The sequence below is a fragment of the Oncorhynchus kisutch genome, linkage group LG2 (genome assembly GCF_002021735.2).
Source record: "Oncorhynchus kisutch isolate 150728-3 linkage group LG2, Okis_V2, whole genome shotgun sequence".
In the NCBI taxonomy this organism is placed as follows: domain Eukaryota; kingdom Metazoa; phylum Chordata; class Actinopteri; order Salmoniformes; family Salmonidae; genus Oncorhynchus; species Oncorhynchus kisutch.
The window spans coordinates 9424101-9680962 of record NC_034175.2 but is presented as its reverse complement, the minus strand read 5'-3'; the positions used below and the strand labels follow the sequence as shown (position 1 = coordinate 9680962).

The 256862-nt window shown below is 41.9% G+C and overlaps 11 protein-coding genes and 1 long non-coding RNA gene across 19 annotated transcripts; 5 read left to right on the top strand and 7 right to left on the bottom strand.

Moving 5' to 3' along the window:
• Positions 1-5698: 5698 nt before the first annotated feature.
• LOC116353119 (uncharacterized) lies at positions 5699-10368 on the top strand. The gene has a single exon (XM_031786976.1). The coding sequence runs from the start codon at positions 5709-5711 to the stop codon at positions 10299-10301; it is 4593 nt and encodes a 1530-aa protein (XP_031642836.1). The 5' UTR covers positions 5699-5708; the 3' UTR covers positions 10302-10368.
• Positions 10369-18204: 7836 nt separating this feature from the next.
• On the bottom strand, positions 18205-29699 carry LOC109907299 (annexin A11-like). Its single transcript, XM_020505193.2, has 2 exons — positions 29068-29699; positions 18205-19599 (listed from the first exon to the last, which is right to left on the bottom strand). The coding sequence occupies exons 1-2, from the start codon at positions 29452-29454 to the stop codon at positions 19447-19449; spliced, it is 540 nt and encodes a 179-aa protein (XP_020360782.2). The 5' UTR covers positions 29455-29699; the 3' UTR covers positions 18205-19446.
• Positions 29700-43117: 13418 nt separating this feature from the next.
• Positions 43118-52127, top strand: LOC109901627 (B-cell receptor CD22-like). Its single transcript, XM_020497633.2, has 8 exons — positions 43118-43306; positions 44073-44420; positions 44509-44739; positions 50223-50492; positions 50599-50686; positions 50791-50836; positions 51055-51416; positions 51531-52127. Exons 1-8 carry the CDS (start codon positions 43177-43179, stop codon positions 51595-51597), a joined length of 1542 nt encoding a protein of 513 aa, XP_020353222.2. The 5' UTR covers positions 43118-43176; the 3' UTR covers positions 51598-52127.
• Positions 52128-56665: 4538 nt separating this feature from the next.
• LOC109901609 (sialoadhesin) lies at positions 56666-64138 on the bottom strand. Its single transcript, XM_020497616.2, has 6 exons — positions 64004-64138; positions 63510-63887; positions 58609-58872; positions 58162-58431; positions 57888-57987; positions 56666-57598 (listed from the first exon to the last, which is right to left on the bottom strand). The coding sequence occupies exons 1-6, from the start codon at positions 64059-64061 to the stop codon at positions 57526-57528; spliced, it is 1143 nt and encodes a 380-aa protein (XP_020353205.1). The 5' UTR covers positions 64062-64138; the 3' UTR covers positions 56666-57525.
• LOC109900943 (serine protease hepsin) lies at positions 63497-84566 on the top strand. 2 transcript variants are annotated; one of them, XM_031786930.1, is made up of 14 exons: positions 63497-65011; positions 65131-65299; positions 65781-65906; positions 77862-77960; positions 78418-78459; positions 78559-78697; positions 79343-79462; positions 79597-79637; positions 79932-80097; positions 80310-80506; positions 81214-81309; positions 82280-82422; positions 82887-83051; positions 83158-84566. In XM_031786930.1, the coding sequence occupies exons 3-14, from the start codon at positions 65888-65890 to the stop codon at positions 83209-83211; spliced, it is 1281 nt and encodes a 426-aa protein (XP_031642790.1). In that variant the 5' UTR covers positions 63497-65011; positions 65131-65299; positions 65781-65887; the 3' UTR covers positions 83212-84566. The 2 variants fall into 2 exon arrangements, with proteins under 2 accessions (XP_031642790.1, XP_031642787.1); XM_031786927.1 differs by having other exon boundaries at positions 64927-65299.
• An 11987-nt stretch (positions 84567-96553) lies between these two features.
• LOC109907270 (phospholemman-like) lies at positions 96554-117290 on the top strand. 4 transcript variants are annotated; one of them, XM_020505157.2, is made up of 14 exons: positions 96554-96661; positions 98121-98170; positions 98488-98520; positions 98761-98775; positions 98967-99041; positions 99155-99179; positions 99372-100221; positions 111502-111553; positions 111970-112005; positions 112218-112244; positions 112444-112518; positions 112645-112681; positions 112855-112898; positions 116278-117290. In XM_020505157.2, the coding sequence occupies exons 8-14, from the start codon at positions 111520-111522 to the stop codon at positions 116295-116297; spliced, it is 273 nt and encodes a 90-aa protein (XP_020360746.1). In that variant the 5' UTR covers positions 96554-96661; positions 98121-98170; positions 98488-98520; positions 98761-98775; positions 98967-99041; positions 99155-99179; positions 99372-100221; positions 111502-111519; the 3' UTR covers positions 116298-117290. The 4 variants fall into 4 exon arrangements, with proteins under 4 accessions (XP_020360746.1, XP_020360740.1, XP_031642760.1 ...); XM_020505151.2 differs by lacking the exons at positions 96554-96661; positions 98121-98170; positions 98488-98520; ... (1 more) ...; positions 98967-99041; positions 99155-99179 and having other exon boundaries at positions 100059-100221; positions 111967-112005; XM_031786900.1 differs by lacking the exons at positions 96554-96661; positions 98121-98170; positions 98488-98520; ... (2 more) ...; positions 99155-99179; positions 99372-100221 and adding an exon at positions 100223-100283 and having other exon boundaries at positions 111967-112005.
• A 14615-nt stretch (positions 117291-131905) lies between these two features.
• On the bottom strand, positions 131906-136406 carry LOC116353117 (vascular cell adhesion protein 1-like). The gene is made up of 7 exons (XM_031786892.1): positions 136050-136406; positions 135423-135504; positions 135235-135283; positions 135025-135111; positions 134593-134717; positions 132579-132689; positions 131906-132379 (listed from the first exon to the last, which is right to left on the bottom strand). The coding sequence occupies exons 1-6, from the start codon at positions 136360-136362 to the stop codon at positions 132587-132589; spliced, it is 759 nt and encodes a 252-aa protein (XP_031642752.1). The 5' UTR covers positions 136363-136406; the 3' UTR covers positions 131906-132379; positions 132579-132586.
• Positions 136407-137585: 1179 nt separating this feature from the next.
• Positions 137586-140243, bottom strand: LOC116356847 (B-cell receptor CD22-like). The gene is made up of 5 exons (XM_031803476.1): positions 140195-140243; positions 139589-139939; positions 138990-139247; positions 138394-138663; positions 137586-137863 (listed from the first exon to the last, which is right to left on the bottom strand). Exons 1-5 carry the CDS (start codon positions 140241-140243, stop codon positions 137586-137588), a joined length of 1206 nt encoding a protein of 401 aa, XP_031659336.1.
• Positions 140244-144394: 4151 nt separating this feature from the next.
• On the bottom strand, positions 144395-149389 carry tyrobp (transmembrane immune signaling adaptor TYROBP). The gene is made up of 5 exons (XM_020497606.2): positions 149090-149389; positions 146331-146351; positions 146015-146161; positions 145596-145660; positions 144395-145451 (listed from the first exon to the last, which is right to left on the bottom strand). The coding sequence occupies exons 1-5, from the start codon at positions 149133-149135 to the stop codon at positions 145395-145397; spliced, it is 336 nt and encodes a 111-aa protein (XP_020353195.1). The 5' UTR covers positions 149136-149389; the 3' UTR covers positions 144395-145394.
• A 16068-nt stretch (positions 149390-165457) lies between these two features.
• LOC109901582 (NF-kappa-B inhibitor delta-like) lies at positions 165458-175715 on the top strand. Its single transcript, XM_020497584.2, has 11 exons — positions 165458-166225; positions 169308-169469; positions 169599-169840; positions 169980-170197; positions 170384-170489; positions 170645-170791; positions 170904-170955; positions 171081-171247; positions 171521-171637; positions 171869-172033; positions 172127-175715. The coding sequence occupies exons 1-11, from the start codon at positions 166210-166212 to the stop codon at positions 172196-172198; spliced, it is 1464 nt and encodes a 487-aa protein (XP_020353173.1). The 5' UTR covers positions 165458-166209; the 3' UTR covers positions 172199-175715.
• On the bottom strand, positions 174056-178850 carry LOC109907263 (uncharacterized). The gene is made up of 5 exons (XR_004202497.1): positions 178389-178850; positions 177040-177075; positions 176845-176919; positions 175860-176754; positions 174056-175781 (listed from the first exon to the last, which is right to left on the bottom strand). It is a non-coding gene; the product is annotated as an uncharacterized LOC109907263 (long non-coding RNA).
• Positions 178851-179623: 773 nt separating this feature from the next.
• On the bottom strand, positions 179624-210199 carry LOC109907242 (FXYD domain-containing ion transport regulator 6). 4 transcript variants are annotated; one of them, XM_020505106.2, is made up of 10 exons: positions 209674-210191; positions 188097-188153; positions 187892-187918; positions 187075-187101; positions 185228-185248; positions 184718-184741; positions 184117-184191; positions 183274-183310; positions 180091-180131; positions 179624-179969 (listed from the first exon to the last, which is right to left on the bottom strand). In XM_020505106.2, exons 2-10 carry the CDS (start codon positions 188146-188148, stop codon positions 179959-179961), a joined length of 315 nt encoding a protein of 104 aa, XP_020360695.1. In that variant the 5' UTR covers positions 188149-188153; positions 209674-210191; the 3' UTR covers positions 179624-179958. The 4 variants fall into 4 exon arrangements, with proteins under 4 accessions (XP_020360695.1, XP_020360703.1, XP_020360712.1 ...); XM_020505114.2 differs by lacking the exon at positions 185228-185248 and having other exon boundaries at positions 209674-210199; XM_020505123.2 differs by lacking the exon at positions 187075-187101 and having other exon boundaries at positions 209674-210196.
• Positions 210200-256862: the final 46663 nt, after the last annotated feature.

Here is a 256862-nt window from a genome sequence, read left to right as displayed (position 1 = left end):
ATTATTGCAGTGAGTATTGTTCCTAGCCATATGTCTTCCACATAAACCTGGCAAGCTATGCTATACAGTTGTCTACAAGCAAGGCAACACTGATCAACCAGGACACACCCCCATCCAAAGCAGGCCAATGGACTCTCTCATGTGGGTGAGCAGACTTACTGGCATTGCCTCTGTGTTTGTTTTCCTCCGTTAAGTTTTGGTTTGTCACGTCCTGACCTTAGTTCCTTTTGTTATGTCTCTATTTTAGGTTGGTCATATATGTATGCAAACACATATATATATGCAAACACATTCAAAAACCATTTCTGTGAAATGTAGGCTTTTCACTAATAGGTGAGCACATTCACCTAAAGTTTCACCTAATGTGAAATGGTCAGAATATCCTGGCTAAGGTGGTGGTGACCCCTCCCGTGCAGACCTATGGGGACTCCTTTAGCCTGCATACTGTGGGTAAACAGACTTACAGTAGGACCTGGGCCTGAGTTTGTAAGTCTACCAGGCACTTTGTCCTGCTATCTGATCACAGAGGTTGTGTTATCACTAACTGAGAGAGCGGGAGAGAGAGAGAGACTATTTGCTCATTGTTACAACACTGTACATATAACATTTGAAATGTCTATTATTTTGAAGCTTTTGTGAGTGTAATGTTAACTGGTAATTTCTTATTGTTTATTTTACCCTTTGTTTATCTATTCCATTTGCTTTGACAGTGTAAACATGTTTTCCATGCCAATAAAGCTCTATTTGAATTGAGAGAGTGTGAGAGAGAGATAGAGGGAGGGAGAGAGAGAGAGAGAGGGAGGGAGAGAGAGAGAGAGAGAGAGAGAGAGATGAAAAAAGGGAGAGAGAGAGGTATAAGAGAGAGAGACATAGAGAGAGAGAGGGATAAGCGCTAGAGAGACAGAGAGCGAGAGAGAGAGGGAAAGAGAGAGAGGTATAAGAGAGAGAGAGAGAGAGAGAGAGGGAAAGAGAGAGAGGTATACGAGTGAAAGAGACAGAGAGAGAGGGAGAGAGAGAGAGACAGAGAGAAAGAGAAAGATTGAAGAAGATTTGTGGAGAAGATTTGTGACCTGCTGCCACGAGAAAAGGGCAACCAGTGAAGAACACACACCATTGTAAATACAACCCATATTTATGCTTATTTATTTTATCTTGTGTCCTTTACCATTTGTACATTGTTAAAACACTGTATATATATAATATGACATTTGTAATGTCTTTATTGTTTTGAAACTTCTGTATGTGTAATGTTTACTGTTAATTTTTATTGTTTATTTCACTTTATATATTCACTTTATATATTATCTACCTCACTTGCTTTGGCAATGTTAACACGTTTCCCATGCCAATAAAGCCCTTGAATTGAATTGACAGAGAGACAGAGAGAGAGAGAGAGAGAGGGAAAGAGAGAGACAGAGAGAAAGAGAGAGAGGGAGAGAGAGAGAGAGAGAGAGAGAGAAATGCACACAAACACAGTAGTGCACACAAACACAGTAGCCTCAGTTAACCTCTACAAGCTGTTTTAACCTCATGTCTGTCATGTCATGTTCCAGTTCTCTAGTTGTACTTCCTTTCTCCTACAGAGAAAGGGTGGGGGGACGCAATGTTTGTTACTCCCAAATACGTTTTCCCTCCTTGTTACTGTAGTTTGTATTATTGCAGTGAATATTGTTCCTAGCCATGTCTTCCACATAAACCTGGCAAGCTAAGCTATACAGTTGTCTACACAAACCAACAGAGGGCAGCCAAGGCAACACTGATAAACCAGGACACACCCCATCCAAAGCAGGCCAATGGACTCTCTCGCCTTGAGCAAGGCTTACTGGCATTGACGCTGTGTGGCTTTGTGTGTAAATAGACTCTCCCATGTGGGTGAGCAGACTTACTGGCATTGAATCTGTGCTTGTTTTCTACCATTAAGTTTAGGTTCTCCTTTTTTGTTCAGTTCATAGTGCACTGAAGGCTCAGGCAGTAAGTTATTTTCAAGAGATAATCCATGTATCTGTAATATAACTTTTAATTTTAGATATGAATTTCCTTTTGTATTTTCCAGGCATGCTCAATTTTCCAGACACACCTACTTAAACCCTTGATTGAGTAGGTGTGTCCAAACCGTTGACTGGTACTGTGTAGATATTACAAATGCTAATATACATAAATCAGAGGGTAAAGAGAGAAATATTCAGTGTTAAGATTAATCATGTTTTTTAGTGGACTATTAATTGTACCCTGCTGCCAGACAGAAGGCATTTCATCTAAATGTGTTTGAAATTAGAGTGTGTGATTTATTTACACTTTACAGCGTTATACATAATCGTTATAAGCGTTATACATAATCTGACAATATGTGACTATAAATGACATTGATAGTGGGGACATTTTTATCAAATGAATCAACTGAAAGGCCAAACTGGAACAGCGTGGCAATTCATTTTGACTTCTAGAGCTAGATTCAATCCGTACCAAAAGGAAAAAAAGAACTGTTCCTGCGTTCGAGGAGACTACATTCACGGTAAATGTTGCATATGTTGAGTCAATCGGAAATTACCTTTAAATTTAAATCGTGCTATACAACGGACCTTCCATGCTACAGATTGAATGTAGGCCTTAGTCTCCACAGTTGTCCAAAATAAGTTAAAATAGATATTGCTTGTCATTGCCGACAGCAAAGAACACTGAATTGAGGAAATTGTTACACGTGTAACAATAAGTAAATATTTGACATTGAGTTGTAAAATGTTTACTCTTGTGAGTGGTAACCTCACTGGCACTCTGTGTAATGACAACCAGTAATACATGTCATTTCAGACTTTAAGAATAGTCTCTTTCTGCTGCATTCTCATAACATTGTCAAATCTGTCTTTAAACTCTGATATGACTTATCCATAAACACTGAATGTAAATAAACTAGCCGGTCTGCAGGTATTTAAAAAAGAATCACTGTGGGAATCATGGAGGAGTCACACAAAGACACAGCGATTGGAACCAAAGGAGAGATTTCCATCGGTCTAATGTCCATTGATTGTATTTTTTGGCCCAAGCAAGTATTTTCTTCTTATTGGTGTCCTTTAGTAGTGGTTTCTTTGCAGCAATTCGATCATGAAGGCCTGATTCACACAGTCTCCTCTGAACAGTTGATGTTGAGATGTGTCTGTTACTTGAACTCTGTGAAGCATTTATTTGACCTGCAATTTCTGAGGCTGGTATCTCTAACACGGAACACAAACCGGCTGCGCATGTGCGCCATCGTGCGCTATCGTGCATACATTTATTTTGTCCCCCTACAACAAATGTGATCAAGACACACAGGTTAAAATATCAAAACAAACTCTGAACCAATGACATTAATTTGGGGACAGTTCGAAAGCATTAAACATGAATGGCAATTTAGCTAGTTAGCTTGCAATTGCTAGCTAATTTGTCCTATTTAGCTAGCTTGCTGTTGCTAGCTAATTTGTCCTGAGATGTAAACATTGAGTTGTTATTTTACCTGAAATGCACAAGGTCCTCTACTCCAACAATTAATCTACACATAAAACGGCCAACCGAATCATTTCTAGTCATCTCTCCTCCTTCCAGACTTTTTAATCTTTGAACTTATATGGTGATTGGCATCTACACTTTCATAGTATTACCACGACAACCGGCAAAACATTTTGTCTTTCAATCACCTACATGGGTATAACCAATGAGGAGATGGCACGTGGGTACCTGCTTCTATAAACCAATGAAGAGATGGGAGAGGCAGGACTTGCAGCGCAATCTGCTTCAGAAATAGAAAGGAGTTCTATTTTAGCCCTTGGCATCGCAGACACTCGTTGGCGCGCGAGCAGTGTGGTTGCAATAATGGAATAACATGGATTTCTACATTTATTTTGCGACGCTCGCGCACGCGAAGTGTCCAGTCTGGTCAGCATGAACTTATCCTCTGGGTCTTCCTTTCCTGTAGTAGTCCACATGAGAGCTAGTTTCATCATAGCGCTTGATGGTCTTTGAGAATGCACTTGAAAAAACTTTAAAAGTTCTTGAAATTTTCCACATTGACTGACCTTCATGTCTTAGAGTAATGATGAACTGTCATTTTTTCTTTGCTTATATGAGCTGCTCTTGCTATAATATGGACTTGGTCATTTACCAAATAGGGCTATCTTCTGTATACCACAAATACCTTGTCACAAAACAACTGATTGTCTCAAACGCATTAAGAAGGTAAGAAATTCCACAAAAAAACTTTGAACAAGGCACACATGTTAATTTAAATTCATTCCAGGTGACTACCTCCTGAAGCTGGTTGAGAGAATGCCAATAGTGTGCAAAGCTGTCATCAAGGCAAAGGGGGGCTACTTTGAAGAATCTCAAATATAAAATATGTTTTGATTTAGTTAACACCTTTTTAGGTACTACCTGATTCCATACGTGTTATTTCATAGTTTTGATATCTTCACTATTATTCTACAATGTAGAAAATAGTAAAAATAAAGAAAAACCCTTGAATGAGTAGGTGTTTCCAACTTTTGACTGGTACTGTACAGTGCATTCGGGAAAGTATGTAGTTCCCCTTGACTTTTTCCACATTACTTTACAGCCTTATTTTAAAATGGATTACATTTGTTGTTTTCTCATCAATCTACACACAATACCCCATAATGACAAAGTGAAAACAGGTTTTTAAGTATTCAGACCCTATGCTATTCAATTCGAAATTGAGCTCAGTTGCATCCTGTTTCCATTGATCATCCTTGAGATGTTTCTACAACTTAATTGGAGTTTACCTTGGACCATGATTTGGAAAGGCACACACCTTACTATATAAGGTCCCACAGTTGACAGTGCATGTCAGAATAAAAACCGAGCCATGAGGTTGAAGGAATTATCTATTGAGCTCCAAGACAGGATTTTGTCGAAATACCGTTCTGGGGATGGGTACTGTGACGTAGAAGTCCGTCACTGGCCGCGGGCAGCATTTGGTTCTTTAACGCACACACATATTCATCACTCCTCCCTGCGCCATTATACCATAAGTTAACAATGTGGGTCGACACACAATTTAACTTCTGTCTTGGTGCATGCATTTCACACTTGTCAATGTTCATATTTGAGAGATACAATAATTATTATATTTATCAATGTTGTGGATGAGCGCATTGTTTGTTTGTTCTGTTCCTCTCTCTCCATCTCTGTAGCTTCTGGGTATGCTGGAAAAGGACCCGAGCTAAGGGAATTGGGTTGGCTTTATAGTGCCTGTCCCAAATGGCTCATTAATGCATATGGGCATATTGAAAGATATTGTCAGTAGTGATGTAATGTTGTAAATGTTATGTTGTGATATTGTTTAAAACCGTGTTGCAATGTATATCCTTTAGTATGTTTAGTTCATGGAAAATGTAGGTTTGTATTGTTAATTGATTAATTAATTAGGGTTAATTGTTCTGAGGGGAGGGGCTAGCCCTACAAAAGGAGCCTCTCTCCAGTCTCTAAGGGGGATTTTTTGGATTGAGCTGTGGATGGGGCAGCATTGTTGTTAAGCTGTCCCATAAGGTAGACGTTGATGGCAGTACTGTTGTTTTCTGTTCCGGAATCACTTGTAAATAAACACCTTTGCACAGAAGAACTTTTGCGGTTCCGCCATCTTTTTATTTTTATAGAGGTTAGGATATCCAGTTTAGCCATCTGGCCTACTCTACGTGACATATGGTGGCAGTGGTGGGATGGCGTACCGCAAATCAGTGAATTCCAACAAGAGAGGTAAAGGAATGCGTACAGGATTGCGTTCTCAGCAACAGCATCAACTGTCAGAAAAGGTACCTGAAGTTGAACCGGGGTGGAATACCATGGAATCGTCTGGTGAAGAAGAGGTCAAGTATGAGAAACTAGGAGCCCGACCGCGGGGCCAAAGACAACCAGAACTGGGTGAGCTGCTGACTGAAGGAGCAGTTGGGGGACCAGAACCACACCCAACCATGGTAACCCTTTTTCAGCAACTTTTCACCTGCCTTGAGAGGAGGGACGAAGACCTCAAGCAGGAGTTACGTGGCCTACACCAATCTATCCTCACAGCTCCCCACCAGGCGGAACTCGTCAGTGAGAGCCCAAGATTGGGTCTTCCAACACCAGGACGACAAAGGCTCGATGCAGCAGGGACTTCAACTCCACAGCAGGCACCCCAAGCAGTAATGAGGCCAACACCAGGAGACCAGTCCAGCAGTGTTAACGTCCATCTTCCAGCATTCCTGAGGAAGGAGCCAAAGATGCCCTCATACCAGCAGGGGGAGGACATTGAAAACTACCTGCTGAGGTTTGAGCGTATGGCTAAGACGTGGCAGTGGCCTGAGGTAGAGTGGGCCTGCAGGCTTGTCCCATTGCTCACGGGCAAGGCCTTAGAGGCTTACACAGCAATGGATGAGGGGCTGGCCAATGTCTACAAGGGCTTGAAGGAAGCGCTGCTGGTGAAGTTTGACATCTCACCGGAAACCTACCGTCAACGCTTCAGAGCTGCATCAACGCCATCGGGTGAGTCGCCGACAGAGACGTACCACCGCCTCAAGGGTCTCTACCGACGATGGGTTCGACCGGGGGAGAAGACACAGGACGAAATCGGGGAGGTCATCATCCTCGAGCAACTTCTACAAGTTCTACCACACGACATTCGAACCTGGGTCCGAGAGCACGAGCCCAAGGACGGGCTTATGGCGCCCAAGCTTGCACTGCAGTATCTTAATGCACGTAAAGGGGGCCCACCACAACCTGCAGCACCCGCTCCAAGGAGTCTCAGAGACACAAGGGACATCAGAAACGCCAGAGATGGTGGAGGTAACTCTGGGGGTTATGTGTCTGGGAGGGAGGTAAGGGATCATGCAGTTCGCTCTGATGGGAGGGGTCTGACCTGTTTTTACTGCCGGCAGCAGGGGCACAAAGCTTCAATGTGTCCGCTACGTAAATCCAAGCTCTCAGGTTACTGTTATGTACCCAGAGAGGGGAATGGTGTTCAGAATAGACAGACTCGGGAAGGGTCATGCTTGGTACCTGTAAAAGTGAATGGTAAAAGTCTTACTGCAATGATTGACACCGGCAGTTCCCTGTCATTGATCAGAAAAGGTAATGTACCTGTTAATGACATTGATTATGGTCATCAGACACTGATCCAATGTGTCCATGGTGACCAGTCACAGCAGCCCACAGCTGAGCTCACAGTTGAGATTCAGGGTCAGAAATACCTCCTCAAAGTTGGGGTAATGGAGAAGCTACCTTTTGAGATGATTTTGGGGAGGGATGTGCCTGTACTCTCTGATCTGTTGGGAAGTGTGGGGGGTCAGCTATATGAGCAGTCAGTTTGCCAGTCTGATGTTCAGATGGCATGTTCAGTTGTCACTCGTGCCCAGGCCAAAGCTGGTTTACAACCTCTGCCTGACTTGTGTGATAGTCTGTGCGAGGGGGGAACCAAAGGGCCCAGAAAGTCACGCCGCCAGCGGCGTCTTGAGAAGTATGTGGGAACCCCTGTACCTGTTGCTGATGTGTCTGGGTTAGAGGTGCAATGGGATGTTCCACAAAATTTTGCTACACTGCAGAATTCTGACGCAACCTTGAAATGTTTGTTTGACAAGGCCTTAGCTGGGGACAGTCAATCTTCATGTGGGGGGATTTACACAGTAGACAACCACATACTCTACCTTGGGTCAGAGGCAGATAGCAGGAAGTTGGTGGTGCCATCTACCTGTAGACCACTTGTTCTCAACCTTGCACATACAGTTCCATGGGCAGGCCATCTAGGGCAACATAAGACCTATCTTAGGCTAGGCTCCCGTTTCTTTTGGCCCTCCATGTATACTGATGTACAAAAATACTGCAAATCATGCCCCACGTGCCAGAAAACCAGTGCTGTCCGTAGGTCTGAACGGGCTCCTCTATGTTCACTGCCAGTTATCTCTACCCCATTCAAGAGAATTGCAATGGACATTGTTGGACCCTTGGAGAAGAGTAGTGCAGGTTACAAGTATATATTGGTGATCTGTGACTATGCCACCCGGTTCCCAGAAGCCTTCCCACTCCGTTCCATAACCACTCCAAAGATAATCAGTGCTCTTGTTCAGCTCTTCTCTCGTGTAGGAATCCCAGATGAAATCCTGACGGACCAAGGGACAAACTTCACCTCGCGACTGATGGTTCAACTCCACCGACAGCTGGGCATTAAAGGCTTGAGGACTACTCCCTACCATCCCCAAACGGATGGGCTCGTAGAGAGATTCAATCAAACGCTCAAGAACATGCTGAGGAAGTTTGTGGCTGACACTGGTAAAGACTGGGATAAGTGGTTACCCTTTCTGCTTTTTGCTTACAGGGAGGTGCCTCAGGCATCGACAGGTTTCTCGCCATTCGAACTCCTCTATGGATGGCCAGTGCAAGGACCACTGGACCTGCTGAAGAAGTGCTGGGAAGGTTCCCCAGTAGCTACCTCAGGACAGGGGATTGTCCAGTATGTCCTCCAGATGCGAGACAGGTTGGAACGGTACCGAGAGGAAGCTAGAGCAAACCTTCAGCAAGCCCAGAAGGCCCAGAAGAGAGGCTATGACCAGCACGCTCGCCACAGAGAGTTTGAGCCAGGACAGAAAGTCCTGCTCCTCCTTCCCTCATCTACCAGCAAGCTCCTTGCGCAATGGCAAGGACCGTACCTAATCGGGAGGAAGATGGGCCCAGTGACCTACGAGGTGCTGCACCCGGACAAGGGTAAGAAGAAGCAAACCTACCATGTGAACCTTCTCAAGGCCTGGGAGGAGAAAGAGGAACTCTCCAAAGGAAAGTCCTTTCTGGTCCGCAGAGTAGAAGAGGATGAGTCGGATGGGGTCACAGAGGCATGGAAAGAACGAGCAGAAGTCATACTGGCTCACCTGGAAGAAGACAAGCAAGATGAGCTGAAGCAGCTGTTTGGCAAGTATCTGGCCCTCTTCAGTCAGAGACCAGGAAGAACCAAAGTCCTGGAACACGTCATTCGTTTGAAACCTGGCCAGAACCCTGTCCGCCAGCATCCTTACCGTGTGCCTGAGAGGCTGGTGGTAGCCCTCAAGGAAGAGGTCCACACCATGATAGAGATGGATGTTGTCGAGCCATCTTCAAGTGAATGGAGCAGCCCTATTGTCATTGTCCCAAAGAAGGATGGCTCTTTGCGCGTCTGCATGGACTTCCGTAAGGTGAATGCCATCTCCCAGTTTGATGCCTATCCCATGCCCCGCATTGACGACTTACTGGAGAGAATAGGTAGAGCTCATTACATCACCACATTGGATCTCTGCAAAGGGTACTGGCAGGTGCCCCTGGATGAACAATCCAAGGCCTACACTGCATTCCGGACACCAATGGGCCTGTTCCAGTTCAAGGTCATGCCGTTTGGCCTTCATGGGGCCCCTGCGACTTTCCAGAGGCTGATGGACAAGGTCCTCCAGGACTGTGACGATTACTGTGCTGCTTACTTGGATGACGTGGTGATCTACAGCCACTCCTGGGAGGAGCACATACAGCATCTTAGCAGCGTCCTGGGGAAGATCCAAGAAGCAGGCCTCACGCTTAACCTCCTGAAGTGTGAGTGGGCGAAACAGGAGACAAAGTACCTGGGTTACCAGCTGGGTAAGGGTGGAGTTCGGCCTCAGGTGGAGAAAGTGGAGTCCATCAGGAATAGCCCTCAACCCAGAACCAAGACACAGGTGAAGTCCTTCCTAGGTCTGGCAGGGTGGTACTGGAGATTCATTCCACAGTTTTCGACCATCGCTGTCCCTCTGACCAACCTCACTTCGAATGGGGCCAGCAACCCTGTGAAGTGGACTGAGGAGTGTGAGGAAGCCTTCATGACACTGAAAAAACGACTGTGCTCATTCCCTGTTCTCCAGACCCCTGATTTTAAGAAGAGATTTCTCGTGCAGGTGGACGCTTCGGCTGTAGGAATTGGAGCTGTACTGGCCCAAGGGGAGCCAAGAGAAGAGCTTCCTGTGCTGTACCTGAGTCGGAAGCTGTTGCCCAGGGAAACCAGGTATTCTACAATCGAAAAGGAGTGCCTGACTATAAAGTGGGCCCTAGATAGCCTCCGTTACTACCTTCTTGGGAGGGAATTTGACCTGCACACGGACCACAGAGCACTGACCTGGATCCAGACCATGAAGGACCGGAATTCTCGTGTGACCAGGTGGTATCTGGAGCTCCAGCCCTTCAGGTTCTGTGTCCGTCACAAGGCAGGAAAAGAGAACGTTACTGCGGACTACCTATCAAGGCTCCCGAACATGGTCGCTTCAGGAGAGGAGGAAGGTAATGTGACGTAGAAGTCCGTCACTGGCCGCGGGCAGCATTTGGTTCTTTAACGCACACACATATTCATCACTCCTCCCTGCGCCATTATACCATAAGTTAACAATGTGGGTCGACACACAATTTAACTTCTGTCTTGGTGCATGCATTTCACACTTGTCAATGTTCATATTTGAGAGATACAATAATTATTATATTTATCAATGTTGTGGATGAGCGCATTGTTTGTTTGTTCTGTTCCTCTCTCTCCATCTCTGTAGCTTCTGGGTATGCTGGAAAAGGACCCGAGCTAAGGGAATTGGGTTGGCTTTATAGTGCCTGTCCCAAATGGCTCATTAATGCATATGGGCATATTGAAAGATATTGTCAGTAGTGATGTAATGTTGTAAATGTTATGTTGTGATATTGTTTAAAACCGTGTTGCAATGTATATCCTTTAGTATGTTTAGTTCATGGAAAATGTAGGTTTGTATTGTTAATTGATTAATTAATTAGGGTTAATTGTTCTGAGGGGAGGGGCTAGCCCTACAAAAGGAGCCTCTCTCCAGTCTCTAAGGGGGATTTTTTGGATTGAGCTGTGGATGGGGCAGCATTGTTGTTAAGCTGTCCCATAAGGTAGACGTTGATGGCAGTACTGTTGTTTTTCTGTTCCGGAATCACTTGTAAATAAACACCTTTGCACAGAAGAACTTTTGCGGTTCCGCCATCTTTTTATTTTTATAGAGGTTAGGATATCCAGTTTAGCCATCTGGCCTACTCTACGTGACAGGTACAAAACAATTCTGCAACATTGAAGGTCCCTAAGAACACAGTGGCCTCCATCATTCTTAAATGGAAGAAGTTTAGAACCACCTAGACTCATCCTAGAGCTGGCCGCCCGGGCCAAACTGAGCAATCGGTTGAGAAGGGCCTTGGTCAGGAGGTAACCAAGAACCCGATGAGTTCCTCTGTGGAGATCGGAGAACCTTCCAGAAGGACAGCCATCTCTGCAGCACTCCACCAATCAGGCCTTCATGGTAGAGTGACCAGACGGAAGTCACTCAGTAAAGGCACATGACAGCCCGCTTGGAGTTTGCCAAAAGGTACCTTAAGACCTTAAGCATCATGCCGTGAGCATGTTTTTCAGCGGCAGGGACTGAGAGACTAGCCAGGATCGAGGGAAAGATGAATGGAGCAAAGTACAGAGATATCCTTGATGAAAACCTGCTCTAGGATTATTAGTTGTACCCTGCCACCAGTCAAAAGGCCTTTGATCTAAAGGTTTCTGAAGTCGGTGTGTGATTTTTATTTACACTGAACTTTATTTTAAAACAAATTTGGTTTAAATATCTGCATTCTTATAATGGTCTCTTCCTTTGTGTTTTCACAAACATACAGACATGATACAAGGTAAACACTATTTCCATCAACTACACACTCAGAGAAGGATAAAGTACAACCCCTTGGTAAATAGAAGAGTTGAGCAACACTGAATACATAGTCAAATAAAATATATACCTAACATATACAGTGTTATACATAATCTGGCAATATGTGACTCTAAATGACATTGATAGTGTGGACATTTTTACCAAATGAATCAACTGTAAGGCCAAACTGGAACAGCCCTGCAATTTATTTAGACTTCTAGGGCTAGATTCAATCCGTAGCGTGGAAGGCAATGTTCCTGTGACTGCAGAGAGACTATGTTCACGGTAAACGCTGCATATGTCGACTCAAACGGAAATTACCTTTACATTTCAGCGGATCTTCTGCTCTACAAATTGAATCTAGACATTAGTCCCCACGGTTGACCAAAATAAGTTGAGTTGAGTCTTTCTTGTGTCATTACTGATAGCCCACAACACTGAATTGAGCAAATTGATACATTTGTGTAACAACAAGTAAATATTTGACATTGAGTTGTAAAATGTTTACTCTTGTGAGTGGTAACCTCACTGGCACTCTGTGTAATGACAACCAGTAATACATGTCATTTCAGACTTTAAGAATAGTCTCTTTCTGCTGCATTCTCATAACATTGTCAAATGTGTCTTTAAACTCTGATATGACTTATCCATAAACACTGAATGTACATACACTATCCTTCAGAAATGTATTAGAAATATTCCAAAATACAATTTGTGTCCATAATTTGGTGTTTATTTATGTATATTAGATATACAATTAAACAGGCAAAATAATGAATGATTTAAACTATCCGGTCTGCCGGTATTAAAAAAAGTAAGTCATTAGATGTAGTTTTTCAAAATGTATGTCATAAACATTGATGAATAAACAGCATTATGATATATCCCACAGGGCACAGGCATCAATTCAACTTATATTCCACGTTGGTTCAACGCCATTTCATTGAAATGACGTGGAAACAACGTTGATTCAACCAGTTTGTCCCCAGTGGGATGTATCTCTTTGGAAAGTGCCTGTCACCTATTGTATGTGGTCAAGGTTATGATGATTTTGGGTGCTGGGGTTGAGAGAAGCGGTGGCTGTGGTGCTAGCCGGTGTTGAGGTGTCAGATCAGTCGATACAGTTGCCCAGGATGATGGCAGAGACGATGTACAGGACGATGACGGTGATGCCGATACCCAGGGCGGTGTGGTTCAGTATCCGCGCTAGACGAGAATTCTTCTCAGCAATCTGCTGATGACCCTGGTTGTTGGCGTCTCTAGTCTGAGAGCAGAGAGAGAGGGAGGGAAGGGAGGGAGGGAGCACAGAAGGATAGAAGGACAGAGGGATGGAGGGAGATAGTGAGAGAGAGTTGTAATTGTTGTAATCGTCATTCAGGAAAAAGAGGAAGAGACTTCAACGGAGAGAGTTCAATGATGATTCAGTGCCACCATGGTCTTATTCGATTGGAGTTATTTCAGGAGATGCAGTATTAATTCACAAACACAATACTCAGCCAACATGCTAACAAAATCAGAAAATAAAAAACAAATAGGGACATTTTTCTCTCTCACTGCAGAGCATTTATAATATATCATATTAATACCTACTAGTGATGAAAAACAACTAAAATACTGATTTCCTGTGGCCACACCCCAATCAGCACTAAGTTGAAACAGCTGTGGATGGAGCACAAACCTGGAGCTCTCTCCCCTAGCTACAGTCTTAAGAATGATGCTATATTGTAAGACATATTTTGACACCTGTTATTATTTCTCTTGGGGGAAGAACAAGAGTTGACAGGCGATGCTAAACATTGAGTCAACTAACTGAAGTCTCAGTGTCCGTGACTCTCCTTACACTATAGACATCTCTGAGCAGCTGACTACAAGAGTCAGTATGAGTCACACACTAAGCAACAGTAAAGCTGTAAGAAAAAGTTGAACAGTATATGTGTGTCACATGTGGTCTTGGATTACTTTCTTTCTCCAAGTCAGGAAGAGTCTTGTGCCAAACATGAAGTGGCTGTAAAACACAAACAACAGGCACCAAAATTCCCACTCAAAGCATTATTGGGTAAGCAGCAGAAGCTAAAATTCTCATAGTGAAATAAATGTAGTGTTTCTGACACCTTAGTCTATGTTTAAAGAATAACAACATGACCTCACACCCCCTATAAGATCTCTCCCACTCAACAGTGACTGACTCAGTTTAATTTAAGTCTCAATTGAATCAACCTCCCCCTAGTCACATGACGTTGTTAATATAGCCTCAATCTGTTTCTGTTCTCTTTTGAAATTATTGAGTTGGCTTCCACAGCAGGGCGAGGGTTGACAGAAGGCTTTAGGCAGAGAGGTTCTGTGTTAATTTAGGGTAGTGTGGCGTGAGAAGGCCTGCCTGCTATTGTAAACCCTCCTCCTGATTACTGGCAGCTGGATCATAATTGTTTCCACACGGCTAGTTGGAGGAGAAGGGCTTGTTGGCTCTCTTAGCACTGGACAGTTGTTGTATTTCTGAGGGTTTGTGTATTTGCGTGTCTTGAATAATTATCTGGGCACTCCACCAAATGGTTTTCTTCCATTTCCTTGAGGTTCACAAGATTTCCTCCATCCCATCTGTCTGTCTGTATGCTCTGCTTGCCATGATATTGCAAAACTTGAAATACATATAGCCTATCCATTTACTAGGCAACTATGCACAATTAAATGAGAGATGTGCTTTGTAATTTGTTGTATGGAATATGAAACCATCACAGCCAGAAAAGGTGAGAATGATTGTATTTTCTGGAATACTGTGTATTCTGGAACACTGTATATTCTGCAATGGTTTATGAAAATAAAATAAATAGGAAAAATATTCCTTTGTCTAATTATAAGATTATGTCTAACTATTTTAGATTCTGAAAATAAAACATATTTTTGCTCTTCTCACTGATGGCAAATAGTTGCGTTCTTGTTAATATGTTTTCCTCTTAAATTTGTTTTATTTTCATCATATCCCCCATTCGCACAAAGTACTCACTTGCAAGCTTGCAATACAATATTTCAACCACTAGCAGATGTAAGTATGCATGGTCTGAAGTTTGCAGGGAGGTGAGTACATTCTCACGTCAAGTACTTTTTTTAAATAAAACTTGCACATGCACATTTTGGGGTATATTTTGTATATATGCACGGTTTATAAATGAGGCCCCAGAAAACTACTGGAAGCTTGATTCCACTCACTTACCCACGTAATACTAATTTCCCCATGGGCCTATATCAGCACTGCAGCATATTGTCGATATGACTCATCATAATATAATCTGTCGGGTCAGGCTCCTTGAAAACCACATTACATTTAATACCAACTAAAACCTAAATAAAATATTCGGAACAATTAACTGGTTATTCTAGTGTTTTATAAAATATAAAATACTGTATCTGCAATATGTTCTAAGCAATGTGTTGAGTGCAATCGGACTACAAAGTGAACATTTCATGAATTGTTTTTTTTGTGGAGGATATATAACTGGTGTGTGACCTCATGGAGAGGGAGGAGCAGGATGTGAGATGGGTGATATGTGAGAAAATTCCAAGACAAACATAATCAGATCGTTGTGGGAGTCTGTCTTTCTAAACTCTGCGACATAAAGGGCCTTCTCAGTGACAGTACAGAAATACTGGTGAATGGGCCATCCATTGAGTGACCCAGGGAGCATTTCTATATTTTTTGGGGTCATTTAGCAGACAATCTTATCCAGAGTGACTTTGTACAGGTCCCCGGTGGGAATAAAACCCAGAACCCTGGCATTGCAAGCGCCATGCTCTACCAATTTAGCCACACAGGACTACTATTGATTTACACTATCAACAGATTTCTGCTCTTCTCTGTGATTGAAGAGAAGGTTGTCAACGTGTAGTCAACTTTGTTCTAAGGGCAGAAAGAATCTGATTGGTTTAGGGAAGAACAAATTGGTTCCTAAAAGGTCAATGGGCAGAGTTTAACAGATGCACAACTTGAAATCATAGCGGAGGTTTGAACTGAGCATCTTGTAAATAAAACTTGGAGTTAAAAGTTGTAACGTTTTGAAAAAAATATTGTGATACAGTAGTCAGACAAATGTGACAACATCTCTTAGACTTGAAGCAAAGAGTAAATTGTAACAAGCTAGCAGCAACATGCTAAGCTAATCAGAGCAGGCTAGCTTGATAAGCATTTAGCAACCTCTTAGCTACTTAAGTTCAATTAAAAGACTACAAGTATGTCAGCTAACATTTGTTTTGTTGAAATGTTAAGGTGAAATTTTAAAAAATGGACAGTTACGGACAGTTAAAATGCTAAGCTAAACAGAGCTAGTTGGCTAGCAGATATCTATCTCTTACTAAGAGCTAGATTAAATCCGTACCAAAAGGAAAAAAAGAAATGTTCCTGCGTTCGAGGAGACTACATTCACGGTAAATGTTGCATATGTTGACTCAATTGGAAATTACCTTTAAATTTCAATTGTGCTATACAACGGACCTTCCATGCTACAGATTGAATGTAGGCCTTAGTCTCCACAGTTGTCAGAAATAAGTTGAATTAGATATTGCTTGTGTCATTGCCGACAGCAAAGAACACTGAATTGAGGAAATTGATACACGTGTAACAAGAAGTAAATATTTGACATTGAGTTGTAAAATGTTTACTCTTGTGAGTGGTAACCTCACTGGCACTCTGTGTAATGACAACCAGTAATACATGTAATTTCAGACTTTAAGAATAGTCTCTTTCTGCTGCATTCTCATAACATTGTCAAATGTGTCTTTAAACTCTGATATGACTTATCCATACACACTGAATGTACATACACTATCCTTCAGAAATGTATTAGAAATATTCCAAAATACAATTTGTGTCCATAATTTGGTGTTTATTTATGTATATTAGATATACAATTAAACAGGCAAAATAATGAATGATTTAAACTATCCGGTCTGCCGGTATTAAAAAAAGTAAGTCATTAGATGTAAGTTTTTCAAAATGTATGTCATAAACATTGATGAATAAACAGTATTATGATATATCCCACAGGGCACAGGCGTCAATTCAACGTATATTCCACGTTGGTTCAACGCCATTTCATTGAAACTAGTGTGTCCCCAGTGGGATGTATCTCTTTGGAAAGTGCCTGTCACCTGCACCTATTGTATGTGGTCAAGGTTATGATGATTTTGGGTGCTGGGGTTGAGAGAAGAGGTGGCTGTGGTGGTAACCGGTGTTCATGTCTTAAAGTAACGATGAACTGTCATTTTTTCTTTGCTTATTTGAGCTGTTCTTGCTATAATATGGACTTGGTCATTTACCAAATAGGGCTATCTTCTGTATACCACCCATACCTTGTCACAAAACAACTGATTGTCTCAAACGTATTAAGAAGGTAAGAAATTCCACAAATGAACTTGGAACAAGGCACACATGTTAATTTAAATGCATTCCAGGTGACTATCTCATGAAGCTGGTTGAGAGAATGCCAATAGTGTGCAAAGCTGTCATCAAGGCAAAGGGTGGCTACTTTGAAGAATACTATATTATACAATGTAGAAAATAGTAAAAATAAAGAAAAACCCTTGAATGACTAGGTGTTTCCAACTTTTGACTGGTACTGTACAGTGCATTCGGAAAGTATTTAGACCCCCTTGACTTTTTCCACATTACTTTACAGCCTTATTTTAAAATGTATTACATTTGTTGTTTTCTCATCAATCTACACACAATACCCCATAATGACAAAGTGAAAACAGGTTTTTAAGTATTCAGACCCTATGCTATTCAATTCGAAATTGAGCTCAGTTGCATCCTGTTTCCATTGATCATCCTTGAGATGTTTCTACAACTTAATTGGAGTTTACCTTGGACCATGATTTGGAAAGTGACACACCTTTCTATATAAGGTCCCACAGTTGACAGTGCATGTCAGAATAAAAACCAAGCCATGAGGTCGAAGGAATTGTCTATTGAGCTCAGACACATGATTTTGTTGAAATACCGTTCTGGGGAAGGGTACAAAACAATTCTGCAGCATTGAAGGTCCCTAAGAACACAGTGGCCTCCATCATTCTTAAATGGAAGAAGTTTAGAACCACCTAGACTCATCCTAGAGCTGGCCGCCCGGGCCAAACTGAGCAATCAGTTGAGAAGGGCCTTGGTCAGGAGGTAACCAAGAACCCGATGAGTTCCTCTGTGGAGATCGGATAACCTTCCAGAAGGACAGCCATCTCTGCAGCACTCCACCAATCAGGCCTTCATGGTAGAGTGACCAGACGGAAGTCACTCAGTAAAGGCACATGACAGCCCGCTTGGAGTTTGCCAAAAGGCACCTTAAGACCATCATGCCATGGGCATGTTTTTCAGCGGCAGGGACTGAGAGACTAGCCAGGATCGAGGGAAAGATGAATGGAGCAAAGTACAGAGATATCCTTGATGAAAACCTGCTCTAGGATTATTAGTTGTACCCTGCCACCAGTCAAAAGGCTGTTTGATCTAAAAGTTTCTGAAGTCGGTGTGTGATTTTTATTTACACTGAACTTTATTTTAAAACAAATTTGGTTTAAATATCTGCATTCTTATAATGGTCTCTTCCTTTGTGTTTTCACAAACATACAGACATGATACAAGGTAAACACTATTTCCATCAACTACACACTTAGAGAAGGATAAAGTACAACCCCTTGGTAAATAGAAGAGTTGAGCAACACTGAATACATAGTCAAATAAAATATATACCTAACATATACAGTGTTATACATAATCTGGCAATATGTGACTCTAAATGACATTGATAGTGTGGACATTTTTACCAAATGAATCAACTGTAAGGCCAAACTGGAACAGCCCTGCAATTTATTTAGACTTCTAGGGCTAGATTCAATCCGTAGCGTGGAAGGCAATGTTCCTGTGACTGCAGAGAGACAGCGTTCACGGTAAACGCTGCATATGTCGACTCAAACGGAAATTACCTTTACATTTCAGCAGATCTTCTGCTCTACAAATTGAATCTAGACATTAGTCCCCACAGTTGACCAAAATAAGTTGAGTTGAGTCTTTCTTGTGTCATTACTGATAGCCCACAACACTGAATTGAGCAAATTGATACATTTGTGTAACAATAAGTCAATATTTGACATTGAGTTGTAAAATGTTTACTCTTGTGAGTGGTAACCTCACTGGCACTCTGTGTAATGACAACCAGTAATACATGTCATTTCAGACTTTAAGAATAGTCTCTTTCTGCTGCATTCTCATAACATTGTCAAATGTGTCTTTAAACTCTGATATGACTTATCCATAAACACTGAATGTACATACACTATCCTTCAGAAATGTATTAGAAATATTCCAAAATACAATTTGTGTCCATAATTTGGTGTTTATTTATGTATATTACATATACAATTAAACAGGCAAAATAATGAAGGATTTAAACTATCCGGTCTGCCGGTATTAAAAAAAGTAAGTCATTAGATGTAGTTTTTCAAAATGTATGTCATAAACATTGATGAATAAACAGCATTATGATATATCCCACAGGGCACAGGCATCAATTCAATTTATATTCCACGTTGGTTCAACGCCATTTCATTGAAATGACGTGGAAACAACGTTGATTCAACCAGTTTGTCCCCAGTGGGATGTATCTCTTTGGAAAGTGCCTGTCACCTATTGTATGTGGTCAAGGTTATGATGATTTTGGGTGCTGGGGTTGAGAGAAGCGGTGTCTGTGGTGCTAGCTCGTGTTGAGGTGTCAGATCAGTCGATACGGTTGCCCAGGATGATGGCAGAGACGATGTACAGGACGATGACGGTGATGCCGATACCCAGGGCGGTGTGGTTCAGTATCCGCGCTAGACGAGAATTCTTCTCAGCAATCTGCTGATGACCCTGGTTGTTGGCGTCTCTAGTCTGAGAGCAGAGAGAGAGGGAGGGAAGGAGGGAGGGAGGGAGCACAGAAGGATAGAAGGACAGAGGGATGGAGGGAGATAGTGAGAGAGAGTTGTAATTGTTGTAATCGTCATTCAGGAAAAAGAGGAAGAGACTTCAACGGAGAGAGTTCAATGATGATTTAGTGCCACCATGCTCTTATTCGATTGGAGTTATTTCAGGAGATGCAGTATTAATTCACAAACACAATACTCAGCCAACATGCTAACAAAGTCAGAAAATAAAAAACAAATAGGGACATTTTTCTCTCTCACTGCAGAGCATTTATAATATATCATATTAATACCTACTAGTGATGAAAAACAACTAAAATACTGATTTCCTGTGGCCACACCCCAATCAGCACTAAGTTGAAACAGCTGTGGATGGAGCACAAACCTGGAGCTCTCTCCCCTAGCTACAGTCTTAAGAATGATGCTATATTGTAAGACATATTTTGACACCTGTTATTATTTCTCTTGGGGGAAGAACAAGAGTTGACAGGCGATGCTAAACATTGAGTCAACTAACTGAAGTCTCAGTGTCCGTGACTCTCCTTACACTATAGACATCTCTGAGCAGCTGACTACAAGAGTCAGTATGAGTCACACACTAAGCAACAGTAAAGCTGTAAGAAAAAGTTGAACAGTATATGAGTGTCTTGGATTACTTTCTTTCTCCAAGTCAGGAAGAGTCTTGTGCCAAACATGAAGTGGCTGTAAAACACAAACAACAGGCACCAAAATTCCCACTCAAAGCATTATTGGGTAAGCAGCAGAAGCTAAAATTCTCATAGTGAAATAAATGTAGTGTTTCTGACACCTTAGTCTATGTTTAAAGAATAACAACATGACCTCACACCCCCCTATAAGATCTCTCCCACTCAACAGTGACTGACTCAATTTAATTTAAGTCTCAATTGAATCAACCTCCCCCTAGTCACATGACGTTGTTAACATAGCCTCAATCTGTTTCTTATAATGGTCTCTTCCTTTGTGTTTTCACAAACATACTGACATGATACAAGGTAAACACTATTTCTATCAACTACACACTCAGAGAAGGATAAAGTACAACCCCTTGGTAAATAGAAGAGTTGAGCAACACTGAATACATAGTCAAATAAAATATATACCTAACATATACAGTGTTATACATAATCTGGCAATATGTGACTCTAAATGACATTGATAGTGTGGACATTTTTACCAAATGAATCAACTGTAAGGCCAAACTGGAACAGCCCTGCAATTTATTTAGACTTCTAGGGCTAGATTCAATCCGTAGCGTGGAAGGCAATGTTCCTGTGACTGCAGAGAGACAGCGTTCACGGTAAACGCTGCATATGTCGACTCAAACGGAAATTACCTTTACATTTCAGCAGATCTTCTGCTCTACAAATTGAATCTAGACATTAGTCCCCACGGTTGACCAAAATAAGTTGAGTTGAGTCTTTCTTGTGTCATTACTGATAGCCCACAACACTGAATTGAGCAAATTGATACATTTGTGTAACAATAAGTCAATATTTGACATTGAGTTGTAAAATGTTTACTCTTGTGAGTGATAACCTCACTGGCACTCTGTGTAATGACAACCAGTAATACATGTCATCTCAGATGTCATCTTAAGTCATAGAATAGAGCTAACAGTCTAATCTGGTTTCCTGGATGATACTGTTGACTAAGGCTGCAGTTCATAGTCACTTTAATAACTCTACCTACATGTACATAATTACCTCGACACCAATGCCCCCCTGCACATTGACACATTGACTCTGTACCGCTACCCCATGTATATAGCCCTGCTATTGTTATTTACGGTTGCTCTTTCATTATTTGTTATTCTTATCTCTTACTTTTTTAGGGATTTTCTTAAAACTGCATTGTTGTTTAAGGGCTTGTAAGTAGCATTTCACTGTCAGGTCTACTACACCTGTTGTATTCGGCGCATGTGACAAATAACATTTTATTTTATTTATGACTTTTTTGGGGTTCTAAAATAAGGTCAATTGTACATTACAGAGCAATGTACAGAATTGTGTTAGCTTAGTAACTACATACTTTCTTATTCCACTAAGATATAATCAATGAATCAATATTTACAAGAGTAGACCAAAAACAAACTCTACCAAATTCTACCTAATATACAGTATGTACATGAGGGTAGAGTAGGTGTCACGACTTCTACCGAAGTCGATGCCTCTCCTTGTTCGGGCGGTGCTCGGCGATCGACGTCACCGGTCTTCTAGCCATCATTGATCTATGTTTCATTTTCCATTGGTTTCGTCTGGTTTTCTTACACACCTGGTTCCAATCCCATTCATTAATTGTTGTGTATTTAACTCTCTGTTTCCCCTCATGTCCTTGTCAGAGATTGTTTATTGTTATGTTCATGTTTTATGGATTGGTGTGCGACGTGTCTTTGTAACCACATTTATTTTATTATGGACTTTGGAGTTTATGTTTTAAGTTATGAAAATACTAAATTTATTCCAAGTTCAATTCTCCTGCGCTTGACTTCCCTGCCACCGACAAACACGACGTGACAGTAGGGTACTGTCAGTAATGGGGTTAAGAGGGATGAGTGTGTATTGTAAACAATGGATGGATAGATAAAGTGGCTATCGAAGGGTTAACTGAAACAATGCTGTTGCTATTTTCATTGACAGCTAAGTCTCTACACTTCACCTAAAAAATGACAAACATTTGGAGTGTGGACTGTATTAATTGGAGAATTACTGGGAGTGGAACACAGAGGTTGTGTGGTTTGGTGCACCTGTGCTCTCTCTTAAATTATTCTCCCTTAAATTACCCAATTCTCAGCCACTTTCCCTTTCCACCACATGTTGCTTATAAGTTCAGCTTAACACATGCCGGATTCATGCCACTAACGGTCCTGCTTACAAAGGAGCCGTGTTCGACAATGTTTCAAATTCATAGATTTGTTAGTTGTGATTGTGATTGCTTATGTTTTTCTCGTCTAAGGCACGGCCACTATAACTTATTTTACGCATCTCTGTTTCCTCAAAGTGCACTCTGTAACGTTAAACACAAAAAATCTGATGAAAAAGAATGTCATAAACGGATGTCTGAGATAAAGCAAACAGCTTTATCTCAGACATTGACAAATATTGAAGTACCATTCTCAACATATCATGACAGTCACAATAAAGATAACATTCACAATGAAGTTCAGGGTTTAGAGCAAATACCAACAGCGTAAGCAACATTCTATTTGGACCTGTGGTAATGGCCCTATTCATTCCCAACAACCCATGGGGCCCAGATAGGGGCCGCTTCATAAAAGGAGGCTGGGGTATCCTAGCAAGTGGTGTTAATAGTTAGTGTGTGTAACCATTTTCTGATAATGCCAGAGTATAGTATAAATAGTATTAAAATAATAACTGTTTTCTTCAGAATGTACAAAGACAGGAAAATATGCTTAATGGATTACTAAATGAACTTGAAACTTGTCAAGGGAAACAACAGACACGCTACTCCTTTCGAAGACAATTGCCAGGAAATATTGTGCAATCTCCTAAAGGGATCTGTTCATCGTCCTGTTCTTATTTCATGGCAAATCACACTAAAACATTTCACAACATACTGACTGGAAAACACACAGCCTACGACACACAGACACAAATCTAAAAACACTTTCAGCCACAGACACGTAACCACACACAAGCACGAGCACACACACAAGCACGAGCACACACGCACATAGACAAGCACGAGCACACACACACACAGACACGCAACCAAGCTCGAGCAGACACACACACACACACACAAGCATGAGCACGCACGCACGAGCACAAACACACACACACACACACACACACACACACACACACACACACACACACACACACACACACACACACACACACACACACACACACACACACACACACAATAGCTTCTTTCTGCTCTCTGATTATGCCCTCTTGTCCACCATGTTAGAAAGGCCCCACTGTGTGAACGTTGAATTTCCAAGAGGCAGATTCCAGTTGCAATCCCCTGCCCAGGCCTGTACCTCTGTTGACCCTCCCACAGGCCTGTTCCCCTCCTCCTACCCTTCCCAGACAACCTGGCGCAAATCCCAAACACAACAGACTCTCTCCTGGCCTAACCCCCCTCTTGTGGGTTAGGCCAGGAAAAACATGCTGAGATGTGGAAAATCCTATAAATCAAAACATAACAATATCCTGCATAGATCTCGAACTAACCTCAAACAATCCAAACTCAATAAAATAGGGAATGCAACTATCTACAGTGCATTCAGAACGTATTCAGACCCCTTCACTTTTTCCACATTTAGTTACATTACAGCCTTATTCTAAAATGGATGAAATAAAACATTTTCCTCATCAATCTACACACAATACCCCATAATGACAAAGCTAAAACAGGTTTAGAAATGTTTGCAAATTTATTACAAATAAAAAATTGAAATATCTTTACATAAGTATTCAGACCCTTTGCTATGTGACTCCAAATTGAGCTCAGGTGCATCCTGTTTCCATTGATCATCCTTGAGATCTTTCTACAACCTGAATGGAGTCCACCTGTGGTAAATTCAATTAATTGGACATGATTTGGAAAGGCACACACCTGTCTATATAAGGTCCCACAGTTGACAGTGCATATCAGAGCAGAATTTTTCCGAGACAGGATTGTGTCGAGGCACAGATCTGGGGAAGGGTACCAAAACAATTCTACAGCAATGAAGGTGCCTGAGAACACAGTGACCTCCATAATTTTTAAATGGAAGAAGTTTGCTCAGTTTGGCCAGGCGGCCAGCTCTAGGAAGACTCTCCCTAGAGCTGGCCGCCTGGCCAAACTGAGCAATTGAGGAAGAAGGGCCTTCATCAGGAAAGCGACCAAGAACCCGATGGTAACTCTGACAGAGCTCCAGAGCTCCTCTGTGGAGATGGGAGAACCTTCCAGAAGGGCAATCATTTCTGCAGCACTCCACCAATCGGGCCACTCCTCAGTAAAAGGCACATGACAGCCCGCTTGGAGTTTGCCAAAAGGCACCTAAAGGACTCTGACGAAACTCTTTGGCCTGAATGGGTGGGGTGGTTGTTGGCAGCATCATGCTGCGGGGGTGTTTTTTCAGCGGCAACTCCACAAATGCAGGTTTGTCAAGCTTGTAGCATCATCCGAAGAAGACTCAAGGCTGTAAGTGCTTCAACAAAGTACTGAATAAAGGTTCTGACTAGTTATGTAAATGTGATATTTCTGTTTTTATTTGTTATAAATTTACAAAATTATAAACTGTTTTTCCTTTGTCAATATGGGTTATTGTGTGTAGATTGATAGGAGGAAAAACAATTTAATCCATTTTAGAATAACTCTGTAATGTAACAAAATGTGGAAAAAGTTAAGGGGTCTGAATACTTTCCGAATGCACTGTATGTAATCCAAGGGAATCATTTCCACAACAGTAGCCGGTAGCAAATAGGAAGTCATAATTTCACCAGCTTTCTCATACAGGACATATCTCCATATCTCCTTTTCTTTCTACATGTACAGTAACACATTTCTTGGAACATACATTTTCCTAGATACATAACTCCTTTGTATCTCTCCCTGTCTGGGAATAGTTTTAAGATGGGCTGGTAGTGTACTCTATGTGAGTGGGCATTAAGTCTATGTGCCAATCAGACAGTGCTGCCGACTGGAAGAGACAGAAGAGAAAACTGTGTTTGCAGTGCGGTTTGTCACTTCTGTACGCAGTATCCACCAAAAACTGGCAACTGCAGCTTGCCGCAACTGAGTCAGAGTGGGAAGAGCTCGGTGTGGGATAGTCATGCCCAAGCTTCCTGGCAGAGCGTCATGTAGCCTCTTAGAGAGATAATACACCACTCACCCATTATGTCTCCTCCAGGTCTGAACTGGGTGTGGTTACGCCTACTCCCGGTCTCCCGCTCCCATCGTCATGCAAACCTGGACTTCATCAGTACCTTGATTACCTCCACTTTATTTAGCCCTCTGTAGCCTCTGTCATCAGGCAGTATTGGTTTGTTTTCATTCACGGTCTGTACACTTCTCATATTTTGTTTATCTGCATTCTTCATTATTAAAATCACCTTCTGCACCTGCTTTCTGTCTCCTGGTGTATATGTGACAGGTGCTCAACTGTTTACTATAAGTAGGCCATTATCCCATTATATTTATCACAATTTCTATTCTAGTTAGTGCATTATCTTTTACCAGATCCAATGTGTTATAATCTCCTACATTAATTTCACATTTCCACAAACTTAAGTGTTTCCTTTAAAATGGTACCCATAATATGCATATCCTTGCTTCAGGTCAAGAGCTACAGGCAGTTAGATTTGGGTATGTCATTTCCGATTTTTTTTTTTTTTTTTAAAGGTTCAGATCCTTAAGAGGTTTTAAGCGTCAAATCAAACCTAGGTCTGACAGATTGATTCCAGAGTATCTTCTGGATGCATTCAGGCTATCTGTCCCCAGATAGCCTTTCAGTTGTGTAAAACTGGAAAAAGAATTGCAGAAACAACAGTCTGTTGTTTGTGTTGATACCCGAAAGATAAGGAGGCATGAACGTGTTTTCCCAATGACTTTAGGGTGTTGCACAGATAAGAATCAGCTCTGGTTGCTTCAGTTCATGAGAAAATGAAACATAACTTTATGGCAGTGAGTCATGGATATGAGATGCTTCAGTTTAGGGGAAAATGAAACATAACTTCATGGCAGTGAGTCATGGATATGAGATTAGAAGAGCATGCTAAGATGATTCAGTCTGTAATGTGGGTCGTTCCACCAGAAAGCATGCTAAGATGATTCAGTCTGTAATGTGGGTCGTTCCACCAGAAAGCATGCTAAGATGATTCAGTCTGTGATGTGGGTCGTTCCACCAGAAAGCATGCTAAGATGATTCAGTCTGTGATGTGGGTCGTTCCACCAGAAAGCATGCTAAGATGATTCAGTCTGTGATGTGGGTCGTTCCACCAGAAAGCATGCTAAGATGATTCAGTCTGTGATGTGGGTCGTTCCACCAGAAATGTTTTAAACCTAATTTTAACATTGTCATAATGAGCACATGTTCAACTTAATATAAAACATGTTTTCCCACCTCAAGGTTAAATAAACAAAAATACTATAGTAAGTGCTGTAAGAATATTTTAAGATAAATAAACAACGCAGAGGACTAAAGGTGAAGAGGGAATTAATGATCAAGGGAAACATTGATTAATGGGTCAGAGACATGGGAGGAATTTCAGTCTGGGACTCATAGCTACTTGTGGCAAATTCTAATTGGTTAAAATTGCCTATACACGAGGTACTTGTTATTTGGCCATTGGCCCAATTTTACTGCAAGGAATTCTAATTGGTCAACCACAGGCTAGGGTTGTAACGACAGATCTCCTCTTCGTCTGCAGCGTGGTAAGTGTCCATAATGTTTTTAATAAAGACAAATGAACACTCAAACAAAAACAATAACGTGAAATCTAGAAAAAAACGAAACAGTACCGTGTGGTGACAAACACTCACACGGAAACAAACACCCACAAACTGACAGTGAAACCCAGGCTACCTAAGTATGATTCTCAATCAGAGACAACTAATGACACCTGCCTTTGATTGAGAACCATACTAGGCCGAAACAGAAACCAAACATAGACTGCCCACCCCAACTCACGCCCTGACCATACTAAATAAAGACAAAACAAAGGAAATAAAGGTCAGAACGTGACAAGGGTAGGAATATAGATTACATCCTGTCTCTTTGTTCTGTGGAGAATCACTGAAGACAGGGAAGAAGGAACATCTGTCATCTACTTTCCAGCATAACAACTATGATGTGTTCTTTTTTTCTTCTTTTTTTCTTTGGGGTCTGTGTTATTGAAGAATAACATCAACTGCTAACAGTTCCTATTAATATACATTAAGTGCCGACAGGTATGATCACAACACTGCTGATCAGCCATAAATCCCCTCGTTACAGGGGAAATGGAAGTTTGTTGTGTTCAACAGGGAGGGGCAATTGAATGCAAGCTTCACAATGTTTATTATTATTGTGAAAACATTTCTAGCCTGTCTATCTATGTGTAACAGGGTCGACCTGTTATGCTCAACACACTCAGTTTTCCACCACGAAACACCAGAACATGGTCAAAAAGAGTAGACGGGCTCATCTGCTTTTGACTATTAGATGTTCAATGTTTCTTTTGAAAATAATATTTAAAAAGGAATAGTTTCACCATATTAAAACGAGAGTTCAGTTCAAGTAACAGGCTTGACCTTTAAATGAGGGACAGGTTGTTGTTGTTTTTTTCCTTAAAATGAATCACTAATCACAAAATAAATAATAATCTACAGAAATGACATTGTGACCATATTAGAGACACATATTTCCCTCAGATTACACGGTGTACAATCCACAGTGTACAATCTGTAAAATACTACAGTGTGCAATCACAGCAGCAAGATTTGACAAAAGAAAAGGGCAACCAGTGAAAATCACACACCATTGTAAATACAACCCATGTTTTATGTTTTATTCATTTGCCTTTTTGTACTTTTTGTAACTACTAACTATTTGCACATCATTACAACACTGTACAGAGACATAATGACTTTTGAAATGTCTTTATTCTTTTTGAACTTTTGTAAGTGTAATGTTTACTGTACATTTTTTATTGTCTATTCAACTTTTGTTTATTATCTATTCAACTGGCATTAGCAATTTAAACATATGTTTCCCATGCCAATAAAGCCCCTTAAATTGAAATTGACTTGGGGCATGTAGGGATATTTCAGGGTTTCCAGCCCTTTCCTACCCCTCTTCTCAGTATGTCTGTCCATTTGATGGTGAGGTTTGGCAAAGGACAAGATGGAGGATTGATGGAGTTCTCCTTTCGTCTTCAGAATACCTTTTAAATGTTGAATACCTCCCCCTCTTACGTCACTCACAGTCAAGGCACCCGCATTGTCCCTATTCCCTATTTTTAATCACCCATATTCCGGGAAGGGTCCCTCCCTTTCTTACACACACTCTCCCTGATTCCTACTCCGCACCCCATCTCCCCTCCCCCGATCCCCTCAAACCAACCTATCCTCAGGACCTTATTCAAAACAGAACTCAAGACTGTGAGACACCAACACTGTAAGGCCAAAACTATCACAAACATGTCCCTCTCCCCAGCTATGCAGCCCACCACCAAGTCAAAATTCAGATCACTGACTCTAAAGAGCGAGATAGAGAGAGACGGGCCCTTATTTAAACAATACCGGTAACTTTGTTTCTTGGATAATGCTAAAAAAAGACTAGAGTGAGAAATACACTACTGACTACTCTACAAAATGAAACAAGTTATGTTCTGTGGATTATTTAGGATACATCTCTACTAGAAACACATTCGTCTACATTACATTTGAATACTCTTAAAACAGCAATAAAAGTCCCACTCACCGAGATGGAGTAGATAAGTGCAGCGATGCCAAGTGGCAGGCAGCAGCACAGCATGGTGAAAATGGAGTAGCCCAGGTAGTCTGGCAGAGGGTAAGGCAGAGCTCCACGGGTCACAAACACCGTAGGCTGGACTGTGACGGTGGACTGGGGGTAGTGTCCCGGGGAGTACTGTCCCTGGGGGTATGGCTGGCTGTAAGGGGCCCCGGGAGCTCCTCCATACTGTGGCGGTGGTGCGTAGCCCTGGGGATTGGGAGGGTAGCCTGCTGGTGCGGGGTATCCTGCGTTGGGGTGGTCCTGGTAGGGTGGAGGAGCTGGTTGTCCCATCCCAGACTTCTCATCTGGGTTCCAGCCTGGTGGTGGGGCGTTTGGCATCTTGTTGGGATCCATTTTTTTTGCTGTTGGTGATTTGTTTCCCTTTTATCTTACTTATCTCTTTCTTTATTTTGTGCCTCCTCTCAATCTCTCCAAGTGTTCTTCTGTGTCTCTCTGCCTAAACTGTCTGCCTGTCTACAAGCTGAGTAAAGAAAGCAATTATGCTCTCTATTCCCCTCCCCTGTCCGTCCCTGGCAGCTCAGTATGCTTAGAGGAAGCCTGCGTGGGTGAGCTGAAAGGGAATGGTTAGGGGTGGGGAAAGACTGAGTAGCTGACCAGAGTCAAATAATAAGTCTAGCAGTCAGGCAGAAATGCTGTCCATAGTCTGAATAGGAGTTGGGCGCAACCCCATGGTGATATTTTGAACTACACCAGTAACAGTCACATTGAATTATTGCACTTATTGATGACTCTTCAGTGCAAAACTTTCAGAGAAATTCAAGTACTTATTTTCTTTGATATGATGCAAAACTGTACATTTGATACTGTAATAAGGTAAAACTATAACAAAAGAGATGCTTAAAGGATTTATTTATGGTAAGGGAACACAGGAAAAAAAACAGCAAAGACTGTTGATTGAAGAATAAGAAGATAATAAAGTATCAAAGATAATGTAACAAATGACAATGCAACAAGATAATGTAACACACATGATAATGCAACAAGATAATGTAACACAATGACAATTTAACAGCATAATGTAACAAACAGTAAAACTACAAGACAATGTAACATTGACAATGTAACAAGATAATGTAACATAAATGACAATGCAACAAGACAATGTAATAATATGATAATGCAGCAAATAATGTAACCTAGGTGAAAATGTAACATAAATAGATAGGTCCAGTCGGCCTGCTGGACAGATAGGACCGCACGGATGGCCAGATGAGACCAGTCGGCCGACCAGGTAGGTAGGTATGGTCAGCCGTCCAGAAAGATAGGTAAAGCCGGCCATTAAGGTAGGTCCGGCCTGACTGCCATGTAGGTAGGTAGGTCTGGCCGGCCAGGTAAGTAGGTCTGTCCGGTCGGCCAGGTTGGTAGGTCCGGCCAGCCGGCCAGGTAGGTAGGTCCTGCCGGCCTGTCTGCCAGGTTTGAAAAAATGGGGTGTGGCTGCGTTCAGTCATTATGGTCTAGGCCTTTGGAACCAACCTGGTCTCAGAGCGTTTGCTATTATTCTGTAAGTAAATCCGAAACACTCCATTTAGTATGATACGTTACGTTTTGTGAATATTTGTGAATATCCATCACCCATTTCATATGATATGTTACGAATTACAATTCAAATGATATCTTAGGAATTTGCTAAATATAGAATATGTTACGAATTTGCTAAACGTACTATATGTTATAAATTAGCAAATTGTATGATATGTAACCAATTCTATCTAGGTGGCTAATGTTAGCTAGCAGGCTAACATTATCTAAACTAGGGGTTAGGATTAGAGGTTAGGGTTAAGGTTAAGTTTAGGAGTTAGTATAAAGAGTTAAGGTTAGGGGAAGGGTTAACTAACATGCTAATACGTAGTTCAAATGTAGTAAGTAGTTCAAAAGTTACTAATTAGTTAAAATGCTAAAGTTGTTGCTGACGAGATTCAAACTCGCAACCTTATCCATCCATCCATCCACCCCGAACAACCACCCTACTTTTGTTTTTGCCTTAAGTAACTGTAATGGACATTTTAATGTTTTTGTGCTCTTCTTATAACTAATTTCTGTGTTCTATTCATGTGCTGTTCTATAAACCAATTTATGTGTTCATGCAAGTGGTTGACTGTACAAATGCTCACTATCAGTAGCTGCAATTTGGCAATACGCACAGACCTTGTTTTGAAAGATATCTCAGTTTCAAAGTCTCAGCTTAGAGAGAAGAAACCTTGTGAGGTATTGGTCTGTCACCTGTTATGAACCAGTATTGGTCTGTCACATGAATTAAATAAAACAGTAATGATTCATGAATTATGCTAAATCATGCAAAAATAACTTGTCTGTGTATAGCCATACATAAGACAACTATTGGGACTGCCCAGGCAGAGCTCCTGATTGACATGGGTTCTATGATGTTTTGAGTTGGTTGGAACCTCTTCAGTGCGCTGACAAATAAACAATGATTAACTTAAGATTGACTTTGAGTGTCCCTGTGGAAGAATTTCCATGACAATTTGCAGTCACGAACAACATGATTGATTCTGCCTGCGGATCTTTCCAGTTGGGGTCTGCGAGCGAAACCGGTGGCGAATTTTATAAAGCGTGAAAGAAATTCCCGTCTGACCAAAAGAGGATGAGGACCCATCCAGACCAGACCCTTACTTTGAGATGCCCAGGAGAAGACACATCCTCTGCAAACAATTGAGGGATGGCAACTGATTTCAGTAAATCCATTTAAATGAATCTGTATATACATTTAAAAAAAATGTAAATAATGAAATGTAAGGAAGGCTAGAGTAAGGGCAGGAGAGGCTCCACTGACAATTGTCTGTAGGCATTTATATGAGAAGTGTCTACGTGGTCTGAGAACCACTGGTAATAGCACAAGGTCTTATTTTAGGCATTTATGAGAAGTGTCTATATGTTTGGGGAACCACTGAGAATAGCATAAGGTGCACAAGGTGCTATTCTATATGTATGGGAAGCGGCAAGACTATAGAGTCTATGGAGACCATAGCATTTAAGATTATATAAATTATTGATACTATGATGCTGAGGGACTATAGATGCTGAGAGACTATAGATGCTGAGAGACTATAGATGCTGTAGGGACCATTGCTATACCTATAGGGACTATGGATGCTATTGGGACTATTAATGCTTGATGCTCAGGTACCATTGATACTGTGGAGACTAAGGCTACTATGGAGACTATAGAGGAACCGCAGAAGATACATATGTATGCATAGGAGGTAACACCGAGTTATGCAGGAGAATACTGAGTGTGTTTGGGAATAGTACTAAGTGAATGTGAATGAATATATTGTGTGCTTGACTAATTAACTGAACAGGTGTTTTCCTAGTGTGAGAGTTGTGTGAGTGTGGAAAGGACGTGTTAAGCTGATTGGAATTTGGATAATAAAAAACGGATTGATTGAAATGTGGGTGAGGGTTATGCAAAAAGCAGTTATGCATTAGGGGGCGCTATTAAACATTTTGGATGAAAAACGTTCCCGTTCCCGGTTCCCTTTTGGGAACGACCCCTCCCACGTTCAGCTGGAACGGTGGCGCACGGAATGCAAAAATATTCTTAGAAATATTTAACCTCCACACATTAACAAGTCCAATAGCTCAAATGAAAGATAAACACCTTGTTCATCTAGCCAGCAAGTCAGATTTCTAAAATGTTTTACGGCGAAAACATAGCACATATTTATGTCAAACCACCACCAAAGACACAGCTCATTTGAATAGCCAAAAAATGCAATCAACAAACGCAGGATTAAAAGAAAAATAATTCACTAACCTTTTGAAAATCTTCATCAGATGATGATATTTTGTCACGGAAAGATACTTGACTATGCATATAATTGACAGCTTTGGAAAGAAAACACTCTGATGTTTCCAAAACTGCAAAGATATTGTCTGTGAGTGCCACAGAACTGATGTTACAGGCGAAACCCAGATAAAAATCCAATCAGGAAGTGCCGCATTTTTTGAAACCGCCTCATGCCAATGACTCCTTATATGGCTGTGAATGAGCTACGAATGAGCTTACGTTTTCCACGCATTCCCCAAGGTGTCTACAGCAGTGTGACGTCTTTTTAGGCATTTCCATTGGAGAATAGCTGTAAGGGACCATATTTGGCGAGTGGTCACATAGTGTCTCCCGGAGAAAATCTCGCGTAAAATACTGAGGTAGCCATTTTTCCAATCACTTCTTATGAGAAACCAATTGCCTCGACGGATATATTATCGAATATATATGTTAAAAACACCTTGAGGATGGATCCTAAACAACATTTGCCGTGTTTCTGTCGATATTATGGAGCAAATTTTGAAAAAAGTTTGGCGTTATAGTTTAAGCATTTTTTGGTCGATTTCTCAGCCAAGCATGATGAACAAACGGGAGCTTTTTCGCCTAAAAAATATTATTTTTGGAAAAAATGAACATTTGCTATCTAACTGGGAGTCTTCTGAGTGCAAGCATCTGAAGTTCTTCAAAGGTAAATGATTTAATTTGGTTGCTTTTCTTATTTTCGTGAAAATGTTGCCTGCTGCCAGCAGAGCCTAGCATAGCATTATACCATGCTAAACTTACACAAATGCTTGTCTAGCGTTGGCTGTAACGCATATTTTGAAAATCTGAGATGACAGTGTTGTTTACAAAAGGCTAAGCTTGTGTTTGAATATATTTATTTCATTTCATTTGCGATTTTCATGAATAGGAAAAGTTGCGTTATGCTAATATCTTTGAGGCTATGATTATGCTCTCGGATACGGGTTTGCTCGTCGTGGAATTTAGATAATAAGCTGATTGATTGAAATGTGGGTTTTATTAAGCTCTTTGGAATTTGGATAATAAAATGATTGATTGAAATTTGGATGTAAGAGGTTTGAAATTTAGATATTAAGTATTGAATGAATGAGAGCTTTCAGGGGACTAGCTCATGTGTGAAAGAGATGAATGAATGCCCCCAACAGTTCTGTGAGCTGAGGTTTTCCATCTGTAATGTTAACTATGGGTCTGTCCAACACAGCCGTTGGATCTACAGGTGGAGTTTAATGTATAACGTTATTATGTATGTAGATATGAAAGTTACTAGAGATAAAGTAACATAATATTTGTATAATGTGTTATTATAATTATCTGGTGAACTAAGAATAGAACAAAAATAATAATATACAACTAGCACACCCACACGCAAGTGGTGAAAAAAGTATTCTGAGAAATGTTTAGAGTGGTCCATTTATGGATAATTTGAGAAATGATAAGGTTAAAGCATTGTACGGGTCTTGACTTACCCCTAACCAATAAAAACTATAAGCTCTTAGAAGATTGCCCCCACCATGGTAATGCATTTTGAAATAAGCCCATACCCTGTAAAATAGAACCAATCAATGTTGAACATGATTTTCTGTCATCTAAACTTAAAAGGCTACAATTTATTGTACTCCTGATAGAGTTTGGATGAAAAGCATGCCCAAATTAAACCGCCTGCTACTAGTGTCTGTGGATATAACAGAACTGATTTGGCAGGTGAAAACCTGACAAAAATCCATTTAGGAAGTAGTTTTTTGGTGGGTTTTGTAGTTTTCTATTTCAATGCCATTACAAGTATCCATTGACGTAGGACTCCAATTGCAGTTCCTATGCCTTCCACTAGATGTCAACAGTCTTTTGAAATGGTTTCAGGCTTGTATTCTGAAAAATGAGGGAGTAAGAGCAGTCAAAATGAGGGGACCCTGCAGTGTCACAGAGCTTTTTCATGCGCAATCCCGAGAGAGTGCCTTTCTTGTTTACCTTTTATATTGACGACGTTATTGTCCGCTTGAAATATTATAGGTTATTTATGCTAAAAACAACCTGAGGATTGAATATAAACATCGTTTGACATGTTTCTATGAACTTTACGGATACAATTTGGATTTTTTTGTCTGCCTGTTTTGACTGCGTTTGAGCCTGTGGATTACTGAAGAAAAGGCGTGAACAAAACTGAGATTTTTGGATATAAAGAGACTATCGAACAAAAGGAACATTTATTTAGTAAATGAATGTCTTCTGAGTGCAACCATATGAAGATCATCAAAGGTAAGGGATTAATTTTATCTCTATTTCTGTCTTGTGTAACTCTTCTACTTGGCTGGTTACTGTTAGTAATTATTTGTCTGCTGGGCAAAATGAGTATTTCTGTATTTGAATTTGGCGCTCTGCAATCTCACTAGAGAGGTTAATAAATATAGAAGCAGAAAGTGAATATCCAACAGAGATTGGTAATACAAATACAGAGCAATTCTTTGAAGGTATACAAAGGTATACTTCTGATATGGAGAAAGTTTTCTTGTTTGTTTTGTTTTATTGTATCACTTGCAATAGGGGGAAAAGCAGAACATTGTTTGAGAGTGGTCCGTGTGTATTAGGATTAGTGATTGAGAATGTTTATTTTTCTACTGGAATGTGTCACGACTTCCTCCGAGGTCGGTCCCTCTCCCTGTTCAGCCGATGTTGAGTGGTCGACGTCACCGGTCTTCTAGCCATCGCCGATCCACCTTTCATTTTCCATTTGGTTTGTCTTGTCTTCCAACACACCTGGTTTCAATTCCATCATTACGTGTTGTGTATTTAACCTTCTGTTCCACCCATGTCCTTTTCTGGAATTGTTTATTGTAATGCTTGTGCATTACAGGTGTGTGACGGGTTTTACCCATTGATTATTGTAATGTTAAAAGTGGTTTTATTTATTAAACTGCGCCATTGTAAATTAGTTTTTGCTCTCCTGCGCCTGACTTCTCTGCCACCAGTACGCACCCTTTACAGAAAGAGAAGAAGTGTTTAAGTTGAAGGAAACAGGTTATGGAGACTAGTGAAAGTAACAAAGTGAATGGTAAATGGCTCTCAGATAGCAATCCAATAATGCAATATTTTTGTAATTTGAAGGAGTTTTTTAAATTTTTTATTTCACCTTTATTTAACCAGGTAGGCTAGTTGAGAACAAGTTCTCATTTACAACTGCAACCTGGCCAAGATAAAGCATAGCAGTGTGAACAGACAACAACACAGACTTACACACAGAGTAAACAATAAACAAGTCAATAACACAGTAGGAAAGCAAAAAAAGCAAAAACAGACTATAATAATTGTGTGCAAAAGGCATGAGGAGGTAGGCGAATAATTACAATTTAGCAGATTATTAACACTGGAGTGATAAATGATCAGATGGTCATGTGCAGGTAGAGATACTGGTGTGCAAAAGAGCAGAAAAGTAAATAAATAAAAACAGAACGGGGATGCGGTAGGTAAATTGGGTGGGCTATTAACCGATGGACTATGTACAGCTGCAGCGATCGGTTAGCTGCTCAGATAGCAAATGTTTAAAGTTGGTGAGGGAGATAAAAGTCTCCAACTTCAGCGATTTTGCAATTCGCTCCAGTCACAGGCAGCAGAGAACTGGAACGAAAGGCGGCCAAATGAGGTGATGGCTTTAGGGATGATCAGTGAGATACACCTGCTGGAGCGCGTGCTACGGGTGGGTGTTGCCATCATGACCAGTGAACTGAGATAAGGCGGAGCTTTACCTAGCATGGACTTGTAGATGACCTGGAGCCAGTGGGTCTGGCGCCGAATATGTAGCGAGGGCCAGCCGACTAGAGCATACAGGTCGCAGTGGTGGGTGGTATAAGGTGCTTTAGTAACAAAACATATGGCACTGTGATAAACTGCATCCAGTTTGCTGAGTAGAGTATTGGAAGCTATTTTGTAGATGATATCGCCGAAGTCGAGGATCGGTAGGATAGTCAGTTTTACTAGGGTAAGTTTGGCGGCGTGAATGAAGGAGGCTTTGTTGCGAAATAGAAATAGACTCTAGATTTGATTTTAGATTGGAGATGTTTGATATGAGTCTGGAAGGAGAGTTTACAGTCTAGCCAGACACCTAGGTACTTATAGATGTCCACATATTCTAGGTCGGAACCATCCAGGGTGGTGATGCTAGTCGGGCGTGCCGGTGCAGGCAGCGAACGGTTGAAAAGCATGCATTTGGTTTTACTAGCGTTTAAGAGCAGTTGGAGGCCACGGAAGGAGTGTTGTATGGCATTGAAGCTCATTTGGAGGTTAGATAGCACAGTGTCCAAGGAAGGGCCAGAAGTATACAGAATGGTGTCGTCTGCGTAGAGGTGGATCAGGGAATTGTCCGCAGCAAGAGCAACATCATTGATATTGTCACGTTCTGACCTTAGTTCCTTTGTTTTGTCTTTGTCTTAGTATGGTCAGGGCGTGAGTTGGGTGGGTTGTCTATGTTATTTTTTCTATGATTTTTTATTTCTGTGTTTGGCCTGATCTACATCTATTCTATAACAACATGAATGAATGTTACTCTGAACTATCCATTCTGAGAGAGAGAGAGAGAGAGAGAGAGAGAGAGAGTAAATATATATTGATTGCAGTTATTCCCAAATGTGTGAGTGTTCAAGTGCAAAGGATTAGCATTTCAATTGTTATAATTATCAATTTTGTAGTGTTCTTCATCAGATTGTATTTCAGTTTGTCCTTTTAATGGCACACGTTCAAAGTGGATGGCCTTTGATAATGTCCCTCAACTTACAGTCCATTATGTTGTCGGTCAATATCTTCAACAGATGATCATGTCTATATAATTAGCAAACGTACATATTGGTAGTAGAAAGGAAACACAGAATCTTTGTTTAAGTATTAAAATGATCCTTTAGTAATACAATTGTAGGCGGAAGTTGGTACAGAGTAAAGTATATGATAGCTCTCCCCAGGTTCTGCAAAATGTCTAAGACATCCTGTAACTCATATAGCCTCCCCAGTCCTCCTTGCGTGACTGTCTCTGGCAACAACATGTTAATAAATCTAACCTCCCCCTGACAGCAGCAACCATCTTGTCAACAATTAAAAGCTCAGAAGTGGGTTTGACTGAAACTTGACCTTTCATCACAAGTCTAGGATCATAACAAGGTGAACGAGTCTAAGCATCTTCTGACAGGTGGCTGTTTTCATCAGGCCCGCGACAGCCTGTGTTCTCAGAAAACCAGTCGTATTCTCAGAACCTCAGATAACCACGGTGGAGCCCAGACAGGAGGAGTCTGAGCGTAGGCGCTCCCACCTTCTGATAGTGTCTGAAGGGCACAACACTCAAAACAGGTGTTAAAAAAAAATTACAAATTAGAATAACAAATCCAATTATCTCTTGATAACTCCATAAGGAAATAACTGTATCCCGTAAGGTAATGGTAAAATAGACTAGAGACAGCTCTCTCTCTCTCTGTCCTTCTCATGGTCCGAATCACCCATTGGACTATTGATGAATTATAAACGTCTTCTTAATTATTTGTTTTTACATAGCCCATAAAAAACAATGTCTGCTGTCTTTCTGGTGAGGGTGATCAGGCCTCACCAGGAAGTCAGAACAGAGGTCAGAGATCAGTAAGCCCAGTGTTTGTTTTCCTGTACATCATGCATTATTTAAAGATATTTCAAACATTTTAAACATTTTGTGTAACAGGTTTACATTGGGTTTGTGTGAAACCAAAACTCTGACAATAGAAACATTCATTTGTGTACAGCATCCTTTCTAATCCATGAAGAACACACCAAAATCAAATAAATAGACCCCACACTTCTAAATCAGACAGAGTATTTACCACTAACAAATATTCATTAATAGGTGGGTTGTGTGTGGGTTCAGGCATGTGTGTAGCAAAAACCCTCGTAGGGTTTTTCAGTTGCAGAGGGAGGTGTTTAGTCCCAGGGTCCTTCGTTTATTGATGAGTTTTGAAGGCATTATGGTGTTTAACGCTGAGCTGTAGTCAATGAACAGCATTCTCACATAGGTGTTCCTTTTGTCCAGGTGGGAAAGGGCAGTGTGGAGTACAATAGAGGTTGCATCATCTGTGGATCTGTTGGGGCAGTATTCAAATTGGAGTGGGTCTAGGGTTTCTGGGATAATGGTGTTGATGTGAGCCATGACCAGCCTTTCAAAGCACTTCATGGCTACAGATGTGAGTGCTACGGGTTGGCAGACATTTAGGCAGGTTACCTTAGTGTTCTTGGGCACAGGCACTATGGTAGTCTGCTTAAAGCATGTTGGTATTAAAGTCTTGGACAAGGAGAGGTTGAAAATGTCCGTGAAGACACTTGCCAGTTGGTCAGCACATGCTTGAAGTACACGTCCTGGTAAATCGTCTGAATGTTGACCTGTTTAAAGGTCTTACTCAAATCGGCTGCAGAGTGCATGATCACACAGTCTTCCAGAACAGCTGGTGCTCTCATGCATGTTTCAATGTTATTTGCCTCACAGCGAGCATAGAAGTAGTTTAGCTCGTCTGGTAGGCTCGTGTCACTGGGCAGTTCTTGGCTGTGCTTCCCTTTGTAGTCTGTAATTGTTTGCAAGCCCTGCCACATCCGACGAGCATCAGAGCCGGTTTAGTACGATTTGATCTTCATCCTGTATTGACGCTTTGCCTGTTTGATGGTTCGTCGGAGGGCATAGCGGGATTTCTTATAAGCATCCGAGTTAGAGTCCCGCCTCATGAAAGCGGCAGCTCTAGCCTTTAGTTCAGTGCGGATGTTGCCTGTAATCCATGGCATCTGGTTGGGGTATATATGTACGGTCACTATAGGGACGACATCATCGATGCACTTATGGATGTAGTCAATAACTGATGTGGTGTACTCCTCAATGCCATGGGAGGAATCCCAGGAAAATATTCCAGTCTGTGCTAACAAAACTGTCCTGTAGTTTAGTTTCTGCTTCATCTGACCATTTTTTTTATTGATCTTGTCACTGGTGCTTCCTGCTTAAATTTTAGCTTGTAAGCAGGAATCAGGAGGATAGAACTATGGTCAGATTTGCCAAAAGGAGGGCAAGGGAGAGCTTTGTACGTGTCTCTCTGTGTGGAGTAAAGGTGGTCCAGAGTTTTTGTTTTTGTTTGTTTTGCACATTTAACATGCTGATAGGAATTTGGTAAAACAGATTTAAGTTTCCCTGCATTAAAGTCTCCGGTTGATAGTGTCGTCATTCAGCCACGACTTCATGAAGCATAACATATTACAGTTTTGAATGTCCCGTTGGTAGTTTCATCTTGCACGTAGCTCAACGATTTTATTCTCTTAAGATTGCACGTTTGCTAGCAGAATGGAAGGAAGTGGGAGTTTATTCGATTACCTACGAATTATAAGAAGGCAGCCCGCCCTCTGGCACCCTTTTCTCCGCCTCCTCTTCTTTTTGATGTATTCTTTTTTACCCCCTTTTCTCTCCAATTTCGTGGTATCTAATTGTTAGTAGTTACTATCTTGTCTCATCGCTACAATTCCCATACGGGCTCGGGAGAGACGAAGGTCGAAAGCCACGCATCCTCCGAAACACAACCCAACCAAGCCGCACTGCTTCTTAACACAGTGCGCATCCAACCCAGAAGCCAGCCGCACCAATGTGTCAGAGGAAACAAATAGCGCAACACCTCATTGCACAACGCTCCCCATGTGACCTACTTGTTGTGTGTATGTACTGACATGTAAGTGTAACTGATATATATACAGTACACACACACTACATTATAAAATTTTTAAATGCATGTAAATTCTAGTCTTTTGACTGTAATGTCTTTTTTTGTTATGTCAGACCCAAGTAAGACTCCCTGTCGCCATTGGTGTTCGCTAATGGGGATCCTAATAATTCAAAAATCTCATCTGTATTCCGTCATGTGTAATTCATAGATTATGGCCTAATAAATATATTTAGATTGACTGATTTCCTTATATGAACTACAGTGAGGGAAAAAAGTATTTGATCCCCTGCTGTTTTTGTACGTTTGCCCACTGACAAAGAAATGATCAGTCTATAATATTAATGGTAGGTTTATTTGAACAGTGAGAGACAGAATAACAACAAACAAATCCAGAAAAACACATGTCAAAATGTTCTAAATTGATTTGCATTTTAATGAGGGAAATAAGTATTTGACCCCTCTGCAAAACATGACTTAGTACTTGGTGGCAAAACCCTTGCAATCACAGAGGTCAGAAGTTTTTTGTAGTTGGCCACCAGGTTTGCACACATCTCAGGAGGGATCTTGTCCCACACCTCTTTGCAGATATTCTCCAAGTCATTAAGGTTTCGAGGCTGACGTTTGACAACTCAAACCTTCAGCTCCCTCCACACATTTCCTATGGGATTAAGGTCTGGAGACTGGCTAGGCCACTCCTGGACCTTAATGTGCTTCTTCTTGAGCCACTCCTTTGTTGCCTTGGCCGTGTGTTTTGGGTCATTGTCATGCTGGAATACCCACGCATGACCCATTTTCAATGCACTGGCTGAGGGAAGGAGGTTCTCACCCAAGATTTGACGGTACATGGCCCCGTCCATCTTCCCTTTGATGCGGTGAAGTTGTCCTGTCCCCTTAGCAGAAAACACCCCCAAAGCATGTTTCCACCTCCATGTTTGACAGTGGAGATGGTGCTCTTGGGGTCATAGGCAGCATTCCTCCTCCTCCAAACACAGTGAGTTGAGTTGATGCCAAATAATTCCATTTTGGTCTCATCTGACCATAACACTTTCACCCAGTTGTGCTCTGAACCATTCAGATGTTCATTCAGATGTTCAACTTCAGACGGGCATGTATGTGTGCTTTCTTGAGCAGGGGGACCTTGCGGGCGCTACAGGATTTCAGTCCTTCGCGGTGTAGTGTGTTACCAATTGTTTTCTTGGTGACTATGGTCCCAGCTGCCTTGAGATCATTGACAAGATCCTCCCGTGTAGTTCTGCGCTGATTCCTCACTGTTCTCATGATCATTGCAACTCCACGAGGTGAGATCTTGCATGGAGCCCCAGGCCGAGGGAGATTGACAGTTCTTTTGTGTTTCTTCCATTTGCGAATAATCGCACCAACTGTTGTCCCCTTCTCACCAAGCTGCTTGGCGATGGTCTTGTAGCCCATTCCAGCCTTGTGCAGGTCTACAATCTTGTCCCTGACATCCTTGGAGAGCTCTTTGGTCTTGGCCATGTAGAGAGTTTGGAATCTGATTGATTGCTTCTGTGGACAGGTGTCTTTTATACAGGTAACAAACTGAGATTAGGAGAACTCCCTTTAAGAGTGTGCTCCTAATCTCAGCAGTGTGCTCCTAATCTCAGCTCGTTACCTGTATAAAAGACACCTGGGAGCCAGAAATCTTTCTGATTGAGAGGGGGTCAAATACTTATTTCCCTCATTAAAATGCAAATCCATTTATAACATTGATTTATAACATTATAACATGCGTTTTTTCTGTTTTTTTCTGTTATTCTGTCTCTCACTGTTCAAATAAACCTACCATTAAAATTATAGACAGAGCATTTCTTTGTCAGTGGGCAAACGTACAAAATCAGCAGGGGATCAAATACTTTTTTCCCCTCACTGTATAACTCAGTAAAATCTTTGAAATTATTACAAGTTGCGTTTATTTTTCTTCAGTGTATATTTAGTGGCTCTTGATTGGTGCAGCTGTCTAAGGCACTGCATCTTAGTGCTAGAGGCATCACAACAGACCCTATCCCGGACACGACCATATCCCAACCGGCCGTGTCCGGGAGTCCCATATGGCAGTGCACAATTGGCCTAGTGTTGTCCAGGTTAGAGGAAGAAATGATTATAATATTTCTATGTTACTGTACCCCCTTAAGTACACTGCAATATAAAAAGTGTATGATAACAGGAAGGAAAATAGCACCAAAAGGCCACAACGAGACAAGTAATTCTCAACCCAATCGTCTACATTCTGCTTGCGACATAGTTATTATCACATCTCTCCATGGTATTTATTTGCATGGTTATTTGCTGGTCATTCTCTCTGGACACGTTCTGCAGGAGGGTGAGTAGTGTTGTTTCTCTCTGTAGAGTTTCATGCGTCTTCTTTCCTTTAACTGGTGCAACATTGGTGCATAGTGATGTTCAATCTATCTGTTGTGAGAATTTAAAGACAGAATGACTAGATTTTTTAGAGCTGTATCCAAGTTGTGAGAGAACTCTTCAGAGACAAAGACAAATGTTACACCTGCTTTCAGTGAAAACACTGTTTGAGCCGGTTTGATGATTGACTTATTAAGTATTAAGTTAAGTAATTCAATTCTGTGCTATTTTGTATCAGTGTTTCAGTTTGATGCGATGTGGCTCTTGAAAATGATCAGTGTGATGCTGGTGATTACTCTCACGTTGCTAGGTGAGTAGAATATATTTTTGCTTTGATGCTCTATCATGCTGTGGATGTCAGTACTGATTTATAAACTTTCTACTCCTGTGTATGGCTCATAAGAGATTAACAGGGAACTACTGCAGAGGTCAGAGGGGATATGTTATATTGTTCTTCTAATGTCATTGTTTTGTTGCCTTGATGGTGAGATGTATTTTTAGCAAATGATTAACCTCAAAGGACTTTATCTGAGAATAAAGAGTAACTCACTCGATTAATTCACAGAAATACAGAAGTGACTGATAGTCTGTTTGTGCACCAGCATGTGGTAGGAGACACGGGGCTCAGTTGGTAAAGCATGGCGCTTGCACCGCCAGGGTTGATGGTTTAACTGTAAGTCACTTTGGATAAAAGGATCTGCTAAATGGCATATCATCACTGTCTGATAACCTCATCTCCAAAACAGGAATTTTTCAGGAGATGGAAAATATGACCATGTTTTCCCATAAATTAACATACAATTATGAAAATTCAGGAGCTATTTGAATATATTTTCTTGGTCCTAGAGTCATGAAATGTTCAGAGTACATTGAGGGGAGTTACTGCTTTCAATATATGTACAAAAAATGAAAGTTGGCAAAAATTGAGTTACGAAGTTTTCATCCGACAGCGACAATATATGACATGTTATTTTAACTACCTGTAAATGGCAAATTGGCACTGTATGTATTTGCATTAGTGTTGAAGATATGTGACAACTAACTGTTTTTTGCTTTGTTGTTGTTGTTTTTTAAAGGTGTTTCTGGGAGTAATTGGAAGGTGACCTTTAACGATACAGCTCCATGTGCCTTAAGAGGGTCATCAGTGGTGTTTGCATGCAGTTATGCCTACCCCTCAGATCAGACTATTACAAATAGCTTCTGGTATTTCTCCAGTCAAAGGAAGAACAATGATCTCTTTCTGGCCCAGGAATACAGAGGACGTGTAGAATACCTTGGAAACAAAGACAACAACTGCACTTTGAAAATTAATAACCTAATTAGTAGTGACGCAACACAATACCACTTCAGATTTGAGACGGTTAATAAAGGTGGCAAAACGAATGCATGGAGCAGCAAAACATGGGTTTCACTAAGTTTGACAGGTAATTTTGATACTGGAAGAAAATCAGACTCTGATAACACTTCAAAAAACATTCAGTGATCACTCTGTTCCTTTCTCCTCTCAACCAGGGCTGACAGCCAAAGTACAGCCTGCAACTGTGAGAGCGGGAGAGAGGGTGACACTAACGTGTGTCACAACCTGTACACCAAGTGACCATCCCACTATTGTTTGGTCCAGGGATGGACACTCAGTATCCAACACAGAGTTCCTGGCCAGCAGTGAGGATTCTGGCAGATACCGATGTGCTGTTCAAGGTCAAGAGAATCTCAACTCTGCTCCAATGTCTCTTGATGTCAAATGTGAGTGAATATCTGATATACTTAACGTGAGCAGATCATATCATTCTATCATAATGGAGCAGCTATCTGCGTTCAAAAGTCTGCACGAGCGAGGTGCTGCGTCTGTCTTGGAAGGGCACATATCTCATTGCATTACTGTGTAAAAATAATAGCAGGGAATTATGAAAGAATGATGTTAAGGAAATAGTGCTCTTGCATAACAGTCTTTGTCAGTTTGGTCTGAATGTGAATGTGTTAGATAAGAAATTTGAATTTTCCATGATGAACTGCAGTCTCTATTTGCTGAGCCTGGCTGTGTGTTTAGATTGTGGTAACTTTTAGGGGAAGTTAAGCAGTTTGAGGTTGACGACATGATGGTAGGGCATGGTGAGAGGAAATAACAGTGAACTATAGGCTACTAACTTAATTCAAAACTGTTCTGAGAGCACCAATGAAAATATTCTGATCCACTTTATTTACTGGAACCATTAATATGGATGAAAGTTCAGTGTTTTGGTTTTGTGAAATATAAAGGCAAAATAACGTGTGGTAAGAGTCTTGTGACTTTACTTTCATTAATCTGATCACCTAACTATGTTTAATTGTTACCTGATTAAATTAATTACACTATCGATCAAAAGGTTTAGAACACCTACTCATTCAAGGGTTTTATTTGTACTATTTTCTGCAATGTAGACTAATATGACTATGAAATAACACATATGGAATCATGCAGTAATGAAAAAAGTGTTAAACAAATCAAAATAAATGTTATATTTGAGATTCTTCAAATAGCCACCCTTTGCCTTGATGACAACGTTGCACTCTTGGCATTCTCTCAACCAGCTTCATGAGGTAATCACCTGGAATGTATTTGAATTATAAGGTTTCTTCAAGTGCAGTCGCGAAAACCATCAAGCTCTATGATGAAACTGGCTCTCATGAGGACCGCCACAGGAAAGGAAGACCCAGAGATACCTCTGCTGCAGAGGATACGTTCATTAGAGTTACCAGCCTCATAAATTGCAGCCCAAATAAATGCTTCACAGAGTTCAAGTAACAGACACATCTCAACATCAACTGTTCAGAGGAGACTGTGTGAATCAGGCCTTCATGGTCGAATTGCTGCAAAGATACCACTACTAAAGAACACCAATAAGAAGAAGTGACTTGCTTGTACAAGAAACATGAGCAATAGACATTAGACCGGTGGAAATGTGTCCTTTGGTCTGGAGTCCAAATTTGAGATTTCTGGTTCCAACCACCGTGTCTTTGTGAGATGCGGTGTGGGTGAATGGATGATCTCTGCATGTGTATTTCCCACCGTAAAGCATGGAGGAGGAGGTGTTATGGTGTGGGGGTGCTTTGCTGGTGACACTGTCTGTGACTTATTTAGAATTCAAGGCACACTTAACCATCATGGCTACCACAGCATTCTACATCGATACACCATCACATCTGGATTGGGCTTAGTGGGGGACTATTATTTGATTTTCAACAGGACAATGTCCCAACACTCCTCCAGGCTGTTTAATGGCTATTTGAGTGCTGCATCAGATGACCTGGCCTCCACAATCCCCCAACTTCAACCAAATTGAGATGGTTGGGATGAGTCGGAACGCAGAGTGAAGGAAAAGCAGCCAAGAAGTGCGTGACAATTAAACATAGTTAGTTGATTCGATAAATAACAGTCATCACATGAATGAAAGTCATGTCACAACAATATATACAGTACCAGTCAAAAGTTCCAGGGTTTTTCTTTATTTTTTTAAATTTTCTACATTGTAGAATAATAGTGAAGACATCAGAAAGATGAAATAACACATATGGAATCATGTAGTAACCAAATAATGTGAAACAAATCCAACGGTAGCGTCCCACCTGGCCAATAGCCAGGGGAAATGCAGAGCGCCAAATTCAAATAAAATACTATTAAAATCAAACTTTCATTAAATCACACATGTTAGATACTAAATTAAAGCTACACTCGTGAATCCAGCCAACATGTCAGATTTCAAAAAGGCTTTTCGGCAAAAGAATAAGATGCTATTATCTGATGATAGCACAACAGTAAACAATGAGAGAAGCATATTTCAACCCTGCTGTAACGGCGTTCTTCGTTTGTCGAAAGAGAGTCGGACCGAAATGCAGCGTGGTGGTTACTCATGTCTTTAATGAATGAAAAGTGACGATACATGAAATAACTAAATAAATACAAAAACAACAAACGGAACGTGAAACTTATTACAGCCTATCTGGTGAACACTACACAGAGACAGGAACAATCACCCACGAAAGACAAAGCGAACTCAGGCTACCTAAATACGGTTCCCAATCAGAGGCAACGAGAAGCACCTGACTGCTGATTGAGAACCGCCTCAGGCAGCCAAGCCTATACAACACCCCTAATCAGCCGCGATCCCAAATACTACAAACCCCAATACGAAACACAACACACAAACCCATGTCACACCCTGGCCTGAACAAATAATTAAAGAAAACACAAAATACTAAGACCAAGGCGTGACACCTGCAGGTGCGACACAAAACGCAGAAATAAAATATAAATCATGCCTTACCTTTGACAAGCTTCTTTTGTTGGCACTCCAATATGTCCAATTAACATCACAAATGGTCCTTTTGTTCGATTAATTCTGCCCATATATATCCAAAAGGTCAATTTATTTGGCACGTTTGATCCAGAACAACACTGGTTCCAACTTGACCAACGTCCCTACAAAATATCTCAAAAGTTACCTGTAAACTTTGCCAAAACATTTCAAGTTACTTTTGCAATACAACTTTAGGTATTTTTAAATGTAAATAATTTGATCAAATTGAAGACGGGATGATCTGTGTTTAATACAGGAAGACAACAAACTCAATCATGCTTTCTGGTCTTGCGCCTCTATCAAACAGTACACATGACGTGACACTTGTTCAAGATAGCCGTACTTCGTCATTACACAAAGGAATAACCTAAATTTCTAAAGACTGGTGACATCCAGTGGAAGCGGTAGGAACTGCAAACAAGTCCCTTAGAAATATATATATATATATAAATATGCACATTATCGAACAAAACATACATGTATTGTGTAAGATGATGTCCTATGAGTGTCATCTGATAAAGATCATCAAAGGTTAATGATTAATTTAATCTATATTTCTGCTTTTTGTGACTCCTATCTTTGGCTGGAAACATGGCTGTGCTTTTTGACTTGGCTATGACCTAACATAATCATATGTTGTGCTTTCGCTGTAAAGTATTTTTGAAATCGGACATGATGGGTAGATTAACAAGATGTTTATCTTTCGTTTGCTGTATTGGACTTGTTAATGTGTGAAAGGTACATATTTCCCAAAAATATTTTTGAATTTTGCGCGCTGCCTTTTCAGCGGAATGTTGTTGAGGGGTTCCGCTAGCGGAACGCCTGCAGTAGAAAGGTTAACAAAATACAATCATTCTTAAAATCGTATATTTTATACAACATTTGGATGTAAACTTCATAGAATGTCTACACTTTCCGAGTAACAGTATTTTCTTCATACCATTCTTAATATTAAAAACCCACCAGAAAACAGAACCATCAATAAATGGGTACATAACCCGACACACACCAGACATAACGTGCACAAGCACTTACAATAAACAATTCCGGACAAGAACATGGGAGAAACAGAGGGTTAAATACACAACATGTAATTGATGGAATAGAAACCAGGTGTGAGGGAAGACAAGACAATCCCAATGGAAAATGAAAGGTGGATCGGCGATGGCTAGAAGGCCGGTGACGTCGACTGCCGAACTCCGTCCGAACCAGAAGAGAGACCGACTCCGGCGGAAGTCGTGACACTTGTTAACAAACTAGAGTTTTGGCAAGTCAGTTAGGACATCTACTTTGTGCATGACACAAGTAATATTTCCAAGAATTGTTTACAGACAGATTATTTCACTTATAATTCACTGTATCACAAATCCAGTGGGTCAGAAGTTTACATACACTAAGTTGACTGTGCCTTTAAACAGCTTGTAAAATTCCAGAAAATTATGTCATGGCTTTGGAAGCTTCTTATATTCTAATTTACATCATTTGAGTCAATTGGAGGTGTACCTGTGGACGAATTTCAAGGCCTACCTTCAAACTCAGTGCCTCTTTGCTTGACTTCATGGGAAAATCACAAGAAATCAGCCAAGACCTCAGAAAATAATGTAGACCTCCAAATCAAATCAAATCAAATCAAATTTATTTATATAGCCCTTCGTACATCAGCTGACATCAGCTCCACAAGTCTGGTACATCCTTGGTAGAAATGTACAAATGCCTGAAGGTACCACATTCATCTATACAAACAATAATAAGCAAGTATAAACACCATGGGACCACGCAGCTGTTATACCACTCAGGAAGGAGACGCGTTCTGTCTCCTAGAGATGAACGTACTTTGGTGCGAAAAGTGCAAATCATTCCCAGAACAACAGCAAAGGACCTTGTGAAGATGCTGGAGGAAACAGGTACAAAAGTATCTATATCCACAGTAAAACGAGTCCTATATCGACATAACCTGAAAGGCCACTCAGCAAGGAAAAAGCCACTGCTTCAAAACTGCCATAAAAAGCCAGACTACAGTTTGCAACTGCACATGGGGACAAAGATCGTACTTTTTGGAGAAATGTCCTCTGGTCTGATGAAACAAAAATAGAGCTGTTTGGCCATAATGACCATCGTTATGTTTGGACGAAAAAGGGGGAGGCTTGCAAGCTGAAGAACACCATCCCAACTGGAAGCACAGGGTTGGCAGCATCATTTTGTGGGGTTACCTTGCTGCAGGAGGGACTGATGCACTTCACAAAATAGTTGGCATCATGATGAAGGAAAATTATGTAGATATATTGAAACAACAACTCAAAACATCAGTCAGGAAGTTAAAGCTTGGTCACAAATGGGTCTTCCAAATGGACAATGACCCCAAGCATACTTCCAAAGTTGTGGCAAAATGGCTGAAGGACAACAAAGTCAAGGTATTGGAGTGACCGTCACAGTGCTCTGACCTTAATCCTATAGAAAATTTGTGGGCAGAACTGAAAAAGCGTGTGCGAGCAAGGAGACCTACACATCTGACTCAGTTACATCAGGTCTGTCAGGGGGAATGGGCCAAAATTCACCCAATTTATTGTGGGAGGGCTACCCGAAACGTTTGACCCAAGTTAATCAATTTAAAGGCAATGCTGCCAAATACGAATTGAGTGTATGTAAACTTCTGACCCACTGGGAATGTGATGAAAGAAATAAAAGCTGAAATAAATCATTCTCTCTCCTATTATTCTGACATTTCACATTCTTAAAATAAAGTGGTGATCCTAACTGACCTAAGACAGGGAATTTTTACTAGGATTTAATGTCAAGAATTGTGAAAAACAGAGTTTTAATGTATTTTGCTAAGGTGCATGTAAACTTCTGACTTCAACTGTATCAACGTTTGAATATTTATGCTTGCTTTAGATGCCCCAAGGAACACCTTGGTGTCAGTAAGTCCCTCTGGTCCAGTGGTAGAGGGAAGCTCTGTGAACCTGACCTGCAGCAGTCATGCCAACCCAGCAGTGGAGAACTACACCTGGTTTAAGAAGGATGGAACAGACACCTCACAGACAGGGTCAGGAGAGGTGTTGAGATTGACTTCTCTAACCTCCTCTGACAGTGGACAGTACTTCTGTGAGGCCAGGAACAAAGAAGGGGCTCACAACTCTACTGTTCTGTCTCTGATCCTGCAGGGTCAGTATGGAAGAAAATGTTAAGTTTCTACTGTCCAGTGAAATGTTCAAGTGGGAATTCCCTTGACTTGAATTTTTTGCGTTCATGTATCCTGTGTCATTTTCAGATACAAATACTGTCCAAATGCCAGTTTACATCAGTTCCGCGGCCACAGTTTTCATGGTGATCATACTTCTTGTGTTCCTATGGATGTGGTAAGTCTCTGAAACATTGTTTACTCAATTCAATAACATAATGTAGAGTATGATGGCCTTGTGATACCGATTTGTTCCCCAAAGAAGTTTGTTTTCTTTGACAGGAAGAGCCCATTCAAATTATGTCAAAAGACTGCTGTGGACAAAAAGGTCAATGGAACACAGCATATACACTCCAATTCAACATACCAATAGCATGTCAGTGCAACAAGGTTATCTGGAGGTTCATGGTATTTGAACAATGTTCAAGCGCAAGCTTTCATTCTTTCCTGGTAACATGTTACTTAGTTTAACCAATGGATGAAGCTACAGTGAGCAGTCAATATATCAAACATTTTGTATTGGTTTTGACTAATTCCATCTTTCAGGATCATCAAAACCCAGTCTTATTCAGTAGAAGGACCAGTAATGACCCAGCAACACAGGAAGCTAGAACGGAGGAACGGGAAAATGCTCTCTATGCCAACATTCAACTGCCTCCCTCTCACCCCCACCCCCAAGACAGTTCTCTGTACTCTGTGGTCGAGCCACCAGCTCTGCAGAACCCTCCTGACCCTCATTACGCTACCTTTGACTTCCAGCAGTTCTGCAGCTCCATCGACAGGGCCCAACTCTCAGGACTCCATGAGCATGATGTTGTTTACTCCAAGATGAAAACCAAACAGGCCAAGGTGACAGACAACCTACAGTATGCCAGCATCCAGTTCCCCCTCCCCAGTCCTACTGTGAGGTAAGAGTGCACTCACAATCGGTTCAGTCCTTTTCAATGTAACCTATTTCTGGAAGTCTGTTTATTTGAAATGTGTGAATATACTCATACAACAACTCTATTTGCTTTTTGCAGGTCAGAAGCAAGATTAGAGGTGGACCATTCTGTTATCTACTCCACTGTTGCCAAACCTGAAGCCTGAACATATCATTTCATAATGTTGAATAAACTAAGCAGCATTGGAACACATGTTAAGATATGTAAAGTATGCAATTAATGGGTAGTTATAGCAATAGATGTATATGTATTGTACTGTACTTGTAATGCATGTGTCTCGGTGAGCTTCCATTGCTTGTGATTGATTGATTCTGAAATTTCATTGGCTGACTGTTTTAGTTTGAGGTGTGACCGCCTAGGGGAAGGTGCAGGTAAGAGTGAAGTGGCCATGTGGCTGGTTTAGTTTGTAACTGTCTGACAGAGTTTGAGAAAATATTGTTGATTTATCTTGAATTTAAGTTTTGTAAGTTCTTCCCTTGACCTAACCAGATCTTGTATTTTTGGTTGTTTAGTTAGTTTGTTTTATTAAATATGTACTGTTATTTTATTTTGCCACTCAACCCCAACTTGAAGAACCTGTGTATAATATGTGATGGGCAGAGCTACCGAGTACATGCTACAGATAAACTCAGCAAAAAAAGAAACGTCCTCTCACTGTCAACAGCGTTTATTTTCAGCAAACTTAACATGTGTAAATATTTGTATGAACATAACAAGATTCAACAACTGAGACACAAACTGAACAAGTTCCACAGACATGTGACTAACAGAAATTTAATAATGTGTCCCTGAACAAAGGGGGGTTCAAAATCAAAAGTAACCGTCAGTATCTGGTGTGGCTACTAGCTGCGTTAAGTACTGCAGTGCATCTCCTCCTCATGGACTGCACCAGATTTGGCAGTTCTTGCTGTGAGATGTTACCCCACTCTTCCACCAAGGCACCTGCAAGTTCCCGGACATTTCTAGGGGGAATGGCCCTAGCCCGCCGATCCAACAGGTCCCAGACGTGCTCAATGGGATTGAGATCCGGGCTCTTCGCTGGCCATGGCAGAACACTGACTTTCCTGTCTTGCAGGAAATCACGCACAGAACGAGCAGTATGGCTGGTGGCATTGTCATGCTGGAGAGTCATGTCAGGATGAGCCTGCAGGAAGGGTATCACATGAGGGAGGAGGATGTCTTCCCTGTAACACACAGCGTTGAGATTGCATGCAATGACAAGCTCAGTCCAATGATGCTGTGACACACCGCCCCAGACCATGACGGACCCTCCACCTCCAAATCGATCCCGCTCCAGAGTACAGGCCTCGGTGTAAAGCTCAGGCCTCGGTGTAACGCGAATCCAACCATAACCCATGGTGAGACAAACCCATGACTCGCCAGTGAAGAGCCCTTTTTGTCAGTCCTGCCTGGTCCAGCGTTGATGGGTTTGTGCCCATAGGCTACGTTGTTGCCGGTGATGTCTGGTGAGGACCTGCCTTACAACTGGCCTACAAGCTCTCTCAGCCTATTGCGGACAGTCTGAGCACTGATGGAGGAATTGTGCGTTCCTGGTGTAACAGTTGTTGTTGCCATCCTGTACCTGTCCCGCAGGTGTGATGCAGGTGTGATGTTCAGATGTACCGATCCTGTGCAGGTGTTGTTACACATGGTCTTCCACTGCGAGGATGATCAGCTGTCCGTCCTGTCTCCCTGTAGCACTGTTTTAGGCGTCTCACAGTACGGACATTGCAATTGATTGCAATTGATTGCCCAGGCCACATCTGCAGTCCAAATGCCTCCTTGCAGCATGCCTATGCCACATTCACGCAGATGAGCAGGGACCCTGGGCATCTTTCTTTTGGTGCTTTTCAGAGTCAGTAGAAAGGCCTCTTTAGTGTCCTAAGTCTTCATAACTGTGACCTAACTGCACCTGCTATGCAGTACTTAAGACAGCTACGCCACTCGTAAAACATAGAGATTACAGATTACATCACTTTAATTTTGAACTCTTAAACATATTGTAACTTTATCACTCACCTCCTAATGCAAGCCACTGTTATAATGATGAACAGTGTCAGAGCGATGGGGATCCCCACTGGCACCACCTGTCCACACACTCAATCAAACAGACTCCAACCTCTCCACAATGGCCAAGACCAGAGAGCTGTGTAAGGACATCAGGGGTAAAATTGTAGACCTGCACAAGGCTGGGATGGGCTACAGGATAATAGGCAAGCAGCTTGGTGAGAAGGCAACAACTGTTAGCGCAATTATTAGAAAATGGAAGAAGTTCAAGATGACGGTCAATCACCCTCGGTCTGGGGCTCCATGCAAGATCTCACCTCGTGGGGCATCAATGATCATGAGGAAGGTGAGGGATCAGCCCAGAACTACATGGCAGGACCTGGTCAATGACCTGAAGAGAGCTGGGACCACAGTCTCAAAGAAAACCATTAGTAACACACTACGCCGTCATGGATTAAAATCCTGCAGCACATGCAAGGTTCCCCTGCTAAAGCCAGCGCATGTCCAGGCCAGTCTGAAGTTTGCCAATGACCATCTGGTTGATCCAGAGGAGGAATGGGAGAAGGTCATGTGGTCTGATGAGACAAAAATAGAGCTTTTTGGTCTAAACTCCACTCGCCGTGTTTGGAAGAAGAAGAAGGATGAGTACAACCCCAAGAACACCATCCTAACCGTGAAGCATGGAGGTGGAAACATCATTCTTTGGGGAAGCTTTTCTGCAAAGGGGACAGGACGACTGCACCGTATTGAGGGGAGGATGGATGGGGCCATGTATCGCAAGATTTTGGCCAACAACCTCCTTCCCTCAGTAAGAGCATTGAAGATGGGTCGTGGTGGGTCTTCCAGCATGACAACGACCCGAAACACAAAGCCAGGGCAACTAAGGAGTGGCTCCGTAAGAAGCATCTCAAGGTTCTGGAGTGGCCTAGCCAGTCTCCAGACCTGAACCCAATAGAAAATCTTTGGAGGGAGCTGAAAGTCCGTATTGCCCAGTGACAGCCCCGAAACCTAAAGGATCTGGAGAAGGTCTGTATGGAGGAGTGGGCCAAAATCCCTGCTGCAGTGTGTGCAAACCTGGTCAAGATCTACAGGAAATGTATGATTTCTGTGATTGCAAACAAAGGTTTCTGCTTTTCTGATGTATCAAATACTTATGTCATGCAATAAAATGAAAATTAATTACTTAAAAATCATACAATGTGATTTTCAGGATTTATGTTTTAGATTCCGTTTCTCACAGTTGAAGTGTACCTATGATAAAAATTACAGACCTCTACATGCTTTGTAAGTAGGAAAACCTGCAAAATCGGCAGTGTATCAAATACTTGTTCTCCCCACTGTATATTCATTATAGAGGTTTAGAATTGTTCCACAGTTGTTTTCTAGTTCTCTCTCTGCATATTATAAAAAGAAATGTGTGACTGAGACAGAACTCTGCAGGGGAGTGAAGGAGATAAGACTAGCCAGACATTCCACTATAAATCAACTTTGGAGAGTGGATGTTTACTACTAAGTTTTTAGACAACACTCAAAGCCATTGTTTATATAGCTTTGTAGGCATGGTTTTGGTCTCCAGGAGTAAAAAGATAATGACGTGGGTAGTGACATCACCAGGGCTAGACTTACGTTTTAACAAAACAACTTGAGACCTTTTGTTTGAAGCGGAACTTACTCGGAAACATGCATGCTATGTTCCTGATTGTCAACTACTGTCTGCAATTGCATTAATTAAGGTTTTAGAATGATTTAATTCAAGATATTGTCATAATGCAAATTTCACCAATGAGCCAATGACAAGGATGAAAGGAACGAACCCTAACAGCATGAATCGTCGACCAGCCATCATTATCGTAGAGCACTCAATCGATTCACTTTATATGTGTGCATTGTATTGACCTGCTCCCTTATTAATAAGTGATTAAAGATTTAGTGTAAGTATAACTCTGACTTGTGTGATACGTTTGTCTCTCCTCATTTGATAGTAAAGAAATTCACCAACACACAGGATTGAGGTAAAGATGAACAGAGCAAAGTACAGAGCACTCAGAACCTCAGACTGGGGTGAAGGTTCACCTTCCAATAGGACAATGGCCCTAAGCACACAGCCAAGACAACACAGGAGTGGCTTCGGGAACATCTCTGGAGAGACCTGAAAATAGCTGTGCAACGACGCTCCCCATCCAACCTGACAGAGCTTGAGAGGATCTACAGAGAATGGGAGAAACTCCCCAAATACAGGTGCCAAGTTGTAGAGTAATACCCAAGAAGAATCGGCTGTAATTGCTGCCAAAGGTGTTTCAACAAAGGACTGAGTAAAGGGTCTGAATACTTACGTAAATGTAATATTCCAGTTCTTATTTTTTATAAATTTGCAAAAAATTCTAATTCTATTTTTTGTCATTAGGGTATATTGTGTGTAGATTGATGAGGAAAAAAACGATTTAATCCATTTTAGAATAAGGCTGTTACCTAACAAAATGTGAAAAAAGACAAGGGGTCTAAATACTTTCCGAAAGCACTGTAAATGTCTTGTATTGTACTTGTAATGTACAGTGTGTCTCAGGTGTGACGATGAGCATCCTTTGTTTGTGCATGCTTCTATCTTGTTCAAATTGAATGATTGATCCTAAAATTTCATTTGACGACAGTTAATTTTTTTGTTTGAGGTGCAGCTGCCTGGAGGAAGGTGCTGGTAAGAGGGACGTGGCCATGTGACGGGTTTAGTTTGTAACTATCTGACTAAGTTTGAGAGAATATTGTTTATTTATCTTGAATTGAAGTTAAATTAATATTTTGTTAGATCTTCCCTCGACTGCACCAAAACCTGTATTTTTGGTTGTTTTGTTTTGCAAGGGCGTACCTCCTCTTCGTCTGAGTAGCGAGAAGGATGATCACAGCGTGGTAAGTGTCCATATCGTTTATTTTAAAACATAAACTGAACACTAAGAAATACAAAACAATAAATGTGAACATGAACGAAAACAGTACCGTGTGGTGACAGACACGGAAACAAACACCCACAAACCAACAGTGAAACCCAGGCTACCTAAGTATGATTCTCAATCAGAGACAACTAACGACACCTGCCTCTGATTGAGAACCATACTAGGCCGAAACAGAAACCCAACCTAGAAACCCAAAACATAGAATACCCACCCTACTCACGTCCTGACCAACTAAAAACAAAGAAATAACACAAGAACTAGGGTCAGAACTTGACAGGTTTGTTGCTTGTATTAATTATGCACTGTTATGACCTCCTTTTTGACCAGGCTGAGAGAGTCTCAGTAATTCAGTTTCTATTCACTAATGGAGGAGAATTATTATTTTTGAACTTGCAACATGTTGTTGACTTATTTATTTTGCCACTCAACTCAAACTTGAAGAACTTGTATATAATACAGCGGTCTAAGGCACAGCATCTCAGTGCAAAAGGTGTCACTACAGTCCCAGGTTCAAATCTAGGCTGTTTCACATCCGTCTGTGATTGGGAGTCCCATAGGGCGGCGCACAATTGGCCCAGCGTCGTTGGGGTTTGGCCGGGGTAGGCCATCATTATAAATAAGAATTTGTTCTTAACTGACTTGCCTAGGTAAGTAAAGGTTACATTTAAAAATAAAATAAAAATAGGCAGAGCTCAGCCTGGGGTGGTGTAGCATGGCATTTGTTATGTTACATATATACAGTATGTTATGATCCATTTTTATATAATTGTAATTCAATTTAAATATATATTTACATATATTGAAACTAATCTCTGGTTGTCGTTTCACTTTTGGTCATCCAGTACTCAACAACTCACCATCATAAAATAAGTAAATTACAGTAGGCCTATTACAGTGAAATTACTTATTTTCTACAGTAGAGAGCTGAAATGAGGTGCACAGTACATTCTACAGATATTACTGTACATGTTATTAAAGAATACAGCTGGACACAGTTACACAACAGTGCCACTGTGTGGCAGTAAACTGGGCACAACATCTCCCACCAGAGTTAATTCAGTTCCCTTTCAGTTCCTGTTAACTTAAGTGTCTCATTTGTTATGGTCATCCTTTATGTAGTATTAGGGTAATGGCTGCTGGATGGTGGTCTCTGTAAGACTGTAACCTTGTTGACTTGATGCTGGGACAGTTTTCCTGTAGGGGAAAGTTGTTATGGATCGGACGTATCATTTAATAAACTTGGTATATTGTCTTTATTTTCTACTGGAGATTCTCTGTTTTGGTTGATAATGTTTTCTGTTTCCACTAAACGCATCAGATGGAAGACTACAATACAGTTAATAGACAATATAAAGTTATACTGTAGATATCAAATGAAAAGAAAACACTCAAAGGTACAGGAGTTGTATAATTATATACAGCGCAAACCAATACATACAGAGATTATAGATTAGATCACTGTATTTGTAACTTTATCACTCACCTCCTAATGCAAGCCACTGTTATAATGATGATCAGTGTCAGAGCAATGGGGATCCCCACTGGCACCACCAAGCTCCACAATATGGAGGACTGGCCATTTACTGCAGAGAATAAACTACTGTAAGCTCTATAGGCCAGGGATAGCTTCACACTCGTCTACATAGTGTCATTTGTTTCAATGGAAAATGTACAATAACAGGTGGCATAATCGTGATGTTTTATTACAGACTAGACTACAAATAATGTATATGTTCAATGCATCCCCTTGTACCTACCTTTCCCCACAGTCATGGTTACAGTATAGCTCTGTGATCCATGCTTGTTCATCGCTTCACAGCAGTACTGCCCACTGTCCTCAAGGCTGATGTTAGTGATGCTGTAACTCTGCCCTGACCCTCTCAGTGAAGCTTGGGATTCTGTCCTCTGAAACCAGGTGTAGCGCTCTACTGCAGGGTTGGCATCACTGCTGCAGGACAGAGTCACAGAGCTGCCCATCACTACCTCCCCAAAATGATTGACTGACACTGATGTGTTCTTTGGAGCATCTGAAGGTAGAGAAAGGTCAAAAAAATCTTTATTTTACAGTATAGTTTCCTATATTTGGGTAACAATGAGAGATGTCTGGAACATACTGACCTGTCAAAGAGCGTCCCAAAAAAACTAATGACAAACATTGTTACTGATTCATTCAATATCTGTGATTGTGATCTCAAAGTACTTACACTGGACATTAACAGACAACGCTGAGGAGTAGATTGGTCTATTAGTGGTCAGGGCCTCACAGTAGTAGTTTCCACTGTCTGTTGTGCTGATATTGGTGATGGTCATCATCTGTCTCTTATCACCAGCCGTGGAGCCTCCAGTCTGGTACCAGGTGTAGCCCTCCACTGGAGTGTGGGCAGTACTACAGCAGAATAACGTCACTGAGCTGCCCTCAACAACATCACCAGCGGGACTGAGGGACACTGCTACTTCACTGGAATTATCTGAAAGTAGACAAGAGATGTGTAGGCAATTTTCTTATTTATTAAACCAGGCAAGACAGTTATGAACAAATTCTTATTTACAATGACGGCCTACCCCGGCCAAACCCGGACAACGCTGGGACAATTGTGCGCCACCCTATGGAACTCCCAATCACAGCTGGATGTGATTCAGCCTGGATTCAAACCAGGGACTGTAGTGACGCCTCTTGCACTGAGATGCAGTGCCTTAGACCACTGCGCCACTCGGGAGCCCAATAAGACATACCAGACAGATAACAGGACAGGGCACATCAGATTATTTGTCTATTCCTGTTTTAAATGGAAATACACTGAAATGTATATCCATATGGTGTTGTGTTTGTAGTGGTGGCTGTCTGGGCATTATTATGAGTCAGAGGCGGCGGGGTGGTCACCCAAAGGACGATTCCATACCGACAGTCAAGACCATGTGACTTCCTGCTACAATTCCGCAATTTTTGCATACAGTCTTTGTGGTCGTAGGGCATGCAACTATACCATCAGGTTTTAAAGTACAATAACTTCTTAGTTACAAGAGAGCTCTCACTGTTGTTGTCAACAGCTGGTACTGTACATACAGATATAAATAGCATTGTCATTATTACTCAGAAAGACTTTCAGTAAGTTAATGAGAAAATTAGTAAATATTAAGACATTAACAAACTTTCTGAGGAACTGTAAGAGAACACTATGAGAGTCTCTCTGAATCATGTGATCATACTGAAACAAGGAAGCAATGGCTCCTCTCACCAGAGTGACTCAGAAATTATGGTGACATCCATTTCATTGGAACCTCTGAGGCTTGTGGTCAGACCTGATCTCTGTGCAGACAGCTCTCCTATTCTCATGAGTCAAATAGTTACACACTAAATGTACAGTACCAGTCAAAAGTTTGGACACACCGATTCATTCAAGGCTTTTTATGTTTACTATTTTCTACATTGTAGAATTATAGTGAATACATCAAATCTATGAAATTACACATATGGAATCATGTTAAACAAATCAAATATATTTTAGATTTGAGATTATTCAAAGTAACCAGCCTTGATGACAGCTTTGCACACTCTCAACCAGCTTCAAAAGGTAGTCACCTGGAATGCAATTCCATTAATGGGTGTGCATTGTTAAAAGTTCATTTGGGGAATTTCTTTCCTTCTTAATGTGTTTGAGCCAATCAGTTGTGTTGTGACAAGGTAGGGGTGGTTTACAGAAGATAGCCCTATTTGGTAAAAGACCAAGTCCATATTATGGCAAGAACAGCTCAAATAAGCAAAGAGAAATGACAGTCCATCATTACTTTAAGACATGAAGGTCAGTCGATCCGGAACATTTGAAGAACTTTGAAAGTTTCTTCAAGTGCAGTCGCAAAAACCATCAAGCGCTATGATGAAACTAGCTCTCATGAGGACCGCCACAGGAAAGGAAGACCTAGAGTTACATCTTCTGCAGAGGATAAGTTCATTAGAGTTACCAACCTCAGAAATTCCTGCCCAAATAAATGCTTCACAGAGTTCAAGTAACAGACACATCTCAACATCAACTGTTCAGAGGAGACTATGTGAATCAGGCCTTCATGGTCAAATTTCTGCAAAGAAATGACTACTTATAGACACCAATAATAAGAAGAGACTTGCTTGGGCCAAGAAACACGAGCAATGGATATTAGACTGGTGGAAATCTGTCCTTTGGTCTGATGAATCAACATTTTAGATTTTTGGTTCCAACTACCGTGTCTTTGTGAGACGCAGAGTAGTTGAATGGATGATCTCTGCATGTGTGGTTCCCACCTTGAAGCATGGAGGAGGAGGTGTGATGGTGTGGGGGTGCTTTGCTGGTGACACTGTCAGTGATTTATTTAGAATTCAAGGCACACTTAACCAGCATGGCTACCACAGCATTCTGCAGCAATACTCCATCACATCTGGTTTGCACTTAGTGGGACTATCATTTGTTTTTTTAACAGGACAATGACCCAACACACTTCCAGGCTGTGTAAGAACTATTTGACCAAGGAGAGTGATGGGGTTCTGCATCAGATGACCTGGCCTCCACAATCACCTGACCTCAACACAATTGAGATGATTTGGGATGAGTTGGACAGCAGAGTGAAGGAAAAGCAGCCAAAAAATGCTCAGCATATGTGCGAACTCCTTCAAGACTGTTGGAAAAGCATTCCAGGTGAAGCTGGTTAAGAGAATGCCATGTGCATAGCCATCATCAAGACAAAAGGTGGCTACTTTGAAGAATCTAAAATATATTTTGATTTGTTAAACACTTTTTTTGTTATTACATGATTCCATATGTGTTATTTCATAGTTTTGATGTCTTCACTATTATTCTACAATGTAGAAAATAGTAAAAATAAATAAAAACCCTTGAATGAGTAGTTGTGTCCAAACTTTTGACTGGTACTGTATGTACAGGAAACAACCTTGCATGCTGATATTAAATGTTTGTGTTTTGAACATGTAACGATGCATTACAGCATCCCTGCATTACAGTAACGCAACATTTTTTAAAACACAACACTAAACAATACATTATTTTCACGACAACGGTGACAAACCGTGCCAACAAACTGGCCTACATAAAGCTGTCCTGACAGCAGAGTCCCAACAGCAGTCCCAACACCTTACCATTGCTACATCAGCTGAGCTTTGTCTGGCAGAGAAACAGTTCATTCAGCCTAATTTACTGCCTTTTAAAAAACATAGCTAATATGGCTAACTTGCTTAAACAAATGTGGTTTCTTCTGACAATTGAGATGTACAAACTATGGCATAAGAGGCAATCCATAATTTTGATTAAGACATTAATGAGCGAGCTAGGACGGACGTAGCCCATGTACCTCACCCTAATATAACTATTTGTGCAGTACTTTTGAAACGTACAGTGACAGAATTCAGAACATTGGCATATTACATAATTTATGTAGCAGCACAGAAGACGTTTTTGGACTCACCTTGCCATTCTCTGGATTTTTGGTGCTTTCAAGACAACTGTGTAGACCATCTTTAGACCGTCCCCTCGCCCATACCTGGGCGCGAACTAAGGACCCTCAACACATATTAACAACAGTCACCCACGAAGCATCGTTACCCATCGCTCCACAAAAGCCGCGGCCCTTGCAGAGCAAGGGGAACTACTACTTCAAGAGCAAGTGACGTCACCGATTGAAGCGCTATTTAGAACGCACCGCTAACTAAGCTAGCCGTTTCACATCCGTTACACTCACCTCCCTTTTGACCTCCTCCTTTTTCCGCAGCAACCAGTGATCCGGGTCAACAGCATCAATGTAACAGTATAACTTTAAACCGTCCCCTCGCCCATACCCGGGCTCGAACCAGGGACCCTCTGCACACATCAACAACAGTCACCCACGAAGCATCGTTACCCATCGCACCGCTAACTAAGCTAGCCGTTTCACATCCGTTATATATGTAGTTCTGTCCTTGAGCTGTTCTTGTCTATTAATGTTAATGTATTATGTCATGTTTCATGTTTTGTGTGGACCCCAGGAAGAGTAGCTGCTGCTTTTGCAACAGCTAATGGGGATCCTAATAAAATGCCAAAAATACCAACTGGGAACTCCCCAAAAAAAACTGTTGAATCATGATATCAGTGAATCATGACGTCATCGATCTTCAGGTCGTAGCTCTAGAAAGAGGCCCGAGTTCCGGATTTACAATTCCGACCTGGATGAGAGTTCAAAACGTATTTTCCCAGTCGTAGCTTGTATTTCCCAGAGTTCTGAGTTGTCTTGAACTCACTAAAGTCAGATTTTGCAGTTCCGAGTTAACAGTTGTTTTGAGCGTGGTAAAAATCATGCTTCATTGACAGCATGGCCAATGTTGAAAGTTTATTATTTTAAACTAGGAAAAGAGACCCTTAATCTTAGACTTGGGACCACACATCCACTTCACTGAATAGCAGGCTAATGATTGCTTTGCAATGCTTGCAGTTAGCCACTGATTGCTTCCAAACAACTTATTGTTGAATTGGCCAATGAGCCCCGATATGTTTTATCTATAATTAATCTTCATATGACTAGGATTGAAAAGGATTTGCCAGTAGATTGTCAACTTGATTCATGAAGAAGACTGCTTATCTAGCTTGCTAGCTAAGATTTCGAAAGTATTATGTTGACATGATCAGTCCAATCAAAGCATCGGTAGATATAACGTGATTTGACGTAATTCTATCTGTGGCCAATGACCTTGAGCCTTCTTGGATGAGCACTTCTAATGTAAATCTGTGGCAGCACCCAGGGGGCATGAATTTTCGAGCTCTCCCCTGTAGATTTTGTTGTGACATAGTGTCCCCATGAGTGACAGAACACTGAGCCAAGAGAACATTACCAACCCCTATGCTCTGTATTTTACGCTGCCTGCCCCACCACCACAGAAAGCACTGAGCTAGGCTGAAACACCTGCATTTTGGAGCTGCCTTACTCAAGAAAGCAAAAAAGAGACCATGTCTGTATGAGGCTTTATTAACTCAATGTGACTTTATTAACTCGCCACTGGTCAGTTGCTATCTACATATAATCATTGACCACAAGGCATATTTACACAAAATACGTGTCAAAAAACATATAATAAGCACTGTGGTCTTACCTGCCACTAGCAGGGTTACTCCAGGCTGTCCAGGAGGCTTCTCCACTGGGTGGTTGGTGATAAAATAGAAGACGTATGTCCCACTATCAGACCTCCTCAGATCAGAGATCCTCAGGGAGCAGTTCCTGGTTCCTTCCTTCCCCAGGTACTCCACTCTGCCCTGGGAGGTTGGCTCAGGGAAGATGCCCTGGCTATGGTACACGTACCTGGGGGTGATGCAGCGGCTCTGGTCCCGGCACCACATCTCAGACAGCACCCTGTAGGGCTGAGGGTAGTCGTAGGAGCAGGGGAGGACCACAGACGAGCCGGCCACGGCACACAGGGGAGCAGAGGGGACACGCACAGCCCAGTCACTACAGAGGACACCCACACAGCAGCCTGGGATACAAGGAATGAATGAATATGATTTACAATACAATACTTGATATGTCTATTCACATACCATGCTAAAAGTGTGCTGCGTATGATAATGATGAATATGATGTCAGTCTTACCTTGCAGGATAAGTGAGAGCAGCCTCATCCAACCAGTCTGGAAGACTCCCAAAGCCATCTCTGACGCTCCCCCACTCACTGTCCTTCTTTACATTAGCAGCGAAGACCTCGACAGTGTCTGTCTTTCTGTCTGTCACTCACTTCTCTTTTTCCTAACTAGGAACTGGTCAAGGATATTGAGAAACAAAAATAGACGTGTAGAAAAGCATTGACATTATAAGCCTGCAACAAAAAGTCAAGGCACTGTTGCCGGCTTATAATGTCACTGTCTCTAAACAAGCCAGAGCTTGTTTTTGGTCCTGTCTATTTAGACCTTGTTCACAATGAGCATCCATTATAGGCAGATCTATGCCTACAGACCTGTCTAGTTCCAGTCTTATCCCAGCCCCATGTTTACACCCTATTGTTTAGACATTAATGTTTCACTGTCCTGCACTGTCCATTAAGCTCCTGTGGCATGGTGTAAGCCTCGGACTGGCCTACCCATGCCTCAACTTCAATGGGGTGGCAGGGTAGCCTAGTGGTTAGAGCGTTGGACTAGTAACCGGAAGGTTGTGAGTTCAAACCCCCGAGCTGACAAGGTACAAATCTGTCGTTCTGCCCCTGAACAGGCAGTTAACCCACTGTTCCCAGGCCGTCATTGAAAATAAGAATGTGTTCTTAACTGACTTGCCTGGTTAAATAAAGGTACAAAAAAAAATATATATATATAAAAAATGCACTTTGGTCTATCGCCTTGAACATTAGCTAAACTTAACACATACATGTGAAACTAGGAAACGGTAAATCAATTGAAGGGGTTGTTAACAGTTACACTTGACTAACCATGGTCATTAAAAACAAAAGGGCTTTAAGCCTGTGCTCTGCTCTGCAGGTGCCATTTGACCGATATCTCATGACGTCACCTGTGTGCTACCTTGACCGTTTCTAAAAGGCAATGAGCGCAGAACAAGCCGAACTGCTGAGCTGTCTTGTTTTTACCGGAAAAACAACTGTGTAAATACGTTGGTAGCTACACGTTTTATCTATCGGAAATGATATTTTATTCTCAGTTTTGAACAGAGAACTGTTTTCTTTCGCAGAAGGGGAGAAAGTGAGGAACGTTTTCTTTTAATACTCTTTTGTAGGCATACAACCACTTGTCGAAGTATTGGGAATATCCATGGTGGAGTTTACAGCCTATTCATACTTCTACCCCGGAGGGAACAGCGAGCCTCGAGAGTAATCGCCGAGATTGTAACTTCATTTTTTCACGCTTGACTTGACAAGCAGTCATACACCTGTTGCAAAAGAGAGGTTAGTACTCTTGAGAATGGTATGGATTTTGAGTAACCTACTAACGTTACTCTGTAATTTTAAAGTATGTGAGTTGTTTTTGATCATGAAAATACATATGGAAAAGTAACAGTTACATTCTGTCCAGTGTTCACGTCTAAGGGTGATTGTTATGAGTTTCTCGATATAAAAGGTATGTAGGCCTAATCATTCTATGCTGGATGGTAGGCCTATTGGTAGCTAGCTAGTATGCATACTGAGGAGAAACAGCATATCCAAATTCTGTGGTAAATTACAATATAGCTACCCCTGATCAGTAGCGACATGTTTATTACACATTTATTCCATAGAAAAATGTCAATTTCCCCTTCAGCCTGGACTATTAGTCAAATCTGCTAAAAACAACTCACTTTGCCCTTTGGTTTATTTAACTTGTTTAACCCACCTCTCTCCAGTCAAAAAGTTTATTAACATTCATGTTCCGTGCTATCTATTTATATAGGCTGGGAATAAGACTGGGTGGCAAATTGACCATCACAGGAGCTGTGAAGCAGGGCCACTCTGAACTTCAGCTAACTCTTTTCATTTTCAACTTTTGAGCAAGAAAAAATGACTGAGAAAAAGAACGGTGAGTGTTCCACACACATCCAGACATTGTGCTTGCCACATAGTTTCCCTCTATATTTGACATCAGACATCAGCGTTAAAGATTAATAGAACCGGCCACTGCTTGCTGTTTGATGGGGTAAGCTACCTTTTGCGGTGTCGAGTTTGTGATCTAGATTAGGAACCTTTTAAATATAATTTTTTTCATACAGTCTGTTTTTGCCCGAATATCTTTCAAATAATTTCGCTTTTATAAAAGGACACACACTCTTAGAAAAAAGGTGCTATCTAGAACTTAAAAGGATTATTTTGCTGTGCCCATAGGGGAACCCTTTGAAGATCACTTTTTGGTTCCAGGTAGAACCCTACGGGTTCTATGTAGTAACCTTTCCCAAGAGGGTTCTAAATGGAACCCAAAAGTGTTCTACCTGGAAACAAAAAGGGTTCTACCTGGAACCTAAAAGGGTTTTCCAATGGGGACAGCCAAAGAACCCTTTAGAAACCCATTTTTCTAAGAGTGGAGTGATACTTTATCCATGCATCTTTGATTCTATATTTATTATTATCTATAACACAAGGGACCTCCTTTATTATCTAATTGTTGAGTCTAGAGTTATTTCTGAATGGAGAACATTATCCTTCACCATTATCAATCATTTAACAATGTTTACTAAATCCAGTGGGTTCTAGCATTGCTTTACATTGAAACATAGAATCTGTCAGAGAGATGCTCACCAGGACTCTCTGACAGATTCTATGTTTCAATGTAAAGCCATTGTCAAACCCGAGTCACCATCCAATGAACAACATCTCAGTTTCCTTCTGAGTTGATCCTGTAAAGTGTAGCTGAAACAGTTACACCATGACTGGTGATTGTTGTGTTGTCTGGTTTTGTTTTGGTCTGGGTTGAGGTGTGGGCTCAGGTGTACAACACTGTGGTCTCTATCTGTGGTTTAGTTGCTGATTTGTGGCATTCCATGACTCATTGATTGATGTGTGAGACATTTTAGTCACAGTTCAGAAACATATGTAACTTCATGAAATTGTCTTTCCATTGTGAAATGAGGCAGAATACCATCTTCCTGAGAGAGACACAAGGGAATGAACTAGGCCTTTCACCTTATGTATCTCCCTTCAGCAAAGGATATGTGTATTTCCCACACACAGATTGTACTCAGGTAGAGGCTAAAACAATAGCAGGGCTTGTTCTCCAGCTCCAGGCCTGTGACTCCAGAATCCACTGGAGTGGGTTTAGGAAATGTGGGGCTTTATTGGAACCAGCAGCTGGAATACTGGAAGGGAGACTGGTCTGAGATAAAGTTATGTCAATAGGATCTGTGGTCCCTTCCTCACCCCTGTCATTACTGAGAGTCATGCGCAGGAACAATAACACATTTATCTATTGATACGGCCTCACAGGACATAGGTGGATGGGTTTGGGATGGGTTTTGTAGTCATGGAAAGTGTTTGTTATCAGTAGAATGTCTCCTCAAAATCAACAAGGTTGAGAATCGCTTTTGTACAGAGAAGGAATGTTCTAATTTAAATATGTAGTGCAGGGTTCTGCAATGCGACTGGGTATGAATGGTTCTGCTCTCTAGACCATACCTGTTTCAAACAATCAACTAATTCATGCGTGTTAGTGCTGGGTTGGAACAAAAGCCAGCACACCCATGAGCCAGTGTATCATGGCTCCAGTCTGATATCTGGAAAAGCCCTTGAATCAGCAGCCTATAACATGTGCTGAGTCAGGGTTCTCTGCGGTTGCCATAGGTGACTGCACCAAAAGAGTCAATTTTATGATATAATGTACAGTCATCACACTAACAGAGCTTCACTGTATGTTATGCAGGTCAACTGTGTGTTTTATTGGTGTCTCTGAGGAATCTTTGGCCTGGTCTGCTAACTACCTCTCTCAAAGAGTGCAGTGTATAAAGTCAGAAAATCTGCTGTCTCAGTCACTGCCTTTCACCAAGGGAGTATCCCAAGGCTCGATCCTAGGCCCCACACCCTTCTCAGTTTACATCAACAACATAGTTCAGGCAGTAGGAAGCTCTCTCATCCATTTACAGTATATGCAGATGATATAATCTTATACCTAGCTGGCTCCCTGGATTTTCTGTTAAATACTCTATAACAAAGCTTTCTTAGTTTCCAACAAGCCTTCCAACTACCCTTAACCTTGTTCTGAACACCTCCAAAACAAAGGTCATGTGGTTTGGTAAGAAGAATGCCCCTCTCCCCACAGGTGTGGTTACTACCTCTGAGGGTTTAGAGCTTGAGGTAGTCACCTCATACAAGTACTTGGGAGTATGGCTAGACAGTACACTGTCCTTCCCTCAGCACATATCAAAGCTGCAGGCTAAAGTTAAATCTAGACTTGGTTTCCTCTATCGTAATAGCCCCTCTTTCACCCCAGCTGCCAAACTAACCCTGATTCAGATGACCATCCTACCCATGCTAGATTACGGAGACATCATTTATAGATCGGCAGGTAAGGGTGCTCTCGAGCTTCTAGATGTTCTTTACCACTCAGCCATCAGATTTGCCACCAATGCTTCTTATAGGACACACCACTGCACTCTATCATCCTCTGTAAACTGGTCATCTCTGTGTACCCGTAGCAAGACCCACTGGTTGATGCTGATTTATAGGCCTCACTCCCCCCTTTCTGAGATATCTACTGCAGCCCACATACTCCACATACAACACCCGTTCTGCCAGTCACATTCTGTTAAAGGTCCCCAAAGCACACACATTCCTGGGTTGCTTGTCTTTTCAGTTTGCGGCAGCTAATGACTGGAACGAGCTGCAACAAACACTCAAACTGGACAGTTTTATCTTAATCTCTTCTTTCAAAGACTCAATCATGGACACTCTTACTGACAGTTGTGGCTGCATTGCGTGATGTATTGTTGTCTCTACCTTCTTGCCCTTTGTGATGTTGTCTGTGCCCAATAATGTTTGTACCATGTTTTGTGCTGCTACCATGTTGTGTTGCTACCATGTTGTTGTCATGTGTTGCTATCATGCTGTGTTGTCATATGTTGCTGCCTTGCTATGTTGTTGTCTTAGTTCTCTCTTTATGTAGTGTTGTGTTGTCTCTCGTCGTGATGTGTGCTTTGTCCTATATTTATATAAACTCAGCAAAAAAAGAATGTCCTCTCACTGTCAACTGCGTTTATTTTATTTTCAGCAAACTTAACATGTGTAAATATTTGTATGAACCTAGCAAGATTCAACAACTGAGACATAAACTGAACAAGTTCCACAGACATGTGACTAACAGAAATGGAACAATGTGTCCCTGAACAAAGGGGGGGGGGTCAACATAAAAAGTAACAGTCAGTATCTCGTGTGGCCACTATCTGCATTCTTGGTGACAGGGGGGCAGTATTGAGTAGCTTGGATGAATAAAGTGCCCAAAGTAAACTGCCTGCTACTCTGTCCCAGATGCTAATATATGCAAGTTATTAGTAGTATTGGATAGAAAACACTCTAAAACTGTTTGAATGATGTCTGTGAGTATAACAGAACTCATATGGCAGGTGAAGAACTGAGATAAATCCAACCAAGAAGTGGGACATCTGAGGCTTGTAGTTTTTTTAAACTCATCCCCTATTGTAGATACAGTGGGATATTGGTTATGTTGCACTTCCTAAGGCTTCCACTAGATGTCAAGAGTCTTTAGAACTTTGTTTGAGGATTCTACTGTGAAGTGGGACCGAATGAGAGAGGAATAAGCCAGGTGTCTGGCAGATTGCCACAGGCTCTGAGGTGCGGTCACAAGAGAGTTAGCTCTCATTCCATTGCTTTTCTACAGACATAGGAATTCTCCGGTTGGAACATTATTGAAGATTTATGATAAAAACATCCTAAAGATTGATTCTATACTTAGTTTGACAAGTTTCTACTGGCTGTAATGGATCTTTTTTAATGTTTCGTCCGACGTTCGGCAGGACCTGAACGCGCTTTTGGATTTGTTTACCAAACGCCCTAAGAAAAGAAGCTATTTGGACTAGAGGTCGATCGATTATGATTTTTCAACGCCGATACCGATATCGATTATTGGAGGACCAAAAAAGCCAATACCGATTAATCGGCCGATAAAAAAAAAATGGTATTTGTAATAATGACAATTACAACAATACTGAATGAACACTTATTTTAACTTAATATAATACATCAATAAAATCAATTTAGCCTCAAGTAAATAATGAAACATGTTCAATTTGGTTTAAATAATGCAAAAACAAAGTGTTGGAGAAAAAAGTAAAAGTGCAATATGTGCTATGTAAGAAAGCTGACGTTTCAGTTCCTTGCTCAGAACATGAGAACATATTGAAGCTGGTGGTTCCTTTTAACATGAGTCTTCAATATTCCCAGGTAAAGAGGTATAACAGTATAGCTTCCGTCCCTCTCCTCACTCCTCCCTGGGCTCGAACCAGCAACACAACGATAACAGCACGTGCTAGTTACACCAGCCTCAGGAATTATAGGACTATTTCCCTCTATACCATTTGTATTTCATTAACCTTTGACTATTGGATGTTCTTATAGGCACTTTAGTATTGCCAGTGTAACAGTACAGCTTCCGTCCCTCTCCTCGCTCCTCCCTGGGCTCGAACCAGCAACACAACGACAACAGCCACCATCCTAGCAGTGTTACCCATGCAGAGCAAGGGGAACAACTACTAGAAGGCTCAGAGTGAGTGACGTTTGAAATGCTATTAGCGCACGCTAACTAGCTAGCCATTTCACTTCGGTTACACCAGCCTCATCTCGGGAGTTGATAGGCTTGAAGTCATAAACAGCGCAATGCTTGACGCACAATGAAGAGCTGCTGGCAAAACGCACGAAAGTGCTGTTTGAATGAATGTTTACGCGCCTGCTTCTGCCTACCACCGCTCAGTCAGATACGTAGATACTTGTATGCTTGTATGCTCAGTCAGATTATATGCAACGCAGGACACGCTAGATAATATCTAGTAATATCATCAACCATGTGCAGTTAGTGATTATGATTGATGTATTTTTATAAGATAAGTTTAATGCTAGCTAGCAACTTACCTTGGCTTACTGCATTTGCATAACAGGCAGTCTGCTTGTGGAGTGCAATGAGAGAGAGGCAGGTCGTTATTTCGTTGGACTAGTTAACTGTAAGGTTGCAAGATTGGATCCCCCGAGCGGACAAGGTAAAAATCTGTCGTTCTGCCCCTGAATGAGGCAGTTAACCCACCGTTCCTAGGCCGTCATTGAAAATAAGAATGTGTTCTTACCTCTTGAAACTAGGGGGCACTATTTTCATTTTTGGAAAAATAACGTTCCCAAAGTAAACGGGCTATTTCTCAGGACAAGATGCTAGAATATGCATATAATTGACAGCTTAGGATAGAAAACACTCTAAAGTTTCCAAAACTGTAAAAATATTGTCTGTGAGTATAACAGAACTGATATTGCAGGCAAAAGCATGAGAAAAATCCAATCAGGAAGTGACCCTTATTTTGAAACCCCTGTCTTTCTATGCATCCCTATTGCCCATTGAAAGGGATATCAACCAGATTCCTTTTTCTATGGCTTCCCTAATGTGTCTACAGCCACTAGACATAGTTTCAGGCTTTTATTTAAGAAAATGAGCGTGAACGACAACATTGCGTCAGTGGTCAGGTGGTGGCTCTCAGAGTGATTTGTGCGTAATAGACAAAGGCGGCCATTGTTCCTCTCGCTCCTACTGAAAAGCCAATTGTCCCGGTGGATATATTATCAAATAGATATTTGAAAAACACCTTGAGGATTGATTATAAAAAACGTTTGCCATGTTTCTGTCGATATTATGGATCTAATTTTGGAGTTTTTTTCGGCGTTGTCGTGACCGCAATTTCCGGTGGATATCTCAACAAAACGTGGACAAGAAACGGAGGTATTTCGGCTATAAAAATAATCTTTATGGAACAAAAGGAACATTTGCTGTCTAACTGGGAGTCTCGTGAGTGAAAACATCCGAAGCTCATCAAAGGTAAACTGTTTAATTTGATTGCTTTTCTGATTTTCGTGACCAAGCTTCCTGCTGCTAGCTGGACATAATGCTATGCTAGGCTATCGATAAACTTAGACAAACACTTGTCTTTCTTTGGCTGTAAAGTATAATTTCAAAATCTGAGATGACAGGGTGATTAACAAAAGGCTAAGCTGTGTTTCACTATATTTCACTTGTGATTTCATGAATATGAATATTTTCTAGTAACATTTTTGGGCCGTTGCGCTATGCTAATTAGTGTAGTTGATGACAATTCTCCCGGATCCGGGATGGGTAGTTCTAAGAGGTTTTAACTGACTTGCCTAGTTAAATAAAGCTATATATATATATATATGTATATATTTTTTTAAATCAGCAAATCGGCGCCCAAAAATACCGATTTCCGATTGTTATGAAAACTTGAAATCGGCCCTAATTAATCAGCCATTCCGATTAATCGGTCAACCTCTAATTTGGACATAAATGATGGACATTATCGAACAAAACAAACAGTTATTGTGGAACTGCGATTCCTGGGAGTGCATTCCGATGAAGATCAAAGGTAAGTGAATATTTATAATGCTATTTCTGACTAATGTCGACCACCCAATATGGCGGATATCTTTTTGGCTGCTTTGTTGTCTGAACGCTGTACTCAGATTATTGCATGGTTTGCTTTTTCCGTAAAGTTTTTCAAAAATCTGACACAGCGGTTGCTTGCGACGATCAATCCCGGATCCGGGATCGTAATCATATGCAACACTGTCATCTCAGATTTTCAAAATATGTGTTACAGCCAACGCTAGCCAAGCATTTGTGTATGTTTATCATGGCATAATGCTATGCTAGGCTCTGCTGGCAGTAGGCAACATTTTCACAAAAATAAGAAAAGCAACCAAATTAAATCATTTACCTTTGAAGAACTTTGGATGCTTTCACTCAGGAGACTCCCAGTTAGATAGCAAATGTTCCTTTTTTCCAAAAATATTATTTTTGTAGGCGAAATAGCTCCCGTTTGTTCATCATGCTTGGCTGAGAAATCGACCGGAAAATGCTACCATTTACAACGCCAAACTTTTTTCAAAATGAACTCCATAATATCGACAGAAACACGGCAAACGTTGTTTTGGATCCATCCTCAAGGTGTTTTTAACATATATATTCGATAATATATCCGTCGAGGCAATTGGTTTCTCATAAGAAGCGATTGGAAAAAGGCTACCTCAGTATTTTACGCAAGATTTTCTGCGGGAGACACCATGTGACCACTTGCTAAATATGCTCCCTTACGGCTATTCCTCAATGGAAATGCGTAAAAAGACGTCACAATGCTGTAGACACCTTGGGGAATACGTGGAAAACGTAAGCTCATTCGTAGCTCATTCACAGCCATATAAGGAGTCATTGGCATGAGGCGGTTCTGTACTTACTGGTTTGATTTTTATTTGGGTTTCGCCTGTAACATCAGTTCTGTGGCATTCACAGACAATATCTTTGCCGTTTTGGAAATGGCTCTCTGCACAATCACCGCATGTTTTAGAACTACTGAACGTAATGCGCCAATGTAAAATGAGATTTTTTAATATAAATATGCACTTTATCGAACAAAACATACATGCATTGTGTAACATGAAGTCCTATGAGTGTCATCTGATATCCTCCTCCAGTTTTTGCCGTGAGATGTTCCTCCACTCTTCCACCAAGGCACCTGCAAGTTCCCGGACATTTATGTGGGGAATGGCCCTAGCCCTCACCCTCCAATCCAACAAGTCCTAGACGTGCTCAATGGGATTGAGATCCAGGCTCTTCGCTGGCCATGGCAGAACACTGACATTTCTGTTTTGCTTGAAATCACGCACAGAACGAGCAGTATGGCTGGTGGCATTGTCATGCTGGAGGATCATGTCAGAATGAGCCTGCAGGAAGGGTACCACATGAGGGAGGAGGAGGTCTTCCCTGTAACACACAGCGTTAAGATTGCCTTCAATGACAACAAGCTCAGCACGATGATGCTGTGACACACCACCCCAGACCATGACGGACCCTCCACCTCCAAATCGATCCCGCTCCTGAGTACAGGCATTAGTGTAACGCCCATTCCTTTGACGATAAACGCGAATCCGACCATCACCCCTGGTGAGACAAAACCGCGACTCGTCAGTGGAGAGCACTTTTTTCCAGTCCTGTCTGGGCCAGCGACGGTGGGTTTGTGCCCATAGGCGACGTTGTTGCCGGTGATGTCTGGTGAGGACCTGCCTTACAACAGGCCTGCAAGCCCTCAGTCCAGCCTTTCTCAGCCTATTGCGGACACTCTGAGCACTGATAGAGGGATTGTGCTTTCCTGGTGTAACTCGGTCAGTTGTTGTTGCCATCCTGTACCTGTCCCGCAGGTGCGATGTTCAGATATACCGATCCTGTGCAGATGTTGTTACACTTGGTCTGCCACTGTGAGGTCGATCAGCTGTCCGTTCGGTCTCCTTGTAGCGCTGTCTTAGGTGTCTCACAGTACAGACATTGCAATTTATTGCCCTGGCCACATCTGCAGTCCTCATGCCTCCTTGCAGCATGCCTAAGGCACGTTCACTCGAGCAGGGACCCTGGGCATCTTTCTTTTGGTGTTTTTCAGAGTCAGTAGAAAGGCCTCTTTAGTGTCCTAAGTTTTCATAACTGTGACCTTAATTGCCTACCGTCTGTAAGCAGTTACTGTCTGTAACGGCCGTTGTTGGTGGAAGAAGGTGAGGACCAAGGTACAGCGTGGTATGTGTCCATATATATTAGAATGAACACGGAAATAACAAAGAGAAACAACCGAAAACAGTTCTGGCTGGTGCAGACACACAACAGAAAACAGAAAATAATCACCCACGAAACACAATAGAAAACAGGCTACCTAAATATGGTTCTCAATCAGGGACAACGATTGACAGCTGCCCCTGATTGAGAACCATACCAGGCCAAACACAGAAATAGCAAATCATAGAAAAACTAACATAGACAACCCACCCAACTCATGCCCTGACCATACTAAAACAAAGACATAACAAAAGAGGTAAGGTCAGAACATGACAGTGTCTGTTAGTGTTCCACAGGTGCATGTTCATTAATTGTTTATGGTTCATTTTACAAGCATGGGAAACAGTGTTTAAACCATTTACATTGAAGATCTGTGATGTTGTTCGGGTTTCTATGAATTATCTTTGAAAGACAGGGTCCTGATAAAGAGACGTTTCTTTTTTTGCTGGGTTTATATTTTTAATCCCAGTCCCCGCCCTGCAGGTGTCCTTTTGCCTTCTGGTAAACCGTCATTGTAAATACGAGTTTGTTCTTAACTGACTTGCCTAATTAAATAAAGGTTAAAAAAAATGAAAACCGTACTGTATACAAAAGCCAAATACATTTTTTCATCTTAAGAGCAACTGTACTTGATGTTTTTATTTTAACGCTCTCTCAGTAAAAACCCATGTATCTTATTGTTGATGCATGGTCCACACTAATTGACAGTGGTGAGTAAGGGGGAAAAAAGTGGAGGATTTCCCCATCACTCTGAAGAGTCATCAGCTGCCTGTAAACTGTGCCCATATCCTGAGGTATTGAGTACAGACGGCAGACCCCATGGCCTTACAGGACCCCCAGTGTTTTCTCACTGAATTCCAGTCTCCCTCCTTTGTTTGCGATGTTGATTTTCCTCTCTTTTAATTGGCAGAGTATCAGGTTGATACTCATTTTCCTTGTATACGATACAAGGGGAAAGAGTGTTATGTTATTGATAAGAGACATGCTAATCCAGCAGGCTGTATCTGTACAAGCAGCTTTGGTGATCCAGGTAGTGGGTGGCAGGTAGCCTAGCGGTTAAGAGCTTTGGTAACCAAAAGGTTGCTAGTTCGAATCCCTGAGTCGACTAAGTAAAACATCTGTCTGTGCCATTGAGCAAGGCATTTAACCCTAATTGCTCCTGTAAGTCACTCTGGATAAGGGCGTCTGCTAAATGACTAAAATGTAAAAATGTGAAATATGGTGCAACTGTTTGTGTTGTTGGTGTCGAATGGTTGAATGATGTCTTCACTATTGGGCATGTATTGATGTGTGTATATAGGAGATTGTTCATCAGACTGGTTTGTTGCCCACATAGCTAGGGTCACACGACCAGATCAGTAAAACGTCTTGGCCCTATAGCATACATAAAGACGTGTGTATACTTACACAGTAAGAACAGACTTGTAGACCTGTGTATTACCTACAGAGCATTCTTATAGACGTGTGTTAGACCTGAGTTGGATCCACACACAGACAGTTGGTTTGTTTGCGCTGAGTCAGGAACTTATCATGCCTTGCAGTCAGTGTCTCTGCTGGTCTGCTCTGCTGGTTTGGTCTGGTGTGTGGCATGTCTCCACACAGGCTGAAGCTGGCTGGCCAGCCTGCAAGGTTAATGATCACTCCAGAACTCCACTCTCTGCACCCCAGATTCCTGTCTGCAAACACAGAAGATTTACGCATGCCACCTGTGTGTGTGTGTGTGTGTGTGTGTGTGTGTGTGTGTGTGTGTGTGTGTGTGTGTGTGTGTGTGTGTGTGTGTGTGTGTGTGTGCGGCACATAAGTGTGTCTCACACGTGTGACTTAAGTTGTAAACGGTGCTTGATCAAGTGTGGCTTTGTTTTGGTTCAACCAAACTTGTAACAGTTAGTGACTGGTCAGTTCATGGATCTTTCATCATCATCAGCAATTTAATGTAATGAAATGACCTCTCATTCTGCACAACCTTGTGTTCTAGCTAGGGACACAGTGACAATTTGTTGGGGCTTGAGATGGCACTGAAATCAAGCTTGCAGTTTGTTTTAGCTCTATGGAAATGGAGCAGACTTTGGACTATTGATCCTATTCATTTGTACTTTTTCAATGTGCCAATTTGCCAGTGTGTTATTAAGACACTCTCTCTTCCTTTTTACCTATCTGATTAAAACACTTTCACTTCTTCAAGATGTTCAAATGTTCATAAATGACCAGCAGGGTCAAATAATAATCACAGTGGTTATAGAGGGTGCAAGAGTCAGAACATCAGGAGTAAATGTCAATCAATCAATCACATTTGTTTATAAAGCCCTTTTACATCAGCAGTTGTCACAAATTGCTTATACAGAAACCCAGCCTAAAACCCCAGAGAGCAAGCAATGCAGATGGAGAAGCGTGGTGGCTAGGAACGTAGGAAGAAACCTAGAATGGAACTAGGCTGTGAGAAGTGGCCTGTCCTCTTCTCGCTGTGCCTGGTGGGGATTATAAGAGTACATGGCCATTAAGGCCAGATCGTTCTTCAAGATGTTCAAACGCTCATAGATGACCAGCATGGTCAGTTGGCTTTTCATAGCTGAGCATTCGGAGGTTGAGACAGCAGGTGTGGTAGAGAGAGAAGGGGGAGAGAGCGAGGGTCGAAACAGCAGGTCTGGGACAAGGTAGCACGACCGGTGAACAGATCAGGGTTCTATAACTGCAGGCAGAACAGCATAAACTGGATCAGCAGCACGACCAGGTGGACTGGGGACGGGGAAAGCCAGGAGTCATCGGGCCCGGTAGTCCTGAGGCATGGTCATAGGGCACAGGGAGAGAGAGAGAGATTGGAGAATTAGATGAAGCATACTTAAGATCACACAGAACACTAGATATGACAGGAGAATTACACCAGATAGGACAGACAGACCACCGAAAAAAGCCTGTCACAACATAATGCACCCCTCCTAGGGACGGAATGGGAAAGTGCGAGCAAGCCAATGACTCAGCAACCTTAATAGGGTCAGAGAATCCCAGTGAAGAGAGGGGAGCCCTGCAGAGACAGCAAGGGTGGCTTGTCATTCCAGTGCCTTGTTGTTCACCTTCACACTCCTGGGCCAGACTACCTTCAGTGTGATGTTGAACGTAATGTTATGTTTTTGTGGTGTGTGTTGTTTTTGTTGTGTGTGTTGACTTTTACAGGAAGTGCGGGGGTGACCTTCCTGACCCCATGTCGTGTGGCAGGCGTGTGTCTGACCGTGGTGCTACTGGGGGGGATTGGAGCTGCTGTCTGGGCTGTAGGTGAGATATCTCTGCTTCTGCTCTCACATAGTAGTGATGTGTACCTTTTGGCAATGAGCAGTGCTTTATGGGCAATGTAGTTTTAGTTTTTCCATAGTACAGACAGAGACGGAAGAGGAAGCGAAACATCCCACTTCCTCATTTGTTTCTGTTTGAATGGAAGTCAATGAACTAAGTACACCAGAGCCAGTTGCTATCACATTGGTGTCTATGGGAGAGCCACCCCCTTAAGTAGACAGTAACTGACCAATTTTTTCAATGGTAAATGGCCTGAGTGAACTATCTTAATTCATCCTCCCATCTTTGGTACAGATATTACCAACATTGTTTGATTGCAGTCAGTGGATTTGTTTGCAGTCTCTGTGAGGTTTGCTGTTTCATCAACAGAGTGTGTATGCACTTTACAGTTTTATATTACATGTTGTTGACTTTTGTTTGTTTGTTTTTCAAATCCTAGTAACATTTTGTATCAGAGAAGAAGACACAGGATTATATGATGGTAAGTGAGAGGGAAACCACTCCACCAAAGCCAACCTCATATCGTATCTGAATCGATAGAACGGTTTGTTTGATCCAGTATTTCATTTCTCCAACCCAGTCCAGGTGAACTCCAATCCAAGCTCGGACCTACGTCTCCGGGTGTTTGACTCGGCCGAGCGACGGTGGAGACACCTCTGTTCCTCAGAGGCCAACCAGCTCCTGGCCAACATCAGCTGTGAGGAGATGGGCTTTGTCAGGTGAGGAGATTGATGGATTGTGATATGAAAGGCTTTAGATTAAATACAAAGTGGGAGTCACTATCTACAGCATGATAAAAGGAAAAGGGGATACCTAGTCAGTTGTACAACTGAATGCATTCAACTGAAATGTGTCTTCCGCATTTAACCCAACCCATCTGAATCAGAGAGGTGCGGGGGGCTGATACCCCTATGCCATGCAAGAAGGCTGCACAGAAATTGCTCCACCCTTGCCTGTTTGCTAAAATTCTAATGGTTTGCCTAATTTCAGTTTATGGCCACAAAGCAAGCAATGTATAGTTTAGAGAATCTAAACAGCTGTGAAATGTATTTTCAAAATCAAAAAAGATTGTATTTTCAGCTGATGTACAAAGCTGAAAATAAAAAGAGGCGAAATCTAAACTTAAGGACAGGAAGCATAAAAATAGGATACAAAATGGATCTACCGCTTCTCAGACTTTCTTTCAATGAGATTGACAGATCTTTACCTCACATTGCTATGTGGATTTGGTTGGGTCGTACAAAAAGTTATATATACTGCGCCTCTAAGTAACTTCATTGGGTTTAGGCCAGGGATCTTTCAACTGATCTGTCAGTGATAGAAGTCTCTGCAATAAAGAGATGCATGCCTTATGTCCCCTCCAGCGTGGTGAATTACTCCGTGTCCAGTATCCCTGAAGGCAGTAACGACCGTGAGGAGTTCTTCTGTGTCAATGAGAAGGAGCTGACCTATGGCAAGAAGATCAAAGAGTCTCTATATCCATGGTAAGACATTCTTTTAACACTCTTAAATCTCCTAGACGATTACCTTAAGGCAGCAGCAGCCGGCTGAAAAGTAGAGAAGGGCAGGAATGTAGGGTTCCAGGCTGCTGTGTCTAACTGTTGTTGTTGTTTTTCAGTGACTGTGAAACTGGCCAGGTTCTAAGTCTGCTTTGTCAAGGTAGGTTCAGCTGAGAGGTTTGGTTTGGTCCCGTGATACTCTTTTTACACAAAGTGATGAGAAGCAACCTGAGAGTTGTACAGGATAGCTTAACTCTCTCTCTCTCCTGCATCCCCCCTGTTACCTCTCTCTTTACTCCTCCCTATCTCTCTTTCTCTCCTGTACCTCTCCCTCTCTTATTTATCTCTTTACTTCTCTCTCCCTATCTCTCTCTGTCTCCTCCTTCTCCGTCCCCATCCATATCTCTTTCTCCTCCCTATCCCTCCCCCCCTCTCTTTCTGTCTGTCTGTCTAGACTGTGGCAGGCGTAGTCTGACAGAGGACCGTATAGTGGGTGGTGTAGATGCTAGGCAGGGTAGCTGGCCATGGCAGGTCAGTTTGCAGTATGACGGGGTGCACCAGTGTGGAGGCTCCATCATCTCAGACCGCTGGATCGTCAGCGCAGCCCACTGCTTCCCAGAGTAAGCCCTGAATCTTTTTCTACTTCACTCTCTTTCACTCTCTCTCTCTCTCACACACACACACATACACACAAACACACACACACACACACACACACACACACACACACACACACACACACACACACACACACACACACACACACACACACACACACACACACACACACACACACACACACACTTCTTCTCATGGATTTGCCCTCTCTCAGGAGGAACCGACAGGTGTCTCGATGGAGGGTGTTACTGGGCTCCATCTACAACAAGCTCACCCATAAGAATGTTAGAGTTCTTGAGGTAAAGACTGTGGTGTATCACAGCAGCTACCTGCCCTTTGTAGACCCCAACATAGACGACAACAGCAGAGACATCGCTGTCCTGGCTCTGGCCCAGCCTCTGCACTTTACAGGTAAACACATCCGGGCCCATTTTGTTATATTCTTATTATACTGTGATGATTTGTTGTTCTTTTTCAAGACACAACAGACAAAGCCACCGTGTGCTTAGAGGTAGAAGAGGGAGAGAGAGAGAGAGATAGAGAGAAGGGGATGAGAGAGAAGTGATAAAGCGAAATAGAGATGAGGGACGAGTCACTATGGTAATTCCCTTCCTCAGGGTTCAGGTTTCCAGTCAGACTACCAAACAAAGGCCCTCTTTACTGCCTGCCTGCAGTCGCCTGGACAAAAGACAATGATATCAGAATTGGATAGAATAGTTTGCCCTCTGTTTCACTGTCATTTTTCCTTTCCTGGAATCACTGTAAGTACATAGAAAAACATTACATTGTTATAATGTGAGAGCGAAAACTCTCTAGGACAGCGTTTCCCAAACCCCAATGCAGTGAACTTCCTGTTATTTATCAAGGACAGATATATTGGGCCCTGTCTGACATCTAGTGGTTGGACTCAGAATTGCAGCTATTCTAGTGATAAAATATCACGCTGGTGGGGAAATTAAGAACACACAACATCAGCCGACAAGATTAACATTGTCCGTAGTGATTACAACACACAAGCCAGCAAGTAAACTATCTTAACCATTTTTGTGCAAGTATACATTTAAATTCAATTCAATCTCATCTCTCCCTCCCTCCTCTTCACTTTCTGTTTTCTGTAGACTACATCCAGCCGGTGTGCTTACCCCACTACGGCCAGCGCCTGATTGACGGCCAGATGGGGACAGTGACAGGCTGGGGAAATGTAGGTTACTATGGTAAGTGACTGTGTAAGCTTCTACATCCTTAAACGTACATCTGGTCCCAGAGTCAGATACTGTAGGATATGGGCTTAAAGCATCATCTGGTCCCAGATACAGATACTGTAGGATATGGGCTTAAAGCATCTACTGTTCCCAGAGCCAGATACTGTAGGATATGGACTTAAAGCATCTTCTGGTCCCAGAGCCAGATACTGTAGGATATGGACTTAAAGCATCATCTGGTCCCAGAGCCAGATACTGTAGGATATGGACTTAAAGCATCATCTGGTCCCAGAGCCAGATACTGTAGGATATGGACTTAAAGCATCATCTGGTCCCAGAGCCAGATACTGTAGGATATGGACTTAAAGCATCATCTGGTCCCAGATACAGATACTGTAGGATATGGACTTAAAGCATCATCTGGTCCCAGAGCCAGATACTGTAGGATATGGACTTAAAGCATCATCTGGTCCCAGAGCCAGATACTGTAGGATATGGACTTAAAGCATCATCTGGTCCCAGAGCCAGATACTGTAGGATATGGACTTAAAGCATCATCTGGTCCCAGAGCCAGATACTGTAGGATATGGACTTAAAGCATCATCTGGTCCCAGAGCCAGATACTGTAGGAGCTGGGTTTAAAACATCATCTGGAACCATCGAGAGACAGAGTAGCTGTATCATTGTTGTCATTGGACAAGACAGCCTCTCCCTATATCTTTCTTTCTCTCCCTCCTCTCTCTTTCTGCATGACCTTTGAATATGTAAACAGGGACAGATTGTGTAGATGTGCCAAGCACTATTGACCAGGAATCGACAATCTTTTGGTCAGATATGGTTGTCGGATCACGCCATCATTAATGTGTATGGAGTGATTAATAGCTCTCTCTCGCGCTTTCTCTCTGTCCCTCGCGCTTTCTCTCTCTCTCTTTATATTCCTCTCTCTTTGTTCTCTCTATCTCTCGCTCTCTTTCTCTCTTAGGGACTCTTGCTGACGTTCTTCAGGAGGCTAACGTGCCAATCATCAACGACGCTGTCTGTAACGCCCCTGATTACTATGACAACCAGATCACCACCAGCATGTTCTGTGCTGGCTTTGAGAAGGGTGGTACCGATGCCTGTCAGGTAACCAGCTATAGTGACATCTAATTTCCCTGCTCTGGCAGTCAATGAATAAACTTTAACAAAAAATGACACCTTCCATCCATATTCTGTCTTCCACTTACAAACATGTAAATTATTGACACCTGAATGTGCCGGATATGAGCAAGGCTGTACCGTTGCTCTCTATCCAGATTCTACATGAGAAATAGCTAATATTTATATAATCCATTCACCCAAGTGAGACTGATTTTATAATTTTTTATTTTACTTAACTAGGCAAGTCAGTTAAGAACAGATTCTTATTTTCAATGATGGCCTAGGAACAGTGGATTAACTGCCTTGTCAGAAAGACAGATTTGTACCTTGTCAGCTCAGGGATTTGAACTTGCAACCTTTCGGTTACTAGTCCAACACTCTAACCACTAGGCTACGCTGCTGCCCCATAATGTACTGTATGTGAGTGGTTGACTTTTTTTTAATCTCAGGGGGACAGCGGGGGCCCGTTTGTGGCTGAGGACTCCCTGTCCAAGGCCAGCCGCTACCGCCTGCTGGGGGTGGTGAGCTGGGGAACAGGCTGTGCCATGGCCAAGAAGCCTGGCGTCTACACCAGAGTGTCCCGCTTCCTACCCTGGATCTCCTCAGCCATGAGGGTGAGTACAGTACACATACACACACGCACACACACACACACAAAAACACATACACAGATGCACACAGGTGGAAGTATAATCTTCTTTTCCTGTCTTATCTTCACAGACGTATCACAATTCACCAGGAGTGCACAAAATGGCGCGTACATGGGAGCACTGACCTTTAAGGGATCCGAAATGACCAAATTATTATCCATTCAGACTTACTGCACTTCACCTGTCCAAAAAACCCATCCTTTAGGGGAACCTTGTGCAGAAATTGGATGTATAGGTACATTCAACTAGATTATCTGAGGAAAGCCTTGAAGTGGTAGCTTGACCAAAGAATTATCAACATGTTTATGGTGAAATGAGAAAGCATCAAATGAAAAGACTTATGGGACTTGCATGACAAAGTCATAGAAAATCACCACTCTGCCAGCCAATGTGCAGGTTGTACTGTCATGGGGATTATTTGTAATGTCATCAAAGGGTTCATTTTTGTATTCAGGGTTTCCTTACAGTTTGACTCTTTTCAGGTGCAACAAACGTATGATACACATCAAGTCTGTGTATCAAAATGTAACGCTCAAACAGATGTTAAATAACATTCTGGATAGTTTTGCCATGAAGTTTCTCCTTTATATGATTCCCTTGAACAAATAATGCCAAAGTTACTGAAGAGATTTTAACATAGACAACATGTAGCTGAAATTCCATGATACCTAAAATGTTTGTAACAAATAAAACATTGGTGTCAGATATTCAGCTCTTGAGTTGTCTCTCTATCCTTTGTTTGTATCACAGATTGCAGTTCAGAGTGACTGTTACGCCCTGTAATGACACATGTTTCTTAGTTTTGTTTTTGGTGGGGACATGAATTTAGGGACAAGTAAACAGGTGAAATGTAAAGGATATTTCTATAACATGTATAGATTAGAAATTAGAACGTATGAGATATTCATAGTTAAATCAGAGTTTCATTTGTTTGGCTTTATTGTAAATATTAGTAACAGATTTTTTGAAAATGGATGTTTATTTGTAAGTGATCCATGGATTTCAATCACAAATGTGCAATAACAACCAGAATGATGTTCTTATTAACCATTTCTGCTTCATAAGTTACTAAGGAATTACGGTTAGCAACACCAAGTCATATTACATATTCATCACAAAATGATGCACTACACTACAGAGATCATACTCAGCTGTGTGTTGTCAGTTAAGGGCCTATTACCTGCTGAGAACCACAACTACCTTATTGGTAGATAATTAGCTACAGCTGTAGTTTATTGTGATGTAGATTATCAAGCTTATTTGATGGTCTTTATGCTTTCATTTCCTTGTTTTATATTGTTTGAAGTCTAGTCTATATGCAGATGACTTCAACAGATGTGAATGTATATATATTTTCTGTGAAGAAATTATGAAATTCTTAGTAAGAATGTTATTGTTACTGATTTAAACTCTGTTCCTTCTGTAAATGTAAATTGTTCTATTGAATATTGTATTGAAATAAAGATTTAATTTAACAAACTGGATGAAGTATGTCAAATGTCATCTCCAGATGTAGGATCTTAATTTGAGACAGTTGGCTACAGAAGGAAAATAATCCTGCAGCAACAGGAAATGTGAATTATTATGTGGACTATAATTAATGTACATTTTTGTAGGGGTTGATACATTTTCCGTAATGGAAAATCAAGTGGAAATTACAAACATCCAGAAGCCTTTTTAAAGTTTAAAGCCTCAGTAAAAAGCCTTTCATTTCCGTAACACATAACACCTTGCATCTGGAAACATTTGTGAAACTGGTTTTATGGAATCTAAATATTCCTGGTTTACAGGAACGGAACTATTCAGACATCCTGAAAGGTGATACTATAAATGGCTCACTATATGATCAGTTCTACAGTCAATGTGATCTAACGTATCATTAAATCATTGGATAACTCATGACTGCCCCGAATGACCCCTGCCAGGCAACCCCATTAGCCTGTGTATTTTCCCAGACCCAAATGTGTTATAGACTTATGTCCACTGGCCATGCAAATACATCTGTTGATAGTCAACCTAAAGTACATAACATATTTTCAACCTAAAGGCTTTAGCATTACTTGAATATGAACTTTATACTGTGTGGTATAGTGAGACACCGTCTCTTTTTCCCTTGGGAAAGAAAGGACAATATTGGGTGTCTGCTTTGGAAGTGAAATGTCTTTACTCAAATCACGGATGTGCTCTGAGAAGGAATGAGAGAGAGGCACACAGAGAGAGAGAGAAAAAGGATTGGCAGGATCACCTGGAGGAGGACGTGAAAGAACCTCATCGCTTCCTGTGATAAATGCGGCCCAGCCCTGCTCAACCTGTTCACATTATTTTCTTTCCTAGGAATCTTTCTTGCAAATCAGTCCAGGGAGTTCCTTCATCATAGATAATGTTGTTTGCTCATTTGTTTAGGTCGTAGCTCAAGGAGAGTTGTATGTCCTCTCTCTCTCTGCGTTTTCAGGCTGGAATCATTGGCAGCAGCTAGAGGATCAGAACATGAATGTCCACTGAAGCGGATGTCTTGGAGGGGTTGGTAGAAAGTTGTTTTGTTGATGAAGAGAAGAATAATGTCTGTATGTGGGATGACGGGACCAGGGCTTGGTCTGTCTGTGTTCCTGTTGGCTCTGCTTCATCTTCAATGCTCAGGTAGGACTGACTTGGTTGACCTTTGGTTCTGTCTTGCCAATCATACATGTAAAGGTAGCTACTGTAACACTACCATATTGTGTTTATTTTAGCCAATATTGGTTGGGCTCAAGAGCAGCCATCCAGACCTAGATAATTGTGTTATGATATTACAATACAGGTTGAGAATGTAGACAGTGGTGCCTTGGTTTCACTGATGTCCCTCATATTAGGAAAATACAATCTCAGACCAATTCACATTGGAATAGTCAAACAGTCAAACAACCCTTTCCATGAGAACTAGTGCGCTTTGCCTCCTAGGCAAATGAGGACTAGGCTGTGTCACAGGCTATGACTGATTATGTTGCGCTTCTCTCCTTGCTGTCACTTCTCCCCTCCCATTTCTCTCATTCACTGTACCCATCTCTTCCTCATACCCCCTCATCATCCATCCTCCAGCCCAGAAAAACTACACTACGCTACCAAATAACATAACAGTGACTGTTGGCAAGCCTGCTGCCTTCCAGTGTGGTGTGTCCCCTCCTCCTAGACAACTCAACTTCACCCTCTATGGTAGCCATGGAAACAGAACCCTAATCTGCCCAGGAGACCACACTGAGTACCTTGCTGCCCAGGTGAGTGGCACAGCCTTAGCTTATATTATACCAACCATCCAGGTTACAGGTATTTGCTCTGTACAGGCCTGGATGACGCAGGTGACCTAATTAGCATGACCATTGGTACAGCTGAAATCACTGAGAAATCCATACAGTAGCTCAATTCAGCAGGCCTGTTGGAGTGCAAAACAATTACTTTCATTGCCTCTTTATTACTTGCTAATTGGAGTCTTTATGCATCACCAGATGAGATAAGATATAATCTCTCTCCCTCTCTCTCTCTCTCTCTCTCTCTCTCTTTCTCCCTCTCCCTCTCCCTCTCCCTCTCCCTCTCCCTCTCCCTCTCCCTCTCCCTCTCAGTCAATAAAAGGGTACTGTGATAACACAGGTAAGGAGCTCTTTGCAATATGGCTTATCAGTGGGACGTCCCGCTCTGACAACAACACACGTGTGGTATGTCAGAGCTCAGAACGACCACTAGTGGATGGATACCTCGGGGTGTACGGTAAATACACCTCTCTAATACACCTTCCCTGAGCATGGTATTGGACATTGTCATCATTAGCTAACCCTCATTTCTTTGTCTGTCTGTCTGTCTGCATATCCTGTCTGTCTCTCTATCCTGTTTGTCTGTCTGTCTGCATATCCTGTCTGTCTGTCTCTCTATCCTGTCTGTCTGTCTGTCTGTCTGGCTGTCTGTCTGTCTGTCTGCATATCCTGTCTGTCTGGCTCTCTATCCTGTTTGTCTGTCTGTCTATCCTGTTTGTCTGTCTGTCTGCATATCCTGTCTGTCTGTCTGCATATCCTGTTTGTCTGTCTCTCTATCCTGTTTGTCCGTCTGTCTGCATATCCTGTCGGTCTGTCTCTCTATCCTGTTTGTCCGTCTGTCTGTCTGTCTGCATATCCTGTCGGTCTGTCTCTCTATCCTGTTTGTCCGTCTGTCTGCATATCCTGTCGGTCTGTCTCTCTATCCTGTTTGTCCGTCTGTCTGCATATCCTGTCGGTCTGTCTCTCTATCCTGTTTGTCCGTCTGTCTGCATATCCTGTCGGTCTGTCTCTCTATCCTGTTTGTCTGTCTGTCTGTCTGTCTGTCTGTCTGTCTGCATATCCTGTCGGTCTGTCTCTCTATCCTGTTTGTCCGTCTGTCTGTCTGTCTGCATATCCTGTCGGTCTGTCTCTCTATCCTGTTTGTCCGTCTGTCTGCATATCCTGTCGGTCTGTCTCTCTATCCTGTTTGTCCGTCTGTCTGCATATCCTGTCGGTCTGTCTCTCTATCCTGTTTGTCTGTCTGTCTGTCCTCTTCGGATACATTTTCAGAGGACGGCAGTTACTTTGCCACCCTCATTGGCTGCGTCATTGGTGGTTTCTTTGGTATCCTCATCGTCATTGGTCTGTCATACACTGTGCTCAGGAGATCTGAGAGGTTCCAGCTCTGTTTCAGTAAGTACCTCTCTCCTTCAGCCCTAACAGAGGATGGACCAGAGAATGATGCCCTGCCCTGCGATGTTCATATGGTTCTCGTCTCTTTTCTTGTGTTTGTGTCAACAGGGGGAAAAGACCGTGAGGATGACATAACCACAATGGTGACAAAGGATTAAACACACACCTTTCAATAATGTTGGATTTACTTATTCAACTTCTTAAGGTGAAACTTTGTGGGGGGTTTTAGCATATGCAACATTGTTATTGTAATTTCTATTTTGTTTTTATTATTTGCTTATCTAGCAGTATGCAGTATCTGATACTAGCATCAGATTCCTGTGTTTTTAGTTAACGTAGGAAGTTAAACTAAATGTTGCATTTTGAAAACTTCTTACCAAAGACCATATATCATATTCTCTCTCCTAAGATTTTAGTTTTTTTTTGCCTTCGTTAGTTCAGCCGCAGTTCTACTATTTGTCCAGCAGAGAGCAGCCATGACAGTAAAGGAACTGAAGTTCAATGAAGCTGAGATACTACTAAAGCGTTTTAATAATGTACTATAATTGTGCATCTCTGACTTTTCCTCTACTCCGGGAATACTGAAGTTTATGTTCCTTTTTTATACTGCGTTTTATAGCTCCATTAATTGTTTTACGGTTATGCTGGCAGCCAGCTAACACCTGTTATCACTGCATAAACAATAGAGAGCAGGACGTCTGAGTATCTGTCTAAAGTGTTCCAGTGGAGGATCAGTAGAGGTGGTGCGATGTTGACTCAGCTGGCCTGCTATGCTGTGGTATGACTCTGACACAGACACAACTCACATCACTCCAGATCCCACAATATGCATTGCTAATTTGTTTAGAATTACATATATTCTTTGAGATGTATTTATATTTGTATGCATGCTCCCCATCTTCAGAGTGGCTTGTCAGAGGATATGGTCAAGTGCTCAACGACCCTTAGATGGTTTGTTTAGTGACAAATATGCCTCCTAACAAGTAAGAGTAGTGTACGTTTTGAGTGTGCCAGCACTAGCATGCTTGTGTCAGTGCATGCATAAATGCCTACATACCACACTTTTATTTAAGTCTAAGCTATGCACCATAGTTGTGTCAGTGATGATGCAGACATATATGAATACAGTGAGCTCCAAATGTATTGGGACAATGAAAATTGCTGTTGTTGTTTTGGGTATGAACTCCAGCACTTTGGATTTTAAACGATACAATGACTATGAGGTTAAAGTGCAGACTGTCAGCTTTAATTTGAGTGTATCCATATCAGGTGAACTCTTTAGAAATGACAACACTTTTTTTACATAGTCCCCCCATTTGGACAAATCCACTTATATGTGTATTAAAGTAGTAGAAAGTTAAGTATTTGTTCCCATGTTTACAGCACGTAATGGCTACATCAAGCGTGTGACTCTACAAATTTGTTAGATGCTTTTGCTGCTTGTTTTGGTTGTGTTTCAGATTATTTTGTGTCCAATAGAAATGAATGGTAAATAACTTTAATACTACTTTAATGTCCCTTAAAATGGGGAACTATGGGGAAGCCCTGACCTCAACTCTATCAAACACCTTTGGGATGAATTGAACTATGCACTTTTCTAAACGGTTCACCCTCAAATTAAAGCTGCACTTCACCCTCATAGTCATAGTATAATTTCAAATCCAACATGCTGGAATAAAGAGCCAAAACAACAAAAAATGTGTCACTGCCTGAATACCTTTTTTAAAAGACTGAACCTGTTTCAGGGTTGTTGTGCTAAGAAGAGAGAAGGGTTTTTGTGGAGGGAATGTCTTATGTTTGTGTTGTACCTGCGTGTTTACTTTACCCTATAACCTTTGGATAGCCCACCCTGACTGTCTCTTGTGTGAGCATACAACAATCATTTCCCCGTGGCCACTGGTTCTGTAGACTTTGTAGCTGAGGTATGCACAGTGGTGTAAAAAGTACCCAAATGTCATACTTTAGAAAAAGTAAAGATACCATAATAGAAGAGGACTCAAGTAAAAGTGAGTCACCCTGTAAAATCCTACTTGAGGAAAATACAAAAATCATTTGGTTTTAAATATACTTAAGTATCAAAAGTCAATATAATCTCTAAAATGTACTTAAGTATCAAAAGTAAAAGTATAAATCATTTCACATTTATTTAAAAAAGCAAACCAGACGGCATCAAAAACCTTTTTTGGGGTGGGTGGGGGGTAGCCGCAGCACCCTCTTACACTCAGATATAGTAATTTACAAACAAAGCATTTGTGTTTAGTCAATCCACCAGATCAGTGGCAGTAAGGATGACCAGGGATGCTCTCTTGATAAATGCGTGACTTGGGCCATTTTCCTGTCCTGCTAAGCATTCAAAATGTAATGAGTACTTTTGGGTGTCAGGGAAAATGTATGGAGTAAAAAGTACATGATTTTCTTTAGGAATGTAAGTGAAGTAAAAGTATAAATTGCAAAAAAATATGCATAAATAGTCATGTGAATTACAGATACCCAAAAAAACTACATAGGTAGTACTTTAAAGTATTTTACACCACTGGGTATGTAGGTATGCAGTCTTCCAATCAATTAGTGATAGATGTGTTTGTGTTCTACAGCTTTTTCCTCCTCTCTGCTATATGGTCAGTTTTGAACATTGTGGAAAAGTTGGGTTTGTTGTTCAGTAATAAATGTCTTAAAACTATTCTTGTTTCATGGAATGCAGTTGTACTTGTTAAGTACAACAATGGAACACACGTATGTTGGCCCCAATACACACACAAACTTGGACACCACAGAATGGACTTTATCTCACAGTTTTATCAGTCCTTCATGGTGGTAACCCCGTCTTTCTCATGTCAGGTCTTCATATGTCACTGATGGTCCCTCTAACTAGTATATAACCACTCACATTTTTGTATTATCACTCGTGAAGAACTGGATACGTATTCCTCTGCAGATGCCGCGGGGATATAAATAGTCCCAGATAGCAGCACGTCACCATGCCAATAATGTGCAGAGGTTCAGTCATGTGTCCCCTCTGAGGAGCCAACATAATGGTGTGAGCCTTAGGTTCTTGACTCTGTTGTTCAATTCACTGTGTTAGCCTTTTTCATGGCTTTGTGTTTTCATTTACTTTCCACACTACTCCAAATGAGAAGCAATGATCACACAGACAGGCAGGCAGGCAGGAAGACAAACCTGTTTTTTACGAAGCATGTGACAAATACATTTGAATTGTATTTGTTTTCAGACAGACAGATAGACAGACAGACTTGAGTTCTGATCTCTGAGCTATGATAGCTGTCTCTGTGAGTTGGGAATAGAGGTGGAATATTCCAAAGGATTATATTGTATTCAAGGCCCCTCCCTCTCTGTGAGGTGAGCATGATCTCAATCTGACGGTTGTCATGCTTCTCTTCACTCCAAAACTGGCTTGGGAGGGACAGTTTTTTTTATCTCCACTTGTAGATCTGTATGTGATTATCTATACAGTTATCATTTATTTATAACAATAGAGCCATTTGGACAAGATGCACTATACCTGTAAATACTAAAGTACGTGGACACCCCTACAAATTTGTGCATTTGGCTATTTCAGCCACAGGTGTATAAAACCTCCATACACAAACATTGGCAGTAGAATGGTCTTACTGTGTGTTGTTCACTTATCATCAGTAATAAAAGTTGGGTTTGTCTGTGACTTTTAGCGTGGCACCGTCATAGGATGCCACCTTTACCACAAGTCAGTTAGTCAAATTTCTGCCCTGCTAGAGCTGCCGCGGTCAACTATAAGTGCTGTTATTGCGAAATGGAAACGTCTAGGACCAACAACGGCTCAGCCTCGAAGTGGTAGGTCACACAAGCTCACAGAACATGACCGCCGAGTGCTGAATCTTGTAAAAATCGGCTGGCCTTGGTTGCAACACTCATTACCAAGTTCCAAACTGCCTCTCAAAGCAATATCAGCACAATAACTTCTTCGGGAGCTTCTTGAAATGAGTTTCCATGGCCGAGCAGCCGCACACAAGCCTAAAATCACCATGCGCATCGCCAAGCGTCAGTTGGAGTGGTGTAAAGCTTGCCGCCTTTGGTCTCTGGAGCAGAGTAAACACGTTCTCGCGAGTGAATAATCATGCTTCACCATCTGGCAGTCCGACGGACGAATCTGGGCTTGGCGGATGCCAGGAGAATGCTACATGCCCCAATGCATAGTGCCAACTTTAAAGTTTGGTGGAGGAGGAATAACGGTCTGGGGCTGTTTTTCATGGTTCCTGCTAGGCCCCTTTGTTGCAGTGAAGGGAAATCTTAACACTACAGCATACAATGACATTCTAGATGATTCTGTGCTTCCAACTTTGTGGCAGTTTGGGGAAGGCCCTTTCCTGTTTCACCATGACAATGCCCCTGTGCACAAAGCGAGGTCCATACAATAATGGTTTGTCGAGATCGATGTGGAAGAACTTGACTGGCCTGCACAGAGCCCTGACCTCAACTCTATCAAACACCTTTGGGATGAATTGGAACGCCGACTGCGAGCCAGGCCTAGTCGCCTAACATCAGTGCCCAACCTCACTAATGCTCTTGTGGCTGAATGGAAGCAAGTACCCGCAGCATGTTCCGACATCTGGTGGAAAGCCATCCCAGAAGAGTGGAGGCTGTTATAACAGCAAAGTAGTGTTGCACGATATACTGGTACCATGGTAATGTTATGGTACCATGATGTCATGATAATACTAACATTTTTGAATACTGTAGTACTTTTTCATATGATACAACCGACTTTTTAAACCTACCGCTATAAAAACCTGCTGGCACCTGTTATAACATTTTTATAAAGTCAGTTTTGTTTATAAATTCAGTTGAATTTAAGGAACCATATTAAGGACAAGGCGAGCAATGTTAATACATTGTATAATTGAATCGCCTGTTATAACCAAGGGCACAGACCAGTTCACTGTCATGCAGCCTATAAGTGTCAGAGCGGGGAAATGGAGCATGTGACAGACATGCTTGCAGCTTTACAGCAAAGAGAACAGCTTGTCTTTAAATATATCATTTAATAAACTAATCCCGGGTTGCTAATTATTAGTTTGACAACAAACAACATTGTTGGGCACGTTACCTAGTTAGCTATCAACCTGCTAACTTGACAGTAGGTTTAGGCATATTTGATTGGCACAGGAAGAAAGGAAATGGGTCTGCTACTCATGAGATGTGCTTCAAAAGGGCGGGTTCATATACAGTAGGTCCAAATGGAAGCCTAAACTATATACAAAAATCTATTTCTTTCTGGTGCTATTTCAATTCTGTTTGTTGCCTAACATTTTAAACGTTGAGAGCAGTGTGCCTACAGTGCATTCTGAATGTATTCAGACCCCTTCACTTTTTCCACATGTTGTTACAGCCTAATTCTAAAATGGATTAAATAAAACATGTTCCTCATCAATCTACACACAATACCACATGTTTATACAAAAATAAAAATACAGAAATACCTTATTTACATAAATATTCCGACTCTTTGTTACAAGACTCGAAATTGAGCTCAGATACTGTACATCCTGTTTCCATTAATCATCCTTGAGATGTTTCTACAACTTGATTAGAATTCACCTGTGGTAAATTCAATTGATTGGACATGATTTGGAAAGGCACCTGTCTATATAAAGGTCCCATAGTTGACAGTGCATGTCAGAGCAAAAACCAAGCCATGAGGCGGAAGGAATTGTCCGTCGAGCTCCGAGACAGGATTGTGTTGAGGCACAGATCTGGGGAAGGGTACCAAAACATTTCTGCAGCATTGAAGGTCCCCAAGAACACAGTGGCCTCCATAATACTTAAATGGAAGAAGTTTGTAATCACCAAGATTCTTCCTAGAGCCTGGCCAAACTGAGCAATTGAGGAAGAAGGGCCTTGGTCAGGGAGGTGACCAAGAACCCGATGGTCACTCTGACAGAGCTCCAGAGTTCCTCTGTGGAGATGGGAGAACCTTCTAGAAGGAAAAGCCATCTCTGAAGCACTCCACCAATCAGGCCTTTATGGTAGGGTGGCCAGACAGAAGCTACTCCTCAGTAAAATATACATGACAGCCTGCTTGGAGTTTGCCAAAAGGCACCTAAAGGACTCTCAGACCATGAGAAACAAGATTATCTGGTCTGATGTAACGAAGATTGAACACTTTGGCCTGAATACTAACTGCCATGTCTGGAGGAAACCAGGCACCGCTCATCCCCTGGCCAATACCATCCCTACGGTGAAGCATGGAGGTGGCAGCATCATGCTGCGGGGATGTTTTTCAGTGGCAGGGACTGGGAGACTAGTTAAGATCTAGGGAAAGACAAATGGTGGAGCAAAGTACAGAGAGAACCTTGATGAAAACCTGCTCCTCGGACTGGGGCGTGGGTTCACTTTCTAATAGGACCACGACCCTAAGCACAAAGCGAAGACAATGCAGGAGTGGCTTCGGGACAAGTCTCTGAATGTCCTTGAGTGGCCCAGCCAGGGACTCGAACATCTCTGGAGAGACCTGAATATAGCTGTGCAGCGACGCTCCCCATCCAACCTGACAGAGCTTGAGAAGATCTGCAGAGAAGAATGTGAGAAACCCCCCAAATAAAGGTGTGCCAAGCTTATAATGTCATACCCAAGAAGACTCAAGGAGGTAATCGCTGCCAAAGGTGCTTTAACAAAGTACTGAGTAAAGGGTCTGAATACTTATGTGAATATGGTATTTCAGTTTTTTATTTGTAATACATTTGCACACACCTGTTTTTGCTATGTTATTATGGAGTATTGTGTGTAGATTGATGAGGGGAATATAAATTTTAGAATATGGCTGTAATGTAACAAAATGTGGAATAATGAAGGTGTCTGAATGCTGCACTGTATGTGTGTGTCTGTGGGAGAGAGTGATGTGTATGTGTGTGTTTATGAGATTGAGGGAGACAGAGTGTGTGAGGAAGGGAGGGAGAGTGTGTCTGTTAACTGAAGAGGCAATAAGGTTTCATGTAGTGTTTTCACCTTACTGACTCAATGACATGCAGATCTGTAACGGCTGTCTTGGGTGGAAGAAGGAGAAGACCAAAGCGCAGCGTGGTTAGTGTTCATCTTAATTGAATAATAATCAAAAACTGAACACTTCAAATTACAAAACAACAAACTTGACAACCAAAACAGTTCTATCTGGTGCAGCCACACAAAGACTGAAAACAACCAGCCACAAACCCCAACAGAAAACAGGCTACCTAAATATGGTTCCCAATCAGAGACAATGACTAACACCTGCCTCTGATTGAGAACCATATCAGGCCAAACAAGAAACCCCACATAGAAACAGAAAACATAGACTGCCCACCCAACTCACGCCCTGACCACACTAAAATAAAGAAAATACAAAATAACTATGGTCAGAACGTGACAAGATCATTATGCATGTTTATTCCTTCCTCCCATTCCTCCAGCCAAACTACAGGTAGGTCTTTGTGAATATGAGCAAATCAGCCATTCTATGCAGTATTCTATTATACACTAAAAAGTGTGAAGTTAAATTCAATGTTTTGTATTGAGTATAGGTGTGAATTTCAGTGACTGGTTCTTGGAGAACGTTCTCCAGGGGACGGGACAAAAAAGGATGCTTGGCCACAGATTTCTTTCCACCGTGGTATTTATATATATATATGTGTATATATGTGTATATATGTGTATATATGTGTATATATGTGTATATATGTGTATATATGTGTATATATGTGTATATATATATATATATGTTTTATTTTTTATTTAACTAGGCAAGTCAGTTAAGAACAAATTCTTATTTACAATGACCGCCTACACTGCCCTACGGGACTCCCAATCACAGACAGTTGTGATACAGTGTGGATTCCAACCAGGGTGTCTGTAGTGAAGCCTCTAGCACTGAGATGTAATGCCTTAGACCGCTGCGCCACTCAGGAGCCCGAGTGGCATTGTGATACTTGTCGTTTGTAAAATGTTGGTATCGTGACGAGCCTACAGCAAAGGGGTGACCAACTCCATATTAATGCCCATGATTTTGGAATGAGATGTTTGACAAGCAGGTGTCCACACGTTATGTAGTGCATCTCTATTCTAGGGAACCTATTAGATTGTATTGATTCAATACATTCTGGCTAATGGCTACGCCTGTTAATACTGTGTTGTGTGTTGGCCTTTTGTATTACCTATATAATATTTTTTTAAACACATCCATTTATCAAAGATACTACAAAAATATTTAGATTTTTCTCACTTCTACTTCAGCCAAAGCTAAGATTCTGTACTGTACATAATGTCTCTCTGTGTCCTCTTAGATTGTCTTCTTAGAATGTCTCAGAATGACATTAAAAGGTTCTTGGCTGACAGGATGGTTACTGGACTGGAAGGAAACTTCCTGGATTAATGTATCTCACTGTGGCGTAATCATGGAGATTTATTGTAAGGCATTCAAATATTTCAAGAACGCCCCAAATCAATTTTTCTCCAGCTCAAACCGTATGCTTCTCTAGCATTCATTCTGCTTATCAGTAGGACATGCACAAAGTTTAATATAACTGACCATAAAGCGAATCCACCGAAAGACATTCAATGAAAGAGTGATCAGTATGAGAGCTCAGTAGGTCTTGGTATTGCAACTCAGTACCTCGTCCCACCCAGTATTTTTAACCCTAAACAGAAGGGCACAGGCCTGTGTTTGGGTCACAACAGTGCACCTGGACACACCACACACGCTCTGCACACGGGATCTCATCGTCCTATAGTGTGTTTTAGGTGACAACAAAAAGGAGGGGCTATTCCTCAAGGTAAAAGGAAAGAGAAAAGACTAGGTGTGTGAAGTCAGCAGGACGACCTGAGCTACCCAGCAGACATCCCCAGACCCCTTGCCAAGACAGACCTCGTTCTCAGGTAAGAAGGGGATTCACTGGCTTTCCCAGGCCCTGTTTTACAACCATCTGTGTTGTTATATGAGCTAGGTTGGTGTGTTCCCTACGAAAGGCACTTGTCAGGTAGTAAATATATGGATACGTATCCTTGACCTTGAGTGAAGACATGCTGATCAGCATGGTGACCTTCACTACTATTAGTCTGCAACAGGGAAAATGGCATTCTGGGCATATTGGAATATAATATTAGAATAAGATCGGAAATATTCTGTTTCCCTCTATAAATTCAAATGTATGTGTTATGTTTCAGTATATGAATATTCAAAAAAATTGATAAATAACTATTTGTAGTTCACAATGTCACCCATAGTGTATCTGATGTGAACTATACACATACTAGTATTTAAATGTAGGATTCATTCCCAACATCGTGAGTTGGAGTTGGGGTATTAGAAAAGTAGAAAACTCATTCTAAAAACTCTGGTAGGAGAAGTTGGATTACTAGATTTGACTCGGTCTTCAAATGGTGGAATTGTCCATTGTTAAACAAACTAGTTTTTACCAGAGTGAAGGAGATGGGTGTCTTATTTCTATATTTCCAAAACATTGCAGTGTAAACTCCAGTGAGTGACCAAGGTCGAGCCAAGGGTGTCCTGAGGCCTGTGGCGTCCGCCCCACATTTCCTCCCTCTGCTGTTTTCTCTCCAAACACCCACAATGCCCTCCTGCTGCGTCTCGGTGTCTGTCTCGCACCACAAGGACATTTTACCCCTTCATCCTCACTGTGTTTGGGAACAAGGATGGGACTGTGCAGGAGGGCAACATAGACACAATGGTTTTAATGATATTAGTTCATTATTGGGCGGCAGGGTAGCCTAGTGGTTAGAGCGTTGGACTAGTAACCGGAAGGTTGTAAGTTCAAACCCCCGAGCTGACAAGGTACAAATCTGTCATTCTGCCCCTGAACAGGCAGTTAACCCACTGTTCCCAGTCCGTCATTGAAAATAAGAATTTGTTCTTAACTGACTTGCCTGGTTAAATAAAGGTCAAATAAAATAAATAAATTGATCATATGAGTATAATCAAACAGTATAATCCCTCTTCAGCTAGGAATAACAAGGGTTCATTCAAGATGGTGTTAAATTCTAGGATTAGCCACAATGGTTACTGGTATGTCAAATCAAATCAAATATTATTTGTCAAATGAGCCGAATACAACAGTGAAATGTTTACTTACAAGTCCCTAACCAACAATGCAGTTTTAAGAAACTGTTTTATTAAAGTGACTATTGGCCCAATAATAACAGAGAGGAGCAGCAGTGTAAAACAAGGGGGCAATGCAAACAGTTTGGGTAGCCATGTGATTAGATGTTCAGGAGTCTTATGGCCTGTGGGTAGAAGCTGTTTATAGAAGCCTCTTGGACCTGGACTTGTGAGATGTTATGCTGTTATAACAGATACCTTTTCTCCTTTTGCTCCCAGTCAACTTGTGTACAAGATGAGCCAATTCTCAGTTCTGGTTATGCTGGCAGGTAAATCAGACATTTTCACGATAAAGATGTATGGGGTAATGCAACAGATGAATTCTTCAAAATAAATAAATATTATTAAAGATTTTATGGACATTAGTATGGAAAGCTACAGTAGGCACTACAAATCAGTGAAACAACAGACAAGTTCTGCTTAGCCTTAGAAGGATTGTTTTAATGCACTTGACATTGACCTTTTGTGACCTTCCAAGAAATGACGGTTGACCTTGACCCTTACCATGATCAAAACTACATATAAACTTAGATCCATCCACCAAATGCCAAATGTTTTTAAAAAATATCATATTTTTCTCTCCTAGTTCTCTGTGCATTCTTCGTGGGAATTGAAGCAAGTAAGAAAAATGTGATTTAGTGTTTTCTCTAGTTTTCTGACGGGTTGGTCAAAACTTGCCCTTTGTTATGTTTTGAGGTTTTGTTTTTATGTGACTGTAAATGAGAACTGACTATTTTCAGCAGATTTGATCACTGCCACTTAAACCAGTCACACACTGTGCAGACAGTCAGAGTAACATGTGTTTTATTTGCTTGAGGTTCATTATCTGTTCTCCCCCCCCCCCCCCCCCCCTCTGCAGATCCATTTGTTTACAGTAAGTAGCTCATTCCTCTACTCTCGTTCAAATGGAACTGATAAATCACCACAACCAAACAAAATGAACGTAGTGGTATGTAAGTGACCATATTCTTATTGGATATGAAATGACATCAGAAATAGGCTTCTGTCATTGGATGAATCATTGTACCTGTGTGACCCTGAGCTGTTGAATGTTGACTTTCCCAGACTATGAGAGACTACGAATTGGAGGCCTGATCATTGCAGGCTTGCTTGTAGCAGGTGGATTGTTCGTCCTACTTAGTAAGTACACATAGTCCAATTACTAATACTTTCTTACATTATGAATGTAACTCAAGAGGATAGACCCAGACTCTGTCAGTGTTTGTAGTAACATCTCATTATTCTCTCTTCAGATCCCAAATGCACTAGAAAGAACAAGTAAGAGCCTTTGTTCTATCCATATGTTTATAAACCCTTTACTAGGCCTACATAGACGCTTCACAACTAATTTATACTGTATAAGAAATGTCCTTTCATATGATTGTTACATTGTACTGTTGTACTGTGTGTGTAAAAAAATGTATCTTGTCCCAATCTCCATTTTTTATTTTCTTTCTCCAACAACTCAAGAAAATCTGAAGATGACACAAGTGAACTCTAAGCATCTCTGATGGAATCTGACTAACTGGTTGCTGTTGTTCTAATGATGAAGATTCGGGGGTGGGAATGGGGCAGGGTTCTGGCCATGACAATGTAATGACACCTGAATGGATGTGAAAGTGGATGGAGGGTGGACCACAATGCATCTATTTACTGTTTTGTTTCTTTATTGGCAAAAAGAAATGGGTTTATTTTAAGGTGTTTTACGGTGGTAGTTAGATGTATGAATGAACAACTGAAATACATTTAATTTAGCTATAGGCTCTAGGCATTATGGTCAAACAGAGTTGTATTGAGCTAAAACGATTAGCCTTCAATTGTTTGTGTAAATTCTTATTAATGAAAAGCCAAATAAATACCATGGAACAGCATTGTTAGAAATAAACAACATGTTAAACTGTTTGTGTTCAGAGATGTGCACTGAGCATGCTCTCACGATACAATATGTAACCAAAGCAGGTACTGTACACAACTATTTTGAATATAATGATGTGATAATGTTCGAGTTGGTATCTGCCATATCACCGTTTTTACATAGACTAATGATATAGGCTAATGATTTGTTATAGCAACAACAGGTCATTGAAAGCAACCAATGACAAACAAAGAATAAAATCCTCCTCCTATCCAACGCATGCAACTTCAATTTAAACTCAGCCTATTTTCAAGCTGAGCAAACCTGTTGAGCCTCAGTGAAAAAAGGGTGTTGGCGTCTGTCTGATTTAAGAGTACGTTCGTCTATTGTGTGTCGCTCCATGCCCGACATTTCCTGGTTTTCCCCCCTACACACATCTCCATTTGGGTTTAACGCGTGTCGGAGGTAAGTTTTCATTTTCTAACAATTAGAGTTCGAGTGAATGCTCAGCTGTAGTTTCATCAAAAGTATGTTAACCGTTATTTATTATATTCATTACATCATCCTTAAAGAAAACAATAGGCTAATCTTGTCTAAGTAATTTCTAAAATGTTTCCTTTGCGCATCTTTGACCAAGACAAACTTATCACTATATTTTCCAGTAGTAGTAGCCGATCTCTAGTAAGACCTTAAAATAACTGGAATTCCTTTATAAGGCATATCCTTTTCTTTATAGTCATATCGTTTTATTTCCTGACAAGAGTTTCTCAGATTTGGGGAAACGTTGAGTAGCCTAACTAAAATACTCCAAAGTGTACAATCTTTATTAGGCTATTAATTGTGTTTATAGAACAAAGATCGAACTTGCATGTAATGTGTTTTCAGTTTGTAGCCTATAGTATAGGCCTATGCGAGACAGACAGAACGAGCGCATATGAGCCAGAGCCATGTCCAAGTATTATAAATACTGTTTCTTCGTCACGCAGACGTATTTGTAAAAACCTGCTTTTATGAATTCAGTTCGTTACTCACGCTGTTCTATAACAGTGTTCTGTATGTTGTTTGTAATATCCAAACAAAAAGTCCGTAACCTATAGGCCTAAAGCAACTTTTCGGCCATCGGCAACTTTTCTTCCCCTTTCTATTCTGTTTAGCGCTGGTGTCCAGGCAGTCTTATAAAAGAGTGAGGACCCAGTTAAATCCGCTGAGATTCAGTATTTTATTTGGCATTACGCTCATGGAAAACAACATAATATGTGGTCCTTCCTTTATTGTATTCAATACATTTTTCTAGAGCCAGATTGTTAATGTCTGTTGTGCTCATCATCCAGCTGTGGTCCAGCTGTGCTTTGATGGGTGGAGGGGTGGTCAGGCCTAATGATGGGATAATAACTTTACATATCCTCTCCCATTAGCCTATAGATTTTTTTTTTTACTAGATCAGAATATTTAGTATTTTGTTAAATTAATGTTGTAAGATAATACATTTGGGACTGGTAGACTAGTTGGTGTGCTGGCCTTCTGGAATGGAAAATGCATCAGTGCACATGTCGTGGTGTGTGGGGAATTACATTTGAATTACCATTTCTATTCAACATCTTGGTGGTACCCTTCACACGCTATTGTGCTAACCCAAACCGTAGGCATGCAGGCTTGGATATTTTATTTTCACATTGTCCTTTTCAGCATGGCTCCTGCAACTATGGTGATGCGTAACCAGGCCAACACAGTACAGCATGGCTCAGTTATGTTCTGCTCACTAGTGTGACATGGGTAGGCTAATAGACATTTTGAAATGGTATGAATGATTGATCAGTAGACAGACATGTCATTATGAAATTGCTGTTCTATTTCAAGTCTGATACAAAAAGTGCATGTCCCAAGTCTCCTGTAGGCTATGCTTATGGATCTGTGATAACAGGGATCTGGGGTTCTGGTACAGTGCAAACAGCCCAGCTGATAAGAAGCCTGATAGAGCTGTTATCCTGGACTGATCTTTATTCACTGTGGTTTCTCCAGCACAGTGCTGTTGCTAAGGTGATTGATACTGACAGACGGACATATAACTGACATATACATCTTATCGCACACTCAAAGGCTAAACATATTCTACCGCCTTCAGTGGGTCGCCTACTGCCTGCTCTAATCATATACAATGTTTGTCTAGACCTTAAATACGGACGAGCAGCGTTCAAAAGTGAGGCCCTTCGAGAGACCGCCTCATTAAAAATGAGAGATTCAGTGTGATTACAGAGTTTCACTCTCATTTATTCTGTGAGACATTAAAAATCACAAGAGAAGATAGGCAAGCCATGGTTCTATATTTCCTCAGTTTAAGGCTCATTTGACTCAGATTCAGATAATTAGGGTTCATCACACATTCACCATAGCAACAACATCACTCTTTACTTCAGATATATGAAAAGCTTATTTCAAGGTCTCCCTGCCTCAGAATGACAGCAAAGCAACACCAAGGTCTTTCCCTTGAAGAGAGGGCCGTATGACTACTTTAAACAGTGAAGCTGCTGTTGCTGCTATTGCTAACTTTGTGGCTGTGGGTAGGAGGGATGAGTCATGGTTATAGTATGCCACGTCCCCCCTCTCCATTGAGCAGCCAGAGGAACACATTGCCCTGCTTTGCTCCAGAAGCTACTCCTTCATCAAACACTAGCAACAAGGAAGTGGCTTCAATTAGAGGTCGGCCGATTATGATTTTTCAACGCCGATACCGATTATTGGAGGACCAACAAAAGCCAATACCGATTATTGAGCCCATTGTTATATATATATTTGTAATAATGACAATTACAACAATACTGAATGAACAATGAACGCTTTTATTTTAACTTAATATAATACATCAATAAAATCAATTTAGTCTCAAATAAATAATGAAACATGTTCAATTTGGTTTAAATAATGCAAAAACAAAGTGTTGGAGAAGAAAGTAAAAGTGCAATATATGCCATGTAAAACAGCTAACGTTTAAGTTCCTTGCTCAGAACATGAGAACATATGAAAGCTGGTGGTTCCTTTTAACATAAGTCTTCAATATTCTCAGGTAAGACGTTTTAGGTTGTAGTTATTATAGGACTGTTTCTCTCTATACCATTTGTATTTCATATACCTTCTAATAGGTACTTTAGTATTGCCAGCCTAATCTCGGGGAGTTGATAGGCTTGAAGTCATAAACAGCGCAGTGCTTGAAGAATCGCGAAGAGCTGCTGGCAAACGCAGTAAAGTTCTGTTTGAATGAATGCTTACGAGCCTGCTGCTGCCTACCACCGCTGAGTAAGACTGCTCTATCAAATCATAGGCTTAATTATAATATAGTAGCACACAGAAATACAAGTCTTAGGTCATTAATATGGTAAAATCTGGAAACTATAATTTCGAAAACAAAACGTTTATTCTTCAGTGAAGTACGGAACCGTTCCGTATTTTATCTAACGGGTGGCATCTATAAGTCTAAATATTGCTGTTACATTGCACAACCTTCAATGTTATGACATAATTACGTAAAATTCTGGCAAATTAGTTCGCAAGAGCCAAGCGGCCCAAACTGTTGCAATTACCCTGACTCTGCGTGCAATGAATGCAAGAGAAGTGACACAATTTCCCTAGTTTAATATTGCCTGCTAACATGAATTTATTTTAACTAAATATGCAGGTTTAAAAAAATATATACTTCTGTGTATTGATTTTAAGAAAGGCATTGATGTTTATGGTTATGTACATTCGTGCAACGATTGTGCTTTTTTCGCAAATGTGCTTTTGTTAAATAATCCCACATTTGGCGAAGTTGGCTGTCTTTGTTAGGAAGAAATGGTCTTAACACAGTTCGCAACGAGCCATGCGGCCCAAACTGCTGCATATATCCTGACTCTGTTGTACAGAACGCAAGAGAAGTGACACAATTTCCTAGTTAAAATAAATTCATGTTAGCAGGCAATATTATTTTTTTTACTAGGCAAGTCAGTTAACAACAAATTCTTATTTAAAATGCCAGCCTACCCCGGCCAAACCCTACACCAGACGACGCTGGGCCAATTGTGAGCCACCCTATGGGACTCCCAATCACAGCCAGTTGTGATACAGCCTGGAATCGAACCAGGGTCTGTAATGATGCCTCTAGCAATGAGATGCAGTGATCTTTGACTGCTGCGCCACTCGGGATACCGTATTGTGTGATATGGAAAGACACACTTACCTGTTCCGAGACCTCATGGAACTCTTAGATTAATCATATGGCAGTGGACACTGCTGTTACTCAAACCTTTACCCAACTGGCATTATGTCTCTCTGCCTCTCTGTAGTTGGGGCCGCAGACACTTGATCTCCAGTCCTCCTCATGTTGGTAGGCAGAGTGAATAGAGGGAGAACAGAGTAATAGAAGAGACTTAACAAACACTAAGAAAACCAAACCATTCTAGATTTGATCAATTTCACAAGTACCTTTACAAGTAACTTCACACAAGTAATTTCCCCCTTATGTGATTATACTTACTCCTAATAAATGTAGTTAGTCCTAGGATGACCTTCTGAATAATTTGTTATTAAACCACAGTTGGGAGAATCTCATTCTAAGGCTTCCAGTGATCTACCATTACAGTGAAAACTACAACATGGTAATATGTTTACCTCATAAATGAATGGTTTTCAGGCATGGCCAGGAGCCTATGAGTAGCTGCATCATTAACTCCTTTTATCCCTTTGAAGAAAAATGACCACAGGCTCTTTGAAGCCCTCAGATCCAACCTTTTAGGCTTCTGGGCTTCCTCCGAAATAACTGTGAATTCAGGATTTTGCACTGTACCAATGTGACAGACTGGCCAGCATTCTGGAATATATCTCCTGGGATTCTTAATGATACTGCAGATGGAGGGATCTGGACCCGCTGTTGAGGAATGGGTGAGTCGTGACTGACTGAGATGGCTGATGGAATGACAGGGAGTTAGGAAAAGAGAAAGGGAGTGGATGTGAATAAGGGAGTAAGCACAAATGTGAATGGTACTGGTGTGGGTGTGTACTCATCGTAAGTTTAGGCAAGACCCTATTGTGAATGAGCAGGTTAGTGAGTGAAGTTGGATAAAATGTAGGATCTGATCATAAAGGTGGAAATTATGAAAAAAGTATTGAGTGAATTAATAAATTAATGAGTAGGCGCAGAGGAGGGCAGTGCAAGGCGAAGAGAGAGGGATGAACCGAGTCGTACTGTTACCACACAAACGGCCGATTCTTCCTTTGCTTCAGGCATTCAGTGGCAGGGAGGCCAGCGTGACCCATGTTAGAACACTAATCCCATTATGACCAGGCCTGGTCTCCAGGGTGAATCTGCCTGGTGGGGAATTGATGGGATGGCTAAGCACGATCCGTAGCGCTGCCTAGCACTGTCTTGAACAGACAACCAACAACCCTAAACATTGATACATGAATGTCACAAGATCGGCCACACCTCCACCTTTTGCTAACATTTACTCTGCAATATGATTCCCAACTTGAATAAGCGGAAAGAAAGAACCCCAGGAAAGTCTACCTCTCTCTCCCTGAATTGGATCATAAACCATCCACGGCCGATTTTTGGAGGGCTTCCCGCTTGTTGCGTTCCCTCTCCTTCACCAACATTGCTGGGTAGAGGGAGGGTGCGCTCGAAAATAAACCAGGGAGTTTTTTTTTCCTGGTCGCTACCAAATGCCAAATAGTATGAGTCGCCATACACTGCTATAAGATGGAGGGAGGCTCTCTGTTTTAACTGTGTGTTGTTGTAAAAGCTGTGGTGTTGTTATGGGAGCTGTAGTGTTGTTGTAGAAGCTGTGGTGTTGTTATAGGATCTGTAGTGTTGTTGTAGAAGCTGGAGTGTTGTTATAGAAGCTGTAGTGTTGTTGTAGAAGCTGTGGTGTTGTTATGGGAGCTGTAGTGTTGTTGTAGAAGCTGTAGTGTTGTTATGGGAGATGTAGTGTTGTTGTAGAAGCTGTAGTGTTGTTATGGGAGCTGTAGTGTTGTAGAAGCTGTAGTGTTGTTTTAGGATCTGTAGTGTTGTCATAGGAGCTGTAGTGTTGTTATAGAAGCTATAGTGTTGTTATAGGAGCTGTAGTGTTGTTATAGGAGCTGTAGTGTTGTTGTAAAAGTCGTGGTGTTGTCATAGGAGCTGTAGTGTTGTTATAGGAGCTGTAGTGTTGATGTATAAGCTGTAGTGTTGTTATAGGAGCTGCAGTGTTGTTGTAGAAGCTGTAGTGTTGTTATAGGAGCTGTAGTGTTGTTATAGGAGCTGTAGTGTTGTTGTAAAAGCTGTGGTGTTGTTGTGGGAGCTGTAGTGTTGTTGTAGAAGCTGTAGTGTTGTTATAGAAGCTGTAGTGTTGTTATATGAGCTGTAGTGTTGTTATTGGAGCTGTAGTGTTGTTATAGGAGCTGTAGTGCTGTTATAGGATAGGTAGTGTTGTTATAGGAGCTGTAGTGCTGTTATAGGATAGGTAGTGTTGTTATAGGAGCTGTAGTGTTGTTATCGGAGCTGTAGTGCTGTTATAGGATAGGTAGTGTTGTTATTGGAGCTGTAGTGTTGTTATAGGAGCTGTAGTGCTGTTATAGGATAGGTAGTGTTGTTATAGGAGCTGTAGTGTTGTTATAGGAGCTGTAGTGTTGTTATAGGAGCTGTAGTGCTGTTATAGGATAGGTAGTGTTGGTATAGGAGCTGTAGTGTTGTTATCGGAGCTGTAGTGCTGTTATAGGATAGGTAGTGTTGTTATTGGAGCTGTAGTGTTGTTATCGGAGCTGTAGTGCTGTTATAGGATAGGTAGTGTTGTTATAGGAGCTGTAGTGCTGTTATAGGATAGATAGTGTTGTTATAGGAGCTGTAGTGTTGTTATCGGAGCTGTAGTGCTGTTATAGGATAGGTAGTGTTGTTATAGGAGCTGTAGTGCTGTTATAGGATAGATAGTGTTGTTATCGGAGCTGTAGTGTTGTTATCGGAGCTGTAGTGTTGTTATCGGAGCTGTAGTGCTGTTATAGGATAGGTAGTGTTGTTATAGGAGCTGTAGTGCTGTTATAGGATAGATAGTGTTGTTATAGGAGCTGTAGTGCTGTTATAGGATAGGTAGTGTTGTTATAGGAGCTGTAGTGTTGTTATAGGAGCTGTAGTGTTGTTATAGGAGCTGTAGTGCTGTTATAGGATAGGTAGTGTTGGTATAGGAGCTGTAGTGTTGTTATCGGAGCTGTAGTGCTGTTATAGGATAGGTAGTGTTGTTATTGGAGCTGTAGTGTTGTTATCGGAGCTGTAGTGCTGTTATAGGATAGGTAGTGTTGGTATAGGAGCTGTAGTGTTGTTATAGGAGCTGTAGTGTTGTTATAGGAGCTGTAGTGTTGTTATCGGAGCTGTAGTGCTGTTATAGGATAGGTAGTGTTGGTATAGGTGCTGTAGTGTTGTTATAGGAGCTGTAGTGTTGTTATAGGAGCTGTAGTGTTGTTATCGGAGCTGTAGTGCTGTTATAGGATAGGTAGTGTTGGTATAGGTGCTGTAGTGTTGTTTTAGGAGCTGTAGTGTTGTTATAGGAGCTGTAGTGCTGTTATCGGAGCTGTAGTGTTGTTATAGGAGCTGTAGTGTTGTTATCGGAGCTGTAGTGTTGTTATAGGAGCTGTAGTGTTGTTATCGGAGCTGTAGTGTTGTTATAGGAGCTGTAGTGTTGTTTTAGGAGCTGTAGTGTTGTTATCGGAGCGGTAGTTTTGTTATAGAAGCTGTACTGTTGTTATAGAAGCTGTAGTGTTGTTATCGGAGCTGTAGTGTTGTTATAGGAGCTGTAGTGTTGTTATCGGAGCTGTAGTTTTGTTATAGGAGCTGTAGTGTTGTTATAGAAGCTGTAGTGTTGTTATAGGATAAGTAGTGTTGTTATAGGATAAGTAGTGTTGTTATAGGATAAGTAGTGTTGTTATAGGATAAGTAGTGTTGTTATAGGAGCTGTAGTTTTGTTATAGGAGCTGTAGTGTTGTTATAGGAGCTGTAGTGCTGTTATAGGATAGGTAGTGTTGTTATAGGAGCTGTAGTGTTGTTATCGGAGCTGTAGTGTTGTTTTAGGAGCTGTAGTGTTGTTATAGGATAGGTAGTGTTGTTATAGGAGCTGTAGTTTTGTTATAGGAGCTGTAGTGTTGTTATAGAAGCTGTAGTGTTGTTATAGGATAAGTAGTGCTGTTATAGGATAGGTAGTGTTGTTATAGGAGCTGTAGTGTTGTTATAGGAGCTGTAGTGTTGTTATAGGAGCTGTAGTGTTGTTATAGGAGCTGTAGTGTTGTTATAGGAGCTGTAGTGCTGTTATAGGATAGGTAGTGTTGTTATAGGAGCTGTAGTGTTGTTATCGGAGCTGTAGTGTTGTTTTAGGAGCTGTAGTGTTGTTATAGGAGCTGTAGTGTTGTTATAGAAGCTGTAGTGTTGTTATAGGATAGGTAGTGTTGTTATAGGAGCTGTAGTGTTGTTATAGGATAGGTAGTGTTGTTATAGGAGCTGTAGTGTTGTTATCGGAGCTGTAGTGTTGTTTTAGGAGCTGTAGTGTTGTTATAGGAGCTATAGTGTTGTTATCGGAGCTGTAGTGTTGTTATAGGAGCTGTAGTGTTGTTATAGGATAGGTAGTGTTGTTATCGGAGCTGTAGTGTTGTTTTAGGAGCTGTAGTTTTGTTATAGGAGCTGTAGTGTTGTTATAGAAGCTGTAGTGTTGTTATAGGAGCTGTAGTGTTGTTATAGGAGCTGTAGTGTTGTTATCGGAGCTGTAGTGTTGTTATCGGAACTGTAGTGTTGTTATCGGAGCTGTAGTGTTGTTATAGGAGCTGTAGTGTTGTTATCGGAGCTGTAGTGTTGTTATCGGAGCTGTAGTGTTGTTATAGGAGCTGTAGTGTTGTTATCGGAGCTGTAGTGTTGTTATCGGAACTGTAGTGTTGTTATCGGAGCTGTAGTGTTGTTATAGGAGCTGTAGTGTTGTTATCGGAGCTGTAGTGTTGTTATCGGAGCTGTAGTGTTGTTATAGGAGCTGTAGTGTTGTTATAGGAGCTGTAGTGTTGTTATCGGAGCTGTAGTGTTGTTATCGGAGCTGTAGTGTTGTTATAGGAGCTGTAGTGTTGTTATAGGAGCTGTAGTGTTGTTATAGGAGCTGTAGTGTTGTTATAGGAGCTGTAGTGTTGTTATAGGAGCTGTAGTGTTGTTATAGAATAGGTCGTGTTGTTATAGAATAGGTAGTGTTGTTATAGGAGCTGTAGTGTTGTTATAGAATAGGTCGTGTTGTTATAGAATAGGTAGTGTTGTTATAGAATAGGTCGTGTTGTTATAGAATAGGTCGTGTTGTTATAGAATAGGTCGTGTTGTTATAGAATAGGTAGTGTTGTTATAGAATAGGTAGTGTTGTTATAGAATAGGTAGTGTTGTTATAGAATAGGTCGTGTTGTTATAGAATAGGTAGTGTTGTTATAGAATAGGTAGTGTTGTTATAGAATAGGTCGTGTTGTTATAGAATAGGTAGTGTTGTTATAGAATAGGTAGTGTTGTTATAGAATAGGTAGTGTTGTTATAGAATAGGTAGTGTTGTTATAGAATAGGTCGTGTTGTTATAGAATAGGTCGTGTTGTTATAGAATAGGTAGTGTTGTTATAGAATAGGTAGTGTTGTTATAGAATAGGTCGTGTTGTTATAGAATAGGTAGTGTTGTTATAGAATAGGTAGTGTTGTTATAGAATAGGTCGTGTTGTTATAGAATAGGTAGTGTTGTTATAGGAGCTGTAGTGTTGTTATAGAATAGGTCGTGTTGTTATAGAATAGGTAGTGTTGTTATAGGAGCTGTAGTGTTGTTATAGGAGCTGTAGTGTTGTTATAGGAGCTGTAGTGTTGTTATCGGAGCTGTAGTGTTGTTATAGGAGCTGTAGTGTTGTTATCGGAGCTGTAGTGTTGTTATCGGAGCTGTAGTGTTGTTATAGGAGCTGTAGTGTTGTTATCGGAGCTGTAGTGTTGTTATCGGAACTGTAGTGTTGTTATCGGAGCTGTAGTGTTGTTATAGGAGCTGTAGTGTTGTTATCGGAGCTGTAGTGTTGTTATCGGAGCTGTAGTGTTGTTATAGGAGCTGTAGTGTTGTTATAGGAGCTGTAGTGTTGTTATCGGAGCTGTAGTGTTGTTATCGGAGCTGTAGTGTTGTTATAGGAGCTGTAGTGTTGTTATAGGAGCTGTAGTGTTGTTATAGGAGCTGTAGTGTTGTTATAGGAGCTGTAGTGTTGTTATAGGAGCTGTAGTGTTGTTATAGAATAGGTCGTGTTGTTATAGAATAGGTAGTGTTGTTATAGGAGCTGTAGTGTTGTTATAGGAGCTGTAGTGTTGTTATCGGAGCTGTAGTGTTGTTATCGGAGCTGTAGTGTTGTTATAGGAGCTGTAGTGTTGTTATAGAAGCTGTAGTTTTGTTATAGGAGCTGTAGTGTTGTTATAGGAGCTGTAGTGTTGTTATCGGAGCTGTAGTTTTGTTATAGGAGCTGCCCTTACAAAAATGTACCATGGTAATACAATGAAAAAAATAGTACCATAGTCGTTTTTTCATTATACTACCAAGGCAGGAAAATACCAAGTGACCAAAAACATAGTAATCTACTCGCTATGCAATGGCAAAGTGTAGACCTATTACACTCTTAAACCCATTTTAGCTCATAGTGAAAAACCACAACACACATGGTCTAGTAGTGTAGTGTACCCTCTTAAACCCTGGAACCTGGATAGGATATAGTGTGAAGAGTAATGGGAGTCTGAATCCTTGAAGATTGTATCTGGTGCTTGTCCAGTATGTGGCTGGTGGCGTACAACACATGACGGAAAATAAATGTAGCCTTATCATGAGCAGAAACCAAAGGGGAGCGTAAGACAGTTGTGACATAAGGGATTTAGCTACCAAATCTCCTCGAGACTCCATTCCTGTCCAAATCAGTAGCCAGCCATTTCAGAAACATCATGTTAGGCAGAGTATGATCGAAGAAGGCCAAACCCCTGGAGCTCTGCTCTGCTGGGTTGTTGCTAGTGTGTGGTTGCTGATTGGTGAGGTGATTTCCTCGCTTTGTCTTTTATCCATAAGTTGTGATGGAAAATCACTGAGGTCTAGTTACTTTATGTTTTGCCGCTGGAGCCATGCTCAATGATCCAGCATTTTTTCCCATCTGGATTTTCTACTCCTTTATGGCATTTGACAGTTATATGATTATAAAGACATTATATCCCAAAATATATATTGAACAAGGAAAAGCTGAAACATAATTGGGTTTGAAGGTTTGGCATGAGATGAAGCAAAGCACTCTGGACAACATTCAAGATCACATGGGTTATGCTGCTCAGAAACCATTTTGTACAAATCTAAATCAGATATGGGACTCCAGGGAAAGCTAAACTTTGTGTCAGGTCTCTGTTGACATTGGAACTGGTGTGAGCCAGTTTTGGGCACTATTTGAGCTGCCATTAGCTTCCCAGGTTTGAAAAGGTCTAATCAAATCAAATAGGTAATGGGACAAGGGTCATTTAATTCTAACAAGTGGAGCCTTGATCAGACAATCAAGCGAGCACATTTTTTAAAATGTTGTGCAGCAGAGCTCTTGCTTATGTGGGTGTGAAAAGGGCAGGGAGGATGAGTGCCAATTTGCTAGGGTGCACTACAGTCATACTGCTCACCTACTTTATCATATAAAGTCAGTCTAATATTATAATATGATCATATTATTATGCAATTGTTTATGTTCTGTCTTCCCCAGGTGAAAGAGAGTTTGAAGATGGCGAATATCTCTGCTTTGCTTTTATTGACATGTGAGTGGCAGGTCTTAAAGACCAATCATACACAGCTACCACTTCCTGCTTAGGTTTCCTCAAAGCTACCATCTCTGTTCATCTTGTTTTGCCCAGTCTTCACTCACAACTCTGGCTCAGTATTCAGCACAGTAGATACTACTGTATGTTTTGAGTAAGAGAGAGAATATGTTTTTGTAATTTTATGAAATACATATGGTTATGGATATGAATAGTATACCAATCTAGAACTAAATAGAGAAAGGATAGATTCATTGACCTTCTCCAGTGCTATTCAAGGTGAAAGCAGTTGAGAGACCACTAGAGAGTGCACTTGTCACAGGGACGGAAAGCTGACTTGTTTGGGACATTGTTGGGATGCCATGTTGTCAATGCATTATGCTGTGTGCTTACCATTGTGTCTCTTCTGTTAGCAGTTGCGTCCCTTGTGTTCGCAGAGGAGCAGAAAGAAAGTATGTTATTGACAATTGTTTATCATAATAGCATTCCATAGTTTTATTGCTCTAAATCTTTTGACATGCAATAATATGGTCTCCAGATAAATCAGTGATTCACAAATTAAAGTAGGCCATTCGCTATTTGCCCACTTCCAGTTGTTTGTATTATTTTCGAAGGTGTCTAGATGCTGTACAAACTGACCTTTGTCGTATTTTTGTCCCTACAGTGGAGGAGGAGGATCCATTTACCTTTGGTGAGCAGAGAGATACATCTTTTAGAACACTTAACAATTCAACATTCCTGGCTTACTGTGTATGATTAATGCTTTTTTTCCTTTCACTCTCTCTCCCATTCTTCTCTCTCCTGCTCTCTCTCTCTCTCTCTCTCTCTCTCCCTCTCCTTCACTCTCTCACCTGCACTCTCTCCTGCTCTCTCTCTCTCTCTCTGTTCAGATTATCACAGGCTACGTGTTGGGGGGTTGATCCTGGCAGCAGTTCTGTGTCTGATCGGCATCACCATCCTCTTCAGTAAGACTCCATCACATAAACACATACACATACTCACACATGATGACACAGTCATAGCATGTATTTACACATGCTCACATTAACATAGGACACAGATTGACTTGTGACCATTTCTTCTTATAACAGGTGGACACTGCAGATGCAAGTTCAACCAGGACAAAAGGTAAATGATCTATCATATCAGTGCATGCTCAGTTCAGTCCAGATCAGGGCACACCCTTTGTGTAAAACTGTACGTTCAGGTAGGTGTATGTGTGTGTGTTATGTAGCTAGGTGTCGTAATGTATAATGGAATGGAATGTAGTGTGAGTTGACACGCTGCTTCTCTCTCTGCAGGAGGAGGTCAGGAAGCAACGCTGCCCAGCCACTCAACGACCAAGGTCTGTTCCCCTGACCTCTCAACCTCTTCTCTGATTGGCCCACACTGTACACTGGATGATTCCTAGCCACCTGGATGCATTGTCTTTGCTAGGAATATAATTAACATATATAACTGACTGGCATGTTTGAGTGATCATTACAAAATATCCTCTTCAGAAAAAAAGAATTAGAAATCTGCTGCCATGTTGGAGCAACGGGTGGGTTTGGGCGTTATCTTGTTATTACGCTCTCCATCTGTTTCAGCGTTAGTTGCCTATTGCCAGGCCTTGGCATAGATAACACTGTCAGCAGGCATTGGCTGTGCTGTATGCCAGTCCTGCTATCACACAGGTGGCACAGAGACCCAAACACTGGCTGACTGATTCTTTCACCATGACTCACTAACTCCCTCCATGCCACCTCTGTCTCAGTGTTAATTTTGGCGCTCTTTTTTTAGATTTAGTCTAGTCTTAGTCCTTTTAGCTAAAATATAACTAAGTCGCTATTTTGTCATTTGAATAAGGATTTAGTCTAGTTATTGTCAAAATTACGAAAACAGTGGCCAATTTGAGTCTAAATGCCTTTTCATCACATCACATTTATATTGCCTCATTAACCTATGTTAAACATAAATCACTGACTTCCATGTGCACAAGCTTGTCCTATCGTTCTGCATAGCATCCTATTCTCTTCCCAACAGCAGAAAAATTACAAACATACAGTACCAGTCAAAATTTTGTAAGCTAGGTGAGAGAATGCCAAGAGTGTGCAAAGCTGTCACCAAGGCAAAGTGTGGCTACTTTGAAGAATCTCAAATATAAATATATTTTGATTTGTTTAACACTTTTTTGGTTACTACATGATTCCATATGTGTTATTTCATCATTTTGATGTCTTCATTATTATTCTACAATGTAGAAAATAGTAAAAAATAAAGGAAAACCCTTGAATGCGTAGGTGTGTCTAAACTTTTGACTGGTACTGCATATGAGAATATATAATAATTATTTGGCCATGTAAATTCCTAATTCAGTCTACATAGATATTACACATTACATACAAAACAAACAGACACGCTCAGCGAGAGAGAGAGTGAGGTCGAGAGAGAGAGAGGGAGCGAGAGAGAGAGAGTAGCACATTCACCAGATGGTGCTGCACGGTATTGACAAAATAGTATTGGTTGCACCTTCATCACTCAGTCACGTCATTGCCATTGTTATTAGTGTTCCACAGATGCCGCAGCTACATTGGTGTCCAAAAGTAGAACTGGGGCAAATGACTTTGAACGGGAGCTAATGACTGTTTTGTCTGGTGATGTAGTCGAGACACTAAACCTCGAGTCCCCTGTGCTCACTTCCGAGTCCAAGTCTAAGTCACCAATGGTCGAGTCACAAGTCCCTATGGCTGAAGTCCTAGTCCCAGTGCTCGAGTCCTAGTCCAAGTGCTCAAGTGAGGCCCTGGGTCCACATTAACTCAAAATTAAGTAATTTAACCAATCAAATATAGTGTAGTGGCAAGAGGAATTTAGTCAATAAATTGTTTTCTATCCCTTTACCTTTTTTTCTGTGCCACCAAATGTCTGCATATAGGCAAATTGTAATGTTACCAGTGCCACGTTCAGTTGCAAAATGTTCTCGGACGTTGCAGATAGAACTTCCATGAAAACAGCCGACGTTATTCCTTATTCAACATGTCAGAAGCATGTTTGTTCTACATAGCCTATTTCTATCTGACCATTCCATCTATCTTACCATTCCATTCCATCTATCTGACCATTCCATCTATCTTACCATTCCATTCCATCTATCTGACCATTCCATCCTGCTGAATGCGCACCAGATTGTCCATCAATGCATGACAGAAAGAAAAAAACGTAGCTCTGGGATTATATCTTATATCTATATCTTTTGAATGATAAGGGCTAGAATCAAGCCATTTCTCTGAGGAAAAGAGGGAGATTTGGCTTCGTTGGTTACAGAACCTGGCTATGAAATGCAGTGGGGAAAGTGGGAGGGTTGAGCGAGACTACAAATTCAAAGACAGCCTACTTTTCTATACTCAAGGGATAGAAAAACCTAGCTAGACTGTTATTTTACTATTAAATTAAATTCTGCTATTGTTTTTAATTTTGTAAAGCAGCTTGTGTTTCTTACCAGACAAAGGGTAGCTAACTAGAAGTCGTGGTGACTGGCTAGCTATGGGGAAGCAAGAAAGTTGCCTATAGGGTTGAGCGGTATCCAGATTTTCATATCGTCAAACCGTCCTTCTCTCATCCCGGGATTTACAGTATTACTGGCTTAGTAAACATGGGTAATTAAAAGTAATTTCCATGGAGGCTGATATGCTAAATATTCCAATAGTGCAAGCAAAAATACAAAAAGTTGCAAAGACATGCAATCCAGGTCATAAAGTTAGACCTATATAGGTAGTAGCTACCAAATGTCCTTTTTGGTGAGTTTACAAGAAAATGTCAACGAGAGAAATTGTGCAAATTAATTCAGTTTTGCCGCTTGCTCTAGAGCAGTACGTGTACACACTGTGTGTGTGTGGAGTCGTTAGGGCAACAGCCTGTCTGCCTGCTCTGCTCGGGAAAAGGGCAGAGGAGCAGACTGAGGCTGCCGAGAACAGAGAGGAGAACACATGCTATGAAATCAAGGTAGCAGTGACAGCTGTATAGATAACTCATCCTAAGCACTTGGACTTCTCAAATACAGTAGAAAGCTAGGACTATATGATGCCCCGTCTCCTTGTTAATTCAGCAAGTTACTTAGCTTAACTAGCAAGTTAAACCAAATACACAGCTGGACTCATCTGCTCCCTCTTTCTCCCGTTGTGCTATTTACAAACAAACATGTGACTGGCTCAACCGTTCTGGTGGACAACTGTAAGCTTCATAATGTAAAATAATATGACAGGTGAAATGAAGAACGCAATCTGCTTCATCTCCTAATGTATTGCACAAGTTGACTGCAGGTATTTTCTTTAAAAATTAGCTACAAATATTACAATTCATTGAAAAACTTGTATAGCCGGAGCCGGAGCAGAGCTTGTCTGCCTATCTGCCCACACTCATCGCTTGCTCCCCTGTAGCTCACCAGCTGATGTAGGCTGGGTGGGGCACATCCTTCCCACTGCTGAACAGAACTGCACTGCGCATCTGTGCTGCTAATATTCATTGTGCTTATCATCAAAAAGCTTTCAATCTGTCCAAAAACTCTTGCCCAGTCCAGAACTATAGCCATGGCTGTCACTGTTTTGCCTGTGATCTGGGGACATGGAGGACATGATCATTATGGCTGCCCAACGGAGAGCTGTGTTATCTGTGTTATCTCACATGGCTTGGTAATGAATGCCTTTTAATGATTCCAGATATCAAGTCATCTTTCTTTCTGTCCACAGCTCGGGCCAGTGAGTGCTAGGAACCAAATGCCCACCTGGCAGCAGGTCAAATCGACTTCCTGGTTCTGCATCAATCAAGAGATAAAAATTGATGGGTGGAGTTGGCCTGTTTTTTGTCTGATGGAGGTTGTTTTTTAGAGAGTGGTGCTGTCTTCCCCAGAGGGAGGTGGTACTGTGCCATTGGAGATCAGAGGTGTGCTGCTTTTACCTGTGTTGCTGTTCTCCCTTCCGCCCATTACTCCTGTTTCTGCTCCGCCCAATATTCACACTGTAACTCGCCACCAGTAGGCACACACAGACAGACAAAGCAGGACACAAGTTTTTCCCTCATGTTCTTTGTATTTAAACAAATAACCAAAAGATGCTGTGTGTCGATTCACTCATTATTTCATTGTAATGTTTTTCACCTCTAGTGACTCCAACTGTATGTGGAAATTATGTGGTAGATTTGACTGTTGGTGTGCGTTTTGAATTCCCATACTGTCCCCTAATAATCTTTCATGCATATACTTTACTGTAAAATAGGTACCGGTAGCCATAAACTATTATAATGTCAATAACTATTCACACACCTTTATCTTGATCATTCCTATATTAACTTTTTAGTTGAATGTAGAAAAGTGCACTGGTCTATGCAGTAGAATCTGTTGTATGATAAATGCAATGTTTTTTAATAATACAGAATGTTAAAATGTTAAAATTATTTCAATAAGCGGATGATATAGTCTTGTTTGAGAGTGTTTGCCACCAAAACAAAATGCATGTTATTTTAGTTTGCTAGATACCACTCAAACAATTACAGTCCCTGAAGAGGGTTTTCTCCCCAATTGGCTTTTAATGAGTCACGTCTAAATTGAGATGTCTCTTGCCAAATGAATAGATGGTGTCTATGTTTGTAATTCAAATTAAAAGAGTTACCTTTTATGATTGTGTCCAATGTTACAGTACATTATACTAATATATGCTGGATCTCAAAAATAAAATAAGTCTCTGATAGGCTCCTCAATTGTAAATACTGCAAATACTTTTCTCTTTTTGACGTAAGGCCCATGTCCTGAGTGGTTCAAAGCTACTTATACATCGCCATCTACTGGATTGCATGAGACACTGCAGAAATTCTGGTACAGTGTTTCTCAAACCCATAAAAGCATTTTTTGGAACAGCATTTTTCACAAGATACTAAACTCTTGTGACCTTTGAATAACAGTAAATGCATTTTTTAAATGTAGTTGCCTTCTCAAAACATTAATACATTCATCAAAACTACACTGACTGTATAAAACATTAGGAATACCCGCTCTTTCCAGCCGGCAGGTATCCTAGTGGTTAGATCTTTGGACTAGTTACTGAAAGGTCGCAAATTCAAATCCTCGAGCTGGCAAGTAAACATCTGTCATTCTGCCCCTGAACAAGGCAGTTAACACACTGTTCCTAGGCTGTCATTGTAAACAAGAATTTGTTCTTAACTGACTTGCCTAGTTAAATGAAGGTTCAAATGAAATAAAACATTTCCATGAAATAGACTGACCAAGTGAAAGCTATGATCCCTTATTGATGTCACTTGTTAAATCCATTTCAATCAGGGGAGGAGACAGGTTAAATGAGAATTTGAAATCCTTGAGACATGGATTGTGTATGTGTGCCATTCAGAGGGTGAATGAGCAAGACATAATATGCAAGTGCCTTTGATCGGGGTATGGTAGTAGGTGCCAGGCGTGTATCAAAAATGATCCACCACCCAAAGGACACCCAGACAACTTGACACAACTGTGGGAAGCATTGGAGTCAACATGGGCCATCATTCTTGTGGAATGCTTTCTACACCTTTTAGAGTCCACGCTATGACGAATTGAGGCTGTTCTGAGGGCAAAAGGGAGTGGGGGGTGCAACTCAATATAAGGAAAGTATTCTTAATGTTTTGTACACAGTGTAGCTACATTGCTGTTTCAACACAGATCCCAAAATTGCTTGTATGCGATTGAGAAAAACTATAAGATCATCTGGACTGCACATGCAAACAGTCCTTTACAATATGAGCCATACGGTCTATGGTTTGAACACCAGCTTATATCATTATTTTAAAAGTGAAGGTGCATCAAGGTATAAAATATCCTCTAGCATAATTAAGAATGTCCTTGCCAGTTTCCGAGCTACAGTCCAAATCCACTTTCATCATACAACAAACAAAACTCTACCCACAGGCATTCTACCTTGAATAGAGTATGGCCATGATAACAAAATCACCTTATCATGGGTTACAGTGTATTCAAAAGTGGTCATGGCAGGTCATGTGTTGCCATGGTAACTGAGATATGAGAGTCAGATGATACGTGCTGTGGATACAAAGTTGTTGAGAGTGTATCATTGTATGATACAACCAGAGGGTTTGTGAGTTAGACAAGAAGAAACAAGCTGAAGAAGAGCATTAGACCTACAAAGTTTTGAGCAAAAGTAGTTTATCCAGACCCATATTGAGCATACTCCTGGACTGAATACGCACTTTGGAAACTCAGTTGACCATGCGGTTTAGTCCAGAAGTAGACTTAATTTATTTGTGTTTCCAATGCTCAATTCCATTTCTTCCAACAATGTGACAAGAGTGAGTCAATACAGTCACATACACTATATATACAAAAGTATATGGACACCCCTTTAAATTAGTGGATTCTGATATTTTAGCCACACCCGTTGCTGACAGGTGTGTAAAATCAAGCACACAGCCATGCAATCTCCATAGACAAACATTGACAGCAGAATGGCCTTACTGAAGAGCTCAGTGACTTTCAACCTTGCAGCGTCATTGGATTCCACCTTTCCAACAAGTCAGTTTGTCAAATTTCGGACCTGCTAGAGCTGCCCCGGTCAACTGTAAGTGCTGTTATTGTGAAGTGGAAATGTCTAGGAGAAACAATGGCTCAGCTGCGAAGTGGTAGGCCACACGAGCTCACAGAACGGGTCTGGCGAGTGCTGAAAATGTCCTTGGTTGCAACACTCAGTAGCGAGTTCCAAACTGCCTCTGGAAGCAACGTCTGTGCAAGAACTGTTCGTCGGGAACGTCATGAAATGTGTTTCCATGGCCGAGCAGCCACACACAAGCCTAACATCACCATGTACAATACCAAGCGTTGGCTGGAGTGGTGTAAAGCTCAGAGCCATTGGACTCTGGAGCAGTGGAAACAGGTTCTCTGGAGTGATGAATCACGCTTCACCATCTGGGCTTGGCGGATGCCAGGAGAACGCTACCTGCCCCAATGCATTGTGCCAACTGTAAAGTTTGGTGGATTAGGAATCAAGGTCTGGGGCTGTTTTTCATGGTTTGGGCTAGGCCTCTTAGTTCCAATGAAGGGAAATCTTAACGCTACAGCATACAATGACATTCTAGACGATTCTGTGCATCCAACTTTATGGAAACAGTTTGGGGAAGGCCCTTTCCTGTTTCAGCATGACAATGGCCCTGTGCACAAAGAAATGGTAGGTCGAGATCGGTGTGGAAGAACTTGACTGGCCTGCACAGAGCCCTTACCTCAACCCCATCGAACACCTTTGGGATGAATTGGAACACCAAAATTATCTTATGGCTAAATGGAAGCAAGTCACACCAGCAATGTTCCAACATCTAGTGGACAGCCTGTTACAGAAGCAAAGGCTGTTAAAGCAGCAGAGGGGGTACCAATTCCATGTTAATGCCCACGATTTTGGAATGAGATTTTTGACGATTAGGCGTCCACATACTTTTTTGGTCATGTAGTGTATTTCTGACTAATTATAATACGTTAGAGCGCTACTTCTCAAACTGTTTACAATAGAAACGTCATTCAAACTTTAAAACGTGAAGCAGGGTCACACTTCATTAAAGCTAGATGGACACCTTAATCAAGTACACAGGTAAATCTTCAGGTAAATTACCCTTTGTAGTTCTTCTTATGTCATCATGACAAACCAAATTAAGCAGATGACTTACCACCCAAGTCGTTATCTGATCCAGACTATCTCATCACGACTGCTTTCAACATCTTAATGCTGTAATTAACGTGATTAACACAAGGCCTAAATGTGTCAATTTAATGTGGTCTGTCATGTTGACTAGATTTTTTCAATCTTGAAAAAAGGCTAAGAGAATTATTAGAACCAGTGTAAACCGTGTAGAAATGACAATAGTACCTTAGCCTGCTAACAATCACTGCAATTAAAGATAGACTGTCGGGGAGCATAGAAAATGCAAAAAAAATACGATGGAAATATAACTTATTTTGATGACAAAACAAAAGCCACAGTTTTAGAAAGATATTGCAAAAACGATGGCCAAAGGAATTTTCCCCCTGTAGCTTTTCACGAAACTGCGATGTGGCCCTCCGAACCGAGGTGAAGAACAACTTTGGCCCCTGGGTAAAATTTGTTTGACACCCCTGCTTTAATTTATCAATAAGTCAATAGCTGGTAAATGATCTGGCAAAAGTAGAAACAGTATCAGGACAAAAACAAAGGTCATCATGATAAACAGCACAGTTTTTCTTCCGAAAAATTACCCTATCTAGTCATTCTATTGTCATTATGACATATAACGCAGACAAACAGCTAAGTCATTATCTAATCAAGACTTTATCTGATCCCAACTAATTTCAGCACAATGCAAAAGAAATAGCAGCATGAGATAAACAAAACAGTCATTATGAGACACCAAACAGTTAGGCTACAGGGAGATGCATTTCCTCCAGAATGACTATGCGATCCCAATTTACAAGTGTCCCTACTAACACTTACTGTATGTATTTTAATGCTATAGACAGGTACAGTATGTGTGGTGTCATACAGGTGTAACATGCATTATCAACATGAAAGCATAATATGCTGCCCTTGAAATAACTGAATTTATGAAAATAATGTATTGCTGTATGTACTTGGCCAGCACTAGAGTATCAAACTGTATTGGGAATATAGTTGCCTATAAAGCAGTAGGTATTGAAGGGTGCAGGTATGGGTGAGGTCAGAGGCGTGGCCACGCCACAAGTGCCATTTGTCTGCAAGCCCATTTTGAGAGTGAGCTGGCATTGTTTTGCTGTGTGCCAGAGGGATATTAGTCCTCTATTCTCACTCAAACAACTGTTTGTTGGTATAATAGACACTGAATAGTTCAGAGACATTCTTTTCACTTGGACCTTTACCCTTTTTCAGTTGGATTGTGACTTTGCATCCAGATTCCGTTGGGATTTACTTTTAGTTGCATTTTTTAGAGTTCTTTCCTTTGGATTACACATCTTTCTATGGACTTGGATTTGGACTTCCATTCAAGGACTGAAAGCATCAACCGGAGGTTCTGGTAGGATTACGGTTTTCTTATGGTTACTGTTGGCTCTGACAGGTCTATTCATGTATTGCTGATTATTGTATTATGCTTGTGTTGTTTATGTAGAAACCCATATTATTCCTATCAATACACCATTGCACTGAATAGGTTTCCTAATCTTTATTTCTGACCAGGTTGTGTGGTTTATGCAAGTTTGTGACAGAAAATGGAACTGACCATGAAGGGACAGTGAGAGATATAATTTTCTGTGAGTTGATAGGATAATTGGGGTTTTAGGATTGCTAATCCATGGCTGCTTCTACAACTCTTGTTGATATCCATCATAAGAGGGAGGATTCTCCCCTTGAGCAGGAAGGGTGGCTTCTTTTGGATTTCACGGCTGGTCCCTTTGTGACTAAACAAAGCCCAGTAAGCGATCTAACAGTGACTTTAGATGCACTGTATGTGGGAGATTCTCAGGATGAAGAAGGGAGTACTGATGAACCACCTCTTGGCCATGCCCATTCTGAGGTAGCCGACTCCGACAGTATATCCCAATAGAGCCATGTATCCGTGAAACAGAGTATGTTACAATCCCTGATGTCTCTCTGGAAAACAACCCTTGCCCTGGTCTCGTCAACTTTGTTATCTAGAGACTGGACACTAGCAAGTAATATACTCGTAAGTGGTGGGTGATGTGCAAGCCTCCTAAGTCTGACTTAATCCATTTTAGAATAAGGCTGTAACTTAACAAAATCAGGGGGTCTGAATACTTTCCGAATGCACTGTATGGGTGGTCCTGGGAATCAACCCCATTATCCTGGCGTTGCAAGCACCATGCTCTACCAACACGAGGACCAAAATGCTTCAAGCACCTGGTGGAAAGGTGCTATATAAATCCAATCCACTGTTGTTGTTATTAACTACCTGTTAGAGCATGTCAGGACTTTGTTGTTCCATGTTCTGATTGGGAGCTATTCCATGAGAAGATGCACCTGACAATCTTAATCCTCTCCCTCTACTTCAGCTAGCCTAAACCATGCCCTTTTATTTATGTTTATTATAATAAGGTATAAAAACAAGTGAGTAAGTATACTTCAGTCTCATGAAAAAAATACCACCCACCACTGCGACTTGTATGCTCTAGTCGGCTGGCCCTCGCTACATATTCGTCGCCAGACCCACTGGCTCCAGGTCATCTACAAGTCCATGCTAGGTAAAGCTCCGCCTTATCTCAGCTCACTGGTCACGATGGCAACACCCATCCGTAGCACGCGCTCCAGCAGGTGTATCTCACTGATCATCCCTAAAGCCAACACCTCATTTGGCCGCCTTTCGTTCCAGTACTCTGCTGCCTGTGACTGGAACGAATTGCAAAAATCGCTGAAGTTGGAGACTTTTATCTCCCTCACCAACTTCAAACATCAGCTATCTGAGCGGCTAACCGATCGCTGCAGCTGTACATAGTCTATTGGTAAATAGCCCACCCTTTCTCACCTACCTCATCCCCATACTGTTTTTATTTATTTACTTTTCTGCTCTTTTGCACACCAATATCTCTACCTGTACATGACCATCTGATCATTCATCACTCCAGTGTTAATCTGCAAAATTGTAATTATTTGCCTACCTCCTCATGCCTTTTGCACACATTGTATATAGACTCCCCCTTTGGTTTCTACTGTGTTATTGACTTGTTAATTGTTTACTCCATGTGTAACTCTTTGTTGTCTGCTCACACTGCTATGCTTTATCTTGGCCAGGTCGCAGTTGCAAATGAGAACTTGTTCTCAACTAGCCTACCTGGTTAAATAAAGGTGAAAATAAAAAAAATAAAAAAATAAAAAAAAGTTTATTGTTGGCAGCAGGATGTGCCTAAAGCTCACACAGACTTCTTGTATTGGTATATGACGCATGATTCAATCCCTGCTGTCTAACGTGTATTGGTCTTGTAAGTGCCTGTATACCCCTCAATACATTACACTAAAGGTGTATGTTCCCAAGACTAGATAAAAGTCTTGAACTTGACTCAAATATATCTGTTCTGACACAAACCTGTCTTCTCTTATTGGAGTGCCTGTTTAGAAAATGCACAGTATTGCATCCTGATGAGTGATGAGGGGACAAAGAAACGGGACAGGAAGCCAAGTAACACAAACGCATACAACACTTTGCCCTTGAACTGAAGGAAATATGTTTAAAGATTTCCAAATGATTTTTCAATTGTTTTGGTTGGTGATATTAGTTTGTCACACTTCTGTTTTTACTTTCATTTCCTCTGCAAATGAGTCCTTAACTTTCTATTCCTTTAGTTACATTTTCAGTCAGAACCTCAAACCGAACCATGTGACAGACCCAACTTTTGAATTGATCAACCCTGACCCACTTTAATTTCTTCCATTGTGTTGTCTACAACCCACATGTTTTTAAGATTCTGTTTCTCTCAGTTATGTTTAGTGTCATGAGCCTGTTTCACAACTTCTTGCAAAAAATAGCGGGCTCTGTCTGTGTTGCTCCTATTTGTTATTGTTTGAATCCGGGAAAACGATCTGGATCCCAGTCAGAGGAACACCTGAGAAGAATGTTCCAAGTGTCAGAACATGTCCCAACAAAACACTTTGTAAAGGTCAGGTGAAATAAGATGGTAGTGCAGGTCTTTGTGGTTGAATCTGCATTTGAAATTCACTGAGAATTATCTGTAAGGTAATTCTGATTCTGTGAGGTAATGTCTGGGGTAAAGAGATGAGAGATGAGAGATGAGATAGTCAATCAAAAGTCATGTTAAACTCTTTTTGCACACAGTGAGTCCATGCAACTTATATAGTACCACAGTTTGAGTCATAATACCCATAAAACTTAGTGGTCAAACAGGAAAATGGTTCCAATCCTTTTTCCACAATACATTTTTCCCATAGGGGGTTTTAGAAACACTTAAAATAATGGCCGTGTTTCATGACGTTTTGTGGCATGACGTTTTGATAACCATGTAAATCTCTCTAGGACAAGGTAACTTTTATAAATATATTTGCCTGTGCTAATTTTTTTTGTAATGACTTGGTGCTGCCTATCTTGGCCAGGGCGCTCTTGAAAATGAGATTTTAATCTCAATGAGCCCTTCCTGGTTAAATAAAGGTTAAATAAAATAAAATAAAATAAAAAAACTAGAATCGAGGCAAATTAGCATTTTCAAATCTGAGAGTAAATAGAGCCGAATATATTGATAAAAGTCACCTTGTCCTAGAGAGTTTTACATGGTTATCAAACATCATGTAAGCCTACTCGAAACAAAGCCCTTATTTTAAGTGTTTCTAAAATCCCCTTTGGGAAAAATGTATGGTAGAAAGACAATTGGAACCATTTCTCTGTTTGACTGCTTGGTTTTATGGGTATTATGACACCTCCACTGTGGGGCTCTATTATGTGACTTGTTAAGCAAATATTTACTACTAAACTTATTTAGGCTTGCCAATAACAAAGGGGTTGAATACTTATTTCAGCTTTTCACTTAATTAAAGAAATGTCTAAAAACATTATTCCACTTTGACATGGGGTATTGTGTGTGACCAAAAAATCTACATTTAAACAATTGTCAGGTAAGGTAGAGGTGATATGATCCTTGACTAGTGTCAGAACAGAAACTACAAGATTATGTTATACTGTTATTGCATCAAATGGTTATTTTATGCAACAGAATAGTTTTTTTTAGAACACTCTCACCTGAGATTTAACACTGACAGTGTATTTACGATGGATTGGTGATATTCCATTCCATGATTAGTGTCTGTGTGCCTGTATGTCGGTAACAGGGAGAACCAATCCCCAGTTTCTTTAAAGAAAGGATTTGGTATTCTAGGTTGCATTGGTCTTTTTTACAAGCAAGCAGTAAATGAACTAGAGACAGATATTTGGCACCATGTAAATCTTGATGTCTGTTGCATGAGAGCAAAATATACCTTTTGTATACATTTTCTCATCTGTGACTTGTCATGGACATCCAGGAGGATGGACTTGGCTATAAAATGCTGTCGCATAGTCCTGTTGTTTGGGCCGTCAACAAATCACCTACGGGAGGGGGGGGGGGGGGGGGGCTCATTGTAAAGCTCCATTACTGCTCTAATTAAATAATAAAGTTTACTTGTTTTGAGGAAGTTTAAGTCTCTCCTTTTGATTACAATAATTCCATGACACTAGTCTTTCAAAGCACTTCATGATGACAGAAGCGATACCTTTGCATTCTTGGGTACAGGAACAATGGTGGCCATCTTGAAGCATATGGGGACAGCAGACTTGGTTAGGGAGATAGACTCCAGCCAGTTGGTCTGTGCATGCTCTGAGGATGCAGCTAGGGATGTTCTCTGGGCCTGCCTTGCGAGGGTTAACACGTTAAAATGTCATACTCACAATCAGCCACGTAGAAGGACACAGTCCTTGGTACCTGGCCATGTCAGTGGCACTGTGTTATCCTCAAAAAAATATCCAAATATTTATATATTATTAATTCCATTCCTTTACTTTATATTTGTGTATATTGTTGTGAAATGATTAGATATTAACTGTTTAGGTATTACTGTTGGAGCTAGAAACACAAGCATTTCGCTACACCTACAATAACATCTGCTAAACCTGTATGTGACCAATTAACTATTCATTTGAATCTTACTGCCCCTCCTATTTCTAGTCTGTCTAATTAAAGCATTGAAAAAGTTAAGGTGGAATTCCCCCCCAAATATTCTCGTTAGGCCCTTATCATTAATCAATTTTTAGGATATAAACCATTTGCATTTCACAGTTTTGGTGTTTTAATGCTGCTTTTTACATGAACTGAAACCCTCAATGTGTTTTCACAAAACTTTAAAAAAACACAAGTATTACGTTTGAAAGGGGAAAGGGGGATACCTAGTCAGTTGTACAACTGAATGCATTCAACTGAAATGTGTCTCAATCAGAGAGGTGCGGGGGGCTGCCTTGACGTCATCGGCGCCCGGGGTACAGTGAAGAACCACTTTGGGTTTTTTGGAGTACTTAATTTCTGTTTTAAAACACATTCTGTGCATTAAATCATTTACATTGGGTTTACATTTAAACACCCTCCAAAAACCAGATCTCAGCTTAGGTGCATTACTCTGTGATTTCATTACACAATCATGGTGTTTTGAGACCTTCTATGTTTACAGTGTAGCTGCTGCAGTGGTACATGTTTTATAGCTCAATGAAAAGTAGTATATCATTAACTGAGGACCACACTGGAAATAAGTGTTTTTCATCCTCTGGATTTTCTTGTCCTTAAATGGTTTTTTAAAACTGTATAATGTTTTTTTAAAACCCAAAACAAAATCCATCAATTAGGTACGCACTGCTCTTTTTCTTCACTCTTGTCCCACAACGACTCTCAGCATCAGCCCATATGTATCAGTGAAGGAGGGAGGTACAAGATCAAAGTTTCGGATACACCTGGTGGAGCAGTGAATGGTTTGATGGCTGAACGACAGGAATAGGCCTACAGTATACTCTATAATATCAAAACTCAGCAAGAAAAGAAACGTACCTTTTTCAGGACCCTGAAAAGTTATTTGTAAAAATCCAAATAACTTCACAGATCTTCATTGTAAAGGATACACTGTTACCCATGCTTGTTCAATGAACCATGAACAATTAATGAGCATGCACCTGTGAAACGGTCGTTAAGACACTAACAGCTTACAGACGGTAGGCAATTAAGGTCACAGTTATGAAAACTTAGGACACTAAACAGGCCTTTCTACTGACTCTGAAAAAAAACACCAAAAGAAAGATGCCCAGGGTCCGTGCTCATCTGTGTGAACGTGCCTTAGGCATGCGGCAAGGAGGCATGAGGACTGCAGATGTGGCCTGGACAATAAATTGCAATGTCCGTACTGTGAGACACCTAAGACAGCACTACGGGGAGACAGGATGGACAGCTGATCGTCCTCGCAGTGGCAGACCACGTGTAGCAACACCTGCACATGCTCGGTACATCCAAACATCACACCTGCAGGACAGGTACAGGATGGCAGCAACAACTGCCCGAGTTACACCAGGAACACACAATCCCTCCATCAGTGCTCAGACTGTCCGCAATAGGCTGAACTGAGGGCTTGTAGGCCCGTTGTAAGGCAGGTCCTAACCAGACATCACTAGCAACAACTTCACCTATAGGCACAAACCCACTGTCGCTGGACCAGACAGGACTGGCAAAAAGTGCTCTTCACTGACAAGTCGCAGTTTTGTCTCACCAGGGGTGATCGTCGGATTCGCGTTTATCGTCGAAGGAATGAGTGTTACATCGAGCCCTGTACTCTGGAGCGGGATCGAGGTGGAGGGTCCGTCATGGTCTGGGGCGGTTTGTCACAGCACCATCAGACTGAGCTTGTTGTAATTGCAGGCAATCTTAACCCTGTGTGTTACAGGGAAGACATCCTCCTCCCTCATGTGGTACCCTTCCTGCAAGCTCACCCTGACATGACCCTCCAGCATGACAATGCCACCAGCCATACTGCTCGTTCTGTGCGTGATTTCCTGCAAGACAGAAATGTCAGGGTTCTGCCATGGCCAGCAAAGAGCCCGGATCTCAATCCCATTGAGCACGTCTGGGACCTGTTGGATCGGAGGGTGAGGGCTAGGGCCATTTCCCCCAGAAATATCTGGGAACTTGCAGGTGCCTTAGTGGAAGAGTGGGGTAAAATCTCACAGCAAGAACTGGCAAATCTGGTGCAAACCATGAGGAGGATAAGCACTGCAGTACTTAATGTAGCTGGTGGCCACACCAGATTACAGGGAAAGGGCTTTGTTATCAATATGCAGATATATGGGGTGGGGAAAAGGTGGAGATAAAGGGTTGTATGTTTCTCTCTCTCTCTCTATTTCATTCTTCTATCGGGTGGAGCTACATAATCTGTTTGATTGAAGACTTTTCATCTATTCCACAACCAGTGAAGGCCATCCGTTCTGCAGCGATGTTTAATTTCCCCCTGCTTTGACAATGGCAAAAGTAATGTTCCGACAGCCTGAATGACAGTTTAGCAGTTGAATTTTAACCACATTTCTCATTAAAAAAGCCCAGACAGGCTAGGTCTGCTTCCCAAATGGTACCCTATTCCCTATATAGTGCACTACTTTTGACCAGCAATAGGGAATTGCAAAATGTTGATTCTGATGTGTGCTTGGGGTTATTGCCTTGCTGGAAGTTCCACTCCCGGCCAAGTTTCAGCTTCCTGATGTGACAGAAGAGATACAAACCCTGAGTTTACCGCAGAAGAAACCAACCTCTTACCATTATACCAAGAGGAAATTCCCTCTTGGGCCGAGGCCAGACATTGATTTTGAAGTTGCAGGCGGGGCTACTCCTTCATGTGACCATGAGCAACCATTCTTCGGCTCATGGCCGCTATACTGGCGGAGGCAAACAGGTTTTTGGCTAAATACTGTACATTAGAAATGTGTTATAAACATTATGCTGACCATGCTATCATGAGACAGACTTCTTCTTCTTCGAAGCAATTTGATATATTGTCTTGGTGTTTGAGTAAGAGGAAGGACTCCTAATGATTCCTTATTTCTGCATGTTAGAAAGACATGTTTGACCTACGGTACGGCGTAAATCTATATCAAATCAAACTTTATTCATAGATCACAAGTTAATGCATTTAAAGTTCTTAAAACAAAAGTAAAATAATAAATACATATATAAAAATGACAAAGATATGATAGATGATCTAGACAAAATAAAATGGTAAAATGAAACTGAATAGGGCAAGAAAACAACAGTGAAACCAGAGAGACTGATGGAAGTAAAATAAATAAGGCAAATAAAAAGATATCAGGATGATAAAGTAGCACAATAAAATCACCCCAAGTAAAAGCACTACTGTCTCTGAGGACCTCAGAAAAGCCTGGTCTCATAGACTAGACATAACATAGTAAACGTAAATCAAGTATACGAAATTAGTATGATATGTTACGTTTTTGTATGGTTAAATAAGACAGAGATGGTTATGTCTTGGAAATTCTTACACAGGGACACTCAAAGTCAATCTTAAATTCATCATAGTTTATTTGTCAGTGTGCTGGAGAGGTTCCAACCAACTCAATGCATCATAGTACACATGTCAATCAGGAGCTCTGCCTGGGCAGTCCCAACAGTTGTCTTATATACGGCTATACGCAGACAAGTTATATTTGCATGATGTAGCATAGTTAATCATAACTGTTTTATTTAATTCATGTGACAGACCAATACTGGTTCATAGCACGTGACAGACCAATACCTCACGAGGCTTCTTTTCTCGAAGCTTAGACCTTGAAACTGAGATATCTTTCAAAACAAGGACTGGGCGTACTGCCAGATTTCAGCTACTGATAGTGGGGATTTGTACAGTCAACCACTTGCATGAACACATAAATTGGTTTATAGAACAGCACATGAATTGAACACAGAAATTTGTTATAAGAAAAGCACAAACATTAAATGTCCATTACATTCCATCCTCATCACTTGTGTGACAATAATCATTACATTTTAATGTAAGCATTTAGATTTTAGCTTCTATATCAAAATATTCTATACTCCTATTAAAGTAATGGAAATCAACACAGAAAAAACCCAGACCCTTCATAATTTCAAACCCTTCATTCTGGGTTGTACAATCCAATTATAAAGGTAATACTATAATCCATAATAAAGGTTAGACATCTATTAATGGGAGTGAGTATCAAAAATACACACACATACCAAGAGATCTGTAGATTCAGAGATGAATAAATCTCTCAATGTTAACCACTGTTTCCATATTTCATACCACCATGACTGACTTGCCTAGTTAAATAAAGGTTAAAAAAAAAGACCTATGTTTTCATTAACTGTCCCTGGGACATCAACCTAGTCAAAATATAAAACCCAGTTGTTTAACCTTCAAAAGGTTGGTGCTTGCTCATCAGCTCAGTGTTCCACATAATGTAAACAGGTTAAGGGTTTAGATGACCTTCCCCTCAACTTGTTAAGGCACATGGAGCTATGGTGTTGTATCGTTGAATGTCATCTTCCAATTACTTCCACAAAAAACAGTTATCACACTTATCTACAACACTCAAAGGTACAGTACCCATTTGCCCTTTTTAAATGTAGGAAAATATAATATAGCATTCCTACGTGCGGCCTACCTTAGATATGTTAATTTGAAAGATCATACTCTACACATGCTGGTGCACAAACTGGCTATCAGTCACTTCTGTATATTTGTTGATGTAAAGAGTGAGTTACTCTGTAATCTTAGATAATAATATATTACTTTCCTTTGAGGTTAGTCATTTGATAAATATATATTTCACCATTAAGGTGACAACAATAGCATTAGACCAATCATCAAACAGACTGGAGGAAAACCTTACACCATCCCTACGGTGGAGCATGGTGGTGGCAGCATCAACATTGTTTTAATTTAAAGAAGGTGTAACTGTCTCTGTCAATCAGGGTTGGGGTCAATTCCATTTAAATTCAAGAACTACACTGAAATTCCAATTCCAAATATCTTCAAGGCTTTTCAATGAGGAAAATTTGGAATTGGTGTACTTTCTGAATATAGTGGAATTAAAATGGAATTGACTCCAACCCTGCTGTCAATAAGACAGCACAACTGGGATACACATTTACATCATCTAGTCATTCTGTTTTTATCCTCACCAACATGAAATCAACTTAACTATGCTTCAATTTCTTAATAGAAATCCTGTTCTGCATTAGCATTGGAAAACATACAAATCAACTGAATGAAAGGAAACACATGAAACTTTATAGAAAGACACAGGATCACTCACTCATCTACAGAGCATGTCCACAGAGCATGTCACCAGAGCATGTCCACAGAGCATGTCCACAGAATGAGACTGGTCAGAAAATGACCATGCAAATACCATGGACTGATGTGATAATAACAATTTCACAAGCAGAATGCAGGAGTTGAGACTGAAGGTTGACAGGGAAGGTCATGTAACTTCTCTATGTAAGAAGGGAATAGATTTGGTGATTTAGAGACATTCAGTATGTTGACGAGATTATGATAATAATAATAACAATAATAATTTGTTTGGTGCTTGTCTTTGTCCTATATCCCCTCTGACCTCTGCAGTATTTCCGTGTTCATCTGTTATGAAAAGTAGTACACAGTTCATATGTACATAATTAATCAATAACTCAGTACTGACATCCACAGCATGATAGATCAGAATAAACAGGGTAAGTGTCTACCTGATACATGTCTTTAATACATCTAGCAATTCTTTCTTCATTTAAAAATGTTTATTTGACAAAAAGCTATTTCAACAAGCAATTTGGGACATACCAACCATACCCTAAACATAAGATATGATCAGTAACACATTTACACACATTGTCCATAAGACTAGCATGAGTGATGATGCATACCAAACTTCATTTTTAAAGTATGTTACATTTTAATGATATCTTATGGAGGAGATAGAGAGAAGCCAGAGAGAAAATGTCCAAAATGACTTCCTTCTGAGGGTGAAAAAGATGATTTCAAGGATGATTCTGATATCGGAATATTTCATTATCTGGCCACTACTAGTAAAATGTTAAATGCTAATAAATGAGTTATAATGCCACTTATAATGCCAAATGAATTACAAGTAACTACTTGAACTATTCCTAGTAAATTAGACTTTGTAGTAAATTAGATAAACAGTAAATTGGCTTAGAGTGAGCAGTCCAGCTCAGAAGCAGTTCAGGGGTCGATGGTAGAGATCCTTCTGGCGATGTCACTCATTTGGAGCTACAGTTCTCATCTGGGAGATATGCGAGAGAAAAACAACAACAACATTAATGGAGGTGTGTCACTGAATTCACATTTAGAATATGTTTGTCTCTATGGTCAAACTTGAACTTGTTGCAAATTATTTCATTAGATTGTGAGGTGTATATAACTCTTGATGTTCATATATTAGCAGAGATAAATTAGTGACATCAAAAGATGTCCTACTTTACCTGCACCACTACTGGTGTGGTCTGGCCAGGACAGTGTAAACAACATTGGCAGCATCCTTTGGCTCTTTATCGCCATCCAGTGGTGCATTTGTAACTTGAATCTGGTCCAGACTGGGAAGAAAAGAGGAATGGACATTTGAAGTCGGAAGTTTACACACACTTATGTTGGAGTCATTATAACTTGTTGTTCAACCACTCCACACATTTCTTGTTAACAAACTATAGGACAACTACTTTGTGCATGACACAAGTACTTTATCCATTAATTGTTAACAGACAGATTATTTCACTTATAATTCACTGTATCACAATTCCAGTCAGTCAGAAGTTTACATACACTAAGTTGACTGTGCCTTTAAACAGCTTGGAAAATTCCAGAAAATTATGTCATGGCTTTAGAAGCTTCAGATAGGCAAATTAACATAATTTGAGTCATTTGGAGATGTACCTGTGGATGTATTTCAAGGCCTACCACTCAGTGCCTCTTTGCTTGACATCATGGGAAAATCAAAGGAAATCAGCCAAGACCTCAGAAAAAAATTGTAGACCTCCACAAGTCTGGTTCAATCTTGGGAGCAATTTCCAAATGCCTAAAGGTACCACGTTCACCTGTACAAACAATAATACGAAAGTATAAACACCATGGGACCACGCAGCCGTCATACCGCTCAGGAAGGAGACGCGTACTCTCTCCTAGAGATGAACGTACTTTGGTTCGAAAAGTGCAAATCAATCCCAGAACAACAGCAAAGGACCTTGTGAAGATGCTGGAGGAAACAGGTACAAAAGTATATCCACAGTAAAACTAATCCTATATTGACATAACCTGAAAGGCCGGTCTGCAAGGAAGAAGCCACTGCTCCAAAACCACCATTAAAAAAGCCAGACTACGGTTTGCAACTGCACATGGGGACAAAGATCTTACTTTTTGGAGAAATGTCCTCTGGTCTGATGAAACAAAAATATAACTGTTGGCCATAATGACCATTGTTATGTTTGAAAGGGGGAGGCTTTCAAGCTGAAGAACACCATCTAAACCGTGAAGCATGATGTGGGTGGTAGCATCATGTTGTGGGGTTGCTTTGCTGCAGGAGGGACTGGTGCACTTCACAAAATAGATGGCATCATGAGGTAGGAAAATTATGTGGCTATATCGAAGCAACATCTCAAGACATCAGTCAGGAAGTTAAAGCTTGGTCACAAATGGGTCTTCCAAATGGACAATGACCCCAAGAATACTTCCAAAGTTGTGGAAAAATGGCTTAAGGACAACAAAGTCAATGTGTTGGAGTGGCCATCACATAGCCCTGACCTCAATCCTATAGAAAATTTGTGGGCAGAACTGAAAAAATGTGTGCGAGCAAGGAGGCCTAAAAACCTGACTCAGTTACACCAGCTCTGTCAGGGGGAATGGGCCAAAATTCACCCAACTTATTGTGGGAAGCTTGTGGAAGGCTACCCGAAACCTTTGACCCAAGTTAAACAATTTAAAGGCAATGCTACAAAATACTAAGTGATTGTAAACTTCTGACCCACTGGGAATGTGATGAAACCTCAAAGAAAACATTTTCTCTACTATTATTCTGACATTTCACATTCTTAAAATAAAGTGGTGATCCTTACTGACCTAAGACAGGGAATTTATACTCTGATTAAATGTCAGGAATTGTGAAAAACTGAGTTTAAATGTATTTGACTTAGGTGTATGTAAACTTCTGACTTCAACTGTAAGTAATGCAATGTGCCACTGGTCTGTATGTCAGAAAGAGGAAGAGAGAAGGATAAGACTGAGAGAGGAGATGCATGAGCAGGAAGGGAGAGGGCAGGAGGAGATAGAGGGAGGAGAGTGTATAAGGGAGAGGACAGGAGGAGATAGAGGGAGGAGAGTGTATAAGGGAGAGGAGAGAAGGAGAAAGGTGAGTAGAACGGGGAGAGAGGGGGTAAGAAGAAGAGAAAAGAGGGAAATCAAGGGGAGAGGGTAGGAGGAAGTGAGAGATGGAGGATGGTTGGTTACCTTGGGATCCTGGAGTAATGCACAGTGATATAGTTGAGGATGCTGTCTGCCTCTGTGCAGGGTGGAGCATCCTTCAGGGGTACGATGGAGGGATGGGCCCTCTCATACACCTCCTCTGGCTCCTCCTATCAAACACAGATAAAATAGGGGGATTCCTATGAGAGGACTGAAGAAGGGTTAATGTCACTTCAATAGAGAGAACCCAAACCTGGGTTTAAAATGGGGCCGAATGATGGAGTCGTAACTACCCCTGATGTATTTACATGGTAGGAGCAGTGTCATTAAAGTGTAGGTACATATTGTTACCTTTGATCTTTCAAAAGAAGATGGGAATCCAATCATTAGGAATTCTAATGGCATGACCTGATTATTACAAGTGGAACATGGTGTTTCCCTCTAGTGGTGCAGAGTGGGAGTTGTTGTTTAACCTACCGGGATGTCAGACATCTTGCCAGTCCTCAACTGAAGGGTCTGCTGGACTGACTCGTAGAACAGGGTGTCAGCTGTCACCGATGGCCTCTGTTATTCCATATAAATACAACCAATGACAATTCTTTGTTTAATATTTTTCTATATATTATTTCATCACATAATGGTTAGGCTATATTGATGCCAATGCTTGGAGGAGGAAGAGTCAAGTACCTTCTTGTTTTCCTCTGGATATTCCATGTCTACTCTGTGCATGTTTTTGCTGTGAAGAAGGCAGATAGATACAACATATTGATTTCCACAATCAAATGAAGTGTCTAGTAACACTGATTCGGGCCAATGTTCCTGAGGTCCCCTGCCTTCCATAGACCATCATAGTGTTGAAAGGTGTAGTGCGTCACCTGATCATGACGGCCACAGTCAGAGTGATGAGACCAGCAGACACGCCCACAGCTGAGGCCAGGGCGATAACCTTCAGTCTGCCTGCCAATCAGAGAGCAACAACTGGTTCAGTCTGAGTAAATCTGATAGTAGTCACCATCATAGAGGGGAGAATGGGGATGTTTGGGTTAATGACAGTGAGAGTGAAGGAGAGGAAAGAGATGGCCAAGAAGAATGAGAAGAAAATAGGGACAGAAAGATTGACAGACATAGACAGGAAGACAGACAGAGCAAAATATCCAGCTTTTGTCGGCTCCATTAATCAATTATCAAATCTCTAGAGTTCTGTTATCTGATATCAAAGTTCAGCTCTTCTTCCCCTTTTACAGTTAGTGAAAGTTATCCATATATGACTCACAGGTCAGAGAATTGAAATCAGAAAGACTCTGGGTTAGTGAGTGGGCAGACTGAGGGGCATACAGTGACACATTTAGACAGGGTGTCTTGCCAAACATGTCTGTGAGACAGACATTACATTTACAGTAGTGATTAAATAAGAAACACACAGGCAGAAGCCATCTGGGTCACTGAGTTCGGACTCCCCATCTCCTACTCTAACCTCCCTCCATCCTGCCCAGTAAACTGACCTCTGACCCTGACAGTGAGGACAGGCGAGCTGTGGACGCCGATACGGTTGCGTGCCTCGCAGTAGTACTGGCCGCTCTCCCCGGGGCTGACCTCAGCGAAGGTGTAGCTAGGGCCCGATCGCGTTACCCAGGCGTCAGCCGCATTGATCCTGAACCACGTGTAGTTGTCCACCGCCGGGTTGGCCTGGCTGCTGCAGGTCAGAGTCAGAGGACGGCCCGCGTCAATCACACTGGAGGGCTGCGCAAACACAGACGTGTTCTTAGGGGCATCTGGGAGAGAGGGGAGAAGAGGAGAGGTGTGGGGGGGGGGCATGCAGAGAGAGAGAGAGGGATAGGGGAGAGGATAAAAATGGTGGCATGGAGGGGAGTGAAAGAGAGAAAGGATAATATGATAGACAGACAGGCAGCCAAGGGCAGAGAGAGGGGTGCGAGAGAGAGGAGAAGGAGGGAAGGGGGGAGTAGACCGACAGGCAGCCAAGGGCAAAGAGAGATGAGAGAGAGAGAGAAGAGAAGGGGAAAAGGGGGGGAGTAGACCAACAGGGAGTCAAGGTGATGGAGGAGAGAGAGAGAGGGAGAAAAACAAGGAAAGTTAAACAAATATTTAGAGAGATAGAAAGATGTTTGAGAAATTACAAAACAGAGGGGGCGAGAGGGATCGAGAGAGAAAGAGAGAGAGACACTGACAGAGACAGGTAGATTGATTGGTTCCTCCACAGTGCAGAAAGGAGTTTAGGTGTCATTTTGCATACAGAGGAACCTGAGCAGCACATAGGCTCCACACACACTCCTGCTCACCTTAACACACTCCTGAGGTTGGACATACACTGAGTGGACAAAACATGACATAGACTGACCAGGTGAATCCTATGATCCCTTATTGATGTCACCTGTTAAATCCACTTCAATCAGTGTAGATGAAGCAGTGGAGGCAGGTTAAAGAAGGATTTTTAAGGCTTGAGACAATTGATACATGGATTGTGTATGTGTGCCACTCAGAGGGTGAATGGTCAAAACAAAATATTTAAGTGCCTTTGAACAGGGTACGGTAGAAGGTGCCAGGCACACCAGTTTGGGTGTGTCAAGAACTGCAGCACTGATGGATTATTCACGCTCAACAATGTCCTGTGTGTATCAAGCATGGTCCACTACCCAAAGTACATCCAGGCAACTTGACACAACTGTGGGAAGCATTGAGGTCAACATAGGCCAGCATCCCTATGGAATGGTTTTGACACCTTGTAGAGTCCATGGCCCGACAAATTGAGTATGTTCTGAAGGAAGGTGTTCCTAATGTTTTGTACACTCAGTGTACACCATATCTCTCTCTTGGAATAGAAGAGCTTGCAAAATGACCACAGTATTTTCATCAATTTACAGTGTGCGGTCAGGAACCATTATCAGATTTCCTGACCGTTTCATAACATTATCAGCTACAGTGTTATATCTGTACAATCCAGGCAACAATTCAGAACAGTGGACAGCCAGCCATTATTTGAACATTACTTATACAGAAGATTTTAGAGAAATCTTGTTGTTCTACTTACAGAGAATGGCGAGGGTGAAAACAGAGGAGCTGCCCTGTCCATGTTGGTTCCAGGCCGTGCAGTAGTACTGTCCTCCATTCTGTGAGCGGACGCTGGGGAAGGAGAGGTTCTGTGTTGACCCTTTGGCCCAGGTCTGACCCCCCGTGATCTTGAACCAGGCATAGCGGTCCACTGGGGGGTGGGCCTTGCTGCTGCAGGTCAGGTTGACAGAGTAGCCTTCCTTGATGTCTCCTGTTGGACTAACCAACACCTTGGTGCTCTTTGGAGAGTCTGGACAACAAAACAATACATTATTTTTATGATGTATTCGCTTAGCAGAGTAGTAACATAAATTGCAGGTATGAAAAGTAGAGTTATGCAGTGACAATTTAAGAAGTCAAAATGCCCTTGTGGACATTGTGGAAAGTGTACTGTAACTTCCTGTTGTAGGCCTTATGACAAATGATGCCCCCATAGTTGCTAAAATAAACATATTACCCAATCATGATTGACCAAGACTACCCTCACAGACAGTGTCATGAACTACTGGCAGTTTGGCACTTGGTCATGTGAAAGATGAATAAATGTTCAATCTTTACAACAGTAATATACTTGTATTCACTATAGAAGGCAATAACTTAATATGACCATATCAGACTCACTAGCTATACACTAATTGTTGTATTGACCATAGAACTAGAATTCCAATTCCATGGTATCAACTGCTTCCAAAACCGTACCGCAAGCAATGTTTGTCTAAAAACACTAAATACGCACTGATAATGTATAGACATGCATAGATACCAACAGCCAGCCCTTACATGTGACGTTGAGCAGGACAGGTTTGGACCTCTCTGTACCAAGTGGGTTGCGTGCCACACAGAAGTACTCTCCCCGGTCGGTGTGGGACACCCTCTTCAGGTGGAGCTGGGGTCTGAAGCTGTCTGGAATGCTGCCACTCTCCCTGTCCTTAAACCAGGCATAGCTCTCCACCACCGGAGCCCCACTGCTGTTGCAGGTCATAGTCACAGAGACCCCCTCCACTACCACACCCATGGGACTCACCTCAATCACTGTGGAACGAGGAGCATCTAGGGGATGTTGGGGAGAGCGAAGGAGAGAGAGTTACTACACTGTTGGAGCTAGAAACACAAGCATTTTGCTATTCCCGCATTAACATTTGCTAAACATGTGTATGTGACCAATAAAATAGAGTTTGATTTAAGAGGTGAAGATAATGAAAAGAAGAAAATGAAATGGGAAGATGGAGAGGGGAGAGAGAGGGAGAGAGAGAGAGAGAGAGAGAGAGAGAGAGAGAGAGAGAGAGAGAGAGAGACAGGGGATAGAAAGTAAATACTAACTGAAACCTATAAGGTCATGAAAATTCAAACGTCAATCACACATAAACACTACTCACGTCCCAGAGCCAAGGCCAGCGGCGGAGACTGGACATTCTGTGGGGGGATTGGGCGACAGGTGTAGGTACCAGCGTGCTGGCTGTCAAAGTTGTAGATGGTCAGCCACTTCTCAGGTGATCCCAGGTTGATGCCGTTCCTGTAGAGAGCAAGACTCCTCCCTTCTGCAGCACAGCCTCTGGCCATACAGCCCAGGTACACTGTCTCTCCTGACCCAAACATGTTGGCTGTCCTCGCAGGATGGACCTGAACCTGAAGCTCTGGGAGCAACACAGACAGAGAGAATTATGGAACAACATTCAACGAATATAACTCTGATTTGTTTACCTAACATCATATTCCTCTGTGCTATGACGTAAGGCTTTGATATAGCCACAACAGCTGTGTGTATTAGAGACAGTTAATGTATGTGTATGTCCTGAAATAATTGTGGCTCGGAGAAGCATGTATCACAGTGAACATGGTAAATGTCAATGGATATGCTCCACAACATGCTACAATGAATACATTTCAAGCACAGATTAACATGGGACTTATAGAGATTTAATCAAATAAACCAAAATTACAAAAGCTGTTTTGATATGCAGGATAGATGACTGACCTGTGACAAAGAGCGAGACGGTGTCCGGGGAGGTCCATCGTCCCTGTGGGTGGTCTGTCTCAAACCTGAAGTGGTACTGTCCAGCATCGCCAAGGTTCACGTTGGTGATCTGGATCCCACAGCTTTTATGGCTGCCTGTATACTTTGTCCTTCCTCTATAAGACATGCTAACCAAGCTGGAGTCAGAGTGGTGGGCAAACTCCCTCCGGCCAGAGACCCTGAACCACATCACCCTCCTGACAGTGTGTCCTGATGGGTAGTCATACCAACAAGGGAGAGTGACAGTGGTCCCAGCCCAGACACAGATCTCTCTCCGGGTGAAGGACACAGTCCACTTGCTACCCCCAGAGCCTGGAAGAAAACACAAACATTACTGATGAAGCCAATAATGTGTGCAGGGTGTCCTCATGTGCTGCCTGCTGCTGACTGTCTGTCTCACAGATCAATACCATATAAATAACCTGTGCGCAATGCAAGGACACCTGGGTAACTTTAGAAGTATAAGCACAGAACAGAATGATTTTAGAACATAGGCCATAGGCTACTGAAGTGGCATTTAATAAAATGCCGGTAACTAAGGTGCAATAAGTTGTATTATGCAGTTACCTGGTAAAGCGGTGAGGATGGCGCTCAATGCAAACGCAACTGTTAACATGTCTCCGCACAAGCCCTACAAAGTCAAATTCAACCAGAGTGAAAATTGATATGAGTGAACAGAAGGAACGAAAGCAACGATCAGCATCAACATCATCATGACCAATAGATCACCGAAGACCCACCTCGCCAGGTGTCCTTGTCCTCTTTTCTCACAGAGTAGCCAGGAAAGTCAGTCTGCGCGCCGGGCAATCGGTGTCTATTATTATGAGGACGCAGGTCGCGGAATTTGTTTGTGAGGCTGACCCAACCTAGGATAAGATAGAAGAGGAGGCGGGGACGGGTCAGTCTCGAGTCTCTAGCCATCACCTCTAACCATGTCGAATCATGCTCCTGCCGAGCTCTTCTCCACAACCCGCTTTAGCTCCGATTATGCAACCTGGACTCATGGGTAGACGTAAGAAAGTAAACGAAATTCCGGGACGCTCAAATTAATACATTACGTTTGGTATGGTATGTATTAATTTGTAGTTATCCATAATCTATTTCATATGATATGTTATGAATTCCAATTTGTTGCGGCTAAAGTTAAACTCTAACATTAGCTAGGTGGCTAGCATAAGCTAGGCTAGGGGTTAGGGTTAGGGTTAAGGTTAGGGGTGTAGTGCTGCCGGAGTGCAAAGGAGAGGTGCTAAATCTAAATATATTTTTTATTTGAGATTCTTCAAAGTAGTCACCTTACCTTGGTGGCATTCTTGGTATTCTCTCAACCAGCTTCATGAGGTAGTCACCTGGAATGCATTTCAATTAACAGGTATGCCTTGTTAAAAGTTAATTTGTGGAATTTCTTTCCTTCTTAATTAATGTGTTTGATCCAATCCATTGTGATGTGACAAAGTAGGGGTGGTATACAGAAGATAGCACTATTTGGTAAAAGACCAAGTCCATATTATGGCAAGAACAGAGCAAATAAGCAACGAGAAAGACAGTCCATCATTACTTTAAGACATTAAGGTCAGTCAATATGGAACATTTCAAGAACTTTAAAAGTTTCTTCAAGTGCAGTTGCAAGAACCATCAAGGTCTGTGAAGAAACTGGCTCTCATGAGGACCCCCACAGGAAAGGAAGACCCAAAGTTACCTCTGCTGCAGAGGACAAGTTCATTAGAGTTACCAGCCTCAGATTGAAGCCCAAATAAATGCTTCACAGAGTTCAAGTAACATACACATCTCAACATCAACAGTTCAGAGGAGACAGAGTGAATCAGGCCTTCATGGTCGGATTTCTGAAAAGAAACCACTACTATAGGACACCAATAATGAGAAGAGACTTGCTTGGGCCAAGAACCACGAGCAATGGACATTAGACCGGTGGAAATCTGTCCTTTGGTCTGATGAGTCCAAATTTTAGATTTTTGTTCCAACCACCAAGTCTTTGTGAGATACAGAGTAGGTGAACAGATGATCTCTGCATGTGTGGTTCCCATCGTGAAGCGTGGAGGAGGACGTGTGATGGTGTGGGGGTGCTTTGCTGGTGACACTAGCAGTGATTTATTTAGAATTCAAGGCACACTTAACCAGCATGGCGACCACAGCATTCTGCAGCAATGCGGCATCCCATCTGGTTTGCGCTTAGTGGGACTATCATTTTTTTTCCAACAGGACAATGACTCAAAACACACCTCCAGGCTGTGTAAGGGCTATTTGACCAAGGAGGGTGATGGAGTGCTGCATCAGATGATCTGGCCTCCACAATCACCCGACCTCAACCCAAGAGTTGGACCACAGAGTGAAGGAAAAGCAGCCAACAAGTGCTCAGAATATGTGGGAACTCCTTCAAGACTGTTGGAAAAGGATTCCCCATAAAGCTGGTTGAGAGAATGCCAATAGTGTTCAAAGCTGTAGTCAAGGCAAATGGTGGCTTCTTTGAAGAATCTAAAATATAACATATATTTTTATTTGTTTAACACTTTTTTTTGTTACTACATGATTCCATATGTGTTAATTCATAGCGTTGATGTCTTCACTATTATTCTATAATGTAGAAAATAGTTTAAAAAAAACAACAACACTTGAATGAGCACTATAGGTGTGTCCAGACTTTTGAAGGGTACTGTTTAACAGCCTAGAGGTAGGTAAAATGGTGATTTCTTCCCTGTCTTCTCTCTGGCGTTGTCGATAATGATGCCGAACAATAGTCTACGTGTGCACACACGTGTGTCTGCCTCAATATTCATAAAACTCCAAGGACCCCCTCTTGAACAGTGGAACTCATGGAATTCATTTTCATTTTACAGAACAGAATATAATACTATAGCATAGTAGGCCTTTATCGTTACTGTTACATCAAAAACACCACCTCATCTCTAATGAGATATTAGGATGGTTAGCCTGAGCTGAATAGTCCCCCAAAAATGATGTGTCAAAACTCAACAGAGTTCGTTGCTAGGCAGGATATATACTTTGAAACAAAATACAAGAAAGGCTAATAGTTTGTTAGCACCATTGTCTCTAATTCACTTAGAAACAGCAATGATTATGATCAATCAAATGATTGGCACGGAGAAGCAGTTTGGACTTTTCACTGGTAAAACATGAATAATTATCATTCACGATTGACAGTGATGATAGCCTATTTTGAAATTAGGTAGCCTAAGCTTGTTTGATGGTATTAAAAACAGAACATGTTCTTTAAACAAAATGTGTGGGCATAGCCAGATGTTGCAATTGGAGGATGCATTTGATGCATATTCTAAAATGATAGGCTATTCCATTGGCTACATCTGTCAGTACAAACTTTGATTGATGAAAACATGTTATTTTTGTGCTCCCTCACCTAACAAAATAGCACTACACCACTGGTTAAGATTAGTGTTATTATTTAGGTTAAATGGTTAAGGTTAGGGTTAGGGTTAGGGGAAGGGTTAACGTAAACTCACGTAAACTCGTACATTGCCTTGGTCCGTACAATTGCCCTTATTATAGCGCCCCAAAAACGTAATACTTCCAGATCAACTGTAATGTCAATACCATTGTAAAGCACAATTTCTCCCCTTTCCAACAGAATCAATTACATGACCTAAATGCTGCCCGTTTCTGCATAATTCAAGCGTCGGGTCTTTTTTTTAAATGGCGGGTGGGGAAGCGAAACTAATGCGTGATAGTGAGAAGGAGAATGTTGTGTGGGAAAATGGCTTTTTTCCACTCGATCTGTTCAATTTATCACCTTATCGCCTCTAAAATGTAAATATATCAATATAAAGAGTTTATATAATGTGTCATTACATACCTATTTTAAGGTTTGTGTCAAATTTGAATCGGGATTTTAGGGCGGTGCTAAAGTGATCTTAGAAGTAAACAGCGGCTTTGAGAATGATGATCGCATGCAATGATGACGAAAAAAATGACTAGGTATCCCCCCCCGTCACTGACCATTTCTTGTTTTGAAAGGATGATAGAAGTGCTACACCTGGTGGAGAGAGATTGTAAGACAGAAATAGTTGCTTTATGCGTGCTGTACGTTACGACATGACATGTCAAGATGTAACGGAGGGTTTTTTCAACTTTTCTCCAATACTATAGAGCAATTACCATGTCGATCAAGGCTTGAATAGAAACCTCGTTCACACCCCCGATTTTGAAGTCAACACAGTCGCTACAGTCCTATTCGTTTTCTTTGTAGCCTCGTTTGAATGTTCCTTTTGCCACATTTGTACAGAATGGGGTGAGTTTACGTTAGCTAACATGTTAAATAGTTGCAACGTAGCTAAAAGGTGGTAAGTAGTAGCAAAGTTGCTAATTAGCTAAAATACTAAAGTTGCTAGACATTTGAGTTATACTTTTGTAACCATACGAAACTTGACATACTAATTTCAGCGTCCCAGATTTTTGTTTACTATGTGGTGTCTAGTCTATGAGACCAGCCTGGTCTATTAATCTATTAAGTGAAACTTTACTCCCGTTCCAGTGACTGCTCAGTCAAATGTGGCAGCGCAATCAATTTCCCGCTGCTGACACACGATCCATTGTTTACAACTCACCAACCCTACAGCAAGGGCAAAAAACTGTGGTGTCTTTGTTTTGATTAGATATGCTACTTGATTATACAACCTACCTCAATATGTCAGTTTAAGAAAGATGCAATTCATTCAAGATGTAAACACATCTGAAGTAGGTCTAAAAATGTGGGGAAAGGATTTTCATTCATCAAAATGTTTTGTTAATGTTTATTTTAGGTATGGAGACATAATTTAATTGTGAATAAAAACATTGAACAATGTATTTGATATGCAACCACCTAACCAATACAATAAACATCACTGAGCTCCTAAATCTTAAAAAAAAAAAATTATTTGACATTTTTTGAGAAACACATCCTACTATGGTTGACACCTAAGTCCACACATCAGCCAGGCTAACACATTCCAAGCATAGGCAATTATTAATATTCATATTAATTTCTTATGATTTTCAAAGAGGATGTAGAGACTTTCCCCCCCCACATTATTATGAATTAACCACAACCCTGGTGTTGATAGTGAGTCAGGGACTCCAGCTTATGACTAACAGGGAGCAGACAGAAACTCAATTTAAAATATCTCTGGGAAGTTTTTCATCCCAGTTGACTAATAGTTTTTCAGATCATATGACTAATATTAATAATAGGCAATATAAGTGGAGGCTGCTGAGGGGAGGACGGCTCATAATGATGGCTGGAAAGGAGCAAATGGAATGTCATCAAACCCATAGAAACCATGTGTTTGATACCATTCCTCCCACAATTAAGGTGCCACCAACATCCTGAGGGCAATATTAATGGGGCTTCCATGAACTGTTTCGGCGATATACAAATGATGTACTTATGAAACATAGAATAAAATAACCCCATTAATATACAGAAATGACTTAATTAAGTCAAATAAAACAGATGTATAATGAAACAACAATTGCATGTAAATCATAGAAAACAACACTATAAAAGGTAGCCTATTAAACAAACATTAACATGTCTATTTATGTCAAATATATACAATATCTCTTGAATGTGTCAAATGCTATTCTATTCATTTTACAATTAGACAGACACACAAAAGTTGAAAGATAACAGTAAGGAGATGAGTATAAATATAAATCCCAGATGTGCGAAGTTCATTCCTTGTCAGATTTAAGCACCAGGCAGCAAGATACATGCAGTCTGTCCAAAAAAGTAGTCTCATTTCTGAAACTGTTGGAGATCACTGTACACGTCTGACTGAAATCCATGCAGCTCCTACAACAGTAAAGGCAAAAATAAAACAATTCAACAGGGAAGGAATCATAAGTGGATCACACCAGACATAAACAGTTACTCCATATGAATGTATATTCTGTATGCTTTGAGGACTGTGCTCTACTATGGTTAGTGCCTCAGTACCTGGTAGGGAGACTCTGTGATTTCTACTGTCTTCCTTTTTGATGCTGTGATTGTTTTCCCTTTTCCTGAGGAGAGGTGACAAACAGAATGGGATTAGGGATTAGTGGAGGATGCAAGCAAGCACACACACACACACACACACACACACACACACACACACACACACACACACACACACACACACACACACACACACACACACACACAGTCACACACACACACACACACACACACACACACACACACACACACACACACACACACAGTCACACAGTCACACACACACACACACACACACACACACACACACACACACACACACACACACACACACACACACACACACACACACACACATACACATACACACACACGCACACACACATACACACACACGCACACACACACACACCCCTCACCCTCCAGTCTGGATTCCTGTTGACTCCTCTTCTTCCGGATGGTAGCAAAACAGAACACGGCGAGAGCGATGAGGAGGGTCAGGATGATGTCACAGGCAATAATTCCCACCACTGCCCCCATATCTATCTGATAGCAGTGGCCACAGTCTGGAGAGAGAGAGAGCATTCTGATTACTGAACATAGTCAAAACATGGGTTGTGGCACAAGAGGTTTTGGATATAGGATGAGTTGAAATAGTATAAAGAGTGGTTAAAGTTATGCACCTGCTCTCAATTATTACAAAAATCGATAGTGGTATTAACAGCAGCCAAATACCTTGTTCTCCTTCAGCAGGACCTGAAAGAAAAGAGAGATCAATGATCAAGAAAGAAAATAGCAATATAAGTGAAGGGAATGGTAATTCACTTACAAAAGCAGATAACAGAACATGTACTGTATAACATCTATATAATATCTCTTGAATGACTCCAATGCAGGTGAAAAAAGGACACTTCTTCTTTTTGGGTACATTTCTTGTAAATTCACTCCCAAATTCACGCCCAACTCGCACAAACAAACACTTCAAAAAGTCAACACATAGACTCTATTTCAACAATCATTTTTATTTGTTTAGTAAAATGAATTCTAACACTAGATATGTGTCGTTTAGAAAAGTGCTCCTGTGTCCTTTAGAAAATATTTACTACTGACTTATTTACTTAACCTCTATTTTATCAGAGAATCATACTGAAACTAAATGATCCATGAATGACATAAATGACAGAAAATACACACATCAAAATATAAACACAAAACACAAGCAGAATTAAAAACACAGTTATAGAAATCAAACACAATCAGTAGAGGCACCAGAATATCACATTTAATTAAGAACATTCTGAAGATTGTTCCACAAATAACGTGCAAGAAAACTAAAAGCTGATATACCTAACTCAGTAGAGACCAAAGGAATTAGGAATTAGCCATCCCTGATACAGGGTGTGGTAACTTCTATGTCTAAAGTTTAGTAAGTATGTTTGGTACAGTGGGACTTTTTGTCAAAGGGCTTTATAAATTAAACCATAGCAATGTTTCAACCTAGGTGACATCAGAGGGCCAACCAACTTTCCAGTAGAGAATGCCGTGATTTGTACAAAAATTGTTGCCAGTAATAAAGCGCAGTAGACTGTGATAAACTGCATCTAATGGCTTTAATGAAGTGGCAGCTGCGTTCGTATAGTCGCCATAGTCTAGGACCGATAGCCATGTCGGCTGAATCATCTGCTTTCTACTATTTAGCGCGAGGCAGGACATATTTCTATAGAAGAAGCCTATTTTTATTCTCAGCTTGTTAACTATACTGAACAAAAATGTATATGCAACATGTAAAGTGTTGGTCCCATGTTCCATGAGCTGAAATAGAAGATCCCAAAAATGTTCCATACGCACAGAAAAGCTTATTTTTCTCAAATTTGGTGCACAATTTTGTTTACATCCCTGTGAGTGAGCATTTCTCCGATCCAAGATAATTGATCCACCTGACAGGTGTGGAAGAAGCTGGTTAACAACATGATCATTACACAGGTGCAACTTGTGCTGGAGATAATAAAAGGCCACTCTAAAGTGTGCGGTTTTGTCACAGATGCCTCAAGTTTTGAGGGAGAATGCAATTAGCATGCTGACTGCAGGAATGTCCACCAGAGCTGTTGCCAGATAATTGTATGTTAATTTCTCTACCATAAGCCGCCTCTAACATCCTTTTATAGAATTTGGCAGTATGTCCAACCGGCCTCAAAACTGAAGACCACGTGTAACCACACCAGCCCAGGACCTCCACGTTTGGCTTCTTCACCAACGGGATCATCTGAGACCAGACACCCGGACAGCTGATGAAACCGAGGAGTATTTTGGTCTGTGTCCCATAAGGGCATAAGCCCACCCACAAAGCCCTTTTGTGGGAAAAAAACCAATTCTGATTGGCTGGGCCTGGCTCCCCAGTGGATGGACCTGGCTCAGAAGTGGGTGGGCTTATGCCCTCCCAGTCCCTGCCCAGGCAAGTGTGAAATCCATAGATTAGAGCCTAATTTATTTAATTTATTTTTCAGTTGACTGATTTCCTTATATGAACTAACTCAGTAAAATTGTTGAAATTGTTGCATGTTGCTTTTATATTTTTGTTCAGTATAACTCATCAATATGCTTTTTAAAAGACAGCTTTTCATCTATGAGATGCCCAGATATTTGTAAGCACGGACACGATCAATATGGAAACCATCCAAAGTAGATTATGCTTAGATCATCAGACTTACTTTTATTCACTCCAGGGAATAACATATACTTAGTTTTACCTGCATTCAGTACTAATTTCAGGTCAATAAAGTTTTTATGTTATACAATGAAGGCAGACTGTAGTTCAGATAGAGCCTGGTCAACCGTGGGGGCAATAGCATACATAACAGTATCATCGGCATACAAGTGCAGGTTACAATTTTTTTTACAGACAAGTAGATATTGTTAATGTAAAACTGTAAAAAGTACAGGACCCGGAATCGACCCTTACGGGACACCTTTCATAATATCCAGGAAACCTGATTTAACACCATCAGCAGATATACATTGAGTTCTGTCTGTCAAGAAAGTGTTAAACTAGTTACATGCAGCCTGGTCTAGGCCAAATTGAGGAAAGCCTCTGAATTAGCAGTGAGTGATCAACAATATCGAAAGCCTTTGACAGGTCAATGAAGAGGACAGCACAATGTTGACTTTTATCCATACACTTAATCACATAATTTACAACTAGGGATGCCTCTCTAAAGCCTCTGACATTATGTTGTGTAGAGAAAATCTATTATCAATATGATCACAATTTAAAAACAGGTAAACTCAGTTACTTGAGAACGTAACGGTTAAGGGTAACACTTGATCAGTAACATGTCAGCTAACTATTTACTAACCTGAATAAGCCTTATCCTAACCTTAAACGTACCTCTTACCCTAACCCTTAGTCTTAACCTAACCCTAACAGTAACCTTAGCATGCAGTTACTTATCAACAGATAGTTTGTTGATAATATGACCACATGTAGAGCTACTTACCAAATAATCCTTTCAGGGGAGCCACGATACAGAGGGCCTTGCCCATTTTCAGCCTGGTCCTACTAAGGAGACTAGAGGAGAGGTCTAAAGCTCCAGGTCCCTGGTGCTTCGTCCAAGGTAATCTGTCCCCAATGACTCTGTGGTAGAGCTAGCAAAACAGACAAGGTAATATGTAAACCTTAGGAGTGCTAGAGACAGTGGTCTGTGTGTCCTGTAACTGTGTGTCCGTGTGTGAGAGAGCAAAGGGGGAGCAGACTGACAAGGAAGCCAGTGAGTGAGTTTCTGTTTCTGCCCCTGTGATGTCATGTCCACATGAGTGTTGAACACACGTCAGCTCACACAAAATGATAACATACATGTCGTTTTGAGAACACAAGACATTGTCAGTGGCTCAATTATTAAAAACTTTTCTCCCCCAATATAATTTTTTTAACCCTCTTGATATACTTCTATTAATTTAGATTCATGCTTAAAGCAGCAATCAGCAGTTGAAACAATAACAACGTGTTCTCCCTGCCCCTGTTTCAGGGAAAAGCTGAGGGATGTTGCTGGAGAAATGTAACCATTCTCAAATTCATAGACATTGCTTTGGATGCAAGGACTGACCAGTCATTATATCCACATTATAGTTTTGACCATGTTGAGGCTATACAGTGTTACATTAGTAGCAGCTACTGTTACTGTATTGTAATGTATACCAATATTGTCTTCATACAATGCTGGTATAGTTTGCCATTTCTGGGGGCCAGTGAGGCAGGAGTGTGTCTAAACCCATTTCTTAAAAATACAATCAGAACCTCACTTCCCTGAATGGTAGGTCAGGCCAATAGCAGAGAAGTCAGGGAGGGGTTTTACTTCTGACTTTTAGTCGTTAGACTCACACCAGCTCAGGAAATGACCTAGCCGATCAACATGAGGAGCCTCGACACACTTTACACCTCATACACTACTGTGATGGGTCAACTGAACACTCTGTGACCTTCACGTTTCAGAATTTATCAGTGAAACAATAACAGTTCAAATCATAATGTAGAAAAACAGAGACACATTTTAGACAAATATTGACATTTATTTGTCACCCTACAGTGTTATCTGACAGATCAAGTACCCAGATCTCAGCAGACAGTGCCGTCCACTTCTGCTAATTGTGGATGAGGGATGTGAGCTCTGCTATTTGTTTCTGACAAAGGCCTTGCTTGTTACCATGGCGCCCACACTAGACCTTTTCCGCTCAGCGTCCTGCAGATTGGCAGTTTTTTTCTTCTTTCTAACATGACCTGTGGTTTTCTGTAGGCTGTGGTTACCAACACATGAGAGCAGCTCTAGCCAAGCCTGATTCTCTCAACCACAAGTTCATCTGAAATGATAGCTTACCCTGTCGGCACAATAAGCACCTCCCTACATTAGGGACATAAGATAGCCTATCTATAAAAGATACATTGGATGGAAATCAACAGTCAACTCAGAGTTCACATTTCAGTGTACCACAGAGACAAACATCATACACTGTCATACCAGGGGCAGTGGGTTGACCATGGCACTTCACGTTCAAAGTGCTTTCATCTCAGAGTTGAGTAGATAAACTAATATAGGCCTACACACTGGACATTCATAAAAACAATTTCTATGGCGCTGGTCAAAAAGGTTCTCAGGCAACAACATTGCTATTTTAGGGTGAGGGATGTAGGGAAATTCCATGTACACTCATTCACATGCAGTGCATTCGGAGAGTATCCAGACCCTTTTACTGTTACGTTCCTTATTCTAAAATGGATTTAAACATTTAAAAAATCTCAGCAATCTACACACACTAGTGCATAATGTCAAAGCAAAAACAGGATTTTAGAAATATTATAAAATGTATTAACAATAAAAACAGTAATATCTTATTTACATAAGGATTCAGACCCTTTCCTATGAGTCTCGAAATTGAGCTCAGGTGCATCCTGTTCCCATTTAGTTTTTTTACCTTAATTTGTCAAGTCAGTTAAGAAAAAATGTATTATTTACAATGACGGTTTACCCCGGCCAAACCCTAACCTGGACGACGCTGGGCCAATTGTACGCCACCCTATGGGACTCCCAATTACGGTCAGTTGTGATACAGCCTGCAATCGAACCTGGGTCTGTGGTGATGGCTCTAGCTCTGAGATGCAGTGCCTTAGACCGCTGCAACACTCAGGAGCACCATTAATCATCCTTGACATGTTTCTTCAACTTGATTGGAGTCCATCTGTGGTAAATTAAATTGATGATTCGTGATTTGGAAAGGCACACCCCGATTTGCATAAGGTCCCACAGTTGACAGTGCATGTCAGAGCAAAAACCAAGCCATGAGGTCAAAGGAATTGTCCGTAGAGTGCCGAGACAGATCTGGGGAAGGGTACCAAAACATATCTGTAGCATTGAAGGTCCCCAAGAACACAGTGGCCTCCATCATTCTTAAATGGAAGAAGTTTGGAATCACCAAGACTCTTCCTAGAAATGACAAATGACAAAATGAGCAATCAGGGGAGAAGGGCCTTGGTCAGGGAGGTTACCAAGAACCCCATGCTCACTAACAGAGCTTTAGAGTTCCTCTGTAGAGATGGGAGAACCTTCCAGAAGGAAAACCATCCCTGCAGCACTCCACCAATCAGGCCTTTATGGTAGAGTGGCCAGACTGAAGCCACTCCTCAGTAAAAGGGACATGACAGCCCCCTTGGAGTTTGCCAAAAGGCACCTAAAGACTCTCAGAGAAACAAGATTCTCTGGTCTGATGAAACCACGATTGAACACTTTGGCCTGAATGCCAATAATCACGTATTGAGGAAACCTGGCACCATCCCTAAGGTGAAGAATGGTGCTGGTAGCATCATGCTGTGATGTTGTTTTTCAGCGGCAGGGACTGGGAGACTAGTCAGGATCGATGCAAAAAGGAACGGAGCAAAGTACATAGAGAACCTTGATGAAAACCAGAGCGCTTAGGACCTCAGACTGGGGTGAAGGTTCACCTTCCAACAGGACAACGACCCTAAGCACAAGTCTCTGAATGTCTTTGAGTGGCCCAGCCAGAGCCCAGATCTGAACCCGATCGAACATCTCTGGAGAGACCTGAAAATAGCTGTGCAACGATGCTCCCCATCCAACCTGACAGAGCTTGAGAGGATCTGCAGAGAGGAATGGGAGAAACTCCACAAATACAGGTGTGCCAAGCTTGTAGCGTCATACTCAAGAAGACTCAAGGCTGTAATCGCTGCCAAAGGTGCTTCAACAAAGTACTGAGTAAAGGATCTGAAACCTTTTTTATTTTTTAGTACATTTGCAAACATTTCTAAAAATCTGTTTTTGCTTTGTCATTATGGGGTATTGTGTGTAAATTGACGAGGGTAAAAAACAATTTAATCAATTTTAGAACAAGGCTGTAACGCAACAAAATGTGGAAAAAGTCAAGGGGTCTGAATACTTTCCGAATGCGCTATATAACATGTTGCTTCGTCTCAAATCTAACATTTATCTTTTCCCACAATTAGCAAAACCTTGCACTCAAGGAGCAAAAAACAAGGCTAGGTTTAAACAACTGTAAGCACATTGTCAGCTTCACACTATTTGCAAGACATTACACACAGTGATTTACAAAACACTAAACACACTTGTATACATCCGACACAGAAGTATATCATGATGTCACTTCCTTGCAATTCCAAAGCACTGACTGTCAAATGACCATACCTATGAGCCAATCTGTTAAACATAGCCATCAGATGCACAAACACATGACTGCTAAATTGTAGACACACCAATCAGGTTTAAACACTATAAAAATGCAGCAGGTAGGTTCACCTACCTTCAACCAAAATGGAAGGAGTCCGAAGAAGAGTGAGGGTGAGAGGAGGCGTACACAGAGGAGGAGAAGGAGGTAGAGGAAGAGGCCGAGCCAAAGTTTGAGGAAAGACCTGAAGCAGGAGGAGAACGTGCACAAAGAAGAAGACGACCAAACTTATCAAATGACATTCGTGCAACACTAGTGGACCATGTTGTGAACCACGGATTGACGCTGAGGGAGGCTGGACTGAGAGTTCAGCCAAATCTTAGCAGATATACAGTGACATCTGTCATAAGGACTTTTTGACAGGTAAAAGATCTGTCTACAGTTACAGTAATCAGCTGCTTATTGTCAGCACCATATCAGCACTTGTGATACCCCTTCCTGTGACATTGTACAGTAAATTACATGTACTATTCTCTACATAGGATTGAGGGTCGGGAACGACAAAGAGGAAGGGGGCCCATATTCACACAAGAACAAGAGAGAGAGATAATAAACATGGTTTTGGCCAATAATGCTATCAGGCTCAGAGAACTACAAGCCAACGTTATCGGTGACCATCCCATTTTCAATAATGTCCATCAGGTCTCTCAGTCAACACTGGCACGCATCCTGAAAAGACATCAGGTTCAAATGAAACAACTTTATCGAGTGCCTTTTGAGCAAAATTCAGAGAGGGTCAAACAGCTGCGGCATGAGTATGTGGAGGTTTGTATTGTTCACTTTAGCACTGTGATGTTGTATACTGCACACATTACTTCTTTACATTGACTGTATACTAGACCTATCCTCAACTACACAATCTTGTCTTTCACTGTATTTCAGGGAGTTTTGCAGATGGATGCTGAGGAAATCCTGCATGAATTCATATATATTGATGAGGCAGGGTTCAACCTCACAAAAGCAAGAAGGAGAGGCAGAAATATCATTGGCCACAAGGCTATAATCAATGTCCCAGGGCAACGTGGGGTAACATCAACCTTTGCGCTGCCATTTCACAGCATGGGGTTGTCCTCCGTCATGCCAAAATTGGCCCTTACAACACACCTCACATTCTCACATTTTTTGATCGATTGCACCACATCGTCACAGCAGGTAATGAAATGCACCAGATGCAATACACGGTCATCTGGGACAATGTGTCATTCCACCGCTCTGCTTTGGTCCAGAACTGGTTTCAACACCATCCACAGTGGACAGTACTATACCTTCCACCATACTCTCTGTTTCTAAACCCTATCGAAGAGTTTTTCTCTGCATGGCGGTGGAAGGTTTACGATCTCCAGCCCCAGGCTCAGGTACTCCTCATTCAGGCCATGGAGGACGCCTGTGACCAAGTCAACGCCGCAGCTGTTCAAGGATGGATTCGACATTCAAGACGGTTCTTCCCGCGTTGTCTTGCTAATGACGATATTGCGTGTGATGTCGATGAAATTCTCTGGCCAGATCCAGCTAAGCGATGAGATAATGTATAGTATGTTTATTGTAGTATTTTCTGTACAATATTGTCAGTTTTCTTTCAGATGCATGTTTTATGTTTGTTGTTATGTACTGTAGTTGTAACCTGTACTGGATACAGTATTTTACGTTTGTCTGTTTGCTGAGTTAACAGTGTTATGCACACTACTGTAGTAGCATGAAAACTGGGACATGTTTTGTTGTGATTCTCCATGTTGACATGTTGACTGATTTGGGTATATGGAGAGTAAATTATATTTTCCTCAGTCTGCAGCATTGGTCTTGTGTAGTATTTGCATAGTTGCACTTTCTCTGTGTACTTAATTTACAGCACTCTAATCACTGACAATTAGACTTGGTAAAAGTGTTTTAGGTTAGCAACAGTAGTGTGTAACTGGTTCAAAAAGATTGAAGTCATATGAAATGTGTGTGTTTCGTATGGTAACAAAATATTATTTTTATGAAGTCGTGTATAGTTTTGACAAGTGTTCCATTTTGCAAATGATCTGAAGTGTTGTGCTACTTTGGTGTTGGGTTGTGCTAATTGTGTGTAGTGTTTTGACAAACCAGGCCCTGTTTTCAAAATTGTGCTTAAAACAATTGAAAAAATAAAATAAAATACAAAATCCCAGATTCCTACTGCTGTTTCCACATGCTTAAGGTTTTTGAGTATATTGGCATTACATTGTGTTTGTTTATTTGATCATTTAAAAACAAGCTACATATACAAAATGATTCACTTGATTAAGAATAATCAAGGACAGTGTGAGCGAGGAAAAAGTGTGTGAGAGTGAGAGAGAGAGACAGGACGCTGATCAGACAGATGGTTCAGAGATACAAAGTGTCTGAGAAACAAGCGTAGTGTGTGGGCCTCTTTGAGAGAAATAGACAGGACAGAGCCATCAAAAACCACACAGACATAATACTCTACACAGGCTTATCATGGCTAGGAGCCTCCTGTACATCTCTATACTAACTGGGTCAACACAAAGTTGTGCATCTGTTTCACCTTTTTATTTGAGTAAATCTTGAAATAATTCAAACTTTCAGTGTGATTTTTTACATCTGAAGGTGTAGATTTGAGTTTTCACCAGGAGGTGGCAGTGAAAGAAACTTCAAATCAAATCACAAGAATGTATTGACAGATATGATGTAAAACAAGATTGCACAATATATACAAATATGTTTAATATGTATTCTGGTGCTTGCTGAGGATTCTCATGTTTTGCAGTTTGCCCTGACATTCATGTAGACTTTATCAGCTATATAGAGAGAGAGAGAGAGAGAGAGAGAGAGACCATTAGAGCTCTCAAAAATGATCTTACATACAAAATACTAGTGATATTTAGTGATTTACAGTTACCAAGCACTTAATTAACAGTACATGTTAGAGTCTATTGGGTTAACTTGAATAATATAGAGCTGTTCATTGTTCCTTCTAATTCTAGGAGGAGGATAAAAGGGAAGCAAGACAAGAAAAGGGGGAAGCTAAACTTTCATAAATATAATATTGCTCATAGCGGGCAGAGGGCAGGGGCCCTTGTTCCAATGGAAGCAGTTGGGAATTATTATGTTCATGAAATAACCCTGCATGGCACTTTACCCCTCTCTTTTCGACGTCTGCGTCGGCTGGCACAGTGGTACGTGACAATGACAATGGCAATGGTTAGGATCACGTCTGCAATGATGATGCCAGCCATGGTGCCAGGCTCAATCCTGTAGCAGGACGGGTTATCTGGTAGAGGAGGGTGAATCATAGAGAAGATAGATAGGAGGGGACGGAGGACAAGAGTGGGATGAGTGAAGAGTGACAGGAAATATAATTATTTTGGTCCCCATTGTGTGAAAAATCTGGAATTTGTGTATCTCAGTTCTGGTGTTGTGTTTATCATGATACCTACTTGTATCTGGGTCAGTCACAACTTTTTCTTGAGGAGAAAAATGAAAAAGATATTGTCAGTGTAATTCTATTATACACTGAGTGTACAAAACATTAAGAACACCTGCTCTTTCCATGACAGACTGACCAGGTGAAACCTATGATCCCTTATTGATGTCACCTGTTAAATACATTTTAATCAGCGTAGATGGCCAGATGCTCTGGTTAGAGCCCGTTTGCGCTGTTCTGTGAAGTAAGTAGTACACAACGTTGTACCAGATCTTCAGTTTCTTGGCAATTTCTCGCATGGAACAGCCTTCATTTCTCAGAACAAGAATAGACTGAAAAGTTTTTTTTAAAGTTATTTGTTTCTGGACATTTTGAGCCGGTAATCGAACCCACAAATGCTGATTCTCCAGATACTCAACTAGTCTAAAGAAGGCCAGTTGTATTGATTCTTTAATCAGCACAACAGTTTTCAGCTGTGCTAACATAATTGCAAAAGGATTTTCTAATGATCAATTAGCCTTTTAAAATGATAAACTTGGATTAGCTAACACAACGTGCCATTGGAACACAGAACTGATGGTTGCTGATAATGGACCTCTGTACGCCGATGTAGATATTCCATAAAAAATGGACAGAAGTACTCGGTCCACACTGTATTTCTGATCAATTTCACGTTATTTTAATGAACAAAAAAATTGCTTTTCCTAGTAGTGTATATATATATATATATATATATATTCCAATTCATCTCAAAAGTGTTCGATGGAATTGAGGTTAGGGCTCTGTGCAGGCAAGTTCTTCCACACCGATCTCGACAAACCATTTTTGTATGGACCTCGCTTTGTGCACGCTGGCATTGTCATGCTAAAACAGGAAAGGACCGTCCCCCAAACTGTTGCCACAATGTTGGAAAGTTGGAAGCACGTCTAGAATGTCATTGTAAGCTGTAGCGTTAAGATATCCCTTCACTGGAACTAAGGGGCCTAGCCGAACCATGATTAACAGCCCCAGACCATTATTCCTCATCCACCAAACTTTACAGTTAGAACTAATATATATATATATATATATTCGGGCAGGTAGCGCTCTCCTGGCATCTGCCAAACCTAGATTAATCCATCGGACTGATAGATGGTGAATGCGTGATTCATCACTCCAGAGAATGTGCCACTGCTCCAGAGTCCAATGGCGGCGAGCTTCACAACACTCCAGCTGACGCTTGGCATTGCCATGGTGATATTAGGCTTGTGTGTGACTGTTCAGCCATGGAAACCCATTTCATTAAGCTCCCGACGAACAGTTCTTGTGCTGACGTTGCTTCCAGAGGCAGTTTGGAACTCGGTAGTTAGTGTTACAACCGATGACAATTTGTACGCACTACGCACTTCAGCACTTGGCGGTCACATTCTGTGAGCTTGTGTGGCCTACTACTTTGCGGCTGAGCCGTTGTTGCTCCTAGATATTTCCACTTCACAAAAACTGTACTTGCAGTTGACATGGGCAGCTCTAGCACACCAGAAATTTCACAAACTGACTTTCTGGAAAGGTGGCATCCTTTCCAAAAGTCACTGAGCTCTTCAGTATGGGCCATTCTACTGCTAATGTTTCTCTATGGAGATTGCATGGCTGTGGGCTCGATTTTATACACTTGTCAGCAAGTGTAGCTGAAATAGCAGAATCCACTCATTTGAATGGCTGTCCACATACTTTTGGCCATGTCATGTATTTCTCAGATATAGGACAGACACTGCAGACCAAACTTCCTTTAGATTTTTTTGGGTGGGACTATCTCTTGTCCCCATTGATGTGGAACTCTATTCGACACATTGGTAGAGTCCACGACCTGACGATTTGAGACTGTTCTGAGGGCAAAAGGGGGCAGTGCAACACAATATTAGGAAGGTGTTTCTAATGTTTGAGTTACTTAGTGTATACTGTACAGATATAGCTTTAGTAAAAACAATATTACCTATTTCACTGGAATGTCTGAGGGTGAGAAGCCTACATGTAGAACACCAATAGAGGCTGCAGTTCAGTTTCTGTTTACCCAAACTGCTTTGTGGTCTTATTTTCCTGTGTGGGACCACCTTGTATGTGTGCAAGGGTGCAGTCAGAAGCATGCGCTTACACACACACACAAACATCAATTCAGATAGGGGTGTGAGTATAGGTGTGAAAGTTCATCACATCACTTACCACAGAGGCAAAAGAAGAGAACCATCAGCAATGCTGCGTTGTCTGACATTCTGGGATTACCACCGTACAATATCTACTTGAACAGAACAGTATTAACATAATTTGTGTCTGCCTTTACAAACACAACATCCCTATAGAGACATTTAAAGTCACCACACAAAACATCTGGTTTATTGAAACATCAATATTCACACCATATGAGATGCATGGGTTTCACATGGGAACACAAACTACTCTGAATTGTTGGTTGTTGCATTGGTTCCCTTGTCCAACTTGTCTATAAACAGAAGGCTTACGGTGCATACTATCCGCATTGACACTGCACACATCTGATTGACATTTCAGTGGAACTGAAGTAGAGCACCTTAACTAAAAGATTTTCCATAGAAAATGTACTTTGAAAAGGTCACCAACATAAGAATGAGTCACATGGTTGTGGGCGTATTTGCAATTGTGAAGATAGGACTGGCTAATTAAAAGTTCAATATAAAAAAAGAGTTGGATATGCTACACAGAATATTATTTTATTTATATAGTGTAGTTGAACAAAAGAATAAACATTCAATTAAAAAATCTGAATTTACAGATTTAAAATGTAACGTAATCAAATGATCTGAATTGAGACAAACATTTCAAAGTATGTCTTTTAGTGGAGTGCTATGGAAGCAACACTCCAAGTAAAAAAAGTTTACCCGAATAAACAAAATAATACATCGCAAACAGAATGATCTTACCTTAATGTAAACTTATCTACAGGATGATGATCAGTTACTGTCTTTCACTAGGGCTTGCTAGGAGTTCACTTTTGAATAAATGTTTCACTACTCCTCCTCCTACTCCTCCCCTGTTTCCCTTATATGTCTGACACACTACATTGCCTGTTTTTAGGTGTAACGGCTGTTTGAAGGATGAGACCAAGATGCAGTGTGGCACGTGTTCATGATTTTTAATAAAACTGAACACTGAATAACAAAGAGAACGAACGAAACAGTTCCACCTGGTGCAGACACAAAAACAGAAAACTACCCACAAAACAAAGGTGGGAAAGGCTACCTAAGTATGGTTCTCAATCAGAGACAACGATAGACAGCTGCCTCTGATTGAGATCCACACCAGGCCAAACACACAGAAATAGAAAACATAGAACACAAAACAAAGAATGCCCACCCCAATTGAATGTCTTTGATAATTCAATGTTTTACACCCAACTTCTATGTTTTTTAATTTCAGGAGGAGGTTAAGCCTGCACTGAAGCACTTACAGGAGAAGCTGAATGTCTTCAATGACGTTAAACTGACCTGTTTAACGTCATTGACCTGTTTAACATCATGTGATCGCAGCCACATTTCCACCCTGTGGAATTATGGATGATAGACTGGTGACTGATGTTACTATCAGATACATTCTTGTTTGCTATCTCCAGAGCCAGGCTCAGCACACAGAGAGGCAAATCAAGGAGGAGTTTGAGAAGCTTCCTTTGTACCTACAAGAGGAAGAGGAGGTCAGGATGGTTGCACTAAGGGAGGAAGAGAAGTAGAAGAGTCAGAAGATTGAGAAGATGAGCAGAGAGATATCATCACTGTCAGACACAATCAGAACCACAGAAGAGGAGCTGGGGCCTAAAAGCATAACATTCCTACAGGTAAGGACCACTGTACTTTATAGAGAGCATTCTTCCCCAGGCCTTTGTTATAAGTAAGAAAGTGTTCTCAAAATACCTGGTATAATAAGAGATGGATAAAATGTATTTTGTTTCTCTGCAGCGCTACAGTGCCACCTTGGAAAGGTAAGTGATCTGCCTCCAGTCTCTCTCTTCTCAGTGGTTCAGTATCCAACCCCACTGACTCCTGTCTGTCCTTCCAGAACCCAGTGCACATTGCCAGACCGTGAGAGGGTTTCAGGAGGACTGATTGATGTGGCAAAGCACATGGGTAACCTGCAGTATAGAGTCTGGAAGAAGATGCAGGCAAGAATTCAATACAGTGAATATTAGATACAATTGGGATAAAACGTTAACACCACTAAAATGTTCCAACACAGAAAACAAGAAATATGCTTAGTGAATCAAATGTATGATGAATAATGAGATTATGTCCATACCTCAATTTGATTTAATTATGGTATGTTTGTGTTGTCTCTGTTCAGTTCCAGTGACTCTAGACCCCAACACTGCAAACTCATATCTAATCTTGTCTGATGATATACTGCAACTTCCAGACAACCCAGAGAGATTTGATGACTATAAAATGGTCCTGGCCCCTGAGGGCTTTAACTCAGGAATACACGATAAGGTTGGGCACAATACAGGACTGTTCGTTGGTGTGATCACATAGTCTTGCTGGAGGAAGGGAGACTTCGGCATGTGTAGAGGATCCTGGGGTCCGTGGTTTTGAAATAGGTATGTAACGCTCTAATGGTGCCACGTGTTCACAGACTTGATCGCCTAACCGTGAGACAGAAACCCAAGATGGTCAGAGTGCACCTGGACTGGTACAGAGGAAAGCTGTCATACTCTGACCCAGATAATAACACACATATACACACATTCACACACACTTTCATTGAGAGAGTCTTTCCATATGTCAGGAACCACTGTATTCTCCATCCTCTGAAGGTGTTACCAGTGAAGGTCTCTGTTACAGTGGATACTGCCTCCGTCTGAATCAGGGATTAGCATGTTGAATGGGTCAGTAACACTCACCGATGCCCTTCACCTGCTGTAACACTCTCATCAGTCAAACAATGATAACTCATCATTGTGTCCACCTTGTCAACAAACAGCAGGTATACACATCTGACTGACATTACAGTAGTGCAGAAATGGAGCAGCGTGATTTGAAACTTTTCCCTTCAGACTATTTAGTGAAAAAGGTCACCTATAAAATAATCATTCAGGAGGTTGTGGGTGTAATTTTATTTTTTAAGTGTATTTGCCATTGTGAACATAGGTAACTTGCTGATAAAAAGTTGTATATTCTTTAAAAAGTCTGAGTTGGGATAGGCTACACAGATGCCACCTTATTTCCAAACCATACAGTTCAAACCATCCAATGATACTTATCATGTGTCTTAATTAAGACTTCAATTCAATTCATGAAGTTAAAAAGACTCCATGGGCCATCCTTGTCAAGACTGCTCCTCAGCCCTCCTAACACAGAGGAAAGTGGTAGTTGAGCTTGCATTACACTAGATGGGGTGAGTGTATTAAAGTGTATCAAACAGACACTAGAGGGCATCCTAGCCTTTCCATTAGGACAAAGAAACACTGAATCAGCTGTATAAAAAATGATTAAATCATATGCTGGAGGCTTTGTCCTGTCCTGAAAAGCTAACAAGAGCTGCTAGTAGGCTAAAGGGTCTGGGTTGAATAACTCTTTGATTTTGTCAATCTAGGATAAATTGCCATTGAATTAAAGAATATATGCAGATTATTCAAATAAATTACTGACCTAATTATTTTCCTCAATAAACTGAGTTCAAATGGACTTGATCTTAACCATGCCTGAGAAATGCTAAACATGTCAATATAAACACTTTGTGCTAAAATAAGACAAGCCAGATTCATGTCTTTCCTAGCATGCATGTAGACGCTTAACAGTTTGATAAGGAATAGTGGGTGTATGCTTTGATGCTGGATTCCACTCCTGTCATTGGTATGAGACCAAAGCAGCCAATGAGACTGTTCAGTTAGATTTCCTCATGCAGATACCAACCGCTGCAGTGGAGAGGAACTAAAGGCTTCTAAATAATACAGTAGTATGTGATGATGGCATATAGGAAGATTCCTACTACATCAAGGAAATCTCTTTCTTATTCTCTACTCTTTCTGCCCCCCCCCCCCCACACACACACACTAGTTGCAACCCATCATTCAGGGCAGGTGAGAGCCCCACCAGTTTTGAGCTCCACCTGTTTTGAGCTCCACCTGTTTTGAGCCCCACATTTTTAGCAAAAACAATTACAAATTGAACAGTCTCATTGGCTGCTTTGGTCCCAAACCAATGAGAGGGCTTGCCTGTTTTGCATGTTATTTTGGCATTAATACATGTCACATATCAGTTTGCAAACAATGTATATAAACAATATATATATATCATTGAGTTAAGAAAGCCACATACAAACATGGTCTCTTTTTGGTTTTCTTGAATAAGGCAGCTCCAAAATGCAGGTGTTTCAGCCTAGCTCAGTGCTTTCTGTGGTGGGGCAAGCCAGCAGAAAATTCTAGCCCCTTGGATGCTGCCATAGAGTTACGTTAGAAATGCCCATCCAAGAAGGCTCAAGGTCATTGGCCACAGACAAAATGACGTCAAATGACATTATACAGTATGTACAGTAGCTTTGATTGGACTGATTATGTCAACTCCTGAGTGGTCCAGCGGTCTAAGGCAGTCTCTCAGTGCTAAAGGCATCATTACAGACACCCTGGTTCGAATCCAGACTGTATCACAACCGGCTGTGATTGGGAGTCCCAATGGGAGGCGCTCAATTGGCCCAGCGTCGTCCGGGTTTGGCTGATGTAGGCCGTTGCTGTAATTAAGATTTTTTTTTACTGCCTTGTCTGGTGAAATAAAAAATAAAATAAATACCTTCAAAATCTTAGCTAGCAGTCATCATCATGAATCAAATCGACAATCTACTGGCAAATCCTTGTCATATAAAGAGAAATAATGAAGAGAAATTATAGATTCAACAATGAGTGGTTTGGAAGGAATCAGTGACCGTGGCTAACTGCAATCGTTGCAAAACAATCACTAGCCTGCTATTCAGTGGAGTGGCTATGTGGTCCCAAATCTGGGATTAAGGAGCTCTTTTCCAAATTTATAATGATAAACATTCAACATTGGCCATGCGGTCAATGAAGCATCATTTGTGCCGTGCTTTAAACAACTGTTAACTTGAAACTGCAAAAACTCGGAATTGTAACTCTGGCCTCTTTCTAGAGCTACGACCTTAAGATCAATGACGTCATCATGAGTTCACAGTTGTCTTGAAAGCACCATGAATTCAGAGAATGCTAGACTGTGATGACAAAATTTGTACATGAAGGACCACCGCGCCACCTTCCTGTTGAGTCCAGAAATGTATTGTATGCCGCTGCATAAATTATGCAATATGCCAGGGAGATATGTATACTGTAGCTAAGAAAGTAATACTAAGTGTATGTTGTGTAGTAAGCTGTTAGTAGCCCATGTGCCTCACCCTAATAGTTTGGTCTATTTACCCCTCTTAATTTCGCCTACTGTTCTGACTTGGTGGTGCACATGTAGCCTATAAGCTGTTTTAGAGAAATGTTATCATTGAATGTTGTAAGAGCTTCCATTGTCTGCTTATATGCCCCTTTATTTATCTTATGGTTCTGACGTAGTGTACAGGGAGAACACTGTACAGCCTATATTCTGAATTCTGTCGCTGTACATTTCAAAAGTGCAAAAAATATAGTTATACTGACTACTGTCCTAGTTTGCTCATTAATGTCTAATCGAAATTACGGATTGCCTCTTATCAAATCAAATCAAACTTTATTTGCCACATGCGCCGAATACAACAAGTGCAGACTTTACCGTGAAATGCTTACTTACAAGCCCTTAACCAACAGTGCAGTTCTAGAAGAAGAAAATATTTACCAAGTAGGCTAAAATAAAAGGTAATACTAAAAAGTAACACAATAAGAATAAAAATAACGATGCTATATACAGGGGGCACCGGTACCGAGTCAGTGTGCAGGGGTATAGGCTATTTGAGGTAATCTGTACATGTAGCTGGGTGCGAAGTGACTATGTATAGGTAACAAACAAACAGAAAATAGCAGCAGTGTACAAGGGGGTTCAATGTAAATTGTCCGATGGCGATTTTTATGAATTGTTCAGCAGTCTAATGGCTTGGGAGTGTAAGCTGTTGAGGAGCCTTTTGGTCCTAGACTAGGCGCTCCGGTACTGCTTGCCGTGCGGTAGCAGAGAAAACAGTCTATAACTTGGGTGACTGGAGTCTCTGACAATTTTATGGGCTTTCCTCTGACACCGCCTATTACATAGGTCCTGGATGGCAGGAAGCTTGGCCATAGTGATGTACTGGGCTGTTCGCACTACCCTCTGTAGCGCCTTACATGTCAGATGCAGAGCAGTTGCCATACCAGGCGGTGATGCAACCAGGATGCTCTTGATGGTGCAGCTGTAGAACCTTTTGAGGATCTGGGGACCCATGCCAAATCTTTTCAGTCTCCTGAGGGAGAAAAGGTTTTGTTGTGTCCTCTTCTCGACTGTCTTGGTATGTTTGGACCATGATAGTTCGTTGGTGATGTGGACACCAAGGAACTTGAAACTCTCAACCCGCTCCCCTATAGCCCCATCGATGTTAATGGGGGTCCTGTTCGGCCCGCCTTTTCCTGTATTCCACAATCAGCTCCTTTGTCTTGCTCACATTGAGGGAGAGGTTGTTGTCCTTGCACCACACGGTCAGGTCTCTGGCCTGATCCCTATAGGTTATTTCATCGTTGTCGGTGATCAGGCCTACCATTGTTGTCAGAAAACGTAATGATGGTGTTGGAGTCGTGTTTGACCACGCAGTTGTGGGTGAACAGGGAATACAGAAGGGGACTAAGTACACACCCCTGAGGGACCCCAGTGTTAAGGAACAGCGTGGCAGATGCTTTGTTAGCAGTCTTACCACCTGGGGGCGGCCCGTCAGGAAGTCCAGGATCCAGTTGCAGAGTGAGGTGTTTAGTCCCAGAGTCCTTAGCTTAGTGATGAGCTTAATGGGCACTATGGTGTTGAACGCTGAGCTGTAGTTGATAGGTGTTCCTTTTGTCCAGGTGAGAAAGGGCGGTGTGGAGTGCGATTGAGATTGCGTCATCGGTGGATCTGTTGGGGCGGTATGCGAATTGGAGCGGGTCTAGGGTGTCCGGGAGGATGCTGTTGATGTGAGCCATGACTAGCCTTTCAAAGCACTTCATGGCTACCGACGCTTGTCGTACCCCTTTTTTCATAGTTTGTACATCTCAATTGTCATTAGAAACCACAATTTTAAGGTTTCAGCAAGTCAGCCATATCATCTATGTTTTTTTAAGGCAGTAAATAAGGCTGAATGGACTGTTTCACTGCCAAACAAGGCTCCGCTCATAGCCAGGTGTAGCAGTGGGAAGATGTTGGGTCTAGTGTTGGGACAGCTTTATGTAGGCCGTTTGTGATCACAGTTTGTCATCGTTATACTGCAATTAATGTATTTAGTGTTGTGTTGTGTAGTGGCTTTACTGGCATGCATACCACTTTTTGCTCCACCAAGATTTACATGCTAAAATCCCACACACACAAAACACATACAAACAAAGTTAACCTGGTAGCCAAAATCATCCCCACACTTTGAATCAGAACATAATAATTCATTGTTAATTCATAAAATATTCTGGAAAGTTAGTTGTCTAACATAACAAATATTATCTCTGTCTACACCCTCCTCTTCCCTCCCTCCATCTCTGAGCAAGTGGAGCGTAGCGCTGCGCTTTAATGTGGTGCTCTTGGGCACCCAATGTTCACATACTATAGTGGGCGTGGTGTTGGAAATGGAGATGGCGTCACCGGCAACGTGTTATGTGTGTACATAGTAGCAAGATTACAACGAGCCTGTGACAGAAGAGACACACGAGTCAGATCATACAAGTCTGACACTTAAAGCAGGACCAGGACTCGCTGCGAATTCAAACACTGAAGAAGAGACACCAAATATTTTGGACCAAGAGGAGCTGACAAGGTGCTACAAAGAAAAAGGGATTCTGACATGCACTGGCAGAAATGTGAGTGTTTATTATGTTGATGATGAATACTACATTGTCTCGCAGGCTACTAATAAGCCTAGATACGAATATTGTGATCATATAGCGGATGTTGTGACATTGACAATCAAAAGCTATTGTTTACATTCTCGTTCTGCTCAGATTTGAACATCCATTCGTAATGTCTAAATTACATCATTGTTTCGATTAATAAGTGGCAAGTAGCCTACAAGTCAGGACTAACATTCAAAGTAAATGAGGGATGTTATAAAGTGGGCAGGCCTATATCATATCGTACAATTGAATGCACCAAACTAATGTGAGATTATTAAAAACGTTAATATTAAGAAGTTAAGTCAGCATTTACAGGCAATGATGAAAACAATAGCTTACTTTTGCGTATTGAAAACAGACAGCGGGGAAACCCTCTCAACCCTCGCCCATGTTCGCTACACCCCAGTTCACCTTTTAACGATGGGTGTGAAGGGGGAATCTGGATAGGCTATTTTACACACGCAATAATGAATTTGATTTTGCTCAGAGTGCCACTGCCGGCGACGGACATAGTGTAGCATACTAGTCAATCCTATGCAATATATTAGTCTACACGGTGCCACAGTCATTGAGGAAGTTCAAATCGTTTTCTCTGCTCGGCACCACGGTATCATATTGAGCCAGTAAATAGAAAGGTCTTCGGAATCCCCGCCGCCCACGCGCATGACTAAATGGCCAGGGGTTTCCGGGATTTAAATATTACATCGCAACAACGTTCAGACAGGGTATCCCAGGCAGCCCTGTCTCCTTGTCATGGATCGTTTAACTAACGTCCCAACTTTGACAATTGTAAAAATCGACATTTGAAGATGTTTAGTGCAATAGGCTGATGTAAAGAACGTTCTGCACTGATATAATTATTTGTCTGCCTAATGATGTACTGTAACTCGGTAGAAATGGACTTGTAGAGTACTATGCATTATTCTATACCCAAACTCAAGTAGAAATATGCTTTATAGAGCACTACATCACTATGTAGGTGATATTACAGAGTATAGCTGGGACCTTTGTTGCCTGCTTGGTGACAAAGAACATCTATTGAGGACAGTTCTCCCTCTCTGTGGGTGTTTTAAAAGAAATACTAGCTTTGGACATGGACAGTAGACTGCATTTAAGGGTTAATACCCGACTGTAGCCTATCCTGTATCTGTAGGGGGTTATTCTATCCCCCAAGATGCACTACTAGTCAAATATTTGCATTATATTATTTTTGGGGAGGCACATCTGCTGTCTACAATATGCACCAGTGAACAGAGCTGCCCTTCCGTGTGTAGATCACCCTTTCTTTCTCACCCCTGTGAGGCATCCCCTCTATTAGTATTCACCCCTCCTACACTGTGGTGAAGGTTGAGAAATGACGTCAGGGGGATTGACTTTACAGTATCTGATGATGTATTGTATGAAGATGAACTCATTAGATACATAGGAATAAAGTCTTGAGATGGTCACAACCGTTTTCAGTTTCATTTTACCAATACGTCATAGTTTGGCAAATTGATTCTTATTTGGCCTATGACAGTAGTAGCAATGCATTTTTATATAATATAATACAATAGGAGTCTCTTACAGTAATGTTTATAATCATTGTTATAAGGTATGAAATTTGCACATGTAATTGATGTAATGTGTCATTTTAGTTTAGCTACAATTCCTTGGCATCTCCCATCTTATTTTTAGTTATGCAAGTGCCAGTAGTCTGTCTTTTATTCCTTACTCAGCAAGACAGTAAACTGAGGAAAGAGAAAATAAATGAGGCAAAAAATTGAGAGACAAGTAAAACTCAGGCCCAAGAGAAGAGAGACACAAGGAACAGAATGTTAATAACTTCTGGAGTTTCCACAATTGCAGAACAGAAAGGCAGTTCCTCCTTTGTATCCATTTGAGTGGCTTCAAGTGATACCAAACTTTCCTCTTTGTGAGAGGGATACGAAAAGTGAAAATACAACACAGCCCTCACCCAGGCATTCACTATACTCTCGCTCTCAAGTCAGCGATTTTGACGTTCCATTGAAACTGTGTTGATGGCACAACAAAAGTCTGTTTTTATCACTGCTTCCTGTGTTCACCGAACCCCCTTGGGGAATAGATGAGACTCCTGTAGCATTCAAATATGTTATTGCATCTAGACCAAAAACTCATGCTCACCCCCCAAAAAGCCCCCTTTATATGGCTTGATTGTCTTCCAAGAAAAAGACAGGTGATGTGAGATATCTGCGAGAAACAATCTACTCCATGACCACATTTATGAATCATCATGCTAATAGTCAGACACTATGTTATGGCTGCCAGCCCAGTCACACAGCAGAGCAGACATGGCCCACGTTTATATGTTCACTCTTCACTTCTGGGTTGTAACGTGCTCTCGGCACACACAGCAGCGACAGGAAGGTGCTGTGGTTTACCACAAACAGCGTAACGGAGATAGACAGGAAAGAGTCACAGAAAATGTGTAGTGGCAAGCCTCCACAAGGTAGTGGTTCTATTGAATCTGTCTGTTAGTTCTGACTTCACAGCCTGTTTTCCTAATGGAATAGGTTCCTCAGAGCTCTCTCTCTACCTGTTTATGCTCCTCGGTGGAAATGTCTCTTTGTCTTTCACGTGTGGGGTGATGACTTTGAGGAAATACTACCCTGTTTTGCTGCACACAAAGCAATATCAAGCTGGAAACCTCAGATACCTATATTTTTCACCACTATCTCTCTTTCCTCTGGCTGCTGAATGGAACAGAAAGTAATGGGGGAAAAGAGTAAACATGATATCATAGATGAATCATGGGAAATCACAGAGCTGGAGGAGAATGGCCTCTTTTTGACAATCCTTTCAATCCAAAAACTAAAGAATGAAGTGTTATACAAAATTACCACATTACTTCATATTATGTCATAACATTATACCAACAGCCTTAGCTGTGTCGCTCTGTAGTAATACATGTCTGATAAGAATAGTAGACCATTGTAGAAAAGCACCCCAATAGAGAACAATTGTCATGGTCCATTTCATTACTATCCACCAAAGATCATTCATTGCAACATCACCTCTGTCTCCACAGCACCGAAGGAGAAGCCGTGTTACACTCTTCCCACAGTGAAGAAACTCCTGGAGCAGAAGAGGAAGAGGGAAACCTCCTCGACGGCAACAACCAGTACCGGTGTCTCCACTGCCACTGTCCTCTCCCAACAGGTGTCTACACCAGAGAAGTCTACCTCAACAGGTGAGTACTGCTTGAAGCACCCATGTAAGCCCTTTGCAACCCAACCAGACCTGGGTCAAATACATTGTCAAATCATTCAAATACTTTTCCATTGACATTGACAGATGGGTTAACTTGTGACCCTCCCAGGTGTAGCCAGCAGCTACTCAGACATGGCAGTGGGGTATGAGAGATGGGGTCCTATGGATGAGCACCAAGCCCTCTTGGCCATACAGGAAGGTCCATTCTCCCCTATGGGGAACAATTACTTCTCCAGCCCATCCTCCTCAATGGACTACAGCCATACTCCGGCCTACAGCCCTCAGATGGTCTCCAGCTACAACACACAGCAGATGCAGGACTACCCAGACACCAGGATGCCTCAGCATTATGTAAGGAGGACTGGTTTCTTGAACAGAAGCAATTTGACATTACATCATTATTTTGACTACTTGTTGTTCACGTGCTATTAAGTACATGAACGGTATGTGCTATAGCATTTATGATGATACCAATATTTTTCCTTTACAGACAGAGTGTCCAGTGCCCGAGTCTGTGTCTAGTTTGGTTCCTTCTGGGCCCCTGCAGACCACTGTCTTCTCCTGGTCGTCGGGGGCCCTGGGCCCCACAGAACCTGTCCAGCAGGTGTTTAGTGGCCAGATGGATGTCACTAAGCTGGAGGAAGCCAGGATGTTCCTCAGAGGGATGGACTACAGCAGAACCACCTGGCAGGATGACGACGGAGACACGTAAGTGTGTGTGTGTCATCAGCTTGTGACCTGATTTTGAGAAAGTAGACATGACTAAGTTTGAGAAAATGTTAAGAGAAACTCGGCAAATAAAAATAAAGTGTCTTATGTTTCATGAGACTTTATAACATTTTCGACTGTAGGTGTCACCTGAAACCAATTTGTCACGTTGTCTTGTCTTGTCAGGATTCTGCATATCTATACAGCCAAAGGCCTGAGGGAGTATGCATTCGCTGCAGCAGAGAGGCTTGCTGAGCTGGGCAGGCTAGACTCCAAGGAACACAAGGGGAAGGTATGCACCAAGAAGACACTTCTTCTTTAGAGAACACAGGATTGAGTTCAACCCAAATGAGATGCTTCCTCTAAAATAAATGTGTGGATGCCAAACATGGTGAGCCTTTGTTTAATAGCATTACCCCCCCCCCCCCCCCCTCTCCTGTATCCCAGACTGCTTTGCTGGTGGCGGTGACTGCTAACCATCCGGAAATCGTCCAGGATCTGTTGTCTTTAGGGGCGGATATAAATGCCTGTGATGTCAAAGGTCAAACAGCACTTCATCTTGCTGCCACCTATGGCTTCCCCAGGGTTATGCAGGTAAACCAGCAGCACTGCCTTCAACCAAAGTTATCATCTGTTAGGGCTCAATCTAGATAAATAACAGAATGATGTGAATAACCATTTTCAATCTTTGGATCTGTATTTGTAGGTTATTCTCTCCATTGGGCCTGGAGTGAACCTGGAGGCTCGCAATTTTGAAGGTAACATCCAGCTTATGTCAAATGAGAACAACACAACCATTACTCAAAATACATCTGACAAATGATATAGTAAGACAACAGAATAAGTAACAACAATATAACTTTTTCCCCCACTCCTGTCTCAGGTCTGACTCCTCTGCACTGTGCAGCCATCTCCCACAGTGGCACCCTGAAGACTCTCTCCTCCCTCACCTCCACAGGGCTGGGTGATGCCAGCCTCCATGCCCTGGCAGAGGAGAAGCTCTCCTGGCTGCAAATGCTACTTAACACCGGAGCCTCCCTGACCAGCCAGGTACTGAATGCACTACTTAAATGTAACGTACCAGAGTTAGTATTTTAGAGCCAGTGTTCTACAAGAGGTGCCAGTACTCAATAAGTAGAAAACACTATCTATACCTCCGTCCTCCCAAGGGAATGGCATGGTTCGTTTTGGTAGAAAATAAATAAAATCTGGAGCTATTAGTCAGCTTTTTGTCTACCCAAACTCACACCTGCAAAAATCTATGATGGGTTTTGAATATTTTCCTCACTTTCGGCTTCATACAGTGTTTTCTTCTGTTTCCAGGAAATCAAAAGTAACAAGACTGTTCTTCACCTGGCTGTGAAGGAGGGGAACATCCAGCTGGTTCGCCATCTGCTGAAAACCCCCCTGGACAACATGAGGGACTTTGTCAACATGAAGGTCAGTTCTGCTGTGAGATTGTCCGCTCTTCAAATGTGTAGAGAAACTGACCTGTGTCCTGAGACTCCATGAAAAGAGAGAGGTATAACATCTTCAGCAGTGTGTGAAAAGGTGAAAGGAAAAGAGTGAAAAGAAAGGGAGACTCATCGACAGTGTGTGCATATCTAATTATTGCCTTAGTGTTGGTCAATACTCACAGCTTCATGATTCCCTTTACCTCCTCACCGGCAGGCCCACGGTCATACCGCACTGCACATGGCTGCTGGTCTCCATGGCAGCCCACACCAGGAGGAGATGCTGAGGCTGCTGCTGAGCAGAGGGGCCGACCCCAGCGTCCGCAACCTGGAGAACGACCAGCCTGCACACCTGCTGCAGAGTGGACCCCACGGGGAACAGGTGAGCAGTCAGACAGACAGACAGACTGCAAATGGCCATTTTGTTTCATTCATATAATCTCAGCTCACCTATTCCTGTCCCGTCTGTTTTCAGCTCAAGCTCATCCTGAAGAAGCGAAGTGCTTCCTCTCGTCGACGTGTAATGTCCTTACAGGACCAAGAGTGACCCGGACTACTTTTTATGTCCCTGTGTATCCCTCCACCTCTTTTCAGAGGAAGTACTGAAGGTCTGTACTGTAGGTTGAATCCAGACATCTGTACTTCCAACAGGGAGGGATTCTAGCGTATCTTCATGTGAGGATTTTCAAACACCGTGAATCTCTAATATATACTAGAGCATTCACTTTGAAACAATATGTTTGATTGACATGATTTTGGTCCCTATCTGAATTCAGTTAGCAATTACGTTTATGTATTTTTATATCTTAATGGGCAGCTATTGTTTTTGTTTAATGGATATCTAGCAATGAGCAGTGGTAACAGGTGGTATTCCAGTCCCCCCTGACATTACTGTCACTCAGTACAACCTTGATTTCTATGATAATCGTTTACATTATATTCAAAGCTTCCGAGACTCATTGTATGAGTACCCCCACAGCCGGGAAGCCCTCCTTAGTGGTATATCTGAGGAGGGTTTCTGAGCTCCCACCCCCACTCATTCTCTTGTCAAAACTTCGCACCATGGTCAGAAATCATATTGGTTTGTTGAAAGGTGGTTGTTGTTTCACTAAGCATGTGACACAGTGTACCATTGTGCTCATGCTTTCAATGTTGCTTATAACTTATCTAGGTCTTTTCTTTTTATATTTGATATACTCATAGCACTCATTGAATAGCTAATATATTGTCATTGGTGGAAAAACTACTCAAGTATGACTTTTGAGTAAAGGTAAAGATACCTCAATAGAAAATGACTCAACTAAAAGTGAAAGTCACCCAGTAAAATATTACTTCAGTAAAAGTGTAAAAGTATTTAGTTTTAAATATACTTAAGCACCAAAAGTAAATGGAATTGCTGAAATGTACTTAAGTATCAAAAGTAAAAGTATTAATAATTTCAAATCCTTATATTATGCAAACCAGACAGCACAATATTTTTTAGATTTTTTAATTTACAGATAGCCAGGGGCACACTACAACACTCATTTGTGTTTAGTGAGTCTACCAGATCAGAGGCAGTAGGGATGACCAGGGATGTTCTCTGTTTAGTGAGTCTGCCAGATCAGAGGCAGTAGGGATGACCAGGGATGTTCTCTGTTTAGTGAGTCTACCAGATCAGAGGCAGTAGGGATGACCAGGGATGTTCTCTGTTTAGTGAGTCTGCCAGATCAGAGGCAGTAGGGATGACCAGGGATTTTCTCTGTTTAGTGAGTCTACCAGATCAGAGGCAGTAGGGATGACCAGGGATTTTCTTTTGATAAGTGCATGAACTGGACCATTTCCCTGTCAAAATGTAACAAGTACGTTTGGTTGTCAGAGATAATGTATGGAGTAAAAAGTACATTATTTTCTTTATGAATGGAGTGAAGTAAAAGTAAAAGTAGTCAAAAAAATGAATAGTAAAGTACAGATACCCCCCAAAAACGTAGTACTTTAAAGTGTTTTTACTTTAAGTACTTTACACCACTGTATATTGTCTCATTCATACTATGACTTATGAAAATAACATTTGACATTTACTGTGTAAAGGGAATATGTTGATATTGACCACACATGCTATATAATATTATATACCATATCAACAGTGTATACAATGTAGTACCAGTAGTATTCATTTCTTAAAGGGCATTATAGGAGGAGTATTTCAGTTATGACTCGTTTCACCTTAAAGTAATCAGGTATTTTCAAACATGACTCATGATTGAAAATACCACAACATGTTTTGTGGTGACAAAAAAACATGCATCACTTACTCATATACCTTTTATGACTGTTTAAAAAAAAATCTCCAATCAGTTAGCATGCATGTGCCCTTTGAAATATTGCTGTAGTGAATATACCACTTCATAATTGTAAGTGGCATAGAAAATACAACAACATAAAACATCTCATTGGAGATATGACACAACATTTCCCCAGACTTGACTGTGATTTCCCCTAGTTTTGGAACCTGGGCAGTCTTAGTCAAGGAACATACAGAGATGTCTGTATGTGTTCCTAGGTCTAAATCATAGGTGAGTTAACATGAGGGAGAATAACTAATGTTATCGTTAAAAAATGGTACGAGAGAATCTGGTGATTTTGGCTGCTTGGGTCTACTTTGACAGTTTGTAACATTGTAATAATCCTGTTACTTTTCACTGAATGTATCCTTCTGATTAACTGAATTGCCTAAACTTAACCCTGGAATTAAATCTGTTCTTCAAATATCTCTATTTGTCATCTATTTTATACTCTATTTTAATCCACATGTATGTATTGATCAAGGTTCAGATTAAAAGATATGGGAAATTACTGTAAACAATACATCAATAAGACCATTGTATACAGGGTGATTTTTATTGCAGCAGCTGTCTTATTGGTTAGCTCTGGTGAGAATCACTCATTTGCTTTTGGTTAACTGTTACGCCATTGGCTCAGTATCAGGCATTACTAGTGCTGCATACCGGTAAATAAAAATATCTGAAAATAACAGACATTGTACTTGCAGAAAGTTAGAAACAGCTCTAAATAATGATAATACAGACATATTTTATTTGCAGCTAGTTACTGTGACTTCTTATCTTAATGTATTGATCGTTTCATTAAGCTTAAACTCATACACTTTTAAAATGCCCGCTCCTTCAACCCAAGGTAATACCTTTTTAGCGCTTTGAATGATTCTACTCGTGCAATGTAACTTAAAATACAATAGGAGAAAGAAAAAGGCTGTTGACATACAATACTATACTGGTGGCACCCTCTTACAGAACCCAGAGAATGATAGGAGACTTCATTCCTGCTTCTGTTTCAAATTAACATCTGACATGTGGTTGACATCCTTCTCATTGCTACCTAGAACACAACCACACACGGCAGTCCACTTAATGCCATCAAAAATGACAGCAGATAGATCCTGAGCCAACCATCAGTAAAACAGTGGGATAATGGGGTTGGTTTTGATATCTTAATTCATGCTTGAGGTTATTAATACAGGTCCAATGTAAATCCTAAATGTAAAAGAACTCTCTCACGACTGGATGATAAAGTTGTAGATTTCTAAAGTGCATTGAGAGTACTATACAGTAAAACGAGACATGCAATCAACTTTCTTGGGTGTGCATGAAGTCAAAAGCAAGGAACAGAGAGAGCACAGCATTCAGTTCTGTTTCAACACTACCCATATCATGATATAGATTTACAGTGCACCTGAAAGCTGATCTTGCGCCAGGTATGTTTTTTTTGCTTATAGGTGCTTTTGGTGCCGATTGGGATAAGGATAAACCCCAAATCAGCACTGAAGGCTACTTTACATTCTCTCCTGGGCAAGGTAGATTGATAGCACCTAATACACAAGTCACAAAGACGGTTAAGAGTAACATCTTCATCTTGATATACATTTTATTTAAATCAAGAATGACAATTCAGTCATTCTTCTGGTCAACATGGGCTGGGTGTGCATCATACTTGATGTTCCAATGGGTGCTGGTGTGTGGCAACCATAAATGTGAGAGTGTGTGTTATTATGTGTGTTGGCCTCTCTGCAGCACCTCCCATGATGAATCTCCCTCGCCTCCATGCACACTTCATCTATACTGTTTGAGGAGGCACTGCAACACAAGATAGAGGACAGAGTGTGTTATTTTTCTCTCTCTCTCCCTCCCTACCCCCCTCCCATGGCGGCTTACCCTCTGTCTTTGGTATTTGGGTGCCTGCTGGATTAGAGCTGAAGACGAGAAGACAAGAGAACAGTTATTCACTCTGACACAAGGAGAGAAAGGGAATTAAAGGAAGCAATCCTGGATAGTTCCGACAGTTCAGTTCACCTCAAAGCTTTGTGGAAACAACCACAACGTAACCAAGATCATGTGTGTTCTGACCAAAGAGAAGGTATTTTAGACGGATTAGGTCAACTGTATCCATGCACAGAAGGGGCTGGGGCCACAAAGCTTTGACAATCACAGGATTCAATTTGGGGCAAAATGCAGAGATATGTCAGGATCTTCCCAATCGATGTCCTCTCTCAAAGGTTAGGGGAGAGGAAGAGACTGGGTCCGCATGCCATTGGCTGTAAACATACACTCTTTGAGGCCATCCACCCACACTGCCAACCCATGCAACAACGGCCCCCATTCTCAACTAGGGGCCCCAAAAAAGTCCTAATGCAGACATTTCCTTAATATTGCTTGGTTGACAAGAACACTTGATTTTCAAAAATGTCAAAGATGTCACAGAGTTAGACTACTAGACTATCTTGAGACATTTGACTGTAATATGATGCTCTGTAGGGTGATTGCTTAGTTAGTTGAATGGCTGGGCAGTGTTGTTGGATTTAGGGAGGGAGTGCGGGACTGTATTATCTTAACCAATAGGCAGCATTCAGACATGGGCTCCACTGTGGAAGGGAGAGAGGGGGAAAGGACAGACATGGTAACAGTAAAATAGTATTAGTAAAGCCATCCTGTATTTGGTGGGGACTCCTCTTCCAAAGTCTGATGCATTCCACATGCACAGGCGGAGCAACTGCCAAGCCATGTACAAACTCTTACTTGGAAGACGATTTTGAGCATGTGAGTTTTTTACCTGTTGAAGAGATGAACAGTTATAGTAACCTTCAGAGAGTTACGGGTGAGCATGTGACAGACTAGGCGGAGTGTGTGCAAGTATACTTACTAAGAGCTATTAGGATACCAGACACAAACAAGATCACACCAATGATGACCCCTGTAGTTCGAAGTGTCTCATAATCTGAACCCACAAAGAAAATCTATAATCATGACCATTAGTAGTAGTAACATGGTACAACTCACATGCCATGTATGGTGCGACTCAAATAACAAATGAATCCATTCGAATGAATTCACTCACCATATTCAAAGTCACTTTGATCATGAAACATCAATTCTGTACAGAAAACACAAATTATTAATCAGAATCATCAACATTAGGCCTAATAACAAGGTTCTAACATTATGTAATGTAAGTTATAAAAGACGGCAGAATCTTGCAGTGCCGGAGAAGTGAACAGCCAATAGCCCGAGTCCAAGCTCATGGGAACGCCCTTTTGGGATGGGAGTCGGTTCAGCACCATGGGCAGCAGAACTAGAACGGTTTTGGGAAAACGTCGAAATATGAGTAGACTAATGTGGACAGATTTTGCTCTCGTATTAATCACTGATTCTAAGTTGGCATACTAATGATAGCGTTGAAAGCAATTGCAATTTGAGTTGGTGCGTTGTTTTTGCTTAATGTGGTCACAGGAATAGACCAACTGGAAATACAATCAAAGCGCTACACCAACAGGGATATTTTATACGTACATCTTCCAGTTTACTAGGCGTTTTCTTAAGACGACCACATCTGTCTCGGTGCTGCTTGACTGCGGAGCGCGGATCAATACAGGGTCTTTGCTCAGCAGAAAAAGACGGCCCACAGAAAGTGGGTTAGAAGCGCACGAGAGGCGTTCAGTGCAACGCGATTTACAAGACAATCAATCAAGTTACATGTATCGATTATCCATATCGGATGTGTTCAAAAATAGAACAATCCTAATAATTGTTAGTACAATATTTTATTTTATACACTAAAGTGCAGTCCACACATATCTTCAGATGAGAGCTCCCAGCCATAGTTCAAGTAAATATGCTATCTCTTGACTTTCACGAGCAGTAGGCTATAAGATCATCTTGGCAGCACTTATTAAACAGAGCGTCGACAATGCGGATTTATGTTGCTGAACCCCCACTTCATGTAATAGCTAAGTTGGCGCTTTCAACTTCTCCCCAGCGCACTACCCATCCCCTCTTGCACCCTGATGGGCAAGCCAACACAACCATTCACAAATGATAAGAAAACGATTAATTTACAAAAAAGACGGTGAGTAATTACGTAATTAGAAAAATAAGCAATATGTTCATATATTACATGGAAATGGATCAAAACATGGGAAAAGTAGCCTAGCCTGTAATGGCGCTCTACTAGCAATGCACCAATTGCTAATCAAATCCCATGAATTGGAGATTGATGGGATGAGTCTAGGAGCAAGCTTAGCCTAAATAATTGATGTGCAAGAACAGCCTGAGCAAAGAACCTGTACATAAAACACTGAACTGAAGAACAACAAAAACATCATGAAACGCACTATGTAGTTTAAATTGTTTTGCTATTTTTACATTTAAAGATGCTCTAGCATAGGCTACAGTCAGAAGAAGACAAACCTCCTTCAGTTGCCATGACTGCAGTCTGGATATACTGGGTCTTTGTCTGCTGAGTCTCTCTTGCGCCCCGATGCAGGTTTTCAGGTCAGCGGACAGAAAATGGGAAGACGCGCACTTTTGAGGTGTGTGGAGTAGGATTGGAAGAAAAGAAAGAAAACTGCGGCTCAATAAAGTAAATTGCACCAACACTTAGAAGGCATGGGGGGGGGGGGGTCCTCTGGTGGTGATGCACAGGCACTGCATTCGGTTATAGGCTATTCAATACTGCAGCCTCAGTCTACTGAGGTGTCCCCCAAAGACCGTGTGAAGTTGAAAAAAAATGTGCCTGCCAATGCGGATGGTTTTCTACTGCACTCGAGTAGCCTACTATCATTATGCCCCGAGGAGGCGTGGGAAACTGAGAGAGGAGGAATGCGCTCACAGGTCTCTCCCTATTCCACCCATTGGCGTGTCTCTTTTGTAATGCGGCACGAGGAGAGAAGATATTCCTAGCAACAGAGCAACACGGGAGAGGCTGTGCACAAAGGAATTCCCGTCTTCACATCTATATAAAAATACAGAGTAAATGTATAGTAAAGAAGAAAACATCTTTAAGTCCCTGGTGTAGGCAGAAAATGCATGTGATCTTTCATGCAATCATTTTACTCCAGTTTAATGAGCTACATTATTTCACAAGGAATGCCTTAGTTAGCCTATATTTGAGTGACCAAGTGAATTTAGGAGAATTCTTATCATTTCAAATGGGAATTATGATTTCAAGTATTTTCCTAATGGGATGATAATTTTTTTTATCTTATGCAGTCAACCCCCCCCCTCCTCTTTCGATTGTGGCCACTTTCCTAGATGGAGGAAATACATTGTCACTATTGAAAAGCTGTCTTTGACAGGTCCTCTCCCTTATCCATCCTGGCCAAGAATATACCAATAACCATAACGGAGTTATTTTCATGCTAATCTGATAGGCCACTTTTGTTAAGCAAAAAACTATCAGATTAGCATGCAACAATGGTTCTAAACAATAGGCTGCAGCATGTTTGATGTTGCTGCACTTGTCAGGAGGTTGAATGAATTCATCTACTATTGCCTGCAGAAAGGTGCAACATCAGCAAAACGGGTGTGCTGAATATCCATTAGAACTGTGCTACTGGGGAAAAACTGTGCCAGTAGCAGTGACTGACAGGGAGACAGTCTATGCCAGTGGCTGATAGTGGGAAAAGTTGGAACACAACACACAATGACCCATCTACATCACTTTATTTAACAATGTGGAAATATTACAATTTAAAATAGTCATAAAATAGTCAAGTTCTAACTTACAAAATCGCTTGTTCATGGGTGTCTATCACATATGACAGAAGGTTTTATAGCCTACCCTACTGCATCAACCATTTATGCCTTCAGAATACTGTCGCTGTAGATTCATTCATATAGAAAAAAGAGAAAATAAAAAACATGTCAAGAGAACATATCAGCAGGATGAAATTTTAAAAAGGAGCCTTGTGCTCTCTGGGAGATAGCCATAGTTAGTCCTCCACTGTCCAATGCTGCCGCCTGGTGGCGAGACTTTACATCACTGGGGACCTGAGAGCAGAATGGTAAACATGATGAGATGTATTGGTTTCATAAATAAAATGATACATACAAATCAGACATTTGATAAAGACCAATATGCCAATGAAGACAAAGATATAGATGATTTTACCTGTCACAACCCCTGCCTCTGCCTCAGGTACCCCAGAAGGCCTAAGAGAGGAAAATGGAAAACAAACAGGTAAACCACTAGAGCAAAATCACTACTTGGACAGTGATTAAAAAGTATACAATACCTAAACAAGCCATCTAAACCCTAAAACATAGGGGGGAAATGTATTAAAACTCAAAATGAGTACTGAAGCTTCTGTCTAACGGTTAAGAATATTCTAAAAAGCTCCTCTTACTGGTCTAGAGATTACACTTTAAAGGCCTTACAATGAACTCAATCAAGGGTTGCGGTCCAAACACTTCAGCCCTCAAATTAAGTGGACACTTGTGATGAGGTATCATGACGTCTGACGAGTATACACTTGCAGGGCAAGGGGCGAGGGAGGAAGGAATGATTTAATTCATAATACAAAAATCTACTTACATTACTACATCAAACATGTCTAGCACACCAAACACAGGTATTAACAATGCTCAAACATACAAAACATAGAAACAAATACTAAAAAGAAACAAGTGCAATTATATTCCCTCTGAAAATATCTTATTATAATGATTCATGAAGATGTTATTCTTGTTGTTATTCACTAGGGTTAGTGCTTTAATAAGATAATTAAATTCAATCGGAAAAATTAGTAATTTTGGTATAGAATTTTGGTTTGTGTATAAAGTATTTGGCAACAAGAATTACAAAATTAACAATCATTTCAGTGGTTTTATTATCATTGCAATAGTAACATATATATTTTATGTTAAAATTATAGGCAGTGTTCATAATGGTAAAAAAGTACTTAGCAAGGTTTCCCAAAATTCTGTCACAAATTTACATTCAAAGAACAAGTGAGACAGATTCTCAGCTTCTTTTTCACAGAAAACACAGATATCATCAATAGCCACAAATGTGGAAATCATAGAAATACATGGATATATCTTATGTAAAATGTTGAAGTGCATCTTCCTTAACTTCGTTTGGTATACAGTATTTGTAAGGCCTTAACCATGCATTTTTCCAGACAATGTCAGGATTAAGCATGTTCCAGAAAAACTTTCCTCTCGGTGTAAGTTGGTTTTGTGAATGAAGAATTTGTCTTATATATTTATTACAACAAGATTTCTCAAGTAAGCCCATGCCTTCCAATCTGAGTTCTGGATAAACTTTGTGATAATTCCCAAAATTAAGATAACTTTTCACAAGTGTAGTTAGACCACTGGGAACGGCTTTGATCACAGAAATAAACTCTCTGAAAGGTATTGGAAACTCTTTCAATGTATAAATTGTTCATATGTGAGAATATTACCCTTGTTGTCGAAAATATCAGGAAAAAAGTCAATATTCCTCTCATGCCAGCTGGGGTAGAACCATCCTTGGCCGAAAATGCATCACTCGTTCATCCTGTGATGATTGTGTTTTCAGCCACCGGTAGCTTGTGGTTACTTTATATGTGCTACAGACAATCATGAGTACATGTCTACTGTAATGAAGTGCTATTTCCTATGCAAATGACCAGCTTACTGCTATTGCATTGCTATAACTGAGACAACACATAGCAACGTATTTTCACAGTAAAACATGGTAGGGCTCATACAGGATATCTCTCACACACACACTCACTGCGAGGACACACAGACTTGCCAAGACAGGAACGCACACACATACACACACGCACCCCCTCCCCTGGGGATGGGCTCCAAAGACAAAGAACTCTGTCGAGAACCAATGGGATACTGACACCAGGCTGGAGGAGACTGTCTATCACCTACAAGCAACCTACCAGAAGCCAGAACTACCAGAATCTACCTACGTCATTTCAATGTATAAAATGAACTGTCCGACATGTGTCCGGTCTCTTTTTTCCAATAGTTCACTAAGAACTTGACGAAACGGGGCCGTGCAGCACGTTTTGCCAGATATCATTACTCTTGAATAAACGGCCTTTACTATACCGTATCCGCCTTGTCCAGAGTCTCAACTTGGTCTCGGTTCTCATATAGCATCATCAACACTACTTATATTAAATATATCATTATTAATATACGCCTACTGTAAGATAGCTAGCAAATTAAGTAGCTAACTAACGTTAGCCTGCCTAACGAACTTCTGACGGAAAATGTTTTATTTCTACAATTGCCAAAAACGTACTTTTACGAGATGTGTTTGTGCCATCATGTGCATTAGTAGCACAATTTCTAACTTATTTGCATTCGTTTTTACTTACACTTGTATGTTGACTTCTCCATTGATGTTGTTATAAGTTATCACTGACTTTTCTTAGCGGATGTACAATCGTTGCAAATTTAATTATTGGGAGTTTCAGGCCCCGGAGTGAACATAATTGTACACTCGCAAAGCCAAATAAAAACGAGGACTGAGGGGCTTAGGTTGGAAACTTCCCTTGCTTGGCTAATCATTTGGACCACCCTCCAAGATGGCGACGGAGATTCCCCCAAGGGCATTGTTAGGTTCCCCAGTTTCTGTGTTGTGGTTTTGTTTGTGTGTGTGTGTGTTTCAGGAAATGACTTCCTGAAATTCCCCCCCAAGCAGCTGATTGGTGGGCCACATCGATGATTGGAGATCTGACCCCGCCATCTCTCGTCAGGGGATACAGTTGTATCCCATTACAGACTCCTCTCCAGCTATATAAGCCAGTGTTCTGTTGCTCAGAAGAGAGCTGATTAGTGTGTCCTGTGTTGGTTGTTGTTAAGAGCTGATGGCTATGTTCTGTGGTTGTTGCTGAGAGAGCTGATTGGTATGTTTTTTTTGGTGAAGTAGTTTGTATTATTCAGTTTAATTTGTTCCCAGGGGGGAAGGCACCTAGGGAGTGCTTAGGCAAGAGGCCTGCGGGCATACACAACCCGTAGTATTTACTGTCTATGTACACTAGGTAAGACCTGGGCGGACCAGCCCCTGTATTTTGGTTAGCGTACCAGGTGGTGCTAAGATAGGTAAGTAGTGGTTAGGTAGGAGAGGGGGCTTTGACATGTACTTTCTTTGCTTTGGTTCCGTTCAGCCCCTTTTCCCCAGATTTACCGTGTGAAGGACTAAATTCCCAGTAATGGGTAAATTCTCTGCGTACATAACAGGCATAAGGCGAGGGTAAGTGGACGAAGGTGTCTTAAGTGTTTGGGTCGCACAAAGTTATTTCTGTGCCATGTTTTATCAACACTATCTCTTTGTCCAACTTACCGTGACTTCGGACTTGATTTGCATTGGCATTTCTGGCCTGCAGAGAGAGAGAAATTGGTGTGAAGAAGAGCTACTATGATGGAAAGATGATATACTCTGAGGATAGCCAGAGTTGACAGGCCTCTCTCCATCCTAGGTGTCAAAGACACATGCCTGGTAAACTAGCACTAGAATGAATATACTGCCTGCTAAATTAGCACTAGAATGAAGATACTTCAGCAACTGATCTGTTTCAAAGTTGGAATATTATATTTTACAAGACCCTATCCAGTAAAAAATACCCAAACTAAGCGCTTGAATGATGGATTATTTGTACAGCTTGGACAGAACACTGAAGACCCAAAGCCTTCTCTTTGCACATGTGTAGTAGCAGGAGAGGGGGACACTCCCTCTGCCCCCTGTGATATCTATGACTAATGTAATGGATGCTTGGAGTAAGATTTAGGGCGGGTGGGGGGCTGCAGCTATGCCTGGGGTGGGGTGGATGAGTGCAAGAACATGAGATGAGGAGGGAGGGGAAAAGGCTGCATAGCATCCAGGTCAGTTTTAGTCAGTGCCCTAGATGTGCAGATGCCTACAGGGTAAAGAGGTGTTGGGTGTCCTGGGGGTTGTGCAAGGCATGTTGGCCTGCATCCCAGCCCCCAGCAAGTAACTGATCCCAGGCATGTTTATAAGGACTGGACTGGTAAAGAGGGGCTGTCCAATGGATCAGCATGTTGAACAGCGCAGAAATACAATTATGGAATGAGATTGGTACAGTAGAAATAAACTTATGGGACTAATCACATTTTATTTCAATTTATTTCAATTTAAGTATAACCGTAGTTGGGCAGACAGACTTACTGACGATTAGGACAATGCCCATGACAAACAGTACCACAGCGAAGATCAGTCCACCGATCCTCAGAGATTCATAGTCTGAAACAGAAATACATTTTTATCCCTGCACAGTAAGGCCCACTACTACAGAACATGTGCAAGGCACAGTGTAACATAAACCATCTTACTCAGTACATACGTATGCACTGTACCCTCTTTGGGTGTATTACAGCATAGCAAAGCTATGCAATTATGACACCATGTTCCTATGAGATAATTCAAACATACGCTCCTACTGTATATGCCACGATTGATAAATCCATCAGGTTCACATCTATAGGTATCTATATTTTGATTGATATTACTGCCTCAAACATGGAAGGATATTCACTGTAAGAGCTGAATATATCCTATAATGTGTCTGTGAATGCATAGACCTACTGAAGACAGGATAGAGCAGTGTGTTAAGAAATTAGACTACAGCAGAGTGGGAGGGACTGTTTGCCAGTTGAACTTGAAAAATGGAGGGAAAACACGAGCCCGTCTTGACCTCCCAGATATTTCCTGAGAAGTGTCACATTTACCCCCAGTGGAGTTAGTCCATGTTGATCCATCCCCCACTCACCGTAGTGAAATGCAGAGTCATAGTCTGGGAGGGGAGAAGGAGAGGGAATACATGAAAACCAGATACATTTAGTGTGTCACTGCATTTTGTAGAATGTTATTATTCACAGTTATTACATCTACATTGAAATTGCAGCTATGGTATTAAAAAGGGCACATTAGACCACTTGTCCCCTCGGCCACTTGTACCCTCGCCAGCCAAAGCAAATAGATGACAGAGCTGCGCATGCGCCAGATGGAATGCATTCTAAAGGATCCGCTGGGAGACTTATAAAAATGTTGTGGCCCTGCTGGGAATTAAATCTCCTTTAAATCACACACATTCATAGTGAACCCTTTCAATAGAAATTAAACACCAATTCTAACTAATTCAAACATAAACCGAGTTTCGAGTGTAACTGGTGTGAAAAGATGGTGAGTGACCAAAAAGTATGTGATTTGCCAACATGCTCTTTAAAGTGAAATACAATCAGTACAGTAATGTTCATCTGAAACAACAAGAAACCTTTACCCTTTTCAACCATCATCGATGCTGGAAAACAAGAGACAGAAAGCATTAATGATTGACAGAGAATAGCTCTGACTGTGTGCTTGGTGTGAACTACGAAGCTTTCAGAACTGGTTTAAGGCTCTGTTTACCTTCAGAACTGTAGTCAAGTGTTCCAGAGGTGTACATTGAATGTAAATAGTGGCTACTGTACACATGATAGTAAGACTGGTTGTAGTGTTCTGTGCTTTTAAAAAATATGGTCCACTTGTACTGAAGGTTTAGGAATGGTGCATGCACTTACACAGATTAAACCACTGGGTGATGCGATACACAGTGCATGCTTTTAAATACAATCTGGCAACAATCAGGTGGCTCTCTCTTCAGAAGAGTAAAGGGGAAGTTGCAAAATGTGGTTGAAATGTAGTGGAAATGCTAAAGCTACAATGATGCAAGACACCACACAGAGTTGCAAGTCCTGATGCATTTATAACCATACCCACTCTGCAGTCATTTCCCAAGGCCAGTGACCCATGTCAGCTCAGGTAGGTGCTGTAATAAAGCAGACTTCACTGTGTGTGTGTGTGTGTGTGTGTGTGTGTGTGTGTGTGTGTGTGTGTGTGTGTGTGTGTGTGTGTGTGTGTGTGTGTGTGTGTGTGTGTGTGTGTGCGCACGCACGTTGGCTTGTGCAGTGTGAGCAACCATTTGAGAATCAACCAAATGTCACATCTTCCCTCACAATACCATTTAGATTAAGAATCTAAATCACATGGATGTCACGTTATCTGGATCACCAAATAACAAATAAAGTACTCCTGCTTCGATGAGTACAGAGGTAATAGAACCACTTCTTGAAGATCCCATGGTGTAGTACAATAATCACTGCTCAGCTCTCCAACAATGAAATGCTTCTCTGATTGGCTCATCTTGTATCTGCTGACATTTTCATTTTGTTTTCTTCTAAAGGATGTCAGAGAACGACACCCCGAGCCAGCAGGGCTTTTTATGGTGCAGTAGATAAGCCTAATGTCTGACAAACACTTCCGTTTGGTGTCATTCCTCTCCATTACCAGGGGAACTCATATCCTGCCCCAAATCACCCTGTTGACTGAGGAGAAAAACAACTAAATGTAGGGTTATCTGCTCAGGAACAAGTCAGCACAACACAACCCAAAGTGCAGTGTAGGACTGCCTAGCACCACATGCTACTACAATATGGGAGGCTTAGCTGCACTTCAAATGACCGATTACTAAAATCCCTCACATGAGAAAAAGGCTAATCCTGGCCAGGAAAGCAAAGGCTCTTTCTTACACCAGTCTCGATGGGCCCATTTAGAATGAACTGGATTTAATAATAACTTGAAATCCTTACACAATAGTACTTAATCAATATAGTTGCGCACTATGTAAGTACATACAAAGCAAAGCTAGTTACTCTACAGAGAGCCATACTCTAGGGTAGGGGTATCAAACTCATTCTATGGAGGGCCTAGTGTCTGCTGGTCTTTGCTTTTTCCTTTCAATTAAGACCTAGACAATCAGGTGAGGGGAGTTCTTTACTAATTAGGGCGGAGCGAAAACCCACAGACACTCATTTCACGGAGGGCCGAGTTCCACACATGTGCTCTACGGCAGAGTTTCCCAAACTTGGTCCTGCCACCCCGACGATTAGTTATTTCAATCAGCTGTGCACTGCTAGGGCAAAAAACTAAATGGGGACCCCAGGACTGAGTTTGATGAAACCTTGCTCTAGGGCAACTGACCAGCCAATAACAAATATGGCTGTGCATTCTCAGTGCCCATTCCAAAACAGACACCGTGTTTCTCAATCCTTTATGACAACACTGAGGCATCCAATAAAACAAACTTACCTGGCATGTCCCTGCCTATAGACGACCCTGTTAGTATAGACAGACCAGAGACCAGCTCATTCTTTAATCACTGTCACTCTTAAGACACTACACAGTTCGCTAAAATATGACACTGCACACTTTCCTCTATCACATTGCAGTGTCTCCCCTACATGCATTGGCCGACACTGGACATTTTTTAAAATGTATTTACTATGTTGATGTCTGCCCTAGGATGACCCCATCTGCCGCAACCCCCAACCTCCCCCTGCTAACTCTGCCACCACTGCTGAAAAACATCCTAGGGGGAAACACTGCACTGTGAATGACCTTTCCAGTTTCTCTACAGACAGCCATACTCCTCTGCCCCCATCCCTCAGACATTTCACACTTTTGTTTTAACCCTTAACGGGCACACCTGGTTCAATTAGTCAACTAATCATAAAGCCTTTGACTAATTGAATCAGGTGTGCCAGTGTAAGGTTAAAACAAAAATGTGAAAAGTCTGGGGGGCCTGGGCTGTGTTTCCCAACTCCAGTCCACCCCCTCACCAGCACACATTTTTGTTGTAGACCCGGACAAAAACACCAAATTCAACTCATCGAGGATTCAATGATTAGTTGACAAGTTGAATCAGGTTCGTTTGTCCAGGGCTACAATAAAAATGTGTACTGTAAAAAAAGGGGGGTATTTGAGGACTGGAGTTGGGAATCACTGCTCTAGGGCAACTGATAAGCCAAAAAGGATGGCCATGCATTCTGTGTCTATTCCAAGGCAGACAGACTGCATTTCTCATTCATTTGACACAGCTGAGGCATCCAATGCACTGCAAACTTACCTGGCATCTCCCTGCCAAATCCTGACCCTGTTAGTACAGACAGACCAGAGACCAGCTCATTCTTTAAATCACTGGCACTCTGAATAAAACATTACAGTTCCCTCAACCACACTGTGAATGCTCCTCATTCACCATTCATGTGCTGGAGTCAAGTATTTTGAGAGAGAATCTCAAACATTAAAAAAAGTGAAAGGAAAAAGCTCACCCAAAGCAGGAGGAACACAGGAGCAGAATGCCACCAACAGAGAGAGATCCATGTCACCTGGAGACAAAGGGAAACAACCACCAGAAACATGAAGGACGTCCCAAAGACAACGACTGAAAGTGTAGGAGGAAAATGGCAAAACAGAAAGCAAATATTTTATTTGAGAACCAAGTTCAATCCCCTGGGGGGACGCAATTACTTATTTCAAGCATAACGTAATGGAAAGACTGCTATGCTCATAATGAGGAAACATAACAGGCTTATACAGTTGTCCTGACCAGAGGAGTGTTGAAGTTCTCCCACCACCAGTGTCTGACAGGTCTGGTTGTGGGGGGAATAGGTGCAGATCCCAGCATTTTAACGTCAGCCTTGTTGATGAACACATACAGCTTTGTATCAGAGGGGACCAGCAGAGCTAGTCACAACACCCTGCAACTTTAACTTTTTATGGCTGGGAGGCAGTATTGAGTAGCTTGGATGAATAAGGTGCCTAAAGTAAACGGCCTGCTCCCCAGTCTCAGTTTCTAATACATGCATTGTATTATTAGTATTGGATAGAAAACACTCTAAAGTTTCTAAAACTGTTTGAATGATGTCTGAGTATAACAGAACTCATATTGGCAGGCAAGATCCTGAGTTGAAATCAAAACAGGAAGTCAGAAATCTGAGCTTTGTCTGTATTCACCAGAGTCCCCAATGAAATCCCCTTGAGATATGAATGATGTTGCACTGCCTAGGGGTTCCATTGGATGTCAACCATCAATATAAATTATAATGGAGACTTCTATGATGTTGTGGGAGTGAATGATAGCAGAATCAGTCAGGTGTCTGGCAGTTAGCCATTTTCTGATCATGTTAATTCCTTGTGGTAGTCACTTGCGTTCCATTGCTCATGAAGACAAGAAGGAGTACTCCGGTTGGAACTTTATTGAAGCTATATGTTGAAAACATCCTAATGATTGATTCTGTACTTAGTTTGAAATGTTTCTTCGACCAGTAATGTCATTTTTTGAAGTTTTTGTCCGATATAACGCTGACCAGAATTAGTTTTTGGATATCTATACCAAACGCGCTAACAAAAGAAGGTATTTGGACATAAATAACAGACATTTTCGAACAAAACAATCATTTATTGTGGACATGGCATTCCTGGAGTGCTTTCTGATGTAGATCATCAAAGGTAAGGGAACATTTATCATGTAATGTCTTGTTTATGTTGACGCCATCTTTGCGGCTGTGGTGTTTTTACTTTTGAGTGCCGTCTCAAAAGTAAAAATGCGTTTCTTTTTCCGTAAAGTTTAAAAAAAATCTGACACAGCGGTTGCATTAGGGAGAGGTATATCTATAATTCCATGTGTATAACTTGTGTTATCATCTACATTTATGATGAGTATTTCTGTTGAATGATGTGGCTATGCAAAATCACTGGATGTTTTTGGAACTAGTGAATCTAATACGCCAATGTATATCAGATTTTCTGATATAAATATGAACTTCATCAAACAAAACATGCATGTATTGTGTAACATGAAGTCCTATGAGTGTCATCTGAAGAAGATGATCAAGGTTTAGTGATTCATTTTATCTCTATATGTGCTTTTTCTCTCTCTCTCTCTTTGGCTGGTAAAATTGGCTGTGTATTTTGGTGAGTTGTTGGTGACCTAACAATCGTTTGTGGTGCTTTCCCCGTGAATCCTATTTGAAATCGGACACTGTGGTGGGATTAACAACAAGACTACCTTGAAAATGATATAAGATGCATGCATGTTTGATGAATTTTAATTATGAGATTTCTGTTCTTTTGAATATGGCGCCTTGTACTATCACTGGTTGTTGTTATATCGCTCCCGGTAACGGGATCTCAGCCATAAGAAGTTAACTTCTTATGGCTGCAGGGGCAGAATTGAGTAGCTTGGATGAAAGGTGACCAGAGGTGACCAGAGGTGACCAGAGGTGACCAGAGGTTCCCAGAGTAAACAGCCTGCTCCTCAGTCTCAGTTTCTAATATATGCATATTATTATTAGTATTGGATAGAAAACACTGAAGTTTCTAAAACTGTTTGAATGATGTCTGTGAGTATAACAGAACTCATATGGCAGGCAAAAACCTGAGAAGAAATCCAAACAGGAAGTGAGAAATCTGAGGTTGGTCAATTCTCAACCCAGGCCCTATTGAATTCACAGTGGGATATGAATGAAGTTGCAATTCCTAGGGCTTCCACTAGATGTCAACAGTCTTTAGAAACTTGAATGAGGCTTCTATTGTGTTGTGGGACTGAATACGAGCTGAATGAGTCAGGTTACTGGCAGAGAGCCATTTCCTGGTCATGCGCATTCCACATGATATCGACCTGCATTCCATTGCTCCTCTACACACAAAGGAATTCTCCGGTTGGAACTTTATTGAAGATATATGATAAAAACATCCACATTTTTGATTCTATACTTAGTTTGAAATGTTTCTTCGACCTGCAATATAACTTTTTGAAGTTTTTGTCCGGAGTAATGCTCGACCTGCACGAACGTTTGGATATGTATACCTAACGTGCTCACAAAAGTAGCTACCTGGACATAAATAACGGACATTATCGAACAAATCAAGCACTTTCGCTGTAAAGCATATTTGAAATCGGACACTGTGGTGGGATTAACAACAAGATTACATTTAAAACGGTATAAAATACATGTATGTTTGAGGAATTTTAAATTATGAGATTTCTGCGCCCTGCACTTTCACTGGCTGTTGTCATATCGATCCCGTTAACGGGATTGCAGCCATATTAAACAGTTCCCCCATGATCTCTTTATGTTATTAGCTCCTGACTCAGGGTAAGGGTAGAGGGGGTTATTTCAGTGTCTGCACCATAGAACACAGGTATCCTGTCCTGGCAGTATCGAGATGCAGGAAGGAGAGACCCGGGTTGAGTTGCACTTGATATTTGGTCAGGGGGTTAAAGACATACAGTGCCTTCAGAAAGTATTCATGCCCCTTTACTTTTTCTACATTTTGTTGAGTTACAAAGTGGGGTTAAAATGGATTTAATTGTAATTTGTTGTCAAAGATCTACACAAAACACCATGTAATGTCAAAGTGGAAGAAAAATTCTAACATTCGTTAAAAAAAATATATATATATGTAGTGAAATAAATTACTAATATATTGGTCACTAATAGGTCAGTATTCAATCCCCTAAGTCAATAAATGTTAGAATCACCTTTAAGCAATTAAGGCTGAGTGTCTTTCTGGGTAAGTTTCTAAGAGCTTTCCACACCTGGATTGTACAACAATTGCCCATTATTATTTTCAAAATTCTTCAAGCTCTGTCCAATTGGTTGTTGATCATGGCTATACAACCATTTTCAGGTCTTGCCATAGATTTTCAAGTAGATTTGAGTCAACACTGTAACTTGGCCACTCAGGAACATTCACTTTCTTCTTGGTAAGCAACTCCAGTGTAGATTTGGCTTGTGTTTTAGGTTACTCTTTTGCTGAAAGCTGAATTCATCTCCCAGTGTCTGGTGTAAAGCAGACAACCAGGTTTTCCTCTCGAATTTTGCCGGTGCTTAGCTCCATTCTATTTATTTTTTTATCCTGAAAAGCTCCCTAGTCCTAAACAATTACAAGCATACACATAATATGATGCAGCCACCACTATGCTTGAAAATATGAAGAGCGGTACTCTAATGTGCTGTATTGGATTTCCCCCCAAAAAACACTTTGTATTCATGACAAAAACTGAATATCTTCGCCACATTTTTTTGCAGTATTATTTTAGTGCCTTGTTGCAAACAGGATTATGTTTTGGAATATGTTTATTCTGTACAGGCTTCCTTCTTTTCACTGTTAATTAGGTTAATATTGTGAAATAACTACAATGTTGCTGATCCTATCACAGCCATTAAGCTCAGTAACTGTTAAAATCACCACTGGCCTCATGGTGAAATCTTTGATCTTTGAGTTTCCTTCCTTTCCGGCAACTGAGTTAGGAACGACACCTATATCTTTGTAGTGACTGGGTGTATTGATACACCATCCAAAGTGTATTAAATAACTTCACCATGCTCAAAGGGATATTCAATGTGTGCTTTAAAAAAATATATATACATTTTTTGACCCATCTACCAGTAGGTGCCCTTCTTTGCGAGGCATTGGAAAACTTCCCTGGTATTTGTGTTTGAAATTCACTCTTCGACTGAGGGACCTTACAATTATATGTATGTGTGGGGTACAGATAAGGTTGTCATTCAAAAAACTAATGTTAAACACTTTTATTGCACACAGTGAGTCCATGCAACTTGTTAAGGGACTTGTTAAAGCACATGTTTTACTCCTGATCTTATTTAGGCTTACCATAACAAAGGAGTTGAATAATTATTGTCTCAAGAAATTTCCACTTTTCATTTTTTATTAATTTGTAAAAAAAATAAAAAATTAAACAATTCCACTTTGACATTATGGGTTATTGTGTGTAAGCCAGTGAAAAACAAATCTGAGTTTCATCCATTTGAAATTCAGTATGTAACAAAAATAAATTGGAAAATGTCAAGGGGTGTGAATCCTTTTTGAAGGCACTAACTCAGCTTTTTTTCTCAGCTGGAATGTGCAGTCACTGCGCAGGACGGCATGCCGCTACAGTCTGTTTTTCACACATAGACCATTCTTTCTACAAATGTTCGTCCAAGCCCTTCTTCTAGATTTTCCCATCATGTGTTTATCGGTCGTGGCTCTTAAACCAAAACTCCCACACTGGAGTGTTGTTTGTGGAGGCATTGGCACCCTGGGCAGAAAGTGTCCTGAATTTTGTTACAGACAGCAGATACAGTTGAAAGTTTACATACACCTTAGCCAACTACATTTAAACATGGCCCCACACGTACCTCTAGGGGTACCCTCCCCCACTGCTCAACTGACACAGTGGCGCACAGAACGCAAAAATATTCTTAGAAATATTTAACCTCCACACATTAACAAGTCCAATAGCTCAAATGAAAGATAAACACCTTGTTCATCTAGCCACCAAGTCAGATTTCTAAAATGTTTTACGGCGAAAACATAGCACATATTTATGTCAAACCACCACCAAAAATAGGCTAATTTACATAGCCATTTTGTAGAACAATAGATGCAATCACAAAAGCAGGATTAAAAGAAAAATAATTCACTAACCTTTTGAAAATCTTCATCAGATGACAGGAATAGGACATGTTATACAGTACATTTATGTTTTTTTCAATAATATGCAAATTATATCCATAAATCACGGTTTACATTGAAGGTCATGCTCAAAAAATGCTACAACAATGCCCGGAGAAATTATGATAACTCTGCCAGATAACAGAAATACACATCATAAACGTTAGTATAGTTAGAAAGATACACTTCTTCTTAATAAAACAGCTGTGTTACATTTATTTTTAACGTTACAGTATTCGTTCACTTGTCAATAATATGAGACGGCACTCATAGATTAGCAATATGGCTTCGCTATTTCGGAGTCCACAGAAACACATAATAACCACATAAATATTCCCTTACCTTAGCCGTTGTTCGATCAGAAGTCGTGGAAGAAGTCATACTTACCAAAACCAGCGTTTGCCTTTCAAATGTGTGTCTTTGGGTTATCGAACGAGACTAATTTCGGCTGAAAAGCACTCAAAAATCTATGGGTTGCGCATCGAAACTTCAAAATTACATATTATATGTCGACTAAACTGGTCAACCTAAGTTCAGATTCGAGCTAAAACATGTTTTAATCATATATAAAAGATATAAGCTCGAAAGGAGAAGCCTACGTCGTTTGGTGGATCTTGGAACAAAGAGAGAGAAATTGCAGAGGACATCGCGCTGAAGAGATAGAAACTGTTTCCAGATCTGTAGCTGGTTGGGAAGGGTGGGGGCGATGACGTCAAAGTTGGGCCAACTTTTCTGATGACAGAAAGAGTTTGGAAGAATGGATGCCCTGTGAGTTCTGCTTTACATAGAGACATAATTTGAACGGTTTTAGAAGCTTTAGAGTGTTTTCTATTAAATAATATTTATTATATGCATATATTAGCAATTTTTTACAGATTTTTTGTCAGTTTACTATGGGCACGCATTTCTCCTACGGGGGCAGTATTCTGCCATAGCCTTAACAGGTTTTAAACTCAGTTTCTCACAATTCCTGACATTTAATCTGAATAAAAATTCCCTGTTTTAGGTCAGCTAGGATCTCCACTTTATTTTAAGATTGTTAAATGTCAGAATAACAGGAGAAAGAATGATTTATGTCAGCTTTTATTTCTTTCATCACATTCCCAGTGGGTCAGAAGTTAACATACACTCAATTAGTATTCGGTGGCATTGCTTTTAAATTGTTTAACTTGGATCAAATGTTGTTTCGGGTAGCCTTCCACAAGCTTCCCACAATAAGTTGGGGGAATTTTGGCCCATTCCTCCTGACAGAGCTGGTGTAACTAACTGAGTCAGGTTTTTAGGCCTCCTTGCTCGCACACACTTTTTCAGTTCTGCCCACAGATTTTCTATAGAATTGAGGTCAGAGCTTTGTGATGGCCACTCCAATACCTTGACCTTGTCATCCTTAATACATTTTGCCACAACTTTGGACGTAGGGTCAAGTATGGTCATTGTCCATTTGGAAGACCCATTTGCGACCAAGCTTTAACTTCCTGACTGATGTCTTGAGATGTTGCTTCAATATATCCACGTAATTTTCCTCTTCCCTCATGATGCCATCTATTTTGTGAAGTGCACCAGTCCATCCTGCAGCAAAGCACCCCCACAACATGATGCTGCCACCCCCATGCTTCACGGCTGGGATGGTGTTCTTCGGCTTGCAAGCATCGCCCTTTTTCCTCCAAACATAACAATGGTCATTATCACCAAACGGTTCTATTTTTGTTTCATCAGACCAAAGGACATTTCTCCAAAAAGTACGATCTTTGTCCACATTTTGCAAACAGTAGTCTGGCTTTTTATGGCTGTTTTGGAGCAGTGGCTTCTTCCTTGCTGAGCGGCCTTTCAGATTATGTCAACATAGGTACTTTTGTAGCCGTTTCCTCCAACATCTTCACAAGGTCCTTTTTGCTGTTGTTCTGGGATTGATTTGCACTTTTTGCACCAAAGTACGTTCATCTCTAGGAGACAAAACGCGTCTCCTTCCTGAGCGGTATGACGGCTGCGTGGTCCTATGTTGTTTATACTTGCATACTATTGTTTGTACAGATGAGCGTGGTACCTTCAGGCGTTTGGAAATTGCTGAAAAGATGAACCAGACTTGTGTTGGTCTACACATTTTCTTCTGAGGTCTTGGCTGATTTCTTTTGATTTTCCGATGAATGTCAAGCAAAGAGGAACTGAGTTTGAAGGTAGGTCTTGAAATACATCCACAGGTACACCTCCAATTGACTCAAATTATGTCAATTAGCCTATCAGAAGCTTCTAAAGCCATGACATAATTTTCTGGAATTTTCCAAGATGTTTAAAGGCACAATCAACTTAGTGTATGTAAACTTCTGACCCACTGGAATTGTGATACAGTGAATTATAATAATCTGTCTGTAAACAATTGTTAGAAAAATTACTTGTGTCATGCACAAAGTAGATGTCCTAACCGACTTGCCCAAACTATAGTTTGTTAACAAGACATTTGTGGAGTGGTTGAAAAATGAGTTTTAATGACTCAAACCTAACTGTATGTAAACTTCCAACTTCCAATGACTCCAACTATAAGCCTAAATGTTTCTTTAAACAAAATCTTGTTTATTGGAGTGCTGACACTAATCTCTAGGGAACTGTGAGTATTTTTGATTCATGTGCAGAACACGATTGTGTGGTTTTGGGGGAATTGAACGGTGAACATACAAATTAGCCATATTATGTATCTAATTATGTATTCATTACATCACCTGTCAGATTAAGTCACTGTCCTCAGGACTTCTGTCCAACTGAAATATGATAATTAAGAACTACTCTGGCAGCAGATGAGGTGGCAGAACTCATACTATACATTATGTAGATTTCCATATGAAGGAATACCATAGTGTGATGGGCATCAGATGGCCGTCACTGTATTTAATATAATAATATGACAGTGATTAAAACGATTAGCCCCACTGACTCTGATCAGAGCCCATCTTTTGATCAGAGCCCATCTTTTGGCACAGACCCTATCTGTCCCATCTCTAGCCCAAGGCATAGAGAAGCTGTTCCATAAGGCGACTATAACTACTCATACTTAAGGTTTCTGAGTTGGAGCAGTGTGGCATGGTTTAGAGAGAAACAGTGATTTAAACGCTCAAACCAGGGTTTAAGAACAGGATTAACAACAAAGGACTGCCAATCAATATCTTAATCTACCAAATGCTGCAAGAGTTATAACAAAGGCCAATAATCGTGTTTGTTACAGCATTCTACTTTAAAGGAGACTAGGCTCACCCTCAAGTAAACAAAGTTTAAACTAAGTTATTCTTAGAAAATACTTTTAACCTCAGTTATGGTTTTCATCTAGCCCATTAGGCTATAGATAGCTACTTCTCATGCCTAGAGAGTTGTGAGGTTATTGCATTTTGACTGAACTGAAAAGGACAAATAAAAAGTAAGAAAAGTAGACTAGCTTCTTATGGCTAGGGGTTCTCCGCTCGACAACATTCCACTGAAAAGGCAGCACGCGAAATTCAAAAATATTTTTTACAAATATGAACTTTTATACATTCACAAGTGCAATACACCAAATGAAAGAAACTTCTTGTTAATATTCCCATCGTGTCCGATTTCAATAAGGCTTTACAGCGAAAGCACAACATATGATTATGTTAGGTCAGAGCCAAGTCACAAAAACACACACAGCCATCCAGCCAAAGAGAGGAGTCACAAAAAGCAGAAAGAGAAAATGAATCACTAAGCTTTGATGATCTTCATCAGATGACACTCATAGGACTTCATGTTACACAATACATGTATGTTTTGTTCAATAAAGTGCATATTTATATCCAGATATCTCAGTTTACATTGATATGTTCAGTAATGTTTTGCTTCCAAAACATCCAGTGATTTTGCAGAGAGCCACATCAATTTACAGAAATAGTCATCATAATATAAGATACAAGGGTTACGCACAGAATTAGAGATATACTTCTCCTTAATGCAACCGCTGTGTCAGATTTCAAAAACACTTTACGGAAAAAGCAAACCATGCAATAATCTGAGTACGGCGCTCAGACAACAAATCAAGCCATACAGATATCCGCCATGTTGGAGTAGGAAGTCAGAAATAGCATTATAAATATTCACTTACCTTTGATGATCTTCATCAGAATGCACTCCCAGGAATCCCAGTTCCACAATAAATGTTTGATTTGTTCGATAAAGTCCATCATTCGTCCAAATACCTCCTTTTTGTTTGCGCGTTTAGCCCAGTAATCCAAATGCTCAATGCGCGATCGCTTAGTTCATACGAAAAGTTTTAAAAAGTCATATTACAGTTCGTAGAAACATGTCAAACAAAGTATAGAATCAATCTTTAGGATGTTTTTATCATACATCTTCAATAATGTTCCAACCAGATAATTCCTGTCTTCAGAAATGCAATGGAACTCAAGCTAACTCTCACCTGAACGCGCGGTCAGCTCATGCCACTCCTCCAGACCACTGACTCAATCCCCTCTCATTCTTCTCTCCTTTACAGTAGAAGCATCAAACAATGTTCTAAAGACTGTTGACATCTAGTGGAGGCCTTAGGAAGTGCAATTTGACCCCATAGACACTGTATATTCGATAGGCAAACCTCAGATTTCCCACTTCCTGGTGGGTTTTTCTCAGGTTGCCATGAGTTCTGTTATACTCACAGACATCATTCAAACAGTTTTAGAAACGTCAGAGTGTTGTCTATGAAAATGTACTAATGATATGCATATATTAGCAACTGAGTAGCAGGCAGTTTACTCTGGGCATGCTTTTCATTCAAACGTGAAAATGCTGCCCCCTCTCCCAAACAGGCTAGGCTACTACAAGCACCGAAACTGTTAACCCAGTCCGTTTTGAACATTTATGGTACAGCAGGCCTATGCCAACTGGTGGCTTGTGGCCGAATTTGGCTCCCGGGTGATTTAATTTGTTGGACATAAAATACTGTAAAAATTAAAGCAAATTGGCTCTAAGTGATTTTCATTTAGTAAATCTGTTCCAAAGTATTCTCACGCATAATAGAGAGATATGTAACCATATACAAATTTAAGCGAGGTTTGACATGGTAATGTTTTATTCAAATATTATACACTACATGACCAAAGGTATGTGCACACCTGCTCGTTAAACATCTCAGTCCAAAATCATGAGCATTAATATGGAGTTGGTCCCCCCTTCGCTGCTACAACAGCCTACACTCTTCTGGATAGGCTTTCCACTGCATGTTAGAACATTGCTGCAGGGACTTGCTTCCATTCAGCCACAAAAGCATTAGTGAAGTCGGGCACTGATGTTGGGCAATTAGGCCTGGCTCACAGTCTGCGTTTCAATTCATCCCAAAGGTGTTTGATGGGGTTGAGGTCAGGGCTCTGTGCAGGCCAGTCAAGTTCTTCCACACGGATCGACAGACAATTTCTGTATGGACTTCACTTTGTGCACGGGGGGATTGTCATGCTGAAACAGGAAAGGGCCTTCCCCAATCTGCTGCCACAAAGGAAGCACAGAATCGTCTAGAATGTCAGTGTTAAGATCCCCCTTCACTGGAACTACGGGGCCTAAACCATGAAAAACAGCCCCAGACCGTTATTCCTCCTCCACCAAATTTTACAGTTGGCACTATGCATTCGGGCAGGTGGCGTTCTCCTGGCATCCCCCAAACCCAAGTTTGTCCATCAGACTGCCAGATGGTGATGTGTGAGTCATCACTCCAGAGAACTGACAAACTAGCAAATGTATTCACTGATATTGTCAACCTCTCACTGACAGAGTCTGTAATACCTACATTTTTGCTCTTTATTTAACCATCTTACATATAAAACCTTATTTGTTCATCAAAAATTGTAAATAGCTCACCACAGGTTAATGAGAAGGGTGTGCTTGAAAGGATGCACATAACTCTGCAATGTTGGGTTGTATTGGAGAGAGTCTCAGTCTTACATCATTTTTCACACACAGTCGATGCCGGTATTTCGTTTTCATGCTAGTGAGGGCCCAGAATCCCCTCTCACATAGGTACATGTTTTCACATAGGTATGTGTTTGAAAGGGCATCCGTGTCCAAAAATCCCCAAATCTGGCAGTGGCTTCTGATTAAATGAAATTTTCACAGAACCGCTTGTTGCAATTTCGATGAGGCGCTCTTATTCAGACAGACATCGGTAAGTAGACTGAAGGCAGGGCATGAAAGAGATAATGAATCCAGTTGTTTGTGTCATCCGTTTCGGGAAAGTACCTGCGTAATTGCACACCCAACTCACTCAGCTGCTTCGCAATATCACATCTGACATCCGTAAACTTGAGATAATTTGCACACAAAAAAAATCATAAAATGATGGAAAGACCTGTGTGCTGTTCTTGTTAATGCAGAGAGAAGCGCTCCAACTTAATCATAGCCTCAATTTTGTCCCGTACATTGAATATAGTTGCGGAGAGTCCCTGTAATCCTACATTGATAATTCAGGTGAGAATAACACCCAGATAGGCCAGTCGTGTGAGAAACTTGTCATCATGCAAACGGTCAGACAAGAGAAAATGACGGTCAGTAAAGAAAACATTAAGCTCGTGTCAATATATTGACCCTTGATAACCAGCGCACTTCTGTATGTTGTAAAAGCATTACATGGTCGCTGCCCATATCATTGCATATTGCAGAAAATACTTTGCTTTAACAAAGTTAACCATTTTCACTGTAGTGTGCAAAAGTCTTTCAAGCTGTCAGGCATTCCCTTGGCAGCAAGAGCCTCTCAGTGGTTGTAGCAGTGTACCCAAGTGGCGTCGGGAGAAACTGCTTGCATGCGCGCGTTACCACTCCACTATGTCTCCCCGTCATGGCTTTTGCGCCATCAGTACAGATACCAACACATCTTGACCACCAAAGTCCATTGATTTCACAAAGCTGTCCAGTAAATATCCTCTCCTGTTGTCCTGGTTTGCAGAAGAGGTCATCTTCCTTAACTTCCTATGGTATAGGGGACGGTTGCGTCCCACTTGGGCAAAAAACAGGGAAACTGCAGCATGGCAAAACAATTATATACAAATCTTACTTTCATTAAATCACACATGTAAGATACTCAATTAAAGCTACACTCGTTGTGAATCCAGCACACGTGTCAGATTTTTAAAAGTATTTTCGGCGAAACAGAGACCAAAAAAAGATATCTGAACGGTTATTCCTCTGGGTTTTGCCTGCTACATAAGTTCTGTTATACTCACAGACATGATTCAAACAGTTTTAGAAACTTTAAAGTGTTTTCTATCCAAATCTACTAATAATATGCATATCTTATATTCTTGGCATGAGTAGCAGGAAGTTGAAATTGGGCACATTATTTATCCAAAGGTGAAAATGCTGCCCCCTATCCCAAAGAGGTTAATTGACCCCCCATATACCAGGAGCTGTGCCAGGCCCGCCACGTCTGTTGACTCATCCAGCTGTAACGCATAGAATTCACTGGCTTGTATGCGAAGCAGTAATTGTTTCAAAACATGTCCTGCCATGTCACTGATGCGTCGTGAAACAGTGTTGTTTGATGGAGACATTGTCTGTATAGTTGTCCTTTTCCCCCAGCAGCAGGAAGAATTAAGTCCTTCAAAATAGTATGGATCTTGCCTGTCCTAGCCACTCGGTAGCTCACCATATAAGACGCTTTTAGCCCCTTCTTATTAATGGTGTCACGAGTCCGACCGAGGGTGTTTCCTTTTCCCGGACGGGTGGCGCTCGGCGGTCGTCGTCACCGGCCTATTAGCTGCCACTGATTGTTTTTCCTCCCCCTCCTTGTATGTTTAGTGGTAGCACCTGTGTAGGGTTAATTAGTTTGTCTTTATTAGACAGCCGGCCCGCCTGGTTGTTGTGCGGGATTATTTCTATGTAACCTTCGGCTCTGTTGTAGAGGTACGTGTTTTGTGCCTGGTCGTGATTTGTTCCATTGTACATTTTGATTCCCTGTGTTTGGGAACGTTACTTTTGTGAGCACCCTGTGGTGTGTTAGGCGCTATTAAAAGACGCACATCATTGAACTCTCTGTCTCCTGCATTTGACTCCACACCCACGCACCTATCAAATTGAATGGAGTCAGCAGGAGCAGCAGCCAACCCTCTCCCATCGATGGAGGAACGGGTTCTCCACCACACCACCGTCCTCCATCGGATCGGATCCGCGATGGATCAAGTGATGGAGAGAATGGACAGATGGGAGAGGAGTGGTCTCCTCTCTCCACCTTCGGCACCCACGGTTCTGGACTCTCCATCTCCCGACTCCAGCACCCTCCGTCTGACGCTACCGAAGGCTTATGATGGAGCTGCGGCGGGTTGCCAGGGGTTTCTGCTTCAGCTGGAGCTATACCTGGCCACCATCAGACCCACTCCCTCAGGAGCAGAGAGGGTGAGTGTCCTCATCTCCTGCCTCACGTGTCGTGCTCTGGAGTGGGCGAACGCAGTCTGGAATGGCCCAGACTCAGCGCGGGAGCACTACCCAGAGTTTTCCCGCCGCTTCCGTGCCGTGTTTGATCACCCTCTAGACGGCAGAGCGGTGGGAGAACGACTATTTCATCTCAGGCAGGAGAGGAGGAGCGCCCAGGATTACGCGCTGGAGTTCCGGACCTTGGCAGCCGGATCTGGGTGGAACGACAGGGCCCTCATGGACCACTACAGGTGTAGTCTCCAAGAGGACGTCCGCCGGGAGTTAGCGTGTCGGGACACCACTCTGTCACTGGATCAGCTGATTGACATGTCCATTCGACTGGATAATCTGCTGGCTGCCCGCGGGCGTTCAGAGAGGGTCCTGTGCGTTCCACCACCCAGCCCCTCCGCTCCCATTCCGATGGAGTTGGGAGGGGCTGCGCCGAGGGGTACCGGAGGAGGAGGCCTTCCCTGCACCAACTGTGGTCGGAGAGGACACACGTCTGATCGGTGCTGGGGGGGTCCGTCTGGGAGTAGAGATGGCAGGCGGAACGCTTCTCGTTCACCCCAGGTGAGTCAGCATCAAACTCACCCAGAACCCCTTGTTGGCCACATGTTTGTCTTAACCTTTTTCCTTCACTTTTTTCCCTCTTCCCAGCATAGGGCGCTAGTCGATTCAGGCGCAGCTGGGAACTTTATGGATCGCGGACTCGCCCTTAAGTTAGGGGTTCCGCTGGTGCCGATAGATTCTCCTTTCCCCGTGCACTCCCTAGATAGCCGGTCATTAGGGTCAGGGATGGTCAGGGAGACCACGGTCCCACTGGACATGGTGACGCAGGGGAATCATAGTGAGCGTATCAGTTTCTTTATTATTGATTCGCCTGCGTTTCCAGTGGTGCTGGGGACTCCCTGGTTGGCCCGGCACAATCCTAAAATTTCGTGGAGACAGGGGGTTCTCCAGGGGTGGTCAGAGGAGTGTTCTGGAAGGTGTTTGGGAGTTTCCATCGGTGCCACGTCGGTGGAGAGTCCAGACCAGGGTTCCACGGTGTGCATTCCCCCCGAGTATGCCGATTTGGCAATCGCTTTCAGTAAAGTGAAAGCGACTAAATTACCACCTTATCGACCGGGAAGGGATTGTACGATAGATCTCCAGGTAGACGCTGCGCTTCCCAAGAGTCACGTGTACCCGCTGTCCCAGGAGGAGACGTTGGCAATGGAGACATATGTCACGGAGTCGCTGGGACAGGGGTACATTCGGCCCTCCATTTCACCCGTCTCCTCGAGTTTCTTTTTTGTGAGGAAAAAGGAGGGAGGTTTGCGTCCGTGTATCGATTATAGAGGTCTAAACGCCATCACAGTGGGGTATAGTTACCCTCTACCTCTCATCGCTACGGCGGTGGAATCGTTCCACGGAGCGCAGTTCTTCACAAAACTGGATCTCAGGAGCGCGTATAGTCTGGTGCGTATTCGGAAGGGAGACGAGTGGAAAACCGCATTTAGTACTACATCAGGCCACTATGAGTACCTCGTCATACCGTATGGGTTAAAAAATGCTCCAGCCGTTTTTCAATCCTTTGTAGACGAGATTCTCAGGGACCTGTGCGGGCAGGGAGTGGTTGTTTATATCGATGACATTCTGATCTACTCGGCCACTCACACCGCGCATGTGTCTCTGGTGCGCAAAGTGCTTGGTAGACTGCTGGAGCATGACGTATACGTCAAGGCTGAGAAATGCGTGTTCTCTAAACGAGACGTCTCTTTTCTGGGATATCGCATTTCCACCTCGGGGGTAGTGATGGAGGGTGACCGCATTAGTGCCGTGCGTAATTGGCCGACTCCGACCACGGTAAAGGAGGTGCAGCGGTTTTTGGGTTTTGCCAACTACTACCGGAGGTTTATCCGGGGTTTTCAACAAGTTGAAGGCGCTGTTCAACAAGTTGAAGGCGCTGTTCAACAAGTTGAAGGCGCTGTTCACTGATGCGCCCGTGTTGGCGCATTCGGACCCCTCTCTAGCATTCATAGTGGAGGTGGACGCGTCCGAGGCTGGGGTGGGTGCCGTGCTATCACAGCGCTCGGGTACGCCACCAAAACTCCGCCCCTGCGCTTTCTTCTCAAGGAAGCTCAGCCCAGCGGAGCGTAACTATGATGTGGGGGACCGGGAGTTGCTAGCGGTGGTTAAGGCTCTGAAGGTGTGGAGACACTGGCTTGAGGGGGCTAAGCACCCCTTTCTCATCTGGACCGACCACCAGAATCTGGAGTATATTCGGGCAGCTAGGAGACTTAACCCACGTCAGGCAAGGTGGGCCATCTTCTTCACCCGGTTCCGGTTTACTTTGTCTTATAGACCGGGCTCCCAGAACGTAAAGGCTGACGCACTGTCCCGCCTTTACGACACGGAGGATGGGTCCACTGAACCAACTCCCATCCTTCCCGCCTCAAAGTTGGTAGCCCCAGTGGTATGGGAGGTGGACTCGGACATCGAGCGGGCGTTACGGGCTGAACCCGCGCCTCCTCAGTGTCCAGCGGGGCGAAGGTACGTGCCGCTTGGTGTTCGGGACAAACTGATTCGGTGGGCTCACGTCCTACCCTCCTCGGGTCATCCTGGGGTGACAAGGACATCGGGGAGCCTTCGGGGGAGGTATTGGTGGCCTACGTTGGCTAAGGACGTTAAGGGTTATGTCTCCTCCTGTTCAGTGTGCGCTCAGAGTAAGGCTCCTAGGCACCTTCCTAGAGGGAAGCTACAACCCCTCCCCGTTCCACAGCGGCCATGGTCACATCTGTCCATAGATTTCCTGACCGATCTTCCGCCGTCTCAGGGGAACACCACGGTTCTAGTGATTGTGGATCGGTTCTCTAAGTCCTGCCATCTCCTCCCGTTGCCCGGTATCCCTACAGCCCTACAGACTGCGGAGGCGTTATTCACCCATGTCTTTCGGCACTACGGGGTGCCGGAGGACATCGTTTCTGATCGGGGCGTTCATGGAACGCTTGGGGGTCTCCGTCAGCCTGACCTCCGGTTATCACCCCGAGAGTAATGGGCAGGTGGAGAGAGTGAACCAGGAGGTAGGTAGGTTTCTGCGGTCGTATTGCCAGGATCGGCCAGGGGAGTGGGCACGATACATTCCCTGGGCTGAAATGGCTCAGAACTCACTACGCCACTCCTCTACTAACGTGTCCCCTTTTCAGTGTGTGTTGGGGTACCAGCCGGTCCTGGCACCATGGCATCCGAGCCAGACCGAGGCTCCTGCGGTGGAGGAATGGGTACAGCGCTCCAAGGAGACCTGGAGGGCCGTCCAGGACTCTCTACGACAAGCGAGTGGACGGCAGAAGAGGAGTGCTGACCGCCACCGCAGTGAGGCCCCCGTGTTTGTACCGGGGGACAGGGTCTGGCTCTCGACCCGAAACCTACCTCTCCGCTTGCCCTGCCGGAAGCTGGGTCCGCAGTGTGTAGGGCCCTTTAAAGTCCTGAGGAGAATAAACGAGGTGTGTTATCGATTACAACTCCCTTCCTATTATCGTATTAACCCCTCGTTTCATGTGTCTCTCCTCAGGCCGGTGGTGGCTGGTCCCCTGCAGGACAGTGAGGTACCGGAGGTCCCTCCCCCCCCTCTGGACATCGAGGGGACCCCGGCGTACACGATCCGGGCCATTCTGGACTCAAGACGCCGGGTGAGGGGCCTGCAGTACCTCGTGGACTGGAAGGGGTACGGTCCGGAGGAGAGGTGCTGGGTACCGGTGGGGGACATCTTGGATCCCTCCATGTTGAGGGATTTCCATCGCCTCCATCCGGATCGCCCTGCACCTCGTCCTCCGGGGCGACCTCGAGGCCGGTGTCGGCGCGCTGCGGGAGCCGCGCGTCAGGGGGGGGGTACTGTCACGAGTCCGACCGAGGGTGTTTCCTTTTCCCGGACGGGTGGCGCTCGGCGGTCGTCGTCACCGGCCTATTAGCTGCCACTGATTGTTTTTCCTCCCCCTCCTTGTATGTTTAGTGGTAGCACCTGTGTAGGGTTAATTAGTTTGTCTTTATTAGACAGCCGGCCCGCCTGGTTGTTGTGCGGGATTATTTCTATGTAACCTTCGGCTCGGTTGTAGAGGTACGTGTTTTGTGCCTGGTCGTGATTTGTTCCATTGTACATTTTGATTCCCTGTGTTTGGGAATGTTACTTTTGTGAGCACCCTGTGGTGTGTTAGGCACTATTAAAAGACGCACAGCATTGAACTCTCTGTCTCCTGCATTTGACTCCACACCCACGACACCCGGAGCATTACAAATGGTATATGCTGCTTTTACATGTCTTACTAATCTAAAGTTGTCTTAATTCTCGCTTAAAAAAACTCCTGAGGCTTACTTTTCAAATTGGCATGTTTTGCTTCTAAATGTCTGCACCAGAGTGAAGGTTTCATTGAGTTGTGAGAGTACTTTTGCACATATAACACACTGTGGCTGAGGAAAGGCACTACTCCTAATATAAGTGAACCACAAATCAATGTAGTTCTCATCATATTTGCTCCTCTTCGATGGTCCAATCTCCCTATCTGCTGTTTGGTGCTTTCACGGGTAAGGGGGCAGTAGCTCTTCGGCTGCATCAGATTCACAACTGTCAGTGTCCATGCTAGCTGGGCTAACAGCAAATGTAGAAATAGTTATGCTAGCATTGGATGGGCTCGTGGAAGCAGAACAAGTTGTGTCGTCGACAGGTGCAGGTGTAGTACTGCTGGTAGTAACAGTACTACCAGTAGAGCTGGTATGTGTCTCTATGGACGCAAGCCTTACTTTTTTTTAACCATTCATCAATTTTCAAGCAAACGGAATGAGCAGCAGCTATGTTTGGCCACATATGGACCATTTGTGGAATTCCCGCGAGAGAGTAACAGTTAATTGGATGTTAATTGTTTGACTAGGCTAGCTGTATTTGACGTTTGCGTTGTTATTTCGCTGAACACTAGATGGTTTCATTTTATTTTTGGTAGTGAAACGAGGCTACTCAGGCGAAAATAAAACCTCACCCAAATGTATAGCCACGTTGGAAAATATAAACGGACTGCTTGAAAATGTGAAGAATTATATATATTTTTATTCGCATACCACCCCAACAGATCCACAGATGACACAATCGCACTCCACACTGCCCTTTCCCACCTGGACAAAAGGAACACCTATGTGAGAATGCTGTTCATTGACTACAGCTCAGCATTCAACACCATAGTTCCCACAAAGCTCATCATTAATCTAAGGACCCTGGGACTAAACACCTTCCTGCAACTGGATCCTGGACTTCCCCTTCTGTACTCCCTTTTCAAAAACGACTCCAACACCATCATTAAGTTTGCTGACTACACAACAGTGGTAGGCCTGATCACAGACAACGATGAAACAGCCTATATGGTGGAGGACAGAGACCAGGCAGTGTGGTGCCAAGACAAGAACCTCTCCCTCAGTGTGAGCAAGACAAAGGAGCTGATTGTGGACTACAGGAAAAGGCTGGCCGAACAGGCCGCCATTAACATCGACGGGGTTGTCGTGGAGCGGGTGGAGAGTTTCAAGTTCCTTGTTGTCCACAAACACACCAATACAGTCGTGAAGAGGGCACGACAACACCTTTTCACCCTCAGGAGACGGAAAATATTTGGCATGGTTCCCCAGATCCTCAAAAAGTTCTAAAGCTGCACCAGAGAGAGCACCCTAACCGGGTAGCCCTAACTGCGTACGACACTGGGGCAAAGGTTCCTGCCATCCAGGACCTATATACCAGGCGGTGTCAGAGGAAAGGCCAAAAAATTGTCAGACTCCAGTGACCAAAGTCATAGACGGTTCTCTCTGCTTCTGCATGGCAAGCGGTACCGGAGTGCCAAGTCTAGGACCAAAAGGCTCCTTTACAGCTTCTAACCCTAAGCCATAAGACTGCGGAGCAATTAATCAAATGGCAACCCGGATTATTTACATTGACACCCCCCCACCTCCATTTGTTTTTACACTGCTGCTACTCGCTGTTTATTATCTATGCATAGTCACTTCACCCCTACCTACATGTATAAATTACCTCAACTAACCTGTACCCCTGCACATTCACTCGGTACCAGTATTCCCTGTATATAGCTTCGTTATTTTATTGTGTTAGTTAATTATATATTTTTTTACTTTAGTTTATTTTGTAAATACTTTAACTCTTTCTTGAACTGCACTGCTGGTTAAGGGCTTGTAAGTAAGCATTTCACAGTCAGTCCTGTTCTATTCAACGCATGTGACAAATAAAGTTTGATTTGAACGTGTTTCCACTTCTCCAAAGTCCAATGGCAGCGAACTTTACACCAATCTAGCTGACGCTTGGCATTGCGCATGGTGATCTTAGGCTTGTGAAGCTCCCAACGAACAGTTATTGTGCTGATGTTTCTTCCAGAGGCTGTTTAACTCAGTAGTGAGTGTTGCAACCGATGACAGATGATTTTTATGCGATTTAGCACTCGGCGGTCCCATTCTGTGAGCTTGTGTAGCCTACCACGCCGCAGCTGAGCCGTTGTTGCTCCTAGACATTTCCACTTCACAATAACAGCACTTACAGTTGGCCAGGAAGCACTAGCAGGGCAGAAATCTGACGAACTGAATTGTTGGAAAGGTGGCATCCTATGATGATGCTACATTGAATGTCACTGAGCTCTTCAGTAAGGCCATTCAACTGACAATGTTAGTCTATGGAGACTGCATGGCTGTGTGCTCGATTTTATACACCTGTCAGCAACGGGTGTGGCTGAAAGAGCCAAATCCACTAATTTGAAGGGATGTCCACATACACTATATATACACAAAAGTATCTGTGTGTGCTTCTTGCGGTCTACAAATTATTTTTAATAATTTATCCGGCCCTAGTTGATGATCGCTGCCATAGTCATTGGCTTATGTCATGTATGCTATTTCTAAACAGTCTTGCCTAGCTAAAATATTTGAACCCTTGATTAATTTTAAGCTAAGATATTTCTTACTTTTTTATTCCAAACAGGTTTTAGACCATGTCATAGCATTACCTATGCTGCATCCCTAGTTATGTGGTTTACTGTATGGATAAAAGGCAACATTGTGCTGCCCTCTTCATTGACCTGCCAAAGGCTTTTGATACTGTTGATCACTCACTGCTAATTCAGTCTTTCTTCAATTGGCCCGAGACCAGTCTGCATGTAACCGCTTTAAAAATCACTTGACCGATATAACTCAATGTGTATCTACTGATGGTGTTAAATCAGGTTACCTGTATATTACGAGAGGTGTCCCGCAGGGGTAGATTCTGTGTCCTGTAAATATAACTGATGATATGTACTTTGGATGGTGTCCATATTGATCCGTGTCACTGTTAACAAATATCTGGGCTTCTGAATAGATGAAAAGCTGTCTTTCAAAAAGCATTTTGATGAGTTAACTAAATGTCTATTTACTTTTCTTGCACCTTATTTGTGGAACAAGCTTAAATGTTCTTAAACTAGATGTTTTGGTGTCTCTTGGGCAATCCTGAAAGATGATTGAGGACCTTATTGCTGATGAATGTGTTTGTTTTTATGACCATGTTTTTCTTCCTATGTGCATTTTGCATTTAGATTTTGATGCATGTATTTTCTGTAATTTATGTAATTCAGGACTCATCTGTAAAATATACATTGGTTTCAGTAGGACTACCTGATAAAATAAAGGTGAAATAAATAAATACAAACTGTATGGTCACGTGTTCTCAGATATTTACAAATCGTTGTAAATGTAATGATATGGGGAGCATTCTGTAGACTAAATGTTCTTAAAACCAACGGAAAAATTGGCTAACTTGCAAGGCTATTTAAATAAGTTTAGGAATTTATACACAAACGTTAAAGCTGTGCGCACAGCTTTCTTCCCCAAAGCACATGTATAACAGCCTGTCAGAACAGTCACGTTGTTGTAACCTAGTTGTTCACATGTTTTGACGGGGAAAATTACCTTTTGGTAAAAGATTTATGGCAAATGAAAACAAATTACCTGTCAGAAGTCCAATGAATGGAAAAGAGGTGCCTGTGGAGATTAGATGAATAACAAAAATGCTTGGGTCGCTGCCTCCGCCCAGTGCGCTCCTTCAGATGCAATGTTTCAATTCACCGACACAAAAAGTCTCCTTTGCAAAACTGATAAAACACGGTTAATGAGCGTACTTAATGTACATACATTTGTTAAAAAATAATGAAAATCTGGTCCTGAAATGTTTCTCCTGAAACATCCAACAAAGTTTTCGTAGTCTAGTATATCTGAGCGTCTGGTGAGGGAGGAGGGGGTTAGGGGTTGGTCTGAGAAGAAACGCAATCTGCCCTCCAAAATTACCCAGCTACTGAGAGGTAAACAACCTTACAGCCAACTCTATTTTGATTTTAGATTTCCCCAAACAAACGCAGATTCAGTCACCGAATTACTATAGTGTTGGAAAACGTTAAACATTTTAAATGCATGAACTGTGTGCGGACTGAGGGAGCACACCCATAAATCTATCCTAGGCAGCCGATAGTGCAAATCTAGCTCAACTATCGTCTAGGTTTGATGTGCATTGCGTGTAATACACTCGTGTCCCCTGTGGACCGGCTCGTAAATAGAGCATCCTACATTCAGACTGCAAAGGCATAATCAACCTCATTAACCGTCTTTAATGTCGAGCCGCTTAAAAACAGGAAAATGTGTACTAATAAAACTATTTTTCACCACCATTTTCATATTTTCGGACAATTTGTTGTACACCGTGTTCAGTCAAGAGTGTGCACCATCCTAAATCGAAAATACATGAGAACGCTTGCTTGTTCTGCCCACTATGATTAATTTGCTCCCATTGGAAACGACAGCCTGTGGTCTATCTTGGGTTAGTTCTACAAATATTTGATGATGCCTTTGCAGCTGAATGCCGCTCCATGGGGGACACGAGTGTATTACCGGGAAGGCTCATCAATCCTAGACAGTAGTGCACATGTAGCGCCAACTATTGGCTGCTTAGGCTACCCTGAATCTGTTTTAGGCTGTTTAAAAACATAAAAATGGTGTGCAGTTATTTGGCATTTTGAGACTTATTTTCCATATAATTATTTCATAGTTCAAAACAAGTTTAGCACTGTATGTTAGGTCTGAGTGAGGTAACATTCAGTGGGAGTAAAATTATTTCCTAAGCATGCCAGAAAGTGGGGTATAGCCTATTCTAAGGTTGGCCCAGCAGTTTCAAACAGAGGCAACAGAAGAGAGTCAGTTCCAGGTTAGAACAAAACAAGGAATTTACAAACCTTTGGAAAAAAACAAAAGGCTAAGCTTGGTTATAGGTTACGCCAACTTGGCTTTGGCCCTAAAAAGTTAGCTACATGCTATCCCACACATCAAGACTTTCCCATGTAGGCCTACTACTGTGAGTAGCCTGCCTAGCCCTCGAGTCATTGAGTAATAGCCTCAAGTGGATGTTGCTCTAGATGCGGAAGTTCAACATCCACTCGAGGGCTCCCCCTGCCGGGCTGTCCAGGTGAGCTGTACAGTCCATTTTGGAGCCCTCAAGTAGATGTTGAGCGGGACTCAAGGATGTCTCCATCAGGGAGAGCCACTGCTCAACTGGATGTGGAAGTGTCACCAGATACACAGATTCTGTAGTGGTTTGCATTTTGCCTGTACATTTCATAATATCATTTTTATCTAACAGGCTTATATGTTGTTTTGGACTGTTAAGACATTCATTAAGATTAAACTTGACTGTTATTGTTGCATGTAGCAGTCAAGCTAGCTAGCATGCTAGCTATCAATCATAATGGGTTTGGTTAGCTAGCTAACTAGGGTCGTCAACCAGATTAGCATCTGAATTCTAATTATTTTGAGTGTAATGCAGTTGTTTGGTGACACTAACCATATTTTCATCCAGTTTTTATGGGAGTAAAGTCATACCTTATTAAAGTAAATCATGACAGCTGTCATGGAAACAGTTTCAGTACAATTTTACAAATGCCAGCACAATGTTTGGTTTGACATGGTGGGATCAGTCAATAAAATGAATTATGCGAGAAATGAAAGTGGAAACACCTTTTATGCGCAAATATTGAAAGAATAATACATTTGGAGTCACGCGATGACATGGTGTGGTCCTCCCACTACGACCCTGGAAAGCATGTAGTTTATTAGGCTACAGATTAAATAAATTGTGAAGTTCACAGGGTGGTGAGTGTGCACGGTATGAACTTTATGCTCCTTTCCCCAAAAAATGTTGAGGAGTATTATTCTGGTGACATGATGATAGATGCGTGACTGCTGTTTGACAAATAAAAATATCAATAAATGGTTAGCAGATGTTAATGCGAGTGTAGTGAAATGCTTGAGCTTCTAGTTCCGGCAGTGCAGTAATATCTAACAAGTAATCTAACAAATTCACAATGACTACCTTATACACACACAAATGTAAAGGGAGGAATAAGAATATGTACATATAAATATATGGACGAGTGATGGCCGTGCAGCTTAGGCAAGATGCAGATGGTATGAACACAGTATATACAGTGGGGAGAACAAGTATTTGATACACTGCTGATTTTGCAGGTTTTCCTACTTACAAAGCATGTAGAGGTCTGTAATTTTTTATCATAGGCACACTTCAACTGTGAGAGACGGAATCTAAAACAAAAATCCAGAAAATCACATTGTATGATTTTTAAGTAATTCATTTGCATTTTATTGCATGACATAAGTATTTGATCCCCTACCAACCAGTAAGAATTCCATCTCTCATAGACCTGTTATTTTTTCTTTAAGAAGCCCTCCTGTTCTCCACTCATTACCTGTATTAATTGCACCTGTTTGAACTCATTACCTGTATAAAAGACACCTGTCCACACACTCAATCAAACAGATTCCAACCTCTCCACAATGGCCAAGACCAGAGAGCTGTGTAAGGACATCAGGGATAAAATTGTAGACCTGCACAAGGCTGGGATGGGCTACAGGACAATAGGCAAGCAGCTTGGTGAAAAGGCAACAACTGTTGGCGCAATTATTAGAAAATGGGAGAAGTTCAAGATGAAGGTCAATCACCCTTGGTCTGGGGCTCCATGCAAGATCTCACCTCGTGGGGCATCAATGATCATGAGGAAGGTGAGGGATCAGCCCAGAACTACACCGCAGGACCTGGTCAATGACCTGAAGAGAGCTGGGACCACAGTCTCAAAGAAAACCATTATTAATAACACACTACGCCGTCATGGATTAAAATCCTGCAGTGCACGCAAGGTCCCCCTGCTCAAGCCAGGGCATGTCCAGGCGCATCTGAAGTTTGCCAATGACCATCTGGATGATCCAGAGGACGAATGGGAGAAGGTCATGTGGTCTGATGAGACAAAAATAGAGCTTTTTGGTCTAAACTCCACTCGCTGTGTTTGGAGGAAGAAGAAGGATGAGTACAACCCCAAGAACACCATCCCAACCTTGAAGCATGGAGGTGGAAACATCATTCTTTGGGGATGCTTTTCTGCAAAGGGGACAGGACGACTGCACCGTATTGAGGGGAGGATGGATGGGGCCATGTATCATGAGATTTTGGCCAACAACCTCCTTCCCTCAGTAAGAGCATTGAAGATGAGTCGTGGCTGGGTCTTCCAGCATGACAATGACCCAAAACACACAGCCAGGGCAACTAAGGAGTGGCTCCGTAAGAAGCATCTCAAGGTCCTGGAGTGGCCTAGCCAGTCTCCAGACCTGAACCCAATAGAAAATCTTTGGAGGGAGCTGAAAGTCTGTATTGCCTAGCGACAGCCCCGAAACCTGAAGGATCTGGAGAAGGTCTGTATGGACGAGTGGGCCAAAATCCCTGCTGCAGTGTGTGCAAACCTGGTCAAGAACTACAGGAAACGTATGATCTCTGTAATTGCAAACAAAGGTTTCGGTTTCTGTTTTAGATTCCGTCTCTCACAGTTGAAGTGTACCTATGATAAAAAATACAGACCTCTACATGCTTTGTAAGTAGGAAAACCTGCAAAATCGGCAGTGTATCAAATACTTGTTCTCCCCACTGTACATACGAGATGAATAATGTAAGATATGTAGACATCATTAAAGTGGCATTATTTAATGTGACGAGTGATAACTTTATTGAATCCATTTATTACATTTATTTAAGTGGCAAGAGATTTGAGTATCTCTTATCCATAATGATCTCATGTAGACTAACCTAACCTACCCGCACTATCTGCCAGCTGTTGGCTAGAGTGCACATGCAAAGAGTAAGCACATTTTCTATTTAATGCAACAGTTTGTGACAAAACTATTGGTAGAGTTGAAAATGCAATGGAACCATTTAACATTCAATTTTTATTTGGTACATGAAAACCAAAAAGTGTGTGCCATGTCATCAGGCACTGCCTTTTATCCTCAACATGTCCGTTTGGTAGAAACACCACTGGTGGGAAAATGTGCACATTTTCTTTGAGGATTCTAGAATATTCCCATAAATCTGTCGCCAGATTTTAGTTACCTAGCTAGTGTCCGACTTTTGGCTGTCAGATGCACCTCCCCGACTTTCGTCTACAGCTTCGTTAGGCTTACCGTTTGAACACACCCCTTTTCTATCTATTCCTCTATTCCTTCCATAGAGATATATAGGGAACTCATTTTTGTATCTGTGCCATTATAGCATATTTGACAGCCTGGGCAGCCCCATTGAGCAGTCAATTGTCTTAACGTTCGGCTGATCCCTCCTGATGACCCGGACATAATAAATGGCGCCAAAGGAGATGGCCGCCGTTTTATGATCCTGTAACCGATTGTGCATGTTTTTCACATTATTTGTAAATTATTTTGTACATAATTTGTGGTTTCTGCCACCGTGTCTTATGACCGGAAAGAGCTTCTTGATATCAGGGCAGAGATTACTCACCCAATACTGGAGGAATTCTTCCTCGAGTCTAACAGGAAGGATTTACACCAGACACCCGACAATGCCCTCATCAACATCATTCGCAGGAGGAAAAGACGGAGGTATCGTGGACGACGGTCCGGGTGCCTTGTAAGGATCCGTCACCGAGAGGGTAATTTACCTTTACCATCGGTCCTATTAGCCAACGTACAATGAATCGATAATACAATAGACGAACTACGAGCATGTATATCCTACCAACGGGACATTCAAAATTGTAATATCTTGTGTTTTCACCGAGTCGTGGCTGAACGATGACATGATTAACATACAGATGGCGGGTTTTAAGCTTTTTTAGTAGGATAGAACAGCGGCCTCTGGTAAGACAAGGGGCGGCAGCCTATGCATATTTGTAAACAACAGCTGGTGCATGAAATCAAGGAAGACTCAAGGTTTTGCTCACCTGAGGTAGAGGATCTCATGATAAGCTGTACACCACACTATTTACTAAGAGAGTTTACAACTATATTTCTCATGGCTGTCTATATACGACCGCAGACCAATGCTGGCACTAAGACCGCCCTCCATTTGGCAAATCTAACCACAATTCTATCCTCCTGATTCCCGCTTAAGTCAAAACTGAAGCAGGAATCACCAGTGACTCGGTCATTAATAAAGTGGTCAGATGCTAAAGCTACAAACTAATTTGCTAGCACAGACTGAAATATTTTCCGTGATTCTTCCGATGGCATTGAGTACACCACATCAGTCAGTCACTGGCTTCATCAATAAGTGCATCGATGACGTAGTCCTCACGGTTACCGTACGTACATACCCGAACTAGAAGCCATGGATTACAGGCAACATCCGCACTGAGCTAAAGAGCAGAGCTTCCGCTTTCAAGGAGTGGGACTCTCACCTGGAAGCTTATAATAAATACCGTTATGCCCTCCGACGAACCATCAAGCAGGCAAAGCATCAATACAGGATTAAGATTGAATCGTACTACACCGGCTCCGATATTCGTCGGATGTGGCAGGGCTTGCAAACTATTACAGATTGCAAAGGGAAGCACAGTCATGAGCTGCCCAGTGACACAAACCTACCAGACGAGCTAAATTACTTTATGCTCGCGTCGAGGCAAGTAACACTGAAACATGCGTGAGAGAACCAGCTGTTCTGGTCGACTGTGTGATCATGCTCTCAGTAGCGGATGTGAGTAAGACCTTTTAAACAGGTCAACATTCACAAGGCCGCAGGGCCAGCTGGATTACCAGGATGTGTACTCCGAGAATGCGCTGACCAACTAACAAGTGTCTTCACTGACATTTTCAACCTGTCCCTGACGGAGTCTGTAATACCAACACGTTTCAAGCAGACCACCATAGTGTTCTTGGGCACAGGGACTAAAGTAACCTGCCTACATGACTACCGACCCATAGCAGTCACGTCTGTAGCCATGAAGTGCTTTGAAAGGCTGGTCAATGCTCAACACCATTATCGTAGAAACCCTAGATCTACTCCAATTTGCATACTGCCCCAACAGATCCATATATGATACCATCTCTATTGCACTCAACACTGCCCTTTCCCACCTGGACAAAAGGAACACCTACGTGAGAATACTATTCATTGACTACAGCTCAGCGTTCAACACCATAGTGCCCTCAAAGCTCATCACCAAGCTAAGGAACCTGGCACTAAACACCTCCCTCTGCAACTGGATCCTGGACTTCCTGACAGGCTGCCCCTAGGTGGTGATGGTAGGTAGCAACACATCTGCCACGCTGATCCTCAACAGGGGGCCCCTCAGGGGTGCGTGCTCAGTCCCCTCCTGTACTCCCTATTCACGCATGACTGCATGGCCAGGCACGACTCCACCATCATCAAGTTTGCCGATGACACAACAGTGGTAGGCCTGATCACCGACTACGACGAGACAGCCTATAGGGAGGAGATCAGAGACCTGGTCGTGTGGTGCCACGACAACCTCTCCCTCAATGTGATCAAGACAAAGGAGCTACAGGGAAAGGAGGGCCGAGCACACCCCCATTCTCATCGACGGGGCTGTAGTGGAACAGGTTGAGAGCTTCAAGTTCCTTGGTGTCCACATCACTAATGACCTATCATGGTTCAAACACACTAAGACAGTTGTGAAGAGGGCATGACAAAGCCTATTCCCCCTCAGGAGAATGAAAAGATTTAGCATGGGTCCTCAGATCCTCAAAAGGTTCTATAGCTGCACCATAGAGATTCACTGCCTGTTATGGCAACTGCTCAGCCTCCGACCACAAAGCACTACGAAGGGTAGTGCGGACGGCCCAGGACATCACTGTTCTCTCTGCTACCGCACGTCAAGTGGTACCGGAGCGCCAAGTCAAGGTCCAAAATGCTTAATAGCTTCTATCCCCAAGCCATAAGACTACTGAACAGCTAATCAAAAGGCTACCCAGACCCCTCTTTTATGTGTTGTGGAAATATTCAGTCAATAACATTTCAAAAATACCGGAGCCTGTGAGTTAAATTAGAAAGTAATACAAGTAATATAAGCCAAGCTGGTTCATGAAGCAACTCCCTTTCCAGCCTTGGCACACTTTTTATACAGGTTTCATCCTTGCATAACACACATAGTAACTCCTCTTTATGTTAATGATTCATCCCCTCTGGCATTTAGCCGCCGTTATATTTTTGTCTTGCACTAATTTTAGTTTAGTTTCACATTAGGGCATAGAAACATTATGCCATAGCAATGATACAAAAATAAACAGACATGCCCACTCAAGACAAGTGTATGTTGTTGTGTCTTTGGCTATGCCGGATTAAGTGATATGACATGCTATTCTATAAAATCATTTCTCCGTAATTAATATCACCTGATTGAGCTAATCATGTAAATGTAATTAACTAGAGTTGGGCACCAAGAAAGAATATTTATAGAGCTGTTATCTTCCGAATAAACTCTTAAAGACCAAGTAATATTTTACATCAGTAGCAGTCAATATCAATCATCGTCTTAATTCAGTCTCATCTGAAAGTTGTATATTCTTGGTTATCTTGGTTATAAATACCTTTCCCCTTTTTCCTCTCTCTACTAATGTGACTATTGAAAATCCCATTGTTAACATTGAGAGAGTCTGGTGACATCAAAAGAATGGAAACGGAACCATATTTCGGTAATCCAACCAGTTGAAATATGCGTTGGGACTTAATGAACATGTCAGTTCAGTTGGCATCAGACATGATTACTGAGGATAGGACAAAAATCAATCTTGGAAAATCAACACATTCTAGTTATCAGATTCACGTGGAATTGTGCAATTTAAATATGAAACTATTTGTGAAAAGATTAAATGTAATTTTTAGCTCCTAAATGAGAGAATTGGTTTTCAAGAGTGAACTATGCTCAACTCAGTGACCCCGCCCATGTGAACAGTCACTGGTTGTAAAACTATGAAACACGGCCCTCTCCCAATCCTATAAGTCCCTTGACGAAAATGTAAAACTTTCTGTTCCAAGGATGTGAGGACTCATCATCCCCACGTTGAAAGGACAAAGACCACCTACAGAAATAAACCAACTTCAGCAAGAACCTAACGAAATTAGCATCGAATTTCAATGTGAAGGTGACGACCTACACGTCGGAAGGTTGAATTTCGACTATACCAGCCTGAACATAGCATGAGCTTAAAGTATGGCAACTTGGTATGAACTTTGAACTCTTATTCACTAAAGAAGTGATACCTCCTAGCCGTTGCGTTAGCCCACGTCTACAGTTGCTGCGCTAGGAGAGGACGGAGTATCTGTTCTACCACACGACGACGGTACTACCAAGTATCCGTTCTACCACCAGACATTCTTCAAAGGACAACCCAGCCTCCCATCTACGACCAACCGATCGAAGCGCAGCTCAGTAAATATTTATTGCATTTTCCTTTTCAAATGGGTGGTTATTTAGAATGCATGAGATACTATATTTACGATAGCTGCCTATGGCCCGATACACAACCTTTTTGCTCCTCAGTCTTCCTGCTCTTTCACTCAAACCCAACACCATCTCTTTATGTAACCAGCCATCGTATCTATTCCGTCCGCTAGGGACATTATCCTTTGACATGATTTGTAATCAATGTATGATCCATTCTGTGTCGATGTAATTCTGTGTGAATATTTAGTAAATAAATAAACCAAATTTGTATGGATGATTCAACCGGTTAGCCAGGGTTCGTGAAGGTAACTAAGATTTTACAACTTTCAGATGTGACTAAAGGTGACGATTAAATATTGACTGCTACTGATGTAAAAGATTACTAGGTCTTTAAGAGTTTATTCGGAAGATAACAGCTCTATAAACATTATTTTGTGGTGCCGACTGTCACGCTCTGACCTTTATTTCCTTTGTTTTGTCATTATTTAGTATGGTCAGGACTAAGACGATGGTGAAGTGGGGTCCGCGTCCCGCGCCAGAGCCGCCACCGCGGACAGACGCCCACCCAGACCCTCCCCTATAGGTTAAGGTTTTGCGGCCGGAGTCCGCACCTTTGGGGGGGTACTGTCACGTTCTGACCTTTTTATTTCCTTTGTTTTGTCATTATTTAGTATGGTCAGGGCGTGAGTTGGGGTGGGCAGTCTATGTTTGTTTTTCTATGATTTGGGTATTTCTATGTTTCGGCCTAGTATGGTTCTCAATCAGAGGCAGGTGTCATTAGTTGTCTCTGATTGAGAATCATACTTAGGTAGCCTGGGTTTCACTGTGTGTTTGTGGGTGATTGTTCCTGTCTCTGTGTTTGCACCAGATAGGGCTGTTTTGGTTTTCCACGTTTGTTGTTTTGTATTATGTTCATGTTTAGTTGTCTTATTAAAAAACATGAATAGAAACCACGCTGCATTTTGGTCCGCCTCTCCATCACACCAAGAAAACCGTTACACTGACTTTCTAGTTAACTATTTACCCGATTAGCTTAACCTCGAGGGCAGGGGGCAGTATTTTGATGTTTGGATGAAAAACGTACCCAAATGAAACTGCCTATTAACTTCCGGCGCCGACAGAGATGGCCGCCTCGCTTCGCGTTCCTAGGAAACTATGCAGTTTTTTGTTTTTTTACGTGTTATTTCTTACACTAGTACCCCAGGTCATCTTAGGTTTCATTACATACAGCCGAGAAGAACTACTGAATATAAGATCAGCGTCAACTCACCATCAGTACGACCAAGAATATGTTTTTCGCGATGCGGATCCTGTGTTCTGCCTTACAACCAGTGCAACGGAGCGGATTACATGCAGCGACCTAAAAAAACGACTCAGAAAAAGAGGGAAACGAAGCGGTCTTCTGGTCAGACTCTGGAGACGGGCACACCGTGCACCACTCCCTAGCATTCTTCTTGCCAATGTCCAGTCTCTTGACAACAAGGTTGATGAAATCCGAGCAAGGGTAGCATTCCAGAGGGACATCAGAGACTGTAACGTTCTCTGCTTCACGGAAACATGGCTAACTGGAGAGACGCTATCCGAAGCGGTGCAGCCAGCGGGTTTCTCCACGCATCTCGCTGACAGAAACAAACATCTTTCTGGTAAGAAGAGGGGCGGGGGCGTATGCCTTATGACCAACGTGACATGGTGTGATGAAAGAAACATACAGGAACTCAAATCCTTCTGTTCACCTGATTTAGAATTCCTCACAATCAAATGTAGACCGCATTATCTACCAAGAGAATTCTCTTCGATTATAATCACAGCCGTATATATCCCCCCCCAAGCAGACACATCGATGGCTCTGAACGAACTTTATTTAACTCTCTGCAAACTGGAAGCGATTTATCCGGAGGCTGCAATCATTGTAGCTGGGGATTTTAACAAGGCTAATCTGAAAACAAGACTCCCTAAATTTTATCAGCATATCGATTGCGCAACCAGGGGTGGAAAGACCCTGGATCATTGTTACTCTAACTTCCGCGACGCATATAAGGCCCTGCCCCGCCCCCCTTTCGGAAAAGCTGACCACGACTCCATTTTGTTGATCCCTGCCTACAGACAGAAACTAAACAAGAAGCTCCCACGCTGAGGTCTGTCCAACGCTGGTCTGACCAAGCTGACTCCACACTCCAAGACTGCTTCCATCACGTGGACTGGGAGATGTTTCGTATTGCGTCAGACAACAACATTGACGAATACGCTGATTCGGTGTGCGAGTTCATTAGAACGTGCGTTGAAGATGTCGTTCCCATAGCAACGATTAAAACATTCCCTAACCAGAAACCGTGGATTGATGGCAGCATTCGTGTGAAACTGAAGGCGCGAACCACTGCTTTTAATCAGGGCAAGGTGTCTGGTAACATGACTGAATACAAACAGTGCAGCTATTCCCTCCGCAAGGCTATCAAACAAGCTAAGCGCCAGTACAGAGACAAAGTAGAATCTCAATTCAACGGCTCAGACACAAGAGGCATGTGGCAGGGTCTACAGTCAATCACGGACTACAGGAAGAAACCCAGCCCAGTCACGGACCAGGATGTCTTGCTCCCAGGCAGACTAAATAACTTTTTTGCCCGCTTTGAGGACAATACAGTGCCACTGACACGGCCTGCAACGAAAACATGCGGTCTCTCCTTCACTGCAGCCGAAGTGAGTAAGACATTTAAACGTGTTAACCCTCGCAAGGCTGCAGGCCCAGACGGCATCCCCAGCCGCGCCCTCAGAGCATGCGCAGACCAGCTGGCCGGTGTGTTTACGGACATATTCAATCAATCCCTATACCAGTCTGCCGTTCCCACATGCTTCAAGAGGGCCACCATTGTTCCTGTTCCCAAGAAAGCTAAGGTAACTGAGCTAAACGACTACCGCCCCGTAGCACTCACATCCGTCATCATGAAGTGCTTTGAGAGACTAGTCAAGGACCATATCACCTCCACCCTACCTGACACCCTAGACCCACTCCAATTTGCTTACCGCCCAAATAGGTCCACAGACGATGCAATCTCAGCCACACTGCACACTGCCCTAACCCATCTGGACAAGAGGAATACCTATGTGAGAATGCTGTTCATCGACTACAGCTCGGCATTCAACACCATAGTGCCCTCCAAGCTCGTCATCAAGCTCGAGACCCTGGGTCTCGACCCCGCCCTGTGCAACTGGGTACTGGACTTCCTGACGGGCCGCCCCCAGGTGGTGAGGGTAGGCAACAACATCTCCTCCCCGCTGATCCTCAACACTGGGGCCCCACAAGGGTGTGTTCTGAGCCCTCTCCTGTACTCCCTGTTCACCCACGACTGCGTGGCCACGCACGCCTCCAACTCAATCATCAAGTTTGCGGACGACACAACAGTGGTAGGCTTGATTACCAACAACGATGAGACGGCCTACAGGGAGGAGGTGAGGGCCCTCGGAGTGTGGTGTCAGGAAAATAACCTCACACTCAACGTCAACAAAACTAAGGAGATGATTGTGGACTTCAGGAAACAGCAGAGGGAACACCCCCCCATCCACATCGATGGAACAGTAGTGGAGAGGGTAGCAAGTTTTAAGTTCCTCGGCATACACATCACAGACAAACTGAATTGGTCCACTCACACAGACAGCATCGTGAGGAAGGCGCAGCAGCGCCTCTTCAACCTCAGGAGGCTGAAGAAATTCGGCTTGTCACCAAAAGCACTCACAAACTTCTACAGATGCACAATCGAGAGCATCCTGTCGGGCTGTATCACCGCCTGGTATGGCAACTGCACCGCCCTCAACCGTAAGGCTCTCCAGAGGGTAGTGAGGTCTGCACAACGCATCACCGGGGGCAACCTACCTGCCCTCCAGGACACCTACACCACCCGATGCTACAGGAAGGCCATAAAGATCATCAAGGACATCAACCACCCGAGCCACTGCCTGTTCACCCCGCTGTCATCCAGAAGGCGAGGTCAGTACAGGTGCATCAAAGCTGGGACCGAGAGACTGAAAAACAGCTTCTATCTCAAGGCCATCAGACTGTTAAACAGCCACCACTAACATTGAGTGGCTACTGCCAACACACTGTCAATGACACTGACTCTACTCCAGCCACTTTAATAATGGGAATTGATGGGAAATGATGTAAATATATCACTAGCCACTTTAAACAATGCTACCTTATATAATGTTACTTACCCTACATTATTCATCTCATATGCATACGTAGATACTGTACTCTATATCATCGACTGCATCCTTATGTAATACATGTATCACTAGCCACTTTAACTATGCCACTTGGTTTACATACTCATCTCATATGTATATACTGTACTCGATATCACCTACTGTATCTTGCCTATGCTGCTCTGTACCATCACTCATTCATATATCCTTATGTACATATTCTTTATCCCCTTACACTGTGTATAAGACAGTAGTTTTTTGGAATTGTTAGTTAGATTACTTGTTCGTTATTACTGCATTGTCGGAACTAGAAGCACAAGCATTTCGCTACACTCGCATTAACATCTGCTAACCATGTGTATGTGACAAATAAAATTTGATTTGATTTGATTTAGAATATGCATATAATTGTCAGATTAGGATAGAAAATTCTAAAGTTTCCAAAACTGTCAAAATATTGTCTGAGTATAACAGAACTGATATTGCAGGCGAAAACATGAGGAAAATCCAACCAGGTAGTGCCTAAGAGAAACGAATCTCCCTGTTCCATTGCATGCCTATCCTCCATTTAAAGGGATATCAACCAGATTCCTTTTCCTATGGATTCCACATGGTGTGAACAGTCTTTAGACATAGTTTCAGTCTTCTATTCAGCGAGAAAGATCACATCGTGTCATTAGATGGCTGGGTGCCAGCTGCGTTTTGCATGCGCCAACAGAGTTGAGCAGACATTTTCTCTCTCCTATTGAAGCTACAGTCCGGTTGAAATATTATCGATTATATATTGTTAAAAAAAACTACCTGAGGATTGATTAAACAAGCGTTTGACATGTTTCTACGAACTTTACGGATACTATTTGGAATTTGTCTACCCCATCGTGACCGCTCGAGCCTGTGAATTACTGAACATAACGCGCCAAACAAATGGAGTTATTTTGGATATAAAAATAATCTTTATGGAACAAAAGGAACATTTGTGTAACTGGGAGTTTCGTGAGTGCAAACATCCGAAGATCAAAGGTAAGCTATTAATTGTATTGCTTTTCTGACCAATCTACTTTGCTGCTAGCTGTTTAATGTTTTGTCTGCTGAGAGAGATGTCCTTACATAAACGCTTGGTATGCTTTCGCCGAAAATCTTTTTTGAAATCTGACACGTCAGGTGGATTAACAACAAGCCAAGCTGTGTTTTGCTATATTGCACTTGTGATTTCATGAAAATTTAATATTTTTTGAATTTGAATTTGGCACTCTGCAATTCAGCGGATGTTGACAAATGATCCCGCTAACGGGTTGGGTGCATCAAGAAGTTAATCAGGTATTAGAGAAATTATTTTATAGAATAGTCATATCACTTAATGCGGCATAGCCAAAGACACAACACCATATTTAATTAAGCAAGTCAAAGGTTTTTTGTTGTTGAAAAAGGCAGTAAATGAGGCTGAATTAACTCACTGCCAGGCAAGGCTCCACTGATATCCAGGTGTAGCGGTGGTAAGGATTCACTATGGTGCTGAAAGGAAAGCTTTATGTTCTAGTGCAATTCATGTATTGTATAGTAACAAAAATGTGTGAATTAGCCCCACCAAGATTTACATTCCAAAATTGCCACTGCTCTGGCGGAATGTCTGTAGACTGTCTCTGCGACATTCAGTTCCCTTGTCACAGAGACATGTAAAAAGGGTTAAAGTCTCTGCATCTGTCCATTGTGGTGGTTACCAGACTGCCACAGCAACCAGACCCTCCTGTGATAATTCAGATGAATTTTAGAACTTCTGCATCTTAAGTCATTCATTCGGTCACATTGTGGCAGTAAGCTGTTCTGTAAGTGCTCCATTACCTTGTAAATAATGTTGTGTGTTTGTTCCTTTTATAGAATTAAAAATAGCTACATTAATGTTGTAAGCTGTACTCTGGGTCATTTGAACTGGCTAGCAACGAACCAAAAGATTTAGAAAATTACTTTTAGTTGCTATTTCCTGAATTTGTTTTAAAAAATATGGTTAATTGGTGTTAAACTAGAGCGCACAGAACACCATTTGGAGCAGTAAACTGCTGATGGGGTGGCAGCGTAGCCTAGTGGTTAGAGTGTTGGACTAGTAACCGAAAGGTTGCAATCCCCGAGCTGACAAGGTACAAATATGTTGTTCTGGCCCTGAACAAGGCAGTTAACCCACTGTTCCTAGGCCGTCATTGAAAATAAGATTTTTTTCTTAACTGACTTGCCTAGTTAAATAAAGGTCAAATAAAAAGCCTTGCCAAGGTTGTCGATTTGCATTTCGATTATTTAATTTAATGTAAAAAAAATAACACCCGAAGTTTGATGTCACTACGACAATTTTCTACATATGTCGATAGCCAGACTGCAAGCCAGCCGTATGTCATATTCCTATAAACTTCCAGTGTAGTGAGTGGCTTTAACACAATGCTACATATACTGGCCTGCTTGAACAGCAATAGCAGAGGTGCAGACAAAATTACCCAGGGATTCCATAGAAAGAAAAAAAACTTTTGTTTTGTATTATTTTAGTTGAAGTGGACATTTAATTGAACAAAAGATTACATGAAGGGGAAAGTACTACTTTATAGTAAGATTTGACAAATTTAAAATGGTTATAGTCAAATTCATTTTTGCAAATCACTGATAAACCAAAGTGACCTCATTTGTTAGTATTGCTCTAAGCAAGTGGAAATGCAGGATTTCGTTAAAGATTCAGGAGGAAATATCAGTCCATTGTAGAGTTGAGATGGGCACGGCCTTCTTTACAGGCCACTGCAATTAGACACAACTCCAAGTTCCAGGCCACTGGAAGCCAGAAAACAAACATCCACCAATCAGATTGCGTTGAAAACAAACACGTAATAAGGAGAACACTCAGGGGACTGAAGTTTAGAGAAGAGCCAGCCTAATGCAGGCACTCAAGAGAAACAGCGCAGGACAATATTCCACTGCTTAGTCTTAGACATGTCTTTTATAATGGAGATGCTATCCACAGTGGGCAATCAGGGCCAGCTCACAAAGTAGCAAAACAGAGGAACAGCACATTGAAGCACAGGGGAATGGCTAACATCTAGCTATAGCAAGCTACAAGATGCCCCACCACCAACCCAAGTGCCACACAACATTGAAGATGGAAGGCTCAAACTAGGATGTTTTAGTGGCCTTGGGACGATGAGCAGTGAAGCGTTTTGATGGCCGCACCTGATTAGTAATCAAGTAGTGACCAGGCCAGCACAGAGAGAGAGAGGAAGGTTCACCAGCTCCTCATCCACCTGTGTTGGATAGGACACGGTCAAACAGGATCGCAGAAAGGACTACAAGTTCTAAAAGCTGTTCACTTACAATCACTCTCCAGCTCTTCCCCTGCACAATGCTGATGCAATAGCTGTAGCCAGACACAGCGATGACGTTATTGAGCGCCACCTTCCCATGCATTTCATTCCCTTGAGTCACGTTGAAGCCAGTCAGTCTGCCTTTATAATCTTCACACACCTTGGCCAGCGTATAGACAGGTGTCCTGGAAGTCAAACCTGTAGCCATCGAATGACATGTAGTGGAGGTCACCTGACACTAAACATGTGGCCTGTCCAATTGGGTGGAACCCCAACACCCAGTTTACCACCTTGCAGGCCTCCCCGGCACCACACTTGGTCTCCCTCTTCCTGTAGCAGCACCCCCCGTAAGAGCAACCACACTGGGCCACAGGTACACAAGCGTCACCACTCAGCAGGTAGCCTTCGCCACACTGGCAGCTCTCAAAACAGGACTGGCGACATGTGGAGAGGTTTGTACAGGTGGCAGGGCAGCCTGGGGCACAGAGGCTATAGTGGCCGTTGGCTGGACAGGACAGAGCTGTGGGACAAAGCGGGTTGAGTTGTTGAGGATTGGAAATTATGCAAACATTTCTAGAAGCCACAACGTGGATTATAAAAGCTGATCCATCCCCCAAACCAGGATTGTGAGTTTGACTCCTAGGACCAGCCATATGAAAAATATATGCATGCATGACTAAGTAACATTTATTGAACCAGGAAGAGACCAGAGGTTAGAAACTTATTTAGCGAGGGGGACATGGCTTTGGATAAAAATGTATGCTAAACGGCATATGATGTAAGGCAACGTCGACTCACGACAGAAGCCATCACTCCTCCAGGAATGGACTGTCACCCCCTTGCTCTGACAGGCAGAGACTTAGGCCTCTACCACGTCGCACGCCGACCCCTGATCACCATGATTATAACAGGCATCGACAACAGTTCTCCAGGTACAGAGCAGGGTCCACGGCGCCATGGCACTCTTTGAAGGAGCCGGCTTTGTCTGCTATGATGCCACAGCGGGAGCTGTACGCATTCTTCTCTGCGTCCGAGCAGGACTGGCATTGTGTCCCCTAGCATCCAGAGGAGCAACCAGGCACAAGGGCCACCAGCCAGCTCACACCCAGACAGGTGGCGTTGGGCGCGGGATGACTGTCACGCATAGTGAGGTCGACCTGAGGCATGGCGTTGTAGTTGCCACACAGGCCGCAGACTGCCCCTTGGTAGGTGCTGGGGAGTTTGTCAAAGGTCAGCGTGATGCCCGCAGCAGTCTCCACCACCGCCCTTCGGTCACTGCGGAACACCATCAGCTGACTCTTCAGCTCCAGGGGCAGGGACGCAAGCTGTCCATCCAACCGAGACAAAAGAGGAAGGGCAATTATATGGGAGCCTATAGATTTTTTTCATTGTAATTCCCAGTTAAACGATAATTTCATTAAATCTGCAAGGATTAAGGACTAGACCGCTTAATTAAAATAGCTGTAACAGCATCATGAGTGGTAGAATAAACTATGTGTTAAAAAACAATTATAAAGTCCTGTAAATATACTAACTAACCCCCCTCTATACATCTGTCCCTATCCAGTAACACTCCCCAGGATCTTGAAGGGGTAGTCCCTGCTGATGGTGAGGGAGACGCCGTAGATGACAATCTTCGTGTAGGCCACATTTCACCTTGATCGGCACCAGGCCCGGCTTCTGGGTGCACACCGCCACCAGCTGGTACACACAAGTACCCTGGTAGTCAAACCAGTGGCCGTCGAAGGTAATGAGAGTCACCTGCAGCGGTGCAAGTTCTGGGTGGTAGGCAGGAGTGTTTCCCATCCACCAGACTGCACTTCTCGTTGGCTGAACAGGAGGCCTCGAAGCAGTTCACCATGCCCAGAGAGGTGTTACACTCACAGAGACACGGTCTGCCCAGAAGAGCTGACCAGCCTTGTAGTAGCGACCCTGGGAGGAGCAGCCGCAGGGTTTGGCAGGCACAGACGCCCAACGCTGAGGACGTAACCCTCATCACACACACACACAAGATTCTGTGCAGACACTCGCACATAGCGGGCCCTCATTTGACAAGGGGCAAGTGTCATAGTTGACGTGCAGGCCGTAGTCCGTTGTGATGATATAGTGGAAGCCCTCCTGGAAGACCTGCACTGCCCGCCACTCAGAGGCAGGTGGTTGAACATTCCATTCACCTGGTTGGAGGATAAACAGTCTTGTGGTCAAACCTTTTCAAAACTGTGCTAAAGAATAAATGCGCCAACCCGATTTTCTCCAATGATCACAAACAGAAAACGGCTTGTGAAGGCAAGATGGGGGATGTTTTATTCATTCAAAGTCAGAAACCATCAAGCCCCCTCCTACTTACCAGGACTCCCATAACATTCTTACTGAGGACCAGGGTGTAGTTGTACACATCCAGAGCCACCTGCATGATGACAACTGTTTGTTACACTTCTCGGTCTCCACCTGTACAGAGAAGCCCACCAGGTGGGTCCCCTCCAGACCATTGCCCTTGGCCAGGGTGTAGGTACACATGCCCTGGAAGTCATACACCAGCCTGTCGAAAGACGTGTAGTGGGGGCCACCGGACACGTGGCACACCCCTTTCCCCACCTCACATCTCGTTGGGGCCGCAGGAGAAGTTATTGCATTCCACCTACAGATGATCAGATATTCTGAAACATCACTGAAAAGACAAGTACAATGGAATTTCTGTACAGCCATTCATCTATACAGCAAATAGCAAGGTAATATCTCAATACAAATACTCCTATTAAAAGTTAAGTTATTTATACTTATCCATCCTGGGTGCACTTGCACCACTCACACTTCCGGTTGGGGTAGAACATCTGGTTGGTGTTGTAGTAGCGGCCACTATGAACACAGCCACACTGGGCGACGCGGACACAGTGGTCACTGCTGAGGATGTGTCCTTCGTTACAGGAGAAGCCCTCGTTACACTGGGCGAGGCAACCTGAGGGAGGGGACAGGCTCTGGCAAGTGGCAGGACAGCCAGAAACACACCTCAGTGGCTGTGGGCTGGACACTTGCCCTTATACAAACACACGTCATACACGCAGTCCTCAAAGTATCCCACCTGGTTCACTGTGGCAAAGCAGTCCTGGAAAGGCCCCGTCGGGTCCCTCAGAACCACCTCTTCTGGATGACTTCAGTTGGGACAGGCCCCAATATAGCCGTGGACACAGCCAGGGATCTGCTCCATGCACCAACTGGCCCCGAAGTCCTCTGGCCTGGCAGGGGTTGTCTCGTTCCTGGGTACAAGGTCATCTTGAGGCCGGGTGTTGTAGTTGCCACAGGCAGCGACCTGTAGGTGGAGGGCAGCGTGACAAACATTGCACTGTTCCAGTCGAAGGAGACGTTAAGGCCAAAGCTGGTTGTGACCACAGCATACCAGCCACTCCTGTAGACAGACACCTGACCATTGTTCAGGTACATAGGCAGGTTGACCAACTCATTGTCCACCTGGAAGAACACAATATAATGATGACTAATGACTAATGATTCAAATGCAGGTAGAAGAGACTGCTGCATAGTACCATGAGGACATTAGACAATGAGCTACATCAACATGCCATCAGTCTTTCAGGGTGAAAACAGTCATCCTACAGTCACACATCATTTAAAAATCAATGAAAAATGCAGTCACCACCTCTGTCCATTGTGATATGCAATCTCGTCATAGAGCTCACCGTGATCTGGCGCTTGTTCCCCATACTGATGACAATGTTCTGGCTGAAGACCCTGACCTCCAGCAGCTTGGTACAGGAAACCACCCGGAAGTAATTTTGCACCCGCACCTCAAAGGGCACCAGGCCCAGGTCTGTGAAGCACAGGCCTGGCATGGCAGATGCTGTGGGACACAGGGTGGCAGTACCTGATGCCATCCACCACCTGGCACACCTGCCCTTCCCGGCAACATACATCCTGGCAGTCAACCTTGCCGCTCAGGGACACAGGAGCAGCGTCGTCGGCAGACCTGATCAGCCCAGAAGGAGTCACCGACTGGCACGTAGCTGCCCTGGTAGCTGCAGCTGGCGGGAACACACTGGCCCCCCACTTAGGACAAAGCCAGTGTTAAATGTGCAGGTTTCCACACTTGGAGGGGGAACTGGGGTCAGAGCAGGTGGCAGGACAGGCAGAGCCACACAGCTCATAGCGGCTGTTGGTTGGACATCTGGCAGCTATAGAGGGAGGGGTTAGAGTAAAGACTCAATAGGTTGTACAATTATTTACTGGATAGAAGCATGGCATACAAACAGGTTATTCACAGCATTGTGCCAGTTTCTTCAGTGTAGGCCTCCAGGGCACAGCAGAGGAATTGTCTGAGGCCTCCTCCCATAGACACACACACACACACACACACATATATTTACAGTTGTCATCGTAGGCCTGGGGGTTTATGACAGTGTCATTGCTTGAACGGTCCATCCAGCACACAGGTGATCAGCTCACAGAATGTGTTCACAGCGCACACTCCCACCCACATATTGGTCCACGGGGACACTGTACACTGTTACCAGGACAACGTAGGACACCCTGAGGCTGCCTCGGTACTCGTTCTGGGCCTCCTTGTCCCCACAGTTCTTGGTGATGACGTAGGTGCAGGTGCCCATGAAGTCGAAGCGGTGCCCATCGAAGGTGCTGAGGTGGGGGTCACCAATGACCCAGCACTTACCAGTCTTGGTCGGGACTGGTCTCTTGATGCAGGTGGGATACTGACCCATTTCGTCTGGGATGCAGGTGATGCTGCCACCTTCAGCAGTGACAGGCCCCCCTGGAGAAATGGAATTAGTGAGTACATCATTCATCACCACACAACGCTTCAGTGTGTGCACAGTAGTTTGCTGAATAGGGGTTAAGTCTCGTCAAATGGTTAGTTGAGCCATCTTGTTTCTAGTTACCTAAAACAATCAATCATGGACAAAAATATTTAGGAAGAGGTAATCATTTCATGGAATCTGATTTTTTAAAAACTGATTCACTAAGTGAAATGAATTAGTGTTGTGTTTCGTGATGCTTGTATTTTCAGTACACAAAACGTAATGTCAGAGTTAATTCATACATAAGGAACTTAGTCAAATGAAATACTGAACAAAAATATACAATTTTAAATTTTTATTTTATTTTAAATTTCACCTTTATTTAACCAGGTAGGCTAGTTGAGAACAAGTTCTCATTTGCAACTGCGACCTGGCCAAGATAAAGCATAGCAGTGTGAACAGACAACACAGAGTTACACATGGAGTAAACAATTAACAAGTCAATAACACAGTAGAGAGAAAAAAAGGGGAGTCTATATACATTGTGTGCAAAAGGCATGAGGAGGTAGGCGAATAATTACAATTTTGCAGATGAATAACACTGGAGTGATAAATGATCAGATGGTCATGTACAGGTAGAGATATTGGTGTGCAAAAGAGCAGAAAAGTAAATAAATAAAAATAGTATGGGGATGAGGTAGGTAAAAATGGGTGGGCTATTTACCGATAGACTATGTACAGCTGCAGCGATCGGTTAACTGCTCAGATAGCAGATGTTTGAAGTTGGTGAGGGAGATAAAAGTCTCCAACTTCAGCGATTTTTGCAATTTGTTCCAGTCACAGGCAGCAGAGAACTGGAACAAAAGGCGGCCAAATGAGGTGTTGGCTTTAGGGATGATCAGTGAGATACACCTGCTGGAGCGCGTGCTACGGATGGGTGTTGCCATCGTGACCAGTGAACTGAGATAAGGCAGAGCTTTATCTAGCATGGACTTGTAGATGACCTGGAGCCAGTGGGTCTGGCGACGAATATGTAGCGAGGGCCAGCCGACTAGAGCATACAAGTCGCAGTAGTTGGTGGTATAAGGTGCTTTAGTGACAAAACGGATGGCACTGTGATAAACTGCATCCAGTTTGCTGAGTAGAGTGTTGGAAGCAATTTTGTAGATGACATCGCCGAAGTCGAGGATTGGTAGGATAGTCAGTTTTACTAGGGTAAGTTTGGCGGCGTGAGTGAAGGAGGCTTTGTTGCGGAATAGAAAGCTGATTCTTGATTTGATTTTCGATTGGAGATGTTTGATATGAGTCTGGAAGGAGAGTTTACAGTCTAGCCAGACACCTAGGTACTTATAGATGTCCACATATTCAAGGTCGGAACCATCCAGGGTGGTGATGCTGGTCAGGCGTGCGGGTGCAGGCAGCGAACGGTTGAAAAGCATGCATTTGGTTTTACTAGCGTTTAAGAGCAGTTGGAGGCCACGGAAGGAGTGTTGTATGGCATTGAAGCTCGTTTGGAGGTTAGATAGCACAGTGTCCAAGGACGGGCCGGAAGTATATAGAATGGTGTCGTCTGCGTAGAGGTGGATCAGGGAATCGCCCGCAGCAAGAGCAACATCATTGATATATACAGAGAAAAGAGTCGGCCCGAGGATTGAACCCTGTGGCACCCCCATAGAGACTGCCAGAGGACCGGACAGCATGCCCTCCAATTTGACACACTGAACTCTGTCTGCAAAGTAATTGGTGAACCAGGCAAGGCAGTCATCCGAAAAACCGAGGCTACTGAGTCTGCCGATAAGAATATGGTGATTGACGGAGTCGAAAGCCTTGGCAAGGTCGATGAAGACGGCTGCACAGTACTGTCTTTTATCGATGGCGGTTATGATATCGTTTAGTACCTTGAGCGTGGCTGAGGTGCACCCGTGACCGGCTCGGAAACCAGATTGCACAGCGGAGAAGGTACGGTGGGATTCGAGATGGTCAGTGACCTGTTTGTTGACTTGGCTTTCGAAGACCTTAGATAGGCAGGGCAGGATGGAAAAGTGTTGGTCATGTTTCATGACCTGAAATAAAAGATCCCAGAGATAGACGCACAAAGTGTTTCTCAAGTTGTCTACATCCGTGTTAGTGAGCATTTTTCCCTTTGCCCAGATAATCCAGCCACCTGACATATCAAGAAGCATGATCATTACACAGGTGCACCTTGTGATGGGGACAATAAAAGGCAACTAAAATGCAGTTGTCACACACAAGTTGAGGGAGCGTGAAATTGGCATGCTGACTGCAGGAATGTCCACCAGAGCCGTTGCTAGAGAACTGAATGTTCATTTCTCTACCATAAACCATCATTTAAGAGAATTTGGCAGTAGGTCCAACCGGCCTCACAACCGCAAACCACGTGTATGGCGTTGTGTGGGCGAGTGGTTTGCAGATCTCAACGTTGTGAACAGTGCCCCATGGTGGCAGTGGGGTTATAGTATGGGCAGGCATAAGCGGACAAAGAACACAGTTGTATTTTAATCGAATAGCAATTTGAACGCACAGATATACCGCGACGAGAACATGACGCACATTGTCATTCCATTTATCCCTCGCCATAACATCATGTTTCAAGGATTTGTACACATTGCCTAGAAGATGTCCCAGTTCTTCTATGGTCTGCATACTCACCAGAAATGTCACCCATTGAGTATATCTACAATCAGCCTGATCAACTCGATGCAAAAGGAGATCTTGTATATGGTAACACCAAATACTGACTGGTTCTGATCCACACTCCTACCTTTTTGATTAAAAAGGAATCTGAACAGATGCTTGTGAAATCTATCGATTATTCAAATTCATTTAAATTGACTAATTTCTTTATATTAACTGTAACTCAGTAAAATCACTGCATATTTGTTCAGTATAAATTCTTCCAAGTCCTGTCAAATTAGTTTGAGCTAGAAAACCCATTTGCAGGTTTTGCCATAGGTTTAACTTAAGTCAAAACACAGCCACCATCTCCAGTGTAGATTTTGCCTTGTGTTTAGGTAACGGTCCTGCTAAAAGTGAATTCATCTCCTAGTGTCTGGTGGAAAGCAGACAACCATATTTCTCTCAGATGTTCCCAGTGCTTAGCGCCATTCCTTAACAATTACAAGCATACCCATAACAGGATGCAGCCACCACTATGCTTGAAAATATAGAGTGGTACTCAGTAATAGTATTAGTCAGGACAAGTGAATTGCTTCACAGTATTACTTTAGTGCCATCTTCTGTACAATATTCCTTCTTTTCACTGTCATTTAGGATAGTATTGTAGACTAAATATAACGTTCTCTCCCATCACAGCCATTAAACTTGAACTGCTTTTGAAAAAAAAGTCACCATTGGCCTCATGGTGAAATGCCTGTGTGGGTTCCTTCCTTTGGCAGCTGAGTTAGGAAGGACGCCATCCAAAGTGTAATGAATAACTTCACCATGCTCAAAGGGATATATATTTTTTGCCCATATGTGCCCTTTGCAAGGATTAGAAACATCCCTAGTCTTTTTTTTGGTTGAATCTGTGCTTGGAATTCACTGCTCGATTGAGACCCATGCATGTGGGTAGTCATTAAACCATGTTAAACACTTATTGCACAGTGACTCCAAGCAACTTGAGCAAACATATCCTCAACTTATTTAGGGGTTGATTAATTGACGCAAGACATTTCAGCTTTTTATTTTTAAATTATTTGCAAATTATCTACTAAATTAAATTATCTAAATTATCTCAATCTCAAATTGAGGCTGCAACACAATGTACATAGCCCCTGATTGTAGGTTACACTACATTTAGATTGTTTCAAATACTACATTTATTTGACCTTTCATTTCCCAGCTTCTTGTAATATAATCCTATATCATTCAACATACCTCCTATTCCAATGCATCCACCATGGTATTGGGCAGCTGCTATTTAACAACGTTTCTTGTTCAGCAGTAATGCCATGTGCATGTGCATTACATTGGCACATGCAGCTGTAATTTTTAAACCACCATTCTCGCATGCATGGCACTTCTATCTACATGCTTTTGAGTTGCTGCAAAGTATTTGATTGAATGTGTTTAAGCCTGCAGCTAGTTAATTGAAATGAGACGATCATGCCAACATGATTCAAAAATGAAATCCAGAGAGTAAACTTACAGTAGCTGGCTAGCTTTCAATATATTGGCTAAAATGGTCAGTGTTAAGTCTTAATATGACAATTTGTATGGCATGCTGCATATTCCAAGTGCACTCAAAAACAGATATCTTACTTCAGTCTGGGAGCAAGCTAGATCTGTTCCCCAGACAGCAGCTTGCGATTTCACAAGAGGCTGTGTTTACATTGAAGCAGGCCATTGGCTGCCTTCATCGCAATGCACAAGAGTGCTGATTAATTCCATGTTTAATAGATTGGAGTGTTGAAACAATTAGTCAGAATGTTACTGTTGTAGACACAAAAACAAATCTGCTCCACCCTCAACGGGGATCGAGCAACTTCACGTTATTAAGGTGTTGGACCACCATCTGAAGCACTGTAACTAGTTTGCAATGAGTGAGTGTTGCAGAAAGAAATACACCTAAGCTTACAATTGTCACCGAGGGATTTGTATGTTATGAATTAAATTATCATGTGGGGGTGCCCTTTGCCATTTTTAGCACCTGCCCCTGAAAGGTCTGTACACACAGCCCTGTCCAGATGTCAATTGTCTCATTTCCCCCTTTACTAGTCCCCATGTCATTGTTGTAAATTACTTTAAAAAATAAAAATTGGCTGCTATGACAAAGCGTCTCGCTCGTAACATACCAACCTCACCGGCAACATTGCGGACGCACACTGCAAAATCAATGTACACACGTTATTCAATAATTTACCCCACACCACTTGTGCTTGTGAAGGCTGGTCTGCGGAGCCAAGCGCTAAAATAGAACTTGGTCTATTTAAAGAACCAACCTGGACTCCATGGGAAACGTAACCTTGTAAAACTGAGCTACTCCAATTATGTTAAGTTGTGTAAAAAGTTGGATGTCCATCATCCATTTCATACAATAAGTTACGAGTTACAATTTGTTGTGAATAGGTGACTAACATTAGCTACTATGCTAAGTAGTTGTAATGTAGCCAGAAAAGAGTTGCAAAGTGGCTAAAATTGTCCGTGATGATTCAAATTTGCCTTAAGTAACCATATCAAACATAACATACTAATTTGATCAAGCATGACAATCATATCCAACCCAGAACTGTGATATTTAGAATCCGCTCAGGCAGATCTGTGAAGACCTGTAAATTTACAGTAGCGCCACGTGGGCCAAGCAATTAGGATTTCAGCAAGAAGCCATTTGAGTGAGACAGTAGCAAGAGAACTATGACAGTCGGGACCTACTGTAGTACACAATTCTCAGGGACCACTTTTGGGTTGTGGGTGTTACTTTAGAAACTACTGGCTAATATTTATGGGGCATAAAACTCAGTATTGGTCACCAAGACAAGACCTACAACCTTTGTCTTGTATAATCAAACAAATGGGGTGACATTTCACTGGAGTCACATTGACATTGAGTGGCACACCATCTGAATGGTACTCTGAAGTAACCATTCTAACCACAAAAGACTGATCTTCAGGGAAACCGAAAGAGAGCGAGAGGGAGACTCGGATGAACTCTACAGCAGACGGACTGTATTTCAACAGAAAAGATCATGATAGATGGGCCTAAATATATATTGATTACAATTATTCCTGAATGAGTGAGCGTTCATGTGCTAAGGATTAGCATTTCAATTAATATTGTTATCAATGGTGTGTAGTGATCCCTTTTGTCTTTCCTGCACTTTCTCTGTCCAAACCCACTTTCCTTTGTCCACCAAGTTGTCATATCAGCTTAGCACATTAGGGATTCTCCCCTATCATATGTTAGAAACATATCTAATGTTTGTTTGTTTATTAATTTCTTAGTTAGTAAATTAAATTATTAAGCCAATTGGTGTATGGATTATTCCTAGTAAAGGCCGGGTTCGTGCAGATAACCAACAATTTCCGATGTTTGGAATGAGACTGACGTGAGATAAAGAATAATTCATTAATAGAAGACTAATTTATCAGATATTAAAATATTTGAAAAGTTATATTCGGAAAATTACAACTTTGTAATCTGAAGATTTTCCGTGGTGCCCCGAATTCGTCGTTAATTACATTTACGCGATCAGTTCAGTTACGTAATGAGAATTGATTTGATAAAATAAGTCTTCACTTTTAATTATACCAAAGACACGACATAATGAATAAAGTTATCAATGCGACTCGGGTTGTTGAAAGCAGAAATGGCAAAAGAGATATTTGGGGTAGCGGATTTTACTGTTAAATGTTGTTGACATGCTGAACAAACCTAATGGTGGAGCATTTCAGTATGATATTGATCAAGTTTAAATGGGTAGGGGTGTGGGAGGGTTTTTTTTGTGGTAGAAGTTAGTTTGGATTTATTTGCTTGTTATTTTCATGGTAGTACAGAATTGGACAGATCATGATGGATCATTACATTCCTGCGCAGTAGGTGGCGGCATGCACTTAAGCGATTGTTTGTGGATCGTAATGATATCATAGAGTGAGCGAGTTCATCATAAGCACAGTTCAGGTGCTGGTTGTATTGTTGGGACATCTTTTGCTCTTAGCTTGCGCCATTGCAGGACAATTAAGCTAATGGCTAGCAGCGTCCCATTGTCCACACAAGTACAACAAACAATATGATAACCTACATCAAGTTGTATTTCGGTCACCAGCAATAAAGCTTCTGTTGCTGCTCCACGTGTACTAACTCTTTGGTATTGGTAAGTAAGGCCTATTAGACTACTCAACCCCTTTTAGCCTATGGTGCAGCATATCTTGCAAGGTCATTGGAAAACTATTGAAATAGATTGATGGGATCCGTAAGGGTGTTTCTGTGTTCCCTCTAGCTACAGATTGTAACCCCAGATAATGTGATGTAACCCCCAAAAATAGGACCATTATACTGGTAGTTACAGGTGTGGCTATACAAAATGTCACCAGAGATGTTTCAACTAGAGGTCGACCGATTAATCAGAATGGTCGATTAATTAGGGCCGATTTCAAGTTTTCATAACAATCGGAAATCTGTATTTTTGGGCGCCGATTTGCAGTTTTTTTTTATACCTTTTATTTAACTAGGCAAGTCAGTTAAGAACACATTCTTATTTTCAATGACGGCCTATGAACAGTGGGTTAACTGCCTTGTTCAGGGGCAGAACGACAGATTTTTAGCTTGTCCACTCGGGGTATCAAATCTTGCAACATTACAGTCAACTCGTCCAACGCTATAACGACCTGCCTCTCTCTCGTTGCACTCCACAAGGAGACTGCCTGTTACGCGAATGCAGTAAGCCAAGGTAAGTTGCTAGCTAGCATTAAACTTATCTAATAAAAAACAATAAATCATAATCACTAGTTAACTACACATGGTTGATATTACTAGATATTATCTAGCATGTCCTGCGTTGCATATAATCTGACTGAGCATACAAGTATCTGACTGAGCGGTGGTAGGCAGAAGCAGGCGAGAACATTCATTCAACAGCACTTTCGTGAGTTTTGCCAGCAGCTCTTTGTTGTGCGTCAAGCATTGCGCTGTTTATGACTTCAAGCCTATCAACTCCCGAGATGAGGCTGGTGTAACCGAAGTGAAATGGCTAGGTAGTTAGCGCGCGCTGTTATCGTTGTGTTGCTGGTTCGAGCCCAGGGAGGAGCGGGGAGAGGGACGGAAGCTATACTGTTACACTGGCAATACTAAAGTGCCTATAAGAACATCCAATAGTCAAAGGTTAATGAAATACAAATGGTATAGAGGGATATAGTCCTATAATTCCTATAACTACAACCTAAAACTTCTTACCTGGGAATATTGAAGACTCATGTTAATAACCTCTTGAAGCTAGGGTGCACTATTTTTATGTTTGGAAAAATAACGTTCCCAAAGTAAACAGCCTATTTCTCAGGACCAGATGCTAGAATATGCATAAAATTGACAGCTTAGGATAGAAAACTCTAAAGTTTCCAAAACTGTCAAAATATTGTCTGGGAGTATAAATCCTCTTGGTACTAGGGGGCAGTATTTTCATTTTTGGAAAAAAAATGTTCCTGTTTTAAACGGGATATTTTGTCAGGACAAGATACTAGAATATGCATATAATTGACAGCTTTGAACAGAAAACACTCTAACGTTTCCAAAACTGTAAAGATATTGTCTGTGAGTATAACAGAACTGATGTTGCAGGCGAAAGCCTGAGAAATCCAATCCGGAAGTGCCCCAGGTTTTGAAAGCGCTGCGTTCCAATGAGTCCCTATTGAACTGTGAGTGTGCTATGATCCAGCTTACACTTTCTACGTATTCCCAAGGTGTCTACAGCATTGTGACGTAGTTTTACGCATTTATGTTGAAGAATAGCCGTAGGCGGCCACATTGCGTTTGTGGTCACATGGTGGCTCCGAGAGAGATTCTCGCGTAAAATACAAAGGTAGCCATTACTCCAATCAGTCCTAATGAAAAACGTATTGTCCCGACGGATATATTATCGAATAGATGTTAGAAAAACACCTTGAGGATGGATTATAAACAACGTTTGCCATCTTTCTGTCGATATTATGGAGCTAATTTGGAATATTTTTGCTGTTTTCGTGACTGCAATTTCCGGTCGATTTCTCAGCCAAACGTGAAGAACAAACGGAGCTATTTCGCCTACAAAAATAATATTTGGGGAAAAAAAACTTTGGCTATCTACCTGGGAGTCTCGTGAGTGAAAACATCTGAAGTTCATCAAAGGTAAACGATTTTATTTGATTGCTTTTCTGATTTGTGACAAGGTTGCCTGCTGCTAGCAAGGCATAATGCTATGCTAGGCTATCGATAAACTTACACAAATGCTTGTCTAGCTTTGGCTGTAAAGCATATTTTGAAAATCTGAGATGACAGGGTGATTAACAAAAGGCTAAGCTGTGTCTCAATATATTTCATTTGTGATTTTCATGAATAGGAATATTTTCTAGGGATATTTATGTCCGTTGCATTATGCTAATTATGGTCAGGCGATGATTACTTTCCCGGATCCGGGATGGGGAATATCAAGAGGATAACAGAACTGATATTGCAGGCAAAACCCTGGGAAAAATCAAACCAGGAAGTGGCTTCTATTTTGAAAACTCCATGTTCCATAGCCTCCCATTGCTCCATTTACAGGGATATCAACCAGATTCCTTTTCCTATCGCTTCCTCAAGGTGTCAACAGTCTTCAGACAGTTTCAGGCTTTTATTTTGAAAAATTTGCCAGAACGATAACATCGCGTCAGTGGATAGCAGGGTGTTCGCATGAGTTTTGCTTGCGTAACAGAATGGGGCAGCCATTGTCTCTCCCTCTCCTATTGAAAAAGCGATAGTCCGGGTTGATATATTATCGATTATATATTTTAAAAACAACCCGAGGATTGATTATAAAAAACATTTGACATGTTTCTGTGGACATTACGGATACTATTTGGAATTTTCATCTGCGATGTCATGACCGCTCGAGCCTGTGGATCACTGAACATAACGCACCAAAAAAATTGAGGTATTTTGGATATAAAAATAATCTTTATGGAACAAAAGGAACATTTATTGTGTAACTGGGAGTCTCGTGAGTGAAAACATCCAAAGATCATCAAAGGTAAGCGTTTTAATCTATTGCTTTTCTGACTTTCCTGACCAATCTACTTGGCTGCTAGGGGTTTGTAATATTTTGTCTGAGAGAGATGTTCTTACATAACGCTTGCTATGCTTTCGCCGAAAAGCTGTATTGAAATCTGACATGCCAGGTGGATTAACAACAAGCTAAGCTGTGTTTTGCTATATTGCACTTGTGATTTCATGATAAGTAAATGTGTTTAGTAATTTAATTTGAATTTGGAGCTGCAATTCAGCGGGTGTTGATGAAAATTATCCCGCTAACGGGATGGGGTGCGTCAAGAAGTTTTAAGAAATGTCAGAATCCCCTGCGGTAATTACTGATTAAAAAACAGGTGAGACTTTTGGCATTTCATTAGAATCCCCATTAGCTGTTGCAAATGCATCAACTACTCTTCCTGGGATCCACACAAAACATGACCGATGACATAATACAGAACATCAATAGACAGAACCAGATCAACAACAAAGGCACACGTAGCCTACATATACATACATACACAAACTATCTCGGTCAAATAGGCGTTGTGCCGTGAGGTGTTACTTTATCTGTTTTTTGAAACCAGGTTTGCTGTTCATTTGAGCAAAATGAGATGGAACGGAGTTGCATGCAATAAGGGCTCAATATAATACTGTACGTTTTCCTGAATTTTTTTCTGGATTTGGACTATGAAAAGACCCCTGGTGGCATGTCTGGTGTGATACGTGTGTGTGTCAAGGCTGTGTGTAAGTTGACAATGCAAACTATTTGGGATTTATCACCTTGTTTCTTATGAAAAGAAGTGATGGTCTCTTCTCAGCTCTTAGCCAAGAGAGACTGGCATGCATGGCCCCCTTACAATGAAGAGCAAGTCGTGCTGCTCTGTTCTGGGCCAGCTGCAGCTTAACTACAGTGCCTTGCAAAAGTATTCGGCCCCCTTGAACTTTGCGACCTTTTGCCACATTTCTGGCTTCAAACATAAAGATATAAAACTGTATTTTTTGTGAAGAATCAACAATAAGTGGGACACAATCATGAAGTGGAACGACATTTATTGGATATTTCAAACTTTTTTAACAAATCAAAAACTGAAAAATTGGTCGTGCAAAATTATTCAGCCCCCTTAAGTTAATACTTTGTAGCGCCACCTTTTGCTGCGATTACAGCTGTAAGTCGCTTGGGGTATGTCTCTATCAGTTTTGCACATCGAGAGACTGACATTTTTTCCCATTCCTCCTTGCAAAACAGCTCGAGCTCAGTGAGGTTGGATGGAGAGCATTTGTGAACAGCAGTTTTCAGTTCTTTCCACAGATTCTCGATTGGATTCAGGTCTGGACTTTGACTTGGCCATTCTAACACCTGGATATGTTTATTTTTGAACCATTCCATTGTAGATTCTGCTTTATGTTTTGGATCATTGTCTTGTTGGAAGACAAATCTCCGTCCCAGTCTCAGGTCTTTTGCAGACTCCATCAGGTTTTCTTCCAGAATGGTCCTGTATTTGGCTCCATCCATCTTCCCATCAATTTTAACCATCTTCCCTGTCCCTGCTGAAGAAAAGCAGGCCCAAACCATGATGCTGCCACCACCATGTTTGACAGTGGGGATGGTGTTCAGGGTAATGGGCTGTGTTGCTTTTACGCCAAACATAACGTTTTGCATTGTTGCCAAAAAGTTCAATTTTGGTTTCATCTGACCAGAGCACCTTCTTCCACATGTTTGGTGTGTCTCCCAGGTGGCTTGTGGCAAACTTTAAACGACACTTTTTATGGATATCTTTAAGAAATGGCTTTCTTCTTGCCACTCTTCCATAAAGGCCAGATTTGTGCAATATACGACTGATTGTTGTCCTATGGATAGAGTCTCCCACCTCAGCTGTAGATCTCTGCAGTTCATCCAGAGTGATCATGGGCCTCTTGGCTGCATCTCTGATCAGTCTTCTCCTTGTATGAGCTGAAAGTTTAGAGGGACGGCCAGGTCTTGGTAGATTTGCAGTGGTCTGATACTCCTTCCATTTCAATATTATCACTTGCACAGTGCTCCTTGGGATGTTTAAAGCTTGGGGAATCTTTTTGTATCCAAATCCGGCTTTAAACTTCTTCACAACAGTGTCTCGGACCTGCCTGGTGTGTTCCTTGTTCTTCATGATGCTCTCTGCGCTTTTAACGGACCTCTGAGTCTATCACAGTGCAGGTGCATTTATACGGAGACTTGATTACACACAGGTGGATTGTATTTATCATCATTAGTGATTTAGGTCAACATTGGATCATTCAGAGATCCTCACTGAACTTCTGGAAAGAGTTTGCTGCACTGAAAGTAAAGGGGCTGAATAATTTTGCACGCCCAATTTTTCAGTTTTTGATTTGTTAAAAAAGTTTGAAATATCCAATAAATGTCGTTCCACTTCATGATTGTGTCCCACTTGTTGTTGATTCTTCACAAAAAAATACAGTTTTATATCTTTATGTTTGAAGCCTGAAATGTGGCAAAAGGTCGCAAAGTTCAAGGGGGCCGAATACTTTCGCAAGGCACTGTAGATCTTTCCATGCAGCAATCAACCACACGACTGGACAATAATCAAGATGAGAAAAATCTAGAGCTTGCAGGACTTGCCTTTGGAATGTCATGTCAATAAAGCAGAGCATCTCTTTATTACGGACAGACCTCTCCCCATCCTTACAACAATTGAGACTATACGTTTTGACCATGACAGTTTACAATCTAAGGTAACAACAAGTAATTGTCTCCTCAACTTGTTCAACAGCCATACCATTCATTACCAGATCCAGCGGAGGTCTTGAACTCAGGGAATGATTTGTACCAAATACAATGCTCTTAGTTTTAGATATGTTCAGGACCAGTTTATTAGTGGCCACCCATTCCAAAACAGACTGCAACTCTTTAAGTGTTTCAGTGACTTCATTAGCTGTGGTTGCTGATGCGTATATGGTTGAATCATTAGCATACATGGACACATGCTTTGTTTAATGCCAGTGGCAGGTCATTGGTAAAATTAGAAAAGAGTAGAGGGCTTAGAGAGCTGCCATGCGGTACACCACACTTACATGTTTGACAATAGACAAGCTTCCATTAAAGAAAACACTTGATTTCTATTAGATTGCCATTATGTGGATTCAGAGCTGAGGTTGAAAAGCCATAGCACATATATATATTTTTTCAACAACAGGTTATGGTAAATAATATCAAAGGCTGCACTGATTTAAGAGTACAGCTCCCACAACCTTATCGATTTCTTTCAACTAATTATCAGTTGTGTCAGTGCAGTACATGTTGAATGCCGTTCTCTAGAAGCATGTTGAAAGTCTGTTAATTTGTTTACAAAGAAATAGCATTGTATTTGGTCAAACACAATTATTTCCAAGAGTTTGCTAAGAGCTGGCAGCAAGCTAATAGGTCTGCTCTTAGAACCAGTAAAGGCCGCTTTACCACTCTTGGGTAGCGAAATTACTTTGACTTCCCTCCAGGCCTGAGGACAAATACATTCCTCTAGGCTCAGATTAAAGATATGACAGATAGGAGTGGCTATAGTCCGCTCCCATTCTCCGTAACCTTCCATCTAAAATGGAGAGATTGAATATGTGTGTAAACACTCCAGCCTGCTGGTATGTGCATGCTCTGAGGACGCGGCTAGGGATACTGTCTGGGCCAACAGCCCTGCGAGTGTTAACACGCTTACATCAGCCACAGAGAAGGAGAGGCCGCATTTATGGCACTACCCTTTGTAGTCTGTGATTGTCTGTGGACACTGCCACATATGTCTTGTATCTGAGCTGTTGAATTGCGACTCCACTTTCTCTGTACTTACGTTTTGCCTGTTTGATTGCCTTGAAGCGGGAATAACTACGCTGTTTGTTTTAGGCCATATTCCCAGTCACCGTGCCATGGTTAAATGTGATTGTTTGCGCTTTCAGTTTTGTGGGGATGCTGACATCTATCTGCGGTTTCTGGTTAGGGCAGGTTTTAATATTCACAGTGGGTACAACATCTCCTATACATTTCCTAATAAACTAAGTCACCATATCCGTATATTCGTCAATGTGGTTCTAGGCGGCTGCCTGGAACATATCCCAGTCCGCGTGATCAAAACAAATCTTGAAGAAAGGATTACGATTAGTCAGACCAGCGTTGAATAGTCTTTAGCACGGGTACGTCCTGTTTGAGTTTCTGCTTATAGGAAGGGAGGAGCAAAATGGAGTTGCTCAGTTTTGCCAAAGAGAGGGCCTTGTAGGCATCCCGGGATTGGAGTAGCAGTGGTCGAGTGTTTTCAGCAGCTGGAGTACTACAGTCAATGTATTGATAAAAGTTCTGCAAAGTTTTTCCTCATTTGCTTTGTTAAAATCCCCAACTACAATAAATGTGGCCTCAGGATATGTGGTTTCCAGTTTGCATGAGGGTTGTTGTGGTATTGGCTTGAGGGGGATAATACACTGCTGTGACTATAACCGTAGATAATTATCTTGAGGTAATACGGTCGACATTTGATTGTGAGGTATTCTAGGTCAGTTGATTAAAAGGGCTTTAGTTCCTGTATGTTATCACAATCACACCATGAGTAGTTAATCATGAAACATACAATCCTGCCCTTCTTCCCGGATAGATATTTATTCCTGTCCATGAAATGAACTGAGAAACCAACTGGCTGAACGGACTCGGGCAGTATATCCCGTGAGAGCCATGTTTCCGTGGAACAGAGTATGTTACAATCCCTTAGGACTCTCTGGAAGGAAATCCTTGCCCTGAGCTCATCAACTTTATTATCCAGAGACTGAACATTTGCAAGTAATATACTTGGAAGTGGTGGGTTGTGAGCGTGCCTCCTGAGTGCCTCTTTCCGCCGCATCCTCTGGGATCGGTTCAATTGCCCTGGGGTATACGAACAAAGGATCCAGTTTGGGAAAATTGCATTATTGGTCATAATGCCTGAGTAGTTAGCGCCTTCTGATATCCAAAAGTTCTTCCCGGCTGTATGTAATAACACAAACACTGCTGGGATAATAATGTTAGAAATAACAAATAAAAAAACGAAATACTGTTCTTAGTTTCCTAAGAACTCGATTCACGACAGCCTTATACGTATGCACTTGTTTGCCATGGAACAGGAATTCTAGGCACAACCATCATCACACCTTACCTGGGATTGCCACTACCCGATGGTGTTGTCTTTTAGCCTGCCAAGTCTCAACTATCAATGACTGGAGGATGTTTTGCCATGGTTACCATTGAAATTGCCACAGAGGTAGCTGGTCTTGCCACGGTAGTTTCCAGGCACGGTGACTGTAACGTGGTAGACAAGGTCGTAGGTAACGTGCAGGTCGAAGTCTGTATTGATGGCATAGTGGAAGTCCCCCGTGTGTCCAATGGCATAGTGGAAGCCCCCTGGAGTGTTCAACCACCTGCCACTCAGGGGCAGGTGGTTGAACACTCCATTCACCTCGGGCAGAGGATAGACAGACAGTTTAACATGGACAACTGGTGAACATAATAATAATACTCCATGTGCTCTAAAAACCAGAGCGTAATTGAAAACCCCTCTGGTTCTGACAGAGCCTGGGAAGTATACACCCACTTAGCCCAAAGCACTAACTTTGACCAAGTGAACCGAACCTGCTTCATGAGGCAGGTTCAATAATCAACTACATTCATTTAAAGGGGGACATTTTAAATTATTGTACAGAAATTGATTAAAAGGTCATGAACTAGGCATCAGAGATGGTTAACCCTTAGAGACCCATGGATGCAAAAATTGAACTATTCCTGAATTTGCATCCTGGACTGGTCCTAAACTAAAAATATGTCAAACACTACCTAGTGAATCTTAGACCCAGATGTATCGCTTAGTAGTAGTTGTGTTTCAGTATGATTATTGTGGCATCACAAATGGTTATGATGCTTAATTTGTATTATAAATTGAGTTGTCATTAATTTTAATCAAATTGGCACAAAAAAATAATAGGTAAGATTAATAGAATGCAAAATAATAATTACTGTAATTTCATACTCTCTTCAAGGAATTGTCAACATTCCATATTCATAACCAATTGTCACATAATTCAGATAATTAGTCAATTAATTAAACCCACTTACCACAGATGAATAGAGCCACAAATCCATCCATCCGGTCCCCATGGCTTAAACCAAAGAAATGCAGTCAATCCAATTCTCATAAAATATTATTTGCACCACGTCACTCACTTAATACGTTTCTTATTCCTTAAATTATGAGATTTCTTTTTAAATATTGTCAAAAGATCTTACCTGAGAGGGGACTTTGGCATGAGGAAATCAAAAGGATGCCATCCTTAAATACTAATATGATACCAACCTAATTACTAATCAGAGCCTAGCTTAGAGGTGAGCATTTGATCCACTAATCAAATTAATATATTCTCTGCCTCAAAATAAGGGCTTGTCAGTCGACTTTATGCCATTGGGATCCTGTATTGACATAGGCCCGACATCCACAGATTAGATTATATGGAATGCATTTGCAATATTTAGTGTGAGAAAATCCGCTCCATGTGAGTAATTCTCATAGATACTGTTGTTGGTCAATTTCTTCAACAAATGATCAGGTCTATAATTAACTTAGTAATACAATTGTAGGCAGAAGTTGGTACAGAGTACAGCATATGATATCTCTCCCCAGGTTCTGCAAAATGTCTAAGACATCCTGTAACACATATAGCCTCTACCACTCCTCCTTGCATGAGGTTCCCTGGCAACATTTTAATACATCTAACCTCCCCCTGGCAGCAGCAACCATCTTGTCAGCAATTTAAAGCTCAGAAGTGGGTTTGACCGAAACTTGACGTTTCATCACAAGTATAGGGTCATTAAAAGGTGAACGAGTCTAAGTATCTTCTGGCAGGTGGCTGTTTTCGTCAGGCCTGCGGCAGCCTTGTGTTCTTTGGAAACCAGTGGTATTCTCAAAACCTCAGACAGGTTGGGGCCCAGACAGGAGGAGTCTGAGCGTAGGCGGTTTCTGCCTTCTGATAGTGTCTGAAGGGCACAACACTCAAAACAGGTGTAAACACAGAGGTGTCCAAAAGAGAATACCTTAAATTTGATCATAACACAATTTATTAACCCTTTAAAAGGTATGAGGCCTTGGTTTAACCCCTTCACTGTATATGGAATTTCCCCTCATGGGGTGAAACTTGACATTCGTAGACCATTTCACATGAATTAATTAACACTAATTGAAGAACATATAGTGATCCACAGTAACAACATATGGGTCGCAGTTTGTTTGGGGAAAATGTCAATTCTGTAAACTTTATTAAAGTGTGCAATGTCTATGTATATAGGGCAGCAGCCTCCAATGTCTATGTATATAGGGCAGCAGCCTCCAATGTCTATGTATATAGGGCAGCAGCCTCCAATGTCTATGTATATAGGGCAGCAGCCTCCAATGTCTATGTATATAGGGCAGCAGCCTCCAATGTCTATGTATATAGGGCAGCAGCCTCCAATGTATATGTATATAGGGCAGCAGCCTCCAATGTATATGTATATAGGGCAGCAGCCTCCAATGTCTATGTATATAGGGCAGCAGCCTCCAATGTATATGTATATAGGGCAGCAGCCTCCAATGTCTATGTATATAGGGCAGCAGCCTCCAATGTCTATGTATATAGGGCAGCAGCCTCCAATGTCTATGTATATAGGGCAGCAGCCTCCAATGTCTATGTATATAGGGCAGCAGCCTCCAATGTCTATGTATATAGGGCAGCAGCCTCCAATGTCTATGTATATAGGGCAGCAGCCTCCAATGTCTATGTATATAGGGCAGCAGCCTCCAATGTCTATGTATATAGGGCAGCAGCCTCCAATGTCTATGTATATAGGGCAGCAGCCTCCAATGTCTATGTATATAGGGCAGCAGCCTCCAATGTATATGTATATAGGGCAGCAGCCTCCAATGTATATGTATATAGGGCAGCAGCCTCCAATGTCTATGTATATAGGGCAGCAGCCTCCAATGTATATGTATATAGGGCAGCAGCCTCCAATGTATATGTATATAGGGCAGCAGCCTCCAATGTCTATGTATATAGGGCAGCAGCCTCCAATGTATATGTATATAGGGCAGCAGCCTCCAATGTCTATGTATATAGGGCAGCAGCCTCCAATGTGCAAGGTTGAATAACCGCGTGGTAGCCGAATAGTGACGGTGATTAACTTCAGGGCAGAGTACTGGGTGGAGGCTGGCTAGTGATGGCAATTTAGCAGTCTGATGTCCTTCAGATAGAAGCTGTTTTTAGTCTCTCAGTCCCAGCTTTGATACACCTGTACTGACCTGGCCTTCTGGATGATAGCGGGGTGAACAGGCAGTGGCTTGGGTGGCAGAGGTCCTTGATGATCTTTTTGGCCTTCCTATGACATTGGGTGCTGTAGATATCCTGGAGGGCAGGCAGTGTGCCCACGGTGATGTGTTGGGCAGAGCGCACCACCCTTTGGAGAGCCCTGTTGCGGACGGTGCCGTTGCCGTACCAGAAGGTGATACAGACCAACGTGATGCTCTCAATGGTGCATCTGTGAAATTTTGTGAAGGTCTTAACAACTGGATGAAAGCTACCAACCTGTTGCTTTGGCCCAATTAAAAATAACATCTAAATGATTAGCGCCACTAACAACTTTTACAAATCTAGCGGCCAAGATGGATGCTTGCTAAGCATTCTGCATATTTATGTAAAAAGACCAATCGATTTACTATCGGCCATTAAGCAATGTTGACACCTTGATTACACTTGCTCCAGATGAGTCAGAGCTGATTCAATGCCCCATGATTTACACGAGTACACCTACTGCCATCACACCTCCAGCTACAATTACAACTTTCAAAATTTTTGGAACACCACAAACAAGGAACAATCCTGTGGTTCAGAGATTATCAATACAATGAACCTGGGAATCTCCAGCACTGACTATTCATGAAAGTAAACATGTTGTGTAGGTGTTGAGCTGAAACTAAGTCTTCTGAAGGCGTTTTAAATCGATTTTGAATGGATGTGTGAAGGAAGGAGTATGAATTAGACTGGGAAAGTCCCAGTTGTGGTCTCCAAATACTGCGCATCTATTGATCCCAAATCCATGATTGAAGGACTGGTATGAGGGGCAAAGGGAACAGTAACCTAGTTGATAGCAGCTGTGATTTTAGGCTTTCTACACAACCCTGATAACTCTCTGGCCTCTTGATCAATGTTGTTGTAAAGCAGGGCTGTTCAATGTCAGTCCTGGAGAGCTGAAACATTTTTTTGGTTTTCATCTTCTAATAAGGGACTAATTGAGACTCGTTACACCAGGTGAGGGCAATGAACTACCAGGTAGAAACAAAAAATGAGTGTTTTGGCTCTCCAGGACCGGAATTGAGAAGTCCTGGTGTAAAGGGTGCAATCCAGGGAGGCAGAGTGTCTGGGGCAAGCAATTATTGCAAATAGAAGGAAGGCAAACCCTCTTTGGCTTGATCAAATAAAACATGACACGGTCAAATATTTTATTTTTGTGAAGTTGGTCGGCAGGTAGTGGGGTTGGATAAATGTAGGCTGGTGAGTGATTCTATGGAATATTCTTGTCATTTCCCCGATTGCTCAGTTTGGCCGGGTGACCAGCTCTAGGAAGAATCTTGGTGGTTCCAAACTTCTTTCATTTAAATATGATGGAGGCCACTGTGTTATTGGGAACCTTAAATGCTGTAGATATTTTTTGGTACCCTTCCCTAGATCTGTGCTTCGACACAATCCTGTCTCGGAGCTTTGCAATTATGGGGTATTGTGTGTAGATTGAGGAACATTGTTAATTCAATGCATTTTAGAATAAGGCTGTAACGTAACAAAATGTGGAAAAAGTCAAGGCCTCTCAATACTTTCAGAATGCACTGTAATGTGGGCTTCTGAGGAGCTTAACTCAAAGGAACAAGTGATTTGCAGTGTGAAGTTTCTTTCCATCCTGGTAATGTAAGCAACTAGAGCAGCGGTGAAGACCATTGTGTCAAAATTCAGTAGGATGGTTACCACTGAAACCAACAACCAGCCCTCAATAGTTCATATTGAATGGACAGTTCCATAAGCACGGCACTCACGTGAAGTTCAAGTATGTATGTATGTATGAATTAACAACACGCATATGTTTTCAAAGGTTTTACAACAGATTTGCATACATTAGTCAGTCCTCATCCTTTATCAATTAAAGCCACTGAGGAGAGCAAGAGCGAACGGTATTTAGAAACATAACTGACTTGCTATACTGACAAATAAAGATTGTAGGGATGAATACTAAATGGACTTAAATGCGTACCAGCCAGGGAAGTCTGCGAGGACAGTGGCATGGTCTTACTCCGACAGCAGTGTGTTGTGGTTTCCATAGAGACCGCACAGCTCCCCGGCAGACCACTGCGACAGCTTTACCGTCACCACAGAGATGCACACTTCAACCTCCAGCTTAGTGTCCTTCCAAGGATCCCTCAGGACCACCTTGACCCCTGACCTCTCCTGGGTCATACTGAGGGACAGGGATGAGGAGGAGAGAGAATAGGAGTGGGACAGGGTCCGTTCACTTAGTGGTGAAAGGGATGTGTTGTTGGATACTTTAAGCTTTATTTTATTAAAACTGTCCAGAGTGACCATAAACATTACATTTTAAGCCAAGGTCTTCACTCTACACACCTCCACATGGCCATCCTGGGTCACAAAGTTGTTGCCATTCAGCAAGACATGCAGCACATTGACAGGCCTGGAGTTTCCACAGACCCCACGGTAGACAACATTCTGAACTACGCGTCCCTAGCTATGTCACACAGGGACACCAGCAGGTAGGGGGCCTGGGGCTCCAGGGTCTGCTGCAGCCCACTCAGAGTGGTCAGCTTCAAACAGTCCTGGAGGGAACAGACTCAGGCCTTGCAGCGGCAGCCCCCAAGCCTAGAGGCTACACTGCTGCCCTTGACTGCAGGCCGTCATCTCCCACACCATCCATCCCAGGGGATGACGCCATCACTTCTCAGCACAGCCCATGTAGAGTTGCTCCTCATCCTGAGGACAGTGACACCTGAGCCACAGCAAATTGACTGGAACACCAAATGCAATAGATTTCACATAGCATTTATACATTTTATTTAATTAAATGTCTTGTGTTCCCACCAAATATCAATTCACCCATTCATTACACTACTGTAGCTATTCGAGTTACCCTTATGTAATGTAAGGCTGAGGCGTAGGCCTCCAGGGAGATGCAGGTGGCGTCCATGTGGACCCACTGCCCTCGCATACTCGTCCTTGTAGGACTGGGCCTCCGGCCTTCTCCAGCAGCCTCCAAACACACTGTTCCTGGCCATCACCACGTCACAGGCACCCATGGCCTCGGGATACGTCACACTGGTCGTCACAGCTGTGGAAGTAAGGCTAAGGGTTCAACACTGAGGCACACTCTCCAAATAGACTCAGATCGTTGAGCAGCACCTCACAGAAAATCACTGGTCTCAAACAGCTTGGTGGTCCTGCTCTTCGCTGCACCCCAGCTGACTGGAGCCACAAGTGGACCTGCAGCCCCTCCCGTCCTCCAGCTGTGGGCCAACTCCAGGGTGTTCTGAGCACGCTCGCTGTCCGACAGCAGGGAGTCTTCCTGTCTGTTGCCGTTGCCACAGAGACCGGACACAGCAGAGTCATAGGTGCGGGGAAGGATGACCATGGTGGTGCCAGTCTTGTACAGAATCAGCTGCAGTCCAAACTCCAATCTGGATGACGAGGGGGAGAGAGGTCACCACAAGGCTTTTAAGGAAGGAGTATGGTAAGGGATTGTGCAGTCCATTAACCTGAGGTGGAAAAAGTTAAACTGCTGTTGCAGCTGGCAGCAGAGATGCTGACGGTAAAGGGGATCAACCCTGTCTGATTGGAGCTTGACTGAGCCAGCATGTATGAACAGCTATCCCTGAAGTAAAACTCTTGCCCGTCAAAACAAATTAAATGTTACCACCCATCAAGGTACAGTAGAGGGGTCGTGAGAGTTGGCAGGCTCGCCTGCCCTCCAGCTGCTTACAGATGTAAGCATGTGAGGCACTGGGCAGGGGTGGAGAGGATCTCCCCAGTGGCTGGGTCACAGAGGCAGAGCTGTCCACAGTCTTCTGGGGTCCAGAAGGTGGTGTTGAGTCTGTGGTAGTTTTCTCTGGGATCAGTACAGCCACACTGCTCTGGACACACACACCCCTCTGAGAAATCAAGAGAAATCAATTTGAGATGTTTTATTCTGGAAATAAGCACAATATCCTATTATATGTACTCCAACAAGGGAAGTGAATGTAGTACAGGTTTGTCCATATATTAAATCCCCTCCATGTTAACTCAGCCTAACAGTCCATAATGCTGACTACAGTAGATGACTAAGCTGGTGCAGGGGCCAGAGCAGTAATGTTACCTACTGTACCTGTGCTGTGGCAGCTGAAGACTTCATTTGAGACAGTGCAGACATGCTGGTCAGGGCAAGCAAATGGTTCACAGACCAGGGAAGCCCCACAGGTGCAGATCATAGTGCACTTCTGGAGAGGCCTGCTCTCTGAGGCCAAGGATAAAGACACAGGTTTGAATAAACAAACTATACACAGTAATTAAACATGACCAGTTCAACCATAGCATAGACTTATGACCTTAATCTGCTGTTTGGGGGAGTTTTTAAAGGGAAGTATATTGAGATTGACATTTCAATATTTGCTTTTATTTGATGATTAATTATCCCTGCTTACTCCATCAATAGGGTTTTCTATGAACGTATCTCCTCCCGTCCTGACAGCAGCCACACTGCCCTGCTGGTACGCAGGCCTGACCATTGGTCACATTGGCACCCCTCCTCACAGCCATCTGGGCACGGCACAGACCCCGCTGCTCCTGGGCACAGAGAGGAACAGGTGTTGGCACACAGGCTGTAGTGGCTGAACTGGAGGCAATGAGCTGGGGAATAGAATATTCATGATTAATACATGCATTTGTAAATGTATTTTTTTTCACCTTTTATTTAACCAGGTAGGCAAGTTGAGAACAAGTTTACAATTGCGACCTGGCCAAGATAAAGCAAAGCAGTTCGACACAAACAACAACAACAGAGTTACACATATAATAAAACAAACATACACTCAATAATACAATAGAAAAATAAGTCTATATACAATGTGAGCAAGTGAGGTGAGATAAGGGAGGTAAAGGCAAAAAAAAGGCCATGGTGGCAAAGTAAATACAATATAGCAAGTTAAACACTGGAATGGTGGATTTGCAGTGGAAGAATGTGCAAAGTAGAGATAAATAATGGGGTGCAAAGGAGCTAAATAAATAAATAAATACAGTAGGGAAAGAGGTAGTTGTTTGGGCTAAATTATAGATGGGCTATGTATGGTGCAGTGATCTGTGAGCTGCTCTGACAGCTGGTGCTTAAAGCTAGTGAGGGAGATAAGTGTTTCCAGTTTCAGAGATTTTTGCAGTTCATTCCCGTCATTGGCAGCAGAGAACTGGAAGGAGAGGCGGCCAAAGGAAGAATTGTTTTTTGGGGTGACCAGAGAGATATACGTGCTGGAGCGCGTGCTACAGGTGGGTGCTGCTATGGTGACCAGCGAGCTGAGATAAGGGGGGACTTTACCTAGCAGGGTCTTGTAGATGACCTAGAGCCAGTGGGTTTGGCGGCGAGTATGAAGCGAGGGCCAGCCAACGAGAGCGTACAGGTCGCAGTGGTGGGTAGTATATGGGGCTTTGGTGACAAAACGGATGGCACTGTGATAGACTGCATCCAATTTATTGAGTAGGGCATTGGAGGCTATTTTGTAAATGACATCGCCGAAGTCGAGGATTGGTAGGATGGTCAGTTTTACAAGGGTATGTTTGGCAGCATGAGTGAAGGATGCTTTGTTGCGACATATGAAGCCAATTCTAGATTTAACTTTGGATTGGAGATGTTTGATGTGAGTCTGGAAGGAGAGTTTACAGTCCAATCAGACACCTAGAATATGTGGACAACTACAAATACCTAAGTCAGAGCTGTCCAGAGTAGTGATGTTGGACAGGCGGGCAGGTGCAGGCCGCGATCGGTTGAAGAGCATGCATTTAGTTTTACTTGTATTTAAGAGCAATTGGAGGCCACGGAAGGAGAGTTGTATGGCATTTGGTCCACAATGTTAAACAGATCTCCAGTGAAGACCTAGATGACTAATTAGACATTTATGGCATCTTGTTTGGCTTCATTAATGAGAATATATATTTAGCTTAAGTTTCCGAATTCTAATTATTAAAGGGCAATCAGCAGAGTTTTATAGATTGAATACATTGTTAGGGACACATTTGAGCAATATGATGCCATTTTCTGTCAGAGGGGGAACTTACCACAGTCAGATATTTACCAGGAGCAGGTTGTGTAGACTGGAGATGACCTGGACTGACCCAAGGGCCTGGATGGTTACCAGATGACCATTCTGATGCAGACTCGCATCACTGTGGGAGAAGGGCAGGTTCTCAAGGACTCCATTGACCTGGGGGAAAAGGGAAAGTTGATCACTATTGATTACATATTGTACAGTAAGTCCTAAATATGTAAAGTGAATTTGTAAAATAATACAAGAAAAAAAGGCAGTATCTGCATCAAACAACATAAAACATTAATTAAAGGTTGCTGATGGTGAAACTCATCTTTAACCTGAACCTCTCCAAGATGGCCAGAGAACCATCTTCATCCTATTTATTTATTTATTTATTTTATTTTATTTCACCTTTATTTAACCAGGTAGGCAAGTTGAGAAGAAGTTCTCATTTACAATTGCGACCTGGCCAAGATAAAGCAAAGCAGTTCGACACATACAACGACACAGAGTTACACATGGAGTAAAACAAACATACAGTCAATAATACAGTATAAACAAGTCTATATACGATGTGAGCAAATGAGGTGAGATAAGGGAGGTAAAGGCAAAAAAAGGCCATGGTGGCAAAGTAAATACAATATAGCAAGTTAAACACTGGAATTGTAGATTTGCAGTGGAAGAATGTGCAAGAAATAAAAATTATGGGGTGCAAAGGAGCAAAATAAATAAATAAAATAAATACAGTAGGGAAAGAGGTAGTTGTTTGGGCTAAATTATAGGTGGGCTATGTACAGGTGCAGTAATCTGTGAGCTGCTCTGACAGTTGGTGCTTAATGCTAGTGAGGGAGACAAGTGTTTCCAGTTTCAAAGATTTTTGTATGATGACCATGTGTATTTCCCGGGATGCATTCTCACTGCCATGACACAAAGCCACCATAAACTCCTCAACAGTATAAGAGTGCAGCTGGCAGGTATGGAGCAGGATGTAGTCACGTCCCATGGAACTCAAACGCCTGCCCGTCAAACGTGTTGTAGTGGGATCTGCCATCCACTAGGTTCTTATGGCTGCAATCCCGTTAACAGGAGCGATATGACAACAGCCAGTGAAAGTGCAGGGCGCCAATTTCAAAACTTCAAAAATCTCATAATTAAAATTCCTCAAACATACATGTCTCTCATACCATTTTAAAGCTAATCTTGTTGTTAATCCCACCACAGTGTCCGATTTCAAATATGCTTTACAGCAAAAGCACCACAAACGATTATGTTAGGTCACCACATAGCCACAGAAAAAACACAGCCATTTTTCCAGCCAAAGATTTTCCAGCCAGAGTCACAAAAACCATAAATAGAGAGAGAATGAATCACTAACCTTTGATCATCTTCGTCAGTTGACACTCGTAGGACTTCATGTTACACAATACATGTATGTTTTGTTTGATGAAGTTCATATTTCTCAAAATATGAGTTTACATTGGCACGTTACATTCACTAGTTCCAAAAACATCCAGTGATTTTGCATAGCCACATCATTCAACAGAAATACTCATCATAAATGTAGATTATAATACAAGTTATACACATGGAATAATAGATATACCTCTCCTTAATGCAACCTCTGTCAGATTTTTAAAAAACTTTACAGAAAAAGAAACTCATGCAATAATCTGAGACGGCGCTCAGAATTAAAAGTCACAATAGCCGCAATGATGGCGTCAACATAAACAAGAAATTACATGATAAATATTCCCTTTGATGATCTACATCAGAAAGCACTCCAGGAATCCCAGGTCTACAATAAATGTTTGTTTTATTCGATAATGTCCGTTATTTATGTGCAAATGCCTTATTTTGTTAACGCGTTTGGTATACATATCCAAATGCTCATTCTGGTCAGCGTTACATCGGACAAAAACTTCAAAAAGTTATATTACAGGCGAAGAAACATTTCAAACTAAGTACAGAATCAATCACTAGGATACCAAGTGGATACCATGAGGAAAAAGTATGATCAGAAAATGGCTGACTGCCAGACACCT

What these genes read in the sequence shown, in the direction of transcription:
- LOC116353117 (XM_031786892.1), bottom strand. Translation starts at nt 136,362, where the DNA reads ATGCCCCCCCCCCACACCTCTCCTCTTCTCCCCTCTCTCCCAGATGCC. An exon ending in GCAAGATGTCTGACATCCCG is followed by an intron (nt 134,718 to 135,024) that starts GTAGGTTAAACA and finishes TGTGTTTGATAG; the next exon opens with GAGGAGCCAGAGGAGGTGTA. An exon ending in CATTACTCCAGGATCCCAAG is followed by an intron (nt 132,690 to 134,592) that starts GTAACCAACCAT and finishes TTTTCTTCCCAG; the next exon opens with TCTGGACCAGATTCAAGTTA.
- LOC116356847 (XM_031803476.1), bottom strand. Translation starts at nt 140,243, where the DNA reads ATGTTAACAGTTGCGTTTGCATTGAGCGCCATCCTCACCGCTTTACCA. An exon ending in CGTCTCGCTCTTTGTCACAG is followed by an intron (nt 139,248 to 139,588) that starts GTCAGTCATCTA and finishes TGTTGCTCCCAG; the next exon opens with AGCTTCAGGTTCAGGTCCAT. An exon ending in TGTCCTGCTCAACGTCACAT is followed by an intron (nt 137,864 to 138,393) that starts GTAAGGGCTGGC and finishes TTTGTTGTCCAG; the next exon opens with ACTCTCCAAAGAGCACCAAG.
- tyrobp (XM_020497606.2), bottom strand. Translation starts at nt 149,135, where the DNA reads ATGGGCAAGGCCCTCTGTATCGTGGCTCCCCTGAAAGGATTATTTG. An exon ending in ACAGGAATCCAGACTGGAGG is followed by an intron (nt 145,661 to 146,014) that starts GTGAGGGGTGTG and finishes ACCTCTCCTCAG; the next exon opens with GAAAAGGGAAAACAATCACA. An exon ending in TCACAGAGTCTCCCTACCAG is followed by an intron (nt 145,452 to 145,595) that starts GTACTGAGGCAC and finishes TTACTGTTGTAG; the next exon opens with GAGCTGCATGGATTTCAGTC.
- LOC109901627 (XM_020497633.2), top strand. Translation starts at nt 43,177, where the DNA reads ATGATTGACTTATTAAGTATTAAGTTAAGTAATTCAATTCTGTGCTAT. An exon ending in GGTTTCACTAAGTTTGACAG is followed by an intron (nt 44,421 to 44,508) that starts GTAATTTTGATA and finishes CCTCTCAACCAG; the next exon opens with GGCTGACAGCCAAAGTACAG. An exon ending in AATGTCTCTTGATGTCAAAT is followed by an intron (nt 44,740 to 50,222) that starts GTGAGTGAATAT and finishes TGCTTGCTTTAG; the next exon opens with ATGCCCCAAGGAACACCTTG.
- LOC109907242 (XM_020505106.2), bottom strand. Translation starts at nt 188,148, where the DNA reads ATGGATCTCTCTCTGTTGGTGGCATTCTGCTCCTGTGTTCCTCCTGCT. An exon ending in TATAGGCAGGGACATGCCAG is followed by an intron (nt 185,249 to 187,074) that starts GTAAGTTTGTTT and finishes CTTGTTTTCCAG; the next exon opens with CATCGATGATGGTTGAAAAG. An exon ending in AAATCAAGTCCGAAGTCACG is followed by an intron (nt 180,132 to 183,273) that starts GTAAGTTGGACA and finishes TTCCTCTCTTAG; the next exon opens with GCCTTCTGGGGTACCTGAGG.
- LOC109907270 (XM_020505151.2), top strand. Translation starts at nt 111,520, where the DNA reads ATGGCGAATATCTCTGCTTTGCTTTTATTGACAT. An exon ending in GGAGGATCCATTTACCTTTG is followed by an intron (nt 112,245 to 112,443) that starts GTGAGCAGAGAG and finishes CTCTCTGTTCAG; the next exon opens with ATTATCACAGGCTACGTGTT. An exon ending in AAGTTCAACCAGGACAAAAG is followed by an intron (nt 112,682 to 112,854) that starts GTAAATGATCTA and finishes CTCTCTCTGCAG; the next exon opens with GAGGAGGTCAGGAAGCAACG.
- LOC109900943 (XM_031786930.1), top strand. An exon ending in AGCTGCTGTCTGGGCTGTAG is followed by an intron (nt 77,961 to 78,417) that starts GTGAGATATCTC and finishes TTCAAATCCTAG; the next exon opens with TAACATTTTGTATCAGAGAA. An exon ending in GTGGTACCGATGCCTGTCAG is followed by an intron (nt 82,423 to 82,886) that starts GTAACCAGCTAT and finishes TTTTAATCTCAG; the next exon opens with GGGGACAGCGGGGGCCCGTT.
- LOC109901609 (XM_020497616.2), bottom strand. Translation starts at nt 64,061, where the DNA reads ATGGCTTTGGGAGTCTTCCAGACTGGTTGGATGAGGCTGCTCTCACTT. An exon ending in AGTAACCCTGCTAGTGGCAG is followed by an intron (nt 58,873 to 63,509) that starts GTAAGACCACAG and finishes GTCTACTTTCAG; the next exon opens with ATAATTCCAGTGAAGTAGCA. An exon ending in GTTGTCTGTTAATGTCCAGT is followed by an intron (nt 58,432 to 58,608) that starts GTAAGTACTTTG and finishes CTCTACCTTCAG; the next exon opens with ATGCTCCAAAGAACACATCA.
- LOC109907299 (XM_020505193.2), bottom strand. Translation starts at nt 29,454, where the DNA reads ATGGATCCCAACAAGATGCCAAACGCCCCACCACCAGGCTGGAACCCA. An exon ending in CACTTATCTACTCCATCTCG is followed by an intron (nt 19,600 to 29,067) that starts GTGAGTGGGACT and finishes CTCTGCTCTCAG; the next exon opens with ACTAGAGACGCCAACAACCA.
- LOC109901582 (XM_020497584.2), top strand. An exon ending in CCAAGGAACACAAGGGGAAG is followed by an intron (nt 170,490 to 170,644) that starts GTATGCACCAAG and finishes CCTGTATCCCAG; the next exon opens with ACTGCTTTGCTGGTGGCGGT. An exon ending in GGAGGCTCGCAATTTTGAAG is followed by an intron (nt 170,956 to 171,080) that starts GTAACATCCAGC and finishes CTCCTGTCTCAG; the next exon opens with GTCTGACTCCTCTGCACTGT.
- LOC116353119 (XM_031786976.1), top strand. Translation starts at nt 5,709, where the DNA reads ATGGCGTACCGCAAATCAGTGAATTCCAACAAGAGAGGTAAAGGAATG.